This window comes from Kogia breviceps, chromosome 6, assembly GCF_026419965.1.
Source record: "Kogia breviceps isolate mKogBre1 chromosome 6, mKogBre1 haplotype 1, whole genome shotgun sequence".
Classification (NCBI taxonomy): domain Eukaryota; kingdom Metazoa; phylum Chordata; class Mammalia; order Artiodactyla; family Physeteridae; genus Kogia; species Kogia breviceps.
In genome coordinates, this window is record NC_081315.1 from 142893946 (window position 1) to 143121044 (window position 227099).

The following is a 227099-nucleotide window of genomic DNA, read 5'->3' on the forward strand; positions in this document are numbered from 1 at the left end:
CCCGGGGCGGGGTCCCCGTCAGCACTCTAAACAGCAGTCCTGCTGCTTGGGAATGGAGTGTAAAACCAGTGTCCAGCCCCTCCCCGGGCTGCCCCAAGCCTCCCTGGGCAGCAGATGTGGTGGAGAAGAGGGAGACTGCCTTCCACCCTTCCAGACCCTGGGCCGCCCCCCAGCCACCTGGGCGCCAGGGGAGCAGCGCTCGCGGGCTCCACGGGTCCGCGTAGACCTCTTCTTGCCGCTGGACTCTCGTTTGCCTCCGCCTGCCTGCATCCCTCGAGGGGTGACTTAACTTCATAGATGGCTTCCTCCTGGCCTTTCGAAGCTGTACTGTCAAGGCACCCAGACGTTCCTGGCACTGCAGACAGTGGGATCTTTGCAAATGGCAAAGCTGACCTCACCGCTCACATTTACCCCCTCTTCGGCCCCAGCCGTGCTGGTGGACCCTCCCCACAGTTGCTCCTGCCACCACCACAGGACCTTTGCACAGGCTGTCCCTATGCTGGGCGCTCTCCCCCCCCCACTTCCCCGACTAACTCCCACCGGCCTTCAGGTCTCAGCCTCCTGGACCAGGACAACCCCCTTCCCCCAACCCCAGTACATGTTTTGGTGACACGTGTCACAGTATCCGTATCTCTACTTTGTGCGACTGTTTGATCCATGTGTCCCCCTAAAACCACAGGCTTCATGAAGACCGGGACCACGCCTGCCTCTGCTCCCCACGAGCCCCTCACACTCAGGATGGGCGCTCGCGGAGGATGTGAGAACCGCGGCAGTGGGTGTGGGTAGTGTAACCTCCCTGCAGACCTGTCTGCTCCCTTGCACCACCTTATTTTACTAACGATTTAAAAACTCTGATTATGAAGATAAAATAAGGAACTTCCCTGGTGGTCCAGTGGCTAAGACTCCGCGCTCCCAATGCAGGGGGCCCGGGTTCGATCCCTGGTCGGAGAGCTAGATCCCACGTGCCTCAACTAAGACCCTGCATGCTGCAACTTAAAAAAAATAAAAGAAAGGAAAAAGAAAAAGATAAAATAAGATTGTAGAAATTGTGAAAGTTAACAAATTATAATGTGTATGTGGTAAAACCCCACCACAGGCTAATTTCTGTAGGCACGTTTCACAGTCGGCATCACTCCACAGGTTTGATTTTACACCCAGCGCTTTCCTTGGAAGTTCCCAAAGCATCGTCTCACAGCAGGAAGATGTTCTAAAACCTCCGTCAGAGAAGCAGCCCCGCCTCCCTAGACTCTCCGGAGACCACTGGGGCTGGAGAACCACTGTCATTTATGCAAAAGCAATGCTTTGCCGACTATCTCAGACCAACAGGCAGGCTTCGTGGAGAAGCAGGCGCCTTCGAGAAACTTCACTTTTTACTGCAGGGGCCACAGCCCAGAAGGGGTCGGATTAGACATTCTAAGGCCGTGCCCGGCCATGGTGGGTCCCAGGCAGGAGAGGAAAAGGCTGGGTTCTCATCTTCGCTCCTGTAACCCTCTCCTCTCTGGGCCTCAGTTTCTGCATGCAGAGAGCAAGAGGCTGGGCTGTGACGTCGGAGGGCGAGAAGGAGAAGTTAACAGCCTACAGAAGACACTCTGCCCATTGTCACACGGCAGCCGCTGTCCACCGAGCACCTGCCGCCCCGCCGGCCTCGCTGCTCCACGTTCACTGCCGCACTCGACCGCCCCCTGTCCCGCGGCGGAGGGAACGCTTCTTAAGTTCTATTTCAGAGACGAGGACGGTGCAGCTCACAGAGGCGGCTCGCACCGAATCAGCAGCGGAGAAGGACCGCATCGGGGCCGTCTGTCACTCACAGAGGGCAGTCCGTCGGAAAAGAGGACAAAGGGCACCTCTGAGTGGCTCACATGCCAGTGGGCCTCTCTGGAAGGGAGGGTGGCAGGCGCCGTGAATTTTCTTCTGTGGACTCATCTGCATTCGCCAAATTTTCCACGGTGGGTATCGCTCTCCCATGGAGCTAAAGTAAAAGCTTGAAAAAAAAAATATTGTTTTACACACATCTCCTCTATAAACTGAGAAGAGATTGTTCCTGAATCATTTCTTGGTCCTAAGCTTTTACCACATGACCTGGCACGCACGAGATAATTTGGTGAATATTTCAGTAATGATAAAAGAAACTTTTTTAAAAAAACCTGTAGAAAGTACCTAGGGCAAAAATCACACCACCAGCCAGTTAACCAGCAGGAACCCAGACTACTACCTGGGCCCTCACCCCTTCGAGGGCCACTCAGGGTCTCTGTGAAGATGCTTTATATCTTCTGCAAACAGAAGGCCAGCCTTTCCCTCTAATATCTTTTTTTTTTTTTTTTGCTGCACTGCATGGCACGCGGGATCTTACTTCGACAACCAGGGATCGAACCTGCGCCCCCTGCGGCGGAAGCTCGGAGTCTTAACCACTGGACCGCCAGGGAAGCCCCTTCCTCTAATATTGAAAACACATAAAAATGCAAGTGCTTTTACCCCCACACGTCTAAAATCATTCCTGTGCAATTCTAGCTCGTCTCACTCCACACACACGTTAGAGCTCTGTCCGTGCCACACGCTCCGTGCCTCGGGTAAACCGCACACCTCCTGATGTGCCCATTTCACGGATGAGGAGACTGAAGTTCAGGCATGTTAAATACGCCACCCCATCGTCACACTGGGATGGGGTGCCGACCCCAGTCTCCTGGCTCTTAGCCTGGGCCTCTTTCCTGACCCCACGTGGTCTCCCCGCATAGGCCTCTGGAGGGGCTCAGGGCGGCTTCTTGGGCCCCTCCTATGTCTCCAACGTAGATGTCTGCCGGGAGCCTCGAGGGGGCGCCGAGGGAGGCTCTGTGTCCCCCAGAGTGTGGGCCCGGCTCAGGGCTCCCTGTCGCGCCCCCGCTCTCCTCCTCTAGGTGGCGCTGCACCTGCCCCTTCGAGGAAACCGAGGCTCAGAGAGGGCCAAAGTCAAGGCAAGCCAGTGCCAGACGGGTGTCTCCAGCCGCCACCATGTGCCGGGGAGCAGAGGCGGGCAGAGCAGGGCGGCCGGGCCCTGCATGTCAAGGGCAGTGAGAGGGTGCCAGGCGGTGTGGACCCGAGCGTGCGGACCGCTCTTTCTGGAAGCTCGGCTGGGCGGGTTTGGCAAGAGGTGGCGGCAGCTGGGAGCAGGCCTCGGAAGAGGTTTGTCTCCTTCTGGGACAGGAGGCAGCTGAGCCTTGCGTGGGCCCAGGGGAGGAGCTGGAGTCGGGGAGAGGAAAATGGGGCCTGGCCCTGGGTGTGAGGAGGCCCCCAGGGAAGGCGCCCCGGGGCCCGGTGGACCCTGAGGGAGTCCAAGTGACCAGCTTTTTCTTTCTCGCCCCGGAAGCCCCAACCCAGCTCTGCTCAGCGCCCCGGGGCAGCCCCAGGCCCATCTTTTCTGGACGTCCCACCCAGAAAAGCACAACCAGTGGTTGTGCTTGGTGGGTGAAGCCTGGATCTCCCTGGAGGGCTAGGCCCACTGGGATTGGGGGTGCCTGGAGGGGGTCCCTGAGGCCTGCAACAGCCATCCTCAAACCGTCCTGAGCACTTCCCGTGTGCCAGGGTTAGGCTCACAGCCTCACGGGGAGGCAGGTGGACAGACGATTCTGGAGGTCACTGAGCGGGACCTGAGGATAGGATGTCAAGAGGGCCCAGAGAAGGATGTCCGGGAGAAAACCAGAGGCCAGGGTGCTCGGCCTGGCCCCCCTGCGGCTCCAGGCAGCCCGCTTCACGTGTGGCTCTTGGCCAATCTCTTGGCCCCTTTTAGAGTTCAGGGGCAGCTCCTCCCACCCCCCAGCAGGGCAGGAGGAGGGCTGGACCACCCTGCAGGTGTTGGCGACTGAGCGCGTCCCAGGCCAGGCTGCGTGGGGTTGGGAGACCCCTAATCCGGCGGCCGCCACCCCCTCGGATAATCTGGTTCACCTGCCACGTGTCCGGCACGGGGCTCCCGGGCCTCTCAGGAGGGGGCGTGGCCAGCTCCGCCAGGTGTGCGAGCCGGAGGGGGCACGTGGCCCAGGGGACCAGGGCTGTGATGGCTGCAGAAGGCAGGAGGGCGTCTAGGCAGAAGGAACGGGACAAGCAGAGGCGGCCTCTGTGCAGCCAGGATGGAGACGTGTCTGGAAAACAAACGCCAGTCTGGATGGGAAGGGGGCGGCGAGGCTGCGAGGTCAGGCTGGGGCCGGATTTGGGAGGGCGTCCTGGAGAGATCGGGGCTGGCGGCCTGGCGGCTGTAGGGCGGGGTGGGTGGAAATGGAGAGGCAGCAGTTTGGAGGTGGATCCGCCCCCCTCTCCTTGTCACTCTGGCTTCTAGGCTGCTGGGGCCCCCACACCCTCACCTTCACCCTTCACCTCTGCAGACCTGTCCTTGGGAATTCCTCCCCCCCCAGATTCAAACAAGAACAAAAGCCTCGCAGCAGCCAACTGTCTCGCAGCCGTGTGAGCTCAGCCTCCGTAGGAGGGAGTGGGCAGCGGGTGCTCAGAGAATCAGCACCACTGGCAGACTCTCAAGGCTTTTCCTGGAGACTTCTGAGACCTTGAGGGCAGAGGTGGACCTTGTTCAGGCGCTCACCGGGTATCAGCTGGGCATCGGACAGAGCCTGGCGCAGAGAGGGTGCCTACACTATCTGGGGGTTGGGGGTGGACTTGTTGCGGGAGGGAAGGTCTCCCGGGCGACACTTGGTGGGAGGGGAGGAAGGTCAGCCGGCCTGGGGCTTGCGTGAGGCCCCTCAGGGCAGAGACCCAGGCGTGGGGAGGCCGAGGCCTGCTCCCTCCCCAAAGAGGAGGGGCCGCCGCTCTGGAGGGGTGTTTTTGTGAGAGCTAAGAACATCCTCCACTCCAGGTGCAGGACGGAGGAAGGACAGGGGCTGGACTTGGCGCTGGGACGGTTAGAAAGCCAACTTCTGTAACCAGGAGGGAGCTGGGCCCAACTCGTGTGTGTGTGTGTGTGTGTGTGTGTGTGTGTGTGTGTGTGTGTGTGTGTGTGTCTCAGGAGCTGTTGGTTGGTGGGTGGATGAGTTAGGAGAAAATAGGGGCTGATGTTTGGCAAGAAGAGGAACATGGGGTGCATCCAAGAAGGTTCCTCCAAGGTGGGCAATATCTAAGGTTGTCTTAGGACGGAGGAGCAAAGGGAGAGGTTGAAGTCGTTAGGTCAGGGCGGGTAGATGCGTCAGGAAGAAAGACAACACATATTAAACCCCTCCCCCACCTGAGGTATGTGGGACACCCCTTCCTCTGAAAGAGGAAACTGAGGTTCAGAGAGGTTAAGTAACTTGCCCAAAGTCACACAGTAAACACCAGAGCTGGGATTCCAGCCCAGATCTGCCTGACCTGAAAGCTCATGTTCTCTCCTATCATCAACTGCTTCTCAGGGGCTGGAAAAAAATGGGGTCTCTTGTGGAGGGGCGGTGGGGAAGGAGGGGTGGGGAGAGTGTGGCATGGGCAGGGCCTCACCCCAGGTGTCCCGTCTGTCACCACCAAACAAGCTCCACACCGTATGTTACCTGGAGCCAGATGGCCTGGTTGCCAATCCTGCCTGTGTCCTTAGCAGCTACAGGGCCTTGGGCACGGAACGTTCCCCCACGTGAGCCTCAGTTCTTCTCGGCGACGTGGGCGACTGCGAGGACGAAGAGGGTAGATACACACTGAGCAGGGCTCAGGCAGGCTACGCTCTTACCCCCTCCTCCGCGTGGGCCCTGGCTACCCGCTGGGGACCTGGGGACTGCACAGAGACCACACTAGGCGATAAGGCATCTGGGAGGTGGCCCAGGGGCTGCTGGAGCCCTGCACGGCCTCGGGTGGGAGTCGGGTTAGAGTCGGGGATGCTGTTCTGAGGATCAGAGCACCTGGGGTACCGTTCTGAGCCACACCCCAGAGGGGACTAGGAAGTAGAGGAGAAGGGAATCCCAGGAGGTCCAGGCGGAGGGCAGAGCAGGTGCAGACGGGCGGACCTGACAGAGTTTGAGGGTGCTTCCGGGGAACCTCATGCGTGGAAGGGGCGGGAGAGTTTCCCGCAGTGGATGATCGGGCGTAAGAGGCATCTGCATCCTCTGCCACCTCTGCCCTCTGCACCCATCTCACGTGGCTCCCACGTGAGACCTGATCCCGCAGCTTCTAAATCGGGGTTCGCTTTCTGAGGGTGGTGGTAGCAGAAGGCAACGGGGCGATGCCTTTAAAAAACAAGGCTATTTGGAAAATTCCACTGCGGTGTGCTGTAACGCAGAGCCCCACCCCCACGTGCTGTCTGTGGTTTCTTAGTACCTAGAGCCTTAAGGCCTCCAGCCCTGGGCTCCTCTTAAGCATCAGTGAGCCGCAAGCCACAGGTGGTCCCCTGCACCACACCTCCCCCCCTTCCCCCCCCTCCATCGCCAGCTTGTGCATTCCATACTTTGCAGGGTCTGTTGGTTTCATTATAACTTACTTCCTCCAAACAATTACTTGGGATGCTCTGAGAATTAGTGACCTTTGATTTGGGCACCATACCCCACTGGTTCAAGTGTCCTCAGTAAAATGGGGCAACAATACAGCATCATGGGGCTGCTAGGGCAGCTAGAGACGCTGTTACAGACGGTAGAACACACAGACCGTAGTCACAGGACTCTGTGGTCAGCACTCCCGTCACAGCAAGTGTGTTTGGCTGTGCATTGATCACCTAACCCCCTGGAGCACGAGTGTTTCCACTGACAAAATGGTGACAGGACTTGTCTTGCTTTGGTGAGAAGGGACAGGGTGCAGAGCCCTCATCCAATGGCCGCAGGTTACTGTGCCTCTTGAATCCTGTCGGTTACCCATCAGCCAGCATCTTAACACATCTCATTATAAACAGAATAATATTTAAATATTATTATAAATAGAATAATATTTAAACAGTAATAATAATATTACTATTATAATATAGTAGTAATAATAATAATATAATAATATTACATTATAAATAGAATAATAATATTCCACGGGAATTCCCTGGCGGCCAGTGGCTAGGACTCTGCGCTTACACTGCAGGAGGCGTGGGTTCGATCCCTGGTCAGGGAACTAAGATCCCACAAGCCACTGGCGCGGCCAAAAAAAAAAAAACGAACCAAAAAAACTATAAATAGAGGTTTCGTTTGTTGCGGGAAATCTAAAAGTTTCAAAATACATAATCAGAAGGTAATCATGTGTGTTCTGATATCGTTTGAGTGTTTCTACCTGTTTGTTTCTGTGGATGACATTCCGTATTCTATGATTATATTTTATTTAAAATTCAGTATCACTCTTACAACTTATGCATTTCCTCTTTGCTGTAATAAACTACTTGAAGATTTATTTTATTTTTAAAAATTAATTAATTAAATTTTGGCAGTGTTGGGTCTTCATTGCCGCACGTGGACTTCCTCTAGTTGCGGCGAGCGGGGGCTACTCTTCGATGCGGTGCGTGGGCTTTCATTGTGGTGGCTTCTCTTGTTGTGGAGCACTGGCTCTAGGCGCGTGCGTTTCAATAGCTGTGGCACGTGGGCTCAGTAGTTGTGGCTCGCGGGCTTAGTTGATCCACGGCATGTGGGATCTTCCCGGACCAGGGTTCGAACTTGTGTCCCCTGCATTGGCAGGCGGATTCTTAACCACTGCGCCACCAGGGAAGCCCTAAAGAGTTTTTAAATGGCTGCATAGAAGTCTCTCCAGTTAGTTAACCTTCCCCCATGGTTGGACATCCACATCGTATCCATTTCACTGTTGTAAGTAACACTTCAGTGAGCATATTTTTACAACAGTCTTTGCCTGAATTTGTGGGTATTTTTTTAATAAGGACAGCTCCCTTCGAGTGCACTATTAGATGAAGAGGATTCAGTGTGTTATAATTTTCTTTTGCTGGAGCCACGCCTTCTCCCTTTTATAAATGTGCTATAATACTTCTAGGAGTTCCCCCTCCCTGAATTCACTGATTTTAACCTCTGCAGGTAAGAAACAGGTAACTTCCCTTGTTAAAACAGAGTAAAGTACGAGTTGACGGTCTGGTTGTGAGGGTCTGATGCTGCTTCTTTGCAGCAAACTGCAGAGGTCCGTGGTGACTACTTCTGGTTGTTACGACACTTTTCCGTCTCTGTGTCTCCGGCCATCTGCTCTGGGCCTGAGGTTGCTGGAAGGCTTACCTCCAGCTACCTGGGCTACTCTCTGACTTTGTTTTTTTTTTCCTCATCTTGATCAATTTTCAGAAGCAACAAGGCAAACCCAAGTTCCAGGCCTTGTGTCCTAAAAATGACAACCTCCATCTCCACAGTGAATTCCTTTATTCCGAGGCATGAAGACACAAAAGATAGGCTTTCCTGGATTTCTGAACGGCCTTGGGCCAGAGGAAAGCTCTTTTGAAATACATGATGGTCACACGGTCTGCCTCTGCCGGGTGGGGGTGGGGACGGCCCTCTGACGCTCCCAGGAGAAGTGTGACCGCTGCTGCGGGTGCTTCCATTCCCACCCTGGGCCCCCGGTGGCCCTGAACAGACGCTGGGGGCAAGGAGGGCGGGAGGGCGGACGGCGGGTAGGCGGGAGCTTTTGGACCGTGGGGGGCCAAGCTGCGAGAGCCAAGCCGAGCTGAGCGGCCGCACCTCACCGCGCCTGTTTCCTCACCTGTAAAGCGGGAGTCAACGTACCAGGAGGTGTGGTGATGGGTTGAAACAGCCAGCACAGCATGGGGCACCTGGGAGGGCTCATGTGAGTGCAGGTATGACAAAGGTTTATTCACGCATGCATTCATCAAGTATTTAATTTAAGGAGCTCACATTCCCGGGGCTGGGGAAGAGTCAGGGGCAAAACATGCGTTTGGGAGACTAGAACCCCACATCTCCCGAGGAGAGGTGCGCAGGGGGTTTGGCAGGGCAGAGGCTGCTGGCCAGGGTCCTGTACCCACCCCCTTCCCCACCTGACCTCGGGCCCCTCCCCATGTCTGTGTCTGGGCCTCACTTTCCCCACTGACTAATGAGAGGGGTGGGCTTGAGGACTCGTAAGGGTCCCGCCAGCTCGGACACCCTGCCGGTGACCCTTCTGGGGTCTGCCCCTGGTCAGGTCCTATTTTCCTGGCGAGGGGGTGCGAGTGCATTTGCGAGGCGCCTCGTCTGTCTGCCCCTCGAGACGGGGGCTCCGTGGGCGCAGGAACTGTGGGCTGTCAGTCACTGCTGTTCCCGGAGCCAGGGCCCCGGCACACAGTGGGCTCAGAGCTGCCTTCCGTGGGACTCGGTCACCCCGGGAAGGGCTTCCCACTCCTGCTTGGCGAGCTTGGGGAGGCTCAGGGGTCAGGCTCGAAGAAGTCCCGCCGCGGGGTCCCTGGAGAATCTTAGCATCTCTCCTCACCTTGGCGGGGTTGACTTTCTCCACATTATATTGCTAGGAAGAGCTCCCTGAAATATGCCAGAAACTGATGAAACCAGACAGCTGGGTTTTTTCTTTTCTTTTTGGGACGTACCGTGTGGCTTGTGGGATCTTAGTTCCCCGACCGGGGATTGAACCCCAGGCCCTCGGCAGTGAAAGCGCGGAGTCCTAACCACTGGACCACCAGGGAATTCCCCAGACGGTTGTTTTACATTTAATCCTCACACAGTTGGGGAGGTGGAGATGTTCAGAGCCTTGTTGAGATGGGGAAAGTTGGGGAAGGGAAGGGAGGGAAGGTTTCAGGGCTTATCCAGGCCAGGCCACCACCCACCAGTCCTGTGCCTGGAACTGAGGTGAGGCAGCTGCAGGCCTGGGGCTTCCCTACATCCAGCGACAGCTTGACGGCTCCCAGAGGAGTGACCGGGTGAGAATCAGTCTGAGACCCTGGCGGTTAGGTCTGCACAGGGCAGCCGGGATGGCTCCCTCTAGGCAGGCAGCAGTGGGCCAGCAGAGGGGGACACGGCGCTGACCATCCTGATACAGTTGTCAACTCCGTATCAGAGATGGGGGCTGGGAGGTGCTGAGGTTCTGAGAGGTGACGTGAGCGCCCGCTGGCACGCAGCTGATCTCGTTCACTGTGTTTTTAATTTTGTTAGGCTGAAGTTGCAATGAGGCTTCGTCTAGAACACTCCTGGGTGCTGATGACAAGGGGTAAGAAATAGGTCAAATTACACTGAGGGTGTTAAGTGACAGATGGGCTCCAGGGGGGAGCTCTGGGCTGGGGCAGGGGTAGGGGCGGGAGCCAGGGAGGCAGCAAGGTGGTGAGAGGGTGAGGAAAAGGCAGACAGAGGGCGCCAAATGCAAACCCATGGACCACAAACTTCCTCGGTTCTGGATGTAGAACAATGGTTCCTGTCATTGTGGGGTTTTAAAACCCTAAGACTGACAATGAGGGCTCCTAGGGATTTGGGGAATCGCAAAGAACACTGTAAAGGCAGATTTATTAATCTGATGTATTAAATTGCTAATTAAGTCAGGCCTGAAGCAAGTCTGTACTTTCCTGCTTCCTTAAAATAAGCTCAGGAGGGCACACTGGGGGTGGGGGTGGGGGTGGGGCTTGAAGGAGACCTGGTATTAGTTTTCCTTAAAACATCCAGAAATGTAAGCATTTATAAAGCCTCCATTATGCCCTAAGCATAACAGAAGGACTGTGAAGGGTGTTAGTGTATTCTATTAACAGATTTCCTTTTTCAAGTTCTCACTCCTCCTGCTATCATAATAGGTGCTAAGAGTTATGAGAGCTATGACCCAGGCAGGAGAAACAAGTCAGGGGCTCTTCGGCCAAACGCTAATGACCACAGCCCAAAGTAATCTTCCACTGCATGCTTCCAGATGCTGTGATGGAGAGATCACCCTTCCTGTCCCCGACGGCCCTGCTAGATGTAGCTGGCTGTCTCTCTGAGGTTTCCTCTGTGGTAGTTCTGGCCGTGACAGCCCTCAGGGGTCCTGGCTGGCAGGAGGCAATCCTAGCTTGGAACCCAGGCCTTCCAGCTCCCAAACACTGGAGTCTTTCCTCTGGCCTTGATGTCCTCAGAATATAATCTTTCAGGCTCAGGGAACATACCAGTAAACAAGATAAGCCCGGTTTGGCTCAGGGAGCCTACATTCTAGGAGGGGGATGAGGAAGGGGTCAACAACGAGCGAACAAGAGCTTTCTTATTCAGGGCCTTGCATGATCCTGGAAGGCGGTCTGGGGCGGGGCATCTGGCTTCTGACCCGTCTCAGCTACTGACCAGCCCTGAACCTTGGGTAAGTGACTTCATCTCCCACTCTGTACGACGGTTTTGATCACAGACCCTGTCTCTGGAGTCTCTGCAATATTGACGGGAAGTAATGCACATGAACGCTAGGCCAGCGCAGCGTCTCCTAAACTTGTCTGCACATTACACAGCTTCCAAAACTGTACCTTACCTCCAGAGACTGATTTAGTTGGCCTGGGGCGTGGCCTGGGCTTTGAAATGTTCAAAGATCCCCAGGAGATGCTGAAGTGCAGACACGTTTGGGGAGGCACGGCGCTAGGCATTGCGTAACAGCTCGAGAAACGACAACTAACAGAAAAGCCCGTTTTACAGATTAAGAGACTAAGGCCCGGCAGGGAATACCTCAAAGAGACTTTCCCGAGGCTGTACGTCCCGGGCCCGAGCTCGGATCTTGCCCACCTGGCCTCTCGCCTGCGGCCAGGTGGGGGCCGGGCTCTTCTTCCCCCGCACACCTGCTCGGGGGGGGGGGGGGGGGGGGTAGGGGCGCTCATCGATGCGCTCCGCTGCTCGGCTCCCCACGCCTGGTCGCTGCCCGCTCGTGCCCCTTCCCCCTCCCGGTAGCTTCCCACTTCCAAGATGGCCGCGGATGGAGCCGACCAGGTAAGGAGGCCCCTGATGGGTGTTCACGGGGGATCTGAGGGCATGAAAATCCCCGCAGGCCTCCCCACAGGCTCCTCTTGCCCTTCGGGAGAGAAAAGGTCCGGCAACGCCGCTCCGAGGCCCGTGGCGAGCGGGCGAGCGGGCCGGAGAAGGGGCAGCGGGACGAGCGTCGAGTTCGAGGAGCGGCGGCAGCCCTGCTGGGCGCGGCAGCCCGGGCGGAAGAGCAGCCTGCGCAGGCAGGGGGCGGGGCGGGGCGAGGGCGCGCGGGGCGGGGCGAGGGCGCGCGGGGCGGGGCGAGGGCGCGCGGGGCGGGGCGAGGGCGCGCGGGGCGGGGCGAGGGCGCGCGGGGCGGGGCGAGGGCGCGCGGGGCGGGGCGAGGGCGCGCGCCGCTGTTGGCTGCGGGCGGCTCGCGGGCACCTGCCGGCTCGGCCCGCCGCCTGCAACGCCGGTTCTCCTTGCCGCGCAAGTTGCGGGTCCCGCAGGGCCTGGGCTGCGGGCCCGCGGGCCCCGGGGATGGCGTCGGAGCCGCGCTAACTCCGGTACTGAGGGCCTCCGGCGAGGGCCGGGCCGCGAGGGAGGGAGGGCGCCGGGGCCGCTGCCACCTGCTGCAGCGTCGGCCGGAGCGGGGAGGCGGCCTGAGGCGGGGCGGAGCTGGCCGCGCGGGTTCGGGTCCTGCCTGCGTCCCCCTCGACGCGCGGCCGCCGCTTCCTCCCGCGCCCGGGGAGCGCGCGGGGCACGGGGAGCATCGCGGGACCCGGGGGCGCTCGGCTCTCCCGCTCCTCGGTGAGACGCGCGCCCCGACCCGCTCCTCGCCCGGAACTTGACGAAAAGTTTTCCCCCTCAGACGCGCGGGGCTCCCGGGCCGGGAGAGAAGCCGGCTCGGCGTCCCCCGACCCATGAGAGCCCCCACGGCGTCGGGGCCACCGAACACCAGGATCCCGCCACTTCGGAGCCCCCCAGCCGCCGGGACCCCCTTCACCTCAGGGCCCCCGACCCCTGCGACCCCCGGCACTTTGCAGCCCCCGACTCGCCGGAGCCTCTCTCCCCACACCTCGGAGTCTCCGACCGCCCGGAACGCCCTCCACTTCTGGGTCCACCTGGCACCTCCCGACCCCCTTGCTTCTCAGATCCCTGTTCTGGGACTGCAGACGGCCCCCTTGTCTTGGGACCAACTACTCCCCAGGCCGGGGACTCCCTTTTGCCTCGGGGGCCCCCGTACCTGGACTACAGCGCCCTCAGCCTCGGGGACCTGCGCCTGGCGATGCTTCCCAGCGGGAGGCTGAGAGGCAGGGCTGTATCCCGAGGAAGGAGCGGGTTGGGGGGGGGGGGGGCGGCGGCGGCCGCCGGGAAGGCTCCTCCTCACGAGGCCGCAGCGCCGGCCGGCGGACCCCAGACCCCGCGCCTGCGCAGCGGGCCACAGGCAGCCGCGTGTGTTTCAAAGTTGCACAGGCGCCATCTGCTCCAACTTGGACGTGGAAGTGGAAGCTTGGCTTTGGGAAGTTCTGTGGGCAGGAGGCTCCTGGGCACGGACTCACGCCCTTCGTTTACGGGGGAGGGCGGTGTTTTGGGGCGCGTGTCTTGCAGGCTGTTGGCACCTCGCCGTTGTCTTGGCCGCCTTTGTAGAGGATGGGTGGCTGCTGGGCACTGTTAGGGGCTGTGCATGGACCAGGCCAGACCTTACAGCAGTCCCTTCGTCTTGCCCGGTTTATCTGGCCAGTACCAACCCGTGTCTCAGGTTTGGATAGGGCTTCTTCCCAACTGCTTAGCCCCTGTCCCACCTGGGTTGCTCCTCCCTCCCACCCCCCAACCAAGACTGTCTTACTACGGTCTTGGTGGTCGTATGTTTGACCCCTTGAGACTGTGGGCTCCACCTGATTTCCAGCCCTCGTAAAAACCTGGCCTGTTCTTGGGGCTCAGGGTTATTGAGTGAATGCACCCTTTGGGACACATCAGGGGCGGTCAGGTAACCGGTTCAGGGTCACCCAGCTGGAGAGAGGCAGGGATGACATTCACACTGAGGCAGGTCACGGGGCCAGGCTCCGCTCGTCTCGGTGTCCTTCACGGCCCCAGCAGGTATGGGCAGGTCCCTGCTCAGCACTTCGCGTGGCGCCGAGCTCTCGAGACTGGGTGTTCACAGTCTGACCCCAGCCCACCCTCTCCTGCTCCGCAGCGGGGATGCCTCCGCCGGCACCACCCCCACCCCGCCGCGGGTCCCTGCAGTTCCCCTCAGGCACCCCCTCTGTCTCTCCACCCCTCCACCCTTCCGCCCTTCCACTTCTTCGTCTCTCCCTCCCACTGCCTTACTCCCCTCCGTCCTGCGGGTGAATTCCTGCGCGTCATACCTCCACTTCCCCTTGCTTGCGCTGGGCTGAAGACCTCTCAACGGAGAGGACCCAGCGTACCGGAGCAACGTGTTTAAAAATCTGTCTTCCCTGTTGGTCAGAGCTTCTGACCGTCACGTCCTCGTCCTCAGCGCAGAGGACGCCTGCCCAGCATGGCGTGGGTGCTTGCGGAGCTTTGAGACCTTGGAGATTTGTTATCACACTAGACGTTTATACCTAATATGTAAAAGAGGGTTTTAGGGAAGTGGGTGCGTGTTGTCTGTTAATGTTTGTTGTAGGGAGGGTATAAACTTTTTAGGGTCTGGGTTTAGAATTCTAGATTGTCAAGTTGCAAGGACCTCGGGCAGCTTGGCTGGGCTAATCACCTCGTTTGACAGATGGGGAAGGTGAGGCCCAGTGCGCAGTCAGCGCCGCAGCGGAGGTGCGAGGAGAGATGCGTGACGGGGCGGCCATACAGGGAGGCTGTGCAGACTGGCTGTGTCTGCGCTTGCTTATGCAAATGAGTTGCTGAAACAGGGGGCCTGAGCCGGCTGGCCGTGTCGGGTGCCCGGGGAAGAGGGATGCCAGCCAGTGTCTTCCAAGGCACGATGCTAAAGGCTTTATGTGGATTTCTTCCCCCGTCTTGTCAACGGCCTAATGAAATAGGGTCTGTTACTGTCCACCTCTTACTACGTGGACATTGAGGCACAGAGAAGTTAAACTAGTCCAAGGTCACACAGCTGCTAGGCGGAGGAGCCAGGATTTGAACCTACGCGGTCTGCCTCCAGAACCTGCATTATTTATTCCCCTTGGGTATTTTAGTTTTAAAACTTTTCTGTTGAAGTCTAACATACATACAGAGAAGTCTAAATACTGTTGTATTTAACTTGTTGATGATCACAAAGTTTAGGGTCTGTACTCTTAAGCACTCCAGCAAGCCATGTTTGGCCTTTGATGTCAGACCGGGTTTGAATCCTGTTTCTCTTGGTGTGTGACCTTGGGTGTATCACTCAGCCTCCCTGAATCTCATAGTTTCTTGAGTGTACTTGGCAGGCTTGTGATGATTAGAGCATGTGATAGCTCCTAGTATGTTTGGTGTTTGGTAAATATTCAGTACATTATTTGTCTTATTAATAATTAATGTTATAAATTGTGTTGGCTTTGTTAAGTGGACTATCTTCCGAACCTGTGAGTTGCCTCCCGGTCACTTGACAGGTACTTATGATGATTAGTTTTGGTAAATCACTATATGAAGCTGAAACATTTTGGGGTAGAGGGGAAACCTCCCCTGTGCGCTGAAAGTCCTTAATTTAAAATGTCCCACCTATGCCTTTTAAACATCACCACCTTTGGGCGGTGTAAGTTGAATATCTGTTCCTTAGGGTTGGAAAGGAGCCTCTGGGGAGCCTGGGCAGTTTAACGCCGGTTTCTGCCCGGTTTGCTGATGGACGGAAACTTACTGAACTACATCGTGTTGAGTTCCAGGTGCCTCAGAGTTGCCGTGCAACCTCCAGAGGAATATATTGGGCTTCTAGGAAATTCTTTTTTAGGATTGTTTTTATCCTAAAGAATAACTCTTTTTAAAAAAACAAAGTACTTTTCCAGTTGACTTTCCAATTCTGTGGTGGTTTTGTTTTTGTTTTTTTTTGCTGTGCCGCGTAGCATGCGGGATGGGGTCTTAGTTCCCTGACCGGGGATCACAACCGCCCCCGCCCCTCCCGCCGCAGTGGAAGCGTGGAGTCTTAACCGCTGGACCGCCAGGGAAGTCCCGACTTTCCCTTTCTGTGTAATGCACATTAATCCATTACTTTAGGCTGCTTGTGCGGCAGTGGGAAGAGTAAGCTCCTTAGCGTTGGCTCCAGGTCGGCCCCAGCAGGACCCCTTCAGTCTGCGTTCCATCTGCACCTCGGTCTTGTCTGTGCGATGGTGATGACGGTGTCCTCAGCTCTGGGGGTTGCTGGGGAGGTTACATAGATCATAGATGGTGGGTGTGGACACCGAACACAGTACACATCGTGCAGCGCGCACCAGCGAGCAGGGGCAGCTGCTTGTGTTAATTGTTTTTTAAAAAATTTATTCATTTATTTTTGGCTGTGTTGGGTCTTCGTTTCTGTGCGAGGGCTTTCCCTAGTTGTGGCAAGTGGGGGCCACTCTTCATCGCGGTGCGCGGGCCTCTCACCGTCACAACCTCTCCCATTGCGGAGCACAGGCTCCAGACGCGCAGGCTCAGTAGTTGTGGCTCACGGGCTTAGTTGCTCCACGGCATGTGGGATCTTCCCAGACCGGGGCTCGAACCTGTGCTCCCTGCCTTGGCAGGCAGACTCTCAACCACTGCGCCACCAGGGAAGCCCGTGTTAATTGTTAATGCTGAGGCGCCTGAGATCCAGAACGTCCTATGCTTTTCTTTCCAGGCTCTTTTCTGCCTAAGCCAGGACTTGAATTAAAAAGAGAAGGAGACTCACAGTGGTTGGTGCTTGTGAGCCCTCTACACAAATGTCTGATTCTCATGGGAGACGTCTCATAGGTCAGTGGGTTCTCTTTGGAGGCCTGACTGAGGGAGCCACTCCTGTGGCGAGTCTGGCGGTCCCACGAGCATCCTCACCGGGAAACGTGAAGGACCCCTGAGAGGCCTTCTGGAGGGTGACGCAGGTGTCGGAGGGAGAAGACTCAGGTGCCACCCTCCCTGCGAGCCCTTGGGCAGGCGGCTGCCTCTGGCTCAGCGCAGAGTTGTTCCCATGTCCGAAATCCTCTTCTTTCACAGGAGAGAGGAGGGTTTGAGGAGGCGCTTGATGCCTGCATTAGGGCTCTAAGTAGCAAAGCTTACCAAGGGGCTTTGGGGCCACAGACTTGGGCTCAGGCCCCCGCTGCTGCCACGTGAAAGTGGAGACCTGGGCCAGCTGTGCGCTTCAGTTTCCTCCTCTGTGCAGTGGGGATAATATCTGGCACGGAGGGCTGCTGAGGGCTCTGAAACAGAATGGCGTGGTAAGAGCTTAGAACAGTGCCTGGTACTCATGAAATTGTAGTTTTATGGTGATGCTCTGGTGTAGTCAGGAGTTGCAGACATAGTTCCTGCCCTCTTGAAACTTTGGATCTGTGACAGATGTGCCCTCAGGCTAATAGAAAGGGGCCGCGTGTGCCTGACTCTTAAGCAGAAGGGTGGCAGGCCTGGGTTGACAGGAGGCTTGGCAGTGAAGATGAGCACACGCTCCTTGGAGGATCAGGGAGAGTGGCGTGGTCCCCGTGCTGATGGGGCTGCGAGGGGGCCGCTCTCCTCCGCGGTGTGCAGAGAGGAGCTGGGACGGGGGAGGCTGTGTATAGCACGCGCCCCGTGGACGGGAAGGAGCCACGGGAGATGGGTGCAGAGGATGTGTGCATGGGTGGGCAGAATTATTTCTCCCGGAAGCTACCAGAGAGTGGATTTTGCTTCCCCTGGGACCCTAACTAAATCATTTAGTTTTGGTTTCATAAACTGTTTCTTTTATTTATGAAGACTTGGTCAAGACTTAGTCCCATTACTTTTTAAGCAGGAGAAAATTAAATTGTTGCTTCAAGATGGACTTGTTTTCCAAAGCCTTATTCAGTCACTGGCAGAGCTGCTCTCCACTCTCTGACTTGTACTAAACTAAAGACGGGCCCCTGGGAGTGAAGGTCGTTTCAGTCTCTTGGGCACTTTTCCTCTTTGCTTCCTGCAGAACTCAGTTTTGTGGCAGGTAAATAAAATTCAGGTGGCCTGGCTGCCTGCAGTAAAACGTCTTCCTCTTATCTGTGCGTTGTGTCTTGTGTGTTTCTCTCCTCTGGACGGTGACGGCTGCTCATCATCAGACTGGGATCCGGTGCCGGGCCGCGCCTGGGTGACTCTGAGAGCCCAGGTCGCATGCTGTGGCGGCCACTGCGCAGGGGGTCGTGTGAGACTTTGGGAAACAACCGCAGAGGGAAATTTCGTTTTACTTTCCTGAGCTGTCAAGTGTTGACGGTGTTCCTCGCCATCTAGTCTAGCAGCGGATACGGCGCACAGGGCGGTCCCCGCTCACTTGCTGGGTCTGCTGTCTGCGCGCATTGCTGGCAGCGCGATGGATTTTCTTCCTCTTCTGTGACCCCCCCCCCCCGCCCCCGCTCACCTTGTTCTGGAAACCACAACCCAGATCTCAACAGATGTTTCTTGGATGCATTGCCCCTGAAACCTGCCCACAACTAGAATGTAGTTGTTAGGAATAATTAATTCAGCAAGTAGAATTTTTTTTTTTTTGGCCGCACTGCACGGCATGTGGGATCTTAGTTCCCCCACCCAGAATCGAACTTATGCCCCCTGCAGTGGAAGTGCGGAGTCTTGACCACTGGACCACCAGGGGAGTCCCGCAAATAGATTTTTTAATCCTTAACCATGCTAGGCATTTGGCCAGGCAGTGGTATCCAGAAACTGTTAGCACGTGTCCGCCTGAAGCTTAGTTAGGAGCCAGGGGAGACAGATACGGAAACTGCTGTAGGTGGGGTGTGGCCACAAGGAGCTCAGGAGGAAGGAGGGCCTGCAGCTTCCTGGGAGAGTTGAGGAAGGCTTCTCAGAGGAGCGGCCTTGGAAGCATGCTGTGTCTCCTTGGGGCACCCGCTCCCAGCTCCCCAGGGGAGAGTACCTGAGGCAGTGGCGCAGGATGGCTGGGTGTTGAGAGAGATGAGGGTGACAGCATGAGGCTGGTGTGTCTGGCACGGACGGATCCGGAGGGCCCTGGGCCGGCTTGGGGAATTTAGGCTTACTCGCTCTTTAGAAAACGTGTGATTTGGAGGCAGGCCATCCGCAGCTGGTCTCCTGGCTGGCTTCCAGAGTACACCCTGCAGCCTCTCTTGGAAGTGTACCCCCTTTGTGCAGCCTCCCCCTGCAGGGCCCCGTCGGAAGGCAGGTGCTCTGGAGTGTGGCTTCTGGTTTTTATGGCACTGGTAGCACCAGGCGAAAGGGCTTGAGGACAGGTGGCCTTGGCCCTTGCGGAGTTTGGTCTTAGAGTATGTTGCAAGGGGAAGTACTTTTTCCCTTTTAGGTTTATTTCTCCGAAGGCTGTTCTCTGAGGCTCTTCCTCAAGTTTAAGGAACTTAAGCTGGGCCTGGAACCATCGGAGGCCTCAGAGGTCCCTCAGCTTCTCCCTAGAAGAGGCCCTCGGGCTTCTCTCTGTGGACCCAAGGCGGAGGAAAGAAGACGGAGGACGAGGCCACCGCCAAGCGGCTTCGGACTCTGTCCGACCTTGTTTCTTTCTCCCCTGTGCTTCCATCTTGGCGACTCAGAGGAGAAGGGGTCCTTGGGTTCACGTAACACACTTGTTCCATGTTGCTGCCTATTCTAGTGTCAAAATTTCAGTTTAAATTCATTTTTTTTTTTTTTTCAGGTACTTCAGCTCTTTATGTGGCTGAAGTGGAGGAAATTCACGTTTATTGGGCACCTACTGTGTGTCAGGTACAGGTATGCCGGTGCTTCACCAAACCTCATTTCATTTATCCTTAGCCAGCCTGTGAGGTGTATGGCATCGCCCCCTTTTGCTCCTGGGGAGGAGGGAAATTGAAGCTCAGCAAGGTTGAGCGTCTCCCCAGCTAGCAAGTGGCAGGGCCGGAATTTCAGCTGGGGCTGTCAGAGGGTCTCAGCTCTGCTTACTGTGAGTTTTTCCTCTTGTGTGGATGGCTTTTTGCCAGTTTGACCTGTTGGAGTGTTGATGGTACTTGGATAATTCTCATTACCTTTGACATTGCCAAAGATTAGCTCTTAACTAGGTGCTAAAAGTGTTTCTTACTGGATTTTCCTCTTAATTAAAAAAAAAAAAAAAAGTAGAACTTTCAAATTGGTATACAGATTTGTCTTCCCATTGTGAATCGTGGTGTTTCACAGCATAGTTTGGTTCGGGAGTTTTCCCAGCGCAGGGCTCCAGGGACAGTTTGCTGTGGCCTTGCCTGGGAGGAACTCCTGGCTGGGGGCTCAGGGTAGGGGCCGCAGCCCAGGAAATTCAGGGCAGTGTGAACTGCGAAACAGTTAAGACAGGTTCCCATGCGGTGAGGTGATGCCCAGATGCCTTCCGAGGATGAACTGAGTTTTTGCTGCGTAGGTCAGGGAAGCGCTTTATTTTGTGCAATACCTTTATAATCTCATCTTTGTATTAAGCTCTAATTTTGCTTGTAGTTTTGTTTTGGTGTAGTTCTACCTTCCAAGAAAAATTGATAACCAGTTAGTACGACACCATGATTAAAGAATCCTTCCTTACTCACTGGGTCATATTTCAAGCTTTTATACATCGTTCAGTGTATCTCTGAATTCCGCAATTGAATTCATTCCTTCCTATTTCTGTGTTTGCTCCAGGGCTGCACTGTGTGACTGGTTCCTTCAGTGTCTGGGTGGGAGGCAGATTGCCCCTCCCCCGTTTTCTGCTTTTCATGAATTTGCTTTGGCCGTGTTGACAGTGAGAGGCAGGCCAGGCTTCCTGAAGGGGAGCGGGAAGCTCATTGCAAAAGCTAAAATAACACCGACAGGGAGTGGTTATCAGTGTTATTGCCAGCCTTCAGACCTTCAACCGTTTGCTGTTTTACGATAGCAGCTGCTAACAGTGCCTGCGGTGGGGGGGACGCCTGCTGAATGCCTTTCTCATGGCACTTTATTTAATTCTCCCAAGGCAATCTAGTGGAGTTGGGATTAGAACCCAGGAAGGACTGAGCCCACAGTTCCCTTCTTTACGTGGTTTCTATCCCATGGATCAAATTTAAATGCACCCCCAGGTTTCTTTAGTTTTTGATGTTTTAAAAGGACAGGAGAAGGTAATGTGACACACCGCACGGTTCTCAGTCCACAGGGGGCTGTGCTATCCAGGCTGATGTACCTCCTACCTCAGTCTTAGGCCGGAGAACCATAGGCAGGGCCTGTGTGTCACCGGCAGCTCGGACTCTCCGTGCTCAGGTGTTCACTGCAGGTTCGTGGCCTTTATTTTTTCCTTTATTGATCATCTGTCTTCACGGAGCCAGCCTTCTGACCTGGGTTTTTATAACCCCAAACTACGCCATTCATCCACTACTATGACTCATTTTGGGGTCAGTCCTGTAGATCCCAGCTCTGCTGCTAAATAACAATATGATCCTGGACCCATTTCTTTTTTTTTGGTTGCGTTGGGTCTTCGTTGCTGCATGATGCAGGCTTTCTCTAGTTGCAGCGAGTGGGGGCTACTCTTCGTTGCGGTGCGCGGGCTTCTCATTGCAGTGGCTTCTCTTGTTGTGGAGCACGGACTCCAGGGCTCAGGCTCAGTAGTTGTGGCTCGTGGGCTCTAGAGGACAGACAGCCTCAGTAGTTGTGGCGCACGGGCTTAGTTGCTCCGCGGCACGTGGGATCTTCCCGGACCAGGGCTCAAACCCATGTCCCTTGCATTGGCAGGCAGATTCTTAACCACTGCGCCACCAGGGAAGTCCCATGGACCCGTTTCTTGACCTGAGCCTCAGTTTCTTCCATGGTAAAGGGGATAATATGCCCCGCCTCGTAGACCTGAGTCAGGTGACTAAAACACTGAGACCCATGGCTGACTTGAATGTGTTTGGGGCAACCTCCCTGCACGTGGCATACACGGTTCATCTTATTTTCTGTCAGGATGAAGGCATCTTGATTTTTATGCTGTCTCAGAGCAAGTTGAACCTTGACTTATGTATGCGTTATGAATTCACATACTTTTTTTTTTTTTTTTTTTTTTTTTTTGCGGTACGCGGGCCTCTCACTGTGTTGGCCTCTCCCGTTGCGGAGCACAGGCTCCCGACACGCAGGCTCAGCGGCCATGGCTCACGGGCCTAGCCTCTCTGCGGCATGTGGGGTCTTCCCGGACTGAGGCACGAACCCGTGTCCCCTGCATCGTCAGGCGGACTCTCAACCACTGCGCCACCAGGGAAGCCCAGAATTCACATACTTTTGACAGGGGTATCCTGTTTATCATTTAAAAAAACATGGAAAACAAAACCCCTTCTCTCCGCCCGGCACAGCTCTCACACTCCCAGTGCTGAGCTGAGGATCACAGATGTGACTCGGGGCAGTGATGGTGATGATAAAGATGGTTATTTTATATATTTTTACCCTAGATGTAGCCTTTGTTTGAATTATCTTCCTGTCGTTTTATGTCATGATAATATATGTTAAAACTCTAGCTTCTGGCCCTGAATTAAAAGTTGTGTACGTAGGACTTGTTTCAAGGATTCCTCTTTTAAAAGGGGTGTCAGAGCATTTGAACGTGTGTCAGAGGAATTGCATCTTTGGCTTTTGTATTCACTGTCCTCTAATTTCCATTTTGGTGTTTTTTCCTAGTTTTTCCTTGGACCAAGATGACTGATGGAAACCTTTCCACCACTACAAATGGCATAGCCTTGATGGGCATTGTGGACGGTCGACCAGGAAGCCACGTTCAGAACCTGCAACACTTGAATCTCAAGGCACCCAGATCCCTCTCGTTGCCTGAGTATGGGCCCACGCTGAAACTTGGTGCTTTAGAAGATCGGCACAGCCTCAAATCGGTGGACTCGGGCATCCCCACCCTAGAGATCAGCAACCCGGAACCTGTCCCCTGCAGCGTGGTCCACGTGAAGAGGAAACAGTCCGAGTCGGAGATCATCCCTGAGCGAGCCTGCCAGAGCGCGTGCCCACTGCCTTCCTACGCGCCGCCAGCTCCCACCGGTGCTGAGCGGGAACAGTGTGTGCGGAAGTCCTCCACGTTTCCCAGGACAGGCTATGACTCGGTGAAGCTCTACAGCCCCACCTCCAAAACCCTGAACCGCAGCGACAATGTCTCAGTCTGCAGCGTGTCCAGTCTCAGCACAGAGCTGTCAACCACGCTGTCCGTCAGCAACGAGGACATCTTGGACCTCGTGGTCACGAGCAGCTCCAGTGCCATCGTGACCCTGGAGAATGACGATGACCCACAGTTTACTGACGTCACCTTGAGCTCCATCAAGGAGACCCGTGACCCCCGGCAGCAGGACTGTGTTGATGAAACTGAGGAGGGGAGGAAGTTGAAAATATTGGGACCATTTAGTAACTTCTTTACAAGGTAATGCCGTCTTTATCTCTCTAGAAGAGCCACGTTATTCAGTTCAGACCAGTTGCGTTGTTGTTCTTGTCTACAGTGTGTCCTGTGTTTCCTGCCCACAGAGCAGACACCGTCACACAGATAATTATGCCGTTTCCAGTAGCCCAGAGTCCTGTGGACTCGTGCGGAGGACTGGTGATTCTGCTTTCTGATTCCTCACTGCTGGCTGTCACTTCTGTGTCCCTGTCACTCACACAGTCTCTTGTCACTTCCTGGCCTCTGACCTGCTGTGGCTGAGGCTGACCTGTCAGTGGCCACTGTTACCAAGTCAGCAGCCTTTGTCAGCTGTATCCTCCGAAGGGCCCTTTATGCTGATGACTTGGGTATCTTGGGCCAAGCAGAGGGTGCTGGCGAGGGTGATATCGGACTTAGTAATTCCAGCCTCTGCTGGCACAACCCAAGGCTGGTATTTCTGGGTGCCCCTGGACGCGTGCCCTGTGCTCCTGCCTGGCTGTGCTCTTTGGTTCGTGTTCTGGCCCTGGGCCTGCTGCTGAGATGTGTGCTGTCACTGCACTGCAGCCACACACGTTCCCACCTGTGTTAGGACCAGGCCATGGACCCCGCTCCCCGTGGTGCCCTGTCCCCAGGCGCCGAACCGGGGAGGCTGGCATCCCTGTGTCTCACCTTAAGCCCTGTGCAGCCCTTCCTACAGCCTCTCTTTTGTGCCCTCGTGTTTCCGTTCAGCAAGTGTTTTGTGTTTGCGTCCTGGGCTCTGCCCTTGACAGGCAATATAGGAGTCATTCGGCACTGACCTTGGGTGGGCTTGCAGGCTGGGGGTGGTGGAAGTGGACATATCAGTCAGTCACATAGGCAAACGTGAACTCCCAAACTGGAGTGCCGCAGGGAAGGGCCGAGGGCCCTGGAGACTGTGTGCGGAAGGGCCGTCTGCTCCCCAGCAGCTCTCTGGAGGGCCTGGGCCCAGGGCCTGGCAGGTAGGAACGCCGCCGTGGTCCACCTGGCTACCCCTGTCTGTGCCTGTAGCGGAGCCCGTGTTGGACGCTTGGCGGTACGTGTGTCCCTTCGAGGTGGTGGACGTGCTGGCTTGAATCAGCCGGGGCTTCTGCAGCTGTGGGTGTGCACGTCCACTTACGGCTGCCTCGGCTCACTCATCGGGTGACGGAGGGGTCATCTTGGATGAGCTGAGACCAGTCCTGAGTGAGAAGCTCTCCGAGGGGGGCTGTGGTTTTATGGGGCACCTCTTCTCTCTGATGCATCCGCACACAGGTATTGTGCTATTCTCAGGAGAATTATTGGCCCCAGAACTCAGTGACTCCACAGTTGCCTTCAGTGGGAGGAACCCAGGAACCGTGGGGGAGACCCACGATCCTCACTGAGGCCATAGCCCTAAAACAGTGCTGCTGCAGATCAGATTTGTGTGGCTGAACTGCTCCCTTTGCGCTCAGATCAGTGTCTTCAGCTTTGCCTGTTGATGAATACCGTCTGGGTGCCTATTAAATATGGCTCTTCAGGCTCCATCCCAGAACTCCAGGATCAGAATCTCAGGGGAAGGGCTTTGGAGGCAGGTTTTTAGAATCACCTGAGGTTCTTGGCAAATTTGGGAAACCTTGCTCAAAAATGGGGGTGGCTGGGAAACAGCACAGAGGAAAGAGCTTAGCTTTGGAATTCAGCAGATCTGCACCCACATTCTAGCTGTGTGACCTTGAACAAGTTACTTCACCTCTCTGAGCTTTCTCATCTCTAAAATAGTGTTAGTAAATAGCCTAGCACAGGATACCTGTTATGTTGTTGATGTATTGATACTGTGTTTGTACTCTTACCTGCATTGTCCCCATCGTCATTTGCTTTCTGTCTCATCTTCATCATCTACAAAATGGGTATGATGAGGTCTACTCCTACGGTGGTCGAAGGGGGATGAAGTGGGCTCACGTGTGCGAACCTTAGTATGGACCCAGGCAAGAGTGAACGTTGAACCATCAGTTGCTTGTCGTGGTGGTCGTGGCTGCGTCTTGCTTTGTCTGCTTTTCCTTTGTCTTACTGTCTATGTTGGAGCCTCGTTTCCTTTGAAAGGAAACACCATCAATTACTGCAGATTGTTTCTTGAAAATCTTTCTCGGCTTTGTGCCACAGAAATCAAATGTCTCCTCTTTGTTTTATTTATTACTTCTTGTCTCCTTCCCCTTGTTTTGATGACTGTGACATTATTATTGTGAGCCATTATTAAGTACCTTTGGGAAACAGGTGGAATATTAATGACAAGTGAATCAAGGCGTGTGATATCATGGGCCAAGTGTAGTGAATTTTTTGTCCTAGAGTCTTAAGTGTTAGAGAAGAGTTTCAGTCCATAATTCTTTGAGGGGAAAAACGGGGGTTCTGTGCAAAAATGTCTGGAACCCACTAAACATTTTACAGGTGAGTTTATAGGCAGGGCCTGGCACACAGCAGGTATTTCGAGGACGGTGGACCATGTGAGTTCTTGTTGAGGGCAGGGCTGGGGCTGGAGCTGGTCCTTCGCGGTTCCCAGCCCAGGCTTCTGAGTCATCCTGTGCCTCCACTCTGTCCCCTCAACCCAGCGACTCCCTTGACCCTCGTGCCCGTCTGTTGTCCTTGTCCTCACCGCGTCCACCTCTAGGTTGTAGGAAGCTGTGTGGGCGGCATTGTGGAAGGCCAGTCGAGGAGAATGGGGCTCCGAGGAAGCAGTAGAGGTGGTCAGGGAACTTGGAGCCTGAGGGAGCAGACCTGTTGGTGAACCTGACTGCTTGATGAGGTGGCCTGGACGGGTCAGGGCCAGAGGAGAGCGCCAGGAGGGCTGGCTGAGCCCGGCCCTGCCCCGCGGAAGCCCAGGCCCAACTCCCGTTGGTGCGTTTGTGCCTTTGCCCCTTCCTTCACGTAGACTGCGGCAAGCGCCTCTTTGGAGGCTCCACCCTGAGCTTAGAGATAGTCCCTGCCCTTGAGGAGCTCCCTCCAGTGGGGGAGATGGACACACACTGCAGGGCTGGGGGGCACGAGTCTTGACATGGGGCTGTGTGTGTGTGTGTGTGTGTGTGCGCGCGCGTGTGCGCGTGAGCGTGCGTGTGTGCGTGAGCGTGTGTGCGTGCGTGAGCGTGCGTGTGTGCGTGAGCGTGCGCGCGTGCGTGCGTGCTGGGGGTACAGAGGTCATGAGCGCTGGTTCAGGAGTTGGGCTGGCTGGGTTCAGTGTTAGCTGTCCTACTTGATAGCTGTGTGACCATGGGCAAGTTACTTCACCTCCCTGAGCCTTAAATGGGGCATAAGACTACTGTGCAAGGTTAGAGATCCAATAGGTGAAGCATGTAGCACACTTCCTGGCCCTCCGTAAGTAGTAGCTATCAGTGATTCTAATGTAAATATTATTCTTTCTAAGAAACATGTTTTCTAAAGCTTTCTCTAGTTCTTATCCCCATATTGTGCTTTACTTTGATCAATCCAGGATTGAAAAAGATCAGGATTTCTCCACTTTGACTCTGTTGACATTTGGGGGGGGTGAGTCCTTGTGGTGGGCGCTGTCCTGTGCATTGAAGGCTGTTTAGCAGCTTCCCTGGCCTCTACCCACTAGATGCCAGCAGCATCTTTCCAACTGTGACAACCAAAAATATCCTCAGATGCTGCCGAATGTCCCTGGAGGGTTGGGGTGGGGAGATGGGCGAAATCGCCCAGCTGTTGAGAACTGCTGAGCTAGCAGGTTGTAAATGTTGGTGTTTAATTGCTTCTTTGAAGGAAATTGACTAATGTTATATACATATGTGTATTTTTTGTTAAAGTCTAGTTGATTTATAATATTGTATTAGTTTCAGTGATTCAGTATTTTACTTTTTTTTTTTTTTGCGGTACGCGGGGCTCTCACCGCTGTGGCCTCTCCCGTTGCGGAGCACAGGCTCCGGACGCGCAGGCTCAGCGGCCATGGCTCACGGGCCCAGCTGCTCCGCGGCATGTGGGATCTTCCCGGACCGGGGCACGAACCCGTGTCCCCTGCATCGGCAGGCGGACTCTCAACCACTGCGCCACCAGGGAAGCCCTGATTCAATATTTTAATAGATTTACTCCATTTAAAGTTATTATAGGGACTTCACTGGTGGTCCAGTGGCTAAGACTCTGCACTCCCAGTGCAGGGGTTCCGGGTTTGCTCCCTAGTCAGGGAACTAGATACCACATGCGTGACCAAAGATCTGCGTGCCTCAGCGAAGATCCCGTGTGCTGCAGGTAAGACCCGGCGCAGCCAAATGAATAAATAAATAAATACTTTAAAGAAAAAGTTAATATAAAATATTGGCTATCTTCCACTAATGTAATATATTTTGAGCAGGATCCTCAGCTTATGTAGAAGAGAGGGACTGTGTTCAGGGCCCCCCTGAGCCCAGTGTAGCGTTAGCGGCCTTTATCTAAAAAGCTGGACAGCAGATAGGAGAGGAATTCAGTAACACGCTTCTTTGCCACAGGAGAGAGGGTTGGGATTTCTGTGAAGCCCAGGGTTTAAGGCTACTCATCTGCTCCGGGCTGGAAGGTAGTAATTAGCTTTGACCGCTTACATCTTCTTTTGTGCAGCCCTTTGCTAAGCTCTCAGAAGAGACGACCTGAGTATCCTTTGCTGAGAAGAGATGCTTGAGCTGCATCTGAAGGGTGAGGAGGAGCTTGCCTAGCGAGGACGTGGGACAGAGAGAACGGCCCGTGGACGGCTGGGAGGTGTGGAGCCCCTGGGTGTGTTTAAAGGGCTGTAATGAAGCATTCTTCCGGCCCGCTTCCTGACCTGGCTGAGAGCTCCTTGTGGGCACAGTCTGTGTCCGGTCGGCCCCGGCACTGCGTTGTGATTCCAAGATAGAGACAGACGAGTGGGTGGTTCAGAGCCGGGGCTGCTCAGACCCAGGTTTGAACCTCAGCTCTGCCATTTTTGACCTGGGTGACCTCAAGAAACTTCCTTAACCTCTGTGGTCCCCAGGGTGTACTAGGTGACAGGGGGTTAATGGTACTTCTGGTGAAGAGTTGATGTGGAGGTTAAACGACATCCTACAGGTGAGGCTCTGGGCAGAGCACATACCCAGTATGAGCAGGTTGGATTCCTGGCCCTGCTCTCTGCTTTTGTTGGGTTTCCCATAAGATTTCACTTTGTAAAAAAGGGTGTATGTGAAAAAACTTGAAACCGCTGGCTTAAGAAAAATAAATCTTTAGATGGGCACTTGGACTCAGTGGGAAGGTGCTCAACTAAAATTTTCGTTCCTGTACTGATCTAGGCATCTGGGATTTGGTCATTTGAAAGGCACCATGAGCTAAGGAACATATCTGCCCCTTGCTTTCCTTTTAGGGAGGGGAGTTAGCTCACCAACAGGGTGGGTGCACTTCAGAGACACGTGACAGCCAGAGCCTTGGCACGGGGAGTAGCAGACAACGTCCAGTGCTTGCCGGGTGCCATTCTCAGCACTTCTGCGGGGTCACCGTGTTTCATCTTCAACTACCACACGAGGGAGTGCGGTGTGTTAGATTTGATGGGCTGGCCTGTTCATCCTTCCAGGGCCCTTTCCTGCACTGTGGAGCCAGAGAGTTAAAAATGTGTTTCCCAGAGTTGCTTGCAGCCAGGGTTCTAGGCATGGTCCCGTTTGTGAAAGATTTGAGGCCGAAGTCAGGCGGAGACCATGTTTCTTCCCCTTTTGGGTGTTTTCTGCTGTTTAGTGATGTCACAGAGACGCGAGGCTTCCCTGCGGCATCCTCCCTGTGTCCCTTTCCTGAATGTGTAGAGGCCGCTGCGGTGCAGGAGGTGGCTGCCTTTTGCATCCCAGGGTTGAGAGGAGTTGTGGTGGCTTCCTGATCCTGTTGCATTCTGGAATTCCATTCCATTCCAGTGGCAGTTCAGGTGTGGCAGCTCCCCTGGTGGGTCAGTTCTGTGTTGTTCAGGGAGCCGTTCCTGGGGGCCCAGTTTAGAGGCGCCTGCCTCAGCCCTAACAACGATTTTGAAATCATCTGATTCCTTGAGTTAAATCCCTTTCTACTTAAAATTCCTAGAGTGGGTTCTGTATGCTGCACTGCAAGCTGATGGATTCAGGTAAGTACCGTAATAATTCTCATTTATAGGTGAGGAAACTGAGGCAAGAGGTGGTTACGTAGCTTGCAAGGGATACAAAGATGATACAGGGTTTGGGACTCTGAACTTAGGTTTCTTTTCTGGAAAACAGAAATAAGTTCATGCTTCAAAGGATTAAATGGGGAGGAAATGTACATGGATGGGATGTACCCAGCACATGGCAGGCATGTTAATGTCTAATTTATTTATTTTTTTGCCTGACTGTAGTTTTCTACTGCTTTGACCATTTTAGAATTAGCATCAGTGAATTGAGGTATAACACTATAACTGTGAATTTTCTGTAAAATGTGCTTGCCAATGTTCTTGGTGACTTTGACCTGGCATTAGTGATATACAGAAAACACCTGCTGTATATCTGAGCTGCTGGGGTGTGTGTATGTGTACACACATGCACCGCTGTGATACCTGGAAGGAGCACTGGTTGGTGTTCTCTTGATCTACCTGTTTGCTGGCGTGTGGTCTTGGCCTCTCTGGGGCTTAGTGTCCTTGTCTGCAAAATGAGCTGAGAGTGTCCTCCTCTGAGTTGTGAAAGTGAAAGGAGGGACCTGATCAAGGTGTTGAGCTCAAGTGCCAGGCGAGAAGATACGAACATGGGCAGACACAGCCGGAGGCGGCTGTGCAAATCCCTGTACTGTGCCGTGTGGTGAGGGTTTGAAAAGAGATACGAGCACAGCAGCAAGGGCCCTGGCGAGGTCCAGAAAGAAATACAGGGCTGACATGCCAGCAGGCCTTCGAAAGTGTCTTCCGTGTGCACAAGGTTGAGACGGTGTTTCTTTGTCAAAGTCCCAGGAGCAGGGAAAAGCTCAGCATTTCTGGGAAAGCACCGTAGCAGGAGGTGCTCAGGATGGAGAGCAGAGGTGGGGGAGGAGATGGAAAGGTGGGCAGGAGCTCATAGTCGGCGGGGCCTTTAGGACCACATTTAGGCTCAAAGCACTCAAAGCATGTTAAGAGCCACACACAGTAAGATGCAGGTCTGCCCAGGAGCTGATGACTGCCTTGACAAGAGAGGGTTGAACCTGGTTAGAGGAGGGGCTCCCCTTGGGGGAGGGAGTAGCTGCCCTGTTCTGAGCACACACCAGGCACTTCACTCCCTCCCTCAGGCATTTGTTTCACAGCCCTTCGAGTAGGGATTGTGACCTTTCACTTGTCCAGCTCCAAAGTCCGTGCTCTTTCTATGGAAGACACCACCCTGCCCCTTGTCAGCCCTGCCCCTTGTCACGTGTGTGTCCTGATCAGAAAGGGGAGGGGGGACTTGGCTGGGAGGGCAGGAGGAGAGGAGCGGAAGTCAGGTGCGGTGGAGATTCTGCAGGCCAGACGAGCAGAGGCTAACCCGGTGGGTCGGGGGGGGGGGGGGGGGGGCAGGGCTGTGGGACTTCCTCAGGGCACCGGAGCTCCTGAGGGGGAGGAGGGCGTTGTGGGCAGGCAGGTGGAGAATGCCTTTTCCTTGGCGTTCCAGAGCGTGGCATGGGGCTGGGGTCAGCTCCGAGTCCTGAGGCTTGCTGGCTCCGGGGCGGGGGGTGTGGGGGTGCTGCGGCAGAGCAGGGTCAGTGACAGGTGGCGCCTTGGCCTTGAGTGCGGGAGGAGCAGGAGGGTTTTAGCGGGCAAGGTCCCCGGTAGGGTGGTTCCGTTGTCCCTAAGGGAAGATCTGGGAGGTGTCTCCGTTATTCCAAGTGTTGCCCTCTCTGTGTGCCTTCTTTTCACAGGCACACGTTTACCCTGGGGCTTCTGACCCTGTCTTGAAACCCGCACCCCAGGGTTTTCAGTTCCTCCGATGTGAATTCTTGTACCAGATGGATTTTCAGTAGCTCAGCCCCCTTGATGACGGAATGCCTGCACTTCTTTTCCGACCCCTATTTGCCCAGCTCAGGTCTCACCAACTGTTGTTTGGGCACCTGGGAGGTCATCGGTGACCTTGACTAGAGATGTTTCTCTCACTCCAGGTGAGCATCAATTTGAGGTTGTCCTTTGAGTTTGGAGAGGATGCAGCAGATAGCGGCCCTCTGGCGACATGTGACGGGAGCCGCAGGAGGCCGGCCGTCTGTGCTGGACACTTGGGGGATGTTGGGTGCCGCCACAGGCGCCGTTTGGAGAGCGCTTCTGTTGGCGATACAGCTGTGCTCAGAAAGAACAGCTGGGTTTGTTGAGGGTGTGTTGCCTCCCTGTGCTTTGCTAGGCTTTGTTTGTTTCCTTTTGGCAGCGAATCGCAGCCATAGTCATTTATTTATTGAGTGCTTGCAGTGTACCAAGCCGTGAGCTAGGTCCTTAATTATGTTTCTCATCACACATTCTTTCCAGAAACATTTACTGAGCATCCGCCACACGCCAAGGCACTGTTCTAGGTGCTTGGGATTGATTTGTGGACCAAACAAAGACCTTTGTCCTCGGAGAGCTTACATTCTCGTGGGGGGAGGCAGGTAATAATCACCACTAACAAATAAGTGAAGCATATGTGTCGGCAGCGATGAGTGCTGGAGGAAAATGAGAGAGTAGAGGTGGTGGGAGGGGCGGGGCACTGGAGAAGGCAGATCAGGTTGCCCCCGAAGCAGCGCCCATCCGGTGAATGGAGAGGAGAGGTTTAAGTGAAGACTTGAAGCAGGTAAGGAAGTCCACGGAGCAGATGCCTGGGAGAGGAGCGCCTCAGGCCGGGGAAGGGCACAGGCAGGCCTGGTGCGCACTAGCAGTGAGGGGGCCCCAGGTCCCGTGTGGGCCTGAGGCTGCTGTGGGCGGTGACGGAGGGGTCTGGACTTGGGGAGTTGCGTCTGAGCGGGGATGTGAGTTTGGAGTTGTTGGCACTCTAGGGGCTTTGGGACAAGGTGAGGTCACCAAGAGGAACGGAGCGCTGAGAGGCCTGCGGAGAGGAGGGGGGCCGGGGAGGGGGAGGAATGGAGCGCCGAAGCCCAGGGAAGCCAGGCGTAGCCCAGGGAAGCCAGGCGCAGGCGGGCGTCAGGGTGGGGCGTGATCGGCTGGGGCTGGGCCGAGGGTGCTCAAGGGTCAGGGAAGGTGAGGACAGACAAGTGACTTTAGCGAAGGGACCTTGGCCTGTGCTGTTGTAGTGGAGCCGTGCAGGGCCAGGCGTAACTGGAGCAAAGTTAAGGGACTGGGAGGAGGGAAGCCGGAAGCGGGAGCACAGGTGGTTCTTTTGGTGGGTTCGCTGCCTCGGGGGCAAAGAAAGGGGGTGATAGCTGGAGGAAGAAGTGGTGTGAGCTTGCTTCTTTTTTAAGATTGGAGAAATCCTTTTGTTTTTGTTACTGTTTTTGTTTACTGTGAAGTAAAAGAGTAGAAGTTGAACGTATCAGAGAGAGTAGAGAATTCTGGAGCCTTGTCCTTGAGTTGCCTCCGCCGGAGTGGGATCTAGGGCTCAGATAGAGAAATTGGCTTCGGCCGGGTGGCATTATCCAGACAGACAGGCGGCAGAGCAGGGTGTGTGGGCACAGATGCTGGAGGCCAGATGTGGCCATGGAAGACTGGAAGTCCTCTCTTTTTCAGTGCATAGAGACTGCTTTATTGTTTTTAATGCTGCTTCATTGTTTTTTTTGTGTGTGTGAATATAGATTTTAATCAACATATTTGCTCTTTAAAAGGTAGACTTTATTTTTTAGAGCAGTTGCATTGCAACATGAAGCAGAGTCCCCATATACCTCCTCCCCTGGGACCTGCGCAGCCCCCACCGTCGGCATCCCTGCCAGAGTGGCACCTTTGTTGCAACCAGTGAGCCTGCACTGATACTGGGTTGGCGAAAAAGCTCGTTCTGGTTTTTCCATAACATTTTACGGAAGAACCCGAATAAACTTGTTGGCCAACCCGATAGATACATCGTTATCACCCGAAGTCCATAGTTCACGTGAGGGTTCACTCTTGGTGTTGCACATTCTGTGGGTTTGGACAAGTGTGTCATGACGTGTGTCCGCCATTATCGGATCAGACGGAGCAGCTGCGCAGCCTAAAAGTCCCTCCGCCCCGCCTCGCCTCTCCTCGCCCTCCCTCTCCACCGACCCCCGTGACGGCCGACCTTTCTCCTGTCTCCGTGCTTTGACCTTTTCCATCACCGGGGTCGTACCGCGCGCAGCCTTTTCGGAGTGGCTGCTTTCGCTTAGGGACGCGCGCCTAAGGCTCCTCCATGGCTCCGGGTGCCCCGCTGGCTCATCTCACTTCAGTGCCCGGTGACAGTCACTGTCCGGATGGAGCCCGCGGTTTATTTCTCCCTTCGCCTGCTGAAGGACGTCTCGGTGGCTTCCACGTTTTAGCAATTCCGAATAAAGCTGCCGTAAGCGCGCGTGCGCGGGTTTTTGCGTGGACCGAAGTTTTCGGCTCCTTCGGGTGAACGCCAGGGCAGCCCAGTTGCTGGTAAGAGTGCGCTTAGCTTGGTAAGAGGCTGCCGCGCTGCCTTCCAACGCGGCCGCACCGTTTGCGCTCCCACCAGCGGAGAGCGAGCGTTGCTGCTGTTCCACGTCCTCACCGGCGTGCGCCGTTGTCGGCGGAATTCTCTTTCTGTTGCATCGTTTTCTTGGTGAAGTAGGAAGCAAGGTCCTCAGCTGACAGTGGGGTGGCGATGGAGGAGCGGGGAAGCGGTGTGAACGCCGTCCAGGTGGGCGGGAGAATGAAGGGCGGGGCGGCGCGACTGCGGGGGCGTCAGGGGTCTGGCCCGTGACTGGAGACCGGGCAGCTGCGCCTCTTCTCCCGCGTGTTCCCTGCACGGGTACGCACGTGGGGGCGGGGGTGTGGTTTCGCTGAGTGAGTCCAGTGAAGTGAGAGGCAGGCAGGGGAGCCGAGGGAATGTGTATGAGTGTGACCTGGCCTTGAAGCTGAGCCGGGGGCAGGGGGTATCTGGAGGGCGAGGGTCAGTGAGAGGAGGAGGGCTCAGCAGAGACTCCGGTGGGTGGGGAAATGAGAGGAGCCAGTTGGAAAGATGCAAGGCTCGAGGTTGGCGGGGTGTCTTCACCTCGTGAGCAGACAGGCTTTTGGTCACACGGCTAGTTGGCAGTGGGGCTTGGAGGGGGTCAGCCCGCCTGCTCTGCAGCCCCAGCCTGTCTGCTCTGGGCCGCCACGTTGTTAGAGCTCTGTCTGATGACTCCGGTCAGGGAAGGTTGAAGAAAGGCGGTGAAGTGCCGTCATCCTGCTCCTCTCGCGTGCTGGGTAGGGAGAGGAAGGCAGCGGTTCTGTCCCAGGGACGTTGTCATGGTCGGCGCTGCTCTGGTGAGCTGGCCATGGGTATAAGAAGACCCCCATTTGTGAACAGCACCCCATCCTTAGGGAGATGTTGGCGTGGGGTGCGGGGTCCCGTGTTTGGGGCCGGGGGAGAACCGTGAGAAATAGCACTGAATGGGCCGTGTGGCTCCCCCTTCCCCGGGGCTCACTGCAGGCCCCACTGCTAAGGAGCTGCATGGGACAGTGGTGCCCTGCTCTGGGGCTTTGTGCCCTGGAGCGGCCGCCCAGGCCAGGGTAGCAAGAGGGGAAAGAAATGCCACAAAGAAAGGTCTGCGAGGAACGTGACCGCCGTCGAGCTGGACGCGAGGTGTCCCTTCGTCTTCTTCAGTCCTCGGTCTGCAGGGGGCTCCACCCTCCCTCCAGCTGGCCGCCCGTGCCTTTGTGTTGGTGTTCCTCTGGCCCTCCCTGTCCAGGCCCAGGCCTGCTCACTCAGGGACACCTTCTCCACGGTCCTCTGAGGACGTGCGCCCTGAAGCCTGCCTGTAGACGCTCAGCCACTGTCAGGAGGGCCCGGTCCAGCCTCCACGCGGGGGCCAGCCTCGCGGGCCTTCTGTGTGCGCCGAGGAGCCCGTGTTCGCACAAGAGGGGGGCTCACGGAAGATACTGGGGGCCGGGGAGCTTGTGTGTGTCATCGCAGCTGCCCGCTGCTGGGGCTTTGGCTGCCCTCCTCCTGGTGGGCCCCATCTCCTGGCCGTTCTCGAGGGCAGCATGGGGACTGCACGAGGAAAGGCCTGGACGTGCAGTGGCACGGCAGCGGCGACCCTTTCCCGGGGGGCGTGGGCTCAGCTGCAGAGATGTGTGGGAAAGGGCAGTGGAAACCTGATGGAAGCCCCCCCAGACGTCAGGTGGTGGCCCCTTCCTCAGAGCTCTGCCGCCTGCCCCCTCCGCAGCTGTGGCAAGTCGCTTCTCAGGTGCTGCGTTCCCACGTGTGAAATGCAGAGTTGGGCCAGGCGGTTGATCCAGCGGGAGGAGCCGTCTCGAGTCAGCATCTCATCTGCGTGCAGCCCCTGCTTTCCTCCCACAGCCTTGCCAACCCCTCCTGGAGTAGGTTCCCTTTCTGCCCCTTACTGCTGCACACACTTTAAACGAGAAGAATCTACCGAAGGTTCCCGGGGAAGAGTGGAGGGCTCCCAGCTCGTGCTGTTGCTATGGCAGCTGTCATTGTGCAGTGTCATCCGACGGGGTCCCCCCGTCCCCCGGCCTGGGTGCCCCGAGGGACGACATCTCACTCATCCCATGCTGGCATCTAGTTAGCACTCAGTAGATGCTTGTCAGATAGTTGAATTCAGATGCCGTTCATTTCCTCAGTGAATAGCCACCCAGGACCTGGTGCTGGGGATGCAGCAGCCGACAAGCCCCTCCCCCAGTAAAAGTACCGAGTGGCACTTTCAGTCTGCTGTGGCCACAGGGTTGCAAGAGATGCTCCATGTCAGGCTTTAACTGCTGGGGAGAGATCAAAGGCGCCGTATTGGGGAGGGATGAGGGGTTGGTGGAGGGTCGGGCTGCGGGAAGTTCCATTTTACATAGGGAGGTCAGGGAGGGCATCACTGAGCAGGTGACATCTGAGCAGAGAGCCAAGTGAGATGAACAAGAGTGTTCTGGTTGAAGGACACGGCGGGTACAGAGGTGCTGAGGTTGGTGGGGACTTGCCTTGTTTCTCTGATGTGCGTGTCTTATGGGCTCCACTGACCTATACCCATCTCCCTGAGAAGCAAACCAGTGGCCTCCATGTCCCTGGTTCCCCGGCAGCTTGTGCACGCTTCAGCAGAGGCGCCCTGCTTCGTTGTTTGGGTCCTTACGTTGGGACACAGTTGGTGCTTATGCTGGAGTCCAGACCTGAGCTGTCCAGCATGTTAGCCACTGGCCACACGTAGCTATTTAAATTTAAATGGAAACTTTGGTTCCTCCGTAACACTGGCCACATTCCAGTGCTCAGTAGCCACACATGGCCAGAGTCTGTCACTTGAGACAGCTCAGATTTATACATACATTCCCTTCATTGTGGGATGTTCTGTGCTCCAGCGCTGGTCTAGAGAGTCCCGATGACAACCTGTGACTTGGTTTTTCACCTTTGTTTTCATGGGTAAAAGCAGCACATGGTGGTTGTGAAACAAGCGAATCAGTAATGAAGCGTATGAAGCCAAGGGAAGCCTGTAGAAAGAACCATCCAGGGGACCCCTAGAGAGAGGGAGGAAACAGACAGGGTGGCCTGCTTCCTCCTCCAGAATGGAGGGGTGGGGGGCGAGTGCCGCTTGCAGGGTGTTGAGGATCTGCCCTGAGGCCCTGTTGGACACTGCCTGTGAGCTCTAGTGCAGGTTTCAATATCCCCAGATGCTTGAGAGTGGACAGGGGGAGGACTTCCCTGCTGGTCCAGTGGTAAAGAATCCGCCTTCCAATGCAGGGGACACGGGTTCGATCTCTGGTCGGGGAACTGAGGTGCCACATGCCGCAGGGCAGTAAGCCCGCGTGCCGCAAACTACAGAGCCCATGCACTCTGGAGCCCGTGTGCCACAACTAGAGAGAGGCCTGTGCACCGCAACAAAAGAGCCTGCATGCTGCAACTAAGACCCGATGTGGCCAAAAAAATAACGATAATAGTAAATAAAATAAATAAGTATTAAAAAAAAAAAAAGAGTGGCTGGGGAGGAGCCTGCCCCCTCAGAAGTGTGTTCTGAAGGTGTCTGTTGTGCCTCCAGTGAACTCGGTGGGGATTCAGAGCGTGCCGTAGTAGAGCCAAAGATGTGGATATCCGTTCTACCCTTCTGGCTGGGTGGCGGGCAGATTGCTTCATTTTCCTGACCCTTGGTTCCCTTATCTCTGAAGTGGTGATAAGGAGGCAACGCATGTAATAAAGCGCTTGGCACGGGTGGCCGGTGCTGAGCCCTCTCTAGAATTTATTAGGGGTCTCTTCCCTGCTTCTTGGTTGAGTGAATGAATGAACGCTAGTTAGTAAGTGCCAACATGCCCAGGAGATGAGAAGCAGGAAAGGGAAAACAGAAACAGTGGATTCAGTCAGCCCTGAAGGGTGAACACAATGGATTTCTTTCACGTTGCTGACGACGTGATTAAAATCAGGCCGCTGGTTGGTCTTGTGTGGTCTAGCCAGTTTTCTGTTAGGTGTGCAACTTAAGGGAACAGGAAGGTATTCTGGGAGATCCCAGCTGGGTTTGATGATCTGTTGCCTTCGCATGTGTGGGTTAGGAAACTTGTCCGTATCTGAGGAAAGAAACCTTTCAAGTTCAGCCACTTATTGTTGGGTGCTGACATTGAAATGCCGGTTGGCCCCAGCGGGGGAGGGCAGAGACTTTTCGCTGCAGAGTGCCGGAATCGGTAGCATTCAGGAGCGGCCTGAACAGAACCAAGAAAGAATGTCTTCGGCCTGCGCGTGTGTGTCCTGTTCAGTAGCCAGACCATGTATGTTTCTGGTAAACCTCACAGGCTACACTGATTTCTCTGCCGCGTTTCTGCCCTGGCTTCTGGAAGGTGTTCGTGTCCTTAGAAATTTCACAGCCGTAAGCAAGGTAGTTTTGGGGAGTGGGGGTGAGGAGAATGTATTTGTTCTTTGCAAGATTCATCTGGCTTCCTGAGTTTATGCAACACCCTCAGTGCGCTGGCGCTATCGGGAAATCATACACCGCGTCTTTGTGGAAGTTTGACGTTATGGTCAGCCTGGGAGGGGTGATTCACTGTGAAATGCAGGACCCTTTGGCGGGGGTAATAGGAGTTTGTGGGATTTTGAGAAACCCACTGGCAAACGCATTCCTGCAAAGCATTTCTTCAGCTGTCAGCTACTTTCTACTCATAAATTAACTTCCCTTTGCCCAGGTGGGTATAAAATCTGTTCTACTTATTAATTAATTTATTTATTTTTGCTGTGTTGAGTCGTTGTTTCTGTGCGCGGGCTTTCTCTAGTTGCGGCAACCAGGGGCCACTCTTCATCGCGGTGCGCGGGCCTCTCACTATCGCGGCCTCTCTTGTTGCGGAGCGCAGGCTCCAGACGCGCAGGCTCAGTAGTTGTGGCTCACGGGCCTAGTTGCTCCGCGGCATGTGGGATCCTCCCAGACCAGGGCTCGAACCCGTGTCCCCTGCATTAGCAGGCAGATTCTCAACCACTGCGCCACCAGGGAAGCCCTAAACTCTGTTCTACTTAAAAAGTGTTAGTGGAGTGATACAACAATTAAAACTGCCTTATTCTGTTTTCTACCTTGAGTAGTGCCTATTCTAAAATGATCACCTATTTGTAGAACACTGGGTACTTGATATAGCTAACATTAAACTCTTCTGAGCCTTCTGCGTTTTTTTGTGGTACACATCCTACTGGATTGCCACATCAAATCAGCTAGTTCCTGTTTACATTGAGGGGAACTGGGTGTGTAACCGAGAGTTGTTTCAATTCCAGTTTTGCTGATTCTCTGTTGTGAATAGTTGTGGTTTGTCTCAGGGTTCCTGTAAGGTTCGGCACATGGAACAATGATGAGTCAGGCAGACTTGCCTAATAGCCCTTTTTGGGCCCTATAGGAGTCCAGTGTTCCCGTTAATTCCCCTTGGCTTCCAGCCAGAGGCTTTTTAGAATCCAGGCTCTGTGTGCGGTGTTACAGGGAATAGTAAATGTTTGTAGGGGGTTTGGAGTTAAGTCCTGATTTCCTTTAGGTTTCAGATGTGGGTGGTTAAACACATTTCCTACCAGGAGGGGAGGTCCAGGGGGAAAGGTCAGGAGGGCGTGGGCTCTGCCGAGAGCTGTGTTGACTGAAAAAGGATGTGCAACCTAAAAGTTGAGAATGATGTTTCACTTGGTGGCTTTACTGAGAGCTATAGCCCAGGAAGGCAGCCTCTCAGATAGCTCTGAGGGACTGTTCCAGAGGGATAAGCAAGGAGCCAGGATATATAGGAGTTTTTTGCTGGGGGAAAAAGAAAAAACGTGTCGTCAGGCACAAAAGATTATTGCTAAATCACCAAAAAAACCACCCCAGATATATCAAGTTAATGATTTTAGAGCTTTTCTGTGTATGGGAAGATACAAGTGTCTGTGCTGATTGAAATTATTCCTTAGATATGCATCTTAACTATCTAGGGCCAGTGTCCTGTTTTTCTCCATCCTGAATCCCCTCAGGGCGCACCAGAGGGTTGGCTGTAGTGGCTTTGATGCTGGGCAACGTTCCTTGTTTACTGGAATGGCAGGCAGCATTTTTTTGTCCGCAGGTGGAAGGGAGCCCAGTATGAGGAGGAAGAAAAGGACAGGAGGCCAGTTACATGAGGAAGAATATTTGCTGATGCACCCTCACGCTAGCACCTGACTGTTCATTTACTCTAAGTCTTTACCCTGGAATGAACAGGTTTCATTGTTTTTAGAAGTTCCCTTGACAGCAGTTTTTAAAGCAGAAGAAATTGAGTGGTTGTCAAAGTTTGTGCGGAGAGAACACACAAATATGTATTGATATTTACTTAGATGAGTGCTAGCTGCTGTAACAAACTTGAAATAGAATGGCTCAGACACAGTGGAAGTTTATTTCCACACTCTGCCATGTTCTTTCCATCTGTGGCTCTGTCGATTGCAACCTGAGGACTCTGGGCTCCTTTGCATCAGGCCAAAGAGGGAAAAGAGTCTGAAGGCGCTGGGCGTGGAGGTTTTCTGGGCTAGGCACACTTGACACTTGATGTGTGGTACACATCACTCCCCTCCCCTCACAGTTTATTGTCTGGAACTCTGTCCCGTGGCCACACCTACCTGTAAAGGAGGTTGGGAAATGGGACCAGTTCCTGGGATGATGAGGAAATGGGTTTGGTGAAGAGCTAGGAGCCTCGCCGGCCATTTTTCGGGATCATTTTTCTTTATATATATATATATATATATACACACATATATATATGTGTGTATATATATATACACATATATGTGTGTATATATATATACATATATATGTGTGTGTATATATATATACACACACATATGTATGTATATATACATATATATATATATTTTTTTTGGTGGTACGCAGGCCTCTCACTGCTGTGGCCTCTCCCGTTGCGGAGCGCAGGCTCCGGACGCGCAGGCTCAGCGGCCATGGCTCACGGGCCCGGCCGCTCCGCGGCATGCTGTATCTTCCCGGACTGGGGCACGAACCCGCGTCCCCTGCATCGGCAGGCGGACTCTCAACCACTGCGCCACCAGGGAAGCCCGGGATCATTTTTCTTGATTCCTCTTCTTCATGAGAATTAGATGCCTGGAGTCCATGAGTTGAACACTGTGTCATTCTCTTGCTTACATGATCGTTCTCACCACCTGCAGCATGAACTCCAAACCACTTGACTGTAAGGGACATTCTGGATCCAGCCACTGCGCACCTCTCAGGCCTCCAGCTCCACCCTGTGCTACAGCCACAGACCCGACAAAATGTTACTCAGTGTTCTCTGGGCGCTTCCCTGGCGGTCCAGTGGGTAAGACTCCGCGCTCCCAACGCAAGGGGCGCGGGTTCGAACCCTGCTCAGGCAACCAAGATCCCGCATGCCGTGCAGCACAGCCAAAGAAAACAGAGCGCGTTCTCTGAACCAACCGTGTCTTATCCCTGCACCTTTGCCCGCTCTGCAGCCTCCGCCTGGCAAACTCCTGTTGTCCTTTAGGATTCCACTTAAGTGACATCCCCTCTGGGAAGCCTTCTCTGATCACCCTACCCCTTGCCAGAGCCCTCGGACGGCACCCACACCCTCTGCAGCCCCCGCTTTTGCGACAGCAACCACAGCCTCTGCACGAGCTTCTTGAAGGCAGGGGCTGCGTCTTATTCATTCTCTTTTCCTAGCCAGTGCAGGCACTTAGTAGATGTTCAGTAAATAATCTTAAGGGATGGAGGGGTAGACTGTAAGTCTAAAAAAGTAATAAAGAGATCTGGAGTACTTAATTTTTAAAATCTAAATATTATCCTTTTCGGCTATATGACTGTTCTAGAATTTGAGAGAAGACCCTCCCCCCCCAGCAGTTTGGTCTCTCTTGTCAGGTCACCCATCAAAGTGGGTTTCAGACTGCATATGTGGCATCCACACCTGGGGTGTCTGTGAAACTGGCATGTTCTTCTCAGAAGTTTTTGATGATAAACCTTTTTTACCTATGTTTTCTTAAAGCTGCTCTTTGTTTAAAAATATGTAGGAGATGGGCTTTCCTGGTGGCGCAGTGGTTGAGAGTCCGCCTGCCGAAGCAGGGGACGCGGGTTCGTGCCCCGGTCCGGGAAGATCCCACGTGCCGCAGAGCGGCCGGGCCCGTGAGCCATGTCCGCTGAGCCTGCGCGTCCGGAAACGGGAGAGGCCGCAGCAGTGAGGGGTCCGCGTACCACAAAAAAAAAAAAAATCAAAAATATGTAGGAAAGTTTTGAGCTTTTTATGTTCATTGTTCTGTTTTTGTCCTTTCCACTTTTATACCTATTACTAATTTTCCTTTTTACTGTTATCTCCTTACAGACTTTCTATGAATTTTAAACATAAAAATGGGTTTTGTTTCTACAGCTTGGCATCCTGCTTTTTTACTTATAGAAAACGTTTTCTCACATGATTAAAAATTAATTGTTCATACAGTTATTACTATCTTTGTGGTATTCCGTCCAGTGAATCATTTACTTACCCAACAATAAGGAAATAGTTTTTGTTCCTGCTTTTTGATGATAAAATTACCTGTGTGCACCTCAGTGTGCATTGTGTGCATTTCAGGTGATTCCCTGGGACAGACTCCCAGAAGTGCTTCTTGCTTCCTGACCCCGGTCGGCTCTGATCCGCCCTCTCCCGAGGTGATGACCGCAAACCTCTGGGAGCCCTCTGTCCTTGGTGCAAGTTTACTGGCAGTGAAAGTCCAGCCTCTGTTTTATGAATGAGGAAACTCTCAACTAGAGCTGATGGACTGTTAGAATTGCTCGTAGGTCTGGCCTCAGGTTACTGTAAATTGAAGTTTAGGAGGATTTGTCCTTCTAGGTGCTACGGTCTGCAGGCTGCAGAGATGCCTTTGGTTTCCTCCTCTGCTTCTCGTGGGCCCTTGCTCTGGCTCACGGGACTGAATGCTCTGAGGCCAGCATTGCTGTTTCACACGGTCCTGCCTTCACCCGAGGTTCTCTCTTCCCCTCTGCTCTGTGTCCCCTTGGCCGACTGATGCACAGCTTTACAGCCCAGCACAGCTGATACCTCTTCTGTGAAGCCTTCCCAGTGTGGCCAGGGCAGAGGCAGCCTCCTCCTGGCATGCTGCTCTCTGTTCCTGCAGCCTCGCTTAGCCTAGTTTTGTTCTGTGTCTTGCTCCTACTGTGAGCCTCTCAGGGACAGGGCCTGGGTCTTTGTCATCCCTGATGCCCAACTGATGTCCAGTCAATGTTCTTGACTGGCCCTGGAACATTAGAACATGGCTTGGTTCTGTTCACTTGCACACTATGGACTCTTGTCCCTGGAGCCGCATGTAAGAGACGGGTTTGTTTTAATGCCCACGGGCAAGGCCTGCTTTGTGTACGCTCTTGGCTAAGCGTTTTCCACATGAGAAAAGATAGTGATCTGCTGAGTTCCAGCAAATCCAGGGGACATGGCCTGGATATGCTGCAGTGGAGGGAGAGGGCACACCAGGTGAGCTCCAGAGCTACCTGACCAGGTAGCCTGGTCAGTGGAAACAGAGGAGACTAGAAGATACTAGAAAAGTTTACATTGTCCGGCAGGTGTTCACAGTTTGGTTTTACTTTAGTGAGTAGAATTGTTGGAATAGTTTAAAGCAAAATCTAAAAGTAATTCACTCTTCACAGAAACTGCTGGAAAGGAGTTAATCTTAAATTAGTATGTGTAGATTAAAGCATCAATTAAAGAAATGAGATAGAATGGGAAGGGAACATTTATTAGCTAAGGAGCAAAGTTCTCAGCCCTTGCAGCACAATAGAATTGCTCGGGGAAACTTAAAAAACAAACAAACAAAAATCCAGGCCCTGCCCTCAGAGATCAGTTTTAATTGGTCTGGGGTGAGAGCTGGGCATTAGGATTTTTGAAAAAGCTTCCTAGGTGATTCTAGTTTGCAGCCAGGATTGAGAACCACCAGGGGAAAATACTGGTGACTTAAGTCCACATCCAAGCCTTTTTCGGTTTACTGCATGACCTTAGGCAAGGTTATGTCCCTGAATTTCCTCATCTTGAAAGTCACAGGTAAGCCCGTCGGGGATGGGACCTGTGTCTCTGGTGGTCATTGATTGTATTCCCTGAACTTGACACAGCCTCGGACATGATCGGTGCTCAGTGTGTACTTGTGGAATGAAAAGAATAACCTGTATGACGCGGGTCAGGATGAAATGAGGTGAGATGCTTGGCCCCGTATAGTGAATGAATGCTTGTAGTGTTACTGATAAGCGCACTTCACAGTCACAAACCAGGTAACTGAGTGGCGGTGCCTCTCCGCTGAGCAGACCGAGAGGCTCATTTCTTACCCAAAGTCAGCCAGCTTGTCGTGAAGCTGGCATCTGAGGCCACATCTGCGTGACGCTGAATCCTGTGTTTGCTCTTTCCGCCTCAGGGCAGATCTTATTCTTTATGTCCCCCTAAAATGGAAAGAACGTGGCCATTTCATCCCTTCTCTCAACTTGTCGCTGCGGTTCCCAGACCACTCATGACTTGTGATGCTTACAGACTGTTACTGACTAGCAGCTCTGCTCTTCCTCTCTTTAGTATTCTGTCGGAGATTAAGAATAAATTTGTATTTTTTTCCTTAGCAACATTCTGTACTACATTACATAGGCATTTTCACCCCGCCTTCTCTTTCTCTCCTTATAAAAACCTGAGCTGGTGTTAGAGAAGGCATCTCTGTTTAATTTTTCCTTCCTGTATTTAGATGTTGGGAGCGTCCGAAGGAGATTTCAAGGAGGTCGTGATGCAGAACACTGGGTTTTGTTTTGCACTCTGACTTATCAGTGAGAGGCGCACAGGCAGGAGTGCGTTTCAGGGTTAGTTAATGAATTACCCGTTAATGCAGCAAATCCAGCAGGTTTTATGCCAGGCCTTGGGGGTACAAAGGCCAAGAAGGACCCCTCCCCATGTAGTGGGAGGTGCTGCGTAAATAACTAGCATACAGTCCCCAGCTCTCTGTCAGACATCAGTGTAAAATCAGTGTAAAAGTGCCCTTTGGGGGCACAGAGGAGGCACTCGGGAGGAAGGAGGCCCATCAGCCCGGAAGGCTCCAGAGGAGAGCGCCTGGAGCTGAGTTAGTGTTTGTTGAACATGGACAATGTGAGCCCTCACTTGTGTGCCCTGGAGAGTCTCCCCCAGTCACACCCCTTCCTGGTCAGCACCTCACTCCCCATGGGCAACCATTGTTCTGACTTCCATCTCCCTGGGTGAGTTTTGCTTTTTTTGGATGTTAGGTAAATGGAGTCATACAGCATATACTTTTTTTTTTTTAAACATCTTTATTGGAGTATAATTGCTTTACAATAGTGTGTTAGTTTCTGCTTTACAACAAAGTGAATCAGCTGTACGCATACGTATATCCCCATATCCCCTCCCTCTTGCGTCTCCCTCCCACCCTCCCTATCCCACCCCTCTAGGTGGTCACAGAGCACCGAGCTGATCTCCCTGTGCTATGCGGCTGCTTCCCACTAGCTAGCTATGTTACATTGGGTAGTGTGTATATGTCCATGTCACTCTCTCACTTCGTCCCAGCTTACCTTTCCCCCTCCCCGTGTCCTCAAGTCCATATCCCTGTCCTGCCCCTAGGTTCTTTAGAACCATTTATTTATTTTAGATTCCATATACGTGCGTTAGCATACGGTATTTGTTTTTCTCTTTCTGACTTATTTCACCCTGTGTGACAGTCTCCAGGTCCCAGCATATACTTTTGCATCTGGCTTTCTTTCCTCAACTTTGTCTCAGGTTCACCCAGGTGGTCACTCTGTGGCAGCAGTATTTGTTTTCTTTCATTCTGTATAGTTTTCAGTTGAACAAGTATATCTCTTTATGTTCTCTTATGGCTGGTGGTTTGATTTGTTCCGCTTTTGACCACTGGGGGAGAATGCTAATCAGAATGTCTTTTGGTGCACATGCACCTCAGGTGGGATTGCTGGGTCTGCTTTAGTGGACACTGCTCAGTGGTTTTCCAGTATGGTTGTACCACTATACACTTGGACTAGCAATTTTCAATTTTCTTTTTTTTTTTTCTTTTTCTTTTTGCCATTCTGGTAATAGGGTAAGGGTATTTGGTTTTAATTTACATTTCTCTGATGACTAATGATTTGATGCACTTTTTTATATTATATTGACCATTTGGCACCTTCCTTTGTGACCTGCCTACCTGGGGCTGTCTTACTGATTATTTGTAGGTATACTTTCTGTATTCAGGAGAGGAGAGTCCTTTGTGAGACATACGTATTGCAATATCTTCTCCTGCACTACGCCTTACTTTTTATTCTCTTAATGTTTTTAACTTTTGTTTTCTTAACTAACAAAAGTTTTTAATGCTAATGAATTCTGCTTTATAGAATTTTTCTTTTTATGGTTAGTGCGTCTTGTGTTCTGTTTAAGAAATTCTGTGTTATTTTCTAGAAGCTTTGTTTTGCCATTACGAACTAGATCCATGGTCTGTCGGAATTAATTTTCTGTTATAGTGCGAGGTAGTGAGTGGTTGATGTTTATTTATTGTAAAGCTTATCCGTCCCACTGAGCCTTTGCACTAAATCAGGTGACTGTATATGTTCCATCATCTATTTGTCCTCTCACTAATATTCTTTTAATTACTATTACTATATAATAAGTCTTAATAGCTGTAGAATAAGCCCTCCTACTCTCTTCTTCTTTAACATTGTTTTGGTTATTCTAGGTCCTTTTCATTTCCATATAAATTTTAAAATCCATTTGGCAGTTACCACAAAAAATCTGCTGTGATTTTGTTTGGGATTACATTGAATCTGTTGGTCATTTTTTACTATATGAAGACATCTGATCTCTGAATATGGTATGTCCTTCCATTTATTTAGGTTTTTAAAAATTTCTCCATAGTATTTTATAGTTTTTTTAATGTAAAGGTCCTATTTTCTTTCATTAAATTTATTCCGGGATATTTGTTATTTTTTGATGGTTTTTAAAATGTCATTTTATAAACGTTAGTTGGAGTTAATTTTTGTGTGTAGACCTTGAATCCCATGATCTTGCTAAATTCAATTGTTCTGATAGTTTATCTGTGGATTCTTTTGGGTTTTCTCTGTAGAAAATCATGCAGTCTGTGGATGAGTTTTGTTTCTTTCCCATTTTTATACCTTTTATTTCGTTTTCTTGCCTTATTGCATGACTAGGAACTCCCATACAGTGCTAAATTGAAGTGGTGCTGGCAGAAAGCTTTGTGTGGTGCTGGTCTCTGGGAAAGCTTTTACCATTTCCTCATTAAGTGTGATTTTTGCGGTAAGATACTTTTTATCAGATATCTTACTTTATAATAATTTTTTTTTTTTTTTTTTTTTTTTTTTTTTTTTTTTGTGGTACGTGGGCCTCTCACTGTTGTGGCCTCTCCCGTTGTGGAGCACAGGCTCCGGACACGCAGGCTCAGCGGCCATAGCTTACGGGCCTAGCCCCTCTGCGGCTGTGGGATCTTCCCGGACTGGGGCACGAACCCATGTCCCCTGCATTGGCAAGTGGGCTCTCAACCACTGCGCCACCAGGGAAGCCCTATAATAAATATTTTTACCAGATTAAGGAAGTTCCCTTTTATTCCTAGTTTTATGATTTTAAAAAATCATGAGTATGTTGCATTTATCAAATGCTTTTTCCCTCTATCTATTGATGGTTATATGTGTTTTCTCCTTTATTTTGTTTATGTGGTGAATAACATATTTCTCTAATGTTAAGTCAGCTAACTTTGCATTCTTAGAAAAATCCCAACTTGTTCTTGATAGATCATCCTTTATATGTTATTGGATTTGATTTGCTGATACTTTGTGTTTTAAAAAAATTTTTCTGTATGCATAAGAGTGTAGCCTGTAATTTTCCTTTCTTATAATGTCCTTGACAAGTTTTGGTATCAAGATTATGCTGACCTTATAAAACGGGTTGAGGAATGTTCTTCCTTCTGTTTTCTCAAAGAGTTTCTGTAAGATTTTTCTGTGGTGGTTAAACGAACTGACCAGTTTGTTAAAACTCATAGACCTGTACACCAAAAAGTCAGTTTTATTGTATATGAATTTTAAAAAATAATAAAAAAGCTTTCATGGGAATTTTTTAAAGTGTACACACACTTGTGCGCGTGCACGCGCGCGCACACGCGCGCGCACACACACACACACACACACACACACACCATGTCAAATGATCCTTGAAGGAGCATCAGAAAGTCCTGGTTTTTTTTCTTGGTGAATAATACCTATAAATGTATCCATTGAGTGACCTAATAAATTTGCTTTGGGGAGGGGGTGTGTGGGGATTAAAAGGTTTGTTCTCTGGAAGAGTTTGTGTGTTTCTTCCTTAAATGTTTGGAAGAATTCACCAGTGAGACCATCTGGACCTGAGTTTTCTCTGTGAGTTTTAAAATTATGCATATTTTTGGAAATTGTTTGCTGAGGTGCAATTATAAAACATGAATACCTCAGGTTGAGGGAAAATTTGGAAGGATGTAGGAACATGAAGCTGTACATTCTTCTGTAGTGTAGGAGAAAAAGCATCCTGAGAAAGACCGAAGATGAAGCCGAAGGAAGGGGGCTGAGTGTTGGGGTGGCTGACTCGTCTGTTGTTGTGGTCACCTTGCGAATGATTATTCTGAGCTCACCCTGAGCTGCCGGTGTGCCAGACCGAAAAGGGTCAGCTTGACCCCTTGGGCAGTGAGGAGTTTGACCAGCAGTTCTAAGTAGGATAGCAGGAATTTTAAGCGTATAAACAGAGTCCAGAGCAGTGCTTCTCAAACTTGAGCAGCATCAGAGAGCCACCTGGAGGGCTGGTTAAACAGAGGTTGCTGGGCCCACCCCAGAGCTTCTGATTCAGTAGGTCTGGATGGGGCTCAGGAACTTGTATTTCTAGCCAGCTCCCAGGTAATGCTGCCTCTGGTCCAGACACCCCACTTTGGGGTCCCCTGCATTGTGAGAGTATGTTCGTTAGCATCAGCTGCACTGGGGCAGGACTTTTGTCGGTTTTGTTCACTGGTCTCAGGGCCTGGCACAGACTAGGTTCTCAGTACCACTCTTGTGCCCTCTTATCTCCCATATTTGATTGTCTTTTCTTTCTTTTTGTGTGTGTGTCTTTGTAATGTACCGAATCTAGCTTTACTTTGGACAGAAATTATTTCTCTCTCTCTCTTTTTTTTTTTGGCGGTACGCGGGCCTCTCACTGCTGTGGCCTCTCCCTTTGCGGAGCACAGGTTCGGGACGTGCAGGCTCAGCGGCCATGGCTCACGGACCCAGCCGCTCCGCGGCACGTGGGATCCTCCCAGACCGGGGCACGAACCCGTGTCCCCTGCATCGGCAGGCAGATTCTCAACCACTGCGCCACCAGGGAAGCCCATGTTTGATTTTTTTAAAAAGCAATACAAATATTTGTAATGTAAAAGTAAAATTTACCTCTTTGGTCCTTACCTCCTCTTGCCAGAGATGTCCATCTAATGACTGTCTCCAGTCAGACTTTTTTTGTGTAGTTTCAAACGTTGCAGACATGCTGACAGATGGTTTTTTTTTTTTAAGGGACGGTGGAGCTGATTATTAGAAAGAGGACCCTGGCCAGGCGCCTGGAGGATTGTATTACTGTGGGCTAATTGTTGACACATGATCGAACGATGCTTTTTGCCCCAAGGGCCAGCCAACCTGTAGTATCTTCTTGTGGATTTAAAATAGATCAGTTCCATAGACCTTGAAGTTTGTTAGTTAGATCTTGTACTTTAAAATTTTTGAACCCTACTTGAAGTCATGGAGGGAGAATCCCCTAGTGATGGTTCTAATGCAGGTATTTGGACAGAGATTTATGTGACCGTGTTTCTGACTCACCTAAATACCTGGTTGCTTCTTCACAAAGTGCAGGGTCCGGCCCAAAGGAGTTGTTCAAAGTGGTTCCAGATACATTTTGCCTTGCTTCTCGGTCAGCAGCGCCCGTGGGTTTGGTGGTGGTTCGCCTGTCCTGGCGTGCTGTGGCTCTGGGTCTCGGCAGGGTGCTGAGATGCGGCTGAGATGCCGCGGGTCACTCAGCTTTGCTTCCCAGACTGCCCGCACCCTCCCTCCCTGTGATTAGTTAGGAGTCAGAGCCCGGCCTACCGGCACTGCCTGCCTTTCCAGCTGGTCCGCTCCGCCCTGCATGCCTTATTAACCTTCCAGACGGTGTGGAGCAGGGCTCAGAAGGGCTCCCATGGTGCTTCCGGGGACTGTGGCTCCAGCTGGGCAGGAATGTTTCCAGGGGAGGCTCAGCGCCTCTGTGGCTGGCCTTGCAGACGCGGGTGCTCACCGTAGGCGGGATGGCCTGCACCCCGGTGCTCCTGTCAATGGACAGGTTTGTGTTTGCGGTCTCGCCTTTCTTGCTTTTGTAAACGGAGACTTAACCGGAGCGAGGTTTCTACCACGTTATGGAGGATTTACCATGATTTAGCCCCCGCCCACCCCACCATGGCGCAGAGTCATTTCCTTGGATATTCCTCGGTTTAAGATGGGTCTGATCCAGCAAGGGTCTGCTGTGTGCGTGTGAGTTCTTGGGCCTGTGTTTACATCCGTGCTCACTGCCCACGCCCCCCTCCCTCCCTTGCGTGTTATCATTGTTTTTAGGGGATTCGATGTTTAGCGTCAGATGCTACTTGGGTAACATTTTCTGCAAGAGGAGAGACTCCGGGTACTTTTAGTTGTGAGTGGAACTAGGACGTTTTGGCACAGTGATTTTGATCGCAGTAATAACGCCTCCGTGTCTTCCTTACTCACTTCCTATTTCCCACAGGGGAGGGAGAATTTTAGCACACAGGAGGTTCTCCTTTGCAGAATGCTGTTTTCTTTGGTGTTTCTGTGGCAGTTGAAGTGGGCTAGCCTCTTCCCCTTGTGTTTTCAGAGCGGAGTCAGAGGTGCAGTGTAAGTATATGTGGCAGTGGAGCATGTCAGTTTTTGAGGGGTGGACGTCTGGAAAAAATACCTATGAGGTGGAACTTTAGTGGAATCAGTGGAGATTTTTCCCTTCTCTACCGCAGATGAGCGTCACGATTGATATGTCCCTTGAGGAGCAAATTGCTTAACCTCACCAAGCCTGTGTCCTGTCTGGGTGGTAGTAACTATAATACCTTTCTTGTAGGGTTGTTTCACACATAAGATACACTAGAAGTGCCTGGTGCAGGACCAGTGCCTGACAGGTGATCTGTGATGCAGGAAGTGGTGGAGAAGATACCCATCTGGGCCAGGGAGTTCTCGGGGCAGCTGAATGCTACGTGTTTCACCTTGTTTCTGATTGCTTTGGAAGCAGGATTTGCTAACGCTTTGTAAATGAGACAGGGAGGGCAAGAAGCCTCAAGTAATTACTGAATTACGGAGTTCAAGCGTGCATTGTCTTGAAGGAGGAGGACTTTAGAGGTTTATTTCTTAAGACTCTGAGAAGTTTTGAGAAACCCCTGAGGAGTGCCGGTGGCTCGTGGAACCCGCTCGACCAGGTCAGGGAGGATTGCATCCTTCCATGCTAGCTGTCCCCCGTCTTCTGGGACAGCCCAGACTCCACACCTGCCAGGGAGCAGCCTGGCTGTGTCTCTCTGGGCGAGACTCCTCAACCTCTCCGAATCCTAGCTTCTCCTGTTTTAAATGGGCAGGGATAATTCTCATGTCATCTTTATGAAAATTCCCTGAAAAAAGCATACATTCAGTAAGTTGGAGTCTTTTCCTATATGCCAGGAACTGTTGCAGACACTAGAGGCACCACAGTAAATAGAAGAGACAGCATTCACCCTCGTGGACTTCACATTCTGGCGACGAAGACAAAATCACAGGTCGATAGTATCTGGGGATGTACTTGAGCGCCCGCTGTAGGGCCCGCACGGCCATCAGCGCACTCACAGTACCTTGATGTTCGCGTGCGCAGGGACCCAGGTCTAGCACCTCATAGTGTCGTCAGCGAGCATTTTTAATTGCTCCTGGAATTGCCTTCTTTTGGCTTCGGTACCTTGGGAAAGTTAAGTTCGCGTGGGGTGGAGGTGAAGGTAGCAACCTCAGCCTCACAGCACCTACGAAGAAAGGGTATTGGTTTTTTGAGTCTACGATCGCTTGTCTAAAAACAGAGACGTGGAACGTTGGACATAAGTTGGTGCTAGAGTTTCACCGGCTGGAGTTTTCATCACCTGTGAGCACCGGCAGAGCCACCGTGTCACTTGTCCCAGGTGTCAGAAGCCAAAGACATAGAATTGGGTTTATGACAACATTAATGATACTTAACCTTCAGGACCCCTCACTTGTACCTAATTAGGTACAATTTTGTGTACCCAATTAGTTTTTTTTTTTTTTTCTTTAAAGAGGATTCCCCAAATGCTGTAAGCTTCAAGGCTCCCCTGATCCTTTAAGCCTGCCTATGAATAGATCATGAACCCTTGGGTTGTTTCAGTTTTCTTGTGACACTTGAAAGAAATCTTTTTAAAGCCAACACATCATCTCAGCACGGGCACGCTTCAAGTGCTGAGTGGCCGCATGTGGCTAGCGGCTCTGGCGTTGGTCAGTACAGGGCCAAACCTTTTGTCAGAAGGTGAGGGGTGTTCAAGTCTCCAGGTGGTGTTTTCCCCACTCACACTCAGCCGCCTTTTGCCTCTTCGGATGTCAGCCTTCTCTGTACCTCCTGTCAGTGGGGCCCCGGGGGACAAGCCTGCAGCAGTCAGGATCCTGGTGACTTAGAGTGCAGAGGAGGTTGAGAGGAGGGAAGGTGTGGTCAGGATCTGAGCAGGCTCATATCTGACGCTTCCTGGTGAGGACTGAGATCCTACAGGTCCATCTCGTCCCAGTTAAATGTCAGTAAGCAAGCTTGCTCCTGACTCTGATGGCCCTAGTTTCTTGCGGCATGGCATCCACGGTGCCTGTGTACGTCCAGCCTCACGGGGGAGCTGGCAGGACCTGACGCACTGTCATGTTGAACGTTATTACTTTGTCATCGGTGTCGCGAATCTTGTCCTCTGAGTTGGTGCGTATTGAGACAGGAATAAATATTTTGCAAAACGCTCTGGGAGAGATGCCGGGGGAGACCCTGGCTCCTTTTTCTTACCTCCCTCAGGCTTTCAGGATGAGGCTCTTCCCTCGCAGTTGGATGTGGCTTAGCCATTGACAGCCCCCAAAGTGTGTTTCCTGAGGTGGAGCCGGAGCCTCCTAGGTCACCTTCCTTCCGCCCGCAGTTCTTGAAGCCTTGCCTTCGGGTGCAGAGGGCTGGCTGGGCTGAAGGGCATTGAGCCTGGGGACAGTCTCTCCCTGCTCGCCAGCGCTCAGTCCCCAAGCGGAGTTTCAGCGGCCAAGTGTGTGTGCAAGTGCCTGCGCGCCGCCTGCGGGGTCCAGTGCCTCGTTTAACCCTCACGACCCGCTGTGAGGCAGGCACTCGTGGCTCCTCTTTCAGGAGCACCTTGAGGGCAAAGGGAACAGCATGCGTGACGGTGCCGCGAGCGGCCGGAGGCCACCGGAGGGATGTGGGGCCGGGGCTGCGTGGTCCACCCGTGCTTTCAAGAGACGTCTCCGGCCGCCGTGCGAAGAGGTGGCGCTGGCGTTCTGCAGGCGCCCGGGCCTTGTCGGGTCACGGAGCCGTGCCCGAGGGGCAGCTGGCGAAAGGGTGGGGCGTGCACACGCGGGACCACAGGCCCTTAGAGGCCCGGGCCCGAGGGGGCGGCCAGACCATAGCCGTCGGGCCGAGCGGCTTGCCGTTAGCCTGAGGAGAGGCCGAAGGTTTCTGAGCACCGAAGGCTGCCTTTTCTGTTGTCCAGTGTGCTTGAGCCCCTCAGAGAGTGTTTGTTGAGTGAGTGAGGCCTGGCGGGTTGTTGAGAGGCATCTCCACTCCGGTCCCCTGCCTGTAGGGGTGCTTCTGGGGCAGGGCTGGTGGAGGCTTAGACGCCACGGTCAGCCTCTTGGCAGACGTGCTTGGCCTCTGTCTTCGGAAGAGTCTTCAGGTGCTCCTGCTGCCGGCTGTGAGGAGGGTAGATCTGAGCGGATTTGAGTGGCCCCTTGGAGGAAGGGGGCGAGTGAGGAGTTAAGCCGTGCCCTCTCCCCCGCGTGCGCGCACGCGCGCGCGTGTGTGTGTGTGTGTGTGTGTGTGTGTGTGGTGTGTAGGTAGGTGGGGTGAGGGGTGCCAGGTTGGCGTGCTGTGTCCGCGTGTGTGCGGGTAGGCAGGGCGGGATTCATCATCTCCAGATGAGTCCCGGGTGGCTCTCAGGGAACCTCCATGTGGACAGTCTTGGGAAGACTGTCATTATGCCCTGTGGATCGGAGACGGGGGACATACCCAGGAACGGCACGGCTTCTTTATTAGCCCTTGGTGGTCTGATTCCCTTCAGGTGCAGGTTCAGAGTCTCCCCCACTTCTGTGTTGTTTTTGCCCTTCAGTCAGAGACCGAATTGAGGCCATCAGCTGAGGTCCCTAGTGCGGCCAGGAGAGGAAGTGCTTGCTTTCCTTCCGGCCCTCGCACCGAAGGGCCCTTTACCGGGATGCCCGGTTCTCATCGCCTCCTTGGCACGGTCCTCAGTTGCTCCCCTGGAGCCGCCGCCCCCCGCTGCTGCCTTCCCCCCAGGAGCCAGCTTGTGGTGTCCTCCTCTGCCCCCCACCCCCACCCCGACCTCTCCCAGCCCCCGGCCTTCCACTCCGGCCCTCCTTTCCAGGCGAGCTCCTACCCCTGCTCAGAGGCTACCTCTGTGTAATTCTCGGTCCTGGGCTTTGATTTGTGCAGATACATCTCTCTTGCCTTGAGCCCTGCCTTGAGGGTGCCATGCGTGTGCCCCACCCTTGGAGGCGCGCCTGCTGGCCTTGGAGCGGCTCCCACCAGCCTCCTCACGTCCCCTGCAGACACCTATACTGGCTGCTCCATCCACCAGCAGACACCTGCTGGACAGAGCGCTGGGGGTGCAGAGACGACTCCGGCCTGCCGCCTGGGCCACCCCACCCCAGGGGAGAGGTGTGTGGAGAGGGGAGCAGACACAGTACCTCCAGCAAACACAGAACAACGTGGTGAGTGCTCTAGAAACAGCTGGGGTGGGAGCTCAGGCCTGGGGGCTGGGCTGGTGGCAGCCAGACGGGGAAGGCTTTGCAGAGTGACAAGAGCTCAGCAGGTGAGGACTTGCTAAAGGAAGCTTCAGTCACACAGCCCCCGTCGTGCGGTGAGGTGTCAGGGACAGCGGCTGTGACCGCTGCCTTCTCCAGGAGCACGAGAGCGCTCTTAGGCATCTGAGGGCCAGGCTTGGGCTGACGCTGCGGTCACACAGCTCACGTGGGGACCTCCCGAGGGACCCACAGACGCGTCTTCCCTCTGGGCCCTCCTGGACTGGGGAGGAGCCTCGCCACTTGCGGGGCGTCCCTGAGGGCTCCTCTGAGACCCAGTCAGGAAGGCAGCACAGGTGCTGAAGGGACGGCTTGCCCGCCCCCCCCCGCCCGCCGTGTTCTCGCAGGGCACCTGGCCCCGGAGTGGGCTCGGGTCGTGTGATGGGCAGAGGCGGGTCCTTGGGGCCACCTGGCTTCTGGGCTCAGCAGCCAGCTCCATGCCAGGCTGCCCAGGACCCTCAACCTGAAAGGGGAGCCGGGCCGGAACCCTTTTCTGGCTGGGCTTCCCCGTTCCCTGTGCCTGCACCGGGGCTGCAGACGGCACAACAGCTGAAGCTAGGGAGGGGTTCCTTTCTGCTCAGAGCTCCTGGTACGTGTGGTGACCTCAGCTTCACAAAAGTAATGTATCCAAAGATACCTTTTACAGACCTTTCAGAAGTCGTGGCCTATTATGTATAGCTTAAGCTCTTAGGCTAAAAATAATTCTGCAACTCTGATTTTTTTGGCCTCGCCATGTGGCATGTGGGATCTTAGTTCCCCGACCAGGGATCAAACCCGCGCCCCCTGCACTGGAAGCACAGTCTTAACCACTGGACCGCCAGGGAAGTCGCACAACATTGATTTTTTTTTTTTTTTTTTTTTTTTTTACAACATTGATTTTTTAAAATTATTTAAAAATTTTTTTTGTGTGGTACACGAGCCTCTCACTGTTGTGGCCTTTCCCATTGTGGAGCACAGGCTCCGGACGCGCAGGCTCAGCGGCCACGGCTCACGGGCCCAGCCGCTCCGTGGCACGTGGGATCCTCCCGGACCGGGGCACGGACCCGCGTCCCCTGCATCGGCAGGCGGACTCTCAACCACAGCGCCACCAGGGAAGTCCCACAACTTTGATTTTTGATAAACTTTATCTGCACTACATTTGTGTGAAATTATGTAGCCTTAGCAGTGGGCAGGGAAACCAGGGTTTCTGTTGCTCTCGGTTCACCTCCTGCTGGTCGGTCTCAGCGAATAGCACCACCGTTTACACTCAGCCTCCCAGCTCACAAAGCCCAGACTTCTTTTGAGTTTCCCCGTACCCAGTCCCTTCTGAGCGGTTCTCTACTGTTACCCCTCTAGACCCTCAGCAACTCACGTCCCTCCAGAATAAGGTCAGGGTCCTTTGGGAGGCATACCTCTCACTCCTGGCCCCTCCCCTTTCTGGGTGCCCTTGGCTTCCTCACCTTTTGTCCCTTGCACCCAGTTCCCTTCCTCAGAGGCAACTCCTCTTTAGCAAAATGTTAGCCGTTAGTGAATCCAGGCTCTGGATGCCCAAATTCTTAGAACCTTTCTGGGTGGCTGAGGTTTTAGCTTGGTTTTGATTGCGTAAGTCTTTCACAGCTGGCGGAATCTGAGATGTTAGACAGGATGGGCCTGGAGACGCCTCAGACTTCATTTCTTACTAATGTAAATAGAAATTGCCTTGGGGTATGAAACCATTTCTGAAATAGGTTCTATTGTAACCACAACAGAAAACCAAGGAAGAATACAAAGAAACCTTGTTTGAAAGTTTTTGTATAATAACTTTTTTAAATATAATTTCAAATTTACTGAGACTTTGCAAGAAACATACAAGGAACTCCCTTATGTCCTTTACCCAAATTCACTAGCCATTTACATTTTACTCCATTGTTTTATTCATTCTGTGAGGTGGTATCTATTCTATGTAAGTGTATAAGAATTTTGAGGAAGCATTAGAAGAATCATTTGGAGGTATCATGCCCGTTTATCCCTAAGTATGTCAGTACGTTTCCTAAGAACAAGGGCATTCTCTGCTGTAACTGTAGTACAGTTATCAAGATCAGGAAATTTAATATTAACCCAATGCTGTTCTCCTCTATATGTTCAAATTGCGTCCGTTGTCCCAATAGTCTTCTTTTTTTAAAAAATTTTTAATTTATTTATGGCTGTGTTGGGTCTTCATTTTTGTGCGAGGGCTTTCTCTAGTTGCGGCGAGCGGGGGCCACTCTTCATCGCGGTGCGCGGGCCTCTCACTATCGCGGCCTCTCCCATTGCGGAGCACAGGCTCCAGACGCGCAGGCTCATTAGTTGTGGCTCACGGGCCCAGCTGCTCTGCGGCATGTGGGATCGTCCCAGACCAGGGCTCGAACCCGTGTCCCCTGCATCGGAAGGCAGATTCTCAACTACTGCGCCACGAGGGAAGCCCTAGCCTCCTTTTAATCCGGAACAATTCTTCAGCCTTTCTTTGTCGACTGAAAAAAAAAAAAAAAGCACAACCTGAAAGTTGAGAATTATGTTTTATTTGGTGGCCTTTAAGAGGACTATAGCCCAGGAAGGCAGCCTCTCAGATAGCTCTGAGGGACTGTTCCAAAGAGATAAGCAAGGAGCCAGGATATACAGGAGTTTTTTGCTGAAAAAAGCAAAACCCAAAAACCATGCAGTTGAACATCAAAAGATTACTGCTAATCACAAAAAGCAGACATCTCAAGTTAACGATCGTATGGGAAGATGTAAGAGTCTTGGCTGGTTGAAATTATTCCTTTGGTGTGCATCTTCACTGTCTAGGGCCAGTGTCCCAGATTTTCTCCATCCAGAATCCCCTCCGGGCGCACCGTTGAGATGGCTACAGTGGCTGATGGCTGGATGGCTGCAACATTTCTCTGTTTACTGAAATGACAGGCACTATTTTTTTGTCCACATGTGACACGGACATTTTTAGAGTCAGATTCATTGTTGCACAGGCTGTGCCTCAGTTTGGGTGTGTCTGCATCTCCTCATGGTTATATTCGGGTGATGCATTTTTGGTAACCGCCACCGACGTGGTGTGATGTTCTCAGCATCAGAGCAGGTGACATGTGCTGTCCATCCTGACGTCGGGGATGCCAGCTTTGATCACTTGGCTGATGAGGTTTCTCGACTGTAAAGGTAACTAGTTTTGCCTTTGTGATCACAGGTAATTTGTGGGAGGTACTTTCAAACTATGTAAAATTCCTTTTCCTCATCCAACTTTCACCTATACTAGTTTTAGCATCCTTTGATTAATTCCTAACCCCATCAATCTTTCTCTACTTATTAGGGGGCATTCTAAGAGTTTCCCTTCCTCCTCTCTTTGTGTATTTGTATCCATGCCCACTTGGGCTCATGGATTTCTTTTTCATTTGATGGGTTATTAATCCCATTATTTATTTTGATGATTACATTGTTCCGTATTTAGCTAGTGAGAGCCCTTTTCAAGCTGGGTACTGTTTTCATTAAACTTGTCCCCATATTTCTTTGAGCAACTTCTTTCTAGCATGCAAGATGCTTCCTGCTCATCTTATACTTTCCAGTGAGCCCTAGAAACCATTTGTTTTTAATGAACGCACCAATACAATGCATTCCCAAACATAGTTTATTTTGTAGTACCATTTAGGATTTATTTATGTTATCTGGGTTTATTTACATGTTGTTGGGAGAGAAGACCTTGTGATTATCTCATGAGTGGCTTTCTTTTTATGATACGTGGAGACTCTTTATAAATAGATAATATAGATTTACCTTATAGATAATTTAAGCTAAGCTAGAGGTTTAAGTACTAAAACAACTGTTATCCTTTGAGCACTGATCATGTACCTGTAATTTTTTTTTTTTTTTTTTTTTTTTTTTGCTGTATGCGGGCCTCTCACTGCTGTGGCCTCTCCCGTTGCGGAGCACAGGCTCCGGACGCGCAGGCCCAGCGGCCATGGCTCACGGGCTTAGGTGCTTCGCGGCATGTGGGATCTTCCCGGACCAGGGCACGAACCCGTGACCCCTGCATCGGCAGGCGGATTCTCAACCACTGCGCCACCAGGGAAGCCCCATGTACCTGTAATTTTAATTCATATAGTGACCCTTGTTAGACGTAAGGAAACTGAGCCTCAGAGAGGTTAATATACCGGTCAGAGTCACACAGCTAGTGAGTGATTGAGCCAGGGTTTCAATTCAGTTTGGTCTGACTTCAAAGCTCACTTTTTGGGATATGCTTTGTTACTCTATAATACATTTCCTTACTCTAAATGATAGAACTTGTACATGTTATTGTTGAATAACAAAAAACTTACTGTGGTTCAAGGTCTTTTCACCTGCTTCATAATTCTTTGTCTACATGAAAGTCAAGTCTGCAGAATTAAAGTTTGTGATTCATCACATTGTTCTCTCAAAGGAAAGTCTACTTGTTTTCATTAGAGAGTGATTTGGCTGTCCTAGTGTTTCTGTAAATACCCAACAATTCCCTAACCCTTTTATTTTCTTCCTATAGGAATTTGCTTGCTAGAAAACAAAATGCAAGACTTGACAAACAAAATGACTTGGGATGGAAGTTATTTGGAAAAGTACCACTCCGAGAGAATGCTCAGAAAGAGTCAAAGAAAATACAAAAGGTATACAAGATACAAAAACACAGAAATATGCTGTACAGCATACATTTATGAACCATGCAAAAATGACCATTATTGAGGCTTTGAACTTGGAAAGCTTTGTTTTAACTTGCATGCTAAGTACCTAAAATTTAAGTCTGTCTTCAGAATGTGGATCACTTTAACCCTTTTCATTTCTTATAGCTTGTATGCACACCTAGGAAAGCTCAGCTGAGAGAGCTGGGCTTTAGCTATTTATAACTGGATGAAATTTAATCAGTTTTTTTTTCAATGAGAGTTGCAAACGTGTTTACTATCAAATTTTTATTGATTGTGTTTGATGTCAAAGAATTCTCCCTCTCTGATCCCAGGGGTTTCTTGGGAAGGACTTAATCTTTCCAGTGCTTCCTTGGACAGGAAACCTAGGGCCACTGTTACCCAGGCTGCAGTATGACCTCTTCCCCTCGCGGGCCGACGCTGCCCGCGTGTCTTGGGGAGAGAGGGTGGGGTTGAGGGTCAGGCCAGGCCTGTGGCATCTCACCGCCACTGGGCTGCTTCGCTCCCTGTGGAGGGCGTGATGCTAGCTGCTGGAGGAACGTGCTCATCTTTACAGGGAGTGGGGCTTAAGCACGGACTCAGCCAGGCCCCGGGGGTATCAGCGGCCTCGGCAGCCCTGATGGTTACCGCTTGCGTCTTCTGCTTGGCCCTGAGTCCCAGCCAAAGTAACAGCGCAGGGCTTGCCCGGTGCTGTGACGCTGCCCCGCAGCAGCCTTACCCCCCCAAACTTAGTTTTGTATTCACAGACAGTTGTTCAACAGACACTTCGAAGTGCCAGCACTGGAGTTAGAGATGGCACCGCACCCATGCTCCAGAGCACCCCTCTGGTGCGGGAGTGATTCCCGTGCAGGTGTCGCAGGGAGCAGCTTAGGTGTGTGTGGGGGTGGAGGCCGGGCCTGATGGGCGAGTCGGCACAGAAGTCTGAGTTTAAAGGTGTGACACAGAATTAGTGGGGATCGTGTACTGAGTGGTTGCTCTGTCCCGGCGATAAATGAGCCAGCACGTGGGTTTCCAGTTCATTTAAAACTCGCAACAACCTTACGAAGAAGGCGCCGTTGCTGTCTTCATTTTACCAAAGAAGCCCTGAGACCGGGCGGAGTGACTTGTGCGGCTAGTAAGCCGCAGGGCTGGAGTTCAGCCCCAGGCATTTGGGCGCCAGGGCCCTCGCAGCTGCTGTGCCCCTGCAGGAAGAGAGGGGCAGGTGCTGGGCGGCTCGGGCAGCGTGAAGCCAGGGCGCCGTGAGAGGGGCTGTCCACGGGGCCTGTGGGGTGGGATGTGACGCATTCGGAACCTGTCGGCTCTGGGGAGCCCCTGAAGGGTTTTACTTGTGTAGGGAGCGAGGAGGTCCCCTGGTGAGAGTGTGCCTCTTGGACAAGTCCAGGTGGGAGAGGGTGGGGTCTGGCCCAGTGCGGTGGTGGCAGAGGGGCTGAGGAGCATTGCGGCCCTCTGAGCACAAACGTGAGGTCCGGGGGTGCAGCGTGTGAGCACGGGCTGGCGCTCTGGCTTCAACAACAAGCTGGCTTTGCACATGTTCCATTTTTTATGCCTCATCAAATTAAAGATGTTTTGAACGTTGTGTAGTGTTCCTTATGGCAGTTGTCTGGACCTAGGAAATTCACAAAGTAAATCAGTGTTGGAATTCATTTTCAAGGACTGTTACATTTTGAATTTGAATCACTTATTGTGTAGGCTTGTTAAAATAGCATACAATTAAAATATGATGTGTTTGTATGCAGAGCTAAGCTCTACATTTCTTAGGAAACTCAGTAGCTAAGCTGTTATAAAATTCTTAAAGAAATCTACTGTTCTCAAAAAAGTCACCATTATGCTAAATAGATTTTCCCATGGCTCTTAATGTCACTTGCATCATTTTTGAACTTCTTTGTTATCTGTGTCGTACCCTGTTTTTTTTGAGGTGAGCATGGATTATGTCCTTGGACTTGAAGGATTTTTGTGAACTGAAGTGACTAGGTCAGCTAATTATGTAGTAACACAGTACTGCAGAGAACAGGACCATCTGGCTCTAACCATCAATAATAAAGGATGTAATCGTACCTGCATGCGTCATACAATCCTGCCTCTGTCCTGTTTGCTCGTGCTTTGTGTCTCTGGCCCTCTCGTTTGTCACCCTGTCCCCTCCTCCCCTGAGCTGGCAAGGCCTGAGAGGGACCCAGAGCCAGGGACCTGCCCCTGGGAGGAAGCTCCTGGGCGCCAGGCTCGAGCTGGCTGCTGTCACAGGTGTCGGCTCACACAGCCTCCCCTCCCCGCGTTAGGGAGCCCCTCACTGGGGTCCGAGTGTCTAGACTTGTGATCACAAATGGTGACAATAACTCTGGTTAGAGCTAAAGGATAATTGAGATATTTAGTAAACTCTGACTCCTTTTCCCTTTCTCTTTGGAAGTTTTTTATACTGGAGAGAGGTAGCATCACGTAGTGATTTAAAAGCATGGACTCTGGAGTCAGACTTAGTGCGTTTGGAGCCCAGCTCTGCTACACTTGGGCTGTGTGACTTTGGGCAAGTTCCTTAACCCTTCTGAACCTCCTTTTCCTGCTCTTTAACATTAGGAGAATAATAGTACCTACCTCCGAGGTGGTGAGGATTAAATGAGTGAGTATACATCATGTGCTCCAAACAGTTATGGATGTTGCGAGTGCTAGAAAGTGTCTGCTGGTATCATTGTTCGCTTCCTGTGAATGAGAAATGGACCACAGCGTGAGAGGGTGAGCCTGTGCCCTCCATAGATCCCTTAGTTTGCTTGTTCAGCAAACCTTGCGCCATTTTGGGGCCAGGTCTTGTACTGGGCACCAGAAACACAAAAGCGGATGGGTGGACATGTCTCAAGGAGCCCGTGGCGAGCCGAGGGTTCAGGTACGAACACCAGCCAAGATCTTTGGACTTGAAGGCTCGGGTTTGACTTCCGGCGTCCCCTCTTCTTGTCCGTATGACCTTGGGCCGTTGACTTCTCTGTTTCCTCATCTGCAGAATGGGCCTGTTAATTTGTGAATTAACAGATAACGTATGTGAAGTATTTTTGCCCAGTGTTTAGCACAGTGTGTGGCCCAGAGTTAGTACTCGGGGTGCGGCTGTCATGACTTTTTGTTAATAAATTGGTCCATCAGGTGGACCGGGTGCTGTATGTGGTTTGCCCAGGGTGCCCTGGGGCCCAGCGGACTTCACTCCAACTGGGCCACATTCTCTTGGTTTGGGCCTTCTTTTTTGGCTGCCATGTTTAAGGAAATGATGCGATGAAAGTATGGATACTTTCAGTTAACTTTTCAAATTTCATAAAAAGTTTGAAATGCAGGTAATTTTCTGTCAGCTTGCATTATGATTTTTCCTAGGGGAAGCAAAAATAGCCAAGAACCACACTAAACCAGTGGTTCTCAAGTTGTGGTCCCCAAGCTAACATCACCATCACCTGGGCATTTGTTAGAAACACAAGTTCTCAGGCCTCTCACCCCAGACACACTGAAACAGACTCTGGGGCTGGGGCACAACACGTTGTGTCTTAACAAATGCCCCAGGCATTTGTTCTAACGCACACCGAAATTTCAAGAACCACTGCCATGTGAGAAGGGAGTGTTGGCTGTTAGGAGGAAAATGGCCGTCTTTGCCCACAACGGGTTAAATAAAGGGCCCAAGTATGCCATGTACACTTCTGGCAATTGCTGGTGGACTGGCGAAGGTCTTGAGAATAAAGCTGGGGAGAATGTATTCGAAGATAGCTGCCTTCAGGTCTCCTGTCGTTGGGTTTGTATGGACCAGGGCTCTGGCCAGATTGGCACGGGTGGCGATGCTGTCTCAGAAGTACGGTCCTTTGTTTTGTGAATGAAGAGGAACCTTCTTTCTTGGATTCCATGGTCCTTTCACGTGTTCCACAAATTTGAGACACTGTGTGGATCAATCCTGGTTATTAAAATGAAGGGCAAAGACTTATTCGGCCCCTGCCTTCACTGGAACTTACCAGGGCTCGGGGAAAGAAAGATTTGAACAAGTAACTCTACAGATAATTGTGGCTGTGGTAAATGTTGTGAAGGGATAGTAGAGCACAGCCATCCTGAGACGCTTCTGTACCACTGAGCACATTTCTCTGACATTGGTTTTCCGGTGACCTCCAGTTGCTAGGTCCAATGGTCATTCCCCTCAGCCCCTGTCCACTTCTCTGCTCCTTGGGAGGCTTTCTTACCTTGGCTTCCAGGTCCCCACACCCGTCCTCCTTTTTCAGTTTCCTCTGCTGGGTGCCCTCAGCTTTCCAGCCCTCTGAACATGAGGGTGCCTCTCGAGCGCTTCTTCACCTGTGGGCGCCTCTGGGAGACCCTCCGCTGGACTCAGGCCGTCAATATCGTCATGCCTACGCTGACCACCGGGCAGGCCCTCACCCCTGAACTCCAGCTGCCCACTGGACAGCTCCACCTGGACGTCTGATAGACATTTCAGGATTAACAAGCACCGAGCTAAACTCTGATTTTCTTTCTTTCTTTAAAAAAAATATTTATTTATTTATTTTTGGCGGTGCGCGGGCTTCTCATTGTGGTGGCTTCTCTTGTTGCGGAGCACGGGCCCTAGGCATGAGGGCTTCAGCAGTTGCAGCACGTGGGCTCAGTAGTTGTGGCTCGCGGGGTGTAGAGTGCAGACTCGGTAGCTGTGGTGCACGGGCTTAGCTGTTCCGCGGCATGTGGGATCTTCCCGGACCGGGGCTCGAACCCGTGTCCCCTGCATCGGCAGGTGGATTCTCAACCACTGCGCCGCCAGGGAAGCCCCAACCCTGATTTTCTTTTTCCACTCTGTCGGACCTGTTCCCTATGCAGCTTTCCCCATTTTGGTAAATGACAGCCTTAGCCTTCTTTTTCAGGTTTGAAACTTTAGAATTGCTTTTGACTTCTCTTTCTCATACCTCGCTTCCAGTCTGACCGGTGTTTTGTTTTTGTTTAGGCTCTGTGGGTGAATCTGATGTGCCGTAAGGGTTGAGAAGTAGTGACTTGCTGGGAAATTTTGAGCCTCTGCTCCAGTGAGGTCGTGTGGATGAAATCTTCTTAAAGAGGTGTTCCTGGTGTAGCCTTGGCAGGAGGTGGTTGTGGCTTTGTGGCCCCTTATTGGGAAGTGGGGAAGGGGTTCCTTTAGATAAATTAGTAATACTTCCCGGTTATATTCACGTGTAAAAGATGTATAAGATATTAACAAATTAAGAAAAAGGAAGCTGCCTGTGATTTTCCCATCAGAAACCATGGAGGCCAGCAGGAAGTGATCTCAGCATTTTTAAAGTGCTGAAAGAAAAGAACTATCAACCCCAAGTTCTATATCCAGCAAAAATGCCCTTCAGGAATGGAAGTGAAATAAAGATCTTTTCAGATAAAGGAAAACTGAGAGAATTTGTTGCCAGCAGATCTTAAAAAAATTACTAAAGGAAGTCTTCCAGACAGTAGGGACATTATACTAGAAGGAAACTTGAAACATTAGGAAGGAAGAGGAACAGAAATGGTATATGTCCAGATGAATACAGTAGACCATTGTTCTCTTAATGAGTTCTTTTAAATATGTTTGGTTTCAGCAAAAAGTATAATGTTGTAAGGGGTTTTCAGCACATGTGGATGTAATACGTATTACAAATAAAACACGAAGGAGGAGGAGGGGATATGATGGTAAAGTTTCTACATTCCACTTGAAGTGCTAAAATATTGATTCTAATTAGATTGTGAAAAATATATATTGTAAATCTCAGATCAACCACTAAGCTACACATAGAGAGTGAAAAACACAGTATGTTAAAATAGAATTCTCAAAAGTTCCAAGAACTGAAATCAAGATAGGAAAGAGGACATAGAGGAAGGAAAAATAGAAAACGAATAAGATGGTAGGCCCAAATTGAAATATACCAATAATTTACCTTAATGTAAATGGTGTGAGCATACCAATTGTGTGTCTGAATGCTCAGTCCTGACAGATTGCTGTCTAAAAGAAATTCACTTCAAATATAAAGCAGGCAGTTGAAATTAAAGGATGGAAAAAGATAACACTACCATGAAAACATCAGTCAAAAGGAAGATGGGGTCGATACATTAGTATCAGAAAAAGTAGACTTCAGAGCAAAGAAAATTACCAGGGATAAGGTGCGATGTTACCAGTGAAGACATAATGCTATTAAATGAGTGTGTACCAAATAAAAGACCTGCAAAAATACATGGTACAAAACCGGACAGATCTGAAACAGGTAGACAAATCCATAGTTACAATTGAAGTGTCAGCACCCCCTTTGTAATTGATAGAACTATTGACAGAATTAGGCAGGACAGAGAAGAACCTACGGTCAATGAGCCAGGCTAACGGACATTTAGAGAACGCTCCACCCTCCAACAAGAGCACAACACACATTCTTTTCAAGCACACGTGGATGGTCACCAAGATAGACCGTAACCTGCGTTATAAAAGAAGCTAAATCGGAAAGGATTAAAATTACACGAAATACGTTCTCCAACCACAATGAAATTACACTAAAACAGTGACAGAAAGATAACAAGAACATCTCCCCAAACTTGGAAATTAAACGAGTAACATGCTTCTAAATATGTTTTGGAACAATAACGATGTCACCAGGAAAATGAGAAAATATTTTGAACTGAACAAAAACACAGTCTATCAAAATTTGTGGGATGCAGTGCCTGGAAGGAAATTTATAGCATTAAACCAGTCAGATTAGAAAAGAAAAAAGTTCTCCAATCTAATTTTCTACCTTAAGAAACTGTAAAAGGAGCAAGTAAACCCAAAGCAAGCAAAAGGGAGAAAATAATATACATAAGAACAGAAATCACTGAAGTTGAAAGCAGAAAAATTAATAGTCAGTGAAACCAAAAGCTGGTTCTTGGAAATTATCAACAAAATCAAATGCTAACAAAACTGACAAAAAGAGAGGAGAACCAAATTATCAGTAAGAGGAGTGAAAAAAGGAGATACTACTATAGACCATGAAGAAATGAAAAGGATAGTAAGAGAATGTTGTGAATAACTGTGTATGTAAGTTTGATAACTTAGATGAAATGGTCCATTTCCTTGAAAATCACAAATCACCAAAACTCACCCAGGATGCAATAGATAACCCAAGTTGTCCTGTAATTATTAATGAAATGGAAATTTTCGTTGATAGCCTCCCCAAAAAGAAATCTCCAAGCCCAGAGCGGGTTTCATTGATGAGTTCTCCTGCATATTTGAAGAAAAATAACACCAGTTTCGAAGGGGAAGGAGTGACTCCTAATATGAAGCCAGTATTACCCTGATACCCAAACCAGACAAGGACAGTGCAAAAGAAGCACATTGGAGGCCAGTATCCCGTATGAAGACACACAGAGTCCTCAATACATTATCAGCAAATTGAATTCAGCAATACATTTAAATGTGGCATTTATCCAGGAATGCAAAGCTGGTTTATTATTTGAAAATCAATCAGTGTAATCCACTATTTTAACAATCTTGGGCGGATCTCACGGGTATTATCTGACTGTAGGAATCCAGTCTCAAAAGGTTACGTATGTGCTGTATGATGTCATTTGTAGGATATGCTTGAAGAGATAAGGCAGCAGCGCCAGGAGTGGGTACTAAGGGAGAGCATGGGCGAGGTTTTGGGGAGGATGGAACCGTCCTGTATCTTGATTGTGATGGCTGCAAGACAGTGTGTTTTATTTTTTATTTTTTATTTTTTTATTTTTGTGGTACGTGGGCCTTTCACTGTTGTGGCCTTTCCCGCTGCGGAGCACAGGCTCCGGACGTGCAGGCTCAGCGGCCACGGCTCACGGGCCCAGCCGCTCCGCGGCACGTGGGATCCTCCCGGACCAGGGCACGAACCCGCGTCCCCTACATCGGCAGGCGGATTCTCAACCACTGCGCCACCAGGGAAGCCCAGACAGCGTGTTTTAACAGTCATAGAACTTACACACCCAAAAGCTAACTATATGTTAGTTTAAAAAAAAAAACTAACATGAGTGAATGAATCAATCAAGCAGTTAGGGTACTTTTGACCCAGCATTTCCACTTCTAGGAATTTATCTTACAGATGAGTTACTGCGTAGGTGAACTGATGGTTTTATAAGGGTATTGATTGTGAAAGATGGGAAGATTACAAAAAAGATTGATTAGAAAAGACCGGAAGCCATCTAAATGCCTGGCAGTAGGGAACTGGCTGAATTCCTAAATGCAGTAAATACAGTGCATACCTTAAAAAAGCCAGCTGAATAACCGTTAGCATGCTCTGTATGCATGAGATACATGCATATGCTCCTAAGTGCGGACACTGTTATCAGGAAGGCCCCATAGGAAACTGATAATAATAGCATTGCTTTGGAGAGGCGAATGAACTGGGGGAGGAGGGAGACCTACTTTCACTGTTTACCCTTTTATACCTTTTGGATTTTATTCTGTGTGCATGTCTACTCTAAAAAAAGTTTTTAAAACGTATGCAGAATGGTAGACAAAAAAGTGTTAAGGAATTTGGGCAAAGGACCACAAGACGAAACAAGAGCCTAATGGATACCCCAAACTACAGCTCACAAATCCCCATGTAACTCGTAGAGGCACATTACAAATTTGACAGTGAGCTTCCTATAGTAGGGCAAAGAGGGAAACTTTACCCAGTGAGTAGTGATACAGAGTAGAAAGCTGAGCCTGTTCTGGAAATTTTGGCTTGTCAAGATGGTAGATGGCACACTTGTACAGGATCAGGACCTTTTGGTTGAGGGTGAGTCTATCAGGAAAAATACCTCATAAAGTGTCTAATTGCTCTTAATTTTGGATTTTAGAGAGGCAGCAAATTAATGACGTATCAAGTTTCTACAGGATGCCTTTCTGGAAGAGAAAGAAAAGGGGAAGAGAGAAGAAAGGGAAATGGCAGCGTGGTCATAGTTTGAACTTTGTTTTTATTCTATGGATAGATTGTCTCCTACTGTTGTCGTGGCAACAGTTAGTTGATCTGAGGAGTATAACTCTCTTACCTCAGATGTCTTTAATAATATAAACTGAAATACTAGTGCCTAGTGCTTCTTAAGGTTTGCTTATTTTTCCTAATGTGGATACTTCCCCGTCAGTCTGAGAGGGCAGCATTCAGAGCACACTTTCAGTCTTAGCGCTGTGGCTCCCAGGAAGAGACAGCAGTTCAGAGAACAGGAAATGGACAGATCTTTACTGGGACCGCTCACCGTGCTGGCATCAGAGGGGTCTCAGGCTTGGGAAGGCGGGGGGCCTAGGAAGGACTCTGACTTTGGGATCACAGAGCCGCTCGTCTGTGCCCTGACTCTGTCACTCTGGTCAGTTGTGTGACTTTAGGCCTCCGACTTGACTCCGCCTCTCTGACCTTTGGTCTCCTCCTCGGCAAACACGGTGCCCATCCCGCCTGTGCTGATGAAGGTTCAGGAGGATGAAGTGTGGGTGTCCCTGGAGCAGTGGTGGGTGTCCAGTGGGAGCTCAGTAAAGGTCAGTGGTCTCTCTCGTTCCGGTCTTACATCATGGCTACATCTTTTCTCCTCTGAGTGGATAAAAACAAAACCTTTGCTGTTGCTCAGGCGTGTCCAGTGTGTTTGGGAAATTGCAGCTGCCAAAGTCAGTCTTGGATTCCACCTGAAGTGGCTGAAAGATGGTTTTTTGTTTTTTCAAATTATAAACAATAGTTCATGAAAAAGTACCTGTAGAATACCCGAATGGAGGTGGGCAGAATCAAACGGGAAAGCCCTCTTCACCCGAGACCCACTCCGCAGCCCCTTCCTGGTTGCAGCCTCTGGCCGTTTCGCGCCCAGCCTCCCAGGCCTTTCCCTGAGCCGGATTACGTTTGTGTACGTTTCACCCACGTGCATACGATTGTGAGAGAGCTGTGCAGCTTCCCTCTGGGGTGTACGCGATCGGTCCTCAGGAGACCTGCCCAACACTGACCTCGAAGGTGCCATGGCCGGGGCTATTCGGAGGGGACCGTCCGTGTTCTGAATCCACTTTCTGACTGACTCTGGGCTTAGGCGGCCGTGTGTGCAGCTGGGTGGCCTGTTGAATAAGCGGAACCAGAAAAGGACGTTTCATGGAAGTAGCTGAATCGAGGCAGCCTCGTAGGGAGGCCTGGGGAGGTGGCCCTTGGGAGCTTTCAGATGCTGTTGCCCTTCCCCGAGCAATTTACTGTGTTGATACGAAAATACTGACAGCCAAAGAAAACTGCCTTTTTCACACTGATCTAATTCCCGAGGGAAGGTTGAGATTTTTTTAAAGTATTTGATAATCTCTAAACACTGTTGGATCAGCAGGGGAGACGCTTCTTGGGTCTTTGCCCGGCCCGGCTGGCTTGTCTTGGGTTGTGGTGCTTGGTGCAGGGCCCGGAGCACAGCTGGCCCTCCCGAGGAGGCGTCATCGGCAGGTGCCCGCGTAGACTTGCAGAAACCTCAGATTTGAGGAGAGCAAGGCTGTTAACCTTGCTTTCCTTCAAGTTTCCTCTAAACTCCCCTTTAAGTTGCTTGTCTGAGTTGGACTCAGAGTATTACTTAACATCTTGTCAGCGTGTGGAAGCACTTTGGGTGGAGTCTTCTCTTTGGTGCTGGAAAACTCCGTGGTATCCCTAATTAATAGGCAAGTGTTGCCTTTGTTCCTTGATCTTATGCCTGTGTCTGGTAGTTAACAAGGCCTTAGGGCCACGAAGGGAACACTATTTTGGGATCCAGGTTCAGAGGCAGTGTGCATCAGGGGAGTTGATAGGAAGAGGCTCTGGAGCCAGACTGCCCGGGTTTAAATCCCGACCTGCGTCTGACCAGCTGTATACTTAACTGGGGAAGTTACTCAGAGCCTTAGTTGCTGCATCTAGGGAAAAGAGGGGGGTAGGGGAGATGATGCTAATAGTACCTATATTCGTTTCCTGTTGCTCCTGTAATAAATTACCACAAAGTTGGTGGCTTAAAACAATTCAGATTTATCCTCCTGTAGTTTGGGGGTCAGAAGTCTGAAATGAGACTTCCAGATTAAAATCAAAGTGTTGGCAGGGCTGGTCTTTTCAGAAGCTCCAGGAGAGAATCTGTTCTTTCTTTTCCAGATTCTATAAGCTGCTGGCATTCCTTGGCTTGTGGCCAAGGAATTTCTGTTCCCATCAACACGCTGCCTTCCCCTTCTATAGGCACATCTCCCTCTGCTTCCATCTTTTTTTTTTTTTTTTAATAAATTCATTTATTTATTTTTGGTTGTGCTGGGTCATTGTTACTGCTCACGGGCTCCCCTGAGTCGTGGCGAGTGGGGGCTGCTCTTCGCTGCCGTGCGCGGGCTTCTCATCATGGTGGTTTCTCTTGCTGCGGAGCACAGGCTCTAGGCGCACGGGCTTCAGCAGTTGTGGCGCGCGAGGGCTTCAGCAGTTGTGGCCTGCTGGCTCTAGCGCGCAGGCTCAGTAGTTGTGGTGCACGGGCTTAGTTGCTCCGCGGCATGTGGGATCTTCCCGGACCAGGGCTCGAACCCGTGTCCCCTGCATTGGCAGGCGGATTCTCAACCACTGCGCCACCAGGGAAGTCCCTGCTTCCATCTTTTAAGGACACTTGTGGTTATTGGGGGCCCACCCAGATAATCGAGGATAATCTCCCCATCTCAAGGTCCATAACGTTAATCCCATCTGTAAAGTCCCTTGTGCCATGTAAGGTAAGGTAACAGTCACAGGTCCCGGGGATTAAGACATGGGCATGTTTGGGGGCCGTCCCTCAGCCTAGCACAGTACTTACCTCATGGGATTGTTACGGTTGAATGAGACTCATAGGGTCCTAGCTCAGATGCTCCCTCCTAGGTAGTGTATTCTAAGAGGTTTTCCCGGGGCTTCCCTGGTGGCGCAGCGGTTGAGAATCCGCCTGCCGATGCAGGAGACACGGGTTCGTGCCCTGGTCCGGGAAGATCCCACATGCCGCGGAGCAACTAAGCCCGTGAGCCATGGCCGCTAGGCCTGTGCGTCCGGAGCCTGTGCTCCGCAATGGGAGGGGCCACAACAGTGAGAGGCCCGCATACCGCAAAAAAAAATAAATAAAATAAGAGGTTTTCCCTGACCACCCTGTCTGAAGAACCACCCACCGTCGCCCCATCAGCTGTCACTCTGTCACAGAACTCTCAGGTATTTTCTGCACAGCCCATGAAACCTAGGACCAGACCTTGTGTGGTTCTCACTTTATCTCCAAGGCCCAGAATAGTGCCTAGCTTTAGTGAATGGGTAATACAGGCTGTTAAATGGATGAATGTCAAAATTTCAAAACGTACCACTTTGTAGACGTTCTTCTTATCTCTATGACAACAGAGACATTTCCCCATAGCATTAAATGTTCTTCCATGATCTCGTTTTTACTCACTAAGTAGTGGCCTTTGTGTAGCTGTGTCATGGTTCACTTAACCAGCCTCCCAGGTTGAAGTCGTTCCTTCAGTGACCTCTTGATCTTGCGAGACCTGGTGCTCTAGCAAGGTTGGGTTTGTCAGCCTGTCCCTTAGGATGCTGCGTCAAACAAATCGCCCAGTCTCACCTCCTGCATCTCAGGATAGAGATAACAATGTTGTGGGTTAGTCAGATAAGCTAGTAAATCCAGTGCGCCGGTGGGGCCACAGGAAGCTGGGGGTGCGCGCTGGCTAACTCAAAAACTTCACGAGGAAGAGTTCTTTTCAGGTGGATTAAGATAGAAGTCACATCTAATGCCAGACCGAGATAGAGAAAAAGGCTCTGTTAACGTCTTATATATTTGCTTTAAGTTTCAAAATTTAGTAAAAGTCAACCTGTCATCACCTGGTATAATAGATAAACCTTTATGAATGGTACCCAGTTCCGAAATATGTGATAGAAACTGTTGGTAAAGTAACCTGCAGGTTACAGCCTGTCAAAGGAGATAAGCAGTGTGCTTTGGAAGCACATCTTAATGTGTATTTAACACATGCTTAATGCGTCTGTCTCATATTTAAATTTAGTGAGCCTGTGGGCCCCGGTTGGCTGATGTCTACAGTATGCGTGGCACTAGGTGTTGGTAGGAGGCGTGGAGGGGCTGAGAACCCGCGCGCGCTGCGAGAAGGACGCTAGCTCTCTTCCAGTTGCAGTCAGCTGCCTCCTGGGGCTCCTGGAGCCCTCAGATTTCTCTCAGTCATAGGACCAAGCACCCGTATAGTGTGGTAATGGTCTGTTTGCTGGTCTGTGAGGGACTCGAGGGCAGGGACCTTGTTCATCTTTATTCTTAAGGCCAAGCACCATAAGTGCTTACTGGACGGGTGCCATGAAGGATGGAACAGGGGTGTACTTTGTTAGCGATCAGCGGGGAGAAGACTCCGGCCAGGCCCCGCCCTCAGAGGTTTCACAGTCTCCTGAGGGAAATAAATATTAATCAGAGAGTCATGTAATTACAAGTTGTGATTCAGCGCTATGAGAAAACAGAACCTGACCCTAGGAGAGAGAGGAACCAGGGCCTTGCTGTAGTTGACATGGCAGGGCAGGAAGTGTCTCTGTGGGGATGCGTGATGCGTATTTAAGATGAGATCTAAAGGATCGGTCGGCAGCCTTCTTACTGGTTTATTCCCCTTGTGAAGAAAAATTTCAAACCTGGAGAAGGGTTCAAGGAATAATTTAATGATGAACAGCCATATATGCTCCACTTAGATTGAACAGTCGTTGACATTTTGCCATATTCATTTATTGTGCCTCTTTCTAGTTTTTAAAAATGGAACGATTTGAAAGTAAGTTGCAGATATCATGACATCTTATCCATAAATACATCAGCATTCATTCAGCTCTCTACACAACCATGAAGGGGTTATCAGGCTTAAGAAAATGATCAGTTAATTTCCATAATAGCATCTTACCATGACCATGTTCGTGACCAGATCATGTTCTGCTTTCTCTAGTTACACCAAACTGTTCTTTATGAACCAGCCTCCAATCAGGTTTGTGTATTGCCTTTAGTTATTTGTCACTTTATTCTCTTAATAGAAAACAGTTACTCTACCATTCTTTCATGACATTTACCTTTTTTTTTTTTTTTGAATGATCATGGGTTAAAGGTTCATTTAACACATTGAAGAGATGCATTAAATCAGTTAAATGAACCAGTAAGATGGTAAAATTGATTCCAAAGGCATTTGAGGAACTAGGTATTTATAGACATAAAACCAAAAGTTAGAATAAGATTGCTACATTAGATTTAAGAAAACATCATCTTCAGAGTTATCTATTTTATTGGACATAAATCCACAAGTTAATATGTCATTTCGCAGTGTCTGGGCTCTAATAGAGTAGTAAGTAGCACAAGCACATTCTCCTAGAGAATTAAATAAACCTCAGGCAGGCATATTAAAAACGCCCAGGTATAAATGGAAAAAGGCACCTCTCCCCCATGCTTCTGTCTTATTTCCAAATTTTGAATAATTTTTTTAAAACAAGGCTTTCCCTAATCGTTCCAGCCAGAATCAGCCTCTCCAGTTGTATCCTCCTATTACTTTTAAAAAATGGCTTTATTGTGGTATAATTTTTATACCATAAAATTCACTCATTGTACATGTTCATGACTTTTAATAAACTTATGCAGCTATGCAACTGTCACTGCAATTCGGTTTTAGAATATTTTCACCCCTTGACAAAGTCCCCTCACGCCTGTTTGCAGTGGATCTCCGCTTCCGCCTCCAGCTCCAAGCAAACGTCAATTTGCTTTCTCTCTAGAGAAAGAAATTTCATATAAATGGAATCATGCACATTACCTTTTGTCTGGCATCTTTTCACTAAGCACAACGTCCCGGAGGCTCACCCATGTGGTGTCCTTGTGGTAGCGTGTGTCAGTGCCCTTTTCATTGTTGCATCAGTGCTGTCTATCCATTCCTCACTTAATGGGTTTTTGGAATTTTTTCTGGTGTTGGGCTCCTACGAATAATGCTGCTGTGAACATTTGCATGCAAGTCTTTTTGTGGATGTATTTTTTATTTCTCTTGGGTAGGTTCCTAGGAGTGTGGTAGGTGTACATTGAACTATGTAAGAAACTGCCAGATTGTTTTCGAAAATGGCTGCAACTACCAGTGGCTTATGAAAATTCCAGATCCTCCACGTTCTCGCCATCACTTGTCACTGTCTGTCTTTTCGATTATAGTTTGATGGACATTGTAGGCTCCTTCTGAGGGAAGAAGTTTCTGGTGGCAACTTGGTAATGCTATTATCTAGAAAATCAGCTGCGGAGAGCGTGGTACCATGGTCTGGGGACTTGTGAGTTTCCTTCCGGAAGGAGAGTCTGTGTTGTCTCAGACCCAGTTGGTTCCGCACTTGGACATTGGACCCATGGGCTGACCAGAAATAATTTTGACCTTATGCAGATTTTTAAAGACTTAAGACATTGAGGTATGATCTCCAAACAGTGCAATGCTGTCATCCGAAGTGTACTATTCAGTTCGTTTTGAGGAATGCTTATCAAGATAATACTTCTGTCACCCCTCTGGGGATACGTTCTGCCCCTTCCCAGTCAACCCCCCAGAAGCAATCACTAGTCAGATTTCCATCATTATGTGTTTCTGTGTGCGCCCGGACGCTTTGATGGAACTGATCTTACTGTGGAAAACATTTGAACCGCAGTAGAGTATAAAGAAGAGAATAAAATGGCTCATCATCACGCCACTACCCAGAGGTTACTAGTGTTACTATTTTTATGTAGTTCCTTCTGGTAGTGTACATGTGTCATTTTAAAAAAATCTCACAAAGCAGAGCTTTGGCGAACGTGGTTTGGCGTGTCACCGCTTCCTTTTTGGAGTGTACGTTTTCCAGCGTGGTATTTGTGTGCTGAGGACGCAGCCTAACTCGCTTAGCGCGAGCATTTAGGCCCGGTTTGTACCGCGGGCGGACATCCCGCGTCTGGACTCCCCGCCTGCGTGGGCACGTCCGGTGTCTGGAGGGCGCCGCGCGACCTTCCCTACCTGGGCGGCCAGAGGACGTACCCCCCGCGGGACTTGGGGGGCCGGGTCCTCCCCTAGCCCCGCCCGGCGCCCAGGGTCCCGGCGAGCCAGGCCTGATGCGCCGAAACCGAGCCGCGGATCGGCTGCGCGGCATCTGCGCGCGATTGAGCGGCCTGCCGCCCCCGCCCGGCCGCCGGAGCCGCCGCCCGAGGTCCCGCCGCGGAGCCCCGCTTGCTCGCTCGTTCGCCCGCTCGCTCGGGCATGGAGCCGCCGGCCGCGCGCCTCTGAGCCCCGCGGCGTTCATGGTGAGTGGGGCCGGGGCCCCGCCCGCACCCCTCCGGGGGTCTGTCCGCCCGTCACTGGCCGGAGGCCCCAGCGTGGGTGCGCCAGTGTGCATGTGTGTGTGTTACACGCATCTGTTCCAACGAGCTGAAGCTTGCATGTGGCCGCGGTGATGCGCCTTCCTCCCCTGTGCCATTCTTTGTCTGTGATTCCATGTAATTTCCTCACAGGGTTGAGTTTTAATGGGGACAGTGGGGGACTGTAAGAGAGCGAGCCAGCGCGTCCTAGTTCTTACCACCCAGAGGGGGATCGCACCGTGTGTTCAGACTGAGGTCAGGCCAGGCCAGGCACCCCTCTTAGAGGCCTGAATGGCATTTTCATTGCCCGTGATCCTGGGGGCAAGCGAAGCCTTTGTACGGAGCTCAGGCTGTACCCCGTTTGCTCAGGGTCCGAGTAAGATGGTGAGATCGCAGCAGTAACCAAGGTTGTCAAAACCCGCAGTTCAGTTTTAACACGTATTTCATTCACTAGTCCACAGATGAACTTCTGGGTTCTACATGTTTTGTAAGGAACATGACAATTAGAAAGGCCTCCTGAGGGCTGCTGTCCCAAATGCCAACATTTCTGGTAACCTAGAGGATGCTTTCTGGGAAAAAAACTGTGGTAAGGAGAGAAAAGAGTTGAAGTATGAGGAGCCCTTCAGAGGATTCCGGAGGGTCCTTCTTGCTGTGAGGTCAGCCTCATTGGTCACCGGGACTGTCGTTTTGGAAGTCCCAGCATTTGTAAGACCTGTTCAGGCCACTGTTACCCACTAAAAATGGCAAAATAGAACAGATCTCGTCCCAGATTGTGAGACAACACCTCTCTCCCCCCAAAAGTTGCTTGTTATAAATGGCAAAGTGTGAAGCCAGCTGCCGTGTCCTGGGCTCTTTACTTTCATCTACTCTTCACCACAACCTTATTAAGCACTGCTCTTAGCGGGAAATGTTGTGAAAAGTAATTTTGTACCAAAATAATGACAGCAATACTCCCTGTCATTTGGGGGCACCTGCTGCGGCCATGTGTCTTAATGAGACACATGCCTCACACATGTGAGAATGTTAATTCATTCTCATGTAATAGGTGGGGAGGCAGGCTTGGAGGGGTGAAGGAACACGCCCAAGGGCACGCTGCTGGTGGTGATGATCTGGAGGTGATGGTTCAGACCCAGGCCTGCCACCAGTTCCCGGTGCTTCCCCTGCGGGGTCCTCGGCCGGTTCCCACAGGGCTGCTGTGCTGTCTGTCCCTCACGTTGGTTCACGTCAGTCTGTTCATAGGTGCCACGTGGTGACCTGCTATGCTTTATTCCAGACGTACCTCTAAAACCCCCTGGTTATTTTAAAAGGCTAATCTTGATGCTGTAACCATTTGAGTCCAAGGCTTAAGCACAGGTTTTAACTGATGACCCTCGCTCCTTGTAGCTAACATAGATTTCCAGGAAGCCAGGGGGCTTCTGTTCCCACATTTGGGCGTAGCTGGCTGTCTTTTACAGCACTCTTCCAGCTCTGTAGGTAGCAGTGACACCCCTCTTGTCATCCTACCAGGAATACCTTCTTTTCACTGTTTGAGAATCTTGATCTTTTCACTCTTACCCAAATGTCTGTCGAGGTAGACTTTTTTTTCTTTTCTTCTTCAACTGGCAGATGATACACTTGGTTTAGGCGTCTGCCGCCCTGTCCTGATCTCCGGCACTGTTCAGACCATGCAGTGATCTAGACCTTGCCGTTGGATGTATCTCACGGGCTCATCACACCTCACACTGTTTACGTCCTGGCTCTACACCCAGTCTAGCTGTTACTTTCTCTCGCGCGCGCTTGGCCTTGGCTTGTCCCGTCAGCTCTGGGCAGCCTGCTGAGACCGTGAAGTCTAGAGCAGAACTTTGACTCGGCGTCGTTCCCCGCGTGAAGTGTTCACGCTCCCCCGCAGAGAAGCCTGTTCGCCGTCGTCTCCTGGCTGCTGCTCGTGCTGCAGGGATGCCCCTCCGTCTCGGCTTCCAGCCCGGCTCTCCCCTGTCCTTTGTCCACTGAGACCGCGTCCTTTACCAGCTGTTTTCTTTGATCCTCTCCAGCCAGAGGCGTCCTGTCCTTGGGGCTCCCACGTTTTTATTTATCGTCTGCTCTGGTTTCATAGCCTCTGCTGGCATCGTACTGCGCCTGCTAGAGTGAGGGAGCCCTTCAAGGTGGGGTCTGCTGGTCTCCTAAAGTGCCGGGCCCCATGCGGCCCCTTCACAAATGAGCTCCCGGCCCCCGTGTGGAGTTGAGGCTCTGCTCAGCTGCCCTGGCTTCCTGCTTTTTCCTGGACCTTTGCTGCATTATCAGACCACACCCCACACTCAGGCCCCCGTTGGGTGCAGTAGGCTCTGTTTGCCGCTGTCTCTCTTGTGTTGGTCTTGCCTTCCCAGCAGGATACAAGGCACACACCACTCTGGGCGGGGACCGTGACCTCTTCTAAATTAGTGACTTGTAAGCTTTTTATTCTGACACAACACCCCACCCCCATCCCCGGGTTAGAAAATTTAGGTTGAGACTCAGTTCTCTCATGAAGGCATAGCTGTAAGTAGGTGTAGAACTGAGACAGACTGTCCTTACTATGTGCATGCTGTATTTTTTTTTTTTTTTTTTTTTGCGGTACGCGGGCCTCTCACTGTTGTGGCCTCTCCCGTTGCGGAGCACAGGCTCCGGATGCGCAGGCTCAGCGGCCATGGCTCACGGGCCCAGCCGCTCCAGGGCATGTGGGATCTTCCCGGACCGGGGCACGAACCCGCGTCCCCTGCATCGGCAGGCAGACTCTCAACCACTGCGCCACCAGGGAAGCCCTATTTTTGTATTGTTTGATTTTAAAAAAACACTGTCGTGACCAGTAAAACTGATCTGCCACTAGAACTTTGCAGAGCCCTGTTCTAAGTTCCCTCTAGGGTCATGCAGGGTGTTGGAATCTGTAGCAGTTCCTCGAATGGATGGTTTATACTGCTTAGCCTGTAGGACTTCTGGTGAGCCCAGCAATGAATGGCATTGTTACTTGGTTTAAACCAAGAGACTTCAACTGGATCCCGTAAGGGCCCCACGGGGAGAGGAAACCTTGGAAGGATGAGTTGCACCGAGGCCGGGCCGACCCCACCATTTGCCTGGCACGCGGAAAGGGCTCATACTTCGTGGGCAGCCGCTGCATGTATGTCTCGTGACCTCATCATCACCGGAGTCTTCCTGTGACGCTGCTACCGTTTCATGGCCGGGAGGGAAGCAAGATGGTTTGCCCCAGATCAGAGCCGGGACTTAGAGCTCAGTCGTTTCGCTTCCGAAGCCCCAGCTCTTTGGCCGTATCACATGCCGCCCTCAGCGTTGATGACTCACAGCTGAAAGTCGTTTGTCCCGAGAGCGAATCGTCCTCTTTCTGGTTCCTGGACTTGGTTGGTCTGGCTTGGAAGATGAGCTTGCGGTCCACCCCTCTAGGTAGCAGTGTGAGAGCTCCATTTGGAGTAGGATCCGTGAACAATTTCCAGGGCCACTCGTATTCTGAAGTCCCACTTAGAATGTTGAAAAGGCTTCCCCTGGGATTTCAAGTATGGACAGGCCGGGCCTCCTTTTTTTTTTTAATTGTGCAGGGCTCTGTGTGATTAAAACATAAGTATTGGGGCTTCCCTGGTGGCGCAGTGGTTGGGAGTCCGCCTGCCGATGCGGGGGACGCGGGTTCGTGCCCCGGTCCGGGAAGATCCCACGTGCCGCGGAGCGGCTGGGCCCGTGAGCCGTGGCCGCGGGGCCTGCGCGTCCGGAGCCTGCGCTCCGCAACGGGAGAGGCCACAGCAGTGAGAGGCCCACATACCGCAAAAAAAAAAAAAAAAAAAACAACGTAAGTATTTGCCTTGCATCTGCACTTCATTCACTATTACGGGTTTGTGTCCTGGTTGAAAGCTTTATTTAGACTGAATATAAACGATTAAACTGGATCGTGCCTTCTAGGGAGTGGGCAGTCTGCGGTGAGCAGGGCGGGGGGCAGAGCCAGGGTGCTTGGCTCTGGCCCAGCTCCTCCAGCCCCAGCCGGGCCTCCACCTTAATGCCAGCTCCAGCTCCTCTCTCGGGGTCGTGGGGGGCCAGTGTGAAGGAGAAGTTGAGCCAATTCCGTGTGTGTAAAGCCCTTGGAAAGTGCTTGGCCCGTTGCGACTGTGCTGCTCGTTACCGTTCGTGACGGAGCCTCCGAGCGCTAACTGAAGAGACTGATTTTTTAAAAAATCACAAATCAGGGCACTTAATGAACCTTACAGTGCGTCTTCATATCTGTGCCCTTTGCAGACTTTGCAGGGCTCCTTGATCGTTGCTTGGCCATAGAGCATTTTTTCTGCCTTATACAGTTTCAGGCCCGAGGAGCAAAAAGGTCATGGCAGACAGCAGCCAGGGCCAGCAGCCTTTATGGAGCACTTCCCCTGCACCGAGAGGCTTGTGCTGACCGCTTCACAAGCCTCTCCCCACTCCTCAGACAGTCCTCTCTGCTAGGTGCTGTTTCCCTTTTTGCAGATGTGGAAATGAGGTGCAGGGATTCTAAGCTGTGCTTTGCCGGGGGTCGCAGCTGGTTCCTGGTGGATCTGAATTTGCTCCCAGGCCTGTCTGGCCCCAAAGACCACACTTCACTCGAGTAGGAGCCGGCCCGTCGCCTCCAGAACTGCACGCCTGTTTGTTGAGTATCCGCACAGGAGAGGTTGGGCCTGCGCAGAGTGGCCGAGTGCGGAGTCCTGCAGGCCCAGCTCCTTGCTGGCTGTGGACTTGGGGGCAAGTCACTTCACTCTGAACCTCATTGGCCCTACCTGGAAAATGTGGTGACACTTGCCATAGAGATCGTTATGGAGATAAAGTTAAACTATGCGTGTAAAGCACACAAAGCAAGTGGAAGTGGGCATCCACGTGCTGGGGCATCTGACTTCGGGGCTCAGCATCTTTGGCTTGGCATATAGCTCACTAGACCAGCATCAGCAAATAAGTAGCACCTTACAGGGCGTTGGCTAACAATTCTTGTTAATATGCAGCGTGCCTCAGGATCTTTCTCAGCGCACAACTTTTGGTAGATCCCCTATAAAATACAAGATTTTACATTGGGTGGTACGTGTGATACTTCTGACGGCTGTTTAGCACCATGTGAAGTTGCAGCTGAGTGCTTGGCACGCGGAGATGCTCTGATGTTTAGTGGATGAAAAACTGAGCCCATTTTCTTAGCTTTGGGTGAGTGGAGGTCCTTTTAGATTTTAATGGAGCCATTTTACACCGGGGTAAACAATGTTAAGACATCTAACCTTGTACACCCAGAGGTACAGAAACTGCCCCACCCACCTGCTTCTTGGTGCACGCCCTTCTCATAGCCTGTGGGTTTTGAGGAAAAAATGTTTTCTTTTAACTTTTTAGAAGCCTCCATAGGCTTTTCTGGCTGAGAGAATAATTGCTTGCCAAATAATTTTACTAGTAGCACCCCACTTGACAACTAGTGTTAATAAAATTCATTTAGCAATTCATCACTTTCCACTCCTGATACTGCTTCTATCGTTAAATCTTAGTTCAAACTACTCGGTTGTTTGTCCTGTCTTCCCAGTTGGGTTGCCTTCCCTTAAGGGAGGGTCCTGAGAGCCTTGGCTCTAATAGGCAACAAGAAAATACTGGTTTTTTATTTTTGCAGAGGGCTAAGGGTACACATGCACAGGCAGGCGTACCCACGCACAGTTCCAGAAACTGCACTCTGGCACAAATCACTGGGCTTTCCTGAACTCTGCTGGTTGGGTGTTTGGAATGTGGGTCACCAGGTGTGACTGAGGTTTTGTGGTTGCAGTTCATAGGACGAATTAGTGACCTGGAAGTGTGGAGGCCGCTCGTAGATTTCCAGGGCATGGCACAGTCATTCGTCGTGTAACAGCTTGCAGTGACGGCTTCACACAAAGATGTTAAAGAATTCCTTTCTTGACGTTTCTTGCTTTAAGAAAATGAGATAGCTTCTTTAATCATCTTTAAGCAAAAGATTTTAAATTTTTAAACCCGTCCTCATTTCAGGAAAGGTTTGAAAGACAAACAAAAATAGATAAAATGCTGTGGGGTAAAAGGAAATGCATTAGAAATTTAGGGTGGGAGTGGGAGATGAAGCCAGGGGTGGGGGTCAGATGAATGCTAGAATTGTCTGTCACTCTGACTCTGAGCTTCCCTGTGGCCGCTGCAATAATCAGTTCAAATTTACGGCGTCCGGAAGACAGAATACACACCTCTTACCCAGAAGAAGCCTAGGAGACCTGAGTCGATGTTTGCGGGCCCTTAGAGGAGCAGCTGGGGTGATGAGATCCTTAGTGACTTCCCTACCAGTATGGGAAGCCCACAGTCCCCATAAAGTGATGGCCTGAACTGCAGAGCTGAACCCCTTTCATGGGCAGTTTTTCCTTCTAAAGAGCAAGAAATATTTTCAGTGCATCTTCCTCAAAATCGACTTAAAGGACTTCATAACACAACACCTTTCTTACTTTGAAAACGGCTTCGTAATATCAGAATTGGCCGGGCCTGGAGTTATCCCTGGTTTCTTTGTCCTAGGAATATGAAGACAAGGCTGGACGACCTAGCAGGCCACCCTCTCCAAAGCAGAATGTGAGGAAGCACCTTGACTTTGAGCCTCTTTCCACCACCGCACTCATCCTGGAAGACAGACCAGCGTGAGTCTGAAGAAGAGTCTGTGGAGAGTTTGTTTTCAGGGATAAGTACATTTGCTAGTCACCTTTTCATTAGAAAAGGGGGAGAAAAATTAGCACGTCACCTACTGAAAATGCGGGGCCCCTCTTCGTTCCCTCTGCTAATGTGTATTCTATATGATAGCGTGGCTAATTTGGAACACTTCCATTTAACGTAGAAGGTTCGGTCAGGATTTTCCACTCAGGTGACTTTTTACTTCAATTTAGCATTTCCAAATGCTTAAATAGCTGTTATTAATTATAGACTGGCTTGTAACGGTAAGAAACACCAGGAAGTATACTCTAAAGTGGGTGTTTTGGCGGCACCCCAGTATTGTAGAACAATGCCTGGCCTAGCCTCCTGGTTCTTTGGGATCTGCAGAAAACAGGCTGGGTGATCCCCGCAAGGTCCCTTCCCTTCTGGGCCTCTGGTTCCCGTCCATCTGACGAGGAGAGACGGGTTTTGATGACGGGCTTGTAGACCGTGTTTGGAGACCTTAGTGAGGGAAAGGGATTGCTCCACCGTACCAGGCCAGGCCATAGCTTATCTCTCTTTGAGCATCGAGTTTCCATAGAACACTGTATCTGAATAGAAAGATTCCACGGCGTTTAAGAAAAAGAGAGATTGTAAAACATTGGGCTAGAATCCCCAAGGTCCCTGCCAACGCTGACATTTAAAATTGATGAAGAAATGTGTCTTCTGATGTTAATCTTTGGTCCTTGGACGTTGTGGATGTGTGGGTAGATGGGGAGAGAAACCTGAAATGGAGGATTCAGAAGGTAGGTAGAGATTATTGGTGGAAGCTGCCGCACTGTGAGGGTCAGTCCTTGTAACGCTGTCTAAAACATGAGCTGTGGGAGATCGTGCCCTGTCCTCCTGCAGCAGAAACACTGTGATATGCACAGACAGCCAGACGTTGCCGCCCTCCCAGTTTTCAAGGGCCAGCAGGTTCACCAGCACGTTTCTGAAAGAGAACGTGTGTTTTATTTTTTTAACCAGGATTCAGAGTGGTATACCATATTTAGTTGTTTAGAACTATTGTATGAATCTGTGTGTGTGTGTTGTGTGTGTGTGTATAAATGAGATGAACCACATAGCTAGTATGAAACTTACACACTTATTAAAAAAAATGGCCAGGGAATATATTCATACGTACACGTATCAATAACATATGCCATTAGGGTACTGTGCTTCAAGGGTAACTGTTGACAATTATTGTATTCGTGCAGTGTGATCAAATCAAAGTTTCTTTGGAGACTGGGGTGGAAAAAAAGAAAAACACCCAAAGATTAAGTGTTTGTCTCTATTGGAGTTAACGGTTAATTGCTATTTTCTTCTTTGTGCTAATCTTTGGACTTCAGGTTTTTAAAAATGAGCTTATTTTAATACTTTTGTAAAAAAAATACTTTTAGTTTATGAAAGAGCTGCATCTTTATCATCTAACAAATGTGGTTTTGGTCTTTGAGCTTTTCATTTTTTAGTAAATGATGCTTCAAGTTTCTCTTATTTAATATTTAAAATGGTGAAAAATCATTTATTTTCTGTCAAGAAATCTCCCGGCGAAGCCAGCTGAAGAAGCTCAGAAACACAGGCAACAGTATGAAGAAATGGTGGTTCAGGCCAAAAAACGAGGTAATGGAATTCACACGTGTTCGGTTATGTAAGTCAGCGCAAGATTTTGTGTCTTTATGGGTATTTTCTCTTTACCTTTTGGAGTTGTAGAACCTGAACTTTGGTGCATGCTTTATTTAATATTTTGAGATTTATAATTTTTCATCGAAAATGTATGTTTCTACTAACTGTTTGTTCCTGGTTGCTTCATTCAAGGTAACAACACTTTGAATTCACACAAGGGAAGAGACTGTGTAGGATAAAAGTGCTAGGCTGGAGAAAGCTTTAGCCAGTGATGCTGGAGAGGCAGATCTCTTTCTGTCTGTGGGCTCAGTTTTCCTTATTTACAAGAAGATGTGGTGGGATTTGATAAAGTGCCTTGTGACACCTAAAAACCCCATGATTCTTAGACGTTTAAAAAGTATGTATAATAAAACGTGGTCTGTCTGTACAGTGGAATATTATTCAGCCTTAAAAAGGAACGAAATTCTGACACACACTTAACATGAAGCTTGAAGACATTATTCTAAGTGATATATGCCAGACACAAAAGGACAAATGCTGTATGCTTCCACTTACATGAGGTATCTAGACTAGTCAGATTCATAGAGACAGAAAGTAGAATGGAGGTTGCCAGGGGCTGGGGAGCAGGGCAGGGGGTGTGTGTTGGGGGGGTGGGAAGTTAGTGTTTCGTGGGGAGAGAGTTCCACTTCGGGAAGATGAAAAAGTGCTGGAGACGGGCAGTGGTGGTGGTTGCGTGACAATGTGAATGTACTTCAGGCCACGGGGTGTACACTTAAAATGGTACATTTTATGTCTGGTGTATTTTACCACAAAAAAGTATATATAAATGAAAACGCATGGTGTTTCTCAGAGTTGCTGTTATACCCTAAGAGTTATTCTTAAGCTGTGAGAAGTGAAGTTGCAGGTTCCATTGGGAAGGGTGAGGGGAGCACAGAGAGGCTTCTGGTGTCTGTTCCTGTTCGGTCGTTTGTCTGGGGCTGTAGTTTCATGGGTTTGTCTCTTTTGTGATAATTTCGTCAGGTTCTTATTTGTATACTTTTCTGTGTATATGTTATACGGTATGTATGTTACAAAAAAGCTTACTAAAAGATGGATAACGCCTCAGCTTTCTAAACTCTGTAAGGTGTGAAATGAGTCTTGGAAGGTCAGGTCTCAGTGCTCTACTTCATTGCCCTCTTCCTGGTGTTTTTGCAGCCTGGCTCTTTGAGGAAAGTCACCTGGCTTGAAATCAGTGGATATCAGTTCATAGATGTTTCCTTCTTTTGACTGTGATTTCTAGAGCTGAAAGAAGCCCAGAGGAGGAAAAAGCAGCTGGAAGAAAGATGCAGATTAGAAGAAAGTATTGGAAATGCTGTCCTCACTTGGAATAATGAGATTTTGCCTAACTGGGAAACAATGTAAGCTCTCTAGACTCTACATTTCTTTGCAGAACTCTTGGGAAGCAGCTGTATTAATTGTAGCTCCTCTCACAGCCCCTGATGAAATTATATCTGATAAGTTTAAGTTGCACGGAGTCTCCTTCCCCTGCCTTGGTTCAGCCCTTTGTCGTTTCTCACCTGGTACTGTGACAGCTCCCCTCCCACCCCTTCCAGCTGTCTTCTGCTCAGCAGCCAGAGGGATCTTCTAAGGCACGAATCTGTGTCACTTCCATGCTTTACATTTCAGTAACTTCCTATGACTCTCAGTGTAAAATTGGAATTGCTTAGCTTAGCCGACAGGACCCTTCGTGGGACAGGACGTCCCTTTCCCTGTAGTCTCACCTTTCATCTCTCCTTTGCTTGGACAGTGCCCTTTCCTTAGGGAGCCTCAGGGCCTTTGCACGTTCCATCCCCTCTGCATCGAGTGCTCTTGCCCTGTATCTCCTCATCCGGTTAACACTTTGTTCTTTAAAGCTCAGTCTTCCTTGGAGAAGCCTTTCCTGCCCTCGCCCTGGCTCCAGGTGCTTGCAGAGGACCCCGCTGGGTACACTGCATCAGTCTGCTCAAGTTTCTGTTGTCCTGTCTGAGGAGGGGTGCCAGGTGTGCTTTGGTGACAGCCCCCAGTGGCCGGTATGCAGTCGAGTCCAGCACCGTTGTCTCCTTTGCGTCTGAGGGACAGCTGTGGGTCTCTCCTCCTGCGTGGTCGGATGGTCCGAATGGTTAGGGGCCGGTGTCTGGACAGCAGCCCTGGAGCCGTGCACAGAAGCTGGTGGCTCCTTTTGGGCCTCCCCCTATCAGCAGGAGCTGGGGGAACTTGGACGCCGATTTCCCTTTTTCTCTTCCAACCTGAACCGCGTGTCAGGTTGTTGGGGACTTGCTTCTGGCACTTACCTGGGTGTCACTCACTCCCACTATGGAGATGGGGTCCGGGGGGAGCGGGGATTGCCCTGTTGAGGCTCTGCACGGGGAACACAAGCTGTGCCCAGAGCCCGCTTTTCTGGGCAGTGTCTTTAATGGGCTGGACGTGGTCAGGGAACACTGTTTCTCAAATGGGGCCCGGTAGCAAGAGTGAAGGTCCTCAGAACCCTTGGACTGACTCCCCGTGTGGCTGCAGAGCCCTGGCCCGCCCTACACTGACTGGTGCGTGACGTGGTCCAGACGCGTGGCATTCACACAGGAACTGCCACTTAATGGCCACCAGCTGGGTGCCGGGCGCCCTTCCGATTTGTCCCACTTGATCGTCACAGCAGCCCTTTGGGGTCAGGGGGAAGGTTCCGTCATCTTGGCTTAGGGAGAACGATAGTGGGTGAGAGAGGAGAAGGAGTTTGCTCCGGGTGCCCCCGGTGAGGGTGTTACGGGGCCGCAGCCCTAGTTTCTGCAGCGTCAGCCCGTGCTCTCCCCTCCGTGCTGTGCCGAGCAGCACCGCGTTGGGAGTCTTCGGCCCCTTTATGTCCGTCCCGGTCCGTTAGCGGCGTGTGTGCGTTGTGACCAGCAGACCTCAGCGACTCTGCAGTTCCGAACGTCCCGAGTTAGCAGAGCTGTCCTGCCGTTAGAGCTGCCTTGCCTGAGCGCTTCAGCTGCGTGTGTGCAGCTGTGCGGAGGCTGGCGGCTGTGCTCTCGGGCTCCCTTCTCGAGGCCCCCTGGGGTCCGCCCTCCGCCGGCAGCTCTGCGGCGGCGCCCCCTGGCTCCCCGCACCGTGCCCGGCTGCCCGCCGTCCCTGGAGCAGGCCGGGTGCTTTCTCGTCGCCGAGCTTTCTGCTCAGAACGTCCTTCCCACGCTCCCTCTGCTTCGACGGCTACCGGGCACTGAGAATCTGGCTCCAGAATAGCGCTCTGGGCTCCCCTGGCTTGTGGCGCCCCCCTCTGCGTGTGCGGTGCCTCTGGCACCCCGGGCACAGCAGGAACCCACCGGAAGGCAGTCGTCGACCTCCCGGCCTGCCTGTTTGGAACGGCGGACTGTAAGCTCCCCGAGGCCAGGGGCTGTGACCTAACGACTGTGCCTCCCCCGCTTTTGCGGTTTGGGGTTAAGCCCGTGGGGAGACAAACATTTTGTCACTGGGAACAAACCCATAAACTCATGCTTCCGTTTTTGTCCAGGTGGTGCTCTAGAAAAGTTCGAGATCTATGGTGGCAGGGGATCCCTCCCAGTGTGAGAGGCAAAGTCTGGAGCTTAGCCATTGGCAACGAGTTAAACATCACCCATGGTGAGTGGCTTGCATGGTCCTAGGCCTGGGGAATGCACCCTGGGTCCTGTGGCTTCTCCTGTCCCACTTGCCCCGTTAGGAAGAAAGGCAGCCATCGCCACGCCGCTGTGTCTTCCGAGAGGCCAGGTGAGTGTATCTTCCAGGAGCGGAGCCGGTGGGGAACCGGGGCTCACTCCTGGGTGCTACAGTTATGTGGTGTCAGCTCAGAGCAGACGCCCGCCTTCTTCCTGATAGCTGCCATCTTCCCTGAGTCCATGGGGGGTGCGTGCATGGGGCTCAAAGCTTTAGTGGGCCGGGCCACGTTCGGATCTCTTCTCAGAGTCCTGCAGAAAGCGAGCCCTGATGGGGATGTGAAAGTGGAAGGGAAGGATGTTTCTTTCTGTGGAGGTGCTGTATCTGGGGTACTTCTGGTTTTTTGTGACTTTTTTTTTCCCCCAGGCATCTTATACGTCAGCACCTTAGAGGGGACATCATACTGTGCTAGGACTGGGTCCTTGAGGGTCTAGTAGCTTGAGTCCAGAGGGAGGTGACCTCTGCACCCTCCTTTCTTAGGGCCGTTTGTCCCGCCGTACGCGCTCGTACAGTTTGGGCGTGCTTCTCCTCCACCGGTGTGTTCACTGGTTCACCCCCCTCTCTGCCCAGCGCTCCGCAGGCTGTGACCCAGAGTGAAACTGACGCCCGGAGCTCATAGACTTAAGTGCTGAAGAAATGGTGATCCTTCCTTTTTCCCTTTTCCTCCCTGTCTGCAGTCTCCGCTGCTCAGGACAAGAACTCCTTCCTTGTCTTCTTTGTATTTAGTGCCCAGCTCTGGAGCTGGTGGTGGCAGTTTTTACCCTGTTGAAGGCCCTCGGGTTTAAAATAGATTGATCCGTACCTTCTCTGTGTGGCTCGGGCTCGTGTCGTTATTGGAATTTTTATCTTGTCAGGTGTTGATCTCACCACGTGCGATGGTAGCCTTGGCCGGCGGTGTGCTCCATCTTGAGTAACGACAGCTGGTTGGGTGAATGGGGACTGGTTTCCTTTCATTGTGATCTCCTCGAAGTTCCATTTTTTTGGCTAATCCATACCCGCCCCAAACTTAACATCTGTACGTGAGAAGATGTATAGCATTTAACTTGTGGAAGTGGTTTTTCAGCAGCTTCCCTGGAAGTAGCTGTGTGGAGAAATGGATGACCATTTATCTCAGTCCCTGTTCTTGAAAATTTCTAAAGTGTGTCAACAACTCTACCCCAGTGGGATGTAACGCAGAGTGCTCTGTGTGCGTGTCTTTAACTTTTGGTCCTCACTGTTGGCTGCACTGATTTTATTTAAATGGTAAAATCCTTCATAGACCATATCATAGTATATCAGGCTAAATGGCTAATTAATCAGTCACATGCCTTGAAAGTTTGCCTAATTTTTGCTATTGGCTCGTTTTATTTAAATTGTGTCTTTCCTGTATGATTAGCTGCCTGATGTCAGTTGCCCACCTAGAACCGGTGCTCGGGAAGCTGTGGCCTCACCTGTCATGCTTTCCTCTCGGTCTCCCGAGCCCAGCACAGCTCTCTGTGCCGCCAGGCCCTCAGGAAGTGTTTGCTGAATGAATGAGTGAACGAGTGAACGAGGGCCGCCTTATTGGGTCCTCCTTAACCTCAGTTTTGCTGCGCATTCAAGCCAGCGTGACAACACGGGTGATCTTGAAGTCAAGTCTGCCGTTGAGGCCTGGCATCGGATTAGGTGCTTGACCCACGTCTTAGTTAACCTTGGCAGTGGTCTGAGGGGCAGGTATCGTTGACCTTATTTCCCTACTGAGAAGGTCAGCCACTGGCTGACTCTGAAGCCTGTGTTGCGACTAGGGAAGCCCCAGGGTCTTGCTCTTTTTGTGGCTGTGCGGTTGGAAACTCACTGAAAAGTCAACCTCATCGTGCTGTTAAACTTCACTCTTTGGGAGGTCAGCCTTGTACTTTGAAGCTTCGTCTGGAAAGAAGGTGTGTTCACTGTGCTAACTCCCTCTCCCCCCACAGACACACGCCAGTAGAACCATGTGGGTGTTTTAGAAACGGACGCCTTGACCCATTTTACCCTGAGGCCGCCAGCATCTGTGCTTTCACTGTCAGATGCCTCACTTGGAAAGTCGTTCCCCGTGGTCAGGGACCCCACAGTTGTTTCCTCCACCTCCTGCCAAAATGAGCAAAGCTAATAAGCCCACCTCCTGGAAACTACGAGTGGGCAGAAGTTCCCCAGACCCTCTGGCCTCCAGCTCAGCACACCCCCAGATCGGTTCCATAAGCGTTTGAGTTAAGACGCAGGCAGCCCTTCCAGGTGACGATGTTAGTATGGAGTTGTATGTCATAACTGCAACCGACGGCTGGGAAGCATGGGAGCCGGAGGAGCAGGAAGCGCCCGGACGGACGGGCGGGCCGCAGAGGCCTGGGAGGCCTCTCTCTGCGGGTTCAGTCTTGCAGGAGGAGTGGGGCATGGCTGTACCCCTGGAGGTCTGGCTATAAGAGTGAGATTTGTGAGCATGAGTTATTTCACTGTTGCCAAACTACCCAAAGAGAAGAATTATCGAAAGGATAAGTTCTGAATATGGAGGAGATTTGGAAGCTGTCTTGTGAGAGACCTGTCTTGATACGTCTCTGCCACCAAGAATCCTTAGTTTTTGAAACTTCTGCCTGGGCTGCTTGCGCCCCTGTCCCACTTTCAGGCAGCAAGTTCAGGAAGACTGGGCCAGGGGGCAGCGGTTCCATCTTACCTTTATTTGAAACCGGATTATCTGCTTGTTCTGGGTCTTCTGCTTGTTTCTCCCCTTCTTCATCAGTCAGATATTCATTGATTATATTGATCTGTGTCAATCCCAGAGCTATTTGCTCTGGATACGGACATGAATGAGAGACCCTCATGGTCTTACCCCAAGGAGCTCACAGTCTAGTAAGGCGATAGACTCACAAACACATCCGAACAATAGAGCTTTATGGGTGGGTTGTGTAACAGAGTGAATACCAGGCATGGAGGCATTTTATGTATTTCTTTGTATATGGTGATGTCTGTAGACAATAGAAGTACCTTCTGGCCAAGTTGGGGGGATCGTTTTAGTAGCTGTAATAAGCCTGTGGCGTGTAGTTGGACTGTAAATATTTGAACGAGGCGGCAGTGTCTTCTCCGGTGTTTCTGAGGAGACACGTGTGCACGTGACACTCACCCAAAGGCTTTTCTTCCAGAGCTCTTTGACATCTGTCTTGCCCGAGCCAAGGAGCGGTGGCGGTGCTTTAGCACGGGAGGCTCTGAAGTGGAGAATGAAGGTATACGTGACGCTAACCCCGGTGGGCTTCTTGGGTCAGTTACGCGTATCATTATTTAGTACATAACAGGGAAGATTTACTTAACTGAAGTCGTGGTCGGTGCAAATTTCTAAAAGCTTCACGGGAAAGGGGATTTAAAAAAATTTTTACTGTTTGGCCACGCAGAGCGGCTTGCGGGACCTTAGTTCCCTGACCAGGGATTGAACCCTGGCCACAGCAGTGGACGTGCTGGACCGCCAGGGGATCCCCGAAAAGGGAGTTTTTGGAGCGAACAGGTTGAAGAAGAAAACTTTTATAAGAAAGATTATCCTAGTTCCTGAGAGTTCCTGGTGTCCTAGCGTGCTGGAGGGCTGGTCATGACAATGTCTTTCCCTTTATTCACTGCTCACGTGACGTACGGTCACCTGGCACCCAGGACTGCTTGAGTGCTGGTTTATGAAGGAGCATCAGAGCTACTTCCAAAGAGACAAGCACACTGCACATTTCCTAGATTATGCTTTTAGGACTTTCTATGACACACGAGAGTGGTTATGATTACTTCTGTTGGTTAAGTAGTATCCTTTTTGCTGCTCTTTTTTAATACCATCTATGTGGTATTGGAATTTTAAAAATGTAAAGCAAGTTATTCATAATTATTTGTTAGGAATAGTACACATGCGTGTCATACTGCAGTAACTCACACGTATTCTACGTTCATACCAGTGATGTTCTGGGTTAAATAATGATGCTTTCGGTGTTCTCTGTGCCTGGAATTCGTTTGTGCTGTTCCCTGACTTGCCCTCACTTCCACCGACAGTCATTGATCAAAGGTAATTTCGAATTAGATTTTGGTTTCAGACTCTAGAAAATGTCTGATGATGGGCTAACATGAGATGGTGCTCGGAGATTTTTACTCTTAACACAAGAAATCCTACGAACCGTTGATCCTGTTGGTTCAAGGTGACTAGGCCCATGTGCCTCCGAGGAACTTGCTTCCCTCGTTTCCTTCTTGTAGAAGTTCCCAGCCTCACAGTCACTCCACAGGCTCACCTCTGCGAGGTGTGATGACTCTTGCTCTTTTGACAGATGCTGGTTTTTCAGCAGCAGACAGAGAAGCCAGTCTGGAGCTAATTAAGCTGGACATTTCCAGGACGTTCCCTAATCTCTGCATTTTCCAGCAAGTAGGTGGTGGCAGTGATTTGTTGCTCTAAGTGTGTTTTGTCTAAAGTTCACCGGTGTTAAATTGCATGTATTTGTAATCAAGTTTGAAAAGTACTAGGGATTTTTGTTGGGAGGGAGGGTCCTTTGTTAATACATTTAGACTTTTAAAAATAAGGGTAACTGATCCTTTCCAACAGATATTTAATATGACTTGGGAACACCCAATCTGATTTTGTCACGCCCCTGTTTCTAGCATCACGCCTTGTACACGCTAGGTAACCAGTAAAGGACAGTGGAATAAATTGCAGCAGATCAGTTAGCGACCACGTAGAGTGAGCCAGGAGGTGTCGAGTTTAGACACAGTCGGGCTTTTCAAAAGCGTGGCGTGTCCCAGGCACTCTCCTGGCAGTGCACCCGGCAGCCGGGAGAGCTCAGGGCTGAGGCGTCGGACATGTTGGCGCTGGGGAAGTGGCTCTTGGCCTGTGGTTGGACTAGCTTTGAGTGGACAGTCTGACCAGAGAATGGGAAAGATATTCCAGGCAGAAGGAGGACCCAAGTGGAAGCATCAAATCGCTTATGGTTCGGGGGGTGTCCAGCTTCTTTGGGGAGAGGGAACCTCACTGAAGGAATGAACAGAGAAGATACAGCTCGATTCCGTGGACCCTACTTAGTAACCGTTGGCTGCTCTATTTGAGGTAGGAACCAGCTGCAGGGCAGTCCCTGCTCTGGAGCAAAGAGAGTGTAGGGGCCGAGCTTGGAGACACACTTGGAGTGTAGCCAGCAAGGCCCGTCAGAGGACTGAGGCAGGACCCGAGAGGGTGCTTGCCCCCCGTGGGCACCGAGGTCCAGCCTCCCCCGGCCCCAGGCCCCAGAATGTTTTCCATGGAACATCTCTTGGGGATTCGGCATCATTGACTTTGAGAGTCACCGGGTAATTAACTTGGTGCTGAAAGACGTGTTCAGAAGAGGAGGAGGAGAGCTTTAGGGATCTCTTTCGGGTGACGTTAGGGACAAGTGGCCTTTCTCTTTGCTCTGGGTTCCTTCGGGTGTGTGTCTCTCAGTCTGTGGTTCCCTAAGTTCTAGATTTCATAAATGGGCAGCATTAAAAAAAACAATGGGGGCGTGTGGGGAAACTATGAAATGTCCGAAGCAAGTTAAGGACATTCAAATGAGGAACTGCCATCTACTAGCACCATATTTTCACCAAACAATGGCCATTCAGCACCAAAGTTAGAGGGACATAATCAGAAGGGTGGTGGAAAATCTTTTAAGTTAAGAACATTTAGCTCTAAGGAAAGTTCAGTATAGTGCCTTTGCTTTTCTCTCATTTGGCCTCAGACCAGACTTCACTCGGTGACCAGTCAACACTAGTCCTCAGGTGGACATTTGATGCCACCACAGGGTCCCTCCTGCCCCCCCTGCTCTCACCCGCTCAGCCCTGGATGTCGTCTGTTTACCCTCCCATTGCTGTTTGCTTCTGTCCCTCTGTGATTCAGAAGTGCCTCTTCTTTTTATACGTCAGCCTGGGATGGCTGGGCCGTGGCATCCTCGTGTAGCCACGCGGTAGACGTGCGCAGTGAGCGTGTGATGCGGGCTGAGCCCGTCAGCTCCGTGTCTACAGACACGTTAGCGTCAGTGCGAGGCACCTCTGTGCTCAGTTAGGAAAAAGAAATTCCAACACTTAAATTTCTGGAAGAAGTTACAGGAACAAATGGAAATCTTGGAGGGATGGGAGAGCTGGAGAATACTTAGAATGAAAAGGTAGCTGTTAGGACTTAAGAATTAGAGTGTGTCTCCTGTACCTGCCATGCTGAAAAATACAAAAGAAGCACAGACAGTGGCCATTAGGGCAAAGGAGGCAGAAAGGGTGGTCAGGAGGGGGGCGTGCTGAGGGCGCACAGCGCCGGTGGGCACGCCCCGGCTCTGAAGAGCCTGCGTACCTGGTCCCCTGCTGAACTCGCCGGGGAACGACTGTTAACACGGCAGCAGCCGAACTGCGGGAGTTGTTCTAGCGCAGAGCTCACACCTGGCCCACCAGCTCCGTGCAGCTTTGTAGGCGGAGCTGCAGGTGACCTGGTCAGCTGTGGGTTGCTAGGTAGTGTTTGTCCAGTCGCGCGATACACGCCGAGCTGCTAAATAACGCTTGGCAGCGAGGTCTGCTCGGAAATAGCAGGCGTGCCTGGTGGCGGCGACATCCCTCACCCAAGCACTAACACGGCTGACGCGTGTCTCTGGTGTGTTGGTCCCTGTAGGGTGGCCCGTACCACGACATGCTGCACAGCATTTTGGGCGCTTACACTTGTTACCGACCGGATGTGGGTTATGTAAGTGAACTTTTCCAATACTTTATAATGTTCTCCTCTAGAGAGAAAGTCACAGTGTTGCCCGGCACACCGTAGCTGCGGATGTCGGCTTCAATGCCATTTGTTATTGGGTATGGAAAGTCTCACGGTAAATGACTTGCCTCGGTTTCCTCGTAGAGAAATTGAGCTGACATGGCCCCTCTGTGGCATTGACTACATTTTAACTGGGTTTGATTTTCATTTTTTGCCTGTGATTTTTTTTTTTTTTTCTCAGCGTTAAATCAGAAAAGCTTTTAGCAGTAACAGTTTTTAAAGCTATGCTGCTGACGTTTCTGTGGCTTAGCAGACGTGTGCATGCGTGGCTTTAGACAGAGTGACGTGTTCGCTCAGACGTACGTTTCTGCGGCACCAGGAAGCTGTACATTCTGCAGGGCAGCGTGTCAGATGCAGGGCGGGGGGCGGGCGGGCGGTTATGGTTTCCCACGTGTTAGGGGTGGGAGCGAAGGAGCGCACACAGGCGGCTGGCGCGCCAGGGCGCCGGTTCCGAGTCAGGGCAGGTCGGGATCCGTGAGGCGGTCGGTCCAGCCTCTGGTGGGTGGCGGTGGGCGGGCACAGCGTGGGCGCTTCCAGCATGGGGGCGCTTGGGCTCCTCTTTCGATCAGACGGAAGAGCTGCTCTGGCCGCGGCGGCCGCCGCTCTTAAGTTTAACGGCCCTTTCTCTTCTCTCAGGTTCAGGGCATGTCCTTCATAGCGGCCGTGTTGGTCTTGAACTTAGATACTGCGGATGCCTTCATTGCTTTTTCTAATCTTTTGAATAAACCCTGTCAAATGGCGTTTTTCCGAGTGGACCACGGCCTTGTAAGTATCCCCTGTGTGTGTTGTGCCCTGGGTGCTGTGTCCTCACGCAGCAAGCGTTGCCTAATCATTCTCTTCAGTGGGGAAAAGAATGCATTCTCCCTCCACTAAGATACTTAGAATAAGTCGCCCTAGGTAACATGGCGGCTCATTTGGGGCATTGCGTTGGACTTTAAAAACAGGCGGTCAATAGCCATACACATGAATTTCTTAGTACCTTCTTTCAGAAAGTATTTCTGAAAATACATTCTTCAAGTGAGGGAGGAGGGAGACTCCTGCACAGACGTACACACTTTGTGTCCAAGCAGAAGCTCAGGAGCAGGCCCCACGTTAGGGTCTGTCAAGTAGCCCGTCGCATAGTGGGGCCCTGCTTCACGTGGTGGGCTGGTATGAAGGAGGGGAGCCGCGTTCGAGACCAGCGCCTCCATGGGCGGCGGCATGTTCAGGAACGAGTCGGCAGTCCTTGCCCTGGGGAGGACCCACCTGCTCCTGGCGGGGTGAGGAAGCGAGGCTCGGGAGTGAAGGGGTTCCTTCGAGGCACATAGCTGGTCCGTGACCAGCCGGCGTCGGAACCCTTTCTGCTTCCCGTAGGCCAGACAAGGAGTCACCAGTTCAACAAATCATCAGCTTTTTAATTAACGTTGTCTTGATTTGCTGATCATTTGCTGATAGTTCACTGTTAATTAATTTATCGTCAGTACTTTAGGACCAAAGCGATCTAACAGTTTAAATCAGCTAGGCAATTTTTCTCCTTAATACCTTAAGGAGTCCTGAGTATTTCTTGCTCAGGACGTACATACATTTTTTTTTTTTTTTTTTTTTTTAAGAAGTGTTTTAAAGCTGCTGAATGCTGGCTGTGAAGGGAAATGTAAATCGGCAGAGTCCTTCTAGAAGACAGTTTGGTGTTAGATGTCAGTAGCAGTAAATGGCGTTGGTATATAATTCTGCTCGTAAGAATCGGTTTTAAGAAAGTTCAAGTGTGGGCAAGGCACTCTGCATAAAGGTGGTTATTACACGGTTGTTTGTAATTATTCAATAAAATTTAAAATTATTTTTCATTGTGAAAAATGAAAACATTTAAAAATAGAGATTTAAGGGAATGCAGAATGGTTCCTTAAGATCTGGAAACATATCCCGTGCAGTACTAATTGCGCAGAATTGTATTGGGAGAAATATTTAAGAAAAAATGCTAATTTTTTCAAAAGCATGTAAAACAGAAGGTATTCCATAATAGCTACCATATTTAACGATAAAAGGAAATATACCACAATAGTAATAGTGTTTACGGATGATCTTTATTCATTTCTGTACTTCATAAGTTTTCCACAGTGAGCATTTTACAGATACTACTTTCATAGTCAGGAAAAATCTAAATACCTCCTCATTTGGAAGATAAGACCCCACCTTCCTCTTTGGAAACACATGATAAAAACTGTGCTTAAAAATTATAGCTTGTATTATTAAGGAAAAATCATAGAATCATCACGTTGAGTGGGACCTGCATTTCCAGCAGGGGTTCTTTGCAGCAGCGCCGTGGACACTTGGGGCCAGATAGCCGTCGTGGAGGCTGTCCTGTGCATCAAGGCTGTTTAGCAGCATCCTTGGCCTGCAGCAGCACCCCCCTTCTAGATGGAGCAACCAGAAGTGTCCCGAGGCACAGCCAATTGTCCTCCGGGAGACAGATTCCCCCCAGTTGGGAACCCCTGGTTCACCGTACGTGCCTTCATTAAGATGTGCAAACAACGTCCGGGAGTTGCTGTCTGCCCACGTGCGTCCAGCCCCTCAGATTCCTATCGCTCCCACCCACTTGTAGCCGTTCTTTCTGTTTCAGCCCCGCACCGCTGCTCTGTGTGTTTCGTTTCCCTGCAAACCCTCGAAGAAGTTGAAAAGCATGTGCTCATAAAACAGGCTGTGGCCGCTTCCTTTCCCTTCAGCGTTTTCTCCCTCAGTGCCTCAAAAGAGCTGCACTTCGGAGCCAGAGCGCTGTTGCCCTGCCTCAGTATTAGCATTATATGCCCTCTGGAAATGCTGCCGGTCGGCAGGGAGGCAGGCGTGTTTTTTTGAGATCATTTTCGACAGTTCATTCGTTCCTGGTTCTTAGGAAAGACTGAGCCCATCAGACGTCAGCCTAGCCTGCGGGACAGGCGTGGGTTCAGGGCCCTGCCTTGCCACACGCCGGTGATGTGGCCTCATGAGGCAAGCTACGTACTGCTCTGGGTTTCAGTTATCTACAAATGGAAGAAAGAATAAGGTGTAGTCGGTAGCGTTACATGAGGTTAGGGAGCGAGCTCACTTAGAAACTGCCTGTGTAGCGCCTAGTTTCGGGTTGCCAATGAAGCTGTGTGAGAATTTACATTCGAAGATGGCTGTTCGATTCTAAAGGTGTAAGTATATTGACTCTTTTTGGTGGATTGGAAACTTGTGCTGATAATGAGTTTATTAGTGTATTTCACATTATCTCCCTAGATGTTGACTTATTTTGCTGCATTTGAGGTATTCTTTGAAGAAAATTTGCCGAAATTATTTGCCCATTTCAAGAAAAACAACTTAACTCCAGACATCTACCTAATCGATTGGTAAGACTGCATTTATATGTGTTTTCAGAGTGTTTTCTCATCTCCGTGCCCCCGTTTTTCACTCCTCGCCGCCAGCTTCTCTCAGGGCTCAGCTGAGCCCCGCGTCCTGCCTTACGGTCTCCCCAGCCGCCCCGAGCATGACCCGCCCTGTGTCCTCAGCCCTGTGCTGCTGGTCACCTGCTCAGCTCTGTCGCTCTCTTGAGTACTGCCTGTGACGCCGACCGGTCCTCCTGAACTCCCTCCAGGGGAGAAGGGTGTCTTGGACTCCCGGTTTCCAGGGTGCCGTTCACCCATTCCTTCCGCGAGACGTCACTAAGCGCCGGGTCTGTGCGGGCTCTCTGCTGGGATCGCAGACCGGCAGGCGCTTGCCTGTCCGGAGCTTCTGTCCAGGGCGAGAGGCCGTCCGTGCACAGCGAGGCCGCCCAGCGTGTGATGAGTGTTGTCTCTGGAACAAGGGGCGGACCGAGGCCTGAGACAGGCCGAGGGGTCAGGGGACGCAAGGCAACACGGGAGTTTGAGCAAGACGTGACGTGAGCGTGCGGTGCTGCAGCATCATCGGGGCTGCGGCAGTTGGTGTGCTGGTGCGGGAGCCTCAAGTCCAGGGCAGAGAATGGCAGGCGAGAGCTCGGCAGGCCGAGTCGGGTGCACCTTGGATGCCGAACTGAGGAGCTCAGGCGGGATTACGGGGCCAGAGGGAGCCGTGGAAGGCCTTCGCTTGCGGTGAGGCTGGAGGTGCGTTCTGTGGGAAGTGAGTGCTAGGTTAGGGGAGGCGGACAGGCGAAGGGAGAAAGAAAGAGCAGGGCCTGAGCGGAGGCTGCGGAAGTGGGTGGGGAGTGGTGAGGGAGAGGCGCCCGCGAGGGCAGGCTGGGGTCCCAGGGCAAGTGCCGCGGGACCAGCCGAGATCAGGGCGCGGAGGGGCCAGATGCGGCGACACGGCAGCTTTAGGGGACCTGTCGGACATCGGAGTGTACTTACCGGCTTCCAGAGTTCCGGGGTGGAGCGGTAGACCGGCAGGTCTTCTCACGCGGTGGACGTGGTGGCCTGGGCAAGGGCTGGGACGTCACCCACAGAGGGCCAGTTGAGAAGGCTGGCGGTAGCTGGGGGCCCAGAGGGAGCGGTGCCTCAGGCCCCCGCTGCGGGAGGGGTGTTAGCTCCGGAGTCCCGCAGGCCCGCCCGACCCCCGGCCTCTCTCGTTACTTAACTGTGGCCTGAGCGAGGGCCACGGGGCCTCTCTGAGCCTGTTTCCTCATCCGTCTACCCAGATGGTTAGCCTTTCAGGGCCTCGTAAGGCGGCCACCCTACATCCCCCTGCCCCGCCGTGCAGAGGGGCTTTGCGGAAGGAAAGATGTGCTTGGACTGAAAGGCCCGTTTGGGTTCCAGAACTAATTTGCGCAGTGAATCTAAAACTGCCGGGAACGTGTTGCTGGTTTGAATTTTTTTTTTTTTTTTTTTTTTTTGGCTCACTTTTTTCAGGACACGAAAGGCTTACTTCTAGAAGGTAAAGTCCGAACGTCCTCTGAAACGAGGCTCAGTCCCTTAAATAAAGCTGATTTGTCTGCACCCATGGGAATGAGCCTTTGGGACTCTTGGCGTTTCATTGCTTCTGTTCTGAACCCTGAGACTGTTCTGATTCCGCTGAATTCTTGCTGGGAACAAGAGTTTGGAGGTCAGAGCTTGTAGCTGAGGCCACAAGTGCTGGCGTCACTACAGAAGAGTATAGACGTCAGGCCGCGAAGTGGCCGCTGCCGGGGTGCTGGGCTCACCTGTCTGGCTGTGCCGGGTGGGAGTGTTTGGGGCCTGCCTAAAAGGCCACCTTAATTTAACCAACAGATGATTTCTCCACGCCATGAACAGTCAGCTTTTGCGTAGGCTGTGCCTCTGCACCCCTGTCGGTGCACCTGTGCTGTAATTTGACTATGAACCCTGGCCTCCCAGATTCCCAGGCCCGGGGCCCGTGACCCCTCGGGGAGGGTGTTAGGAGAGGATCACATGGGACCGGAGTCTTCAGCTTCTGCCTTATCTGTTTTAGGCCCCCAAGTGAGATTCTTAGGATTCCAGGTTAAAGGGAGGTTTGGAAAACACTGTCCTGGAATAGTGTCTTTCAAACTTTTTTCACCCTGACTTGCAAAAGGAAATAAACTTTATGTCGTGACCCGGTGTGTGCCCATGTGTGCAGCAATGTAATTACATGTATATATATACACACATATGTATGACTGAGACAGGTGTTTTGAAACAGTACCCACCTAGCCTTTACTCTGTGCAGAGCACTCTGAAATTTCCTGTTTTGTTTGTTCAACCAAAGAGCTGGTGCCGATCCGCTCTGACGGTGTCACAGTGCAAGAGGTCAGTGGTGGTCACGCCGGGCAGTGTGGAGTGCTGTCCGGGAGGGCGCTTACCCGTTCTTGTTCTGGCCCGAAGACGGCTGTAATCCAGTGGGGGCAGAGGCCGAGGGGACTCGCGCTGACTGACGCCAGTGCTTCTCACGTGATCTCATTTAGCCCTTAGAACAAGCCCTTGGAGTGAATTGTAACACCTCTGTCTGACGCGTGAGGAAGTTGAGGCCCGGAGAGGCACAGTGACCTGCTCAGGGTCGTACGGCTGGCTGGACGGCACCGCTGGTGTCCGGGCGCCAGCCGCCTGCTCCAGAGCCTGTGCGCGTCCGCAGAGTCCTCTCTGGGGGCTTTAGTCACGAGGCAGCGTAGCCCACGCGGTGGGTCCCAGAGCTCAGCACCCTGATGAGAGGGTGTTCAGCGTGCGTCAGACACGTGGGCGGTGAACGTGGAGCACAGCGCTGGGTGTCTGAATAAGCGGGAGCTCCAGGGATTCCTCTCCTGGTCCTGAGACCTTCGTGATGGGATGCGGTCGGTGCCCGGAGCCTCGTGAATGCCGCCCGCTGCGCTTCGATGCCTAGGCCCCTGCTGGCGTTGGCTTATTCTTGGTGAAGTGCTTGACTGCTTTCTAGAATTAGGACCAAGTAAGACGTTGCCCGTGTCTGCAGTCCTAGCGCAGGCCTTCGTAACTATTTAAGTGGTACGCATTCATGATTTATTCCTTGCAGTCCACATTTATAGATGGTCTGCAGCGATTCAGGCTCTTGCTAGAAGCTCAGATCAGAAACAGGGAAGGCAATGGGAAGGAGGCCCGGGGAAAGAGCAGGTGTCGCTCAGGACCCGTCCTAGAAGCTGGCGTTTCAGAGACATTCGCTGCTTTGTTTCACCTTCACAGCATCTGGAGCAGGTCCGGCTTAGCACAGAGGAAGCCGCTGAGGCCCCTTACCCGGTGTCACAGCCGTAGTGAGCGGTCCAGATCGTTCTCTCTCCAGAGCTCTTGCTTCTCCTGCTGCCTCACATCACTTTCCCAAAGCCACGTCTACACCCCTGACATCAGGGCCTGCCTGAGCTGCACACGCCTGGCGGAGCTGCACCGCGTGTGTGGTCTGCAGAGGATGCCGGTAGCTGACTCTCCGTGTCCATGTCGGAGGGTTGTGGAGCCCCTGCGGTTTGGCCGCCGAGTGTCCTGGGTGAGCTGGGCAGGTGCTCAGATTAGATGACAAAATCTCCTTCCCTGCCCCGCCATCTGCCCACCAGAGGCCATCTAGGAACTGTCCTCCTTCACTCCCGGGACGGTGTCTCCACCCCCTGGATGATAACATTGTAGCTTTTATAGCACATTGTCTTGCCCAGTGTGAGACTTACTCTTCCAGAATCCTCTTTTCTCTCCCCTGCACCCCAGCAGTTGATGCTTCCATCCATCACGGCACCGACCCACTGAGAGCTGCTCCGGTAACACACTGAGCTTTGTCAGTCCCCTCTGTGTCCCTAGTGCCTGGCCCCGTGCTGGGCTCAGAGTCCTAGAGCCAAGAGCGTATCTGTTCCTGAGGGGCCCAGCCCGAGACTCACTGGGGTGCCAGCCTCCCCACGTGGACCGGGGGCTGCCGTCTGCCCAGTGTTACGGAGACTTCACAGCTGAGACTTAGATGCACTTGCCGATGCCGCCTCCTTGGCGAGGGGTCTCGTTCGGTGTGCTTGTCGCTCTTCTTTGCTCACACGGAGACGGGAGGGTCACAACAGGGTCTCGCCCGCTGTTCGCATCTTCCTACAGTTTCCAGTGTTCAGGCAGGGGACTGACGTGCGGTCATTTAACGTATGAAAACACTTCCCACTGCTGTCAAACGGCACAATTATTTGGAGGCGTGAGTAGGTTTTGTAATATATAATCCTGAATTAATAAAAGAGTCAAGCAGGGGCTTCCCTGGTGGCGCAGTGGTTGAGAGCCCGCCTGCCGATGCAGGGGACGCGGGTTCGTGCCCTGGTCCGGGAAGATCCCACATGCCGCGGAGCAGCTAAGCCCGTGAGCCATGGCCGCTGGGCCTGCGCGTCCGGAGCCTGTGCTCCGCAATGGGAGAGGCCACAACAGTGAGAGGCCCGCATACCGCAAAAAAAAAAAAAAAAAAAAAAAAGAGTCAAGCAGAACTTTCTCTATCCTGATTAACGTTTCTTGAATGACGTTTGGTGATACTTGGAGATCCTGTCATTACACTCAGTCTCTCTACCTTAAAGGCAGGTTCAAGGTGAAATTGCCATCGGAAGATTTTAGTTTCCATTGCATCTTGCATACATTTTGCCACTAGCTTTTATTTATTTATTTTTAAATTAATTCATTTTAGTTTTGGCTGCGTTGGGTCTTCTTTGCTGCACATACAGGCCTTCTCTAGTTGCGGCGAGCGGGGGCTGCTCTTCGCTGTGGTGCGCGGGCTTCTCATTGCGGTGGCTTCTCTTGTCTCGGAGCACGGGCTCTAGGCGTACGGGCTTCAGTAGTTGTGGCATGCGGGCTTCAGTAGTTGTGGCACGCAGGCTCAGTGGTTGTGGCGCATGGGCTTAGTTGCTCTGCGGCATGTGGGGTCTTCCTGGATCAGGCCCGAACCCATGTCCCCTGCACTGGCAGGTGTATTCTTAACCGCTGCGCCACCAGGGAGGCCCCTTACCATTAGCTCCTAACTTCCGGGTCTGCCTGAGAACTCCAGGGTGGGGTTGTCTTGCTGAGCTCCCGGCATCCGGAGTAGCATCTGTCCCACGCGGGGGCCTCCTCAGTGCATGTGGGGGGCTGGAGGAGGATTCCAAGCCCGCAGGTGAGAAAGCTGCTCGCAGGAAGGGCCCGCACAGCCTGTGGTCACCAGCGTACCACAGCCTGGCTGAGATGGAGCCTAGGTGCTAATGCAGGGGTCACATTATTTACCTGCTGCTTGGTGCTGGCACCTAAGGTGAGAACACCTTTGGGCTCAAGTTGGAGGGTGCTCTGGGGGCTCAGAGGTGGATCTGGCTGATGGCTTCCAGGACCGGGGCAGGGGTTGGGCTTATTAATTAAGTTTGAACCGACACACATACAACTGCGTTCAGTTCTTTAATGAATGCAGCTCTGCGTTAGGTGTTTAATGTTGTTTTATTTAATCCTCACAACATCTAAGGAGGCTAGATAGTTATCTAGCAGCGTCTTCCTTGCTTGTCTGAGTTTCTAGAGCGCTGGGGGCGCCATGGTGGCCTTGGGAGTGGGGTTCAGGGCCACTTCCTAAGCCAGCTCTGGGGACAAAGGCTCATTCTTAGGGACTGGTCAGGATGGGGAAATGTGGGCACAGCTGGAAATCCGTGATGTCAGGCCATGAAGGTCCACGTCTCTGATGGTGGCTTCTCCGTGAGGGAGACTGCTAGGTGACCTTTGCCCTTTTACCTCAGGCTAAGTCTGTGTTCCTACAGCCTCCCTTTATTTGTGGTTTCTTCACCTGTACAATGGAGATGATTGTTGTACTTCCTCAAGGAATAAACTGGATAATCCAGGTAGGAGCTTATAAAGCAGCGTCCAGCGCCCCCCCCCCCCCCCCCCCCCCCCGCCCCGGGAAGTATGTGCTTCCTGGCGGCTCTGTTTTACTGTGAGAAGCGGACAGGGTGGGTGTCCGTTCTCCCACCCCGGTTTCTGAGAAGGAGCTTTGCCTCCACGCCCGGCTTTGGAAGTGGTGGACCCCCTCCCCATCTCCCTTCCCTGACTGTGCTCCCTGTTTAGTTAGATTAGGCACCGCCAGATAAGAATGTTTTCTGGAAATTAGGAAGGCGTGACAGGGAGGAAACTGTTCCTCTTACACACACATTAAGGGGGAGGAAATAGATACAATTAGTGTTCGTTGTCTTTTACGAGGCTATAGCCACTTCATTAGTTTAGCAATATAAAACGACATTTTTTTGCATTAGTTGAATCGGTACCTGAAACTATCATCTTTCATGTACAGTGCAGTAATATGCAGTGGTCCAGGGGAGAAAAGCAAACATGTCCTGGGGGAGAAACCCTCGCATTGTCTCTTCCTCCGTGGGAGAACAGCACCAGCAGTCCCGGGAAGGCGTGGGGCTTTCACCGTCCGCCCCTGTTTCTTCCACGCGCATCCTGGCTGGAGCAGGAGGAAGCCCAGAGTACGCCTTGGGGAGCACACTTGCAGGACTGCAGGCGGGGAGGGCCCCGTGCGCGCGGCAGCCCTCGTGTTCCCGGGCTGAGCGGCTCTTCACCCGCAGGGACGACGGGATGGAGTCTGATCAACCACTCTTCTGAGCGGAAGCCAGGAGAGCGTTGTTTCAGTGTCCTGTGGGCAGCTGCTTTTGAGTCTAGGTGTGGTTTAGAATACAGCCAAGCATGTGAAAGCCGCTGGTGATGAATGCTTTTCCAGTGAAAGGGGAGACGGGAGGAGAGGGAGGGAGCCTGAGGATGCTGGAGCACATCCGAGCAGCCCCGCTTGAAGGGGGGGGGGGAGAACGACCCCCCTGCTCAGAGGCTGGCCGTCCAGCGCAGGAGGCCAGCGCAGGAGACCGGGAGGCAGTGACCCTGGACTCTGGCTGTCGAGCAGGAGGTGGCCCGGGCTGGATCCCAGGGGCCGGCAGCTGACTGCTGGAAGGCCTGCCAGAGCCTGTGAGGCTCAGAGCACGCAAGGTGGCTGGGGTGGGAGGTCCTGCCCCATCCCATGAATGTCGTGAGAGGGATGTGTGAGGGGCAGTGCAGTGTGTGAACATCTGCCGGGAGAGACCCAGCCTGTCCCGGGGCCAGGAAGCAGCCTTCCCAGACAGGGTCACCTAGGCTGAGCTGTGGGTGAGTAGGCATTTGCCAGCGGGAAAGTTTTAAATGTTTTTCTTTGAAAGGTACATTTTATTTAAGGTATAGTACATTCAAGGCCTTAATAATTCCATTTCAGTGCATAAAAAATAGTCAATGATACAATGCACGGCACAGTGCATACTTCTCTGCATGAAGCATGTGCTTGGCGATCAGTTCTCAGTCTTACTTGACTTTTCAGCAGCATCTGACGTTCTTCACTCTCTGATTGCAGAGTACTTCCTTTATCTGATACCATCTGTACACAAACTGTCGCCAGCCCAGAGCCCTCTGAACTCCAGATTAATTCATTTATCCGCTTGGATGTCTGGCTTACCAACGTAACATGCCTCAAACTCAACTCTTGACCTTCCTGTCCAAACCAGCGGTCCCACATGTCCTCAAACGAGAACTCCATCCTTTGAACTGCATCTTAGACCCACCCCTCCATTGCATTTCCCGCGAGACACGTCCGTCTGTCCACGGCCTCTCTGCCTCAGGCCTCCTCCACTGCTGCCCTGCCGTGCTGACCTGCCTCATTGTCTCAGTGGTCGCCCAGCGAAGCCTGCGTTCCCCTGCAGCTGCTTCTCAGCACAGGGGACAGGCCCCTCCCCTGGTCAGATGCCCCACTCACAGAATAAAACCTGCAGGCCTTGTAACAGCCTGTAAGGTCCTGTGTGCCGGGCCCCCGGGCCCCGCGGGCGTCCTCGTGTTCTCCCCTTGGCTGCTTTTGGCTTCAGCCCAGTGGCCTCCTTGCTCTTCTTGCATGTGCTGGGTTTGCTCCTGCCTCAGAGCTCGTGGACTCACCGCTTCCTCCGCCTGGGTACTTCGCTGACCCTTTCTCCTGCCTTCCCGCTTCCTCTGCTTCCTCTTCCGGGGCTTTATGGAAGTGTCCCTTTTCAGGGATGCACTCTCCTTGACCGTCCTGTTTACACACCCTAACTGGTAGTCCCTATCTCCCACCCCCGCTTTGAGTTAAATCAACATGTGACATTCTGCGCATATCCTTTCCACCCCCGAGGGCAGGGAGTATAGCCTCAGCACAAAGAACAGGGGCTGGCACGGAGCGGGCTTTGGAAAGTATTTATGATGGATGGACTGACTTGATGAGAACCAGCAGGGCTCAGATCTAGAAGTTACCGCGTGGCTAATGGGAATGCCTAGGAAGCTTGGCAGGGTCCCGCAGATGGGCACCACAAGCATTAAGGGTGGCGTTCCCTTTTTTTTTGGGGGGGGGGGTGGGCTGGGCTTGGCTGTAGTTTTGATATCTTATTTATTTATTTGGCTGTGTTGGGTCTCCGTTGCTGTGTGTGGACTTTCTCTAGTTGTGGCGAGCGGGGGGCTACTCTTTGTTGCGGTGCGCAGGCTTCTCACTGTGGTGGCTTCTCTTTTGCGGAGCACGGGCTTCAGGTACGCGGGCTTCAGTAGTTGTGGCTCGCGGGCTCTAGAGCGCCGGCTCAGTAGTCGTGGCGCACGGGCCTGGTTGCTCCGCGGCACGTGGGATCTTCCCGGAACAGGGCTCGAAGCCTTGTCCCCTGCATTGGCAGGTGGATTCTTAACCACTGTGCCACCAGGGAAGTCCAGTTTTTATATCTTAAGTTCATCCTAAGTTCAGGGTGAGTTTTTTGAACTTCGAACCGTTGACTTACCACAAATGCTACCTGCAAATAATCCGTATTTGCCAACTCAGTAAAGCAAATGGTTGATAACAGCTTGATTGGTAAATTCTTGTGAATTTTTTAAAAAATGTCAATTGAAGAGGATTAAATTAATCATACTTCTGAGTTCATGGTAAACTAGTGTCACTATTTCATGCAAGGCTACTCTTGCTTGTCTGTTGTTATTCCTTTTTATGCCATCCCCCCTCCATTTCCTATAGACAGTACTTCTAATGTGTTGAATATATATCATTTTGGGCATACATTTAAAAAAAATGTAATAATAAATAACACCTATATAGAACTTACTGTGTCCCAGATGAATGTGGCATTCTTCATCATTTGGATGTTAGCTTTTTTTTTTGTAAAGTTTTTTTTTTTTTGTAAAGTTCAAAGTATATCTGAAGTAGTTTATGAAGACCCACACACAAATCTGAACTCAAGAATATTCTGTTTGAGAAATTTCTTTTGTTGTTTTTCTCCCTCTTTGCCTATAGCTACTCAATTTTCCCATCTTTTTTTGCTAAGTCTCTGCTTTTAAGATGTAAAGGTTTGACTTCCACTGATGAATTGGCATGTAAGTAGTACTGGGGATTAGGTCAGTTCTTTTTCGTCTTTTAAAAATAAAATGTTGGGCTTCCCTGGTGGCGCAGTGGTTGAGAGTCCGCCTGCCGATGCAGGGGACACGGGTTCGTGCCCCGGTCTGGGAAGATCCCACATGCCGCGGAGCGGCTGGGCCCATGAGCCATGGCCGCTGAGCCTGCACATCTGGAGCCTGCGCTCTGCAAGGGGAGAGGCCACAACAGTGAGAGGCCCGCATATAGAAAAAAATAAAAAAATAAAAAATAAATAAAAAATAAAAAAATAAAATGTCTTCTAGATAGAATGGAGACCGTTCAGACTGAGAGGCGAAACAGAGATCTCTTGGCTGTCCCTTGAGCTGTGTTTTCTAGACTGAGTAATGAGACGGTTTTCTGAGTTTTGAGACAGTAAGACCCTCAGGCTGAAGGTTTGTTGCACCTTTTAAAGGTAGGTTGTCCTCCTCAGCATGTTGCCTGAGGGCACGTGGCCCACGGTGGACGTTCAGGGCATGGGTTCAGGGTCGGCTTCTGTTACTGGTGGCGGAGCTGGGGTGGTTTTTCTCTGACATCTGTCTTCCTCTTCCATCATCTGAGTTGAAATCTAGATTATCATGCCTTTCTTGAACCTTGGAAAGCACTGACGGGGTAGCCCTGAAGGTTACTGGGTCTCCGTTGGCGTGTGCTGTGTGCGTACTCCTCCGCAGAGTGTCCTGCAAGGGGGAGAGAGGCACAGAGCAGAGTGCACCCTGGAGCTCGCCGCCGATAGAAAGCCCGCGCCTGTGAAACCTGTGAGCAGGTCTGCCAGCATGGGGTGACCTTTCTTTTTAAGATCTATTTATTTATTTACTTTATTCATTACTTTTGGCCCCATCGGGTCTTAGTTGCGGCTCGCGGCGCTCAGTAGTTGCCGCACGTGGGCTTAGTTGACCCACAGCACGTGAGATCTTAGTTCCCTGACCAGGGATCGAACCCGCGTCCCCTGCATTATAAGGAGGATTCTTTACCGCTGGACCAGCAGGGAAGTCCCGGTGTAATGTTTCTGGTAGGATCTGTTGTAGGAGAGTGAGAGTCCTGCAGTTAAAGGCCTGCTGACATTACCTCCTGACCAAGCTCAGCGGCCTTCATGGGCTCTGTGGGTCTCGAGTCAGCATGGGCACTAAAGAAATACTGAAACCTGTGGAAAAGTGATTTTCCAGGAGGGCTAGAGAACGCCCCCACTTGAGATGCCGACTGGTTCTGGGAAGAAGGCAGTGAGAGCCGCTGACGCCTGTGACATCCTGAAGCGGACCGGGCGTCTGCGGACACACTTCCTCAGCAGAGATGGCCAGATGCTGCGCCAGATGCTGCGGATGGAGATGCAGTGGGTGGGGTCCCTACCCCTGGGCAGTGTCCGTGGGGAAGACAGCAGCAGACAGCTCGCGGTCAAAGCACCGGGGCAGAGCGGGGCCCGGAGCGGGTGGGGCTCAGGAGGCACCCGGAGATGGCACCCGGGCTGCGTCTCACGGCTGCGGGAGGAGGGCGGATTCACAGAGAACCAGCTTGGCCCGCATCTCAACCTGGACCTGCCTTGCTTTGTGACATAGGCCCAACCAAGTCCAGGGTAGAGATGGTTAGACCTGTTTGCTCACCTAAGACTGTATTTGTTTGGTAGTTTGAATTGTGATCATCACAGTGCTTTAAGGGAATACGTATCTGTGTTTCACTTATTTTTTTCATCTGATGGTGTGCATTGCTAAATATAAGATCAATTTCTTGTAATCCACTGTCAAATTTATTTGGAAGAATTTACTCTGTTCCTTTGCTGACCCCTACTGGGAGAAAAGTGTATGGTACTCTTCAGAAGTAATGGGTACTTGTGTATGCTGAAGTGTGTGTGTGTGTGTGTGTGTGTGTGTGTGTGTGTGTGTGTGTGTGTGTGTGTGTGTGTGTGTGTGTGTGTGTGTGTATTTTTTGTGGCCACACTGCGTGTCACGTAGGATCTCAGTTCCCTGACCAGGGGTCGAACCTGTGCCCCCTGCAGTGGAGGCGTGGAGTCTTAACCACTGGACCACCTGCGAAGTCTCTGAATTATACATTTCTGTTTACTGTTTTTACTCCCCACCAGACTCTAAGCTCTGTCTGCCTTATTAACCTTATATCTAGCACTTACCTCAGAGTAATAAGCACATAGTAGGTGCACGGTAAATATGTGTTGCACATAGAAGTAATTGATGTCTAATTCAGAAACTGTATGGTGTTTGAGATTCTCTGTGAAAGCTGATAAAGCTGTTTTTTGTTTTTTGTTTTTAATTTATTTGGTTGCGCCAGGTCTTAGTTGCGGCAGGGGTGCCCCTTAGTTGTGGCTCGGGGCTCCTTAGTTGCGGCATACGTGTGGGAATCTAGTTCCCGGACCAGGGGTCGAACCCAGGCCCCCTGCATTGGGAGCACAGAGTCTTAACCCCTGCACCACCAGGGAAGCTCCCTGATGATGCTGTTCTATAAAATGTTTAAATTGACCGTCCGAGTGAATGCAGGCCTAAGGCTTCTCCTCCCCGCCTACAGTGTAAGTATGAAAGTGACTAACTCAGGGAGCATTTTAATGGATTCGACCTGAATTCAGAGCTCTTTCTTTGTGCCATCCAGAATGTGAAACACTCAAACTTTTTTCCCAGGATCTTTACTTTATATAGCAAATCTTTGCCCCTGGATCTGGCCTGTCGTGTATGGGATGTGTTCTGTCGTGACGGGGAAGAGTTTCTGTTCCGCACGGCCCTGGGCCTCCTGAAGCTGTTCGAGGACATCCTGACCAAGATGGACTTCATTCACGCAGCCCAGTTCCTGACGCGGCTGCCCGAGGACTTGCCTGCCGAGGAGCTTTTTGCTTCCATAGCTACCGTTCAGATGCAAAGTCGAAACAAGAAGTGGGCTCAGGTAAGCGGGTCTTTGGTTCTCTGTTCCGTAGAGCCATGGCTCAGTAGTCTGATTCAGGAAGTGAGTTATGCCGAGTGCCCTTTGAGGAAACAGCCCTCTCTGAAGTAGTTCTTGGGCTGGAAGTGAGGTGACCTGGCCTTGACGCTCGGCTCTGCCACAGGGGGGTCTTGGGCAGGCGTTTTCCTCTCTGGGTCTCTGCCAGAAGAAGGGGCTGGAGAATAAAAGCCTTCCCACCCATTCTGCAGTGGCACTGGGAGGTCAGAACTTCTGGTTCGCGGTCACAGTACTCTCTGCGTGTGAGATAGTATTTTGTAAAACAAGCCTACCCCCCCCCCCTTTTTTTTTTTCTTTTGTGGTACGCGGGCCTCTCACTGTTGTGGCCTCTCCCGTTGCGGAGCACAGGCTCCGGACGCGCGGGCTCAGCGGCCATGGCTCACGGGCCCAGCCGCTCCGCGGCACGTGGGATCCTCCCGGACCGGGGCACGAACCCGTGTCCCCTGCATCGGCAGGCGGACTCTCAACCAGTACGCCACCAGGGAAGCCCCCCCCACCTTTTTTTTAAATGTCAGAGACAGAAAACAAAGGGAACGAACTTGTCCCCATCTCACTGATAAACAGAGGAGGCCCAAAGAGAGGTGAACTGTGTGTTCTCAGCAGTTGCAGAGGCAGAGGAGGGTGGGGGGAGGAGGGGGAGGGGAGAGGGGGAGGGCGGGCGGAGGAAGGGCAGGGGGGAGGGCGGGAGGAGGGCTTCTCTGGATGTGGGGATATGTTGCTCCGGCTCTAGCAGCTGTTAGCAGAGCAGCTGAGATTATAGCACGGGAGTGCGTCCACCCTGGGCCTGCTTCTTCTAGGTTCCTCTTTTCTTCTCTGGACACCCTCTTAGGTTTTGTTCCCTGTGGGATTGGCTGTTGTTGTCTGGTTCTAGTCTTGATCATTCTGGAAGGGAAACAATAAAACCTTGGTTCCTGACCCTGTGTATGCACAGTTTGCCTGAGCATCAGGTCCTCTGGGAAGCTTGTACTTGCTCAAGCATGCCATACAATGCTCGTTCCTGATTAATCTTTTTTATTAGTAGTAGATTTAAAGTACATTCAGAAATAGAATAACGAACCCCCACGTGCCTGTCACAATCCAGTCAGGGGCTTCCCTGGTGGCGCGGTGGTTGCGAGTCCGCCTGCCGATGCAGGGGACGCGGGTTCGTGCCCCGGTCCGGGAGGATCCCACGTGCCGCGGAGCGGCTGGGCCCGTGAGCCGTGGTCGCTGCGCCTGCGCGTCTGGAGCCTGCGCTCCGCAACGGGAGAGACCACGACAGTGAGAGGCCCGCGTACCACCAAAAAAAAAAAAAAAAAAAAAAAAATCCAGTCAGCTTCAGATTTCTGTTTTCAAATGTCAGCAGTAGCTTTATAGTTTGCTTAAATCAAGATCCAGTTAAGGTCTACACATTTGCAGTTGGTTGAAGGGTCTTTTAAGTCTTTTTTTTTAATGTATAGGCTACCCACCTTTCCACTTCTCCCTTCCCCCTTTATTTATTGAAGAAATGAGGTCATTTGTCCAACAGCAGTTCCCACCATCTGGATTTTGCTGGTTCTGTCCCTGTGGTGTTTTAAAAATTCATTCATTCATGCCTGCCACGCAGCGCAGCACACGGAATCTTAGTTCCTCGATCAGGGATTGAACCCGTGGCCCCCACGGTGAAAGTGCAGAGTCTTAACCGCTGGGCCACCAGGGAAGTCCCCTGTGGTGGTGTTTAACGTGGTCCTTCTACTCTGTATTTCCTGTAAATTGAGAGATCTGAAGGCTCAGTCCGTTTTTTGTTTGTTTGTTTGTTTTTTGTGGTACGCGGGCCTCTCACCGCTGTGGCCTCTCCCGTTGCAGAGCGCAGGCTCAGCGGCCACGGCTCACGGGCCCAGCCGCTCCGCAGCATGTGGGATCCTCCCGGACCGGGGCACGAAGCCACGTCCCCTGCATCGGCAGGCGGGCCCTCGACCACTGCGCCACCAGGGAAGCCCTCAGTCAGTTTTTACGTTTGGCCAGATTACTTCATAGGTTATTAGACTCTCTCTCTTTGATCTTAGTTAGCAGCCTCTTTATTTTTATAACAGCTTTATTAATTTACATACCATACAATTCACCTTTTTAAAAGTGTACAATTCAGTTCCTGTGTGTTTATTAAGCAGAGGGAGGTTCCCCTCTCACCTGGGCCCTGTGGTCTGCCTCCCGGCCGGTCCTTCCTCAGCTCCCTGTCCTGGCTGGTGGTCTTCCTTCCGATCTGGGTCTTTTGGGGAGGAGCACGGCTGCTGTAGTGGGCCCTTGGGTGACACTGTGAAATGCTCCCCTTGTTTTACAGGGCGGGGTGGGCGCTGTTTTGTGCTTAGCGTGACATGAGTTGCATTTCTGAAATAAACACGTTCAGTTTATAAGAAAGAATGAAGCACTGACTCGTGCTACACCACGGATGCTCCTTCGGAACGTTACGTGAAGTGAAAAAGCCTGCCGCGAAAGACCACGTGCTGTGTGGTTTCACTCATGTGCAGTTTCAGAAAGGGAAACCTGTAGAGACCGGAAGTAGATTAGTGGTTGCCAAGGGAATGGGCGAGGTGGGGGGCAGGGCTGCGATAGCTGGAGGATGGGGTGATGAAAACGTTCTGAAACTGACCGTGGCGAGGGGTGCACATACCTACGAATATACTAAAAGCCACCGGATTGTGCACTTTGATGGGTGAATTGTGTGGTGTGTGAACTGTATCTCAGTAAAGCCGTTAAAACGACTCAGCTCATGTGTGAGCAGGACTGGCTATATAATTATCAGGGATCTGGCGAGAGGGAAGAAGAGCCTTTCTCTGATGAAGAAATACATGGGCAACGCAGAAGGAAGATATGGGGCTACATCTTGAAATCCTTAATTAGTATTAGTATTTTTCTGTAAGATTACTGGTCCTTCCCTCTGTCCCCGCCCTCCGCCGCATACCCACAGAGACACGCAGAGAGAAGGGCTGAATCCAGAGCTGTCATTTTGCTCCTCGCATTTTAGGTGAAAGTTATTGGTTAAGACCAGGTCAAAGGTTATTAAATAGTAGGACATCCTCTAATAGTGGGACAGTAATAGGGGTTGGCCTGGGGGGAGGCATCAGTGAGTGTATTTAGTTCCAGGTCCTGTGGGGATTGTGGCTTATATACGTCTCTCTTAACTACTGTGCTTAAGGTTAACATCCTGGTGAGCTTTATAAAACAGTTAAATGTTTATGTTTAGTTGAAAGTGTCATTTACTTAGAGGTAGAGAGGGGGGACTTTTCTCTACATTAGCCCTTCTGCGCCATTTATTTGAAACCCACATAAAATGTTTCTGCTTTACCCCTTGTACTTTGTAATTCAATTAAAGTGGCATAGTGCCTGGCCCAAGTAGTTTAGCACAGGTGCTACAGAGAGTCCCTTGGTTTTGAAATCAGACAGATCTGGGTTTGAGTCCATAGGAGCTGTCTGGCTTTTAGCAGGTCACTTGTATGAGTGTCTGTTGTTCAGGTGACTTACAGTGTTGTGTGGATTAAACAGCTGCTGTGCTGGAGGTGCCTGGTGAGGCCCTGCTTGGCTAGAGTGGGCATGCGATAAATGGGGCCCATTGTTATGTCACGGCTGTTATTAAGCAATCACAGTGCAATGTAATGTTTTTAAAAACAAAGGTGTTAACTAAGAGCTGACCACCAAGTCGAAGGAGCTAGGTTGCCTTGGGAACTCCCGGGAAGCCGTGCAAGGAGTTGATGTCTCTTAGGCCTTAGAAGGATGCATCACTTGCTGGTGGAGAGAGAGGGGCAGGGCAGCGGGGGCAGCCGTGTGTGAAGGGCCGGAGCCAGACTGTGGAAGGAGCAGAGCCCTGTAGCCCTGCCTTGACATTGGTGCCTGCTGGCTGGTGGGAAGTGGTTGCAGACGTTAGCCCGGTGACGGCGTGGTCCGATTTCCATGCTGCAGGGTGGATCTGGATGCAGGCGTGGAAGACGGACCAGAGAAGTGGCAGGTGGGGAGGCGGAAGTGGCAGGGGACAGGAGGCTGTCGGGACCTGTGTTCAGTGAGTATTGCAGGTCACCCACCGATGTCTTCCTGTGATTCCCAGGTGCTGACCGCCCTGCAGAAGGACAGCCGGGAGATGGAGAAAGGAAGCCCATCTCTCAGACACTGAGGCGGCAGGTGGACCCGTGCTCGGCGTTGAAGCAATTCTCCAAGTGGCACCTGTGTTGTGTCAGGCGGACACACTGGCGGCTCTGAAGAACAGGGGCTATTTTCGTGTTTGATCCCTAATGCTGGAGTTGGCCTTAAACAAAACAAAACAAACAAAAAAACTTTTAAAAGAATTAAACCAAGGCTAAGCCTTAAGAAGCTCAGTGGAATTATGGCCATGGCCAACCACTGCGTACTCTGCATGGTTTAAAAATAGGGCAGTGGCGAATCCCCTCCCCTCATTTCAGCAAAAGTTAATTAAATTGTCATGCTTTTATGTCAACTGCTGGCAAGTACGTTACAATTTTTCATAGCCAGGGTGCATGAGAAATGTTATTTGGGAGACCTCAGAGATGTTATTGGCTCATATTTACATATTTTCGTCAGAAAGGGACTGCTGATTTAGTTACCCGAGATAATCTTTCCAGGGCCGCAGGTCATGTTTTTAAAGCCCAACTACCAAAGATAACATTACAGGAAAATGGGTTCTTTCTCAAAGGACAGCCGCTGACAAGTGCGCATGGGCTCCCCGGGACACGATCTGACCTTCAGGTTGACCTTCTACCACGTTGCCTTGACAAAACCCCAGCAGGAGGGCCGACAGCGCATGCGCTTAGGTTGCGGCAGGAGCCCTGCGGTCCCGGACGCTGCGCCCACGTTTGTCCAGCGGCGGCGAGGAGTCCAATCAGGAGGAGCTGCGCACAGAAACGCCGCGACAGTTGAGACGGGCTTCTCGCTGGTGGGAAACGGACGGCGGCGGCCTCTCTGAGCCAGAGGGGAGGCAAGAGGGTGTTCAGACCTGCCCCCTCGTGCATCCTCCTGGCTCCTGTGGAGGCCGGCGCAGCACGGCGGGGTCGGGGGCTGCTCCCTTGCCCTGCCAGCGCACTCCCCTTGTCCCCTAAACGGCAGGCGCGGTCCTGCGCGCTGATCCCGCCGCACGCGTTTGACTTACAGACGGACGGTCGTAAGGACGGGGGAGCTAACGGCACGCATCCAGCAGCCCGCACATCTTGGGTCAGGATTCTCAGTATCCGTGCCGTGCCGGCAGCCTTTCCCCCCGCATAGCTGGTTTCCCCCAAGTTCATGAGCAACTTCTTTGTTCTAGCTTTTCCTTGACTAATTTGGAGAACTTTGTATTGAGAACTTTGGTTATCCAAATTCAAAGACATGAACAGTTTTGGCACAGAAGAGTCCAAAGGACAGGCCAGTGTCCGTGGAAACCGGTTCCATGCTAACGCGTTGGCATGTTGGTCTCTGGCGCTCTCGGTAGGCCAGGTTCAAGGGCCCCTGCCGCCCTGCAGCCCTCCTCAGCCATCTGCCCCACCCCCAGCGAGTGCCCCCAGCTGACCCGGTTCCTGATGTCGCGAGCGCCCTCGGCTCTGAGAGCATAGCGTGCAGCAGGGAGACACGGGTTGGGGTAGAGCCTAACTACGGCATTATTTTTATAGGTTTTCTATATCTGCCATATCCGCCGATGACACTTCAGGTACAAAGCAAGGTGCCGAGCCAGTGGCCGTCATGCCCTCCGTCCCAGCTCCGTTCCGTGTGTCATTTTTTTCCCCCGTGTTCCTGGCTGAACTCTCCAGGGAGGTTGCAGAGCATCTTGTGTACACTGTCTGCCTCAGCCTTTAAATGCTGACTTGCCTGACCTCTTGGAGGAGGTGTTCTGTCTCCACCCAGCTCTCGGCAGCCTTCCAGACACAGCCGTTCCCCGACTTCCTGCGGCTGAGTATATAACCCAGGCTGAGCCCGGCCTGGGAAATGGGCCGCAAGCCCTGTCACGCCGTTCCTCACGGATGTACTTGGTTTTGTTCCATGACATGGGCTTTCTGTTCTTGAAAGATGTATATATTTTCTTACTGTACATAAAGATGTTCCTTAAGTGGTGACAGAAAGCGATGCAGCAAGGGGCGTGGGCAAGTTATTGAGAATGCGTTTGTGCAACTTCATGTGTAGTCAGACCCCAGCCCTCAACAATATTGTCAGTTTGACATAAATCTCTTTGGATAGCACCATATATGCAGTACATTTTTAAACAGGATTCCAGGCCAATCTGGAATACTTCCACATCTTTAGTTCAAAGGAGGTTTTCCCGACCCGTCCAGGGACCACACGAGCTCTTGCTGGTTTGATGTGTCCACTTCAGAGGCCGGGAAGTTCTAAGTCCCAGTCTAGGGTCACTTCGCCCCTTTCCGCAGAGGGCTGCCGGACGGCACAGGGCTGTGCTTCTCTGCTTGACATTCTCATTTAGGAAAACCGGAAGCAGAAGTTGAAGTGCAGCCCCTGGAAGCCTGGCCTCTCCACTTCCCGTGCTGTTGGTTTTCAGGATGTGAGACTTCAGGTTTGGGACCTCTGTGCAGCTGGCACTTCAGAGTCGGATGCCGTGTCCCCACCAGTCATTGAAATCCCATCTGGAAAAACGTTCACTTTAAAGGGTACTTTTTAACTGCTCAGTTTTTGACTATTTTAAATAGTTTGCTGATAGAAAACCCCTGATAACACTTGCTACATATCATGTTTTAACTGCTTGTACAGTTAACCTTTAATTTTATTTAGTAAAGTGTATCAAACTAGGACTTTTTCAATTGTAAATATGTGGTTTTATTAAATAAAAGTCATGTAACATTGTTACTTAACGTTGGCGGCAGTTTGGTTTGAAGTCGGAGCAGCGCTCTCCCCGAAGAACGGTAAAATTTGAGTATCATGCTGTTTGAGTATTTTAAAAGGTACTTACTAGTCTCAGTTAAATAAAGAAGATGGTACAGTTACGGTAATTTGGTCAAGGGTCGGAAAGTGAGCGCGGCACCCCTTCTAGGCGGAGGGGAGCCCCAGCCTTGCTGCTCCTTGAGCCTGAGCGCCCGTGGCTTTAGCCCCTCGTCCCCGCGTGTCCGCCGCACTCGCCTGCTCGCATCCCTGAGCCTGCCGCCCATGCGAGCAGGTCACCGGGCTTTCTGGGCCAGCCGCCGGGCTCGTGACCTACCTCGACCCTGCTCGGAGCCTCGTAACGTCGGCGGCGGCGGCGGCTCCTCCTTCCGGTGCACGGGGACGCGCGGCTCACCCTCTCTCCGCCCCGGGCCACTGCCCTGCGCTCTCCGTGCTCCGCAGGCCGAGGGGCTCGCTCACTGCTCCACCCACGCCGGGCTCCGGGCTGAGCGCTCCGGGGCTGACCTCGTTGCTGTCCACGGCTGCTCCGTCACTGCCCCATTTCTGAGGGGGGGCTCGGAGGTGATGTGCTTGGGCCCCTACAGCCAGTTGGTGGCAGAGCTGGGGTTCAGACTCTGGCCTTGTGGCTCCCCAGCCCTTGCTCAGAAACGCCCCTCCCCGGAGAACACGCTGCTCTGGGGCCTTCGGCAGCTTTCCTCTGGGACCTCTGACCTCAGCTCGGAGGAGGTAGAGCCATGCCCGACGGCCGGCCCCTGGGGAGGACCCCCTTGCAACGCGCGAGCCCTGGGTGGGGGCGGAAGTTGGGGACCGTTTTCCCGAGAGGAACTGGGGGGCTGACAGTTCAAACGCCCCCCCCCACCGACAGTGTGCAGCCTGCCGAGAAGGCAGGAACGAGGTGCTGCCAGTGGGGTGGGGAGGTGCCGGCCACCCAGTGGGGCCTTGGGGTGAGCTGTTGATCACCAGGTGGACCAGGGGAAGGGCGCGGCCAGCGGAGGGAACTTAGAGATGGGAAGCGGCGGAGGTACGCTCCTGGAAGCCTGTTCACTCATACCATTTGCTTGCTTCATCACTCTGACTTAAGACTTACCTGAAAGTTTCAAACATAAACAGTACCAGATTGGGGTGCATTAACTCTTTTTATAGACAGGCACCGCTGTTGAGTGTCAGAAATCTAAATTACGGCTGCAGATGAACATGTATTTCCACTTAGGTAGTAAAAAATTACCAGTGTGACGTCACCAGAAAATGATTTTCATTTACCAATAAAAACGTGTTTCTTTTTCAGATGCCTGGAGCTCTATCCAGATAGTGCCTGCTTCACCCCTGCCGACGGCTGCCAGAAACAAACAAAAAACCCTCTGTGCCAGTGGACACGTCCGACTCGGACCAATTTTTTGACAGAGGCTGGTTCGCCCCGAATGTTCCTCACCCAGCAGGCTGCCCCCTGGCACGCGCACGTCTACGGGTTGCGTGTAAGTCACTGATTCTTGTCCCAAAGTTTGATTTTGCCAAGGGTAGCAGTTACCGTATTTACACAATTTAATGTTAGGTGAGCCGCTGGTGCAAAGAGAAATTGTTGTTTCTAAGAACACTAAAAGCTTTGAAAAGGCTAATCTTTTTAAACTGCTGTTGAACTGGGTGCGGGTGAGACAACTGGAAAATAGTTAACATCTGTTGGGTGTTTACTCTGTGTCAGGCACCACGTTAAGCCTTTATATAAAGTATCTGTTTGACCCTCACAGTAACTGTGAAGTGGGTACTAAGAACACCAAAAGGCACAAAGGGGCTGAGCAACTGGCCTGATGTAGGAAGTGGTGTGGCCAGGATTTTGAAAGAAAATAATAATGGAGCCCGTGCTGAGATTATTTTACAAGAAATCTTAAGTTTCTGAAATCCATAGACAATTCAAAATGGGTGCAGTCATTCGAGAATCAAAGAATCTACCCTTAAGGGAAGGCCTTGGCTGTCTACCTGAAGATTAGAAGTGGTAGTGCGTTTGTATTTCAAAATTAGAATAAAGTGTTGAAAACCAAAAAAACCCAGAAGGCTAGTTTCCTGTAACACCTCATTCAAATTTTCTCGTGCCTGCGTTTTTCAGGCCCTGTACTTTTTGACAAGGAGATGAAAAAGAAATCTTTAGCCTTTTAGTGTTCATAAAAATGATCGTAGCTTTAGGGGTTTCTAGTCCAAACTCAGGCACTACTCTTTAACTTTCCCCTCATGCAAGGCGGGGTCTCTACTGGAATGGACAGCTCTGTGTATGTCCTTCTTCCGTGGCTGTAAGCCTGCCCCCCTGTCATTTTCTTCAGTGGCTCTGCTTCGTGAGAAATCCTCTTTTCTACCTGTAATTGTTTCTGAGTCTGACGTAGAACTTGGTGCCTGACATACACGAGGCATTCAAGTAAGCCTTATTTTCGGAAAATGAGGCTGACATTATGCATCAGTCCGGCAGGTTTATTCAGCATGGATTGTGTGCTTGGCCACTAAGGAGGGTGGTGAGCCAACAGTCCTTGTCCTCCGGGGCCTTGGTCTCGGGGGCGCAGAGGACGAAGCAGACAGTCACAAAGCGGGGGGTGGAGGCTGGCGTGGGGCTGCACGCAGGCTGCTGTGGGGTGCAGAGGGCTGTCAGCAAGGCCGGGGAGAGGATGCTTTAGGGTCCTGGCATTCTCCTCGGACAGCAGTCTATCTAAAAGTTTGTGAATGTGTTGCTCTTTCACGATCAAGCGTTCTCCTATAATCTAATTAGAAAGAACCTCGTTATGAAATTATCAACAGATTATTTAGCTTCTAGTCAACTGGAACATCTCCAGCACAGGTCATGTAATTTGAGAGACCGTCGGCAGCTTTGCTGCTTAAAGCAAGGCCAGCCTCCTCAGTCTATTTTGTATCTTTGTGCTCTCAGAGACCTGCTGGTCACTGGGTTGAAGGCTTATGAGGAAAGGTTTGGATCCACCTGGGTAACTGCCAGTGGTTCAGAGTCAGCTGAAAATACCTATTCTCTCTAGTGAACCAAGGGGCTGGACACCGATAATGAAAGCTGCTCGCTTGGTGAAGGCACCGAGCCTGTTGCCAGTTTGACTTTCAAGCCTCCTCAGCCGCAACAGAACCTAGTGCGCCGGTGTCGCTTTCAGTTTGAGGCACCGGGAGAACCAAGTTCTGTTTGTCAGCGGCTCACGACTTCACTTTGGTCTTGATGGACAGGGCGGAGAGATGACAGAAATTGTAGAGGATGAGAAGGGAAGCAGGAAGGCAAAGCTTTTTACTCCCCTCCTTGTTAACGTTTGTGTGCTCCGCTAAGTACAATGGCATAAAAAAGTGTATGTGCGCTGAAGAAAAGGAATTTTAATCAACGTTTATTGGCTTTAAAGGGAACACACTTTAGAAAACAAAATCATGTCATCCAAAGAGGAAAGTTACTGTGATTTTCTCACGACAAACTGAGTCATCTGCCCAGAGAAGAAGGGTTTCTAAAGGTGTTTAGCACCAAAAAAAGAGATCACCCTTCTTATGATCTTTCTTATTCTTAAGTTTAGGGATGGGAGGATACTGTTAACCCCAAATCTGCACATCTCAAAATTCAAGCTAAGATTAAGAAGAAGTAAAGCCAAGCCCCTAGCTCCCCAAAGCATCAAAGAAACCAGAAAATATTCATCACTGATTCCAGGTTAAGGAGATAGACCTATCAGGTGTTTCACACATGAACTCAAGGAATGAGAGACATTTTAATATTTGATACAGAGTAAAATCATGTGCACAGTGAGGGTCCAAGATCCGAAAATATCTCGCTGAAAACAGGCTTACGGACAGTCAGCAGTCACCAGTCCATATATTTTGCACCTGGCAAAATACACAATACAGTCACCATTCTGTCTTCACTGGAAAACAAAATTTCATTTCTTGGTACAGATCAATGCATTTCTTTCGTGGATCCAAGAAAGACGTTTCATTAGAACTGAAGACTCGTTGAGCCAGAAACAAACATCCACAGTTAAGCAGACAGACTGAGCCTCCTTTCATTGGAAAAGGAGAGATGAAGGAATGTCAGCTCCTCTCCCTGGTTCTCACTCCTCCTGTTCCTGGCTACTTTTTTATTACCCCAGAAGCTAGTGCTACTTACATGCGAAACAATTTTAGGCTAAGGGAATGGGTGAGGTCCGAACTGAGCGGGCGACTCGGGACCACACCGCTCGATGCATTCAAGGGGCGTTTCACGCTGAGCTTCATGCACAGGAACGCTGTTGGCCCCCTGCCAACTTGTCGAACCCTCTCACACATGGAGGAAGAACAGCTCTCCTCAGTGTCGGGACACTGAAATTATGGAATGGCTCAGATATAAAAGGGCTCTTGACAGCTTTTTATGAGGAGTAGGTCATCCCTGTTTGTTCCTCTGTACCTGTTTTACTTAACCCTGTATGAACTGAGTACTAACTCAGTTTTGTGTGCAGCACTAATTGGGAAGCTGAAAAATTAAGAATACAAAACACAATTCCATCCCAGACATCATAGGCCTTTTGAAGAATGGCAAGAAATGGAGAATAAGAGTTAATGAAGGATGAAGTTTGCTGAGATTGAAGACGCTCTGCTGACTCTTCCCGTCAAGAAGGCAGAAAGGCTTCGGCCTCCCTGATCTTCTGCTTCACGCCTCTGCAGGACAGAATAAGCCCAGCGTGATGGTGCTTCAGGGCTTCCAGGCGCTGGCTGAGCTCTTCAGTCCTGTCCGCCTTCTCTTCCATGTCCCGAAGGAGTGCTTCCTTGCCCAGAAGCCCGCACTTCTGATTCAGCTTGATGTTGTCAATCCGCAGGCTGTCTCGGGCTTGCTTAGTCTTGGTCAAGATGTCCCTCTTTAGGGCCACCTGAGCCTCAATCTCCATAAGCTCTGACTTTTTACACGCATTTTCTATGTCCACAAAGTGTAACTTTTCCTTCACATGGGTTATTACTTGCACGTTGTTGGTCACCTTGCTGCGCAGTTTCAAAAGCTCCTCATTTCGTTCCTCGACTTTCTCATTGAAGGTCTGGTTCTCAATCTTAAGCTGTTCAAAATCTATCAGGAGCAGGCCCTCTGTCAGGTCCTCCTGGGCCCTCATCCTGTTTTCAAAATGCACCAAACTCTGCTTCAGCTGCACGTTCTCTAGCCTCACAGCGCTTATCTCCTTCTCCTTCTTATTCTCCAATGCCTGGATCTGCTCCACCTCTCGCAGGGCAGCCTGGCGACCACCCCTCATCCGACAGCTGCCCATGGCCTGCATCACCACCTGCTTCTTGAGTGCCTGCAAGCGTCGCCATTCCTTCTCCACCCGGGAGAGCTTCTCTTTGCACTGCTGCTTCAGCTGGTCCAGCTCGCGGTGGTACCAGCGCAGGTCATCTGACTCCTGCTTCCTCAGATCCTCCAGCATGGCCAGATGGTGTAGGTATGCTTGCTCTTTGTCGGGGGCCTCGGCTGCATCCAGGCCCTTCTCGGGCGCCTCGGCTGCATCCAGGCCCTTCTTGCGCAGCGCCTCGAAGATCCTGTGCTGCAGGTCGATGCTGTAGCGCTGGTAGCGGTTCCGCTCCGCCGTCAGGGAGCGGAACTGTCCCAGGAGCTCGGCGCGCAGCTGCTGCTCCTGCGGCTTCTGCACCTCCTCAGTCCAGTCGTAACTCTCAAGCTCGAGTCCCTCGTCCAAATCCCCCAGCTCGTCCTCGGTTTTCGCCCGGCCTCCTTGCACAAGCTGCTTCTCGCTCTCCTCGCTCTCTCCTCCTTCCTCCGCCAGCTGTCCTTCGCGCTCAGCCTCTCCGTCTGGCGCAGCCTCTTCCTTGCCGGCCGTGGCCTGCTGCAGAGAGACCTGCGACGGGATTTTCTTCCTCCTCGGCTCTGGCGCCACCTCCGCCTCCTCCTCCTCCTTGTCCTCCCACTCCTCCTTCAACTCCCGCACCTCCTTCTCTGGTTCCTCGGGGCCGCCTTCGGGCTCCGGCTTGGCTGGCTCCTCAGGCCCGGCCTCCGCCAGGTCCCCTGGCTCGGCCTCGGCCGGCCACTCCGGCTCTCCGGGCCCCTTCTCGCCAGCAACCTCGGTGGCTGCCGGCCGTTCCTGGGACTCGGCCGGCTCGGCGCCTTCCTCTGAAGCCTCTACGGCCTCCGGCTCCGGCTCCGCAGGTTCGGCCGGGGACTGGGGGCCAGAGCTGGTTTTGGTTCCGGACAGCCGTGAAGCCAGGCTCTCCACAGCTCCATCTTCCTTCTCGGGGTCCCCAGGGTGGTCGGAGCGGTCGTCCATCTCCCTCCCGCGGGGCCGGCGCCGCGGACCCCGGCTGCAGGCTGTTAAGTTTCCAGGGGCAACCAGGGGCGCGCGCGGTGGGCCCGGCGATTGGCTGGACGTCCGCCAGACGCCCTGCCCCTTCCCCCCGCCTCCTGGCAAGAGCAGGCCAATGAGAGGTCGCGAGCGGACGACGGGTAGCGTTGATTGGGGGAGGGCGTAGGCTCGCTCCACGAGAGGCGTGGCGCGTCCGCCGCGCTTCCTTTCCGCCCTTTTCCCCGCGCCCGGCCTGGGGCGGGGCGTCGGGGAGACTCAGGGAGCGGCGGGCGGCCGGAGCTAGGGGCGCGCAGGCGCAGAGCGGCGGGCCAGGCCCCCGCGCGGTGGCGCGCGCGGGGCGCCTGCGCGGTGCAGCGGGGCGACGGCGGCGGCGGCGGCGGCGGCGGCCGGGCCGGCCCGAGGGCGCCTGCGTGTTGAGGCGGGACGCGGCCCGGCAGGCCGGCTCCGGCGGCGCCTGGGCGGGGCGGCGCGGTGGCGGCGGCCGCGGCGGCGGGCGACGGTTGCTGGAGCGCGGCGGCGGGCCCGGGCGGCGGCGCGCTGACGGCGGGCGCGGCGGCGGCGGGCGCGGGCGGCGGGCGGGGGAAGATGGCGGAGCTCGGTAAGAAGTACTGCGTGTACTGCCTGGCCGAGGTGAGCCCGCTGCGCTTCCGCTGCACCGAGTGCCAGGACATCGAGCTGTGTCCAGAGTGCTTCTCGGCCGGTGCCGAGATCGGCCACCACCGCCGCTACCACGGCTACCAGCTGGTGGACGGCGGGCGCTTCACGCTGTGGGGGCCCGAGGCCGAGGGCGGCTGGACCAGCCGCGAGGAGCAGCTTTTGCTGGATGCCATCGAGCAGTTCGGCTTCGGAAACTGGGTGAGCAGCGGGCCGGGAGGCCGGCGCACCTGCGGGTTCGGCGCGGCCGCGGAGGGACAGGGGGACAGGGCCAGTTCACGCCCCAGACCCGGTGCAGAGAGGTTAAGCCACCCGCCCAAGGTCACACAGCAGGAAGTAGCGGAGCGGGGGTTCGGACCGTGGCTGTATGACACCAGGGCCGTTTTCCCCGCCTTCGGGATTACTTCCGTAGGTGTCTGCCGAGTGCGCCCCTTGGGCGAGACACCGGACGGAGTGGGAGTCGGGGGACACAGGCAGGTCCGCAGACTTGACAGCAGTAGGCGCCCGAGGAGGGAGTTGGTTTTGCCTGGAGGACAGTGGTGGTGAAGGCCAGACGAGCTCCACACGGGCCCGCGGGCTCTCCCACCGCCTCGCAGGCGCTCACCTTGCCCTCATGGCCCCGCTCGCTTTGTGGCCTGTGTCCTCTGCCGGGCACTTGTTCATCCTGGCGTCCCTCCGACACCAGGACCTCGTGTGAGGAAGGCTCAGTGGCTTCCGCCACAGGAGCGTCCCGTCTTGGGTTTTGAGCTCTTCCTCTGGCAGGAGGTTTCTATGGGGACACTTATCTGAGAGGAAAAGGCGAGAGCTGTACTGGATTCGTTTACATCGGGCTCCTTGAGAGAAAGAGACGTGGCGGCGCTTCTCTCGGTGGTCCCCGAGGAGCGCTCCTTTCACTCTGCAAGAGGAAGCTCTCATCCCTATTAGAAGGGGAAAGCCTGGCTGTCCTGTGGGCCGCAACTGCCAAGGATGTGCGGCCACCCCCAGGCATTGTGAGAAGTAGGGAGGAGAGAGCTGACCCCAGCTCCCCATCTTTCCAGACCCTTCCACCTGATGGTCCCCCAGCTTCCCCGAACCAGTATTTCATCTTGCTGCCACTTCTCCAGCAGTACAGCCGGCCGTCAGTATCCATGGGGGATGCATTTAGAACCCTCCCAGGCCACCAAAGTCCTCCAGTACTCAGTCCCTTGTATAAAATGGCGAAGTGGGGTTGAACCCACAGATAACAAGAGCCGACCGTATGCCCCTCCTCCTGGGCTTACTGGAAGACTTTCCACACTTCTCCCCACGTTCCCAGACGCACCCTGCGTTTACTTATGTCTGCTTTTCTTTCTATAAAGTGAGCCAGTCTTAAGGGACCAGTACCCGTTCCACAGCCCTGGAATCTTTACTCTTCTCTCCAGCTCCTTAGAGACACTGCCGTACAAATTCTCACCTAGGCACCAGCATCGTGATTGCCACCCGCGAAAACCTTCCTTCTCACTTTGTCCTGAAATGCTGTTTATTGACATGTATTGAGCATCTGCTCTGTGCATGTTCCAGAGAGGCTTCACCCGGGTCTTAAGGCGCTTACAGTGTTGTGAGCATTTGGTCCTGAGCCTGGAGTTCTGCTGTGCGCTCCAGCCTTCGATCGCGAACCCACCCCTGACATCCTCGTGCGTATCTCCCGGACATCTCGACGTTCCTTGACCCAGATCTCACACCTCAAGCAGTGACTCGGGCTGCAAACGAAGAACCGCCCTCAGGGCCTTCTGGGCCCAGTTCAGTAGCAGCCCTGTCCTCAGAATATTTCCAGAATCTAACCGCGTGTCTCAGCCTCCGTCCCGGCTGCTGTTTGCCTCTCGCCCGACCACCTCGGGCGCCTCTTTCCTGGCCTCTGCTTCATGCCTGTGCCCTGCAGCCCGTTCCAGGCGACAGGCTCAGAGTGATCTTTGCGGACACGGCACGCCACATCAGCTTTCAGTGGCTTCCGCTTCTCTGGAGATGGAACTTGAGGGCCTGCAGGCCTTATAGCACCTGCCTGCCTCTGGGGCCCCAGCTGCTGCCCTCCTTGACCATGTTCTAGTTCTTCTGCTTAGAGAGTCCTTCCCCCAGATCATGGCCCGTGACTGGGCTTTCTTCTCGTATATCAGTGCCTGAGAGAGCCTTCCCTTCCCCACTTCATTCTTGCAGCTCTTATCTCTACAGTAGCAGCTCAAAATAACCAGCGTGGACCGAGAGCCTTGCTGGGTGCCAGGCACCGTGCTGAGCTCCCCTGCGTTTCTTGTGAGATCTTCCCAGCAGCCCAGTGCAGCAGGTTTTAAACTGAACAGTTTGACTTCAGAGTCTGTGCTCCTAGCTGCACTGTCTACACTGCCTGCCCTGCAGCACTGTAGAAAATACTCAAAAAACAAGCCGGGGACTAAAACATTTGTAGGGTATCGGAGGAAGCTGGGAGGGCGTTCTCGAAAGCAGTACTTTTCAAACTTTAACTTGCACGTGAACCACCTGGGGAGCTTGTTAACAATGCAGATTCAGCTCAGCTGAGAGACAAAGCCGGGTGCTTCTCCCTGCTGAACCGGTGGTGGGTTTCTGGGGGAGGCTAGCCAGGCCTGGAGGGACACAGGCCACGCCGAGGCGCTGGCTCTAGTGTCTGTAGCTGTGCTCTCTGGGGCTGCGTTACCCTGAGCCTCACTGTGCGTCATCAGAAGCTCCTCTGCTGCTCTGAGATGTGTGTCGTTTCTAGGTGTGCGCGCGTAAGCGGCGTGTCCCACGCCCGCCGTCGTTAGCAAGCGCCGGTTCTGGGTGACGCTCCTCCCAGCAGCGCTGTGGGGTGGCTCTTAGTTTACAGCTGAAGAACAGCGACTCTGACAACTTGAAGTGCTCGTGCAGGATGCCCCAGCCTTCCACGTGGTGCAGCCGGGGTTTAGACACAGGCCTGACCCCGGGGCCTGAGCGCAGCGAGGAGCCAGGTCTGGACCCGGCCCCGGGGGAGGTGAGTGGGTGGGACGGGGCGGGGCGACGGTGACCGGCGGGCGCAGGAACCGGCTTTCACGGGCTGAGCGTGGAGTGTAGAGAAAGGCAGTGGGGACGGTGGCGCGGAGGAGGGTGACACCCTTCATTCCGATTTCTCCTATGGTTCGTGTGAGCGGGGGGGTCGTGGGGACTTCGTGGGGACAGGCCGCCGTGAAGCCCGGGCCATCTGCTCGCGCCGTGTCCCGGGGCTGCGGGCGCGGCCGGGAGGGTTTGGGGCGAGGCCGGGGGTGGGGGACACACAGCTGTGACGGCGAGACCGGGGAAGGGCTGGCGGGTGGGCCCACAGGGTCTCATCACGGCGGGTATGGAGACCTCCTCCTCCCAGGGCAGCCGGTCACGTGGCGGACGCTGTGCAGATTCAGCATGAGACACGGATCCTGCAGGAACGCAGACACAGATGTAAACACAGGGGTGAAATAGTCTCCGTTTGTCGTTCGCTTGCTGGAGCATCGAACAGTTTGAGGGAGGCCTGGGCTCCTGTAGACGGTGTTGTCCTCAGGAGGACTCTAGGGGGAGGTGGGGCTCAAGCTGGCCTTGAAGCTGGATTTCCGATTGAAAAAGGGTGCCAAGTTGTCTGTGGACCCTGCGGGGGCTTGTGCACGTACATTCGGCCGGATTATCGGAGGCGGGCGGAGTGTCCTGAACGAGGAGTTTTACTCTTGTAGACGACGGGCACCCGGCAGCCTGGGTGATGCCGGATGTGAGCTGATCACTGCGCTGTGCAGTGGTTGGTTCATTTGTTCATCCGACACTTACCTGGGGCCCGTTTTATGTCAGCCCCCGTGTTAGGTGCGCAGAGTAGCCCCTGGGTGAGGTCTGGAAATAGGTGTTTCCAGACGTTCTCAGGGAGTCCTAACGGAGGGGGTCAGCAGAGCCTCGCTTGGGGACCATGAGAACCGTCACCTTCTCAACCAGGCGCAGGTCCCTTCTGCGTGTTGGTGGGAACGGGTAAGCCCATCCTGTGAGCCTCCGCACAGCGGGGTTCTCAATTGCCTTTACGGGTGGGGAGGAGGAGGAGGGAGGAGCCTGGACGGAGAAGCCAGCTGGAAAGCATACGGTTACGCAGAGCAGTGTGATTGAGAATCACCTGGTCGGCGTGGCCCCCGTCCCGCGCCGGGTTCTGAAGTCGGCAGGTCTGAGGCTTGGTGTGAGGATCTGCGTTTCTAACCACTTCATAGGTGAAGCTGCTGCTGGCCCAGGGACCCTACTTAAAAACCACTGATGTGGAGTAAGGCATGTGGCTTTTAAAACTTCTATTCTGTAAAAAAAAGTATATATTTTCATTGTGGTGAGACACACGTAACGTAAACCTTGCCATTTTAACCATGTGTAAGTGTCCAGTTGGGTGGCGTTAGTGCATTCACATTGGGCAGCCGTCACCACCATCGTCCCCAGAACGTCTGCACAGACAGAAACCGTCCCCCGTTTGCACCTGCCCCAGCCCCTCGTAGCTGCCGTTCTGCTGTGTGTCCCTGTATGGGTTTGCCTGTTCTGGGGACCGCACGTAGCTGGGTTCACGCCGTGCTTGTGCTTGTTTCACGCAGGATAATGTTCCCCAGGTCCGTCAGCGTTGGGGCAGGTGTCAGGACTCCCTTCCTCTTCAAGGCTGAACAATACCCCGTTGTGTGGATGGACCACCTTTTGTTTCTCCAGCCTTCCATCGATGGCACTTGTGCTGCTTCCACTTTAGGCTGTTGGCAATGATGCGGCAGTGAACATAGGTGTGCATATATCTGTTGGAGTCATTATTTGGCGTAAATACCAGGAGGTGGAATTGCTGGATCTGTGTAATTTTTTTGAGGACCTGCCATGCTGTTTTTTTGCAGTGGGGCACACAGCTTTTTCAAGCTCTTTCACAGGCGGCCTGATTTGACCTGAGAGGCTTTAGTCCCCTTGAGGGCCAGTCCCCTGTGTGAACTGGTGAATCCTGAGTGAGTTTAGGGAGGCAGACAGGGAACCTGGAACTGGGGGGAGGCTTATAGAACTTTCCAGCTAAAAAACCTAGCAGACAGGGTTGGTGGCCCAGGGAAACAGGGCCCCTGGAGTGGCTGATGACCTGGAAGCACAGACAAGAGACCCGTGTTAGTCACCGACCTCTGCGGTCGGAGGCGGCCCTGACCCGGACAGCAGCACATCCCGGAGGAGGGGTCGGGCTGGGAGGCAGGGGAAGGTCTGGGGCCTACGACGCGGGGTGGGCGGCCCAGGGCGGCCTCCCAGCCCCCAGAGGCGGGCGGGCTGTGCTCTTCACTGTGAAAGGGGACCGGCCGGGGCTGGAGGAGGCAATGGCCGCGTCCAGGGCCCCGTGTGAGCGCGCGGGGCTCCGGCGCAGGGGGCTGGCCCGGCCCGGGGAGAAGGGCGCACGCGCACGCGGGGGCGCGGAGGCCCGGGCTGGGCTGCAGGTCCGGGTCCGGGTCCGAAGCCCAGATTTGGTTCGCGGGGCAGGCGGACGAGTGTACGGAGTGACTGAGGGGGGCCGGGGCCCGGCTCCTGCTCGCGTCACTGTCGCAGGCTCCAGCCCTTTGTCCCCACGGCCTCTGGGCGCGAGGAGAGCCGTGGGGGGGGAGCCAGCCGCGGGGCGCCCTCCGGCTCTGAGTCCACCCTCCTGGGCCAGCGGCTCTGAGGCTCCCGCCTGGGCCCTGGGCCCCGCAGGCCACTCGCTCTCTGCTGCCCCGGGGCCCCTGCAGTGTCCTGGCTGCTCCCGGGGTCTCTGCCCCCGCCCCCGGGGCCCTTGAGGCTTCTTCCCTTAAAGAGAAAGGAAGCTGGAGACGCGCCTTTCTCGGGAGATACGCGCCCGCCCGCCCCAGGCCTGGCTCCTGAGCCTCCGGAGCGAAGCCAGCCTCCGGACCTCCGCCTTCCAGGCAGACGCTACCGCCGAGAAAGGATGTGCGCTCTTCAGGATGCTCTAGAGCAGAACCGCCAACCTGCACAGGAAGCATGATGCTCTGTGACGCTAAAGATAGTCGTTCTGTTAAAGGCACTGGTTTGTGCGCAAAGACTGGACTGACTTCTCTGCCCGGGAGGAAGTAGGTCGTGCAGTGCCCTCGCACATCCCGGAGGGTAGAGAGGGAGCCGTGGCCGCACTGCTGTGATGTGGTCCGTCTGGAAAGGAGAGCGGGAGCCCGGCGGCGGGGCCTTGCGCTGCCTTTTGAACGTCGCAGAAAGCAGTTGACTGCACGGCCTGCTCTTGGTGTGCCCTGCGCCACTGGGTGGGCGGGTGCTGGCTGGTGCCCTGGGGGGTAGCCTCACCTAGGGTTATTTTCCCAGTCTGTAAAACGTGGGGAGTAAAAGTCATGGTACCTCGTGGGAACTGCTAGGAGGATGAAATGAGGTGACAGATATACAGGCTCATACACGTTAACTGTTACTATTCATGATGATTTTTGTTTTATCCCACCCAAACCCTTTAAGAGGAGGCATTACAGATCAAGAAGCAGAAGCTGAGAGGATAAGGATCCCATGCTAGTAAGTAATTGAGCCAGAATCCGAACCTAGTTCTGGGGCTCATCGAAGCCTCCCTGGAGGAGGTGATCTGGGTCTTGAGAATAAACACAGGTTGTGGAAGTGACGCTGACAGCTTCGTAGTAGTAACAATTGCCAGCATCCATGGGGGCAAACTGTGCCCAGCACTGGGTAAGCACTGTGCACGTGTCACCTCATCAACTCCCGCTTCTGTCCCGCGAAGGAGGTGGTAGCGTTACCTCCGTAAGTCAGACACGGAGACCGAGGCGCAGAGAAGTGATTCGTCCGAGTTACTGAGCAGTGAAGGGCTGGGGCCAGGAGTGGGTCGCAAAGCCCGGCCCCAGCCTGTGCACGTGGAGAATAGTTGGCATTTGTCTGGCGGATGTTGGCACAGCAGCCTGGCGAGCAGACCTTCAGGTCAGGAGGCGCAGAGGCCGCCTCAGGCGAGAGCGGCCAGTACGGAGGGGAGAGACCCCGAGGCAGCCCCGCTGGCGGGAGCGGGCCGGCCCGCAGTGCTGACGGCTCTCTGGGCTGTTCTGTCCTCCTTTCCCTGCTCAGGTGCCGGAGGCTGGCACAAGTGCGCCTGCAAAGGCCCGAGGGCGTGCAGAGCAGCCAGAGAGCCCGGTGGGGCTGTTGCCCACTGGGGCCTCCTTCCTCTCCTGGAGAGGCTGCATCCTGGCCTGGATCTAGTGACCTTGGCAAGTAGACCTCACGGGCCCAGTTCAGTGTCTGAGAGACACGTTTTCCTTTATTTTTCGGAGGACTTAAGGAAGCAGCATACCTAACTCTCCTTACCTTTTTGCAAAGATGGGAGTCTTTTTTTCTAAGCATTTATTTAGCATTAGACTTCGGGCTACTTACCGGTGTGTTACTGCGTGCTGTGGTGCGCGAGGACCCAACCGCAGGATACAGTTGTGTTCCTTGTTTAGTTCTCGTTGTACTTGAAGTGAACTTTCTCTTCAGATCTCTTTCCCCCAAACTCAATTTTGCTGCTTCTGCCTGCCCAGCCATCTGTCTGGCCATCTGTCCTTCTGTCCATCTGTCCCTCCATCCATCCTCTGTCCATCTACGTATCCATCTGTCTGTCCATCCATCCTGATTAAGCAACAGCTTTGACCTTGAACATGTGAGGGAAAGACCTTCCCTCCCATTCACTCTCCTGCTGTCACATGGGACGCCGTAACTTGGCGATGGGACACTGCTGTCACTTGTGTGGGCTGGTCGTGTGTGACCACTGACACGATTGAAGGGTGTGACGAGCAGGGAGCCGGGCCTGGGGTAGGAGTGCTGTTGCTGTTTAACCATCGTCTTTTAAAATAGGTTCGTTTCCCTGAACCCGTCTGCCTTCTGTGGACTCCCGTTAGGATCAGAGCCGGGTCACCGCTGTCATTTAGACTATTCCATCATGACCCTCACCGTGTGAGGGTCCTTGGAGACTAGGATCTTGCGTGCTTTCCTGGGCCTGTCTCACTGCTCATTAAGCTAATGTGGTGGCCCCTGGCGGGCGATTCCCTCAGCAGTAGCTGGTGGCCAGTGTCCCTCCTAGCGGTGGCCTGCCTTAGGCAGTGGCTGATGTGACTGCTGATGGGGGTTCCTGGGCTCCTGGTGACAGGGCCAGGGCGCTAGCCCCACTGATCTGTGGCTTCATAAATACCCATCGCCCGGGTCCCTCTGGAGCCAGAGACCCCCTTTGTTACCTGAAGAGGAGCTGGATAACTGAGGTGTCTGCGCAGGGCCCACAGCTGTGTGGCCTGCTTGCCCAGCGGGGCTGGGAACCCGGCCGCCCGCCTGGCCTCCACGCGGCCGCGGGAGTGTGGGTATTGGCGGAGCGAGGCGTGGAGCCACGGAAGCGTTGGCGTGTCGCCCCCCGGAACCCAAGAGCCGTGTCTTTTAAGGGTGCTGTATGTTTTTTCTTTAAACGTTTTGGATGAAAATCTCAGACCTGTGTAAACAGAGAACTGAGGCAGAATTTAACTTTACTTAAAAAATACTTGTAGTCTTACTCAGAAGTGAAAAACCAGCACACACAACCCCTCGCGAAACGTGAGCGTCTTGCATCCGCTTAGTGCAGGGAGCCAGCATTGGCCCGGAGCCATTAGCTCTCGCACAGACAGGCCCGGGGTCCCACCAGCACCCCCGATGAGGCAGCTGCCACGTCTCGTCTGCTCTGGGTCTGCACACTTCCTTCCGTGGCTCTGGGCCAGGGACACCTGTGGGGAGTGCTGGCCCGGTGATCGTGGGGCGGCTGTAATTTGGGGTTGGCTGCCGGGCCCTGGCCTCACAGTGGGGAACAGAGCTGGCCGGGGTCCCCTCTCCTGATGCTTCCCTCTGCTCGGGACTTCTCCGTAGTTTTAAAAATGGGCAGTACGTTCATAACGTTGAAAACGCTAAGTCATAAGAAGGTGTGCAGCGAAGTGGCCCCCTGCCAACCGCACCCGATGCCCTGGGGGGCGGGGCTGGAGTCGTGTGTCCTTAGAAGGTTTCTGGTGCACCACAGGCGGAGAGCTTCCCGTCTCCCAGCCGTGAGGGCACGAGGGCACGAGGGCAGCAGCGTGAACACACCCTTGTGCTGCGTGCGTTTTCAGCCGCCCCGCGCGGCAGCGAACGCGGGTGCTGCATCCCCGGCCCGCGGCCCCCGGGCTTCCTCGCTGCCCCCACAGCCTCTGCTCTCTGTTCCCAGAGTGTCGGGACTGATGGAGAGAACCTCAGGTCAGTAAAAACACCTTGGTTTGCTCAGATGCAACGTTACTGCTGAGAATCCTCGTGTTCCTTCAGGGCTTACAGTTTACCCTCAGTGTGGTGCGCTGAGCGTCTGATGATTTCTGGGAGGCAGGTCGCCGGGGTTCAGGGTGGACAGCCGGCTTGCTGCAGGGCAGAGCTCTCACAGCAGGTCTGCACCGGCCCGGGGACGGGGCCCCGACCTGGGCCCAAGTTCCTAGCCGCGCAGCCCGGGTGGAAGCTGCGGTGAGGGGGAGGGGCTGCGGGGCGCGGCTCCCGGAGCTGGCGGCTCAGCGCAGGCGCAGGCGGGCAGGCCGCTCCCCAGACACGCTCACCAGGGCGACGTGCTCCCGAAAGGGCGTGGGTCAGGGACAGTGTCTTCCCAGTGTGTCACAGGCGCTCCTGGGCCCCAACGTGGGGTGGGGGGAAGACCGTTACCGTCCACGAGAGCCTCACCGGCGCTGAGGGGGGCCTCCTGCTCCTTTACTGTGGGCCTCAAGGCTCCGAGGAGGGCGTGGCCAGCCTGGGTCAGGGACGGTAGCTTTTGGGAATGGTTGTGACTTGCTTTTGTTTTGTTGTTTTTTGGTTGAAATGCTTCCTGGGGAAGGGTAATGACAGAGTTGATGCTAAGAGTGAGTGATTTTTTTTTTGAGTGTTTTTTTCTTTTTTATATAAATTTATTTATTTTTGGTTGCGTTGGGTGTTCGTTGCTGCGCGCGGTCTTTCAGTGGTTGTGGCGAGCGGGGGCTACACTTCTTTGCAGTGCGTGGGCTTCTCATTGCGGTGGCTTGTCTTTCTTGTGGAGCTCGGGCTCTAGGCGCGCGGGCTTCAGTAGTTGTGGCGTGCAGGCTCAGACGTTGCAGCTCGCGGGCTCTAGAGCGCAGGCTCAGCAGCCGTGGCTCACGGGCCCAGCCGCTGCGCGGCATGTGGGATCTTCCCAGACCGGGGCACGAACCCGTGTCCCCTGCATTGGCAGGCTGGATTCTCAACCACTGCGCCACCAGGGAAGCCTACTAAGAGTGATTTTTAAAGAAGAAACCATGTCGTTTCTCCATGAGACAGAGTCTAGCATTGGCTCTGGGCCTCCCTTTTCCCTGCATGGTGCTCAGGAAGAGGCCTTGCAATGCAGTCAGGTCCTGGCCCTGCCTTCTTTGTTCTGGTGCCTTTCAGCCCCGCCCTCTGTGCGGCACCTCCGGGAGGGACGCCGGGTCTGGTCACTGTGCCACGGATCCTTCCTAATCGCTTCCCTCCCCTCCCCTCCCCTCCCCTCCGTGCCCAGCTTGTCAGCAGCGTCAGCCCGAGCAGACCGGCTGTTTTCCTGGGTTCCAGTTTGGCCTTTGGGGGTGCAGGGACCGTCCCGGTCTCGCGGGGGCTGAAGGCAGCCTGTGCGGCGCCCCGGCGGCTGCCAGAGCCGGGAGGGCAGAGCGCGGGGTGAGCGAGGCCGGCGGGGTGCCGAGTGGCTGCCGGCGGATCCGGGCAGTTACTTTCTGAAGTGGCTTTAGCGGTTGACTTTGAGGAAGAGGCCTCTTGGCAGGAGGAAAAGATTGAGGGAGTTGTACGATTTCCTCCCATTAATAACCCTGTGTTCGCGGGCAGTTACCTTCTGTGGGAATGAACGCCTGCCTGCAGCCGGGCGTTTCCAGCCGCCAGGCCACGGGCGCTGTCGCAAGTGCCGCCCGCCTTCCCCTCTGAAAGGCTCTTCCCCGCTCAGCCCGGCCGCCCCCTAGGAAAGGGACAGCGGACGCCGGGCCTCGGCCCTCTCTGCCGGGGGGGCGGGCAGCGCGCTGGAACCCCGGGCGCGTCTGCTGTCTGGTCTGGGAGTGGAGAGGTGGGCTGGCACGAGGCGGCCGCCCGCGCGCTGTGAGCCCCTCAGCCAGACCGCCGCCCGGCCCGTGCCAGGGGCCTCTGCTCGCCCGCTTAGGGGGCCCGGAGGAGAGTCGGGGTCTCGGACGTGGGTGCCAGGCCCGCCCTGCCGCCAGCTCGCGCCGTGACCCCGCGCGCGTTGGCGCCGCTCTGGGTCCTCACTTTCTCGCGGGCGGAATCCTCGAAGGTTCCCTCTAGCGCTGACTTCCACGTGATCCGCGCAGCCCAGCCCAAGAGAGCGTCTCTGGGGAGGGGGCTGTAACGGTGCCATAGGAAGTAGTTCAGGTGAACCTCCGTGAAAGCGTTAAGGGCATCGCGCGAGCCCTCCTGAGACTGAGGCTCTGACTTTGGAAATGACCTCTGACCTTTGCCGTTGTAGGAGGATATGGCTGCTCACGTCGGCGCTTCCCGGACTCCCCAGGAAGTGATGGAGCATTATGTAAGCATGTACATCCACGGAAACCTGGGGAAAGCCTGCATCCCCGACACCATCCCCAATCGGGTGACAGACCACACCTGCCCCAGTGGAGGCCCCCTGTCTCCCAGCCTCACCACCCCCTTGCCTCCCCTAGACATCTCGGTGGCCGAGCAGCAGCAGCTGGGCTACATGCCGCTGCGGGACGACTACGAGATCGAGTACGACCAGGACGCCGAGACGCTCATCAGCGGGCTCTCGGTCAACTACGACGACGACGACGTGGAGATCGAGCTGAAGCGCGCGCACGTGGACATGTACGTACGGAAGCTCAAGGAGCGGCAGCGGCGCAAGAACATCGCGCGCGACTACAACCTGGTACCCGCCTTCCTGGGCAAGGACAGGAAGGAGAAGGAGAAGACGGCCAAGCGCAAGGTCACCAAGGAGGAGAGGGAGCTGCGGCTGAAGCTGCGGCCGCTCTACCAGTTCATGTCCTGCAGGGAGTTCGACGACCTGTTTGAAAACATGCACAAGGAGAAGATGCTGCGCGCCAAGATCCGCGAGCTGCAGCGGTACCGGCGCAACGGCATCACCAAGATGGAGGAGTCGGCCGAGTACGAGGCGGCCCGGCACAAGCGGGAGAAGCGCAAGGAGAACAAGAACACGGCCGGCTCCAAGCGGGGGAAGGAGGACGGCAAGGACGGCGAGTTCGCCGCCATCGAGAACCTGCCCGGCTTCGAGCTGCTGTCGGACCGCGAGAAGGTGCTCTGCAGCTCCGTGAACCTGAGCCCCGCTCGCTACGTGACCGTGAAGACCATCATCATCAAGGACCACCTCCAGAAGCGGCAGGGCATCCCCTCCAAAAGCCGCCTGCCCAGCTACCTGGACAAGGTCCTGAAGAAAAGGATTTTAAACTTCCTCACGGAGAGTGGCTGGATTTCCAGGGATGCTTCCTGAAGGCGAGTCGCCGGGAGACCTGGGATGATGCTAAAAAGCTTGTGAGCCAAAATGACCGGGGCGGGCGGTGGGGGTGGGGGGGGCCGGGGGGGAGGGGAGGGGCGAGGACACGCTTTTTTCCCCCGTTCCTCCTTTTTAAACAAATTGAGTTCTTTTTATGGTCCTCTTTAGAAGCAATAGTAACACTCAAATCAGGTCGCGGGGGAGACAAGTATCTATTTTAACTTAGTCCTGAAAGTAATACTTTAAGATGACGACTTGCCCTTAAGCGTTCCGTTTGGAGAATGTTAGGAGGTTGGGCGATTTCCCTTTATTTGTGAGTTTCTTCCCTTCGGCGCGTGACTGTCGTGCTGTGGGCAGAGCCGGGCTGCCAGCTTCGCCCTGTGACCTGCCACCCCGGCGCAGCCCGGCACGGGGCACTTGAGGTGGGGGCCGCGCAGGGCAGGTGGCAGAGAGGCCGGGGAAAGACGGGGCAGGGCGTCCGCAGGGCCCGCAGAGGAGGGATCGGGTGCGGAACAGGTTGGCCAAATGGAGCGTCCGGAGCTCCCGAGTCCGACCGCCCCGGCTTGTTCCCGGGGGGCTCACGGCGGGAGGGACAGCGGCCCCTGGCAGGCTCCCTAGGGTCTCGGGGGCCCCGGGGCCCCGCACGGAGCGCCAGAGCTGGGGCTGCTTTCTGCCGCGCTGCTCTGGGAGCTTGCGTGCGCCAAGAACTCGCTTGAGAAGGCACGCGGCTGGGGCTCTCTGGGCTCTGGCGCCAGCTCCCCCCACGGCTTTCACCCCGGTCGCAGGCACCTCTTTCGCTGCGACTCTGGCCCTGCACCTTACTCGGGCTGGCGTGAGGCGCTCAGCTGGGCGGGGGCGAGGCCCGGGCACCGCTTCTCTGGGTCACCGCCTCGAACCACGCTCAGAGGTGGCTTCTGCCCGGCCCTGTTCAGAGACGCTCGCAGGGGCGCTCCTTCGTGGACCCGGACGGCCCTCCCTTCCGGAGCCTGAGGGGCCCCTCGGCTTCCCGCCGCTCGGGGCTCCTGTGCCCAAGGCCCTGCTTCGGAGTCGGTGGAGCGGCCGGCTCCTCCCGGGGCACGTCCTGCCTGCCTCTCTCTCCTCCCTCACGGCCAGCAAGACTGTTCACCTCCCAGAGTGTTTGGGCTTGAAGTTACATTAAAGTGAAGTTATTTGAAAGAAAAAGGAAGAAAACCTCATCATTAACAAGAACGACTTAATTACGGTGCCTTTCCTTTCTTTTTACGTTCTTCTGTCCTCTAGGGGTAAACGTTTCAGCATTAAATAAGCCCTTCAGACACACTGTACATGGCTTTAGTTGTAAACCGCACGGCACGCGGGCAGAGAAGCGCTCCCCGCGACCTCACGAGGAGCCCAGGACGTCTCTGTGAGCGCGCGGTGGCGGGCAGCGCGGTCGCTCCCGGGCGCCCCGCAGGATAGCGACGGCGGGCGGAGCGCGGTCCTGTCTGCCGCCGAGCGGAGATGGAGGCCGAGCTACGTTCCCGCCGGTGTTCCAGCCAGTGGCTCTCACCTGGGGCTCCCGGGCTGGCAGCAGCAGCATCCCCTGGGAACCTGCTAGAAATTCGGGTACTCGGGCCCCGCCCCAGTCCTCAGAAACTCCAGGGTGGGGCCCGCAGAGCTGTTTTTACTGGTGACCCGGATGCAGGCGGAAGTTTGAGAACCACTGGCTTTAGCTACTCTGATGTCACTGATTTTCTACATCAGATTCCTAGTTTGATGAGGTTTTAACTTTAGTCTTATTTTTTATATAAAATGACTGCCAGACTTTCATGAAGCTTGAGAAGCAAAAGCTCCCTGTAAATGTGCGTGGCCCTGGCTGAGAGCTGTCAAATGAGAAACTTCTGTGTTTAAGCAGGTTTTCAGTATGTGTATCTTTTTGATGGTATGAAGAATTTATTTAGGCTTGACTGTTTTTAAACAAACACCATAATGAATGTATAATTTATGTTAAAAGTATTAAAAACGCTTCGTTACAAGGGAAATGTAGTTTTACGATTGGTTGCCTCTTACCCCATCAACTCCAGCTATTACTGTCACATCAGTCCTTGCCCTGCTGTTAGCTCGGAGCCTTTAAATTTCTGTATTTAATTCTCATGATAAATTAGTCACCATACTCCCATGGAATTAATGAGGTCTTTCCAGAATTTAAACTCTCTGAGTCACGAAAGATAATCAGCTATTCAGAATAAGGGTCTGGGTGGCCAACATTCCGAGAATGTATTAAGACCGACACTCTGCCTACTGTTCCTACTTCCCTTTTACATATTAAACAGGTTGAGAACCACACAGTGTCACTGCTTGCTTTCTAACCGCCTGCCCCTGGAGCCTTAGCTTTTCAGCCTCACAGATGGTATGAGCCAGCCTTCAAAATCAGGACGGGGGACAGCGCGTGACGTCTCAGTGTGGCACTTCCGTGTCACACCAGGTTTTCCTCCAAAGCATGAGGAGTTAAAATAGACTTCAGTGAAGCAGAAACCCTTCACGCCACTCTCCTTCCCTGAAAGAAGCGGGACACCCAGAGCTCTCGTGGAGCCAGGCCGGGAGAGCCTATGGTGAGGAGACAGCGCTGCCTCTGTCACCTACACGTGCTACGGATCCAGGCCGCGATTACGCAAAACCCAGGGACTCAACGAGTGCGGTGCACGGGTCTTTAACTGCCACTGTCAGTGTGTACAAAATTACGTTTTCCTGTTAGCAGTGACCGTGGATGAGTGAACAGTAAACAGCTGATCACCTTTAAGTGAGACCACGTCCAGGTTTAGCACCTTTTTGCAGGCGCAGCTCTAGGTGAAAAGGGATGGGAGGGGACTGCACACGTTTCAAGAAATTAGTTTGAAAATTACTTTTCTCATTCACCCTCATTTTACAGATGAGTCCAGCGAGGCGAAAGGCTGTGCTCACAGCCACAGTGTAAAGAGCAGGCGTAACTTTCGGCCGTTTCTCAATACACTGTACTGCTGCCTTTAGTTCTGGGCTATGCTCTTGACCAAGTTATTTAAAGCAGCTTAAAAGAAAAGGAGGACAGGCTTCCCTGGTGGCGCAGTGGTTAAGAATCCGCCTGCCAATGCAGGGGACTGGGAAGATCCCACGTGTTGTGTACCAACTAAACCCGTGCACCACAACTACCGAGCCTGCGCTCTAGAGCCCATGAGCCACAACTACTGAAGTCCGCGTGCCTACAGCCAGTGCTCCGCAACAGGAGAAGCCACCACAATGAGAAGCCCGCGCACCGCAACAAAGAACAGCCCCCCGCACGCAGCAACGAAGACCCAACGCAGCCAAAAATAAATTTATAAAAAGGAAAGGGGGGGGGGGCTTCCCTGGTGGCGCAGTGGTTGAGAATCCGCCTGCCGATGCAGGGGATACGGGTTCGTGCCCCGGTCCGGGAAGATCCCACGTGCCGCGGAGCGGCTGGGCCCGTGAGCCGTGGCCGCTGAGCCTGAGCTCCGCAACGGGAGAGGCCACAACAGTGAGAGGCCCGCGTACCGCAAAAAAAAAAAAAAGGAAAGGGGGGGAAATTTCTTGAAATGGTATAAATTGGAATTTAATTATGGGAGTATTACCTACACCTTTCAAATCGACTTCCCACCTTTTTTATGCAGTAAATCGAAGTAACGGTACTGACCTTTAGTCCTAGAAGCACCTCTTAGAAGCAAAGCTAGTGGAAGGTTATCTTCCCCTCGTTTATGAGAGTACCTCAATCATTCAACCTTCCCCTAATGTGAGGAACGGAGGGTCCTACGGCGGCAGGTCACAGGGTCAGCGCTCGCCGGTCGTGTGTCCTTGCTGCTGCTGAGTATCCACGGTCCCCTTCCGGGACAGAAGCCGGCACGTCTGCGTGTGTCAGGCACACAGCTGCAGGATTTGAGCAAAGACCCGGAGAGCTAAGCCACACTTCTCTGCTTAGGAAGGATCTCCTCCACCAAAGCACACAGCTCGCAGAACGTAGGAAAATAAACAACAGGGCTTTAATCCTCTGAAATAAAATTGTAAATTTAACATTTAAAACATACCAAGCACACAGCCCTCAGACTTCTAAGAGAGGCCATCTTACTAGGGAAAGTACCTTCTGGTCATTAGTAACTAGCTGGGTATAGATTTAAACCTTTCTGTAAAGAGACGGACCAAACAGGACGAAAGTAACCGAGTGCGTCACATTCAGTTACCGGCAAAATAAGGAGGTGAGGACGTCTGGGTGTGCCCGCTGGGCTCTCTCCCATCTCCCAAAGCCAGAAGACGATCGCTCTTAGCAGCGAGACGGTGACTGATCATAAACGAACTCAAACACGTTCTTCACCAAGGGCATCGTACAATTTTTCTTAGCAAGAAAATTGTTTAGACTCTTGCCTTGCCTTCCCCGAGTGACAGGTGGGCTGGGCTAAGCAGTCCCGGAGCTCGCGCGCTACAGTGAGACGCAGAGGACGCAGTGCAGCCGGCGCAGCCCGCTAGCAAACAGCAGGATTCCCGCAGGCCTTTTATTCATTTGAGATACTCGAGCGTCACCAGGGTTTGAGCAGACACGGTGTGTCTCCTGACCCCCCAGGGTCCGGTAGCATCCCGCCGGCCTGTCCCGTGAGCACGTGGAACTAGTAACTCCCGAATGTTCATTAACACAGCTGTGCACCTGGCTTACTTCCTGTCCAGCCACTGGTCACTAAAGCCTGGCAACAAGGTTTAGGAAAAGGTCACAAGCACCCGCAGCGGAGAAAAGATGCAGCGGCCCGAGTCGGTGAGCGATCGTCAAAGCCGCGGGGCCCACGAGGGCCGCTACGCCGCCTTCACCACCCCAACCAGGGCGGGCCTCAGGGTGCGCCCGTGCAGCTTGTACCCCACTTTGTTAACGAGCGCCACCGTGCCGGGCTCCTTGCCCTCAACCGGCGTGTGGAACAAGGCCTCGTGCTCGTAGGGGTCGAACTTGGCCCCCATGGGGTTCAGCCGGAGTAAGCCGTGCTTCCTGAACACCTTCTGGATCTGGACCTCAGTCATCACGAGCCCCTCGTAGAGGTTCTTCAGGTGCGGGTTATCGTCTCTAATCTCCTCCTCTGGGACACACTGTGTGGCCTTCTCCAGAATGTCTGCCACCTCCAGCAAGTCCTTGCAGAAGCCCTGAATGCCTGCACGAAGTCAAAGAAGAACAGCATTTGCGTTCTGTATCAACTGCACGGGCAATTCAAAACCGTAAGCCCCGTTTAAGTCACACGCGGGCTATTTAATGACACCTTTTCAGATCACTAGTTTGCCCTACAATTTCAGTGGCTGGATTAAAAAACAGACAAACTTTTCTGGGGTTTAGACAAAAGCCAATGAGGTATAAAGACCAGCAGCTGAAAACCTGCAGAACCACCATCAGTCCTGCTCCAGGCTAAGAGGACATGCAAACCCCGGAGCACGTCGTTCCCGCAGACAGTAGGGCCAGGAAGGGGCCCAGGTGGCCGCCTCAGCTAAAGAGCACGGGGCCTGGGGCCACATCCCCGGCTGTCACCGAACTGCCCGTGTAATCCTGGTTAACCTCTCTGGGTCCCAGCTTCTTTGGTTATGAAACGGGGCTAACAGTACCTAACACAGTGAGGTTGTGAGGACAAAACCACACACACACAGAGCACCTAGAACACTAAGTACTCAATACACATGAGCAGTTATTTGGCAGCGTGGGAGGTAAAAGTTACCGGGACACACCCCAAGGCTTAACCTTCATCTGACAGAAGAAATAACGTGTTAAAAAACTTGGCGTAAACACAAACGTTTGTGGTTCCAAGACAATGCTGCAGCTGCTGAACGGAGGAGGCCAGGGCGGAGATGAGAGGCGCACACCGGCTCAGCTCCCCCGGCCGCCCCGCCCCGCCCCGCCCCGGCCCTGGCCCTGGCCGTGCAGCAACCGGCGCGCTCCAGCGCGGCGCCCTCAAGTCTTCGCGGGTCTCGAAGCCTGTGCGCTTCGAAGGAGGCAGTGCTCGTTTCAGGCTTTACTCTTTCACACGGGGTTTGCACCCCACTGCTTTAAAATGAAGTTCAAATTCCACCCATCCGATAAAGATGGGAGCATCTATGAAGGGTTAACCCTGGGCTAGTTCCCGGGGAATGTCTGCCCGCATGGAACGTATGGTCTCTGAGACACGCGGGAAACGGTCACACAAGTGGCAGGTACAATCACGATGATACTTACACAAGGCGCACTCGTGAGTGCTGAGGACAGATTAACCTAAGGGACGTGGTTCGGCAGGGTAGGCGGAAGAGGATTCCGGGAACTGAGGCCTGGAGAGTCGCGGGGGAGCCACGCACTGGAGGAACTGAGGGCGGGCAGCCTACCAGGAAGATGCGGACGCGGAGTCGCTGAAGCTTCCCGATGGGGCAGTGGAATGGGTAGAGGTCTGCTGTGGCCACTCTGCCTGGGGATGGGGCAGGGACGCCAGAGCTGAAGCTGGCCTGGGGCAGAGCGGAGGCAGCAGGCACGAGCGGATGAACCAGAGCCCAGGCATCACCACTCGCTGGACGGCAGGGGAGTGAGCTTGAGGGAGGAGCGGGAGGTTCACACGCCCGACCTAGACACCCGGGTGGGCAACAGTATCACCTCCTCCAATGAGGAAGGAAGGAGGCACCGGCAGAGGGGAGAACCCAGTTTAAAACACGCCCGAGACATCCAGGGCCAGAACGCAGAAGCAGTGTCTGAGCCGGAAAGAGAAGCTGTGCATGGATATGCCGTTGAGACCGTGGGAGGGCAAGCTGGCAGGGGCGACGGCGAGAGGAGGCGAGGCCTCTGCTCCGAGCCCTGAAGAGCCCAGACACGTGGAGGGCGGCGGACTCACAGCCAGGGCGGGGGGTGACCAGAAAGGGGCAGAAGAACAGGAGCCGAGGCGACCGCGTCCAGGAACGAAGAGTGTTGCCAGAAGCAGCGAAGCGCCGTTGTTAAGGGGCCCGTGAGGGGAAAGCTGGGGCCCGCCACGGCAGCCTCTTGCCGGGTGCCGCCTTTATGAGCTCTGGGGGCACCAGATGCCAGTGCCAGGGGGCTGCCCACACGCGGAGGTGAGACTGACAACAGAGCCCCCTCCCCGCGGCTGCGTGATCCAAGCCACCGCCGCCGAGTCTGTCAACTCGGCAGCGCACGCGGGGGGACATCCCGCGGCTGGGGCAGGTCCGGCCTTCGCAGCTGTGCGCTCTGTGGGCACGCAGAGGCAGCGCCGGGGGCTGGGCTGCTCCCACAGCTCCCACAGCAGGTCCAGGCGCGTGACTACTCCGCTCCTGGTACTTGACCTCAGTGGATCTGCGCTGGTGGTTTTGCACACACAGCACCCGAGGGACCCCAGGGCCGACTGCCTGCATTCCCGCAGCGCAGACAGGGCCGAGGGCAGTGTGACAACAGCGCACTTTGTGAGCCCGCGCGACAGGTGACAGATGGCACCCCAGAGCACACTCCCCGGTAGATGGCTCTGGCGGAGGGATACCGAGTGGCTCCCCTTCCAGCGGGAGCGCTCCAATCCCGCCTGCCCCACAAGGCAGCTCAGAAACGCATCTGGGGGCCTCTATTCCAACAACTAGGGAGCAGGACCTGCCCCCAACAGGGCTGTGACAACCACAGAGCAGAGAGGAGTCCCCGCTCAAATCCAGTGCAGACTCTGGTCACCACACCACCAGTCACACCTCCTATCAAGTGGATAACGGCCAGGACACGATGAGGAAAGAGGCGGCAGGCATCCACACTAAAAACAGGCCTTGGGCCTTCCCTGGTGGTGCAGTGGTTAAGAATCCGCCTGCCAATGCACGGGACACGGGCTCGAGCCCTGGTCTGGGAAGATCCCACATGCCGCGGAGCAACTAAGCCCATGCACCACAACTACTGAGCCCGTGCTCTATAAAGCCCGCCAGCCACAACTACTGAGCCCACACTCCACAACAAGAGAAGCCACCACAATGAGAAGCCCGCGCACCGCAACAAAGATTAGCCCCCGCTCGCCACAACTAGAGAAAGCCTGTGCGCAGGAACAAAGACCCAATACTGCCAAAAATAAATTAAATTAAATCAAAAACTCACTACAAACAAGAGTCCAGGACCAGATGGCTTCACAGGCGAATCCTACCAAACACACAAAGAACCTATACCAATTCTTCTCAAACTCTTCCAAAAGACTGAAGAGGAAGGACACTATGAAGCCACCATCACCCTGATACCAAAACCAGACAGAGACACTACCAAAAAAGAAAATTACAGGCCAATATCTTTGATGAATACAGATGCAAAAATTCTCAACAAAATGTTAGCAAACCGAATCCAACAACACGTAAAAAAAGATCATATACCACAACCAAGTTGGATTCACCCCAGGGTCATAAGAATGGTTCAACGTATGCAAATCAATCAATGCGATACACCACATCAACAAAAGAGAAGACAAAAAGCACATGATCGTCTCAGTAGATGCAGAAAAAGCATCTGATAAAATCCAACAACCGTTCATGATAAAAACTCTTATGAAAGTAGGTACAGAGAAAACACCTCAACATAATTAAAGCTATTTACGACAAACACACAGCCAACATAATACTCAATGGTGAAAAGCTGAAAGCCTTCCTGCTAAAATCTGGAACAAGACAAGGATGCCCACTTTTACTTCTATTCAACAGAGTATTGGAAGTCCTAGCCACAGGAATCACACAAGAAAAAGAAATAAAAGGTATCGCAAATGGTAGGGAAGAAGTAGAATTGTCATTATATGCAGATGACATGATACTATATATATGTATATAAATATATTTATATATATATATATATATATATATATTTTTTTTTTTTTTTTTTTTTTCTTTGCGGTACGTGGGCCTCTCACATTGCGAAGCACAGGCTCCGGACGTGCAGGCTCAGCGGCCATGGCTCATGGGCCCAGCTGCTGCGCGGCATGTGGGATCTTCCTGGACCGGGGCATGAACCTGTGTCCCCTGCATTGGCAGGCGGACTCTCAACCACTGCGCCACCAGGGAAGCCCCATGATACTATATTTTGAAAACCCTAAAGACTCCACACAAAAACTACTAGAACTGATAAAGGAATTAAGCAAGGTAGCAGGATACAAGATTAACATACAGAAACTGGTTACATTTCTTTATACTAACAATGAAATATCAGAAAAGGAATGTAAAAAAAACCAATACCTCTTAAATCCCATCAAATAATACTCAGGAATAAACCTGACAAGGAGGTGAAAGACTCACATGCTGAGAACTATAAACCATTAGTAAAGGAAACTGAAGATGATTCAAAGAAATGGAAAGATATCCTGTGCTCTTGGACTGGAAGAATTAACATTGTTAAAATGGCCATACTACCCAAAGCAATCTACAGATTTAACGTGATCCCTATCAAATTACCCATGACATTTTCCACAGAACTTGAACAAATAATCCTAAAATTTATATGGAACCACAAGACTCAGAACTGCCAAAGCAATCCTGAGGAAAAAGAACAAAGCTGGAGGCATAACCCTCCCAGACTTCAGACAATACTACAAAGCTACAGTAATCAAAACAGCATGGTACTGGCACAACAAGAAACATATAGATCAATGGAACAGAATAGAGAGCCCAGCAATAAACCCACACACGTATGGTCAATTAACCTTTGACAAAAGAGACAAGAATATTCAATGGAAAAAAGACAGTCTGTTTAGCAAGTGGTGTTAGGAGAGTTGGACAGCCACAGGTCAATCAATGAAGTTAGAACACACCCTCTCACCATACACACAAATAAACTCAAAATGGCTTAAAGACCTAAATATAAGACAAGACACTGTAAAATTCCTATAAGAGAACATAGGCAAAACATTTTCTGACATAAATTGTACCAATGTCTTCTCATGTCAGTCTCCCAAGGCAATAGAGATAAAAGCAAAAATAAACAAATGGGTCCAATCAAACTTACAAGCTTTAGCACAGCAAAGGAAACTAAAAACAAAACAAAAAGACAACATACAGACTGGGAGAAAATATTTGCAAATGATGCAACCTACAAGGGCTTAATTTCCAAAATATACAAACAGCTCATAAAACTCAATAAAAAAAAAAACCAAACAACTCAATCAAAAAATGGGCAGAAGACCTAAACAGACATTTCTCCAAAGAAGACATACAGATGGCCAATAAGCACATGAAAAGATGCTCAACATCGCTAATTATTAGAGAAATGCAAATCAAAACTACAATGAGGTACCACTTCACTCCAGTCAGAATGGCCACCATTAAAAGGTCTACAAATAACAAATGCTGGAGAGGGTGTGGAGAAAAGGGAACCCTCCTATACTGTTGGTGGGAATGTAAACTGGTACAGCTACTATGGAGAACAGTATGGAGGTTCCTCAAAAAAACTAAAACTAGAGTTGCCACATGATCCAGCAATCCCACTCCTGGGCATACATCCAGACAAAACCATAATTCAAAAAGATACATGCACTCCTATGTTCACGGCTGCACTACTTACAATAGCCAAGACATGGAAACACGGAAATGTTCAATGACAGATGAATGGATAAAGAAGATGTGGTACATATGTATATTCAATGTAATATGACTCAGCCATAAAAAAAGGAACGAAATTATGCCATTTGCAGCAACACAGATGCAACTAGAGATTATCATACCAAGTGAAGTTAAGTCAGAAAGAGAAAGACAAATACCATATGATATCACTTATATGTGGAATCTAAAGTATGGCACAAATGAACCTATCTATGAAAGAGAAACAGACTCACAGACACAGAGAACAGACTTGTGGTGGACAAGGCAGGCAGGTGGGAAGGGATAGAGTGGGAGGTTGGGATGAGCAGATGCAAACTATTATATATGGAATGGATAAACAACAAGGTCCTGCTGTAGAGCACAGGGAATTACATTCAATATCCTGTGATAAACCATAATGGAAAAGAATATAAAAAGGAATATATATATGTATAATTGAATCACTTTGCTGTACAGCAGAAATTAACACAACATTGTACATCAACTATACTTCAATAAAATTTTTAAAAAAAGAGAGATTTGTTCTCTGTGTTGAATTCGGATCTTATCAATAGTTTCCACTGTGAGCACCCAAGGTCTTACTGTGAACCTGAGGTTCTGCATCTACAACAGGGGGACTGAAAGCTCCGTCCCCATAGGTACCCAAATGGTAAGCTTTTGGGTAATCAACACAACACAGCTGGGGTTGGGAGACGGGCCTCAGTGCCAGCGCCATTACCAGGTTTGTGCTGAATGGCAAGTCATTTCAGCCTCACTGATCTCAACTGTAAAGACAGGAAGGATGATGACCGAAACATACAAAGGTGACGATGCAGACAGAATCTGAGGAGGTCCTGAGTGAGTCCAATGTTAGGGCTGCTCCAGCTGAGGAACTGAACCTCACGGAGCCGACCTGCTCGTTACCTGCAGGCTCACACTGGGGTCTCGGTGTGGAAGAGCAAAGCACACGCTCCTCGTCGAAGGAATCACGCTCACCACTCCGAGTGCGAGTCGTAAGGGCAATTTTGCTCCTTCTAGACAACGGCTGACCCATCTCAAAACCCTGGAGGGAGTGCAACCTGCAGCCTCCCCACCTCCTCACGCGGCTGACCACTTTGCCTGGCGCTCTGGTACCCCCCTCCCTTGCCCCGTGCTTCCCCACGATCAATACCACGTAATGTTGCAAGTTACCATAGAGCTTCGCCTCCTCCACCAGCTTTTGGCTCCTCTGCCGCAAGTTCTCAGTATCTGCTAAAGCTCGCTTATACTTTTCCTTAAAAAAAAGAAAGGGAGAAAGAAACACTGATTCACCTGAATTAAATATGGAACAAATTCACAGGAAAGCATGCGTATCTGATGTAACAAACTCCAAGTCAAAACACAAATAACAGCTATCATCACATTTGAGATTCTGGGTTACAGACAGCTGCTGCTTAATAAACAGAAACAAATTAACCTGTGTCACTATTTCCACCAAGTGGGGAATAAGATGGCCAGGTGTTGCATATGCATATAGCCCCCAAGGCCGTTCTCACTCAGTGTATAGCTGGGGAAAGGACAAGGAAAGGCTTCTAGTTTCTCGCGGTTCCGATGGTTCTCCTCAAGGAAGGACCATTCATTCATTCCTCAGCAGAATCTCCAACTTTAGGGAACCCTAGAACCCCGGTTAGGGGCTGACCCGCCTCAGTTCCCACACGCTGAAGAGAGGTTTAGGAGAACAATGAACCTGAGTGGACAGCTTTGGCCTCTACGCCACAGAAGAGGAAAAACCCCATCAGTGAACCTTTGGTATTGTTAACACTGCCTAGATATGATTCAGTTGAACCATTTATTGTGTACTAATCATCTGAATTCTGGTATCGTCCTCATTTTGCACCAACTTTTCCTGTAATCTCATCCATCTCCCGGAATTTCTGTTTTTCGTGTGCACCAGGTTACTGTGTTCAGCCTTCAGGCGATTCCAGAGCCGTGGGTAAGAGAAAGGCCTCCCGGGCTCAGGCCCTCGCCCTGCCACTCAGTGGCCAGGTGACCCTGGGAAGTTTACCGAACCGCCCTGGACCCCGGTTTCCTCATCTGTAAACAGGGATATCAACAGCTGGCCGTGTCACAGAGTTGCTGTGAGAATATAAAGACAGGGCTGAGAAGCGCCCCGGCGCACAGCCCCTGACACCATCGTCAACGCTTAGCGAGCTCCGTCGGTGCCACTCTTGCCTTTCCACGTGGGGCCATCATCCGTACTACTGATCAGTTCACAGGACTCTTACCTCCCCAGGAGAGCACCACGTGGCCGTACCTCAGCCCCCCCACTCCTGTCCTTTCCTAAGACCAGCTTCAAGGGCCCTACAGAATAGTCTTCACCTGTAAAGACCATTTTAAGCCTCATTCAATATAACCTAGGTGGCACATAGAGATAACCCTCAGGACACCCAGAGCCACACAGGATTCGAGTTCCATCCCTTCTCCGGTAGTAACTTGCCGTAGGGCCCAGCCGGAGTCCTTGGACAACGATGGGATTGGTCTGGCTTCCGTCTCCGTGGCCACGGAGACCGGCCAGACGTCCTCGGAAGAGACTCACCTGGAGTTCGAGCGACCGCGCCCCCCACAAGAGCCCGCAGCCTCACCCTGGCCTCCTGTAGCTGCTCTTCCAGCTTGACCTTCTCCTCCATCAGGGTCTTCTCTGCAGAGCGCAGATCTGTCTTCTGCCCATTCTGACCCATGTCCTCTTCCAGGTTCTGGCCATTGTTCTTCTGTTTCGTAGCTGTGCACAGCAGTCGAGGACAGGACCTAAAGACAAGTCCAAACGCTAGAAATTAAAGATGATGGTTTTTTTGCTTCTTAAAGTCAGATATATGACTTCAGAAATCAGAGAATTTAAAACTATTTGCTACTGACTCATGGGGAGAAAGGATTTATTTTAGATTCAATAAAGGCAAACTGCATATGACATACAGAAGCTATAAGTCTTCTGCAACACATGCCTAAACTAATATGTCAGTGTACCAAGGCTATGGTACTAACCTCCTCTTCTCCCCTACTTTAAACATGTCCTTCTGAGATATGGTCACCCAGCCCCACCACACGGCAATGCAGCAGCTACTACTGGAGGCGAGGCCCAGTGCTGACGCTGACTACAAAGCCAGGGGAGCAGAGATCTTGCCCACAGGGTACTTCGATCATGCAAAAACGATATCTACACACAAAGAACCGTAACGTGAGTTTTGAAAGTGATAAAAGAGGAACCATGCTTTGGGAGGCTCAGAGTAGAATATTTCTAGCTTTGGGGAAATGGAAGGCAATGAAAGGGTTTGTGCAACAGGGCTTTGAAGGATAAGAGTTCACATACAGAGTCAGGAATGGATGAGACAGACGCACTTGAGGAAGAGGGAAGGGTTTGGACAAAGGCATGGAGGTTGGAAAGCACGGGACGGTATGTGCGGGGGAAATACAAAGAGCTCTACAACTAATGATGCAAAAGGGACTTCAAGGGTTACCCAACCTGATCCCCACATGAAAAAGGTTAAGGGAGAAACTCAAGGCCACAAAGCCATTAAGGAGTGATACACATCTCTGCACCAGGTCCAGTGGAGCTCTTAATTATGCCACAGTCCAACCTGAAAATAAACCACATGCGATTTCTTCCCAGGTTAAAAAAAACCGCCTCAATGGACAGGAAAGCTAGGAGTACGCAGAACATATGTACAAGGATGTTTACAGCAACTGGAAACAGATCGCTGGTCAGAAGGAGATGGCTGAACAAGCTGTTGCTTCCATGATCTGGAATACTGAGCAGCTACCAAATAGAATATGTTAAACTGCCATTTTTGGCTACACCACGGGTGTACTGTGCAGAAGAAATACAACTTAGAGAAATGCACAAAACACGACCCCGCTTTTATGAACTCAGACCAGAAATCCTGTGTAGGTACATGTGTCTGAGGCCCGCAAAGAGCAATAAGAGGATTCGTTAGTCTGTTACCCTGGCGGTGAAATGCAATAACCTTTTTACTGTTATTTTTACTTTCGTGATGAAAAAACCTGACAATCTGAAAACTGAGTGTGCTGTTGTGAAGCCTGCCTTTCTTCCTAGATGTCCTGACCTCTGGGTGCGACAGTCACCGCCATTCTACAGTTCACCTCCGCTCTGCCGACCCCCTCCTGGAGCGCCAGAGGCTCCCGCAGCAGCCAGAACGAGTCTTGCTTTGCTTTACAGGGAGGGAGACGGAGGCTCCGTGGGCTCAGTTACTCCGAAAGCTACGCATACAATTCAGCTCTCTAGACTCCCCAACTTGAGCCTCTTGCCACAAACCCAGTTCTCAGAGCAGAAATTCAGGCTGTCCTGGCAATTAATTCCAGATACAAAAATCACAAATTACTTGAGCCAAGAGGCCTTTTCACTCGGGCTTTCCCGGTGAGCTTGTTCCCACACGGTTCTGCACCATGTATCCGGCTGGAATCGCAGCTGCATCCCCGCGCACTACCGCAGTCCACGCTGCCTTGCCCGGTCTCCCCATCACTCAAGCAGCTCCTGCGGGGAAAAGCCCAGTTCCTGCCCTACGCAGCTTCTACCCAATCTGTCTTCTATCAGATAACCTGATTCTGGGAAGCTCCCCCAACGCAGAAGGTGCAGTGCACTCGCTAAACTAACTTACGAGACTAGACACTGAAAAAGCAGAAACCGCAGGTTTAAAAAAAAAAAAAAACACGAAAGAAGACAAGATGAGGGCACTGCCTCGTGACCCCCACCGCGGAGTCACCACTCCTGTCTAAATAAGCCGCTGTCCCCACAGCGGGGCAGACGCCGCTGCCCTTCTGACCTCAGGCTCCGGGGCACGCGGAGGTGGACGAGGACTCGGAACGAGCGGAAGGAGCCAGCGCGCCGCCGCCCCGCGCCCGGGGGACCCGCCCGCCTCGCGCCGGCCTGGGCTCGCGGGCGGCTCGGCGCGGCCTCGGGCTCGCGCGGGGTGCCGCCCCACCCTCCCCGGGCCCGCCGCGCGGGCAGCACGGGCAGCGAGGCCGCAGGGCAGCCAGGCGTTGTCCGCGCTCCGCGTGGGGGAACCGCCGCCCACAGCGTCCGGGCCTGAGCCGGGAAGGGCTCGGGTCGGAGCGGACGGGGGCGGCACGTGCGCCGCGCCCTTCCTCAGCCCGAGCAGCCGGCGCCCCTTACCTGAGAGACAACGCCAAAGCCGGGAGGCTGTGCCGCGCCAGCCTCACGCAACGAGCCGCCATCACTGCCGCCGGGCCTGCGCGCGCACGGGGCATGCGCGAAGGCGGCTGGCCCCGCCCCTCGGCCACCAGGACACTGGCGCAGACTCTGTGCTTCCTTCCCCCTCCCAACTACTTCCCCTCAGCCAATTCACCACCGCTTCTCCTCTGATGGACAGATCATACTCACCACTAATTGCCGGTCTTGGAGGAGCACTCTCGCCTCCCCCGGTGGGCGGAGTCTGAGGCTTTCCAGAGCCCGAGAAGGTGAGGAGGTGAAAGGTGAAGGAAACCGTGGGAGGAGGCTCTCCACGGAGGGGCGTGGTCAAAGGAAGAACCAATAGGGAGGGAGCATGGGGGTGGGGCGCCGGAAGTGCGGTCTCCAGAGCGCAGAGAGAGGCGGTAGTCGGTTTCCCCGTCTAGTCGCGCGTCTCAAGTCTTGGCCCTCACTTTTAAGCTCTGGGAGTCGGCGATGCGCCGCGACCGGCATTTGTCCTGTTCTCCCTTGCAGCTCTAGTTCCCGGAACCGTGCAGGGCACCTGTCGCTCAGTGTGGGCTAAATGCAAATAGGCCAAGGACAAAAGCACGTCCACGGGCAACCGCAGGACTTTTAAAAAGTCGGTGAAAACAGTGTTAGGGGAGCACCGCCCGTCCTGCCTGCGGCTGCGCGGCGGCGGAGGAGGGGGAGGGGGCGAGGGCTGGTGACCGGAGGGGATTCCGCCGCTACCTGTCAGTTTTTTTTTTTTTTTTTTTTTTTTTTTTTTTGCGGTATGCGGGCCTCTCACTGTTGTGGCCTCTCCCGTTGCGGAGCACAGGCTCCGGACGCACAGGCTCAGCGGCCATGGCTCACGGGCTTAGTTGCTCCGCGGCATGTGGGATCTTCCCGGACCAGGGCACGAACCCGTGTCTCCTGCATCCGCAGGCGGATTCTCAACCACTGCGCCACCAGGGAAGCCCTACCTGTCAGTTTTATTAACGCGAAAACCAAAACCCAGGAAGCAGATGTGACACAGCACGGCTGCGTTGGTGCTGGGTGAGGGGAATTGGGTGGTGTTATTTTCTCTTTGCCCTCTTTCACCTTCAGTTTTATCAGAGTAAAACACAAAGCATAACAAGATAAGAACAGCACCGAGGAAGGCTCTGGGGACACAGGCAAAGCTCATAAATCCAAATGTTTTCGTTAATCTATCAAAGGTCAGTGCTACCGTATCATGTGTCACGAAGGAGCCGAGGTGCTGGAAGAGGAGGTGTCCCTCAGCTGCTGTCCCTGCAGCGAGGCGCCCCCCGGGAGCTCTGGCCTGGCCCCTGCTTCAGCACTGCCTGGCCTGCTGTCTCTCCGTCAGGATGGAGGACTGGAGCCTGCGGCGTCCCTGAGATTCCGGGTCTGGAGCCCGTGGTGTCCCAAGTGCAGTGCTGCCTGCATGTCATATTTGGGGTTTTTTGGTTTTTCTTTAAATTAACTAATTAATTATTTTTTGGCAGCATTGGGTCTTGGTTGCTGCGCGCGGGTTTTCTGTAGTTGCAGCGAGCGGGGGCTACTCTTCGTTGCGATACGCAGGCTTCTCATTGGGGTGGCTTCTCGTTGCGTAGCACGGGCTCTAGGCGTGCGGGCTTCAGTATTTGTGGCTCGTGGGCTCTAGAGCGCAGGCTCAGTAGCTGCGGCGCACGGGCTTAGTTGCTCCGTGGCATGTGGGGTCTTCCCGGACCAGGGCTCGAACCCCCGTCCCCTGCATTGGCAGGCGAATTCTTAACCACTGTGCCACCAGGGAAGCCCCGAAGTTTTCTGTAATAAAATGTAAAACATGCCGGGGGGGGGACAAATTAGGAGCTTGGGATTAACACAGAGACACTACTATGTATAAAACCCTACTGTAGAGCACAGGGAACTCTGCTCAATATTCTGTAATAACCTATATGGGAAAAGACTCTGAAAAAGAATGAATATAGGTATATGTATAATTGAATCACGTTGCTGTACACCTGAAACTAACACAACATAGTAAATCAACTATACTCCAATAAAATTTTTTTTAAAAAAATTTAAAACATGTCATGTTTCTCATTGGCTGTGACCTTGGGCAAGTCATTTAATTGCTCTCAGCATTGATTCCCTCCCTGTAGACCTGGGATTATATCATTTATTGTGAGGTTTAAAAGAGGTATAACTATTCATTTCCTAACTCTTAGGGCTCAAGGGAATCAGATGGGAATCCTGCTGTAAATAGCTCACAGTGCAGCATGGGGACGATCAACAGTGGTAGCCGCTGTGTCCTGAGACAGAGACAAGCACTGGCTGTTGCAGTGGCGATGTTTCTGGGACACTGAATCCCTGGTCCGTACAGGACAGCCGGGAGGCCAGGCCCCAGACCTACTATTACCTCCAAAACGGCAGATTTTCCGGAAGAGGCCTGTCTGTGCTGCCACCTCGTGGCAGCATTGGGAACTACGCCCTTGGGAGCCTGCTCAGGTAGTTCCCTGAAGTCTGGAACTTCTTTGTCACCTCATTGCAAGTCATCAGCACGCAGAGATGAAGCTGCCTGTGTGGGAAGACTCCTGCATCAGCCCTTGGAACGAATTTCTAGCAAAGAGAGTGGGTGGCCCGGACAGGGGGTGCAGGAAGAGCAAGCTAAAGAGCCCATGGTGCCCCCAAAAAGGATGGGGCTGTTTAAAAGAAAATGTCCCCAGGAGAAGGTTGTGCAGAAGGCACAACAGCATGTGGGCTGTGGGTGTGATGCTTATGAGAGCTGAGTGCCCACAGGTGCCAGGCTCCGTGCAGGTGTCGTCTCCTGGACCAGCCTGTCCTGGGGGGATGGGGGATGGGCCAGGGTCGTCACACACTTGGAAAAAGGCAGAGCTCTTGCCTGTTTTTCCCGACTAATCCCAGCCCATGTGACCATCAGGGCCAGAACCGTCGTCAGAATGTTGGCTGCTGCCACAAGTTACATCGTCATCTTTATTATTATTATTATTGTCCCTCAGCTGGAGCATGGAATTTCATCCTTTAACTCTGAAATAAGCAAATTAAAGAATATATATATGGCTATGATGGGTGTGGTGGACAGAATTTTAAAGATGGGCCCAAGATACCCATCCTCTGGTTATTCAGTCAAACACTAATCTAGGTGCTGCTGTGAAGAGGCTTTGCAGATGTAGTTGGCGCGGCAAGTCAGTGACCTTCATGGAGAGTATCTGGTGGGCTTGACCTTGGTGGGCCCTTTCAAAGCAGAGAGTTTCCTCCAGGAGGCCAAGGCAGAGAGCTTCACAGCATGAGAAAGACTGGAATCACTGCTGTTGGTGCAAAGATGGGCGGGGGAGTGAGAAGGTGGCCTCAGGGAGCAGACGGCGGCCCCCCTCTGGCCACCAGCGAGGACGTGAGGGTCTCAGATCTGCTGTCTCAGGGCACTGGACTCCGCAGGCCATCGGCGCAGGTCCCCAGACCAGAGCCCAGCCCGGCCTTTTGGGGAGCATTACTTCTCTCCACTTTATCTGTATTTGGGATCTCAGTACACGGAACGGAGTAACCATAAACCTTCTTCCCATTCCCGTCATGGGGTCTTATTCTTGGCCCACTTTGTTTGTTCATCTGTTTCCGTGCTACAGGAGACCCCACCAAATAAACACCTCCACCTGGAGCAAACAGGGGCTCCCCGGTTAAGAGACTTTCCTGGAAGAGGGACCTGAAACCAGCAGCAGATTTCACCGGCATTCCTCCCAAGCACACGGACTCCAAACTGAAATGCATGTTCTTGGTAAGAAGATGCCACCAGAAGGGGCCACAGACGTTCAAGCTGAAACAACTTTCTGCAGAAAGAGCCAAATCAGTTGCATGAGGAACGAGCAAGCTCGTTAACTGGCAGCCTCTTCCCCGAGAGCATCTGAAGGCCAACAGCAGCCGCCTGGGAACTAGTGGCCTCCAGGTATGGCTCGGGGGCAGCCCTCGGCACCATCAGTTCCTCCCACAGAGACACTGGAAGGACAGGGAAGGAGACAGCAGCGGCAAACTCCCCAGTCCCGAGGACGGTGTCTTAAAGAGCCCTTGGACATCAGAGAGAGTTTGAGGCTGATTAAATTGTTCATCACAAGCCCACCGTGACCGGAACTCTCGTGTGTGTCGGTCGAACCAGCCATCAGCCAGAAGAAAAGTCAGAAGGGTGCAAAGCCTGAGGCTTAGCAGGAGGGACAGTTTCTCATTATAAAAATAATGGATGCTCATTATAGAAATGTTACAAAATGTAAATGGTAGGAGAGTGTAGGACTGTAGCCTTTCCCTCCCGAGTTCCTCTTTCTCGTCCCTGTTAGGACCTTGGGCACCTGCACTCTGTCTCCCCTTGACCCTGACCTTGGATTGATCACAAACCCAGAACTAGAGCCAGAGGCATCTTGAGGTGACAGCCATGACCCTGTGATGAGCAGAGATGATTGGGTCCCTTGCCTGTATCACGAGGTTAATGACACTTATTGTGAAAAGCCTGGGCTTCCCACGAGCAGGGCTCGAGGGCAGAGGGGCTCCCAGGAGCTGTGGCTGAACCCGGGGTGCTTAGGAACCTCCTTCCCCTGCCTCTGGTGGCCTCGGGTGCCTGTCAGGAAACATGGACATGGATGCAGGGCACACACAGGGCAGCCACGGAAGCAGCGGGCACGCCTGCCCCTGCTCTTATCCCTAAGCCCTCCTGGATCAGGAACCAAAGCAAACCAGAAAAGTTTATTTTCCCCATCTGCAAAAGTCCAGGTGGCTCTGTGGCTCCAGGTCCTCAGGGACCCAGGCTCCTTCCTGGTCCCAGCTCTGTCCTCCCCAGGGCAGGGACCTCCCCCTCATGGTGAGGATAGATCTCTGGTCCTGACAGCAATGTCTCAAACAGCAGGCTGGCAGAGGTGAGGGGAGGGAAAGGCCGCACTGCAGGAGTCTTCTAAGGAGGTTGCCAGGGTGCCAGCTACCATATCAGCTCATTCCCTATTGGCCTTAGTCACATGGCCACACCTAGCTGCAAGGGAGTCTGGGAAAGAGGTCTTTGTTCCTAGTGATCCCTTCCCAGCTTAAAATTCTAGTCCCGCAGAGGAGAAAGGATGCTTGGGGACACAAGCAACAGCTCCACCTGGGGTCTTCCGTGACCCTCCATCCCCTCTGGGTATGGGGGACCCCCTCCCTGACATCCCAGGGATTGGAGCAAACCCCTCCTAGGAGCCAGGGCTATGCACTCACCAGGCCGTGAGGGTGGGTTCTCCATCTACTCATTCAACACCCCCGAGTTCTAGGCTCCGCTCGTCCTTCCCACCCCACTGATTGATAAACCGAGGCCCAGAGACGTGAAGTCCATGGCCAATGCGTGCTGGAACCGGGGTTTGAGCCCGGGTCTGTCCCGGGCCCACACCCCACCCCTAATCCCTCAACCCCGCTTGACCACAGCCCCCACCTCTGGCCCAAACCCCTGGGGTCCTCACATTCTCACCCCCGACACCCCGTCTGTCAGCAGGTCCTGCTTCTCGGCCTTGGGGACAGGTCCACCCCCAGCCCCTGCCCCCACACACCCCCGGTGGTACCACCCAGTCTATTCTGCTCCAGTCCTCACTGCACAGAGCACTCCCAGCCCACGCAGTCCTGGCTACGAGGCCAGCCCCACGTTGGGACCCACCTGCCCTCTCCCCTGTGCCCTCTGACGCCCACTAGCTCATAGCAGGCACGGTGGCCACCATTAGCCCCTAGGGTGCCTTTGTGCCAGTTAGAAAGAGGTGCTCTCCATGAGGACGTGGCTTGCAGGGCTTGGCGGGGGAGCCCAGCCCCGAGCTCAGCCCCCTTTTGTCCTCAGCGGGCCACGGAAGGGGCTGCAAGCTGGGACGCTGGGTCACTATGCGCCTGGCCAGCCAGCCTGGTTCTTCCAGCATTTTCCCCCCCCGTCCACATCCCCCCCGCCCCACCAGTCCATCCCATTGCAGATGTGTCTTGCTTATTTGGCTCGTCCTCCGTGGGCCTCTCCCGACCAGAACGTAAGCTCCATGAGGGCAGGAGGGGTCTGTTTTATGTGCTGCTGATCTCAAGAGCTCACGACAGCCCCTGGGGCTCAGTGCAAGCGCCCGTAGGTGAGCAGGTGTATGAATAAGGGCTTCATGAAGTCTGGGGAGAAAACCTCCCTGGCATGACCACGCGAGAACTGTTTCCCTCTCCATGATACGATTAAAGTTAGAGCTGCTTCACGGATTTGACTGCTCTTCCCTTAGGTGTGGAGCCCTGGAAAGCACTTTCTCTAAGGTGAGTTTTCAAAACTGAAGATTTTCCTTTCAACGGAGATAAGGCCAGCGTTCCAAAGCAGTGGGAAAGCCTATCGGAGCCTGGCTGGGGCTGGGACCCCAGGGAGGAGCCCGTCCACTCCCGGCCGGCTTCCCCGCCCTCCTGCTGGGCCTTGGCCCATCCTCCCAGCTTCATATTCTACAGATGGCCGGTTCTGAGTTCCATCCCTGAACAAGAAGCATCTTGAGGACAGAGCAAACATGCTTCGGTCCAGATACTGTTTCTCAAAAATTGGGTTCAGGGGCTTCCCTGGTGGCGCCGTGGTTGAGAGTCCGCCTGCTGATGCAGGGGACACGGGTTCGTGCCCCGGTCCGGGAAGATCCCACGTGCCGCAGAGCGGCTGGGCCCCTGAGCCTGGCCGCTGCACCTGCGCGTCCGGAGCCTGTGCCCCGCAACGAGAGAGGCCACAACAGTGAGAGGCCCGTGTACCACAAAAAAAAAAAAAAAAAAAAAAAAAAAAAAAAAAAAAATTGGGTTCAAAAAACAAGCACGATGCTTTAAAGTGTGTTTTGAGGAGGATTTTCTGCTGGTGGGGGGTGGCGGTGACAGCTGGGGGAAGGGAACCTCATTTGCATGTTCTCTGTCCCATGTTGAGGACCTACTGTGTGCCAGGGCCTTGTCCAGTGCATCAGAAAACTTCACTCATTGAATCCTGTGACCCCTGTGGTTGTTTTCTCTTGTTTTGTAATAAACAATTACAACTGGCTTTTTTTGTTTTGTTTGAACTTCCCAGCGCGTGTTTCAATTCCCTTCTTTTTGTGACAGACTGGGCAGAAGGCTGTGCCTGAGACCCAGGCTTTTATAGATGCCCATCCTTTTGGCAACTGTGGTTGGTCCAAGGACTGGCCATGTGACCCAGGCAGGGCCAATCAGATCCTTCCCTGGCAATGCTATATGGAAGCTGGGGGAAGCTCTCTCACTGCCAGGGTTCTCATGCTGGGAGACAGATCTGGACCCTGTGATCCCTGCCCGCCACCCCCACGCCCCCCCCGCTCCCCAGAGGGAACCAGCAGAGACAAGTAGAGAGGGGAGGTGGGGAGACTGAAGGAGTTCTGAGGGCCTGAGTCCCTGTTCCAGTGTCCAAATCCTCACTTCTGGCAGCGCTTTCCTCACTCCTGAGGTATTTCAGCATCCGTCCCAGCCTTGAGAACCAACTACGAATTAGCCCCGTTTGCTTAAGTTGGTTTGAGTTGGTCTTCTGTCCCTTAGAACTGGTGGTCCTCACGAACATTCATGTTGACAGTCACTTCCAAGGCCGTAAGCCCAATGGACAGAGCAGGTGGTGCATCCAGGATCCAGATGCCAATCTCTCTTGCTCTGGACCTCGTGCTCTTTCCAGCACACACTGTCTCTTGTGTGATTACATCATGACAACCTCAGTGTGACTGCTTCATCATAGCCCCGCGAGGGTTTTCTAGATGAAGAACCCGAGGCTCGGTGCCAGACGATGCACAGTTGTGGGGCGGAGGTTGGGCTGTCCCCCGCACGGCGCCACCCACTGCCCCATGCTACACAAAACGCCGGCAGGAGGACCTCCGCAGGTGTGTGCGTGGCCGAGCGTGACGTGCGGTGACAGAGATCAGAACACCCACAAACGTGCCCCGAGTGATGGCGCTGCCTGCGATCTACTTCCACTGAAATTCTCACTATCATCTCATTGGCGTGATGATAGTAACTTCAGCAACACCAACGGCACTCGCGAGAAGAGGGGCCTCCGTGCCCTCCCCTGCTTACATCACCTACCATAATGGATTCGGTTTTATAAAGATGGGTTCCTCATGTTATTTCTATGTTCTACACTTGCCTTTTTTTCCTATTTTTTTAAATAAAAAGACTGATTTCCATGCCAGTAAATATATTCTTTACTGGCAACTGCTGATTATGTAACCATTTCCCTAATGATGAATATATTGTATTTAAGTTGTTTCTTTTTTTTCATCATCAAAGCCACATTTTTTTGGTTATACTTACTCTTTTTCTCTTTCAGGTGAACTTTAGGGTCAGCTTCTTAGTCCCGTGAACTGGAATATTTAGGTTTAAATGTACAGATTAATTGGGGGAGAAATGGCATCTTTATAGTATTAAATTGTCTCTTCCAGAAAAATGATACAATTATTTTATTCAGATCCCCTTAAATTTTTCTTGGAAGGGTTTTGTTGTTTTCTCACACGTATATTGTGGTAGAGTTTTCCCAGGCGTTGTACAGGTTTTGCCGCTCGTGTGAAAGGGCTGTTCTGTGACCTTGCAAATTGGCCACTGGCGTGCAGGGCGCCTGTGGCGTTCATATGTTGACCTCATGTTATGTAAATGGATTGAAGACGGCCCCGTATTGGCCCTGGGTTGCTCACTTCCTCACGGCAGCCTGGACCGTTAGCTCAAAGCCTGCTGGCCCCAAGCTCAAATTTTTACACATCCAGTTACTTTAAATTATACGCCCAATAAGCATATTTTTGCCATTTGGCGCCTGCCTCCTTTGCACGTGTGACATTTGCCAGCAAACGGGGCCTGTGAAAGATCCCAGGTGGCCGCCGCTCTTCAGAGCCCTCCGGCCCAGAGACGCCCCACACGGAGCCGAGCGACATCAGTGATGGCCCCGGACGGCCCCGTGCCCTCCTCCGTCTCTGGCTGGTGGCCCTGGGCTGCGGTCTCCGGAAGGTGTCACACTGCGAGGGACTTCCCCCTCCCGCATCCCGCCGTGACAAACGCCCCCACGACGCCACCTTGAGCTCCGATCTTTTCCCTTGAACTGAAACCCTCAAACTCACTACAACTTACTGAATGGTTACTTAAAGTTGTTTTCAGTTGATTAACGTTATTTTTCAAGGAACTGTACAGTCAGCTATGACTTCCCTCTATCTTCCTTTCTGTTACTTACGTCTCATTTCGTTACCGGGGCCACGCTCGTGCTGCTTTTGCGGCAAGACAGGCCGATAGGTGCAGGTGTCGGGAAGAAGAATAGTGTGACTTTCCTCAGAAGCCAGCTGACCGAGACGACGGTGGGCTCCTGCCCCAGAGAACCATCTCGTCTGAATTCGAGGTCAGGCTCCTTTTATGCTAAAAGGGGCGGGAGCAAAGTCAAACACTTCCTGGTTCCCGGCAGCCTCCGGAGGGGATGTGTTCATTTCCTCCCCCTGCAGTCATTCCCAGGTGGGCGGGTCAGGGTGTTTCCTGGGAGCTGAACAAAGGTTATTTTAGCTTAACGCTCATCACCTGGGAGGCAGGGTTCCCAGAAACGGACAATTATGTGTAATTTACGCTTATTGGCAACATCCCTTTATCGATTAGCTTGTCATAGAGTACAGAGAGGTTCCTCCCTGTTACAGAAAGAGGACCAGTGTTGGCTCCCAGGAACAGAGGCGTTTAACCTTTATTTTTAAGGTGGACGTTCTTTACATCTGGTCCATGTGCCCTTTTCTTCAGTAATTAAACAGATGGACAATGTATGTTTGACAGGCCACAAACAGGCTGAGCTAGCATGAAATTCAAGGTGACTCACGGATAAGCCAGAATGACTTCCCCAGACCTCAACCTGTGAATATTTATTTTATCACTACCAGGTGGCGGTGAGGGGGATTCCGTGCTCACGGCCCGTGTCTGGGGGCGGCGGCTCCAGGAGCCCAGGGACAAGGGCCTGCCGTCGGGCGGGGGCAGGACTTCTGGGCCGTGTGGCCTCCCTGGCGGCTTTGCACAGCCTTCCCACCAGCCCTGCTGCGGCCCCGCTGACTGCCTCGGGGCCCCCAGGCGTGGCCTCTGGACCAGGTGGTTCCCCTGAGGGCACCCTCAGCCCTCCCGCCAGCACCCAGACTCGGGCCAGCCGGTGGGTGGCACTCAGGGGCAGGTTCGGGGCCGAGGGGAATGGGCAGAAGAGCAGGTGAAGGCGGTGACGCGGCCTCTGGTTTGTGCAGCTGTGTTTGCTGCTCCCGCCTCTGGGCACCTTGGCCTCTCTCTTGTCTCTGCTCGGTCACGCCTGCCACCATCCGCCCACCTGGTCCCTCCCAGGCCACAGAGGAGCCTCTGGCTTCTCTCACGCGCCTGGACAGCTCTGATGCTCACTTCACACTGGGCGCTCCACACAGGGGCCCCTCCTGAGCGTGTGTGTGTGTGTGCGTGTGTGTGCGCGTGTGTGCGTGCGCGCGCGTGTGTGTGTGTGTATACCTCTGTGTCTGTGTGCGTCTTGTCTGTGTGTGTGTGTCCTGGCTCTGGTAGCCTTAATTCTGGTGTTATCTTACTTTTCAAATATAACAGACGTCTGACTTCCCCTGTGATTTTTGCTGCCCATTATTCAACCCAGGATCCTTTACCTAACAGCACTCCTGCTGGGCTTTTATCCCAACCGAATTCAATCTGTGCTCATTGTAAACTGATTGTGTGGAAATCCTCAAGCCCACCCCAAACCAGTCTGGAGTCACCCAGGCGGTTACCACTCTACCCCCACCTCCTTGAAGGATCAAAGCTGAGTCACGCTGTGCAGAGATGCCAGGAGGAGCCAGAGGTCAGTCCTCACATCCTTCCCTCCAGGGGACACGGTGAGTTTCCAAGAGTTTCAGATTAGAAACCCCTGGGAAACTGGTTTCTACTAATTTATTAGACAATCAGGTAAGACCCAAGTGCACAGACCTAAAGATTTTTGACCGTTAAACATCTGGGATGAGCAATTCTACTCCTAGGTATTCACCCGAAAGAATTGAAAGCTGGGACTCAAAGAGATATTTGCACAGTCATGTTAATAACAGCGTTACTCCCAATAGCCAAAAGGTGGAAACAGCCCAAATGTTCATTGGCAAATAAATGGCTAAACAAAATGTGTTATGTATATACAATGGAATATTATTCAGCCTTGAAAAGGAAGAAAATTCTGACACCTGCAACAACAGGATGAAACTTGAAAACATTATGCTAAGTGAAATAAGCCAGACACAAAAGGACAAATACTGTATGATTCCACTTACAGGAAATATCCAGGATAGGCAGATCTATAGAGACAGAAATAGAATAGTGGTTCCCAGGGGCTGAGAGGGGAGAGAGAATGGAGAGTGATTATTTAACAGGGACAGAGTTTCTGTTTCGAAAAGTTCTGGAGATGGATGGATGGTGGTGACGGTTACACGACAAAGTGAATGCACTTAATGCCACTGAACTGTGTAGCTGAAAATGGTTAAAATGGAAAATTTTGTTATCTATAGTTACCACAATCAAAAACAATTAATAGTGTAAGAAAAAAAAACCTAGGACAGGTTAGGAAAAATTTTACTAGACATGGGCATGGACATGCTTGGGAAAATCCTGGCAGAGAATCAGGGGGAATGGAAGCAAATTAAACCTCTTTGAGACCTTTTGCTTAGTCAATTTCAATTTCTTCTAAGTAGCAAAACATACAGGACCAACAACGTAAATGCTTTTCACAAAAACAGGACTGATAAATTTTATGGTCCATTTACATTGTAAATCTTCAATTAAGATGAGAAATAAACCAGCCTTGAACAGGTGTTATGAATTAAACTGTGTCTCCCCCCCCAGCAATCCCCCCCCCCCCCCCCCGCCCCAAAATTTATATGTTGAAGTCTTAATCCCCAGTGCTTCAGGATGTGACCTTATTTGGAAACAGGGTCTTTACAGCGTAATCTATGACTGCTGTTCTTATAAAAAGGGGAAATTTGGACACAGACACACAGGGAGACGTCATGTGAAGATGAAAACAGAAATTGGGGTGATGCTTCTAGAAGCCAAGGAACACCAAACATTGCCAGCAAACCCCCAGAAGCCGGGAGACAGAGGCAGAGAACAGATTTTCCCTCAAGCTTGGAAGGCACCACCCTGATGACACCTTGATCTTGGACTTCTGGCCTCCAGAACTGTGAAGCAATAAATTTCTATTGTTCAAGCCAGCCAGTCTGTGATACTTTGTTATGGCAGCCCTGGGGAACTAATACAGGTGGCTTAAAACAACAGAAGTTTTTTCTTCCCTCTGTGACTGTGTTCAAACTTCCCTCTTCTTAAAGGACACCAGTCAAATGGGATCAGGGCCCCACCCCACTCCATCTTAACTAATTCGTCTGCAGAGACCTCATTCCCAAGTAAGGTCACGTTGACGGGCATGGGGTGGGGGCAGGGTTAGGACTTCAACGTATCTTTGGAGGGGACACAGTTCAACCCATGACAGTCTGCCCTCTGGCTGCCCCAAATTCACGTCCTTCCCACATGCAAAATGCGTTCACACTATCCCAATATCCCCCCAAGTCTAAACCATTCCTGCATCAATTCTAAGTCCAAAATCTCATCTGAATACCGTCAAGTCAAAGTCCCAAATCTGTGCTCCTCTCTGTGTCCCAGACCTGGCATGGAGGTGGTGCTCAGAGAATGGGTACCTCCACACCCATTCATTCACTCACTCACTGTTCACTGCTAACCTACTGTGGGCTGGTCCTGGGGATCCTGAGATAAGTCAGACAGAAAACCTGAGTCTGATGGGGAAAATTAACACATTAATACATAATCTGAATAAAATGTAATACTTGGCTTCTTCTATCACAATGCGTATCACACTGTTTTAGAATTGTTTACCTGAAACAATCTAAAAAATGCACAAGATTGCATTTTGTAAAACAAAGCAAAATGGTGTCCACTGAATTTTTGTTTCTTCTTCCTGAGATTTTACATCTCTTAGAACTGAAAAGTGTTTTTCATTAGAAGCTTGTGGTTTGGGCACAAACTGAGCAAAAAAATTTTTCAAAGTATCTGTAGGATCTGTAATGATGTTACCTCTCATTCCTGTTATTGGTAATTTAGGTCAGCTTTTTCTTTTTTTTTTTTACTGATTAGTTTAACCAGAGGTTATAAATTTTATCAACCTTTTCAAAGAACCAACTTTTGATTTTCTCTATTGCTTTCTGTTTTCTATTTCAATTGATTTCTACTCTGATTTTTATTATTATTCCTTTTCTTCTGTTTATTTTGGGTTTCAGTTTTCCTATATTTCTGGTTTCTTATGGTAGAAGCTGAGGTCAATATTTCACTTTCCTTCCTTTCTTTAAAAGATTAAAAAACAGCTTTATTGAGATATAATTCACATACCATACAATTCACTCTTTTAAAGTATACGATTCAGTGGTTTTAGTATATGCATAGACAGGTATACAACCATTACCACAATTAGTTTTAGAACATTTTCATCACTGCAAAGAGAAACCTGTGCCCGTTAGCTGTCATTCCGCATTTCCTCCTCTTCCTGCTCACGGCAACTGATAATCTACCTTCTGTCTCTGTAAAGTTTCCTATTCGGGACATTTCCTAAAATGGAATCATATAATATGAAGTCTTTTGTGACTGGTTTCTTTCACTTAGCAGAATGTTTTAAAGGTTCATCTGCATTGTAGCATGTATCAGTATTGCATTCCTTTATTTAAAACAATTTTTAAAGCCCCTTTTTAAAAAAAATGTTTATTTTACTTTATTATTATTTATTTATGTACTTCCGGCTGTACCCTGTGTCATGTGGGATCTTAGTTCCCCGCCCAGGGATCGAACCCCTGCAGTGGAAGCGCAGAGTCTTACCCACTGGACCGCCAGGGAAGCCCCAGTATTGCATTCTTTTACATGGCTGAATAATATCCCAGAATATTCCAAACAAAAGTTGGAGGAAGGAGGAATTTGATCTCTGTGCTTGAGCTGAGACGTCCATCTTCTCCTGACCTCAGTCACCCGCTCCTGGGTCTCCAGCTCTTGGATTCAGACCGGGACTTACACCTGACGCCCGCCTGGTTCTCAGGCCTTTGGACTTGGGCTGAATTACACCATCGGCTTTCCTGGGTCTCCAGCTTGCAGACAGCAGACCGTGGGTCTTCTCAGCCTCCATAACCCCGTGAGCGGAGTCCTATAATAAACCTCCTCTTCTATAAATCTCTCTCTATCCCTGGTTCTGTTTCTGTGGAGAACCCTGACTACCACTAACTCAGACCTCTGCTTCTGGGCTCTGAGCCAGGGACAGGTGGCTGTCCTAGTACATGAAGTCTGGCAGCAGAGACGGAGCACACTTCCCCCGGCCTGAGGAAGAATGCCTGCCCACACAGGGGAGGCCTGGGGCCTGGGCCCTGCTGTCAGGGGGCAGCAGAAGTCTCCAGAATCAACTTCCCCAGCAACAGAGGGAATATTTGGGTTTCCTATCTGCCATGTAATTTTCCTGACATCTTTTCTTGTTGAAAACATAGGGGAGGAGCCATTGGCTGGGCCCCTGGGAACATCTGATCACGTGGTTCCTTTTTGCCACCCACAGGTGGCTCCGTGCCGCCACCGGGATGAAGCTCATATCCCTTGGATGGCCAGCCTCAACTCCCTGCGCGCCCCTCCAGACCCCATCAGCACACTGAACTCACGTCTTGCAGACCCTCTGGTCTCTAGAGCCTCAGCCCGGAGCATTCCTTCCTCTCCTCCTGAACACCCCACCCCAAGTTCCCTTTGCCTGGCTGATAGCTATCTTTTGACTCAGGTCCCAACCTGGCCGTCACCTCCTCCAGGAAGCCTTGCCCAGATTGCCCAGGCTGCGTTAGGTTTCTCTTCTGTGTCTTCCTCCATCGGGGCCCTGGCCACACAGGGGTGTATGCGTGTGTGGGCGTCTTTGCTCTTGTCTAGGCTGAGGCTGCGGGTTCAGCTTGACTCCTCTCAGGGCGTTGAGCTGGACAGAAGGAACGGTCTTTCCTCCTGTCCTTCTCCCATCACTGCCCCCTCCTGGTCCCTTCCTTCCTCCTCAGCGTCACCTGGTCCTCCTGCAATGTGTTGTTTCCCTCGCCTGCCGGGATAATGACAGAGCTGCAAGTGGCCTCCTTCCGTGCCGCTGACATCCCCTCTTGGAGGCCAGCCTTCTCTCCAGGCCGCCCCCGCCTTCAGTTCCACACCAGCCTTGATTTACTGGACGGGTCGGGCCGTTCGCCGGGTCCTGCCTAGAAACAAGCGATTTGCTTCGAGGTGATAAATGTGGCCCCATGGGTCTCGGCCCAGCCGTGGTTCCCGGGTCAGTCCCGAGCCGCCTTGCAGCTTCTACCCCGCCACTCCCGACTCGGCTAAGAGTTCAGCCCAGAGGGATGATTTAAATAAGCGGCCCCCAAGTTTTCTTTGTTCCTGGAAATATCTTACAGACACTATGTTTTGAAAAATCCATGCAACAAGTGATGTCAAGTCCACTCCTTAGCTGGGAAGGTGGACTTCCTTCTGCAGGTGCATTTCTATTTCTGCCAGCAGGGGAGGCATCTGGGCTGATGAATGTCCACCCTGAGAATGACTGCAGGCGTTTGGAATTTGTCTTCAGAGAGCGGAGGGGAGCAGGCGCCCTGGTTACTTTGTGCAGCCGGGGAAGTATTATTTGCACCTCTGGGCTCATGAGGGGTTTGAGCGAACACAGCGCGACAATACGCCCTCAGAATGGCCCTCCCTGCAGGATCCCGGGCCTGGGCAGAGGACGTGCCCCTGTGTCACGAAGCCACCTCAGCGGGAATGCCTGTACGGCAGGAACAAAGCAAAACGAAACACAACACCTGATCACCAGGCAGAGAAAAGCAGCTAAGTGCCTCCTGCAGCTCTGAGAGGGAATATTCTGTATTCGATCACGACGCAGGTCATGATTTTCCAAAAGGCAACCTACAGGGTAATTTACATGGCAGGATTGTAACTTGCAGAAAATCGCGGAGTGCGGTGGAGGGCCTTTGTCTGGGGAGCTGCTTGGGGCGTGGAGCACAGGGCTGCGCCCGTAAGCCCTGGGCCGGGCTGTGGCCTGCGTGCGGTCTGACTTGGAGCCCCCGGTACCTGCTTCTGTTTGCCCGGTCCGCTCTGGGCTTCCGGGACCAACCGTCCAGGTACACCAGTGCCTGGGAACCGGCCCATCCCAGGGCCGACGCCTGTTCGACAAACACGACGGGTATCCGCCCTGTGCCGGGCACGGCTGTGGGTATCAGCACTGGAGGAGGGGGTGAGATGCCCCGCTCCTGCGCTCAGAGCGCCCCAGGTGAGACAGTCAGAAAAGCGATGTATAAGTCAGAACGCCTCCCTAGGGCCTTCTCTGCGGAGTCATCTGCCACGTGCAGCGCCAGCCCTTTTGGTGGGTTCATCCCCCCACCCTGGCCCCTGAACTACAAGCTCCTTGAGGCCAAGGACTCTGTCTTGTGCCCTGTGTATCCCCAACATCCAGCGCGGGGCCAGGCACCTGGAAGGTATAGGTGCATGGGTGTCAAGTTGAACTAACTTCATAAAGGCTGGCTTCCACGCGGTCAGCGGCGGGACGCGGTGGGCTGCCCGCTCCAGCCAGTGCAGGCTTCCGCGGGCTGCGTGTGTGCCCAGTGGAGGTGCTGGAAAGTCTTGAGGAAACAGCAGGGAGGGGAGCTGGAGCAGGGCCGCCCTCCTCCTCCTCTCTGCGCTCCCGGTGACCCAGACGGGTACCTGCCCCTCGCTGCCACTGTAGGGTGCACCCCAGGCTCCGTTACCTGCAGGAACTTCTCTGGGGAGGTCTGAGGTAGGGCGAGGGCATGAGTGTTGCAGTTTGATGGACTCAAGTTTTAGCCCGTCTCCACCCCTCCCCGGCTAGTAATTACCCACCGCCGAGCATCCACTTCTTCCCCTAGAAACACCGGGGAAGCAGCACCAGCCCTACAGGATATGCTGTGCTGGTTCAGGGAGATGAAAGGTCTCAGCACTGCACGGGGCTCAGAGCAAGTGCTCGAGACGGAACAGCAGTCACTGTTGCTGATATTGGCCCTGAAGGGCCGTGCACTGGGGTGAAGACGTGGCCATGTGCTCCAGAAACGCGCACCCCCTGAGAAGCCCAGGAGCTGGCCTCTGATCCGGACCCTGCAGCTAGCCCCTCTGGGGAGGCAGTAGAGGGAGAGAAGGCTGGCTTGGTCCTAACTGTGTGGCCTTGGACACATTGCTTAATCACTCTAAGCCTCAGTGTCCTCATCTGTAAGAGGGCGTGATCTTGAGGTTAGGTGGAGGAGGGTGGGTGGCGGGCAGTGATGTGTGAGGGACACTGCTCCCCGTGGTGGAGGGAGATGGGGCCTTTCTAAAGGCTGGGTCTCTTCTTTGGGAGGTTCACTTCCCTGATCTTCCCAGGGTTGAGGCTGAGTGGCCCCCAGAAAGTGAGAATGTTAGGCTTTCTGCCTCGGTAGTCACTGGGTCTGGGGAGGCCCTTGGCAGGTCAGGTAGGAATGCGTTTAGCTGCAAGTCTGAAAACCTGACCAGCAGGGACTTGGACGTATAGGAGTTTATGTTCCTCCTGTAAGGAACAGAACAAGAAGTCTGGAGGGAGTGGCCCCTGGCATGATTTCGGCTGCTGCATCATGCTGCCATGAGGCTGCTGTGTCTCCAGACATCACATCCACATGCCAGGCAGGAAGATGGAGGACAGGCAGAGCTTTTCCCTCCATGGTCTTTGCTTCTGGGGTCAAGAAGGGAAGCTCCTCCATCGGAGTCCCCTTATAGCTCATTGGGCACCACCGGGTCACAACATGCCCATCCTTTAAGCAATCGCAGGCCGGAGGAATGTGATGCCAGGACTGGTGTGGACCAGTCATGACTCGCCCCTTTCTCAGGGGGCCCTGCCTTTTCTGAGATCCTGAAGGCTCCAGGTGCTGCCTGCAGCCTGGTGGTGGCCGGGGCGGAGAGGCAGGGCAAAGTCTGGGCACACGTGGCCTTACCCAGGCAGGAGCCGCACCTGTCCCTTGTAAAGATGGAGAAAAGAGGACAGGTGACACAGTCCCGTGTGCAAGGTCACACCTGGTGGGGACTTGCCCCAAGCCACCCCTGTCCACGCCTGATCACGTTCCCCTGGCAGATGCTGGAGCCGAGACTCCGGCAGGGAGTGTCCCGTGCGAGAAGTTACTTAGGCAGGGTTACATCCAGCTGGGTGCCTGGGAGCCGTCTCCATCGGAGGCATCCCTGGCTTGCATGCCTCCAGCGACGGGGAGCTCTCCACCAGCCCAGGCCAGGCGGCTCTGGCCAGGCACTGTGAGAACAGGAGAACCTCTCAGTCCCTGAGGAGGCCGGAAAACAAACAGACAATGGAAACTCAGCCAGGAAAGCTTTATGCGCTATCTGCACTCTGGCCATGATGTCTAGAGAAAGAGTCTATAAAAATGCAGCCTTCAAGCCAGGTCCAGGGGTCAAGGGGGTGGACTCGTCCAGCCCCTGGCTTTCAAGTTGTTAAGCAGATCTCTGCAGCTCTCCCCCCAGCCTTAGGTTTGCCCTTGCGCCCACGGCTGTAAGAGGTGAACCAGATCCAAGTGGGTCTTCGGATGTCTCCCTCTCTGTCTCTCTGTCTGTCTCTGTGTCTCGCCGCTCTTCTCTCTCCTCTCTCACTAAAGCTAAAAGAGTATTTAACAAAAAACACCTTGAGAATTTCCAGAGCCAGCACGGAGCTGCCAGGAAAACTGCAGACTCTAGAAAACAAAGAGTTGGCAATGATCCTTTGGCCTGACCAAGGATCTGAAGAAAGATTCACCCTCAACCTCCCTCCAAACTCCCCACCAAAGACAGAACCCCGTCCCCAGGAGGGTCCAAAGTCGGGGCACCAGGGCCGATCTCAGTGGGGTGCCCGTGTGCAGAGGCTGGTGGGTGTTCCCCCAGGTGGATGACAAAGGAGATACTGCTCTGCTGGGGGGCAGAATATGAACACCAGAGGAGACTGTCATCTTTTCCAGACCCTGGGCCGGCGTGTGTGCTGGTCTGCAAGGTCTGGTGGGGAGGAGAGCAGAGGCCACAGGATGCAGGATCGCATGGACCAGCTGCAGAGCCTTGGCCGCTCACAGTGAAGCCAGGAGCCCTGGGCCCTGTGGGTCCTGCGGGCTGGGAGGAGTCACCTCCCTCCCCAGCTCCTCCTGCACTGGTAGGTGGCTAAGGGCGCCTGCCCTGGCGTGGGACACCGCTGCGAGCCGATCGTCCTCCGCCACCCGCTGCCTGAGCCTTGCGTCTGCACCTCCCACCTGGCTCATAGTTCCCGGCTCGGCTGCGTTTTGCTGCCGTAACAAACGGCTCCGCAGTCCCAGGGCCTTGAAGCACAGGCTGGTTTCCCGCTCGAATCCCACGTCCCTCAGGGGCCAGATGGGGGCCCTGCAAGACGTCTTTCTCATCCCTCGTCTGAGGTTGGGGTCCTCAAAAGCCGTCCTTGAGGTAAAGCTTTGCATGCAAGCAGTTCACCTGGGAGAGGGCAGCAGGAGGTGCCAGTAGGGGAAGGCGAGAGGGAGGGAAGGAGCCACACGAGGCTGCTTTATCTGGGGCAGACGACCCCTGTGGACAATGGACTCAATCCCACGGGGCCCTGGGAGAAGCTACAGGACCGCCCACCCGAAGGCAAGGTTACTGTGGGTTGTCTGGTCCGTCACGGGCCCCGGAGGTGGGCTGTCCAGCATTTTCACCCGCCTGCGAAGAAACCCAGGCCAAGCACCCAGAGACAGAGCCGGGGCCCTGGAGGGAAGCCCAGGCACCAGTGACACCGAGGATGGGCTCCGTCTGCTCTGCTCCGGAACCCAGGCCGACTGGGAGCCTGCTCCCTGAAGAGCTGCCAGCGATGCTGCAGGACCGGGGGGTGAGATGTCCTGTGCTGGTGCTGAAGCTTCCGCCAGAGGTGATGGGGGCTACTGGCGCTCATATTTTAGTGGCTGGAGACTGGGACCTGCCCCCGAGTTCTCCTGGGTGGGGCTAATAGTCCCCACCTGGGGGTGGGGGGAGGATTCTTTCAAGTGTGATAGCAAAAGCAAGTGAGCATGTAGCTTAAGGGACTATGCCACACAGGCGCTACGAAAATGTGGATTTCTTCACTTTGCATTAATTCCGCAAACCTTTCTGAGCCCCTCTGGGGGATCAGGCACAGAGCTGGCGCCAGTCCCCGCCCTCCGTGAGCTCGGACTGGCGAGGACAGCTACACTGGCACATCATGGCGGTGCTGGGGGAAAGCTGGGTCTGGGGTCCGTACCCTGGAATCCCGCAGGGTAGAGTCACAATAAACATCCTAGAGGGGGGATGATGGGGAGGGGCTTTGAAGGAGGGCTAAGAGCTCTACCAGTGGAGAAGATGTCTAAATAAACAAGTCGTCCTTCCTCGGGAAGTAAAATGCATCACAACTCATGGATGCCTAGAACTTTGCGGCTTACAACAGTATTTCTTACATGTAATTTCATTTATATGTTGAAATGATTCTTTGTGGTAAATATCATTATCCCCATTTTATGGATGAGTAAAACTGAGGCTCAAGGTTAAGTGAATTTCCCAGGGTGATGCCATTAGAGGGTGACTCAGGATTTGAGCCTGGGTCTCATATTCTATGACAAGTATCTCCTAGAGGGGTGTCTCTGCCCCTCAGTAAATGTGTGACTTTGCACAGGTCACTTTTCTCTTCTCAGTTCCTCATCTGCAAATGGGGACAGGCCCCTAGGGTTGTACATCTCAAAATGAGAAGGTGAGCCTGGACCAGAAGGCCCTCTGCTGACATCCCAGGCTGCCGTGGTCATGCCTGTTTTTGCTCGGCTGCCCTAACAAAATACCACAGACTGGGGGGCTCAGACAGCACAGGCTTATTTATCACAGTTCTGGAGACAACAAGTCCAAGATCAGGGTGCCAGCATGGTCGGGCTCCTGGTGGGTTTCTCTTCCTGACCTGAGGATGGCCACCTCCTCCCTGTGTCCTCACAAGAGAGCGCTGGTGTCTCCTCCTCTTAGGAGGGCACTAACCCCATCAGGGGCTCCACCCTCATGACCTCATGACCTAATCACCCCAGAGGCCCACCTCCAAATACCATCTCATGCTGGGGGGGAGCGGGGAAGGGAGGGGGTTACGGTTTCATCATATGAGTTTGGGGGGGGACACATTCAGTCCACAGGAGACCCCCCTTCTTTCCGGGCTCGGTACCGAGTGCCAGAGTGCTGAGTGCCCTCTCTTGCTTTTGTTGGTTTACTGGAAACACATGCTATTTTTGTTTTCCCTGCAGGTGGGAAGCAATGGGTGATCTTTTCTTTACTGGTGATGGCTTAAGGGGCAGAGGCAAGGCTGGAGCCTGCTATGGGCACGCGCAGTGCAGCTTCTACGGTCGCCAGGAAGTCATCAGAATGGTCTACCTGAGTGTGTCCACTTCTGTCCAGCCTCACGGCCACTGTCCTGGTGGTCTAGATGGCTTCTACCGGCCTCAGCCTCGCCTCTCTCCTCAAACCCACCTTTCTGCGGTATCCAGAGGCATCTTCCTAAAAGCCAGATCTGACCCCCTGGCAACCAGCTACCTCAGCGCTGCCATGCCGCCTCACTGCCTTTAGGGTAAAATACCTCTGCTTCACACAGTCTCAGGGGCCCAGTGTCTGGTCTTCATTTTCCTCTGTGAGATCACCTCTTCTCTGCCCGATTCCCTAAACACCAGGCCAATGGAATGGATTTTGGCTCTGGCCCCTGGCTGCACTCCAGCCGAGAGCTTGTCTCCTCCCTCCCGGCTCTGCTTCTCTGACTCAGGCCCCAGCCACCTGGCAGCCTCCCCCGCCCCTCCCACCCCGGCTGGGTCAGGGCCCTCCGTACTGGGGACCCTGAGTGTCCTGCGCTCCCGCCCGCCCTGCCCCGGGAGACGCAGGTCAGCCCCACGCGCTGGGCTGCCTCCGTTCACATCCCAGCTCCTCTGCAGCCCTGCCTGGAGACCTGGCAGGTCTCTACCGCGCCTTCCGGCCCCCCCTCACCTGATGGGGAGCTTGTGAGGATTAAGCGGTTCTGGGACGTCCCCCGCCGTAGCTCCAGGAGTGTCCGCGGTGTGAGTCGAGCTGGCTCTGTGGGCAAATCAAGGAAGCTCGCAGGCGGCCTGTCCTCTGATCGTACAGACACGGGCTCCCTGGAGGCAAAGCTGTGATTTGTCCACCCCATGGGCTGGCCAGAGCCAGGGCTCTGACAGCATGTGCCGAAGGGTCAGAAACCGTGCTGGCTGCTTGCTGCCTGGTCCGTGGAGTGTGGAATTCCTGTAAAGGTGTAAAGACACCTTGGCTCCTTTCCATGCTCCTGTGACTCAGATTTGATGACTACTTTATTTTGCCTAAAAGACTGGCAATTAGAGATTTATGTGCAAAGCCCCTGCTGGGTCAATACCAGGCTGGCAATTGCTCCCTTAATCTTTCCCCTCCCCCTCCCCCTCCCCTCCCCCTCCCCCTCCCCCTCCCCTTCCCCCTCCCCTCCCCCTCCCCTCCCCTCCCCTCCCCCTCCCTCTCCCCTCCCCTCCCCTCCCCCTCCCCCTCCCCTTCCCTCCCCCTCCCCTCCCCCTCCCCTCCCCCTCCCCCCTCCCCCTCCCCTCCCCCTCCCCTTCCCCTCCCCCTCCCCCTCCCCCTCCCTCCTTCCCTTTCCTCCCCCACATCTGCCCTCCTCCTCTCCCTTCTTCCCTCCCACTCCCTCCCTCCCATCCTTCCGTATTTATTTAAGTCCCTGATTTTGATGTTAGGTGCTCAGGGTTCAGGGGTGAATGAGCTACCCGCCTGCCCTTCTGTTACGGTCTTGTGGGTTATTCCAATTCTCTCCAAAGCAGGCACCAAAGGTGGTGTGATGACACAGGCCTGAAAGGAGCACGGAGGTCAGAGGTCGGGAAGGTGAGAGGCAGCCAGGTGAGAAGAAAAGGTCTGGCTCCTGGAGTTGTGAAGTGCAGGTGCGGGGCTGGCCCTGGGCTCGGCCAAAGTCATTCCTTTCTAGTTGGAGGATGACTGAAATCTTATCACCACCCCTCCCCCATCTCTAACATGGGCTAATCCTTCCTCCCAGGTCATTTTGGAGACCAAATAAAACAGTGGCTGTAGAAGGTCTCTGTAAATAACAAAGGCTGCACCCATTTTTTAAATTAATTAATTAATTAATTAATTTTTTTGGCTGTGTTGGGTCTTTGTTGCTGCTCGCGGGCTTTCTCTAGTTGCGGCGAGCGGGGGCCACTCTTAATCGCGGTACTCGGGCCTCTCACTGTCGCGGCCTCTCTTGCTGCGGAGCACAGGCTCCAGACGCGCAGGCTCAGTAGCTGTGGCGCACGGGCTTAGTTGCTCCGCGGCATGTGGGATCCTCCCAGACCAGGGCTCGAACCCGTGTCCCCTGCATTGGCAGGCGGACTCTTAACCACCGCGCCACCAGGGAAGCCCTGCACCCATTTTTGATTTATGGAATTCTACCTTCCCAAGTAAATGAAATTTTCTTGTTGAAACTTTTCTTTTTAATTGCAAAACGAAAGCATGTGCATTGAAAAAAGTTGAGCCACATGCAAGCGGGTAAACAAAATGGGAAAGGTTTGTCTCCAAATCCCAAGATTCACCACTGTTAACATTGTTTGTTCATGCGGTAAACGTGGAAACATCTAGAAAGTATGAAGGCTCAGCCACAGAAGTCGTGCTGGCCTCGCTGCTGCATGTTCTTGGCGTGTTCCAGACGCTCTCCGAGCCTCGGCTTTGCCAAGTTTACACTGGGGAGGAGAATCGTCTCCACCTCTTGTGCGGGGATTGAATGATCTTTACTAGGGCACAGCTTTGTCACAGGCAGTGTCGGCTTGTTCCACACAGCTGTGGTTTCAAAGCCCTGAGACGCATTTACTGAGCAGGCGTGAGTCCTGACTAGCGTTTTGCAAAGGCCCAAGACATCGTGACTCCTGTTACTATGCCAAGAGCGATTTTCATGGCGAACAAGGTGCGATGGGCGTCCCTACTTTGTTTGCTGAAGCTACTTAATGCCTCCCATTCAGTGTGTTTCAAGTCCCGCTTTCCAGGTTTTTAAAAAAGTTGTGACAAAATACACATAACATCAAACCATCTCAACCAATAAGGGCGCAGTTCAGTGACATCAAGTGCATCACATGACACAGGCGTGAAAGGAGCACAGAGGTCAGAGGTCGGGAAGGTGAGAGGCAGCCAGGTGAGAAGAAAAGGTCTGGCTCCTGGAGTTGTGAAGTGCAGGTGCCGGGCTGGCCCTGGGCTCAGCCAGATTCACTCCTTTCCAGTTGGACGATGACTGCTCAGCCACAGAAGCCGTGCTGGCCTCACTGCTGCATGTTCTCGGCGTGATGGTGCAGCCGTCACCAACCATCCATCCTCAGAATGTTTCCATCTTCCCAGACTCTGTCCCCATTAAACAACAACTCCCCGTGCCCCCCGCCCCCAGCCCCTGGCCCCCACCAGTCTACCTTCTGTCTTCAGGAATTTGACTGCTCTGGAGATTTATATTAAGTGGAATCATATGAGTGGATTTATCTTTTGTGATTGACATTTCACTGGGAATAATGTCCTCAAAGTTCATCCACGTTGTAGGCTGTGTCAGAACGCCCTTCCTTTTTAAGATTGAATGTTATTCTGCTGTGTGGAGGGACCACATTTTGCTCATCCGTTCATCCATCCAGGGACACCAGAGCTGCTTCCACCTCTTGGCCGCTGTGAACAATGCTGCTGTGGACGTGGGTGTGCAAATGCCTGTCCCAGTCCCTGCTTTCGGTTCTCTTGGCTGTAAACCCACCCAGGTTTTTAGCACTTTCCAGGTCTGGCGTCAGGTGTCCGGGGCAGAGAGGTGAGGGGGACGGGGCTTCTGCTGTCAGGGAGCCGTGGTCTGGAGGGGGACGCGGAGGCGGACAGGTAACGCCACTGGCTGGGAGACGCCGACCCTTCCTCGGGGCAGCACTGACTTCCCAGCGTCCTCTCACATCTGTTGTTTCATCACTTACTCACGGGAGCTGGGAGGCAGCTGTGAACATCAGCCCCACTTTATCGGTGGGAAACCGAGCCGTGGGAAGATGCAATGCCTTGGCTGGGGCCCCCCGGTTAGTTGCGAAGCTAGTGCCAGAATTCAGGTAAATGGAGCCCAGTTCACCAAGCTGTTCTCAAAAGCAACATCCCCCCCACGCAGCTAGTTTTAGGACTTTTTTCTGCACTTGCAGGTGACAGAAACCCAGCTCACACTGGCTCCAGCAAAAGGGAGTTGAAGGCTCATGTAATTAGCAAGGCCAGCTGTTGGGCTGGCCCGGGTTCTGCTGAACCTGGGGGCGGCGGGGCTGTGTGTGCTTCTCTCTCCCCATCCCGGGTCTGCCTTCCACTGGACCTCGACTTTACGGAGCAGTTCTTCCGGGCAGCTGGGGAAGCTGACTGCCCGGAGTCCAGGTTCCCGTGGTTCCCAGAACTCAGATCCCACAGTAAGAGACAGCTTCCCCAGCCCTCCTGGCCCAGGGGGCCAATCTTTGGAGACCTGCTGGGGCCTAGCTTGGTTCCCAGGCCTGGGCTCGAGCTAGGCACGTGTCAGGAAGATCGATTTTGCATTGGCAGGTCCAGCAGACCTCACGCGTAAGGGAGGAGAGGCAGGCAGGCCGGCGGGCAAGGCAGGCGTCCTCACAGGGCGGGGAGGGCTTTGATGGCAGAGGCCAAACAAGAATGGAAACGAAGCATCGACTGTGGGCGTCACAGGCCCCACGTGCTTTTTATCTTCATTACGTGCGAGCCCGCTCTGAGGACGGACTGAAGTAGAAATAGCTGCCTTTCCAGGCACCTCGCGGAAGTTGATCATCCAAAGGGATTCTTGTATGAAAACCTTTCCTGTTCTCTGATACGATATTTTAACTTTGGTCCTTCCGCGTGCACATACTGACTTGTGACAACTTTTTCTCCCAAGCAGAAGAGCCCCTCCAATTCCCTTCCTGAGTGTCGCCCCCAGGCTGAGCTGCCCGTGTCCACCCCAGCAAACGTGCTGCCTGGGACCGGAGAGTGCGAGACCCCAGCCCGACAGCCGGCCCCTGTTCTGCGCCCACGCTCGCCTCTGACGAGGAAATCATCACGCACACCTCCCCGGGTGAGGTTTACATAAAAACGACTTGGGCGAGGATGCTTGGCAACCTAGGAAGACGAAGGGAACGAGGAGCAGACAAATCACCTTGTGGTTTTCGACACGCACTCTTCCGCAGGGAGGCAGGGCCCCGCGGCCACGCCCCCGCCAAAGCTGGGACTGTCTGCGGAGCTGCTGACTGTCCGGGCCTCTCCTTGGCGCCTTCAAGGAGGTCTGCGCTGGGGAGGCGGCAGTGCGACGGGGGAGTGGACGGAGGGAGGTCCCACGGGGGGGCTGCTGCGGCTCGGAGCGGGGGAACGAGGCAGAGCCTGTTTGCTGAGACGAGTGGAAGGGAAGGGCGGCCGGTGCAGGGAGGGACGAAGGCTGCCCTTTGGATGTGCAAGTGCCGAGTCTGGACGCCTGTGGGAATCCAGGGGACCATCGGATCCACAAGTCCCTCTGCTTCGTTTCTGGAGCTCTCGGACATTTCTAGTTACTGCTGCTTTTGGGGGGCTCAGGAACCTCACTTCTGTTCCCTCCGACCCACCCCGACCTTTGCCATTTCCCAGATATGTTTTAAGCTCCCACTGGGTACCGGGCCCCGACCTAGGAGCTGGGGATACAGCTGGGAACGACACGGACAGCCCGCCTCCCCCAGGGGTGCTTATGGTCCAGTGGGGAGAAGTGGCCGCAAACAAGAAACAGAGCAAGTAAGCAGGTTGCAGCGAATGTGAGCTGAGGGTGTGTGCTGGAAGAGACGGGGAGCTGGGGCAGGCCCCACGGACGGGGTGAGGGAGCTACATCTGGGGGAGAATGTTCCAGGAGGGGGAGGGGCGGTGGCGGGCGGGGGCTGGGGAGGGGAGTGACAGGAGGCTAGACCACACAGGTCTCCCGCCTTTTCTCCGAGGCGAACAGGGGCCGTGGTGTCTTGGGAAAAAGATTTAGCAGTTTTATTGAGATATAATTCTCAGACCATGTAATCCACCCGTTTAATAGACAATTAGATTGAATACATTTGATGGCTGTGCAACCATCACCACAGTCAATTGCAGAACATTTTCATCACCTCGAAAAGAAACCCCGTACCGTTTAGCCGTGGCCTCCATCCCTCCTATTCCCCGGCCCAGGCCCTGGGCAGCTACTAACCTGCTTTCTGTCTCGTAGACTGCCCTGTTCTGAACATTTCGTATGCACGGCATCCCGTAGGGTGTGGCCTTTTGTGTCTGGCTGAGCACCACCTATGTCCTCCAGGCTCCTCCCTTTTGTGGGCTGAGTAAACCTCGTCCCTTTTTCCGGCTGCGTAATATCCTGCTGTGCGGCTGGGCCACAGTAGGTCCACCCTTCGTCCCACGTGGATGCGTCTGGTTCCCGCCCTTTGGCGACTGTGGGTGGTACCGCTGTGAACACGCGTGTGCAAGGTACCGCGTGGACACGCTCTCATCGGCGGCGGCGTTTTGAGCGGACGAGACTCACGCTCCAGCGCACATCAGAAGTTCCTGCCCAAGTTCGTATCTTCATCACTCTGGTGAAGGAGAAATAGGGAGTGTCGGCCCTCAATGGAAAACGGGGGAAACCAGGAGGCCCCCGTGGCTGGAGGAGCTCCCCTTCCAGCCCTGCCTTTGTTGGAGGTGTGGGCTCTGGTGCATCTGGTCCTGGCCGAGCCTTCCCCTCTCTCTGGGACTTTTTTTTCTTTTGGCAGCTTCACCTGGCTTGCGGGATCTTAGTTCCCCAACCAGGGATTGAACCCCCTGCAGTGGAAGCACAGAGTCCTAACCACCGGACCGCCAGGGAATTTCCCTCTCCCTCCCTCTCTTTACGTTTATCTTTGAGATGGTTTCCAAAGAGCCGAACGTCAACCTGCCCTAATGTTAACCGTGCGTCTCATTACAGTGAATCAGAATAATTATTTAAAAAATTAAGTAACTCACGTATACAGTACAAAACTCAAAATGTACAAAAGGTATGTCCTGAGAAACCCATCTCCCTCTGAGCCGCCAGCCCGTCCTCAGCTGGCCCTACGGTCACCAGCCCAGCACCTCCTGCCCTGGCCTGGGAATAGGGTTGCCAGGTAAAACACAGGATGCCCAGTTAAACTTGAATTCCAGATAAACAGTGAATCATTTTTATTTAATTATTTTTAATGTGTATTTTTTTCAAAGTAGGATTTTTATTTTGATGGTTTCTAGCTTCTTTCAATGACTACTTTACTGAGTTGTAGACTCTTTTTTTTTGGCTGGGCTTGTGGGATCTTAGTTCCCTGACCAGGGATTGAACCCAGGTCCCTGGCAGTGGAAGCGCGGAGTCCTAACCACTGGACTGCCAGGGAATTCCCAGGGAATCGTTTTTAGTATAAATATATCCCAAACAATGTATGGGACATACTTACTACTAAAAATCATTCGTTGCTTAATCTGATATTCAAATCTCGCTGAAGGTCCTGTATTTTTATTTGCTAAAACTGCAAGCCTGCCAAGGAGAGAAAGAGGCCCATGAGAGAGAGAGATTCAGCGTGGTGAATAAAACAAGGGCTGGGGTGGATCAGCTACTTCCGGGCCACAGCCGTGTTCCTGATGATTTATGTTTGGGTTACTTTATTCCTATCTAGCAAATTGGTCCTACAGATCTCATTTTATTTTCCATTTGTTTATTCATTCATGCAACCAAGACACCTACTGCATGAGGGCCGTAGCATAGGAAAGGCAGGTGCCGAGCCGCACAGCCACTCTTCCCAAGCTGCTAAGAGAACAGATACAATAACGGCATCCTCCCCTGACATGTCCTTCACTGTTTTCCTCTAAAACATCAGCCCCATGAGACCAGGGGTCCTGCGTGTCTCGTGCACTGCTGTATCACCAGTGCCCAGAGTGGGACCTAGGACAGAGTAAAGCTTTCAATCAGTATATTTGTTAGGTGAACGACTCTGAAAATGGGCCCCAAGCATTAACAATCATGTGAAACTCAGCATGGCAATGGGGGCATGTCATTAAATTCAAAGCACCCCTTTCTTGGGTCATTTCATGGGAAATACTTGCAGGAAAATGGGTTTCTGCTAGATTGCACCTTTCAATAACTGCCCAGGAAAACAGCTCAATTTCATTGCAGTGCCTGGGGATTCCGGAATCTCTTCCAGGCAAATGTGTTATCCTGGGGACCCCTGTAAGCTTTTTTTTTTTTTTTTTTGTGGTACGCGGGCCTCTCACTGTTGCGGCCCCTCCCGTTGCGGAGCACAGGCTCCGGACGCGCAGGCTCAGCGGCCATGGTTCACGGGCCCAGCCGCTCCGCGGCACGTGGGATCCTCCCGGACCGGGGCACGAGCCCGCGTCCCCTGCATCGGCAGGCGGATTCTCAACCACTGCACCACCAGGGAAGCCCGACCCCTGTAAGCTTTATATCTCCCGGGTTCTCCCCACCTTCCCTCCTTTCCCCTGCTTCCCTGGTCTCCATGTGGCCTCCACCTGCGAGCTGGGGGCTGGGATGCTGAAGGCAAGCCCTCGCCACAACTTTGTGAGGTCTGTGGACCAGAAAGAAAGGCCGGGCAGGGAGGGGGAGCCAGAGTGATGTTTCTCTATGTGTGTAAGGAGTATGTGGCTTTGGTGGAGACGCACGTGTGTGGTGCCTCCCCATGTGTACGGCGCATTCTGTGTGCATAGAAAAAGGTAACAGGGGCCAAGGCCCCAGCCCTGACGGGGCACATGAGGACGACACAAGACTGCCTGATTCTCCTTAGCAAGGACAGTGTGTGTGTGTGTGTGAGAGAGAGGGACCGTTTGTGGGGAAATGAGAATTTGGCAGTAACTCAGCCAAGTGGGATTTTTATGGTGTGTCTCCTGCTTTGGGGCCCTGCCTGCACCTTCTGCAGACCAGCAAGTTTCCATCCAGGCCCATTTCCCTCCATCTGGTCTATACCTCCTTCCAGACCCAAGTCCAGAAAACAGATCTTCTGGAGATTAAGTTAAAACCAAAAGGTTTCCAGCCAGCAGCCAGCCTGGGGCCATGGGAAGAGCTTTTATTTGGGAGGGGTGGCTGTTTTTCTCTCAGAAAGGTGGACGAGCTAAACCTCCCTTTAGAGGTAGAAAAAAGCCCTAATGGGCACCGAGCCAATGGTCCTCACGACCCCCATGCCGGAGAGACAGGGGCACATCCGTCTGTCCAGCGCCCCTGAGTTTTGGGAACTCCCCCACGCTTCTGTGTGGCTCCAGTGGGGCTGTCAGGGAGGGGCCGTGACCTCCCTGCCACAGGGTGGGCACAAGACCTCAACGGGCAGGTCAGAGTGGCCTGTACCCCGCATGCAATGATTGGGCCAAAGCTGAACACAGGACTGAAGCAGAGTCCAGTATCCCTGTCCTAAGATTGAGGTTCAGAGAGGTTAAGTGGCCTGCCTTAAGACACACAGCTGGACCAGACCCAGAGAGGCCCCCAAGGCTGTGGCACCTACATGGGAGGGGCAGGAGGCTGAAACCTGGCACCACCAGCAGGGAGGGGGTGATGGTGGAGTTCTGACTCTGACCTGAGAAGGGCCCTGGGGTGGGAGATGGGGGGGCCACAGTGGGACCCCCAAACACAACCAGAACTTTCTGACAGAGGCAGAGGCAGCTAGACAGCTCCTCCACCGGCCCGTGGAGGGTCTTGGCTGTGTTGGGAGGGCTGGAACAGAGTTACCGCCTGGGGAGTCTGCTGGAGTCACGGGCCAGGACCCCGGCGCCTGCAGGAGGAAAGGAGCCCAGGGAGGCGGCGCAGCTGGAGGAGGCCTGAGGGCCCCTGCGCTGCCCTGAGGGAGGGGGAGGGAGAGAAGGCCGGCTGTGCGTCGGGGCCGTAGAAGGGCCACTGGGCCAGAGCCGGGACGGTCCTGGCAGGGTGGGTGTGGGCTGTGGTGGACGTGCCAGCACGTGGAGAAGGCAGAGGTAGAGGCACTGCTGGTGGGGCTGCAGGGCAGATGCCAGGGAAGGGATGATGGCAGCTGAGGGAAACTGAGGCAGATTGACTTGGGGGTGGTGAGGGGGGTCGGAACAGGGCCCTGCAGGGAGAAGGCGCGGCTCAGGTCCCCGGGCCAGGCCGCTCCGCCCCCTCTACCGGCGGTCGGTGGTCACGGGCGGTCCCACTGGGGCAGGAGGAAAGCTGAGCTGCCTTCTGCCACAGCCCCTGCAGACCTCCTAAGCCGGTGGCTTTGGAGGCAGAGGTTTTGGCAAACGCCGCAGAATTCAAACCTGGGAGGATGTTAAGAAAACCACCCAAACAACCCACACCCACAGCCCTCCAGTCTAAGGCGGCTTTAACACGTGCCCACCGCCGCACAGGGAAAGGAGTTGACGCGGGAATTTCTAGAAAAGGACTCTTCCCAGCCCCAAGTGCAGGGCCAACAGCGCCTCCCTGGGCCTGTCCTGCTAACCTGCCCCCTGCCCGCCCCTCCTCTGGGCCTGGGCTGGGCACCCAGGATGAGGACGCCAGGGAAAAGCCAGGAGGGTAACTGGGGTGAGGACGGAAGGGCCCGGGGTGGGGGGCTGCACAAGGGGGCCTGGGCCTGGCTGCTATGGGAATGTGCTCATGGCCCCAAACCACAAGCCTCGCAAGGTCACGGACTTTGGGGCACCTGCACGCTGGCCCAGACCCCGCCAGCTCACTCCTCCCATGGACCAGTGGGAGGTGGCCTTGCTGTGTGGCATGCTGCCCTCTCCTCCTGCCCCATGGCCTTCTCAGCTCTCTTCCAGACCATTGCCCAGCCCCTCCCTGGTCTCCTGTCTCCATTCTGAACCTTGCCACCCACCCTCCACACAGCTGGAAGATGATGAGTTGCCTACCCCACGATGAGTCCCTTCCCTCTTTACATCAGGCAGAACCCTGATTTTGTGTGGGGGCAGCACTGTGTCTGGATAAAATGCAGATTCCCCAGGCTCTGTTGCAGTTTGGGTGGCCATGGGACTCAGTGCTGGCCATGAGATGTGTGTGGAAGTTCCTGGGTGGGGCTTCTGGAACACCTTTTGCACTTAGTCTGTTCTCTACCCTCCTGCCTGGAATGGCGATGGGATGCCTGGTGTTCTGGCAGCCATTCTGTGACTATAAGGAGAGACACCATCCCGAGGATCCTAGAGACAGAAAGAGTCTGGGTCCCTGAACAAGTTCTGGAACTTCCTGACGATCCCTGGACTGCTGCTATCTAGCCTGCTTGTTATCTGAGAAAAGGTGATGGGAGAGAGCCTTCTAAAGCCGTACAGTGAAGGAAACAGCCTGTTCCAAGGAATGGAGATAAGAATATAGCTGGAGGGTCCAGCTATGGAATGCATCCCCAAGTCTTCCTGGCTCTTTGCCTGAGGCAGTCTGCCCTGTTTCCTCTGGCCCTTGCTATCCCTGATGGAGCAGCCCAGGATGAACTCAGGAGAGACCAGCCTCAGCCTCCTCCTGTTCCCAGCCCTCACCTCCAACTTCAGCCCCTCTGTGTCCTTGAGGGCCCTTTCACCTCCACGATGGCCCTGAAACCCCCCTCTGAGTCCCCTCTTCTTCCCCAACTGGAGGCAAAGCCTCTGCCACCCCAGGCTGCTGCCCAAATGTGCCGGGCTCTCAGTCCCAGGGCACAGGCTCCTGGACCCAGGACACGGCAGCTGCACAGAGAGGGGGGTTGAGCATTTACAACGTGGCAGCAGGGCTCACAGGCTCCCAGCATCCCAGGCGGCCCAGGGACTCCTCCTGGCCAGGGGCTGTGATCCAGGCAGGTGGGGGTGATGGTTTGCTGCGCCTCTCTCTCCAGACTTCATGGCTGCTCAGACACCTGATGACTGAGATACCGTGCCCAGCACCCCCTCCCCGGGCAGCCTTCCTGCGTGTCTCATTCCTGCACACACACAGGATTGTCCCGACTCTCCAGGTTTGGAGGGACACCACGGCAGCCACAGGTGTGTGCGTGCACACGTGCGTGCTCTGCCTACGAGGCTGGGATTGTCAGGCCCTGCCCCTGCCGCCCACCCCCTCGTCTCCCACCGCTGCACTGCTGGGCTTGCTCATAGGACCCTCGGCTCCAGGACCTGTCCTTCCTGGATGCTGGAGGGGCTTCGCAGCTCTGGCCCCCGAGACGTGCAGGCGCCCTCATCTTTCCTCCTGGGTCCGCTGTCGGGACTCGGCTGCTCCTCCAGCGCTGTATCTGAGAGCGTCTACCGCGCCTCTGGGGATGCTAACGCTACTCCTCGGTGTCCCAGGCGGGGCCTCCGGGAAGCTGACTCCGAGGTGGTGTTACCGTGCGGGGTTGTATCAGGGAGAGCCCTTGGGAACCAAGCCCCGGGAAAGGGAGGGGAGAGAAGCAGGATTTGGCCGGAGGAGAAGTCCAGCTGAGCTCAGGCCCCGGGGCGGCCCTGTCTAGCCTGATGCAGGGCTCTAGAGCTAAAAGGCCTTTCAGAGTTGTTAAATGTTGGGTCAAAATGGTCAGGGCCTTCTATTCCAGCCTGGACCATCCTTGAATGTGGGCTCCCTGCTAGGGCGTGGCCTTGGGCACAGAGCCCGGCAGCTGAGGACTTTCCTGAGGGCGTGGGGGGGTGAAGGCTGGCTCCCTCCTTCCTTGACGGGGAGTCTGGGGGGCGATCTCCATTCTACCCTAGAGGGTCAGTTCCCCCGAAGCGGTTCTTGAAAACTTACCCTCTGGTGAAAGCAGAAAGTCCACGCCCCCTCCCTGACCCCCCCACAAACCAGTGCCCTTTCGAGGGCCTGTCCTCCTCCCAGGGAGGCTCCCGAGTGCCCTTGGGTACAGTCAGTGTCCCACGCAGCTCAGCCCTGCCTTGGGGCTCTGGCTGTGGAAAGGAGGCTGCCGATACGAGCAGCTGAATGGAATCCTGGCCGAAGCGGACTCTGGTGTCCAGAAGCAGATGCCATGAGTAACAACACTGAAAACGCGGACTCGGTTGAATGGAAAAGGGCGGGAGGGGATGTTGGCGCAGACTCATCGCAGGTTGGAAAGCTGGTGACCCATGCGATGCGGTGGAGAAATATTTTATCTGAGGGTCCTCTGCTCTGCTTCGGACAAAGGCCACGTGCCGTCTGGTCGTAGCGTGAGGAGGATGGAGGGAAAGTTGCAGAATGTTGGCACGGGCTGGTTCCCCGGGGCTTTTGGAAAGGTCCCTCAAGAGACATGTGAGCTGAGACTAGAGCCAGCCCATCTGTAAGGAGGGATGGAGGAGGACACGGTGAGTACGAGGCCGTGCCCGCCATTTATGCTGACCAGCTCAGGCCTCCCAGACGTGAAAGGGTCAGTGCTTTTCTACCCCAAACTGAAAGTGATGTGGGCAGACGTGGGGGTGGGGCACGGGTGTAGCAGGAAATGGGCCGGATACCCTAATCCTCCTGCCAGCACGTACCCTTGCGGGAACAACCCAGTAATAAACCAGCGGAGGGCGGTGTTTCTCTCTGGAGCTTGGTGTCGTGAATGACCTCAGGATGAAGACAGCTGGGCTGAGGCTGGGGCCCCGGGCAGAGCACAGGGTGGACACACCAGAGTCTTCATGCTTTGAGCCTAAGCGAGACTGTGGACGTGTGCACATGGAATGGACTGGAGGCTTTCTAGCTTTCCGAGGGGATTCTGTTCCTGAAGCAGCCTTAGCTCCGTCTGGGCTCGAGGCTATCGAACCCCTAAGGCTGTCCCTGGGCTCGCCAACCAAGCTGCACCAGAAACAGGTGGGCTATGAGAGGGTTGGCCCCCGGGAACGATGGCATTCTCTCCAATGACCGTCTCAGAGGTGGCCATGGAGACCCAGGGGCCAGCAGATTCCCTCCCCACAGAGCACTGAGCTGTGGAGAAGAGTGGGCGATAGAACATCTCCCAGGTGCAGTATGAGAGTGGCCACTGGCTCACCGAGGAAGAACTGCTCCTCAGGCTTGACAGCTGCCAGGGACTGTGTGGGCTTCCCGTTCTGCCGTGGTCCAGCTGGGCTGTTATCGTGATGATCACGTCCCACGTGCTCTGGTGACACTCAGCATCTTGTAGTGCAGCTCCCCTACTGAGCCCATGTTCTTCCCTGCCTTTGTTCCTTTCCTGGGCTTACTCCAACAGCCTGGAAAGACTTCTTATTTTCTTTTCATGCTTATCCTTCAAGGCTCAGTCCACATGTCACCTCCTCCCAGAAGTCTTCTCTAACTGCTCAGGGCTTCCTCTGAGCTCACCTGGGTATACTTCTAACCAAGCCCTGATTGTACCATGTCATTATGTATCAGTCAGTTATGGCTACAATAATGCTGCCTAACAAATTATCCCCAAAGTAGGTGGTTTATTACAGGAAGTACTTATTTTCTCACTCGTGGGTCTTCAGGACGGCTGCAGCAAGTTTGGCCAAGGCTGTGGGTCAGCAGGGCTTGGTTCCCAGCCTTGGGTTGGTTTCCGGTTTCCTCCACATGTCTCATCCTGGGGGCCAGGCTTGTGGCGGATCACCAGAGCACAAGAGGCCAAGTCTCACAACACAGGTGCATTTGAAGCCTCTGTTTGCATCCCATCCTCTAACATGCCAGGGCCCCAAGCCAAACCCGGTGGGGCAGAGAAGCATCCTCCACACATGTTGCTTATGTGTTGCCTCCTCCACTGGACTGTGAGCTTCTCATGGCCTGTGCCTGAGTCTCACGTGGTCCCAGCGCCAGTGACGAGTGGGTGCCCAGAATCCTTGAAGAGCTGACCCCGCCCCCTGGGGCCACCTGCTTGCCTGTTGCTGCCCTCACCAGCTGCTAGGTCTGTCCACACAAGCCCTCCTTCCACTGAGGATGTCTTCAATTAATGAATGTCTCCTATTCCTCACTTATCTTATTGATTATGTTAGTTCCTTCTGATCTAGGAAGTAAATTCATTCTCCTGATGGGGAAGGAGTCACAGAGGCTGAATTCTTTGCCTCGGATACACAGTGGCATCATGCACCCAGCAGGCGCTTTTAAAAGTTGGCCGGCCGGAAGGTGGACTGGGATTTGGGGCGTCATCCAGGTCAAGCAGGCTGGCGGCGGTGCTGTCACGTAGTAGGTGCTCAGTGAGTGCTCCCTTCCTTCCCTCTGTTGGGTGGCACCCCCTCTGGATCAGAACCCCGCACAGGCCTCCTTTCTTCCTTTTCCTTCTCTGCAGCCACCCTGTCTGTTCACGGCCTCCCAGGCTTCTTTCCCCGCTGCATGCTGTGTGCCTCCCATCTGAGTGCACTGTTTCTCCTGAACGGCGAGAGGCTCTGGGAATGAGGTTGCCAAAAATACAGGCTTGAAACCAGAGACGTTTTTCCAAGAGGAAAAATAATTTTAAAATCTTGGCCTTGGGACTTCCCTGGTGGCGCAGTGGTTAAGTATCCACCTGCCAATGCAGGGGACACGGGTTCGAGCCCTGGTCCGGGAAGATCCCACGTGCCGCGGAGCAAATAAGCCTGCGTGCCACAACTACTGAGCCTGCGCTCTACAGCCCACAAGCTATAGCTACCGAGCCCATGAGCCACAGCTACTGAGCCCGTGCGCCTGGAGCCCGTGCTCCACAACAAGAGAAGCCACCACAATGAGAAGCCTGTGTACCGCACGAAGAGTAGCCCCTGCTCGCCACAACTAGAGAAAGCCCACACGCAGCAACGAAGACCCTGTGGGGCGCGGCAAAGCGTTGCCGCAAAGCAGGATAGAAAAAGATGAGTCATCCATCCTGTAGCCAGTGCGCATGCGTTGAGATATGCTAACAAGGTTTTAGAGCAGTAACCAGTCCGAAGGCGACGTGTAGCTATGCTTTCGATATGAACCAGTCAGAGACTTGCACAGTACCCCGAATCTTATATAGGCAGCTGCCGCTAAGGCTGCGGGGTCTTCCTTCCATCTTTCTCTAACCAAGCTGTACTGCAATAAAGTGTGATTCGAGAAGAATCTAGCGTGTGGCGACTGTTATTCTGCTGGTCAGACGCAGCTCGCCATAAGACCCAACGCAGCCAAAAATAAATAAATAGATAAATGAAAAAAAACAAATTTTTGGCCTAAGAGTTTTGTTCCAGGGAGAAAGTGAACCCCAAATCTTCCTTTGGGACATAGCTTCTTCCAGCTCCCCATCTGGAGATGAATTTAAAAGGGAGAACCATGGAGGGTTGAAAGGACTCTGTTTTGACCTGCAGCTTTGCCTTCTGGCTGCTCACCTCTGTGCCTAAGCTCATCCTTCTCCCCTTTCTGGGAAGGGCCTTTCCCTGCCCTAAACTGCTCTGGCTCTTACTTACCCTTCAGGGCTCAGCACAAATGCCTCCTCCTCCACGAAGCCTCCCTGGTCATTCTGTGCTCACACAGTGAGGGGCAGGTGAGTGGCCTGGACTCAGAATCAGACAGCCCTGGGCTCGGGTCCAGGCCCTGTCAGCTGTGTGAGCTTGGCAAGTCCCCCAGTAACCCTGGGCCTCGGTTTCCCACCTATACAATGAGGATGGTCAGGGCAGCACTTACCTTAGGGGGTGACTGAGAGAATCAAACGGCATTTATCCCCAGAGTGCCCGGCCCCTGCAGATGGCAGGAATTGCTGTCTCTTCATCACTGTCCCTGAGTTTCTGCAAAAGCCTCACAGCTCCCATGCCCTGTGCACCCTGTTCAGGCTGGGAAGAGGCTGTCAGAGAACTCAGCTTGGGGTTTCCTGGCAGACTCCTCTCTCTGTAGCTGCCTGCAGAAGCAGTACAGCTTCTGGACTCTGCCTCCCAGGCCAGGGTCTAAGAGCTACCCCTGGTTGCCCTGAGACCCCGACAAAGTTCGACCTTTCTCCCTCAGTGCTCCTGCGTTGCTCTAAAATGTCTTCAACTTCCTTTATTACACACAAACAAGCATGGTCATCTGGCAAAGGCTTTGTTTAAATTAATGTTGCATAAAAAGATGGAATATCACTTATTGGCCTTGGCAGCCGTGTGATGAGACAGCCTTAAAGCTAGTGACCTGGTCACTGGCTCTTAAGAGTTACAGAAGCATTTTGCTGATCGGTGTAGAGGTTTCCCCCTTCCTGGAGCAGCACAGATGATTTTGGCAGGAACAGACCTGGAGTGCAAACTCTCTTCTAATGCATGGGGTTGCAGCAGGATGTGATTGAAAGAGCCTAGGTTTGGTGTCTGTCAATTCTCGCTGTACCCCTACCCAGCTGGCCAGCGTGGGCAGGTCGCTTCCCGACTTGCACCCCAGACCTCTCATCTGAAAAAGAGATTAATCTCTCTCTCAGAAGGGAGCTGTGTGGATTTGCTGAGATGGTGTGGGGACCTGACTGGCCCACGGGAGGAGCTCAGAGGATGCCAGAGGCCCCTCCCCAAGGCCCCTAAGTCCAGGCAAATTCCCTGAAATGTCAATTCCAGTAGGTGACCCTTTTGGTCAAAATCTCATGACCTTAAGAATAAACTCAATATTCTTCTGCTCGGTGTTCAAGTCCCTCCAGGATCTGCCCCCTGCTGTTTTCCTGCCCTGTGACCTCCCAGGTTCCCACCTGAGAGGGGGTGGTTAACCCTCGGAACTCCACCTTCTCTCATCCCCACCTCCGAGCACACTCCGTCATTTCTTTCTCAACGCCATTGCTCGTTGGCAGACAGGCCTGCGTTCAGGCTCTCCTCTGTATCATCAGGGTTCTAACCTGTAAGTAACCGAAATCAACTCTGGCTGATTTAAGCAGAAAAAACATTTGCTGCAAAGGAGAGTGAATCACCACGGAATTGCTGGACAACGAGGTCGGGAGGCAGCTGGGGCGCATTCAACGGAAAGTAATAGCAAACTCGGCTCAGAATGACTAAAATAACAAAGAAATTCACAGTTCCCTATAACAAGCGAAAATCCAAAGGCAGGGCAGCTCCAGGGGTGGTTACTTCAGGGGCTCCCTGATGGACGCTAAGACCCAGATCTTTCCATTTCTCTGCTCTGCTGGGCGTTCCTGATGGTCACAAGGTGGCTGAAAAATCACATCCGGACACGACGATGTCCAGACGAAGAGGAGAGGCGGTCTCTCCCTCTGAGTCTTTCCCGGAATTAAGGGAATCTCCCGGCGTCCCTTGGGGCAGCCCTCTCCTCAATCTCATTGGCCAGATGGATATCACGTGCCATGCCCCGACCAATCATTGGCAGGCATGTGGACCAATCGGGAGGCTTGTCTGTAGCAGGTGGGAGAGCGAGTTGGTGCTACCCCTTTGGAAAGAGGCTTGGCAGTATTTCCTAAAGGTGGGCCTTCAGTGCTTCAGAACCGGCAGTTGCACCCGCACAGGAGCCACACAGCACAGTGTTCTCAGCAGCTCTTTGTTCCCTCGCAGAGCCTGGGAACCAGCCCGGTGCACGTCCCCCGGAGATTGGACGAGTCAGCTACGGAATAGTCACCCAGTGGAATGCCACACAGCCGGCAAAATGAACAGCTGCAGTTGTGTGCGAGGAAACAGATGATCTTAATTAACAATATGATATTGCGAGAGAAGGTACGTTTAAAAGATTATAGAGTCAATAAGCGCCATAACTTACAAATCTCAAAACGAAATATGGAGCTTTTGGCAAGGATGCCGACTTACCTGTGAAGGAACGCAAGGGAGTGATGCAGCTGGACGTAGACAGAGTTACCTTGGGTTGGAGGTGGGGCAAGCTGTTTGGCCCTGATGGGCTTTTTTTTTAAAAGAAATTAATTAATTTATTTATTTTTGGCTGTGTTGGGCCTTCATTGCTGTGCGCGGGTTTTCTCCAGTTGTGTCGAGCTGGGGACTACTCTAAATTGCGGTGCGCGGGCTTCTCATTGTGGTGGTTTCTCTTGTTGTGGAGCACGGGCTCTAGGCGGGTGGGCTTCAGTAGTTGTAGCTCGCGGGCTCTAGAGCACAGGCTCAGTAGGCGTGGCGCAGGGGCTCAGTTGCTCTCCGGCATGTGGGTTCTTCCCAGACTAGGGCTTGAACCCGTGTTCCCTGCATTGGCAGACGGATTCTTGACCACTGCACCACGAGGAAAGTCCAGCCCTTCTGGGCTCTATTTCCAAGGAGGATAAGTGACATGGGATGGAGATGGTGTCTGTGGATGCTACCTCTGTCCCTTCGTTCTGGGTGGGGCCAGACCTTCAGAGCTCCCCTCCTTGATGGCTCCGGGTCTCCGAGCTCCACACCTTTGAGGCGTGGCAACTCCTCCTTGCCTCTCTCCTCTGGGTCATCTCTAACAGGCCTCCCTGCTGGGCCTCAGCCTCGTCTGTCTGCCGTGCTCTCCCACACAGCACCCTCCAGCCATGCAGGACCCCTCTCCCTGGAAGGGACTCCCTTCCTCCGTTTGACAAACCCCTACTCTCCCTCAAGGCCCAGCTCAAAGATCATGTTCACTGACTGCGCAAAGCCCTGAAGGAGGCTGGAGCAAACCCTGGGGTACTGATGGGAGTGGACCCCTGGTAGAGGGCACAGCAGATACAAAGGCCCTGAGGCAGGAGTGTGCCAGCAGTGTTTCTGGAACAGCAAGGAGGCCAGTGTGGCTGGAACAGAGGGGGCGTGGGGGAGTAAGAGAGAGGGGCTGAGAGGGTGAGGTCTGGGTAGTGTCGGCTGTGGGTTTTATTTTTTAATTTTTATTTTACATTGGACTATAGTGGACTTACAATGTCATGTTAGTTTCAGGTGCACAGCAGAGTGATTCAGTTTTACATGTACGCGTGTCCATTCTTTTTCAAATTCTTTTCCTATTTAGGTTGTTAGAGAGTATTGAGCAGAGTTCCCTGTGCTCTACAGTAGGTCCTTGTCGGTTATCCATTTTAAATACAGTGGTGTGTGCACGTCAGTCCCAATAGGTTGTGGTGTTTTGTAAGGACGTGGCTTGCACGCTGCCTGTGATGGGAGGGAAAGGTCAGACTTTGTGTTTCAAGGGAACCTCTGGCTGCTGAGTTGAGAGCAGACTGTCAGGGGCAGTTAGGAGGTGAGGATGAAGTAAAGTCCCAGGTATGACAATCATGGCCTTGCAGGTGCTGGGCTGCAGTGTCATCTCGTGCCCTGTCCCTCCCTGTCCCCCAGTTTCTTCCCAAACACACATATGTACGCCCCAGTGACACCCACCCAGTGGGTCCCTTTGTCTTACTTTCCTTCCTGGTCTAACTACCTGGTGGACTTCTGCATTTGAGACCCCACGTGGGTGTCCCTTCCCAGGGAAGCCTCTCTGAGCTCCTCTGTGTCCCAATGGCCTACTCACCATTCCCTCCTCTCAGTGTTCCAGAACCTTCCCCCCCGAACTGTGTACCATGACACCAGTGACCTTTGACTGAGCACCTCCTATGACTAGGTCCCATTTGACCCTAAAATAGCCCCACCACTGTCCCCATTTTACACATGGGAGAACTGAGGCTAGGAGAGTGGGTCAGGCCACCTGCTGAAGAGCACACAGCCCACAGGTGGCCAGGGCACCGGGCGTGGTGTGTGTGTTTCCTCTGCTAGGCTGCTGGTCTCGGGGGGCAGGGGCCTGCTGTAAAGGCTGCAGCGGGGCTTCTGGGAGCCCAGGCGTGTCCACCGGCAGCCACCATGGCCCGTCTCCAGCCTGGTGCAGTGCCAGGTGGGCCGCCTACCTCTCGGTCTCAGGCTTGGGGGCACTTCCTCCCTACGAAATCCATTCTTGCTGTGCTGGGAAAGATGGAGCCTGGCTCCTGCTTCCGTGTGCGGGGCTGACTCTTTAGCTCTCAGCCCTCTCCAGAAATCTGTCCGTGTTCTTCGTTTGTCTTGTTTACTGTCTCTCGCCCTAGAACAGTGCTCCTCACCATTGGCACTCTTGCTGTTTTGGGCTGCGTCACCCTCTGTGGGGCGCCTGCCCTGTCCGTTGGAGGATGTTGAGCAGTATCTGTGTCCTCCACCCACCGGAGGCCAGGAGCAGCCCCACCCCCAGGTCTGTGAATACCAGACACATCTCAACATTGTCAAGTGGCCTCTGGGGGAAAAGACCCACCCCTGTTAAGAACCACCGCCTGGAACGTCAGCTGCGTGAGGGCAGGAAGTTTGGTCTGTATGTTCACTCTGGTGTCCACCGCTGACCCCCCTACCCACCCAGGATGGGGCCTGGGACACGGGAGGCCTGAATTAGTACTTGCTGAGCGTCACTGAGCCGATCACGTGCAGGCACGGCCAGGTCTCTGCAGGAGGGGGTGTCGCCCCATTTCTCAGGTGTGGAAATGGCTGTCAGGAGAGTCGAGCACCTGCCAAAGGTGAGCGTGAGAGGGGAGGTGCCAGGAACAGGGCACACCGTCCAGTCACAGCGTCTTTGGTGTCCCAGTGCAGGGACAGCCTTCAGCAGGCCAGTGCCAGGCCCGGAGGGGCCACATGGAAAGGTGAATGCATCGAAGGGGCCAGTGACTGCGTCTTCTCTTGGCTCTCGTGTGGACCGATGGTAGCAGATGGCAAAGTGCAGCAAAATTAATGGGAAAAAAACAACCAAAATATCATCCAGCCACGAGAAAGGACATCCTGCTATTTGTGACAACATGGATGGACCTTGAGGGCTCCATATGCTAAGTGAGATACGTCAGACAGAGAGAGACACACACTGCCTGGTATCACTTACATGCGGAACCTTAAAAAGAAGTCAAATTCATAGAAACGGAGAGTAGAAAAGTCGTTGCCAGGGCACTAGGGCTTGGAGGGTGGGGGAATAGGGGAAGAGGGAGAGGTAGTGAGAGGTTACAAACTTTCAGCTGTAGGACGAATAAGGGGTGAGGATCTAACATAAAACATGGTGACTGTGGTTGATAACATTGTATTGTATAATTGAACTTTGCTAAGAGAGTAGAACTTAAATGTTTTCAGCAAAAAAAAAGGGAAAAAAAAGAAAGAAAGAAAGGCAAAAATGATGTGTGTGTGATGTGACAGCTATGTTAATTAGATAGGAGGAATCTTCCCACAGTGTATCCGTATATCAAATCACCATGACATACACTTTAAATATCTTACACATTTGGCAGCTGTACCTCAATAAAGCCGGAAAAGCCCACATCAGCCGGAGGTTTTGGGGCAAGGCTGGTGTGGAAGCCCGGGTCGGGGTGGGGGTGGGGGACCCTGACCTTGGAAGGCAGGGCCTGGGACGTGCCAACCCGCCTGTCCTGGCACAAAGCCCCCCGCCCGCCTGTCGCGATGCGCTGGGCTTCTCTGCGAAAGCCGCTTGCTTGGATGCCGAAGGGGCTGGCGGGCCGTGTGGGGACCAGGCACTGATTGACGGGCTCTGGGAGGTGGGGTACAGTCAATCTGAATGGACTCGGGGCCTGATTTGAAAGTCACATCCTGACTCAACAGAACATTCATCTGAATTCCATGTTTTGTTACTCTTGCAGACCCAGCTGTGTCTGCGCCAGGCAGGGCGGGGCTGCGTAGACTTCGCTGGGAGGACGCCGCCCACCTGTCCTCCCTGCCCCCAGCGCAGACCCGATGGAGGGAAACAGCTTCTCTCTCTTTTGGATAGTTCAGCTGCGGGTGAACAACACGGCAGAACAGCAAAGGCTGGGGCCAGCCTCCCCCAGCAAAGGTAAAGGGGGGACTTCTGCACATGGGGCGTCCCAAGGCACATCATCAGTATCGCTGTGTTTCAGAGCAGCCAGGAGGCCCCGGCCTTGGGCCGGGGATGTGGGTTCTGGGCAGAGAGAGGAAGTGGGCGCCAGCTGGGCCTGGCAGCAGAGCTGGGAAGTGGACCTGTGGGCCGCCTGTCCTTGACCTCGTGAGGAAGGGGTGGGACATGCCGATCAGAGGAGGCTTGCAGAGCTGCCCCTCCCGCCCTCAGGGCTGGCACATCTGCCGCCGTCACTGCCAGCTCTGGAGCGGCCCCGGCTCTGCTGTCCCGGTGCTGCTCCTTGCTGCCATGGACTGGCTTGTGCTCAGGCCTCCGCCTCCAGCCTCATCCTCCGTTCCCCTCCCCGCAGCCCCTTGTAGGGCAGCCAGGCCCCTCCCTCACTCAATAACCTTCCGTGGCTCCCTATTGCCCGAGAGGCATTAAGGCACCTGGGGGGCTGGGGGTGGGGTCACATCCCGGCTCAGTCACCAGTGTTAGCCAAGTGGCCTTGGGCAAGTTTCTCAGCCTCTTTGTGCCTCAGTCTCCTCCTCGGTACATGGGGATAAGAGCAGCCCCCAGGGCGATGCAGGGTCAGGTGAGCGAATGTGTGAGGCCCTAGGGCAGTGTGGGCGTGACCTGGGCCTCCCCGCCTCCCGCGCCTCCCCCTCGGGACAGGACCGGGGACCCTGCCAAGGCCCTTCCCCATGCTCAGCACCTGCTCCTCCACCCGGTCTGCCTGATATGTGTCAGGGGCTCTCCTTCCAGGCAGCGTCCCAGCCCTGGACTGGCCGCTGCAGGGCTGGGCTCTCACCCGATGGCTCTCACAGGCTGTGGGCTCCCTGGGGACGGGGCTGGGCCGAATTCATCTCCACCGTCTCTGCTGCTAAGCGCAGAGCCTGGCCCCGAGCTGGGACTTGGGGGATGTTCGGGGGCTGCAGGCCCCTCCACTGTTTGCCGAGTCTCTCTACTTGTCCCCTCCAGCCCCCCCCATCTTCAGGGGGCACCCGCTGAAAGGGGGGTAATTTCTGAGCCTCCTGAAGCCCACTGACACACGAGCCCCGGAGCTGGGGCCTCCGGTGGGGTTGCTGGCGACGGATGGCGGGCCGTCTGTCTCTCTTTCTCTCTGCCGAGGCAGCCCTTTCCTGGGCTCCAGCACCTTATTTACGGCCAACTTGAGGGGCTTGCAAAATCCTTTCTGGATTCGGCTCCATTTATCAGCCCCTTCTGACGGGGTGATTAGGGCCTCATTACTCTCCTGTCCTCGGCTTCCCCGCCTCCCTTTCCCAGCCTTTCCAGGGAGGAGGAGGGGCGGAGGGCAAGGAAAGGTATCCTTATTAATGGTCGTAGCGACCGTGACTTCCTGAGGGCTCACCGTGCACCTTTTATGCATCCTCTGTGCCGTCCCTCAGCTGCTCTTCAGGGCACAAACATGACCACCTCCATTTACGGCCCAGAAGCGGAGAGGTTGAGAGGCCACCTGGTGTCACACAGCGAGAAGTTGGTGGGGCTGGGATTGGAACTTGGCAGCCTGGCTCCAGAGTCTGAACTCTGTGGCCTGCACATCACTGCCCGGCGCCTGCAGCGCTATTGCCAGAAAGAGGCCATGGCGAGGTGACCGGGCAAGGTGGCTTGCCCCGTCAGTGAGTCAGCCAACAAGTGTTTCTGAGACCTGGGCACTGGGGACACGGATGATAAATGTCAAAAACGTTTTATACGTAGTCACGCATTTAATTTGCTCAAGTAAAATGCATGCAAGTTAGGTGCTATTGTTATTATTCTTGTCCAGTATGGTTTATCCCAGGATATTGAATATAGTTCCCTGTGCTCTACACTAGGACCTAGTTGTTTATCCATTCTCTGTGTAATAGTTTGCAGCTGCTAATCCCAAACTCCCACTCCGTCCCTCCCCCCTTGGCAACCACAAGTCCGTTCTTTATGTCTGTGAGTCTGTTTCTGTTTCGTAAATATGTTCATTTGTGTCATATTTTAGGTTCCATATATCAGTGATATCATATGGTATTTGTCGTTCTCCTGACTTACTTCACTTAGCATGATAATCTCTAGCTGCATCCATGTTGCTGTAAATGGCATTATTTTGTTCTTTTTTATGGCTGAGTAGTATTCCATTGTATATATGTACCACATCTTCTTTATCCATTCATCTGTCGACGGACATTTAGGTTGCTTCCATGTCTTGGCTGTTGTGAATAGTGCTGCTGTGAGCATAGGGGTGCATGTATCTTTTTGAATTATAATTTTGTCTGGATATATGCCCAGGAGTGGGATTGCTGGATCACATGGTAGCTCTATTTTTAGTTTTCTGAGGAACCTCCATACTGTTCTCCATAGTGGCTGCACCAATTTACATTCCCACCAACAGTGCAGGAGGGTTCCCTTTTCTCCACACCCTCTCCAGCATTTGTTGTTTGTAGACTTTTTAATGATGGCCCTTCTGACTGGTGTGAGGTGGTGAGTTAGGTGCTGTTATTGACCTTATTTTACAAATGAGGAACAGGCACAGGGGCATTAAGTGACTTGCTTAAGGTCACACAGCAAATAAGTGGGGAAGACACGGTTGGAGACCAGCTGTGTCCTGCCTTGGGAGGTGTTCATGGTCTAGTCCGTCCATCACCATGCAGGGCCACGGGGTCGCCGGGGAACACTGAGGAGTCTGAACCCCGGTGGGAATCTGGCAGGCTGATGCGTGGAGGGGCGGCCATCCTGGAGAGGAGAGGGGAAGGTCTACGTGGGGAGGCCTGAGGGTGCCCTGTCTCCACCTGCCACCCACTCACCTGCAGACACGCCCTGTGGTTACTGCGCTGAGAGCTGGGCACACGGCCTGAACGGAGTTGGCTCCTGCCCTCTGGGGGCTCTTCTGGGACCAGAGGGAAGGGCAGGCCCACTGCCAGGGACTTGGTGCTGAGCCCTGGAGGAGCACGGGGCATGGAGTCCTCCACTCCCCTGAGGCCCACCTGATCTCCAGCTGGGGTGGGCCGGGAAGCCAGGTACCCCTTCTGTTGGGGACGTAAGGGCTTTGGTGGTGGACCTGGCGCCGAGGCCCAGAGGCAGCCGAGGACCTCCCACCCCGCTCGCTGCAGCCACTGCGAAGTCACCACCCTCCTGACCTCATCAGAATTTAGACCTCAGGTAGAATTTAGACCTGCCTTTGGAGGCCTTGTTTCACCAAACCATTTAAAAGTCAGTGTGAAGCTCACTTTGCACTTGCCTCCTCTTGTCACGCCTTGGGCCTCTGGGCTGAAGAGAAAGCCCAGGAAGAAGAGTTCATGGTGGGGAGGTTGTGATTGTGTGGGGGACAGCGGGGGTCTGCGACCATGGAGGGGCAGAGAGTTTGGGACTTCTGCCACCCAGGTGCTGTGTGACTCTGGGTTCATGACTTAACCTCTCTGGGCTTCAGGGCTAGAGGTTGGAGAAACCCATGGGTGTGGGGAAAGCTGTTGTCCCACTGAACAGAAACATCCAACTGCTTTGTGCCTAAGAACCTGTTAGTTTTTCTCCAGTAGGGTCACATTAATGGAACATTCCTGTCTATCCTGTTCTTTGTTACCATTCACCCTTCCCTAGCTCAGCCCCTTGGTATAGGATGGTGTTGTCCTGAGTACCATAAACATTCCACTGGGTACACAGGACACTGGGCCCAAGAGGACAGCTGCAGGGGCACAAGGGAACTTTTTGGGGTGATGGAAATGTTCTCCGTCCTGATTGTTCTGCTTACATGACTGTATGTATTTGTGAAGGCTCAGAACTGTACACCAAAAAGGGGGAATTTAACTGTATATGCATTATATCTCAAAAGTATTTTTCCATAAAAGTCTGGCACATAGTTATTAGATTTATTTCTAGGTAGTTAATATTTTGTGTTGATATTCTACATGGTATATTTTTAAAATTACATTTTCTGTTTGTTGTTGGTATATAGAAATAGAATTGAGTCTTCTCTATAAAGCTTACGTCCAAAAAACTTTCTGGATTCTCTTAGTACTTCTAATAATTTGATGGTAGGTAGGTCTCTTTTGTGTTCTTTATGGAGATATGTTGCTTGTGAATGAGAGTTGTTATTACTTTCTTATACTTGTATTTATTTTCCTTGCCTTACTGTAGTAGCTACGATCTCTAGTACGATGTTAAATAGAAGCAGTGAGAATGGACTTCTAAAGTTTTCTCCCAGGAAAGATTACATTTGTTTTAGGTTTTGCTAGATATACTTCTTTAGTTAAGAAAATGTCTTTCCATTTCTCATTTACTAAATGTTTTTTTGTTTTATTTAACATCATGGTTGTTGGGTTGTATCAGAATCTTTTTATGCATCATTGAGATGATTCTGTTTCCCTTTAATCTGATCATATGGTGAACCACACTTAAGAATTTCTTTCTTTTTTTTTTGCGGTACGCGGGCCTCTCACTGTTGTGGCCTCTCCCGTTGCCGAGCACAGGCTCCGGATGCACAGGCTCAGCAGCCATGGCTCACGGGCCCAGCCGCTCCGCGGCACGTGGGACCTTCCCGGACCGGGGCACGAACCCGCGTCCCCTGCATCGGCAGGTGGACTCTCAACCACTGCGCCACCAGGGAAGCCCAAGAATTTCTAATGTTACATCATCTTTGTATTACCAGGATAAACCCATCTTGGTCATGGTGTATTTACATTTTACTTTTACCTTTATTTTGTGTATAAGGCTGGATTCTGCTTGCTAATGTTTCGTTTAGGATTTTTCCATCTTTGTTTATGAGTGAAATAAGCTAAATTTTTCTTTCTCATGCATTTTGTCTCTGGTTTTGGAATCCATGTTGTACTAGTCTCACAGAATGGGAGCGTTTGGATAAGACTGGAATGATCTGTTCCTTGAAAGTTTGGTACCATTCAAGCTTGGTGCTTTCTTTATGAGAAACTATTGATTCAGTTATCTTTTTTTTTTTTTTTTTGTGGTATGCGGGCCTCTCACTGTTGTGGCCTCTCCCGTTGCGGAGCACAGGCTCTGGACGCGCAGGCTCAGCGGCCGTGGCTCACGGGCCCAGCCGCTCCGCGGCATGTGGGATCTTCCCGGACCAGGGCACGAACCCGTGTGCCCTGCATCGGCAGGCGGACTCTCAACCACTGTGCCACCAGGGAAGCTTGGGGCTACTCTTTGTAGCTGTGCGTGGGCTCTAGGTGCGTGGGCTTCAGTAGTTATGGCATGTGGGCTCAGTAGTTGTGGCTCGCAGGCTCTGGAGTATAGGCTTAGTAGTTGTGGTGCAGAGGCTTAGTTGCTCCGCGGCACGTGGGATCATCCCAGACCAGGACTCGAACCCGCCAATGCAGGCAGATTCTTAACCATTGCGCCATCGGGGAAGTCCTGTCTATTTTTGTTTGTTTGTTTGTTTTTTGTTTGTTTTTTGTGGTACGCGGGCCTCTCCCTGTTGTGGCCTCTCCTGTTGTGGAGCACAGGCTCCAGACGCGCAGGCTCAGCGGCCATGGCTCACGGGCACAGCCGCATGTGGGATGTTCCCAGATGGGGGCACGAACCCGTGTCCCCTGCATCGGCAGGCGGACTCTCAACCACTGCGCCACCAGGGAAGCCCAGTCCTGTCTATTTTATTTTAAATTTAAAATGTATTGTCATGAAGATTCTTATCATATTGTTTTATTAGTATTTTAATCTCTAATATATGTATAGTCATATCCATTTAATTCCAAATATTGTTTATTTATGTGTTTTTCTTCTTGATCATTCTTGCCAGAGATTAGTACATGTATTTCATTAGCGTTCCCAAATAATGGACGTTGGTTATTTATATTTTTCTTTGTTTTCTGTTTCACTTATTTATCCTCTTCCTTCTACCTTTTTGGGGTTTATTCAGCTGTTACTTTTATGTCTTAAGTTAGATGCTTAAAGCTCATTGGTTTTCAGTCATTCTTTTCCAGTGTAAACTGTTAAGGCTACACATTTCCCTGTAAGAACAACTTTAGCTGTTCTCTACACGTTTTGATATGTAGCATTTTCATTACCATGTGATTCTGGGAATTAAAAACATCTGTTTGTTTTTTACTGGACTCATGATGAACTTTGTTTTCTGGAAGAGAGGAAATGGTGGGACATGATGTTATTAGCGCAGGTGATATAGGTCCTGTCAGGGTCCTTAAGAGGCGTTTTTTTGTTTATTTCGTGTTTGAGTTTGTTTTAATGCAACATTTGGGAAGGAGCAAGGTGAAGAATTAACACTTTACATCGTTTACATACATTTCAAAAACACCAAAACAGTTCTCTAACTTCTCTATGGACACATAGTAGTGAAAGTGTAGACTAGCTGTCCATGTGCCAACTTCACTGTAATTGTTGCCCTGGGAAAGGCGGGAGGACAGGCCCCAGGGATATGAAGGAGGCCTGTGTCTGCAGTGTTTTGTTTCTTATAATAAAAAGACCTCAAGCAATGACAGTAAGAACTCTAAGAAACTATAAGAATTTAAGAAAAATCGATCGTTTGGGAGTTCTGAATGAGGGATACCTTGCTCTGCCTGGGATTGAAAGTTTTCACAACTAGAACTTTGTGGGCATTAAAGGGAAAAGAGAGAAAAGAGATGAAGACGATGCCCGAGAGTAGCCCCTAAAGTGCACATTGTGGGGTCTGAGCGTCTGCAGAGGGGGCCGCTACCCAGCTTTTAGGCAGCTGAATGAAAACAAGTCTCTGGGAAGTGATTCACCACTGTTTCTCAAGAGCCTTCCTCTTTGGTTTAGGGATTCCACTTTGGGGAATTAAGGGAGGAAGAAGAATTTGGACAAAGAAATAAAGAGGTGAGAAGATGTTTATGAAAATCATTTACAATAGTAAAAATTTGGAAACAATAGATGATAAGAAACAAGTTATTATATATTTATGTGCTAGAAGATTTTATATCGTTTTCATAAAAATGGGGCTGATGAAAGATTTTAATAATATAGGAAAACGCTTATGGTTACATTTTAAGTGAAAAAAGCAAAATTATTTATACCATATGATACGTGTGTGGGAAGAAAAATAAATTCAAAATATCCAGAGTGTTGTCATGGACGTCTCCAGCTGGTCTTTATTTCCCAAAGCGTAAGAGTTTAGATCTGATTTAAGAACAGAAAAACTGTGCCACAGGGCAGCCTGGTAACGGAGCAGCGAGCGGTAGCTCACTTCCAGCCAGGTGAGCTCTAAGTGCTTTGTGTGTGTTGCTCTCGTTTGAGCCGTCCCTCCCGCTCGGCACTGTGATTGTCCCCATTTACAGATGAGGACACTGAGGCCCCCAGGAGTTCAGTGATTCGCCCTAGGTCACACACCTGTAAGTGGCAGAGCTGGGGCCCCAACCCAGTGTCAAGGAGAGAGAGCTGTCAGGTGACCTGCCCCAACGTCGGAGCCCAGATTCTCCTGGACTGGCCACTCCCCGCACGTGCTAGGGTCTGCCTGCCGTGTTAATTTGGCTGGGCTGCGGCGCCCAGATATTTGGTCAAACACCAGTCCAGGTGTCACCGTGAAGGTATTTTTCAGACGAAAGTAACATTTAAATCAGTAGACTTGCAGTAAAGCAGACGACACTCTGTGATGTGGGTGGGCCTCGCCCAATCAGGTGAAGGCTTTAGTGAGAAAAGGACTGAAGTCCCCAAGGAAGAGGGAGGTCTGCCAGCAGACGGCCTTCAGCTCTTTCCGGGGTCTCCAGCTCATTGGCCTGCCCTGCAGATTTTGGATTTGCCAGCCCTCACCATTACACGAGCCAATTCCTTAAAATAAATCTCTCTCTCTCTCTCTCTCTGTGCACACACACGCACATTCACTCTGCTGGTTCTGTGTTTCTGGAGAGCACTGATGGCTACAGACCCCTTCAAGGACCAGGTCAGAGAACCTCCTGTCACCTCTGTTAGGACCTGAGTCCTGCACGGCCCACTGGATGAGTGACTCCTGGACACCAAGGGCCTGGCTTCCACACCAGAGAGACCTGTGGGCAGTCCTGTGTTAACTGCACGTCCAGAGAGGGAGCTGCTGCTCTCTGCTGCTGGTGGGGCGATTCTCCACTCCTGGCAGGAAAGCCCCTCTCAATATTGGAAAGTCATTTCCTCCTTTCAAACTGCATGTTCCTCTGTCAGCTTTTCTGCCCGCCTTACCCCACAGATCAGCCCCGAAATGGACTTTCTCAGGGCTGACGTTCCTCCGCTGCACAGCCCTCAGCTCTGGCCCACCTTACCCCCTCTAGCGATCCAGACTGGGTTCCTTTAATCTCCCCTCATCAATCAAAACCCCTGCTATTAATCATAGTTGTCTCTCAGAGCGGTTTTTTACTTCTCTCATGTGGCTCACAATGCTTATCCCCTTTTTTTTTTTTTTTTTTTTTTGCGGTACGCGGGCCTCTCACTGTCGTGGCCTCTCCCGTTGCGGAGCACAGGCTCCGGACGCGCAGGCCTAGTGGCCATGGCTCACGGGCTTAGTTGCTCCGCGGCACGTGGGATCTTCCCGGACCAGGGCACGAACCCGTGTCCCCTGCATCGGCAGGCGGACTCTCAACCACTGCGCCACCAGGGAAGCCCCTGCTTATCCCCTTTTGCTACCCCAGATGGAGATGGATTATCTTCATTTGTGTACAGGGAGATGAGAATTACTGTGCCGTGAGTGCAGGCGTGGCCCTGTAGGATTCGGGAGCTCCGTGGTGCGGGAGTCTGTCTCCCAACACCCATAACCAGTGTCCTTGGCTAGTTGGAGTTGAGTGCTCTGTCTAGCCAAGGCTGGGCCTCCAGGCGCCATGGATGATGAAAGAGGGTACCCGTGCTTCCAGTCCCCTCAGCCGCACTGCGCCCACCTTGACACGTGCCAGCCTTGCTGTTTCTTCCTCTTAGGTAGCTCTGGTCTCTGTGGCATCCTCCCTCTGGCCCTGCCCGGGCCCCGACCCCCACCGTCTCATACCTGAATTCTCAGAGCTTTCTCTTTCCTCATTGGCCTCATACACCCCAGTGTGTCTTTCACACTTTAGCAAGAGCAAGTCCGCTCGCAGGGAAATCTGACTCTGCCATGTCTGTTCAAACCCCATTGCAGTCATGAGGCCCTGTCCTGACCTGACTCTGGAGGGCCTGTCTGGCACACTCACCCATGCACCCCTGCTCCAGCCGGGTCCCGCCCCGGTGGTTCTGAGGGTGAAGCCCGTCTCTTTTGCCTCTGGGCCTTTGCACATGATGCTTCCTTTCCTGGTTCAGGTTTCAGCTTATAATAAAATAGTAGCAATAATGACAGTGGCCTTGGTGGGTTAATATATTTGGCCTGTGAGGAAAGAGAGGCAACTCTTACCTCACCCCTGGGGCACCCCTCCCACATGAGCCACAGCCAGGCCACTGGGTTTTGGAGAAGTAGCCCCTGTCCCTTGAAAGTTGAACATAGTTTCCACCTAGGGCCCAGGTGCACTGATTGTCACCCAGCACGAGTGTCCACACTGGCTCGTAGGGCAGGTGTTCGCTCCTCTGTGTGGATTGGCTCAGAGAGGCTGAGTAACCTGCCCAGGGCACACAGCCATGGGGGCAGAGGCCCAGACACGCTGTGCTGGGGATGCAGGCCTGGGGCTGGGCTCCTCACCTGCCCTCTCCCCAGCTCCTGGCCCTAACACACGTCCCCCAGCTTGGCGCCTGGGGAAGCAGGCAGTTCTGGGCGGTGCCGTCGTCCAGAATCATGGGAGCCCCTCGTGGGGCGTGGCAGTGGACAGGGTGTGTCCCTGTTGCAAAGGCTCATGTCACGTCCACGGTCACAGTCTGCTCACGGGTGTGGGCTGCTGCCCCGGGAGGCATTCTGGACCTTTCGGGAGCCAGTCAGGATTCCTGACTGCGGTGAGGAGGGCAGCTTCTCCGGTGGGGGAGGAACCTTGGAACTCTGCTGGCATGTCGGGGCGAGGCCGGTCAGCACGGCAGGAGCAGTGTGTGTGCACGGGGACCCCCACGCACCACGTGTCACCCGCCACGTGCCGTGCTCCGCCTGGCTCTCTGCACCCGGTTGGGACACGAGGCCCCTGCTGGCTGGCCCCCTCCTAACAGCACCCACTGCCTTGGACTGCCAGTGTAAGCAGTTCAAGTTCAAGCGTGTCCACTGCGAATGCCAGCACACAGTATGAGGCAGCGTTGTTAAAGGGATGGGCGAGCGGATGATTCTTCATGCTCTGACCTGCGGTTTGGCATGAGAATTAGGCTTCACTGTGGAGACCCCATGTGTGCTGGGTTGGTGGCCGGTGTCAGAGATAACAAAGCCGGACCCTGGCCACAGTGGCAAGGACCGATTTCAAGCAGTGACACCTGTCACAGTAGGGAAGAGTCCAGCGTGTCCCAAGCTTCACCTGAATTTGTGCAGAGGTGACTGGGCGTTTTAGAGGGAGTAGGGAGATGGGGGCTTGGTGGAGTCGGAGAGCTGAAAGTTACGACGAGTGGAACGGGGCGTGGGTCCATGTGACACCCATCTGGATTTGCTGACTGTGCTTCTGGAGTTAGGTCCTCCCCTCCCACGGAAGCCGGGACACGGGCCCGCCTCCGGTACGGGCTGGAAAAACAGTCGGTTCTTGTTGGCCTTCAGCTTCCCAAGCAGGCTCTTCAAGGGGGCCTGGGGTCCTCCTAGGGAGGCTGCCTTGAGCTGTTAGAAACTACAGCGGTGTTTGGTCAAGTCTTTGCCGGCCCAGGTTGAGGCCTGAGAAAGGGCTCCTTGGAGGCTGTCTCGAGTTGGGTCGAGGAGGGCATCTTTGTCACCAGCCGGGTGGGGATTTGGGATTCTTGTGGGGGTGAGCCTCTGCGGTGGAGGGGTGTTCTGTCCACAGCAGAGCAGAGACAGATAGAGAGACACAGATGGAGACAAACTCCATCTGCAGAGACCTGTGTACTGGACCAAATGCAAAAGATGAAATCCCAAGAGGATAAAGACGCCTGCTATGGGCTGAACTGTGTCCCCCAAGTTCACGTGTTGAAGCCACAACCCCCAGTGTGACTGTATTTGGAGACGGGGGCTTTAAGGAGCTGATTAAGGTTAAATGAGGCCACAAGGGTGGGGCCCCGACCCTCTGGGGTTAGTGTCCTTATAAAAAGGGACGCCGGAGCTCACTCCCTCTCCACCGTGTGAGGTCACAGCGAGAAGATGGACGTCTGCACCCCAGGAAGAGGGGCCTCGCCAGAAACCGCCCCTGACAACACCTTGATCTTGGACCTCTGGCCTCCGGAACTGTAAGAAAATATATTTCTGTTATTTAAACCACTCCATCTGTGGTATTTTGTTACGTGACAGGCCGAGCTGACTCAGACAGTGCCTAATGACAGACTGACGGGAAGGAGAAAGAACATGAAATTGGCCCAACCCAGAGGCTTCAGCTGTGTTTTCTCCTGACAAGAAAGACCCTGCAGAACATTCGCTTTTGCGAAATAACAGTGTCCATCTCCAGATGCGGCTTCACACTGTTCTGAGCCAGTAAAGGACAGGGGAGAACTGCAGCCGCCGAGATTGATGTCCTGGCATATGAGGCCCCGGATCTGCCCTGCAGGCCGAGTTCTTGCCAAGTCCCTGAGCCCGAGAGCTGCAGGGAGGAGCCGCTGGGAGCCGGTGGGGCGGGGCTGGCGGGACTGGCCCCCCTCTTGGCCACGCGATTCTATGGGCCTCCCCCAAAGGCGGCTTGAGCAGCACCGTCGAAGGATGAAGTCGGCTTGTCACACGCCGTGCAGAGTGGAGACATCTCTGAGACAGATTTTCGAGTCCCCCTGGAGAGAGGGTCCATCGAGCTGTGTGTTCTCTCATCTGTCCCGGTGGCATCAGCTTTGGGAAAGTGAGACCCGCTGGATGCTGGATGCTGGGTGTGCTGTGATTCCTCTGGGGTGCAGGGCCCAGAGCAGAGGGGGCCGCAGCCCCTCTTCTGTGGCCCTGTGTTCACCGGGGCGCCAGAGGGTGCGTCTGTGTCCTGGGGCTGTTGGAACAAGTTGCCACAAACTAAGGGCCTTAAAGTAACAGAGCTTTGCTCTCCCAGTCCAGGAGGCCAGGGGTCTGACACCAAGGTTGTTGCAGGGTGGCTCCTCTGGTGACGTCGATCGAGGGTCTGGTCCGGGCCCCTCTCCCAGCTCCCAGCCGTTTCCGGCAGTCCTTGGGGGTGGCTTGGCTCTCTCTCTGTCCTCACGTGGTCTCCTTCGTGTGTCCCTGTGTTTCTAGTCTCCCTCTTTTCTCATATGAGGACACCAGTCATATGAGATTAGGGGTCATATGAGATTGGATTCGCGCCCACTTTAAATCCAGGATGGTCTCATTTCAAGAGCCTGAATTACATCTGCTGTTTCCAAATAAGGCCATAGTCGCAGGTTCTGGGGGTGACATGTGGGCATATCTTTCTGGGGCCCCCATTTAACCCCTCTCCAGAGGAGAGTGACGGGACAGGGGCTAATGAGGGCACCGTTCACAGGGATGTGTTGGGGTCAGGGGACCCGCAGGGCCCTCCCTGCTTCAGTAACCACATCTGAACCCCAGGGATGAGGAGATGCGTTGACACCCTTGCACCGAGGTGGCCTCCGGACCCGTGGGCCTGGCTGACAGGTGCCTGGATGATGAGCCAGATGCATGAAGGTGGGAGGGCTGGTCCGTGCGCAGCAGCGGGTGAGGGGGACCCACCAGGCCAGAAGGGGCCGGAGGTGGGGCCGGTTGCTCTGGACCCCAAGGGAACCGCCGGGGCAGGGTCAGAAGTGAGGAGCCAAGAGCCGGTTGCTGGGAGCTCAGCCCGGGTGAGCTTGGCCAGGCCACTGTCTCCCCGCCCGCTGCTGTCCTCATGGTGGCTGGTGGCCTGCAGGCAGGCGGGCAACCACAGGCCTTTCTGAGGCTGGACGCGGGTGGCCCGGGGAGAGGGTAACTGTGGGAGCAGGTTCTGCTGGGCAGCAGGACACGACCTTGTTCAGCTCCCGGGATCGCGATCTGCCAGTGAGCCCTGGCCCGGGGAGCAGGGGCCTGGTCAAGCTCCCACCGCGGGGGAGAACCCAGCTCCCTGCTCCTGGCCTGGGTCTCCTGCGAACACAGCACACAACGGAGTCGGGACGTGTCTCTCCGGGCCCTTCTCACGGCAAGGCACCTGGTGTCGCGTTCAGCTAGCCTGTCCCTTCCCACCCGGGTTGCGTCGAAAAGCTGCAGAAGCGGTGCATCTGCCGTGAGGAGGGCGAGCACAGGAGGGTACAGGGGGCCCCTCCCCGGCCGCCCGGCGCTGCCCCGAGGTGACCACCCCGCAGCTTGGCGGGGACTCTCAGAGTCGCTGTGACTTGTGCAGTAAGTCTCTGAACGTCGAACCGTGTTCCAGAAGCAGAACCTGGTACCTCCCGTTCACCTGCCCTCCGTGCTCGTGCTGTCCCGGGCCTTTGCCCTGTGGGTGGGAGGCTACCTCATCCCGCGGCGCCCGGGAGCTGGCTGGGTCTGGGTCTGACTGTCCCCCGGGCACATCGTGAGGCTGATGCTGAGAGACGCTTCGGTGTTGCCCAGTCTCCTGGCAGGCAAACCTCGCCGCTGCGGTGCCGTGGCGCCTGCCTGCTGGCGCCTGCCCGCCGGTTCTCAACCGCGTGTCTTGCTAGAAGTGGAACGAATTGCTGGGTCCAAAAAAGTCACGTGTTTAAATCTTTGATGGAGATCAAAAAATCGCCCGCCAGTTAGGGCAGAGCCACACTTTGGCGGCTCCCAGTGTTGGCAGCTTTTACAATTCCCGTTGTCTGAGGAGCGAAGGCTCTTAATGCAAACCCGGGACAGTCGTGATACGGCGTGAATCTCCTTTTCTGCTTCAACTGCTTGGTTCCTCTCCTCCGCCCGGAGGGGCCCCGGGTTGGGCTTGCCCTCGCTTTATGGCCCGTGATCCCCTGTCCCCATTCCCCGCTCTCGCCTTCCTGCCCCCCCTCCCCCCCAGAGGACTGTTGTGAGAGTTTAATTAATGCACATCTTCATTTTTAGAAAGTGTGCACAGATTTTTTCTGGGCATAGATTTTGAGTAAACTTTTAACTGAAAAATCACACACATAGAAAATCCACGTAGAAAAGTACACAGATCCTAAGTGTAGAGCTAGAAGGATTTTCACCATATTTACTAAACCTGTGTGATCAGCACCCAGGTCAAGAAACAGAATGACACCGTCCCCCAAAGCCCCGTGGTTCCCCTCCATATTCTACAGGGGCTGGTCTGTGGGTTGCGTCTGGTTTGCTGGGGCTTTTGGTGAGCACGTGTGTGTGTGTAAGTTGAATTCATGCCAGTGAAGTTGTGATACATGGCTCACGTGGTTTTGCTAAGTTCTATGTTTTTATTTATTTATTTTAAAAAGTTATTTTATTTATTTATTTTTGGTTGCGTTGGGTCGTCTCTGCTGCACGCGGGCTTTCTTTAGTTGCGGCGAGTGGGGGCTTCTCATGGCGGTGACTTCTCTTGTTGCAGAGCTCGGGCTCTAGGCGCGGGCTCAGTAGTTGTGGCGCACGGGCTTAGTTGCTCCACGGCATGTGGGATCTGCCCGGACCAAGGCTCGAACCCGTGTCCCCTGCATTGGTAGGTGGATTCTCAACCACTGCACCACCAGGGAAGTCCCCAAAAATACACTTTGGAATTTTTTTTTTTTTTTTTGCGGTACGCGGGCCTCTCACTGTCATGGCCCCTCCCGTTGCGGAGCACAGGCTCCGGACGCGCAGGCTCAGTGGCCACGGCTCACGGGCCCAGCCGCTCCGCGGCACGTGGGATCCTCCCGGACCGGGGCATGAACCCGCGTCCCCCGCATCGGCAGGCGGACTCTCAACCACTGCACCACCAGGGAAGCCCCTAAGTTCTGTGTTTTTAAAGCTTTGTCCCTATTACTCTGCTCATTGAGGAAATAAACAAAGACCCACCAAAGGAGAAAAGTGAAGTCTGTTTGCTTGGAGCTGGCTGAGCCGGGGGTCAGCCACTGTCACTTATGTTTGGTGGAGACTCGAAGGCAGGCAGAGGCGTGGGCGAGCTCCCCAGTGGAGAAAAGGGGGCTCAGGGTGCCCTGCTGGTGGCTGGGGGCCTGGGGGGGGTCTTCAGGGTGACTGAAGGGGGTGCATCCGGGTGACTGGTCAGGGGGCAGGCGGGGCCTTCTGGGGTTGGTCCTGAGTCGGAGGCAGGACAACGATTAGGGAGGCCGTCGGTATTGATCGAGTCCTGGCCGATTGTCCAGCGGTGGCTGTTTGGCTTCCTGGCTTGTCACTGGAGACAGCAGTCTGCCCTCCTGCAGGTCCGACTCCCAGCAGGCCGGCTCCCGGGGCTGGCGGCCGCGGGCCGAGGGTCAGAGCCCTGCTTTCACACGTGGTCTGGCCCTCGTCCATATATTCATTCCAGCATTTACTCCGTTCCCCCTCACGCTGCATCGTGCTCTGTGGCCTAACCCACCGCGGAGCCCTCGGAGGCGCCCAGGTCTCCTCCGGCCCCCAGCACCCCGACAGCGCTGCAGGGAGCAGGCTCACAGCATCCCCTCACGAGCCAGCGTGGGGATTTCTGTGGCCCACGTGACCAGGGGTGGATTGCTGGTCACAGAGTCGCCCCCTTGTCTGCTTCGAACCATCCAGAGGTCCTGGTGGCTTCAGTGAGCATCCGTACACCGGGTGGTCTGCCACCTGGGTGCAGGTGCTGCCCAGCGTGTCTCCCCTTGCCCCAGAGTCAGAGCTCGGGCTCCAAGAGGAGGCCAGAGACCAGCAGAATTTAGGGACAGGGACAGGCACATGGTAAACCCCAGGCCTCACCTGGAGGGAAGGAGCCCCTCCCACAGCAGACGTGCTGGCATGGCCCTGAGGTCAGTTTCGTACCCAGATTTATATACACCCCCGTCGCAGCTGCATCTAGCGCTTGGTTTAGCCAGTGTCACGGGGGCGGGGTTGGGATTTGCGGTGCCAAAGTGCCGAGCTTTCTGTGCCCAAGTGGACACCGTGGAGGGTGGCCAGGCTCGAGCCACTTCCCTGGTCCCCTTACCAAGACAGATGTCCACAGGCACGGGCAGCAGCAGCAGCTACTGGGGAGGGGTGGGGACCGTGGGGGAGGGACAGAGCACTGTGCAGGGGGCTCGCGGCCCCCAGGGAGATGCAGGGAGAGGCAGGGGAAGCCACAGTGGTGGAGTAAGAAGGCCGGGGTGGCTCTGGGCCACGAGAAGCCCAGGAAGAGCAGGCCGTGGAGCGCAGGCGGGCGCGGGCAGCGTGAGGGGACCGAGGCCCTTGTTGCAGGGCACCCACGCCTGGCCTCGTCCTCGGCTCCCTGGGAGGAGGAGGGCCGCCCTGCCGGTCGGCTGACTATCTGGTCCACGTTTCTTGCCATCTACGGTCTGGGGGGGCGTGCGGTTTCTTTGGACCTGCCCTCCCTCCCCCGCCTGGACCAGCACCCAGGAAGGCAGCTCTCCTCTGCAGACTCCCTCTCCTTGGGGGGCTGCTTCCAGGCCAGGCGGCAGTGGGGGGCCCAGCTGCTCTCACCGGGTCATTCCTCCAGGCCAGCGGCATCAACTGTCCATAGCCGAGCCGATATTTTGCCTCCTATCTGCTGACTCCTTTGCCTTCTTTCTCAGTTGGCTCAGCACCAGGACAGGGAAGTGGGGTGCCACTTATTGGGTCCCCGACACCCAGCAGCCTCCCAGAAGGTGCTGAGTCTTAACTAGACTCGAAGGGAATAGGAAGGCATCGAAGGAGTCCCCCTCCCGGCCTGGTGTTTTCATTTTGAAACATTTAGAACCTCTAGAAACACCGGGAAGACTCGAACAATGTAACTCTGTGTGTTCTTCCCTAGAGCTAGTGATGGTTACTGTTGAACCACAGCTGCCTTCGTGCTCTCTCCACACACACACACACACCCATCCCCACCCCCCCCATACACACACACACACATACACACACACACCTCCTACCCGCTAACATCCCGCACACACTTTCTTGTTTGCTGAGCTCAACTTGCTGAGCAAGTTGCAGACATACGACACTTCACTCCTAAATCCTTTAGCCCACGTCTCCGAGGAATACGGATGTTTTCGTACACAATCGCAGCGTGATTGCATTGGCCCGGGTTCTCCAGCGAAACAGAATCAATTGGAAGGGGATCGATCTATGTATCTATCTGTGTATCTATCATCTATCCATGTATCATCTATGTATTTATCTATCTCTGTAACGTGGTTTTTTTGATAGGGAACTGGCTCATGTGATTATGGGAACTGGCGAGTCCAAAATCTGCAGTGTGGGCCCACAGGCTGGAGGCGTAGGAGAGCCGGCGGTGTGCGTGGAGTCTGCTGGAGCGTCCCCTGGTCCTTGGGGAGACCTGCTTTTGTTCTAGTCAGGCGTTCAACTGATGGCACGCGGCCCAGCCCCGTTACGCAGGGCAATGTGCTTTACCGCAAACCGAACAACGTTAAGTGCCAGTCTTCTCCAGAAACACTCTACAAGCTGACCCGTAAAATTAACCGTCACGACAGTGATCACCCTCCAGAAATTGAACATTGGTACACTATTGTTTTCTAGAATAAATGCGTATTCAGATTTCCCCACTCATCTCAATAATATTCATTTTATAAAAAATTTTATTATTATTTATTTAATTTATTTACTTTTGGCTGCGTCGGGTCTTCGTTGCTGCGCGCGGGCTTCCTCTAGTTGCGGCGAGCGGGGAGCCCGCGGGCTCAGTAGTTGTGGCGCACGGGCTCAGTGGCTCCGCGGCCTGTGGGATCTTCCCGGACCGGGGCACGAACCCGTGTCCCCTGCCTCGGCAGGCGGATTCTCAGCCACTGCGCCACCAGGGAAGCCCCCCAGTCATATTCTTTATGGCTCTTTTTTTAAGCCAGGAGCCAGTCAGGGGTCACAGGTTGTGTTGAGTTGCCGTGCCTCCCGCTCTGCTTTAACCTAGCACAGCACCCCCGCCCCCCATACAAGGTTTATCACTTGACGCTTTAGAAGAATTCAGGCCACTTATTTCGCGGAGTGTCTCTCGCTTTGGATTAGCTGATCTTCTCCTCCCTGTAGGTTCAGGTCAAACGTTTGTCGTGTCCTCCCCGGTACGTCATGCTGGGAGGCACATGAAGTCATTTTGTCCCCTTTGGTCACCTGGTTAAGGTGGTCTCCGCCTGGCTTCTCCAGCATAAAGATGCCTTTCCCTTGGCAATTCATTGGCCACCCCGCAGGTAATGTTCCGAGACTGTGGGGATAGTTCGTGGCCCAGCACCCCTTCACCGGTGGCTTTAGCGGCCATCCGTGGGCCTTGCCTGAGTCAATGAGTACAATGATGGCCAAAAAGCGCCGATTGTCTGGCTGTGTTTTCCTGTCTGCGTGTAATCGTGTCCATTCTTCTGAGCAAAGTGTCCCCTCCCCCGCTCCACACCGAGTGTATAGACTCCTTTTCCCCCTGCAGTGTGCTACCACCTATCACTGTCATTAATTTTTTTTTAATGTTCAGACTATCCCGGATTTGAGCGGTGGGAGCCCGTCCTGTCCTTTTGACGTGTCCCCATGATTTTTGGATTCTTTGTTAGTGACTCTTTATTATACCAGCAAGATGTTGCAGACCCACAGTGTACCTTCGTCGCCCCAGACCTGGAGTTAGCCGTTTTTCCTAGGAGCTTTGGTTCCTTTTCGGGGGGTGGTTTTTAGAAATCAGTGTCTTGGTATTAGCTGAGCTCATTTATCAAAAGGTTTCGAGCTACAGTGATTGATCTGTTATTGACTGATTCCTTCTTTCTCACAGGAGAGCCCTGGAATGAGACGCATGGATTTAGATATTCTCAACAGCTACTTCTGTCAGGCTGAAACCGCCAAGGACTAACCCTTCTCTTTCCCACAGGGATGCTTTCTGAAAGCAGATCCCCTTTGTCCTGGCAGAGATGTTGCTGGGTTAAACACAGTCTAAGCCCTCAGTGGTCCCCATCGGCTCCTCTCTCTGGTGTCCCCAGCAAGCGGAGACTGTCCTGGGTTCGGCCACAGCTTTCAAGAGTTACCTCCATGCCTGGGGCCCCTGGAGGCTTCGAAGACTCCCACCTCGTCTCTGTCCCTGGGAGGGTCACCTCCCCTTAATTGGGGGTCCGGGTTTACGTGAGCCAAGTTTTCTGGAAACTCTTAGAAGGTACAGTTTTTTCTCGAAGTAGGTCAAACTGGTCTTGTTTCCAAGTTCTAGGAGCCCCTCCCTGACTCACCTGGGCCAGAGAAAGCATTTTAACAGGGAAAGAACTAAAACCAGGAAGGCGGAGGAGTTGAAGTGAGGAATTTGCTGTGCTGCGTCGCTGCAGCCTCTCACGTGTTTGTGTTCCTAGGCGCGACCGTAAGGAGGCATAAAGGTTTCAAGTCAGAAATATTTGTGTCCAAAGCATCACTTTGCTGTTCTCTGGCTGTGCAAGACTGGGCAGCCTGGCCATGCCCGCTGAGCCTCAGTGTCTCCACCTCAGAGGGATGACGGTTCTCACGCCGCAGGCTCAGTGTGAGCGTTGAAAGTGAGAATAATGGGGAAAGCGCTTGCCCAGAATCTGGCACATAGCTTGTAGTTAATCAATAGTGCTATAAATATTACTAAATGGAGTAACTCATATGAGCCCTAAAGTGCTCTGTGATTAGGAGGCGTTGATAATTTAAACATAAAAGTCAGGGTCCTTATGATCTACCACCAAGGCTGGCACATAGGCCAACCTAACTCCCAGCCCTCAGGGAGACCTCACGTGGGGCCTGACCCCTGCCCGCTGTCACTTCATCATGGAGAGAGCATGGTGAACTTCCGTTTCCTAGAAGGGTTAGGGGGGCTCTCCCTCCCACGAAGGGTAACTAGAAAATGGAGCAATACTAGCCATGGGGCAGGGTCTCAGGGAGGGGAGCACGGCATCTGGGGCCACGGTTATCCTGGAGCGTGCTTTCTGAGATGCTGAGTGAGGCCTCGACAGCTTGGTGCGGTGCCGGGACAGGAGCCGGGAGTCCAGGGCTCTAGTCGGCCGAGTAATGCCCCCCCCCCCCCCCCCCGCCGCAAAGGCATCAGGTCTCCATCTCTGGAACCTGTGAGTGTTACCTTCCATGGCGAAGGGGCCTTAAAGATGTGAGTGAGGATGTTGAGATGGGGAGATGGTCCTGGATGATCTGACGGGGCCCTAAGTGCTGACACTTGCCTTATAAGAGCCAGGCAGAGGGAGAGGACAGAGGCAGAAGGTGAGGCCGTGTGGCCACTGAAGGATGATGCCGCACCGATGGCTTGGAAGACGCAGGAGGGGACCGTGAGCCAAGGGGTGTGGGAAGATGTCAGAGGCTGGAAAGGCAGGGGAGCGGGTTCTCCCCAGAGCCTCCAGAGGGAGCGCGACGCTGTCAACTCTTTGATTTTTTTTCCCAGAGAAACTGATCTCAGACTCCTGCCCTCGAGAATTGTACGAAAATGGACGTGTGTTGTCTTGAGCCACCAAATTTGTGTGTAATTTGTTCCAGCTGCCACAGGAAATGAGTACAGGGACCCTCCAAGGCAACCTGCCCTGGTCAACCCACCTCGTTTTGAGTTAGGACCCCAGAGGGCTGCACCTTATAAGTGAGGCTTGCAGGACCTCACTTCACGCCAACTTCACATAATCCTAATCGCTGAAATTGTGCTGAGATCACCGGGATAGCTGCTGCCCCAGGCAACCGGCATACACATGTAAATCCTTTCTGGACGGAGATGGTGTCATCCTAAACCTCAGTTAGGTACGTATGGTGTCTGGACACAATAACAGATTACCAGGCACGTGAGGAGACAAGACAGCATGACAAAAGCTACAGGAACAACAGACTGAAGAAGCAGACCCGCAGGGAACTCAGATAAGGTGGCTATATCAGATATGAGCTTTAAAATAACTATGTTTCCTGCATTCAAAGGGATAAAAAATAGGACTGAGGATTTCAGTGAAGAGCTGGAAACCATAAAAAGGAGCTCACTGGAAATGGTAGAACTCAAAAGTATACTCAATGAAGTTGGGAACCCAGTGGATGGGTTTAACAGCAGATTGGACACAGCTGAAGAGAGAATTGGTGACGTAAGAAGGCTTGAAAGAAAATAACCAGAATGAAGCACAGAGTCAAAGGAGAGAACATAGAAGAGAGTAAGAAACAGAGGATAAGATACGGTTAGAAATTTATCATACATGTAACTGAAATTCCAGGAGGAAAGGAAAAAAATGGGGTAGAAACAATATTTGAAGAGATAATGGCTGAGAACTGATGGAAGACTGTATTCGTTTGCTTGGGCCGCCATAACAAAATGCCAGATTTGGAGGAGGGTGTTGCTTAAGCATTTTATCATGGTGCTGGAGGCCGGAAGTCCAAGACCAAGGTGTTGGTCTGAGGCCTCTCTCATTGGTTTGCAGACAGCCGCCTTCTCACTGTCTTCACATGGCCTTTTCTCTGTGTGTCTGTATCAGACTGTCCTATTTTCATAAGAACAACAGTCATATTAGATGAGGGCCACGCTGACAGCCTCATTGTGACTTAATCACCTCTTCAAAGATCCTGTCTCCAAATACAGTCATATTTGGAGGTACCAGGGATTAGAGCTTTAGCACAGGAATTTTTTTGGGGGGTGGGGGACACACAGTTCAACCATAACAAAGATAGTACACCATAGATTCAGGAATCCCTATGAACCTCAAGCAGGATAAATAAAAGAAAACCACATCTCTCCACCCCATGGTAAAAACTGCCAAAAACTAAAGGTAAAGAGAAACTCGTAAACAGCCAGCAATAAAAGACAGTTTTCCTTCCAAGGAGCAATGGTTAGAGCGTCAGCTGACTTGTCAGCAGAAACAGTGGAAGCCGTGAGACAGCGAACGGTATCCCTGAAGAGCTGGCAGCAGTAAACAACAACTTTTTATACCAAGAGAGAACGTCCTTCCGATTTCAGGGCAAGGTCACTGCAGCAGTCTGGGTCCAGTCAGGACCTGAAAGCCGCACAGTGCGTCAAACAGAGAAGTTGAAGGTAAAGAACAGTTACACTCTGATGAAAGAGCGCCCATAGGTATAGGGAAACTCGACATGGTAGCTTAGGGCTGAGAGAGAAACCAGGAAGAAGAAATGAGAAGGGCCCCTCTCCCGCCAGGGCTGGGTTCGGGCCTTGGAGGGGATGAGGCTCGGCCTACCCGACAGCAGAGAGCTCGGCTGGGTTTCCTAACCTAGAGCCGGTCTGGAGCCTTTGGCGAGCAGGCAGCAGTTAGGACACGGTGATAATGCGGGCGGTGCGGCCGCACACGGAAGGTGGCGTCTGGGGTGCAGGTGAGCTGCATGGGGGCTGCACAGGGGCAGAGGCCTTGGTGGGGAACCTCAGGGGTGTGTAGGGAGGAAGTCAGTGGTTTCTCAGGGATTGGGGGCGGGGCGGAGGGAGCGGTGGAGAGAGGATTACAAAGGGCGCCAGGGAACATTCGGGATGATGGATTTATTTTCTTGATTCTGGTGATGGTTTCACGAGCTGTACGGGGTCAAAACTTACCAGATTTTACACCTTAAATAAGTACAGGTTATCATCTGTCAGTTATACTGCAATAAGGCTGTTATAATGTATAGTGTCTTGGGATGCCAGCTTAGATAGAAATCTATAAAGGAGAGAAGTGTTTTTTGTTGTTGTTGTTGTTGTTTTGCGGTGCGCGGGCCTCTCACTGCTGTGGCCTCTCCCGTTGCGGAGCACAGGCTCCGGACGCGCAGGCTCAGCGGCCACGGCTCACGGGCCCAGCCGCTCCGCGGCACGTGGGATCCTCCCGGACCGGGGCACGAACCCGCGTCCCCCGCATCGGCAGGCGGACTCTCAACCGCTGCGCCACCAGGGAAGCCCGAGAAGTGTTAAAAAAAATTTTTTTTTGGCCGCGTGCTTGCAGGATCCTAGTTCCTTGACAAGGAATTGAACCTGGCTCCCCAGCAGAGGAAGCGCGGAGTCCCAACCACTGGACCGCCTGGGAGTTCCCAGCATGTTACCTCTGGATAAGGGTTATATCGGGAGGGGCGCCTGGCTCAAGGAGGGGCGCTGGAGGTCTTGGCAATGACCCATTTCTTGACCTCTGTGGTGGCTACATGAGCGTTGTTCACTTTGTGATACATTTTTGACAAATTATTCAACTCGTGATAAATTATCCTTCAGAAAAGAGAAGAAGTAAGGATATGGTGTTGGAGAAGAGATGTCTGTTCAGTTCCCTTCTCAGCTGCTCCTGGAGTGGGGGGCCCGAGGGTGGCAAGGGACCCCCGTCAGGACATCCTCCATCCCCCGATCCGACACAGGCATCGGGAAGAGTGTGGCCGAGAGCAGAAGGGGGGCAGCGTGGATCAGCCCCCTCCCAGCTGAGGGCCAGTGGAAGTGAGGGTCTCAGCGCCACGGAGGGTCACGCGGAGAAGCATGTCCGTGCCTGCGCAGGGGCGGTGGGCAAGCGCCCCCACGGCCAGTGGTGTCTGAGGTCATTGGTGATGGCCCTGGAGAGGGGGTTGCCCAGTCAGGTGGGTGCATTGAGTGCTGGGAATGGTGCGAAGGGGGCCAGAGAGAAGGAGGGGACCTTCTAATGCTGCTTGATGTCCCCGAGTTTCAGTTTCCTCATCTTTAAATTGGGGGTGACAGATATCACAGCACAGATAGGTGACCATGTGTCCTGTTGCCTGAGACAGTCCCGGTGTGCGCGTGCTATCACGGCATCATTACTGAGAGCTCCCTTTCATCTCAGCGGTGTCCCTGCTGGGTTTGCACAGTTAATTTCACCGTCATCCTAATCATAGGGGCCTTGTGAAGATCAGCAGTGTAACGGCTGTATCTTGCGTGACACTCGCGTACAGTCAGTGCTCAGTTCATGTAGGCCTCTGAGCCATCTGCCTGCCCCCTGGCCCGCCCCCCGAGAGCGGTCCTGCACTCCTAAGCCAGTGCTCTTTCTTTTCACAAATGACTACCGAACCACGAGACAGTTTCATTGAGAGAAGTGAGGCTGGCCAGTGCACTTTCTTGAACACTTGCGTTTTAAGAACTTAAAGCATTTTAAACATCCCAAGAGGAACCACTCATTGGCCTACTCATGCATGCACCCAGCCATCCGTTTACCCAACCGATATCTTCATTCAGACTTTATCCAACAAAACCCATTTATTTTAACACCTGTCCATGCATCCATCCATCTAACAAATACCCATCTATCATAACATCCACTCAACAAATACCCATCTTGTTTATACATCTACCCAACAGATATCCATTCTAATATCTATCCACCCATCTACCTATCCACCCACGCATCCACATCCACTCACCCATCCACCCATCCATCCTTCCATCCATCCATCCATCCATCCATCCATCCATCCACCCATCCACCCACCCATCCATCCACCCATCCATCCACCCACCCATCCACCCGCCCATCCATCCATCCATCCATCCATCCATCCATCCATCCTTCCATCTACCCATCCACCCACCCACCCACCCACCCATCCACCCATCCATCCATCCATCCATCCATCCACCCATCCACCCATCCATCCATCCGTCCATCCGTCCGTCCGTCTGTCCGTCCGTCCATCCATCCATCCATCCATCCACCCATCCATCCACCCAGTTCTCGGGCTCTTTTCTTATTAATCTATATGTCTTTTGCCCTGTGATCTCATCTAGCCTCAAGGCATTAGCGTGAACGTGGACTATCACCCATCCGTCTCCATCCTCATTTGCCTCCCTCGGCTCACATCTTGTATGCCCGGCTGCCTGTGTGGTCTCCCACCTTTGGGGGTGTAGTTGATGCTCAGACTTACCGTGTCCAAGCACAGACTCCTGCCCTTTCCCACATGCTGCTCCTGCCTCTTTTGTTCGCATCTGAGTTGATGGTGACTCCATCCTTCCCAGGCTCAGACAGGAAGTCTTGGGGCTCATCCTTGAATCTTATCTTCCTCCTATGCCCCATCTTCAGTATGTCAGCACAGCCTGTTCACTCTACCAACCAGGTGTATCCAGAACCCCTCTTCTAGCCTCTCCTCTTCTTGCCACTTCCGTCCTGATTCAAGCCTCCACCCTCTGATACCTGGATTATTATTGAACGATCAGGTCTCCCTGCCTCCCCCCTGCATCCCCCTAAGTCTATTTTCAACTCAGCAGCCAGAGTGACCTTTTTAAAACTTCGAGCTGGGTCAAGTCACCCGGCGGCCAGAGACCTCCAGCTGGTCCCCGCCTCACTCAGACGTCACCCCTGCTTCTTCTCCTGCCTGCTCACGTGTTCCCTCCACACTGGCTGTATTCCCTCCTCGCTGTCTCTAGAAACCACCAGAAATGCTCCTGCCTCAGGGCCTTTGCACTTGCTGTTTCCTCTGCTTAGAATGCTCTTTCCCCAAATATCCGCGTGGCTGCTTCTCTCTCCCCTTTGAGGCTTTTGGCAAATGTCCTTTCTTAGTGAGGACAGTGCCTTTTGGAATGTTTAAAACTGCATCTTGTGGTCCGAGAGAAAGCAGAGCCTGAGGCTAGGATTGCGGTGTTCATGCTTCATTTGGGAGGTGGCAGTCCAGGCGGGTGAGGATGAGGGGAAAGGGGACCAGCGAGGGTGGGGGAAGGGACCACCGTGTCACGGGTTTCACGGTGAATCGTGAAGATGCACGGAGGCCGCTTGGTGCACAGGAATCCTCCAGAAAGTTTGCAGGGCGGGGTCGTGTTTTGGAGGAGTCCACAGGTGAGAGCACAGAGGTGGGATGTGTCTGCCTACCTTTTCTCTCCATCCCGTTTCTCACAGGTTAAGGTTCACGCCCAGGGAGTTAATCCACTCACCGTTCTGTGTTGTTTCATCCAGCGCTCCCTGGCCGTTTGGGGACCCAGATCCCAGGCTCAGGGTGCGATGTTTTCTCCCAATCTGAAAGTGCCTAGGCCCTGGGCACAGGTGGGTGCCAACAGAGAGGGGGGCAGGAGACGGGCCAGTGATGGGAGGGATGCCAAGGTCTGTGGTCAGAGCCGCGCTGCACCCCCGGCTCCCTTTCCTGCCTTTGTTATTTCCCTTGGAACAGAGTGTCTGACACGCTGTAGAGTTTTGTTTATTTCTCTGTTCATGGTCTCCCTCCCTCCACTAGAAAATAAGCTCAAGAAGGCAGGGGTTCCTGCCCCGTGCCGCTTGCTCCTATAGCAGTTAGAGAAGCATCTGCTCCGTGACAGGTACTCAGTGAGTATCTGTCCAGTGAAAGAATGAAAGAAGATTCTCTCTCATTGACCCAAAGAAGAGTCTCTTTTGAGTGGTGGTTTTAATGGCGTTGGATTACATTGTTTCTCTATGCGTCTTACATGCTTTCTTGATTCTGGGCGGTGAATAATATTTATTTAACCACATGTTTACGAAGGTTGTGTGTTGGACGCTGTTTTAGAATCTACTTTTAGACAAAGCACACAAGGCTTCGTTGGAGTTAGAGGGCAGAATGTCCATGTTGAAATCTCGGCGTCGTGAAGTAAACACTGGTGTGTGTGTGAGGGGTGGTAGGGAGCAAACATCTGGAAGGATCCACACCTACTTGTTCACAATGGCTGGGCGGGGGAGGGGAGGGCGCACTTACTCTTTCTGTGCTTAGTTACGTGCGTCTGAACGCTGAGATTCTTTTTCAACAGGAATACTTTCCTTCTACATTCAACAATTTATTTCTAAGTTTTAGGAAGAAGTCCAACTTGAGGCTCTGGGAGAATGACCGTCAGTCTGAGTTCAGCTCCGGCCCCGGGGGTCAGAGGATCCCTGGGCAGCGTGGCCAGGCTGGCCCCTCCTGCGGAACGCTGGCCCTCTGGGGCCCTGGGCGTCCTGGCCGGGGGGGGGGTGCTGGCTGGAGTGTGGAGCTCTGGTTCCTTCTGGAACAGGCATCTTGCAGAGTGCCGCGTGTAGACAGCTCAGGACGCCTGCTCCGGTGGGGCCGGCGTGTTGAATGAGCTGTCACTGTGAGGGTGGAGGGTGCGCTTGGCGTCAGGGGTACAGGGTCGCCCATTAACTGTGCGTGTGAGCTTGGGCAAGTCACTCCGCTCACTCGTACATTCATCATCCCCTGGAGGGCTACTTCGCACTGAGCCCCGGCTGTGAGGAATAAGACGTGGCCACTGCCCTCAGGGAGCCCACAGGCTAGTGGAGAAGACGACACACGCACTGACGTCCTGCATTCCATGTGGGTGACATGTAAGCACTGCTGGAGGGGGGAGGGGCCCAGAGTTCTGCACTCGGGGATCAGGGCAGGCTTCCTGGAGGAGGTGGTTCTGGAGCTGAGTCTTCGAGGCCTTAGCCAGGCGGATGGGGGAGAAGGGGAGTGGGGTGGAGCAGCTTAGGAGGTGCTCCAGAGGCAGAGGGGGGGCTGTGAGTAAGGGGCAGCTTAATCTCTGCCCGGGTGGGGGGAGTGGGGAGGGTGAACAGACAGCACAAGGAGAAGCTGGCCCGTGGTGGGGCTCAGGACACGGAGTCCCATCCCCCGGTGGGAGGGTTGGGGCTTGACCTTGGCCCTCGGACGGCCTTGATGAGGTCGGCCCTCCGCCTTCATCCATTAGAACTGCTAGCGCCGGACACAGACCTGAACGGGCTGCGCTGCCCCGTAAGCTGTGCCGCGTGAACCTTGCACAACCCCAGGAGGCGGCGTTGTGCGTCCTCGAGCTGCCTCACACCCAAGTGCACCCCCAGGGAGATCTAGGGCCCCGATTCTCCATGAGGAGGAGCTAGGGCACCACAGTGACCCGCGAGAGGGCTTCGGGGGCGGTGGTGCTGGACCAAGGGATGGAGGGATGGGTCCACCCATAGGTCTACAAGACATTTGGAGGTTTGCTCCAAGTTTGGCCAAATCCTTGGATTATAAGTGTCAGGCCCAGGTATTAGAACCAATGTAATTTTTTTTTTTTTTTTTTTTTGCGGTACGCGGGCCTCTCACCGCTGTGGCCTCTCCCGTTGCGGAGCACAGGCTCCGGACGCGCAGGCTCAGCGGCCACGGCTCACGGGCCCGGCCGCTCCGCGGCACGTGGGATCCTCCCGGACCGGGGCACGAACCCGCGTCCCCCGCATCGGCAGGCGGACTCTCAACCACTGCGCCACCAGGGAAGCCCGAGCATCAGTTTTCAAAGCTAAGTAAGAAGGAATGAACCGGGGTGAAGGGGCCAGGGAATGTGTGCATAGGAACCACCTGAAATCAGGCAGCAACGTGTGGGTCACAGGAGAGGAGTGGCGGGAACTGCAAGCAGCGTGGTGTCGGGCCAGTCCCTGCCTTTTACCCATGTGACTTCTGGATGGGCCAGCCAGAGGGAGGGCAGCACTCTCCATGTGGGAGGGGATGTGTCCCGAGGCTGCTCTTGGTCAGCTCAGGCCTGAGACTCGAAGCTACGCCTCCTGACGTCTCTACACCAGGGCCCCAAGCTCAAACTTCAGAGAAAGGATGGTGTCTTGGTCAGCTCAGGCTGCCAGAACAGGACATTGCAGACTAGGGGGCTTGAACAGCAGACATTTATTTCTCACAGTTCCGGAAGTTGGCGAGTACAAGGTCAAGGTCTAAGATTACTGGAAGTTCCAGTGTCTGGCGGGGGCCGCCTTCTCACAGTATCGTCACATGGCTGTGGGAGAGAGGAAGGGCCATGTCTCTTCCTCTTCTTCTTTTTTAAAAAGAATGATTTAAAAAAAATAAATAAATAAAGAATGATTTATTTTTATTTTTGGCTGCATCAGGTCTTCGTTGCGGCACGCGGGATCTTCTGTTGTGGTGCACGGGCTTCTCTCTAGTTGCGCCGCGCAGGCTTAGTTGCCCCGCGGCATGTGGGATCTTAGTTCCCCGACCAGGGATCAGACCTGCGTCCCCTGCATTGGAAGGCGGATTCTTAACCACTGCGCCACCAGGGAAGTCCCTCTTCCTTTTCTTCTAAGGACACTAATTCCATCCTGTGGGCCCCACTCTCATGACCTCATGTAACCTAATCACCTCCCCAAGGCCCCACCTCCAAATACCATCAGCGTATACATTTTGGGGGGAAAATGATTTAGTCCATAACGAGGGGAAGACTTGGCCTCTGGCCTCTTTATCGCCAGGCCTCAGAGCACTGTGACATTGGCTTTCCTGTGTATTTGAAACTTGCTGATTTTACCAAATGTGATCAGCTGCTGTTAACTCGTGCCCTCAAACCCCCATCTCACCTTGCCTGTGTCACCCTGCTGATTATCCGCACGGATGAGAGGGGCTGTACACTGCAAAAGATCTGTGCTTTGCAGAGGATGCAGCACCCTCTAAATGCACATTTTTGTTATTTTTATTACAGGCAACAGAGCAAAACCACCCGTTCAAAAGAGCTTAATTTAGTTAGATCAAGCTTAAGTGCTACTTGAGTTGAAAACTCATTCTCCTTTGCAATATTTTCTTTTGGGTATAAATCAAGAGAACGGCTTTTAGAATTTTTTTTTGCGGAGCACAGGCTCCGGACGCGCAGGCGCAGCGGCCACGGCTCACGGGCCCAGCCGCTCCGCGGCACGTGGGATCCTCCCGGACCGGGGCACGAACCCGCGTCCGCTGCATCGGCAGGCGGACTCTCAACCACTGCGCCACCAGGGAAGCCCTAGAATATTTTTAGCACAAATGTGTTTCAATCACACGGTCAGTCACCTGTCGGCACACTTACCTATCAGGATCTCCCTGTGATTACGGAAATTGACTTTTGCCTCGACAGCCCTGCAAATCTTTCTCTAGTCAAACCACATCTGATTTCATCGATTTGAAAAGGAAGCTGGGAAAATCACCCACAACTTGGCGCGGAAAACCAGGTGTCCTGCAGGATGGTGGAAGGTTCCATTGCACACCTGATCTCTCCGTGGAATTGGAAATCACTCCTGTAGTTTCGCCGGTGGGTGGGAGCTCCTAGGGAAGTTCCCTCCCCCAAATGACTCCTCCCATTATGCATGTGCTACACACTCCACCCTTGAACATACAGCCCTCAAATTAAAGTGAAATGCCCCGGGAGGCACAACACCTTAAACCAAGGCGGATGAACCACACAGCTGCTGACAGTCCCCTAGCAGACATCACTCATCGATCAGGCACAGGGTCCTGTTAAGCCTTGATCTCGGCGGGGTGGGGGGCGTGGCAGGGCGGGGCGGCTCCAGGCAGACGCTCCCATTGGATCACAGTCAGCAAGTGGGTGGAGACTGTTAGCCGGCCCAGCCTGAATCCACGGTGGGGAATGAAGATGAGGTTGAGGGGGGCTTCCCTGGTGGCGCAGTGGTTGAGAGTCCGCCTGCCGATGCGGGAAGATCCCACGTGCCGCGGAGCGGCTGGGCCCGTGAGCCGTGGCCGCTGAGCCTGTGCGTCGGGAACCTGTGCTCCGCAATGGGAGAGGCCACGACAGCGAGAGGCCCGCATACCGGAAAAAAAAAAAAAAAAAAAAAAAAGATGAGGTTGAGGAAGATGGGGAAGAGGATGACGGTGGTGGTGGTAATTCATTAGGTTTTTAAAAAAATTGTGGTGAAATACATATAAAATTTACCATCTTAACCCTTTCTAAGTGTAGAGTTGAAAATCGTAAGCATGTGCACGTCGTTGTGAGATCATCACCCCCCTCTATTTCCAGAGCTCTTTTCGTCCTGCAAAACTGAGACTGTATCCAGTGAACAACTCCCCGCGCCCCTCCCCCAGCCCCTGGCGACCACCTTTACAGTGTCTGTCCCTGTGGACGCGGCTGTTCCAAGTCCCTCATGCAAGTGGACTCATACGGTGTCTGTCTTCGTGTGACTGGCTCGTTTGCCCGAGCACACGTCCTCCAGGTTCACTCAGGGTGCAGCCCGCATCAGGACTTCCTTCCTTTTTAAGCCTGAATAATATTCCACCGTATGAACAGACCACATTTTGCTTATCCGTCCATCGTTCGACGGACACTTGGTCCGTCATGGCTTTGTACTTTGTTCACGCCTCTTACAAAGCCCCCCTCAGTCTCATTTAGTCCCACAGCAGCCCTGGTGGGCAGATACAGGAGTAGCAGCTTTTGGTTTTGATGCTATTGGATAGTCAGGGCCCCAGAAATGCACAATTTGGGGCTCGCCACGCCCTCCTCCTCCTCCTGGGGCTCCTGAGGGGGCTGTGAGCCCACTTCACCATCTCAACATGAACGTCCAGCGCCGGAACGTGGGGTTCCCGCGAGTGCCGGGGCAGTGGACGTGTCTGGGGTCGAAACCTCTGCGAGACCTTCTCCTCCTGATTCGGAGTCGCGGACTCACCGCGCTGTGGATGCCGCTGGAGAAGGCGGACGTGGGAAGCCCCGTCCCGAGCAGTCACCCACCCGCCACCTGGACGGCAGCAGCAGCGGGCAGATTTGCACAACGTTTGATGTCCGGGCCCTGCCCACCTGTCCACGTGACCCTGTCACCTGCCTGGACCTCGACTAATGGGGGGTGCGGCGAAGGAGGGGCTGAACAGAGGAAAATGTCCCTTCGCACGCCGTGGACATGGCAGGCAGATGAGGCTTGTCGTTGAGAGACTGGGGTGGAGATTTGGACGTTCCGTGACCTCCTTCTGAGTCACCCGGGGAGTAGGCGACGGACTGGTGGTGGAAATCATCCAGTCTCCAGCGGGGGTGAACTCATCCCCGAGCAGGGCACGGGGCCGCGGGGCACGGGCGGCTGGTTGGCCAGAGAAGGAGGGAGACATGGGGTGGGCCCTGGGCAATTAGGGGAGAGCAAGGAGCAGGGAGGGGGTGGCTGGGTTGGGGGGGTGAAGGTGGCTGATAATATGGAATATCCCCCCCCCCAAGGATATCTGACCCTAATCCCCAGAACCTGTGATGATGTTGCCTCATATGGCAAAAGGGACGTGGCAGGTATGAAAAAGTTAAGGATCTTGAGATGGAGAGATTGTCCTGGATTATCCGGGTGGCCGAAGGTAATCGCCAGGGTCCTTCTGAGAGGGAGGCAAGAGGTCTGAGAAGGAGATGTGATGACGAGTGAGAGGTCAGACAGAGACCGATGGGGAGGTGCCAGGCTTCTGGCTTT

The 227099-nt window shown here is 53.1% G+C and overlaps 4 protein-coding genes across 16 annotated transcripts; 2 read left to right on the forward strand and 2 right to left on the reverse strand.

Moving 5' to 3' along the window:
* Window positions 1-11045: 11045 nt before the first annotated feature.
* On the forward strand, window positions 11046-114289 carry TBC1D14 (TBC1 domain family member 14). 12 transcript variants are annotated; one of them, XM_067036721.1, is made up of 15 exons: window positions 11712-11747; window positions 19438-19511; window positions 22368-23106; window positions 59075-59195; window positions 81975-82093; window positions 83659-83741; window positions 85024-85141; window positions 87259-87365; window positions 90566-90646; window positions 91712-91806; window positions 94039-94110; window positions 94819-94947; window positions 97411-97520; window positions 109539-109797; window positions 113903-114289. In XM_067036721.1, the coding sequence occupies exons 3-15, from the start codon at window positions 22385-22387 to the stop codon at window positions 113966-113968; spliced, it is 2082 nt and encodes a 693-aa protein (XP_066892822.1). In that variant the 5' UTR covers window positions 11712-11747; window positions 19438-19511; window positions 22368-22384; the 3' UTR covers window positions 113969-114289. The 12 variants fall into 12 exon arrangements, with proteins under 12 accessions (XP_066892824.1, XP_066892829.1, XP_058922189.1 ...); XM_067036722.1 differs by having other exon boundaries at window positions 11720-11747; window positions 19438-19505; XM_067036726.1 differs by lacking the exons at window positions 11712-11747; window positions 94039-94110 and adding exons at window positions 12109-12286; window positions 94152-94220.
* An 81-nt stretch (window positions 114290-114370) lies between these two features.
* Window positions 114371-138337, forward strand: TADA2B (transcriptional adaptor 2B). Of its 2 annotated transcripts, XM_067036731.1 has the most exons (3): window positions 114371-116441; window positions 117956-118142; window positions 135040-138337. In XM_067036731.1, exons 2-3 carry the CDS (start codon window positions 118089-118091, stop codon window positions 136030-136032), a joined length of 1047 nt encoding a protein of 348 aa, XP_066892832.1. In that variant the 5' UTR covers window positions 114371-116441; window positions 117956-118088; the 3' UTR covers window positions 136033-138337. The 2 variants fall into 2 exon arrangements, with proteins under 2 accessions (XP_066892832.1, XP_058922222.1); XM_059066239.2 differs by lacking the exons at window positions 114371-116441; window positions 117956-118142 and adding an exon at window positions 123525-123809.
* CFAP184 (cilia and flagella associated protein 184) lies at window positions 120374-122986 on the reverse strand. Its single transcript, XM_059066235.2, has one exon. It carries the CDS (start codon window positions 122916-122918, stop codon window positions 121266-121268), a length of 1653 nt encoding a protein of 550 aa, XP_058922218.1. The 5' UTR covers window positions 122919-122986; the 3' UTR covers window positions 120374-121265.
* A 1662-nt stretch (window positions 138338-139999) lies between the features above and the next one.
* On the reverse strand, window positions 140000-151827 carry GRPEL1 (GrpE like 1, mitochondrial). The gene is made up of 4 exons (XM_059066245.2): window positions 151694-151827; window positions 149151-149313; window positions 147721-147802; window positions 140000-141167 (listed from the first exon to the last, which is right to left on the reverse strand). Exons 1-4 carry the CDS (start codon window positions 151786-151788, stop codon window positions 140821-140823), a joined length of 687 nt encoding a protein of 228 aa, XP_058922228.1. The 5' UTR covers window positions 151789-151827; the 3' UTR covers window positions 140000-140820.
* Window positions 151828-227099: the final 75272 nt, after the last annotated feature.

Coding starts and splice junctions, on each gene's coding strand:
- TBC1D14 (XM_067036723.1), top strand. CDS start 22,385: ATGACTGATGGAAACCTTTCCACCACTACAAATGGCATAGCCTTGATG. Junction 83,742..85,023: donor GGTTCAGGCCAAAAAACGAG/GTAATGGAATTC, acceptor TGTGATTTCTAG/AGCTGAAAGAAGCCCAGAGG. Junction 87,366..90,565: donor CGAGTTAAACATCACCCATG/GTGAGTGGCTTG, acceptor CTTTTCTTCCAG/AGCTCTTTGACATCTGTCTT.
- CFAP184 (XM_059066235.2), bottom strand. CDS start 122,918: ATGGACGACCGCTCCGACCACCCTGGGGACCCCGAGAAGGAAGATGGA.
- TADA2B (XM_059066239.2), top strand. CDS start 123,540: ATGGCGGAGCTCGGTAAGAAGTACTGCGTGTACTGCCTGGCCGAGGTG. Junction 123,810..135,039: donor AGTTCGGCTTCGGAAACTGG/GTGAGCAGCGGG, acceptor TTGCCGTTGTAG/GAGGATATGGCTGCTCACGT.
- GRPEL1 (XM_059066245.2), bottom strand. CDS start 151,788: ATGCCCCGTGCGCGCGCAGGCCCGGCGGCAGTGATGGCGGCTCGTTGC. Junction 149,314..151,693: donor GCTTTGGCGTTGTCTCTCAG/GTAAGGGGCGCC, acceptor ACTTGTCTTTAG/GTCCTGTCCTCGACTGCTGT. Junction 141,168..147,720: donor GGAGGAGGCGAAGCTCTATG/GTAACTTGCAAC, acceptor GACTTCGTGCAG/GCATTCAGGGCTTCTGCAAG.